This window comes from Phocoena phocoena, chromosome 1, assembly GCF_963924675.1.
Source record: "Phocoena phocoena chromosome 1, mPhoPho1.1, whole genome shotgun sequence".
Lineage (NCBI taxonomy): Eukaryota > Metazoa > Chordata > Mammalia > Artiodactyla > Phocoenidae > Phocoena > Phocoena phocoena.
Window position 1 is genome coordinate 124300236 of NC_089219.1, and position 288358 is coordinate 124588593.

General features: G+C 40.6%; 2 protein-coding genes and 1 pseudogene across 4 annotated transcripts; 1 reads left to right on the forward strand and 2 right to left on the reverse strand.

Moving 5' to 3' along the window:
* Nucleotides 1–41067: 41067 nt before the first annotated feature.
* On the forward strand, nucleotides 41068–212440 carry POU2F1 (POU class 2 homeobox 1). 3 transcript variants are annotated; one of them, XM_065894807.1, is made up of 17 exons: nucleotides 41068–41136; nucleotides 117087–117187; nucleotides 132746–132811; nucleotides 165030–165130; nucleotides 167370–167423; nucleotides 169314–169433; nucleotides 171595–171783; nucleotides 173228–173354; nucleotides 174477–174571; nucleotides 179903–180076; nucleotides 184371–184512; nucleotides 186108–186253; nucleotides 187536–187715; nucleotides 189134–189239; nucleotides 207815–208160; nucleotides 208921–209009; nucleotides 211884–212440. In XM_065894807.1, exons 3-17 carry the CDS (start codon nucleotides 132754–132756, stop codon nucleotides 212189–212191), a joined length of 2235 nt encoding a protein of 744 aa, XP_065750879.1. In that variant the 5' UTR covers nucleotides 41068–41136; nucleotides 117087–117187; nucleotides 132746–132753; the 3' UTR covers nucleotides 212192–212440. The 3 variants fall into 3 exon arrangements, with proteins under 3 accessions (XP_065750879.1, XP_065750866.1, XP_065750874.1); XM_065894794.1 differs by lacking the exon at nucleotides 117087–117187 and having other exon boundaries at nucleotides 41074–41136; XM_065894802.1 differs by lacking the exons at nucleotides 41068–41136; nucleotides 117087–117187 and adding an exon at nucleotides 129498–129525.
* Nucleotides 212441–227204: 14764 nt separating this feature from the next.
* CD247 (CD247 molecule) lies at nucleotides 227205–233949 on the reverse strand. The gene is made up of 8 exons (XM_065900681.1): nucleotides 233799–233949; nucleotides 233494–233597; nucleotides 232252–232308; nucleotides 231601–231681; nucleotides 230967–230999; nucleotides 230100–230156; nucleotides 228530–228571; nucleotides 227205–227270 (listed from the first exon to the last, which is right to left on the reverse strand). The coding sequence occupies exons 1-8, from the start codon at nucleotides 233947–233949 to the stop codon at nucleotides 227205–227207; spliced, it is 591 nt and encodes a 196-aa protein (XP_065756753.1).
* Nucleotides 233950–283942: 49993 nt separating this feature from the next.
* Nucleotides 283943–284188, reverse strand: LOC136134663 (V-type proton ATPase subunit e 1 pseudogene; annotated as a pseudogene).
* Nucleotides 284189–288358: the final 4170 nt, after the last annotated feature.

Sequence of the window (288358 nt, forward strand, 5' to 3'; positions counted from 1 at the left end):
CACATATGCCTTCATGTTAGCTCCTATGATCGTTCCTTTGTGTCTTGTAACTTCTCCTCCCTACTGAATAATGACTTGCTCTCTGAATCTTTAGTTCAAACTTTGAGAGGGAGGTCTCGGCAATTCAGCTTATATCCACGTCTCTGAGAGGCAGTGTCTTCCGTGGCTTGGCTGCCGGGGGGCCTCTGATCTAATCAGCTGTGGCCAAGGAGGCCAGGTCACATAGTACCAGCGGGGCACCCAGTTTAGAAGAACTGTTTTGGAGAAGGGCTGTGGACATGGGAGGTTTTTTGAGGCTTAGCCTACACAGAAATTCTCAGTGAGGACTTCAAAGTTTCTAGCCTGGGTCACTACACTACAAGAGTGATGTGAGTGAAGAGAAATGAAGAACAAAAGATTAGGAGCAAGTTGGCTTGGTAGATGGAGAAGTTTGAGGTGTGTGTAAGAGAGACATTCACACAGAGGGAGAGATCCAGAGGAGGTTAGAAATTCAGGCCTGGAATTCAGGAGAGGTCAGCCGTGGGGAAGAGGATTTAGGGATGAGCACCAAATGGTCACGGAAGTCTCCAGAATGGGGTGCCCTGGATGGGGAAAGATAAAATGAGTCACCTCTGGGGATAGGAAGACTAGGGAGGCACTGGCTGATTCTACATCCTTCTTTGTAGGAGGCCAGAGAGCTCCTCCCACAATTCCCCAAGAAGTTATTATATCAGTGGGTGAATGGCTTCCCACTTCTCTCTCTCTGACCCTCAGAGCAATATTTTCTGGCCGTTTCTCAAGGTACCAGAACTTTAGGAGGCTGAACCTGGCAATGCCCATTGCACCTCACAAATCAGCTTGAGGCAAATACTGCAGTAATGCTCACATATTACAGGTTCCCCTCTCCATGTCTGGTATCTCTTAATTAGGAAATTGACACACATATGGTGTTCTAGGCTAGCGTCTCAGGAGAATTCATAAGTAGTAAATCCTAAACTGGGAAAACTCGTACAACTTTGCAAATGAGTTTGAACTCTTTTCTCCCCCCTTCCTCTAGCTGGTTCCTTTCCTAAGAGGATATAATTATTAGTGAAGTCAATAAAATCTGGAGTTTTTGCAAACTCATCCATAAACTGTTACCCAACAATGCTGAATGGCTACTAGCACTTATTGAGCGACGCACACTCACAGTTAGGCAGGCACCTTCGTTTTCTCATCTCAGCAGCCCAGGAAGGATGACTGTTGGTAGCCAGTTATGGCCCTAGTTTAAAGGCAGAACCACTGGGCACAAGCCACCTACTCTCATGAGACCACTCAGGCAGCCATTCTCAGATACAGGGGCTTGCTGAAAGTGGGGACAGGGCTGGGATGCTCAGTGATTCTCAATCAGAGAGTCTGGGACAGGTGTAGAGAGAGAGGACAAGACTATAGAATCTCTCTTTCTCTCTTTCCTGAACTTACTATCCCAAATATACAGCAGATCTCTCTTCTACCTCTAGGGAGCTTCCATTAATCTATATCTTTTTTTAAAAGCAGTTTGAATTTAACTTGGACTATGGACAATCTGTAGCTGTACCCGCCAGGTTAGGCTGGATTATGCTGTGATAATAAACAACTCTAAAACCTCAAGGGCTTATAACCACCAAGATTTATTTCTGGCTCAAGCATTAACACATCTATCTTGGATCAGCTGTGGTTGAGCTCTATGCTGCCTTTACTCTAGGATCCAAATTGATGAAGCAGCCTTTATCTGGAACACAGCCGGTGTCATGACAGAGAGAAGAGAGAACTTGGCAACCACTAGCTGGCTCTTAATGTTTCCACATTGTGGGAGACAACCCACATTACTTACATTCATTGTATTAGCTACTTATTGCTGCATAACAAATCACTTCAAAACATAGTGGCTTGAAACGATAATCATTTATTTTCTCACCGTTTCTGTGGGTCAGGAATTCAGGCTGTATGGTTTTCTCAAGGTTTCTCATGAGACTGTAGCTGACACGGCATCATCTGAAGGCCTGTCAGGGGCTGGAGGATCCACTTCCAAGGTGACTCACTCACAAAGATGGCAAGTTGGTGCTGGCTGTTGTCTGGGCCTCAGTCTTCTCCACGTCCATCTCTTCGTGGACTGCTTTAGTATCCTCACAGTATAGTGGATGACTTTCACAGACCTAGTGATCCCATAGAGGAAGGCAGAAGCAACCACGCCTTGTATATAACCTAGCCTTTGAAATCATACATCATCACTTCTGTTTATTCTATTGATCACAAAGGCTGGCCCTGACTCAGTGTAGAAGGGGATTACACGAGGGCACGGATACCAGGAGCGAGGATCACTAGGGGTCACTCGGCTACCTCACTCACATTTCTTTGGCCAAAGTAAGTCTTGTGGCCAAGCTTGATGATACATAGCCCTCCTATGGGGAGGGAACTGAAATATTTAACAAGCTGAAATGCCATCTACCATGGTGACTCATAGACTGTCTCTCTCTCTCTCTCTCTCTCTCTCTCTCTCTCTCTCTAACACATGACTAACTCAAGGAGCTTTTTCCTGCTGCTGATTCTCAAAGTTCTTGCCTCTACCAACAACACAGCCAAATCCTGCTCAATTTTCCTCAGTGGGCTTCGGGACCCCTTCCAGGAGAGCCATGGATATGTAAAACAAAAAACTCCTCAGTGGAATGAAGAAGCCTAGAGACCACTGGCATGATGATTCTTAGGTCTCTTCCCGTAAGCCAAAGCTTTGGGGAGGTGTGCTAATGCTAGCTAGCTCTGTGTAGAACCGTTGGGCAATGATAGTAGAGCCTCGAGTGAGAGCTTGGGGAGCTAGAAGTAGACCAAGTCAGACTCCCATACAATGTCTAGGAGCAGCAAGGCAGGGCACTCAGGGTTCAGAGAAGGAAAAAGCAGCAAATCAAACACAAGATAAACAGAAGAGTGGAACCAGGACTCATGGCCTTGAAGGCCATGGTAAGTGCAATTATCTTGTGTCACATCAGGAAGTCAGGAGTCAAGGGGGCCAAGGACCAGATTCACAGCACCAAAGAGACCTTGGTTCAAGGTAAATTCCTGTCTCAGATCTTAGCATAGTATTGCCCTTGACCTTATCTTCTAGACATTCACATTCAGTATGGCCTAATCATATTTAACAAAACCAAGGCTGTGATTTCTACAGTTGTGATTACAATATTTATGTAACTGCTGTTACAATACAAAGCTCTGTCTATCACGGACGCTCAATAAATGCTCATTGACTGTTAACTATTGCCATCAATTTTCAAAACAAAATATATTGGAAAATGTAACTGTTCAGCATTATCAGGAGTCTAGGTTCTGAGTTTTGAGTTTCCCTCAGCAATCAATTTTAATGACCTCACCAATGAAAGGAAATTTGCGAGGCAGATTAGAGATGGCTGCAAATTTTTTTACACTCTCTCTGTTGAGAAATGGGGTTTATTTACTCTGCCGTTTGAATCAGGGAAGGCCTAGCTGCTTTGATCAACAGGTATGGTGGAAGGGACACTATGTCAGTTTGGGTCTGGCACAGGACTGACAGCTTCTGCAGTGGTCTTCGAGTGCCCTGAGCTGCCATGTCTGATTACCCTACTGGAGAGACCATGTGGAGAGTCCCGAGAGGACGTGGAGAGGAAGAGAGGCCTAGCCGAACCCCCTCTCCCAACAGTCCCCACCAAGCCGCCAGGGGAGTGACAAAGCTGTCCTGGATCCTATAGAACAGCCTAGCTGATACCTGAATCCTACCAGGTGACCTTTTTTAATCACATGGAACAGAAACCCACCTGAGCCCTCCTAGAATTCTTGGCCTACAAAATCATGAGATATAATTAAATGGTGTTACTTATTTTTTTTTAAATGAAGCGAAATTCACATAACATGAAATTAACCACTTTAAAGTGTATTATTCACTGGCATTTATTACACACAATATTGTGCAACCATCATCTTTATCCAGTTCCAAAACGTTTTCGTCACCCCAAAAGGAAACCCTATGTGTACTAAGCACATAGGCCCCATTCCTCCCTGCTCCCAGCCCCTGTTTATCACTCACCTGCTTTCTCTCTCTATGGATTTACCTATTCTCGATATTTCATATAAATGGAATCATACAATATATGACCTTTTGTGTCTGGCTTCTTTCACTTAACATGTTTTTGAGGTTCCCCCCATGTTGTAGCATCTATCAGTACTTCAATAGATGTGTTTTTAGTTTTAACTTTGGGGGTTATTTTTTACACAGCAGTAGATTCCCAGAACACTTGGTTTGAGACTGAAAGCTACAGATCTTTTACCAAAAGTTTCCTGATTTGAAGCCCCAGAGCTGAGGCTCCTTATGAAACCTCCTATACATGAGTGCACTTAGCTTATATTTCCATTTCACTCTCTCCTTTCGAAAGTAATATAAAGCAGCAAGGAGAAATATGGGGGTGGGAAGTGGTCTTCCCTGCCTACATAATAATAGCTTCAAAGAAATAAACAGATCTGAAGAAGGAACCCTGCCTTGACTGAACTCATAGACTCCAAGTATGCTTATGAGAAAACACATGCTTATTTATGTACTGGAAATCTTATTAGCATATCAAGCTCTTACCATTTATGAAGCACTTTGAGTGCTTTAAATGAGAGGTCTGCAATTACTAAGTATCCTTACTATTATTAGCCCCAAGATCTGAGGGGTCCACCCATAGATCTGGCCACTTAGGTCCCCTTATGAAGAAGCTGCACAGAAGGCTGTTTCAGCAGTAATGTTCAACTACTTAGCCCTGTGTAATTGAAAGAAATTAGAGGAGCCAGTTACAGGCTGGGTGAGTGTAATTCCCACATGGGATTTAACCAAGAGGTTCCAGGGTCTCCTCCTCTCAACCTACTCCCCAACTCAAGAGAGGATGAGAGAGCAAGGTGGAAAACTTTTGCACTATTACATAAGATAACTTGGAAGCTGGCATCTCCTTGAAATTCTTTTTAAATAGCTAAGCAACTGCTGTCCACCCTGGCACTCTTTATCACTGATGAATTTAACAGAAGCTTAAGAAAAACTGTAGTTTATTATAAGGGAACAAGGGTGTCTTACAGAACCCAAGCTTCAGAAGCAATGGACTGGAATAAAAAACTGGAAGACTGTCAGAAACCAGGGTATCTTTCTACCACATTTCTTTTAAAAAATCTCTGTTTTTGTCATTACCACCCTATTTTCCCTGTCACTTGGCTATCTCCGCTTCTCCGGACACGTGGACTGAACATAGCAGCCTTGACCCCTGCTCTACCACACTTCTCTGTCCTCCTTTCCAACAGTCTGCTAGAAGAGGCAGAGGTTGCCAGCTGGTGTTCTATAGCAGATATATCCTGCAAATGGGTGTGCTTTGGATAACACAATTTTTTTAATGCAAAATAATTTCAACTTTCTTAAATTGTGAGATTTCATATAAAAATCTGAAAGTTGGACTCCTTCTGTAAACATCAGACAACCTAGCAAACTGGGTTTTCATGTGGCAACAGTTGGCTGGAGTTGAATGATAGCCATCCTTTTGTATGGAGCATGTGCTCTCCAACCTGTCCCAGTTCTCACGTCTTCCTATTGTATTTGTCTCCAGTAGTTGGAGCTGCTCTAACAAGAACACCATAGACTGGGTGGCTTCAACCACAAACACATTTCTCACAGTTGTAGAGGCTCGAAAGTCCAAGATCAGGGTGCCAGCATGGGTGAGTTCTGGTTAGTCCTCTTCCTGGTTTCCTCATATAAAGAAGAGAGAGAGGGAGAGAATGGTTTCTCTTGTCTCTTCTTATAAGGGCACTAATCCCATTTATAGGATCTCCACCCCTGTGATCTAATTACCTCCCAAAGTTCCATCACCAAATGTCATCACATTAGGGATTAGGGTTTCAACATATAAAGTTTAGGGGGACACAAACATTCAATCCATAGCAAGATACCTGATCCCAACATCATGGGACATGTGCTATCTACCATAGAAATTGTGCTGTTGGTTTCTTTACACCTGACCAGCATCACTCATTATGTTACCTGCTTGGCCCTTACAGGCCTTTGCATTAGCAACCCCACTGAATTTTCTAAGTGTACATTCTAAGCTGTCAGAGGAAGAATTAGATTGACCCAGCTGTGATCACATATCTGCCCCTGGTCCAAGCAGCTTGGCTACAGCAGGAGTCACGTGGCTCCAGAATCACTCAGCAGGACCTGTGGGAGCAGAAATTCTGAGAAGGGGTTAAGGGCGAGTTCTCCAAGACAGTATGAGGTGGGAGGAAATGATTGATGGCTCTTGTATACAGGATTCATGGTCTTATCTTTCCATGTTTTCTCTGGCTTCCCTTATGACCAGGGCACAGACACTTGCAAGAGGGTAGACAGAATTTATGTGTGCAGTCGGAGTTGGTAGACAGTGCAGAGGTCTGGGTGGGTTTGTTTTGTTTTAGTAAATGTTACAGTATAAGCTCCACAAGAACAGGGGTTCTGTCTGCTTGGTTTTCTGATTTATTCCAAGCACCTATTACAGTGCCTGACCCACACATGTTATCTGTACACATGTGTGCACACAGGGCTTAATGAGCTGAACCCTGTCACAGGCTGGAGAGCTACGATTCTCTGCTGGGATTGCCTTTGGAATTACTTGGAAAGCCTTTAAAAGTATAGACTCCACATCTTTGACCACCTGAAATGAACTTTCCAGAGATAGGCAGGGCCAAGGAATCTCCGTTTTTGAAAAAGCATCCCAGTGGATTCTGATGAGCAGGAGGTTATTTAAGAAACCAACCAAAAAAAAAAAACACAAAAAAACCTTGTAAGATCTTTTCCAAGGTCTCAAATTCTTTTCTAAAATTCTCTAAGATAACTAAAGAAGGATAGGAAGGGAGATAAGTGGAGGAGATAGGGATAAACAGAAAAAATGGAAATAGAGAAAAAATTTGAGGCTTTTCAAGCAAGCATTTCTATCTAACTCTGTTTAGTTAGTACAAGCTAAATTAACACAAGTTGGATATTAAATATCTCTGAGAACAATTTCTACTATTTATATTGTGAAAAATCAAGCAGCCACTCTATAATTTGTAAAAACTTGACTTTCAAGTGAATGTTTTCTTCTAATAGTTGTCTAAGAATGTCTAGTTGGTCAACATTATGGATTGAGTTTTCCCTTGAACAAAATTTGTGTAGAGGGTATAAAACTTTAAATAAGTATGAATAGATATTAAGCTTAAAAATAAATCTGCCCTAAGTCAGTCTTCTGAGGTTTGTACAGAAGCCTAGAAGGTTTGCAGTGTCAGGAGCAGGGTGTTTTCAGATGATGCTGCCGAATCCACAGTGGAGCACACGCTGATCATATGAGCCTCAGAGCATGACCACAAAAAGTTCACTGGCATTTTCAGGCTGTGGTTAAAAAGGGAGTTCTACATTCTCAGCACAGCCCTGAAAGGTGGTCAGGTTTCCCTTCATTACAACAAATACATAAGGGCAATGGGCGCTGAAAGTTTGGAGGACTTCGCCTCACTTGGGGTAAACTTCCACATCCCAGAAGGTTGGTGAGCTGGCGCGTGGACAGGAAGCTCAGGAGATACTGAGAACTGGAGTGTGGGTAGCAAGGCCTCCAAGTCAAACCTAGAGGTTTTGAGCAGGAACCTGCCAGCAGAAACAAGCTGGGGAGATGGCAGGGGAGACAGGACTTTCTAAGGGTCAAAAACAGTGACCCAGGACTTCAGGAATTTCACTTACTACCTTCCTTTTTTCTCACATTGTGTGTGTATGAGCTGGCTGGAACCTTATACCCAGAATTTGCGTTAAAAAGCATCAGCATGTGTATATGTACGTGTTTGCTTCCTATGCACAGAGAATCTCCGGAAACACGTCCAAGCAGATAATGACAGTAGCTTCTGGGCAAGAAAACTGGGCAGCTGGGAGATTTCCTTTCCACTCTATCCCAGTACTACTCTGCCTGTTATATCGCACAATTAGTTCATCTATTCGACAGATTTTGTGATAGTTTTGCACTGTACCCATGGGGAGAAGGTCCAGGTTGTTGACTGGAACCTAAGGTTGGTGCCAAGCACTGAGGACCCTACGTTCTAAAGAAAGCTCCCAATACTGGGGGGCGCACACCTTCCTCAGGCTCCCCAGGCTGGCCCTAACTTAATGCCAGCATCCCTCTCCCCCAGGTATGGCAGCTGGGGAGAAGGAACGAGCGTCATTGGGAAGACAGGGCAGAGGTTGTCCTGTCCCTTTGGATGTTGTAACCTGGCTGGCTGGCCAAGCTCCTGGGGCCAGCTCTGCAACAGGTAGTCTCATCCCCACCTCGACTCTGTTCCTCTCCTCTGGCTCCGCCCACAGGCCACACACAACGCAGCCTGTGCCACCCCCTCCCCAGAAGGCAGAGACTCTGCCCTGTTCATCATTTGATCCCCGGGCCCCAGCACACTGCTTAGCTCAAGGTGGGCCTAGGCCTAGCCACGATGTTTGTTGAATGAATGAACAAGTGAATAAATGAATGGATAAATGACATTAAGCTCTTTACTGTCCAAAGTTCCCAAAAGGGAGAGAGATGTTTTATTCCACCCTGACAAGTCTCCCAACACTATCCAGCATTCGTAGACGGGACCTCACAGCTTACATAGCACCTTTGTGCAAATTAGGAAAACGTACTTTTCCGGGCAGATGCAACCCCACAGGGAACATCTCGGTGGAGGGGGAGCCTCTGGAGGAAGACAGAGGTGCATCCTCTGGGGAAACACCTGGATTGCTGAGCTCGGATTTGATTTCAAGTCCCACTCACCCCTGGGCTGGCACCTCTGTGCAGCACCCAAATCACATAACCTGTGTGGCTACGGAATTCCTTCCTTTCCCCTACTTCTCCGTCATGTCACCCCAGGCCTCCATTCTCCTTCTCCCTGCTAGCTGCTTACCTCCCCCGTCTCCTCCCATCTGCTTTACCCAAGGGGTCCCTGCCCGGCTCCCTCCACTTCATCTCTCCTTATTCACTTCTCAGCCTCTCTCCAAGATGTCTTCTTCCACATCTCTTGACTACTCAGCCTCTCTTTTCCCAACACATACGATGTGCTAGACACACTTTTCTCATTCTGTCCTTGTGGCAGCCAATGGAGGAAGTTTGTTTACCCCCGTTTAACAGAAAACACACTGAGGCTCAAGCAGTGACTTGACGGACGTCACATGAGTCTTAAGGAACGAAGTCAGCAATTTAACCCAGATTTAGGGGACTTCAAACAAGAAGTTCTGCCTCAGCCCCTGGCTGAGATGGAGTAACAGAGACTGGATTTCATCCTCCTGTCTGAAACAACAACAACAAAAAAGACCAAAGATACGAAACAAGAGTTTTAAGACACTGGAGATGAGGTAACAAAGGACGGTGATTCTGCAACAGAACTGAGAGTCAGGGGAGACCGAAGCAGCCAGAGTGCAGAGGACAGAAAATGAGAGAGGAGAGAGCTACCCAGAAAGAGCATCCCAGGGCTCTGCAGGGAGGGAGGATGCAGCTCAGAACACTGGTTACAGGGAAGGGGCCATAGGAAAGACTCAGAGGGAGCAGTGCCTGCTGCTAACCCAAGACCAGGAATTGTGCCTGAAATGTGTTTCTTCAGCCAGACTGAAAACATCTATAATTCATGGCACATTGGGTAGAGTCCTCCGGAAGGTCTCGTCCCGGGAGTGGGCACTATTAGCACTAGACTGAGCACGGCTCTGGATCCGCCTCACAAATCATAAAAGCAAGACCCAAAAGGATCAAGCTAGTATTTGTAAGTAACTGCAACCCAGAACAAAGCTCAAGGTGATGTATAGTCATACACAAATATCTAACACCCCGCGATGTATAATTCATAACGCCTGGCACCCAGAGACTACTAAGCAGGGAAAGAGGCAGGAAAACGTGATCCAGACTGAGGAGAAGAATTAATCCATTGAAGCTGACTGGCCCAATCCAGAACGGATACAGATGTTAGAATTAGAGAAGGACACAGAAAACATGCAGTGATAAGCGCTCAAGTGATGTCAGCTATCATTACTATTAATTTCATCCTCAAGAAGGGTATTGCATTTGCATTGACGGAAAGTAAAATTGAGGTTCAGAGAGGTGGAGTGGCATAAGTAAGGTCCCAGAGGGAACTACCTGAAAAACAAGGGCTAGAATGAATTCCTTCATTTACATATTGCTTAGGACCAGCCTCACAAGATGCAGTCCTGCACCCTACTCCACCCCAGCCTCCCTTGTCTGGTAGTCAGAGTCCCTCCTTTCAACTTGGGCTGAACAGGGCAGGGTAAGTGGTGCACCAGCTGCTCCAGTCCCCAGAAAGTCATCAGAGCTACCAGGGCACCTCTGGCTACTCCAGGTCAGGCTGTGCTGTGCTAAGATGGCTTCTGTTACCAGTGGTGTGCATCCACCCAGCCTCTGTAAGGGCTAGACACTGATTTTCCCCAGGGTAGAATGAATTTGACATTTAATTGAAGCTCTTACCCTAAAACTAGGTAGGCTGGGGGACTTCCCCAGTGATCTACTGGTTAAGACTCCGCCTTCCAATGCAGGGGCTACAGAGAGCTAAGATCCCACATTTTGGGTGTGGCCAAAAATTTAAAAAAAAGAATGCAGGCTGATAGAGGCCTGCTAGTTTGGATACCCATTGGCTTAACATAAATTTGTGGTAAAATCTGTAGGCTGGGGCAGTTTGGCAACTCAGCACTGTTTCTGCCTTGCTCACCTATGTGCTTTGGTTAAAGGATCTTCACATACGTTGGCACTGCCATCCTCCAGGGAGTAAGGGAGAAGTAACATCCAGACCTAGTTGCTATCTTAGGCTGGAGGAGACAAGCCAAGCAACCAACCACACAAATAAGCAAAAGAGAGAGAGAGTATTTAGACGAAAATACAGATTTGTATGCTTTGTAGGGAGGGGGCGGGTGAGACTCAGTTGATATAACCTGTTACAATCAAACACACCACTGAAGGAATTGTACATAGAGAAGTACATACAGTAGTTAGTTTTAATTTATTTTGACTCTGTGTTTGTTTGGGAGAGTCAGGTATACGGGTAAAAATTCATGCCACTAACTCTTGTTGGGCCACTGGAAATATGCTGGATGGATTACACCTTGGCCTTGAAGGTATTACTCCTGTTACTATATCTTGTTACCCTGATTATCTAAAAAAGAATATCTCTTTTCCAGCTTATGGCCCACTAAAACCACAAGGCCTTTTTCTTGGGCCATGTTTGCTTTTTATAAGGGGGAGCTTGCTTCTTTGATAAATAGATTTCCCTCCTTATTTTTAGAAGATAATATTGCCTTATATTGAAACTTTCACAAACAACCCTATTCAACTTATCCTCTGAAAAAATAATGAGCATACTAAAAATCCATCGTCTAAATTTTTAAAAATTTATTTATTTTATTTATTATTTATTTTTGGCTGCATTGGGTCTTTGTTGCTGTGCGTGGGCTTTCTGTAGTTGCGGCGAGCGGGGGCTACTCTTCCTTGCGGTGCGCAGGCTTCTCATTGCAGTGGCTTCTCTTGTTGCGGAGCATGGGCTCTAGGCATGCAGGCTTCAGTAGTTGCGGCACATGGGCTCAGTAGTTGTGGCTCGCGAGCTCTAGAGTACAGGCTCAGCAGTTGTGGCGCACAGGCTTAGTTGCTCCATGGCATGTGGGATCTTCCCGGACAAGGGCTCAAACCCATATCCCCTGCATTGGCAGGTGGATTCTCAACCACTGTGCCACCAGAGAAGCCCCCCATCAACTAACTTGTTGATGAAGATCTTAGATGCCTAGAATTAAGTTCTGTGGGACAGTCCTTAATTATATGCTTTCGTTGATGGCTTAAAACCAAATGGATACTGTCTAACACAGTCTCCCCAGTAATTCCAAACTAGTGTGCCATGAATTTTTTGTGTGTGGGGAGGGTACCTGGGCTAGGAGTTATACCTAGGTTTCTGTATATCTCTCATTATTTGTAGATATTTGTATATAATGTCTCATGCATATGTGTATTTCTATTTTTAAAATGTGTCTTAAAGCTATTAGGAGTCATAAATCACAAATTCATCTAAAATTGTCATTAGATTCTTATGGATTTTTGGCCATTATGTATTTTCTCAATCAATAGATAACTTAAATTACATTTGCTATTTTGTAGAAATCCTTGAGCAATAGTGTATATAGCAAAGGTATTCATTACAATTTTGTTCATAGTATCCCCAGACTTGGAAATAACCTGGCTATAATTCAGTTAAGTAAATTATAGTATATAATACAATGGTATAACCTTCAGCTATTAAAATATTTGTACTTATTTACATGAAAAATGTGTAAAACATTTTTGGGTAGTGAAATATTGCTTTTTGTTTTACTTCTTTAATGTTTGTAGATTTTTTTATACTTATTTTATGTATTTATTTATTTATTTTGGCTGTGCCGGGTCTTAGTTGTGGCATGCAGGCTCTTCCTTGTGGCATGCAGGATCTTTTAGTTGCGGCATGCAGCCTTCTTAGTTGTGGCATGTGGATTCTTAGTTGCAGCATGCAAGCGGGATCTAGTTCCCCCGATCAGGGATTGGACCCAGGCCCCCTGCATTGGGAGTGTGGAGTCTTACCCACTGGACCACCAGGGAAGTCCCTGTAGATGTTCTTTAAATATAAGAATATAATTTTTCAAAAGTAAGAAACTTTTTATGGGTTTTTACATATTAAAATATTGAGTATGATTTGGATAGACCACATCTTCCTAGTCTGACTATAAGAAAAAAATAAAATTCCCATCGTTATTGTCCTTTGTCTCTATGACCCATCACTCAGTCATGGAAATAACTCAAATTCTTTGGCATGATTTGCTCATTATGACCCTATGTCGGGTGGCTTTCACACAGCTAATATACTATACATTCAGCCTTTCATATGTGGAATTCAAACTCTGTACTAACAGGAGGATGTTTTGAATTCTCACACAGTCGTGGTGACGGCCAATTTGTTCAGTTTCAAGAGCAGGATTTTCGGTTCTACAATTGTTTGGGTTGTGCAATTATTTAACTTTTTTGTTATTAAAAAATAGAATATCAGAGACTTCTTCTTAAACATGAGCGTCTGAACATCCCTTTCATCTCCGTTTCCTCCTACAACCCAACTAAAATAACAGTAAAGAAATTAAAAGTTATAAACAAAGAGAAAGAAAATGGAAGAGAAGGTAGTTTGGCAATATCAACAAACTTTAGGAAGAGGGACAATGAATGAATGAGTGGTTTCTGATTTAGCAGAGGAGAGAATCTATTTAAAAAGTATACTTATTCGGTGATAGAATTAAGGAATTCAAGACAACGGGTCATTCTAAAGGTTTACATGTGGGATAGAACTCTCGGCTAGAGTATTGGTTAAAAGTTTCTGTTAAGAGCACTTAGATCCCCAGGTCTCTTCCTTCAGCCTAAGTAGCTGTGAGGCATCCCTCCCCAACTCCAACAGCAAAGAAGTGCCTACAGGTAGAAGCAGAGAGGCTCTGACCTTAGGGACACCTGGCACTGATAAAGGTGGGAGGAAGGCACCAAACTGAAAACAGAGGGATTAACTGAAGGTCAGACTACTGAATGGTAAGAACCCCATATTCTTTGCTTGAATTCCAGAGTGTTGTCAGCTAAACATACATCTTGGACCTACCCACCACTCCCAGAAGTTTAGAGGAATCTCCTCAGGGGAAACTGACCATCCCCAAAAAACAGACCTACAGATACTAACATTTGGATCTCCTGATGAATAGTAGTTTCCTATGGTTAACTCATTAATTAACAATCTCTGCCCAGGCACATAGAACTTTCAATCAGATTTTTAGTGCCTCATTTTAAATACCAATTGACTAACAGACAGTCAAGGAAATCCTATAATTTGAAAGACAAAAAAAAAAAGGCAGAAAAAAACTAAGAAGAAAGACAATGCAGAGAGCAGAAGTAAATTCCAAAAAAGGTGTAAGTAATATGTTCCATCAAAGAAAAAGATATGGCACCTATTGGGCCTCCCTGGTGGCGCAGTGTTTGAGAGTGACCTGCCGATGCAGGGGACACGGGTTCGTGCCCCAGTCCGGGAAGATCCCACATGCCGCGGAGCAGCTGGGCCCGTGAGCCATGGCCGCTGAGCCTGTGCTCCACAATGGGAGAGGCCACAACAGTGAGAGACCCGCATACCGCAAAAAAAAAAAAAAAAGATACTGCACCTATTAAGGAAGAATATGATGTTATGGAAAAAGAACATTTAGAAAATGGGAAAGATCTCTTAATAATAAAATAGCTGATACATCAAAAATCAAAAGTCCTGTAGAAAGGTTGAAAGATCAACTTGGGAAAATATTCGGGAAATGGAACAAAAGAGAGAAACAAATAGGAAATAGAAGAAAAAAAGACAAGAATTTAGATTAATCTGCAATGTACAAAAAAATCCAGAAAGAGAAAGAAGGAACAAAGGAGAGGAAATTATCAATAAAATAATAAAATTTCCTCTACTATAGGGAGAAAGAAAAGATTGAAAGATTTCGGGGTGGGGGCGGGAAAGATTCAAAGAATTAGGAATTGGACTTCTCAAAAGCAGTGATGAAAGCTAGAAGACATTGGAATATACCTTTAAAATTCTGAGAGAGCATTATTTCCAACCTGGCTTTCTATTCCCAGCTAAATATTTAATTAAGTTAGAGGGTGGAATTAAGACCGGTTGAGATCTCAAAAACATAAAATAAGTATTTCAAATGTACTCTTTCTCAGGAAGCTACTTTTTTGTTCCAAAAGATTGAGGGGATAAGCCAAGGAAGAAGAAAATGTGGTCTTAAGGAAGAAGGGGATACAACACAGGAGGGGAGTGAAGGGGATTCTTGGGCTGCAGGCAAAGACAAATTCAAGGATAAGTGGGCTTCAAGAGCACCCAGTGCAGGTCAGACAGGATGGTGAAAGCCCCGGAAGGATAGCTTCACAAAATTGATAAATTTCTTGATGTTGATCATACTGAGAAGAGTACCATATTCCTTTTAGAAAGTTTAGGGATGAATTAGAAATAATTACATGGACAACTAAGTACTATAAACAAAAAACAAAACAATTATTTACTTTAGGGGGCAAGAAAGTAATGCCTGGTAATAAACATAATCAAAGTAGACTGAGTGCTTCAACTGTGACCTAAGTCTACCTAGCAACAAAAATATCAATTCTGTTTTTTATATTTTTTAGTATAATTTTGAATGTTGATTTAATAAAAATAATAGTGACATAGTTCTATTTGTAGACAGAAATCGAGGAACTATGTGTATGGTGATGGTGGGGTGGTATAAGGAAATTAAATCCTCATCTTCTACCATTGGAAGTAAAAAAATAATATCCGAAATAGAAAATTTTGAAAAAATTAGCAGTATAACCGTATTTAGAAAGAAAAAAAAGCAGAAGAAACAACTAAAAGGTTTTTTATATGGTTGCCACTAGGAGCAGGCATTGGAATGGGAAGAGACGGGGCTAATGGTTATACTTTTAAATTCTAAAAGTTACAATACTATTGAGTATATATGCATGCATATTTTACTTTAATATACATAAAAAGTTTTTTTAATTACTGGAGAACAGAATCAAAGTGCCATTATTGGTGATAGGAAGCAAAGTTCTCATTAATTTAATAGACTTGAGACAAGGATGAAAATCATTATGCTGAAGTGGTCAGTCTTTGGCCTAAAACAGATGTCAGTTGGATTTATTTAATGTAGTCAAGGTAAACAAAAACCAATTCAATATATTGAATTATAAAGGAAAAGAAAAAAACAGCAAAATAAAATGCTTGAAATAGATCACTAAAGATTCTGTCTAAAAGGGAGGGTGAAATTATAGTCTTTAGGATGTTTTTAACACTCTGAAAATGTGTGTATAACTCTCATTATACACATAACTCCATTTATTCTCTAATACGTGTCTATTTTTCAGGCAGATTTTTAGGAATACACTGGGTGGGAGTGGGAGAAAACATAAGATTAAAGTCTAAGAAGTCTGTTTAAAATAACAAGATAATCCTAATTTTCCTCTTCAGTGAGAGATACTTCATTTTTTCTTTTCCAGTTCTCAAAGACTTATTCCATGAAGGCACTATTTTGGTGCATTTTTACTGCATAGAAATCCTTATAATTATTAGTGACTTTGGGTTTGTACAGCAGAAGACTCTCCTTTTGGTCAGCAGGACTTGTTGCATGCTTCCAGCCTGGAAGAAACTGTCTTTCTCCAAACTTTCAGACTCTCCTTTGCATCTGAGAGCATGGCCAGGTAGTGGACTATTGGGCTATTGCAAACTCCAAATTGTGTTCTAATGACTCCCTCTCCCCCTGCCCCCAACAACACCACCATTAACGCTGTGGGCAGATTATTCTTTCCTTTTGAGAAAAAGTTTAAGAGCAAATAGCAGGTGCATCAATTGTCTTCTAAGACAAAACATGCTGTGTGATTTTACAAACTAGTGATTTCCAACCAACAAAGCTCTCCCTTTTAGGTTTGTCTTGACCCCACCAGCAGGTAGTTTTCAGCTCAGCTCAGAGGCCACTCATGGCATCCATTGTGTGGCATGAAAACGGGCTATGTTTGGTTTGTGTTCAGGCTCTAAAAATATCCCAGCTAAGAGGTGCAGTGGAGAGAAGGGCAGCGGGGGGTGAAATGGGCTGAGAGGAGACTTGGGCCTCCAGAAGATGGAAGGGCAGGTAAAGGAAATGCGGCCAATCATTTGGCTATTCTTTCTTGAGTTCCTTGCAGCCAGCATTGCATTAGGGCAGCTTTTTAGGAGGATTTCACAGCAAGGCAGGGATTCATCGTCCTCCTTACAGTGTAAATGAGCACCTGTCAGTGCTGGGTCTACCTTTCCCTCTCAATCATGTCAGTGGGAGTAGATCTGAGAGGCTTTTCAAGATCTTCCGTGATCTCAAAAAAGCTGCCTACAAATGTTTCTCTATTCATCTCGTGAACTCTGAAAGGTCTTCACCCCAAGTGCAGAGATCCAGATCATCTCCCCCAGGGGATCCCCCACTACTTTCTCCTAGACGAGAAGTTCCTCGAGGACAGAAAAAGTCACATACAATGGAGCATTTGACCCAATGCCCAAGTGTCTTGTCCATGGTGGGTGCCCGGTGTACGCATGCTACATGAATAACTGAAGATGCCTGAGAGAGGTCTTCTCCTTTGAATGGTTAAAAGTGATTATTGTCCAGGATACTGGTTTCTTTTGAGAATAAGAAAATAATGATCCTTCTTGTTCATTGCCAGCAAACAAACATCCAAGAAGTGGTTTTTACATAGTTTTAAAACAAACATAATATACCCAATAATAAATTTTCTTCCCAGCCGATGCTAACTAGAGAACATTTTAAGCCAAAATTAAAATTCCAGAGATATTTCTGAAGTATGGTAAATATCATTAGGCTAATAGCTCTCTTTTAGGCTCTTGGTTCTGTTATCACTACAGGATGATCCTAATTTCCTAAACAAGGATACATACAGGCTATTCTTCTGCTTGGAATGCCAGGGCTTATCCCCTGAGATACCAGTGAACTCTTATTTATCCTTCAAAACCCAGCCAAAGAATCACCTCTTCTGGGAAGCCTCCCCGCCACTGTCCCACCTCCAGACTATGTTTCCTTGTGATTGGAATATTTTTTGATTGTTATACACAAATCACCAAATTGTAATTTACTGTTTTCTTTGTAAGATCCTTGAGGGCATGGATTATGTCTTATTAACCTCTAGTTCTCCTTGACCTAACTTAGGGACTGGCATAGCATAGTCAGTAAACATTTGTTGAATTGAATTGAATGGTAATAGAGCGTATTTTCTTACTTGTGAATTTAACTGTATGAAGTCTTACAATTATATAAAATGTCTCTATATTTAGTTACATATTTAACAAATTGTCTTTATTAAAAAGATTAAAATTACATGAAATCAGTGTGTCCTGGAACATCCTAGACATATGGCCATATGGCTTCAAAGTCACATAATACCAGCAGCTTGGATTTATCTAATTTGACAAAGTGAGGTGTTCACTAGCATTTGAAAGAAATGTCAGGCAAAACCATGGTGGGGGAATGGGGGGTGAATGGCAGTGGAGGAAGTTGTTTAAATTAATTTCAGTTGCCAAAGGGAAGTGATTCACTTCCGAGTGATTAGTTTTGGTTCTGGTATTAATTTCCTAGCACAAATCTGGTAGTTTATCTTCTAATAATTGGTTTAATACCTTTGGGTGTTATTTTGCCCTTTTTCAATGCAATGAACGACTCAGTTTTAAAATATAAGAAAACACTTGTTACAAGTACTTGCTAATTAAAGAACTAGATTCTCCTAGTCTTTAAATTAGGTTCTCAGTGAAATTAGGAGGATGATTAGTATAGAATTACCTCAAAAGCTGTGAAAATTATAGGGGTTAAACCAATTTGGATTATGAAAGAATAGGGGATAGTAGTGGGAACTTAATCTTTCTATGCTGGAGAAATAGCACCTGCAGTATTAAAGCATTTCATTAATTCATTTTTTCATTCAACAAACTCATATTAAGGCTTACCAAAAACATTGTGGTGGCTATGGCATGCAGTAGGACCCCCAGGAAGTACTTGATAGGATGTCCCAGCAGGTTGAAAAATTAATGTCCTTCTTTAAGAACTCAGCTGGATGCCATAACTTATTTTGGTTGTTGGCATAAGACAAGTTATAAGAGAGGTCTTAGAAGAATGGTCAACATAAAACATAACTTGATCTCAGGTGAATCAGATTAACACTGATATTCTATCCCTAATTATATATATCACAGCAGAGAGAACTTAATCTACAAAGAAGCCTAGGTATTAACAAGATTTGTGTGTGCAACATTCAAACCTGACTTACTGTTTATCTGTTTGTTTGTTAATGAGCTATAGTCTTTAGTATGAGAAAAGTAGGAATGTAAGTGTCTAGAATCTGGCTCCTTCCAGGCTTCATCCTTTGTGTTCAAGAACCTCAGAAGGAGATAATTGACAGTGGGAGTTGATATGAACCAACAGGCTATCAGTATAAAACCATTAATTTTGTACCTACTAAGTCTTTAAGGCACTAAGGATGCCAAAAAGTATAAGCTGTGGGGTCTCTGTCTTCACTGGGCTTATAGACTCTCAAAGGATGGAATGTGTATAAGAAGATAAATAACATTGGAGAAACATGCAAAATGCTAACTGTGATACAGACTGTAAATTCAGGGATGGATTGTCTGGTTCGGGAAATGGAGGAAGAACTTGACAAAGGCCTTGAAAGAGGGGAATGTAGGAGATGGGTGAGAGAGGGGTGGGAGAATGGGAGGACACAGCTGGGGTAACAGCAGGGAGGAGGGAATAGGGTGGCGTTGAAGAGCAGTAAATAGACCAGTTACGCCATGGTGCACGGTTAGCTTGGAACGGAATTTACAAACTGGAACCTGACGCCCAGTTTTGCACTATAGCATGTGCATTATTTGGCCTGAATTTAGTTTAAATATTGAAAAACTGGTAGAATCACATTAAAATCTAGATTTCTGATATACTCTTTTTTTTAAATTTTATTGAAGTATAGTTGATTTACAATGTTGTGTTTAATTTCTGCTGTACAGCAAAGTGACTCAGTTATACAGATGTATATTCTTTTTCATATTCTTTTCCATTATGGTTTATCACAGGATACTGAATATAGTTCCTTGTGCTATACAGTAGGACCTTGTCGTTTATCCAACCTATATATATAACAGTTTGCATCTGCTAATCCCAAACTCCCAATCCTTCCCTCCCCCACCCCCCGATTCCTGATACACTCTTAAAAATTGGAAAGTCTGATAGGCCTGTGTTCCTGACAAGGCAATAATCACTTGAAGCTGAATCACTGCTATGCCCTTCAGACCCGAGTGAGCATTCCACTTTGATGCAGTCCCTATGTGGCCCACTTGCTCGTTTACTTCTTCTGTTTCATGCTTACCGCTATGTAATTTGTCAGCTTGTGTTAGGTTATGCTGTAGTAGCAAGCACTCCCCAAAATCTCAGTGGCTCACAAATACAAAATTTTATTTCCCACCCTTATTACACGTCGGCTGTGGTTGGTTGTGGCAGTACTCTGTGTATCTCCTTCATTCTGGGATCTAGGCTGAAGTAGCAGCCCCTACCTGGGTACCTAATTACCATTCTCACAGCAGAAGGGAAAAAAGAGCAGTGGCAGAGCTATGAGATTGGTCTTAAAACTTTACTCAGACACAGCATATGTCACTTCCTCTGAGAGTACATCTGGCCAAAGAATGTCACTGGCCAAGCCTGTGTCAATGGTTTGGGAACATGTCATCTCACAGGGAGGTTCAGGGACTAATTGGGAACATGTAATACCAATCTTCAACAGTATTTGGATGTATTCCTCCCCTGCTGAGAAATTTGGGAATGAAGTAGGAGTGAGAATCAGAGGGCTTTGGATGCCAGCTGCAAGGCTTCATGTCTGACAGCAAAGTTCCACAGGCACATAAAACAAACAAACACAACAACAACAACTGGGAAGGCCTGATTCTGGGCTTTCACATCCCCCTCCTAAGAAGCATGTTGCTGAACTCGACAGAAGCTAATAGAGGAGGAAGAATGGGTTGGATCCCTTTGCCCCTGTCTTTATTTACAGCAAAGGACAGAACACTTTGTCACCTTGGAAACAGCCAACAAAGGCAGTGTGTAAAGCTATAAGAAATCCCTGTCTGCTCTCTCAGAGCTGGCTGTGGCTAAGTAGTGGGGTGGGGTATTCTGCCACTCGACTGCCCTGGGTCTTGGGTATTGGGTAGTCAGGCAGGTTACTCCAGCTGGAAGGAAAAGCTGTTTGGCCTTTGATGGCCACAGCTGACTACATAATACGTACCTCCTTGTCTTCTGTATTCGGAGATAACACTGCTGACAGAGGAGAGTGCGGCCACAGTGTCCGAACCTGTGACCTACGCTAGGGACAGTACAGTCTCTCTGTTGTACAGCTGTTCTTTACGAGTCTCATTGCAGTCAATGGTTTCACAGCCTGTGCCACTTTTACTCTGAAAAAGCCACAACAACCTGGGAGATTTTGCTCTCACCTATGTGTTCCTGCTTGCATATGTATAATTACTAATCTTCTCTTCCTTTTTTATGCTAAATTGTGTTTAACACTGCATTAGTAAAATTCTTCAAGAAGCTGGATGTGCTTTTGCCATAGGCCAGAGGGAGATGTTAAATTAACTAAAAGATTGGTCACACTTATTGCTGTGTCAGCTTGGAGACTTGGCGTGACGTCCAAGGTCATATTGATGCCACTCTGGCACTATCAAAAGGTCCTTGGCCTTTGAAATAGGGTTTTGAGTTTCTTGGACCTTCCAGGTATTATCACTTAGGTAACAGCACACAGCTGACAATAGCCCAGCACGTCTTTAGCCTCACCTGTGTAGTATGTACTTGCACGCCTGAGGCCGCTCCTACATGACTATTCATAAGTGACATCAATTTTTTTGTTGTATTCTGCTCGAGAAATCATTGATTTTGTTTTAGATTGAACATTACTGAGCTCAAAACTTTATAATAAATTCCAGTCCATTTGAATACTAAACTCCAGACCATTTACATGTCTTCACATACAAGGTGGTATAATTGTAACGACAACAGATTGAAGGAAACCTGAGCTTTGGCTTCAGCTCAGCCACTTATTATGTGACCGTAAAGAAGTCATTTATTCCTTTGTAAAAAGAGTGGACTAGATCAGACAAGAGACAGCAAACATATGACTAATGTGCCATTAATCTAACAGCTTAGACATGGCAGACGTGGCTAATCAATCGTGGCCCTGATTCCCACTGACCCTGGAATGGTCCTCAGGATCTTTTTCAGCACAAAATTCGAGGCAGCTGCTAGCAGTCATTGGGATTGACACTTAAGTTGAAATCTGTGTGAAAGTCTAGGTCTGGACCATCTACAATATATGGAGATAACGTGTGAAAGTGTTTTGCAAACTCTTCTATGTTGTACAAATTTAGGGTGCTATTATTGTTATGACTGTGCATTACTACTGTTACAGAAAATCTGTGCAGATTTTGTTCAGGATATATGAGGTGCTGACGGTGGTTTGTATCTTGCCAACACTGCCTACAGCTGTTATTCTAACAGCATACACTAAATGCTCCTGGAATTTTTAAGGTGAGCATAGACAATGAAAGCAGTTTTAAGACGCAGAGCAAGTACCGCCTTGGACTACCGGGGTTTGACTTGGGTTTGAAGCTTGGCTTCACCATTTGAGCGGTAAATAGTGGATTGCCACCGAAACTCTCTGAGCCTCAGTTTCCACATCTACAAAGTGGGCTCTATCATTTCCTCTCAGGGTTGTTGGAAAATTTAAATGAGTTAACATGTATAAAATAGAAAGCAAAAACCATGATTCATAAGCTGTGCTCTACAAACGTTAGTTCCTGAGGCTGGAAAACTGGTTTATAATGAGCACTCTAGGACTTTTGACTCACTTTCTATTTTAAAAAGAGTTTGGTAAGCTTTAAGAGTCAGAAAACACTTTCAGTCAGAAACAGTATTATTTTAGGGCAAGAGATAAACACCTGCATTTCCTTAGGTCACCATCTTCCTTCAAAATAAACGTAAGAGCTGGAGTACAAGCCCTCCCTCTTCAAGAGTTGCCTCCTTTACCAATGAGATGTTGCAATTTCTTTTTATATAAAACAATTAGAAAATTTCAAGGGAATGATAACTCAAAAGCTGCTAATGCTGTGTGGATGACATCCAATAAGAGAAGAATGCTATGACTCAAAATAATATACTGCTAACTCTGTGCTAAGATTTGAAACTGTCATATTATGTATGCACAATGCTTGATAGTGTAGATGAGAATAATGCAAAACCCTCTGGGAATGTATATGTGACACTTTTCAGAGTGAACTGTGTCAGAGTTCCAAGCACCTCAAAAAGAAGTCTTCTAATGCTCAAAATCTAGGAACTTCTGCTATTTCCACCACAAAGATTAGAATTTCTTTTGAAGCTGTAACCTCAGCAGCTTTCTTCTGCCTCCACCACTATTCCTCTTCCTTCCACCTCCGCTCTGCCAAGTTCATTGTCAGTACATATTTTTCCTCACGTTTGGAATGCAAAGGCATTTAATTATCCTAGAAGGAAACTTGAGGGTACAGGCTGTATATAGCAGGTTAATATTAATAATATATAACTTAGTTAGAAATCTGTTTGGAGTAGCTTGATTCACAAATCTTGCTTTTGTGATAGCCCATTTTGGGAGCAAAACGTTTTATCTTCTCCAAAAGCAATGGTCTTCTGTGGATCAACATTGATGAAGAGTCTTAAGGTCCAGAAGTACCTGTTCGATCTGTGGGGTTTCCTAAGGATTAAGGGAAAATATTCTTGAGCACTTTCTCGAGTAAATACATTTTTTTAAATGCAAATGGATATAATTAATCCCTGAGTTCTAAGTCTGTGGTAAGCAATCGTTTTATGGAAGAATCATTATAAAAACATAAAAAGTTCAGCCCCCACTTTCTTATTTCTTTCTACCTGAAAATGTCTTTTTTTCTCTCTCCTCATAAAAATGGCATAAATTCAGAAAAAAATTAGGGCTGTTTTTAGTCAATAAATATGAATATTTAGACCCATTAAAGAAGCAGCAAGCCAAATGGGGACCTTTTTCAGTCTTTCTATGAAATTAAATAAAAATGCAAGGCATGTAGCCATAAGCCACAAAGTGCTCATCACTTTTCTAAGAGCATATAGTTTTTTCTCCTAATTGTTGCCTCTTCTAAATTATTGTTATGGGCAAATAACATGATTGTATACCTGAAAAACATAGGAGAATCACTTTTAAAACGACCATAACTGAATTCAATATGGAGAATAGTTTAAAAATATACTTAAATGTGTGTATATACACACATTGTATATATATATATATATATACATGTATATATACATATATACATATATACACATATACACACCAATATAAACACATTGATCTATACGTATGTGTTGTGTAAATATGTATATAAGAAGCCATCTACCTCTGAGAGTTGGGATAATTCTAAAATAATTTTTATATATGGGGAAATAATTGACTCCAATTAGTCCCTTCTACTCAGAGAGACTTATGGAAACAGGAGTGGTACAAGAAAGACAGAAATTTTAAATCCTCACTACTCTTTGTTGCTAAAATGTGAGACAGAATGGATGGCTTTTGTTTTATCAGAGTATCTAAATGTATCTTTGGATGTGTAAAGGTGGGCCAGAGATAGGCAGAGGGTACAGAGTGAGGTTACTCAAGATGTATGATAAAGAAAGTGAGTAGGCAAAGGGGTTAACTTCTACCATGGGGCCCATGGCTTGTTTAGATGGTTGTGAAGAAGAGAAGAAGAGACCCTGGCAGTGGGGGTAAAAGTGAGATCCAGAGGTCAAAGAGAGAAGGGCTCAGTGTCAGAAGTGACCATGAGACCATAAGCTTCCAGGAATTTGCAATACTATACTGAGGGAAGTAGAATGACAGGCATTGCAGTTAGCACCAAATGTGAGTTAGGAGTCTTAGGGTAATTATATTTATATCTCAAAGGAATAGATACCCATTATTTATATTTGTTTAAACATTGAATCAAGTCTGGAGAATACGTGTCAAACTATTCATGGTCATAACCACAACTCATTCCTAGAGATGCTAATTCGTTAGGTTTGGAATGGGGGCCTCAAATGTGTTGATTTAAAAACTTATTTAGGAAAGGTACCAAGCACTGATGAGAGAAATAAAGGACCTAAATATATACAGGTATATAATATTTTCACTAACTGAAATACTGAGTTTTGTGAAGATGTCAAATCTCCTAAAAGTAATCTAGAGATTTAATGTAACGTCAGTCAAAATCCCAACACATATTTTTTTCAGGAAATCAACAGTCTGGTGCTCAATGTATATGAAAATGCAAAGGACCAAGAACAGCCAAACCAATCTTAATGAAAAAGAAGACAGTCAGAAGACCTTTATGCTACCATATACCATGACTTATCACAAAGCTAAATAAATTACTACAATAATGGCACAGAGAGAGAAAATAGATGAATGGAACACAATAAAGGGTCTAGAAACAAAGCCACACAACTGATTTATGACATGTGACTTATGACAAAGGTATCACTGCACAACAATGGAGAAAGGTGGGTCTTTTCCATAAATAGTGCTGGGTCCGTTGATATGCATCCATTGGGGAAAAAAATGAATGTTGACCTCTACCTCACACCACACACAAAAAGTCAATTCTAGATTGACATTGGGTTTAAATGTGAAAGATAAGACAATAAGGCTTCTGGAAGATAACATTAGAAAATATATTTGTGACCTGACAGGATCCCTCCCTCACCCCCCACCAAACAACACGAACCACCTAGCCTAGGGTGACCAACCATTCTGGTTTATCCTGGACTGTTCTTGTTTTAACGTTGACATCCCATGTCCCGGCAAACCCTTTAGTTCCAGCCAAACTGGGATGGTTCATCACCCATAAGGGAAAAGATTGACAAAGTGAACTACATCAAAACTTAGAACGTCCCTTCATCAAAGACATCACTGAGAGAGTGAAAATGCCAACACCAGGATGGGAGGAGACATTTACAACACAACTAGCCAACAAAAGGTTCGTATACAATGCCTTCCTACAGATCAATAAGACAATACAGCAGTAAAATGAGCAAGAGTCTTGAAAAGGCATTTCACAAAATAGCCAACAAAGATATTAAAAGTTACTCGAACTTCTATGTGATGGGTTACGTGGTTACTTTTGACACATGTTTTCCAGGAGATCAAACATGGGTCTGTCAGACTATAAGGAGGATCCAGATAGAATCAGGATAAAGATTCTCCTTTCAGTCACATCAATGAGGAGGTCTTGAAGAGTTAACAATAGAGTCATTTTATACTAATTCAACATTATTTTTAATCAGTATAAATAAATACGCAGAAGTTATTTAGAAAACTATCTAGAGTTTATGCCATGATGAGAGTTTTGTTACTCTCAATTAATCCATCTGGCTGTCTGCTTCAAGTCCTGATAATGAAAGAACTCAGTGCGGGGGTTTTTAGAGAGACATCCTTGCATTGGATGAATTCTCTAAATATAGAGACGGGATTTCCAGGCCCAGTGAGCACATGGAGTGTGCAGTTTCCCTCACTAAATGATGTCCAGGCTCTGCGTTCCCGAGCTGCATGCACTCCTGAAGTAGCACGGAGTCCTGTTGGGTGGAGACAAAATTGGGATTGCCAATGATGTTGGGAAAGGTTGGGGGCCAAAGGCGTGCTCTTTGAAAGAATGTAACATTATTTCTAAATAGTGATTTAAAATATTTCTGTGAAATAATGAAGAATGAATTGAGAATCCACTTGGTGAAGGGAATAATAATGGGGGAGGAGGCAAGGTCAGATTTTACGAAAACAGGGCCCTCAGCCTGAATAGGCTACCGTGTGGCTCAAAGAAATATGGCAGCTCCCAGGAAAGGGGGAAAGGGGAGAAGGGAGCTGAGTTTCTGAGTAAGATTTGGTTTCAGGGAAAGTTTCAATGATTCAAAAAAATCTTACTGTTTCATTTATTGCCTTTTTAAAAAAAGAATTTAAAAATTTCAAACACATTATGGGGCATGAATCCCAAGGCCACCTTCCAGAGTGTGTCTGTTGAACCCATCAGCTGGCAGCCCCAGGAATCTGTGTTCATTACTATGTGTGTTAGGGAGAAGCATTGGAGGAGGTTTGGGGTAGATACTAGAGAAGACAGGGGAAAGTGAATTAAGAATGGTGCCTGTTCCCCAGCCAGACCTCAGAAGAGAGAAGGGATGAAGCAAAGCCCAAGGAGCCCTTTTCTTAAGTCACTTGGTGTGACCTGGGGCCCAAGCAGGGATGCTTCTGGGCTGGTTGACAGATTTCAATACAGCAGTGCAGTGAGATGACCTGTCTCCACATCAGCTGAACAACCAGCCTTCAAGGTCACAGGGGGGGTGCAGAAGCTGTTCGGTGTGCCCATGGCCTTGGGGTTGTGACAGCCCTGGGAGGCTGCCTGCTCCTGCATGAATGGCAGGGGGACTCTGCACAGAGAGGAACGTGAAAGGCCAACTTCGAATGGCGTGTGCTGTTTCACAGTGATGGGGATTGGTGCTGTGAATAGGAATTTGGGGATTATTGTGGATAATTTGACCTCGTTTATACCCATAGGCCAGTTGGGTCTTGAGACATCTAGATATGTCTTGATATGATATCAACGTGGTCTCTGTGGTTTATTTTTCTAAAACAAACAAAAGGGGATTCAATTATAATACATAATAAGATTGCTCACTTATTTCACATTGCTAGGAAACCATGATATGCCAAGTAAGTCAATTTTCCAAATGACTGAAACAGCCCTTTAACATTTATAACCTTTTACTCTTTCTGATGGGAAGCCTGCCAAAATGCACTGTATACTTTGCTACTTTCTTAAGCAGAAGCAAAGATGAGTCTAACCATTCCTTGACGTCTCCGAGTCATGATGAGCACTGATTACTTTTGTATATAGCATGGTAAGAACCTGATGTAGGTAGGGCTATACTCTCCTAAAATAAATTGTGCCTAGACTGCCATGCTTTCTGAATTCTTGTATCGCTTTTGGTAGTTTGTCTCTCTTCCACTGTTATTAGGCTGTCAATAGACACTTCTTGCTTCTCTCAGGGAGACAGTTTCTAGGAATCTTCTTTACCCCCATCATCATTTTAGTCTGATATTTAATCTGCTTTGGATGATCTAGAAGTTACCTGACTCTTGTGAAAATTCTGCCTAAAAAAAGCAAAGAGCAAATTGGATTCTAACTTCTGACAGAGGGTCAGAAAGGTTTGCCTAGAAATGAAGTGCAAGTCTTTAAGAAGTTAGTTTGTTTATTTGGAGGCATTTTAAATGAACTTTGGGTCTTGGCTGTGTTCTCCCAAATTGAAGTTACTGGATGAAGAACTTCCAGAGAAGTGGTTTTTAGTGTACATGTAATTGAGATACTGAGGAGAGGGGAAGGGATGATTGTAGCCTTCCATCTCACCCCAATCACCATTCTATTTATTTTATGGAAATTGTAGTTAATATTCTGAATTAATTAGATTGTACAATCAGTTTCAAAAGCATAATGCAGTGGTGTATAAAATTTAATAATGCATAAAACTTGTTATGGAAATTTAAAATTTTAGGGCCTAGATGAAATCCGAACATGAATTTTGCATGAAGAAATGAAACAAAATAGTTTTGTTCGAATAATTTGCTTTACTACAAGGGAGAACATCCACATCATCATTTAAATACTATACGATTCATCACACACAATGCTTCCCAGCAAACTAATTTTTGATAGACTCCAGATGCGATAAATATCAAAGGGGTATATCATTGTCCCGCCTCTGCTTGTTTTCCTTTTGAAGGTCAGCAGGCTTAGTAAAAACAGATTTCCTAAAATAAGCATTATCATGTGCAGAGAAGACTGGAAATCATAAATGATGTGAGCAACTTCCCTTGATTATGACAGGAAGCCTACATATGTAATCTTTGTAGCGAATAAACGTCTTCAATTTCTAGTATTATATCATCCAATTCCAGGAAAACATTATCATAATATGAAATAGATGAGAAAGCAAATAGCAATCAGAACTATCTGGCAATGAGAAACGCTAGGTTTTCACTCTCGAGTTGGGGCAGCCTGGCTTAGTGAGAAAAGCAGATGTAAGGTGGTCATGGGTTCAACTCTTTCTGCCTAGGTGACTTTGGGCAAGTTACTAAATTTCTCTGATGAAATGAAAATGTTGCTTCGTTCTCCAGGGTGGCATACTATTTAAATGAGATCATGTATATTTAGCACTTTCCTCCATCTTACATGCCCTCTATTTGGAAACTGTAGTCCTCACCTCCAGCTCCAGCTCCCCTCTTGTGTGTCTTATCTTTTTTTTTTTTTTTTTTTTTGCGGTACGCGGGCCTCTCACTGTTGTGGCCTCTCCCGTTGCGGAGCACAGGCTCCGGACGCACAGGCTCAGCGGCCATGGCTCACGGGCCCAGCCGCTCCGCGGCATGTGGGATCTTCCCGGACCGGGGCACGAACCTGTGTCCCCTGCATCGGCAGGCGGACTCTCAACCACTGCGTCACCAGGGAAGCCCTGTGTCTTGTCTTTATAGGGCCCTTCCAACCTCCCAGCCGGGAAGCTAGTGGTTGTCGAAGACTCCTCGCTTTCCTCCCTCCCACTGGCTCCTAATTCGCATCTGAGTTAGGTGTCATATGCGTCAGTTAGGTGTCAGATGCGTCTACTTTGAGATCACCTGATCTATGTGGACTTCATACTGTGCACCTAACCCACACTGGTGAATGCTCACTAACCTAAAATTTTCTTGAGGAAAGGAATTGTACCTTTTATCTCTGGCAATAATATCTATGGACCTGAAGTGAAATAAAAGAGAAGAGCAGTAGCTCAATAAATCCCAGTTTGCTCTCTCCCTGTTCCTGCCTGTGCTCGAGATGCTGACTTGTGTTGCTGGCTCTTGCCCTGTCAACCCATGTAGGACTAGTCCCCGTGGGTATTTCTGGTGGGACTTTGTGGGTGTGTCCCATGATCCTCCGACCACCTGCAACAACAGGGAGCATGGAGAGAGCACTGTGATCCCCATTTTACAGAGGAGACCCCGAAGACAAGGCATTTACTTCTCCTACCTGAGGTTAAACGGTGAGTGACAGGCAGAATGGGATTGACCTCAGATCTAGCTGATGCCAGAAGTCACCTAAGCATCATATTCTATTCCCTCCTCAAACACATCTGATCAGTTACCCAAGGCATCCCCTATTTTATACCCTTTTGTTTACTTAAGCTTCCCTCTCCAAGCACTACTATTGCTTTCGGCTGGTGCTGCTGGTCCCTTTCCCAAAGCACAGCAGTCCTTGATTTTCTGAGTGGGGCAGAGTTCTCTCTCAGTTTTGTGCATTAAACTCTGTCAGACGAGTATCAAAGTTCCTCATGTCTCAATGTCCTAGAGAAAGTTGCATGAGATGGTCTTTATAGACAGGGCTGAAATTCATCAGGTAAGGCATGGGGCATAGCTGGCATCTACTCTGATGAGCTGGTCGTCTGTTCTAGTTGGTCAATGCTTGTACCATACTAGGTGTTAAATATTTTGAATATCACCTCTGCTTCCAGAGCTTCCTCTCCACAAGAATCCATAGATGAGTGTTCATGGGAATCTGAGCCAGACATTTAACCCGAGTAATGGCTACCATGTTCAAATCATAGTTGCTCATCCCCTTGAAAGACCAAGATGGATTTGGATATATGGTCAAGCTGAAAAGTGCCAGGATCATTTAGGATAGTTTTTCTCCCAGAAGTTTCTTTAGACCTTCAAGCAAACAGACATCTGCTGATCTATGTCACTCTACTAGGTATGTCCAGACACAGTTGAGCATTAATGATATACACAGTTTGGGCTCAGTCTGAGAGGTCTGACTTACTTGATTGTAATGAGAGGGGAATGAATGGGCATCATGATTAGTTTACATTTCTGGATAAGTAATCATAGGGACAGACTTCTGTATTAAAATTTTCTGTGCTTATGATTTTGCTAATCTTTCTTATAATTAAGTCAGTTTTCACTTTATACATGTCAAGGTATGCTGCTCGTTGCATACAAATTCATAGTTGTTACAGCTTCTTGATGGATTAGCCTTTGTTATCATGTATTTTTATTCCTTTTGCCTTAAATTCCAATTTTTCTGATAATAATATTACTATCTTTCTTGTAAAGGAATTCATTTATGTTTTCTTCTAGAACTTTTCTTTCTGTTTTTTACATTTAAATCTTTGAACCATTGAGATTTTTTTTTTTTTCCTCAGCTCTCCTATCTAGGTCTCAATGGAAAGCACTCCTGCTCTCTTTCTTTTGGACCCTGCTATTCAAAAACCTCCCATCCCCATAACCATGGAGTTACATATATTAATATACATGGTGTTTATTTTCCTGCGACTTCTTTTTTTTTCATTCTGCAGCCATGGAATGAGTCCCTGCAGAGGAAAAATAGTATTTGTGACCATAGAGCCATTTATTTACCCACGGCCCAGAGAGGGGACCTGGATGGAGAGGTGGAGGCTGTCCTTAAGGGGCGAACCATTGAGAAATGATCCTGGTCTAGGTTTGAGGTATAGACCCAATTTTAAAAATTGGATAAACTGCTTTAATATAAGTTAAATATAAGTTTTAAATAAATTAATATAAATTTAATTAATATTTTAAAAATTGGATAAACTGCTTTAATATAAGTTAAATATAAGTTTTAAATAAGTTAATATTAATTTAAAAATTTTAAATATATGTGATATATATTAATACACACATATGTTTTGTTTTTGAAATATATTCAATATATATTTATATGCATACATATATACGTATTGGTTTTGAAGTCTCTCTCTCTCTCTCCCTCTGTCTCTTCCTTTGGCTGTTTAATAGTTTTGTAGTTACCTCCACACCACCTCCCAAACTTCTAGACCATAACTAGGTCTTCTGATGGAGCTTAGAGGCTCCTGCAATGCTAGAACAATCCAGGGAGCAATTCTACTCACTTCCTGGTAGCAAGGCTGTGTCTTGGTCTTCCTACTTGGCTAACTCCTCAACTTCCTATAAAGCCTTAGTCCCAGGCAGTGGTCAAGCAGCAATTTTACTCGGCCTTCATCTATAAAAGTGTGTGGGAGTGTGAAATGCCACAGGTACAAGGTTGCTTGTGAGTAACAGGACATGTTTGTAAATAGCCTGCATTCAGCAAGAGAGACTTGGTTGAGTAAATCACGGTTTGTGCACACAATGAAGTACACACAGCCACGAAAAGATGAGTAAAATCTCCAAATCCTGTTTTTCTGAATATACAGTTAAGTGAAAAAAGCAAGGTACAGAACAGTATATAAGGGATCTATATTTTGTGTAAGAAAGGGAGAGAAACAAGGATTTATGTGGCTGCAAGAAGAGATGTTGGAAGGATAAGCAACAAATAAATAAAAATGGCTTCCTAAAGAGGAGGGGAAGTGGGGAATGGAGTAAACATGAGAGTTCCGTGTACCATAAAATGCTGTAGTTTTGATTTTTGATTTATGTCAGATCTATCTATGTAAGATGACTTACGGAAGATAAAATTATAACAAAAACCCACCAATTACAAAAGGGGTGTGTGTATGTGTGTGTGTGTGTGCGCGCGTGTGTGCGCACTGGGGGGCAGGGCAAAGATGTTTCAAGTCATGAGCCTAGTTCTGGTTCTTTCTCTTTGTGGCACTAAAGTCCTAGGCACCACTGCCTTCTACCTAGCCTGCAGCCCACGAGGCCCCCAGCAGCAGAGCCACTTATGTACTCTTCCAGATTCACGGAAATGATAACTGATTTTGGGTCCACTTCTTTTTGTTTTTTTCTCCTTGTAGTTTATCTATCACTGCTGTATAATTAGAGTAGAGAAATGCTGGGATGTGTGAAACTTCTGTGACCTGGGAAGTCCCTTTCCTTTTGTTTTAACCCTTATTATTGAAAATTCTTTTAAAATACTTCTTTTCCTGCCTTAGGAAGTCTAGTATAGTCAGAATAATTAAATATTTCTTGGATGATTAAACATTAGAGTGAAGTTTCTAAACCTTAATTTTCTATATGAAATATCATATTTCATAGATTTAATAAGCCATTGATTGTAAGATGTACCATTATTTTATATACCATTAAAAATGCTGCCAATTAAACTACAATATAGCGCTTTGTTACCATATCCTTTGTAAGATGCATCTTGATTTCAAAGATATTAAAATGTGAAAAAAAAGTGCATCTTAGAGTAGATAAAACATAGAGTTACAGAGTTAGACTTGGAAGATAAAAAAGTTGAATCAAATGTGTACTCACCCCAAGGTTTCCAAAAAACAAAAGGAAATGTTTTGCCTAGAGTAATGCCAAGTGCGTGGTAGGTACTCGATGAATGCTTGGGAGAGGATAAAGGCTTCTTACATGTATTGGATGGCCACTAAAATATAGGGGGAAGTATGCAAAAAAAATTGTTTTTTAAAAAATTGCTAAGCATATACTATATCTAGGCCTGTGCTGTAACATTAAGCATAAAGAGAAAAGAAAAAATAATGAGGACTATATAGCACAGCCCTTGCATACTTTATAGTCTAGTGAAAGAGACAAATGTTACAAACATAGTCTGACATTGGGGGTGAGGTCAGGACTGAAAGTGTAGATTTGGGGGTTGACTTCAGAGAGATAACAGAAATTGAAATTGTGGGGATAGATAATGACATCAAACAGGCTTGCAGCAGTGAGGGAGTGACAAGGGCAGATCCTTGGAGGGTACTTATACTAAAAGGGAGGAAGAAGGGGATCCAGCGAAGAAAACCAAGACATATTTAGAGAGATAAGATGAAACACTGGAGAGCAATTTGTCATTGAAACCTGAGTTAGAGAGATGGTTTTAAGAAGGAAGGAACCATCACTGTTGTCTAATTGCTGAGAGACGGGACAAGATGAGGACTGAAAGTGTTATCAGATTTGGCAGTTGGGTGGTCATCAGTGACTTCTAATAAAGTAATTTCAGGAAAATGATTGGAGCAGATGTCAGACTATAAGAAGTTGATGAGTAAATGCAGGAAGAGTTTATTTAGAAAAGGCTTACAAGGAAGGATGGGAAGAAGCAGGAAAAAACAGGAAGGGCAGAAATGGAATCAATGAATGCAGGGGAAAAAGTAGACAACAACACATGGAAACAAAGCAAAGGGCTGAATGTCTAGTTACAGTAGGAGGCAGGCTGGGGAGGCAGATGGCAGCCAAGGCACAGAACAGATCTGGGGTCCAGGAGAGGGTATGGGATCAGGCAGTCTTTGGTTCAACTCTTAGCTCTGTTCCTTGCTGTATGAACTTGGACAAGTTACTTCGCCTCTGCCCTTCAGATACTAAGAAAGTATCCTCAGAAAGGAGACAGACCCTCCAAAAACATTCCTACAATAAACATGATACATTTCTCAGTTTTTTTCCTCCTTATAAGTTTAATGTAGCCTGATGACATAAGTCCAAAGCATAATTCGAGGAAAGAATCTTACAAGAGGACAAAATGATGTATTTCAAGTGCACAGCTCTCTGACAGTTTGGCTTTTAAGAGTATCTAGAGCTGGAATTAGAAGTGGATTTCATCCTGCACACCAACACCGATGAGATGGCAATGACTGCCTGAAGCACTGGTTGGAAAGAATCATGTTTGAACAACAGTCAAGGGTCAGCATAGCAAAGGGTTACAGATTAAAGAAGTTGGCCAGGGGCTTGGAAGGGACGGCTGTAAGAGTAGTGCCATGAATTTGCTAACCCTGAGCCAGAGGGAACAATGGGCTGTATATCCATCAGATAGTTCTCCATCAATGATACTGAGCTTTTTGATAAGCATTGAATTGTAAAGATTTCAGTGTACATTCTCTGAGAAGTACACATACGGTACAGTAGAAACATAAATTGCAGCAGACAGCTACAGTAAGTAGGTTTGACATCCTTTTATGAAAGTTAAGATGTGATTGGGATATTTTCACTAATTTAATAGAGGTCGTCTCCACATGCTCATGGAGAGGACCATGGAAATATCTGAGGCAAGGTCAAAATCTTCCTTGGAAAAAATTCTGGGTATGTTGTAAGAAATGGAGAAAAAGGAGATCAAGGTCCTAATGCTTCCTATACAATGGTCATGATCATTTTTATCTTGAAAGCTTTTTAGAGTCACGGCTGCCAAGCTTGCTCCACTTCAAGGAAGTATTCATAGCATATGTACCTTTAAGCAATGAAACATATTGGTTGAATCTTCCAGGACAGTAAATTTCATATATATATATATGTATATCTATATACATATATATAATTTTTTTAAAGCAGTGATACCATGTTTTAAAATGAAATCTTATCTTGAATTCTGATATAGATAAAGCAGAGACACCCCACCTAAAGAGGAGGTAGAGGGGTTGGTCTTCAGCCTAACTTAAGGCCAGCCCTAAGGGCTTATGAAACATGGCTTGAAAGCCCTGCTATGAGATTAATTAGCTACGAAATACACCCCTAGGTCACTAAAGAAATTAATTTGCTATATTAGAATGATAATCTTTATGAAAAGCTAAAATGTTGGAGATGTCTATAAAAATATGATAATTTTTCATTTATTCACCCAAGGTAATTACAATCATTAAAATACATTTTCCAGAGCCTGGATTCCTCAGTCTTTAACAAAACTATGTAGCAGCACCAAGAGTTAACTTCAGTACAAGGAAGTCTGTACCAGGCCCAGTCCCGGTCCCAGGCTTCCCTTCAGCTGTGGAGAAGATCTGATTTGCTTGTTTCTCCTAACACGGTCTGCTCTCTTGAGAACAATGGTACTCCATTGCCCAAGAAAGCTGCAGGAATTTCAGTCTTCACATCTGCATTCCAGGCAGCATGAAGGGAAAAAGGAAGAACAAAGGAACTGCTTCCTTTAGGAGCTCTCCCAGACAGCCCACCCAACAATTCCTTAAAACTCAAAAGCCAAAATTTAGTTGCATGGCCACACCTGGCTGCAAAGGCTTATGTGTTACCCTTCAGCAGGTTAGACTGATATATTCACAGCCACACATTACCACAGTTACCTAAGGAACATCTAGTAACAGTAACTTCTAGGCAGGCTAGGCAGACTCATCATAACCTTGTATTACTTCTATACCTTGTGTATGTGTGATTTTATATATATATATATATATATATATATATATATGAAACCATATGCATACATTTGTGTTACCACCAGCACAGTTAGGGTACAGAACAACTCCACTACCCACAAAAAGCCTCCCATATACCCTTACAGTTATGCCTTCTCCCACCATTACCTCCTGGCAAATACTGATCTATCATGACAGTTTTGTTATTTCAAGGATGTCATATGAATGGAATCATGCAATATGATCCCTTTTGAGATTTTTCTGCTTTCCCTCAGTGTAATGCCTTTGAGATTCATTGAAGTTGTTGCACCTGTCAATAATTTGATTTTTTTTTACAGCTGAATAGTATTACACGTTATGAACGTACCACAGTTTGTTTATCCATTCACTTGTTGAAGGACCTTTGAATTGTTTCTAGTTTTTGGTAATTATAATAGAGTTGCTATTTGTGTATATGTTTTTGTGTGAACATAAGTTTGCATCCATGTCTATATTTTTATTATAATGAGATTACATACAAGGACATTATGTGTTAATATGTTCTCTTCCCACATGAACTATATGCACCTCCAGGATTTTGCCTGATCCAAAGCAAGCGGCATAGTGTTATGAGCGTACAGCCCCTGACCTGTGTTTTTTTCTCTTAATCATGGAATTTTATTTATTTGTTCTAATTAATTTATTTATTTAATTTTGGCCGTGTTGTGTCTTTGTTGCTGCACACCGGCTTTCTCTAGTTGTGGCGAGCGGGGAGCTACTCTTCATTGCGATGCACGGGCTTCTCATTGCGGTGGCTTCTCTTGTTGCGGAGCACGGGCTCTAGGCGCGCAGGCTTCAGTAGTTATGGTGCGTGGGCTCAGTAGTTGTGGCTCGTGGGCTTAGTTGCTCCGTGGCATGTGGGATCTTCCTGGACCAGGGATCGAACCCATGTCCCCTGCATTGGCAGGCGGATTCTTAACCACTGCGCCACCAGGGAAGTCCCCCTGACCTGTGTTTGATTCTCAGCTCTACTGTTTAATAGTGGTGAGACATTGGGCAAGTTACTTACCACCTTTATGCCTCACTTTTCCCCATCCTGGAAAATGGAAGCAGCTCCATAATCTGCACATTGGTTCCTTGACCTGTGGAATGAGGGCTATTACATGGGAGAGGCCAAGTGGAGGCCACTAGACCCACCTCTATCTAGGAAAATAGTAAACCAAAAGGAACACTGCATTACTGGAGAGATTGCACAGATTACTGCCACCATCAAGGATTTGGAAGATGTCGGGGTGGTTATTACCACCACATCCCCACTTAACTCTCCCTTTGGCCTATACAGAAGACAGATGGATCTTGGAGAATGACAGTGGATTACTGTAAATTTAACTGGGTGGTGACTCCACTTATAGCTGCTGTAGATGTGGTTTCAGTGCTTGGGCAAATTAACACATCCCCTGGAAACTGAGATATAGCTATTAATCTGGCAAATGCCTTTTTCTCCATCCCTGTTAATGAGACCCACAAGAAGCAGTTTGCTTTCAGCAAATAAACTTTCACTGTCCCACCTCAGAGGTATGTCAACTCTCCAGCTGTGCATTATAATTTAGTTCCCTGGATCTTGCTCTCCTTTCCCTTCCACAAGCTATTACACTAGTCCATTACACTGATGACATCATGCTGGTTGGACCTAGCGAGCAAGAAGTAGCAACTACTTCAGACTTAGTGGTAAGACATTTGCGTGTCAGAGGGTGGGAAACAAGTCTGACACAAATTCAGGGGGCTTCTACCTCAGTGAAATTTCTAGGGGTCCACTGGTGTGGGGCATGTCAAGATATCCTACAACTGAAAAAGAGGCACAACGCCTAGTGAGCTTCTTTGGATTTTGGGTGCAAAAAAGCCCTCCTTGGGGTGTGTTACTCCAACCCACTTACCAAGTGACTCAAAAAGCTGGTCGTTTTGAATGAGACCCAGAATAAGAGAAAGCTCTGCAACAGGTCCAGACAGCTGTGCAAGCTGCTCTGCCACTTGGGCCATAGGATCCAGCAGATCCAAAGGTGCTTGAAGTGTCAGTGGTAGGTAGGGATGCTGCCAGGCCCCAACAACTGACCTGCACCTCAGGCCATTATAATTTTAGAGCAAAGCCCTGCCATCTTCTATAGATAACTACTCTCATTTGGGGAAATAGTTCTTGGCCTGCTACTGGACTTCAGTAGAGACTGAATGCTTAACCATGGGCCACCAAATTACCATGAGACCTGAGCTGCCCATCATGAACTGGGTATTATTTGATTTATGAGGGAGTGCACAGCACTTCAAAAGAACTCCTTGAGGAGCTTCCCTGGTGGCACAGTGGTTGAGAATCTGCCTGCCACTGCAGGGGACACGGGTTTGAGCCCTGGTCTGGGAAGATCCCACATGCCATGGGGCAACTAGGCCCGTGAGCGACAACTACTGAGCCTGCGCATCTGGAGCCTGTGCTCCACAACAAGAGAGGCCGCGATGAAGAGGGGAGCCCGCTCGCCGCAACTGGAGAAAGCCCTCGCACAGAAACGAAGACCCGACACAGCCCAAAGTAAATAAATTAATTAATTAAATTTAAAGAAAAAGAACTCCTTGAGTCTTCTAATTTATACAGAAACAAATCTAGGGAACATGTATGGAAATGGATATTAGGGGATTAGGATCGTGGTAGAAAGAACATAAAGTTGAATCAGGCCTTTGGACTTAGACTGGAACTTACACCACTGGTTCTCAGGCCTTCAGACTGCAGATCTGGGGACTTCTCAGCCTCTGTAATTGTATGAGCCAATTCTTTATTAGAGATCTCTTTCATATATATAAAGTTATATATATCTCCTGTTGGTTTTGTTTCTCTGGAGAACCCTAATACAAGCAAGTTATATAACGTCTATGTCTTAATTTCCCCACCCTGGAAAATGGGGATAAACAGAGTTCCTACTTCCCAGAGTTGTGAGGATTAAAAATAGTTGATACACTGAGTTTGCTGAGGTCAAAGCAGTATCTTACATGTTTTCATATCCTTAGCACCTAGTAAAGTTTATGGCAGAATGCTGATGTTCATAAATATTTGTTCAATAAATGACTTGATCAATTTTTAAAATAATCCTAACATATAAAACTGTATTATTCATTATTTTCTATTCAACAAATGTTTATGAGTAACCACTATGCTCAGGTATTATGCTAGGCCCTGGGCACACATTTGGAAACATAAATATTATCATCAAGAGGAAAATGAATCATTGATACAGACTATGTAAGCTTTTTTTTTCTCACAGAGCTATTATTCTTTACATAACAATTCATTCCATAAAAATTTCCTTTTATGGAAATAAAATAATAAAAAATGAATAGCACATGCACTGGCTTCAATTACTTTCTGAAAGTCATATTAATTTACTTTTTGAAATAAAGAGCAAAACAAAGTTTAAACAGAAGATAAGAAGTTAAATAAGGGTATTTGACTTCGTTTCTTTTAGTTAAGATGATTTCAAATTTGTTGCCCTCAGACCAGGGCCATGTACTTAACTCTTGTTTCAAATAGGTTGATGATTCTGAGACTTTCCGTATAGTAATGCTGGTGAATATAACTCAGGCCATATTTACAGATTAATTGTAACATGATTAAATTTTGCATTTCCTTAACCGTGTGTTGGTTGGTGTAGTTTGAAATAATTAGATTATAGGGTAGCCCAATTATTTGGCTTAAACAGTCATGCATACACCCTAGGGCTTAATTGCCATGAATAAATCAATACCACCCGAAATCCATTGGCTGTCATTGACAATAGCTTTAACTGTACTTGCACAGTGTAAGAAATTCAATTAGCAGGCTAAGACCCATGATTAAAACTTTAGCCATTAAAATAACTGCCGGCTATCTCCTAGAGATCAGTTTTTTTCTCAGTGTAGAATCTGTAATCCTACCCAATTTAAACTTTACAGTCATTTTTCTCAAGACAGACTATCTAGTTTTTTTTTTTTTTTTTTTTACTTTGGTAACCATGAAATACAGTACACTTCTCTTTTAAAAAACTGGGAAAATCATAGGGCTTAAAAATTCGTAAAATAATTAGACCAGGGTCTTGTCCAGGAAAATCTACCATTAAAGATAAAGAAATCTTAGAACATTATGACTAGTTACAAAGAAAGAAATCTTAGAACATTATGACTAGTTACAAAGAAAGATATTTACAACGGAAAACGCCTACTTATCATATTTACTCTGAGAAGCAGCAAAGTAAAATTCATGATGAAGCTACCGCTGATTTCGACATTTTTATTTACTAGGTCGTCGGTTTCCAGTTTACTGTTAGGTTTTAAAAGATGTTCCTAAGCGAAAGGAAAGGGAGAATGCCTATCTATAGGCTGGGGGGTCGGCTATTTCTTACGATCCGGTGAGCGGCGATCGAGGCGCGTGAAACAAGGGTAGGGGCGGGAATTAGCGACTTAATAAAACTCCCAGCTAGCGAGGAAGCTAGCCGGGTGTTAGACACAAATAGAGCAGAACAGATTTGGGGCTAATTAAAACCACCACAGGACACTCCCCCTTGCGTTAGCGGGGCCGGGTCTCCAGCATTCGCAGAGCCGGGGGCGGGGACTAGTTCGGATTCAAATTTAAAGCGGGATGCCCGCGCCTGGCCCAGCAGGTGCCTCCAGCCCTGCTCCCCGCGGAAGGCGTTTCCGCCCCTACCTGCCCACAGGGCCGGAAATTACTTAGAGGGGAACGGCCCCTCCTTTGTTGTCAGTGTTTCAACAGCGCGGAAAGCCTTAAAAAGTGCGCAGCGTAGAAGACGCTGGCTGGTTCGCCCGCCGATACTCCACGCTTCTCCACCCTCTTGGCCGCTGTGTCCCCTGCGCTTCTTTTAGAATGCCACTGGGGGAAACCGGAGTAAAACTGGGAGGGGAGTGACGCGGTAGGAGTAGGGATGATAGTAACAAGGCACAACTGCTCCCTGTACTACCCTTCACAGATTACGCAACGGGAGGCAGCCACGGGGAAGTAGCGCATGCGCGGACTGCTTTTCAGGCGCGCGGAGAAAGTCGCGCATGTGCAGAGCCCAGAAGGAAAAAAGAAGCGAAGGGGTGACTGGCAGGTTGAGGGCGCTTTAGCTACTGAAGAACCACAGCGGCCAGGGGGCGCGTGCGCAGAGCGCCCGAAGGGGTGGGGCTCTTCCAAGGGGACGGCCTCGCGCGCCCCCTGGCGCGCGCCCGGGGAGAGGAGGGAGCGGGAGGGGGCGGAGAGGAGGGAGGAGGCATGGAGGGCGGGAGGGGGGAGGGGAGCCGGAGCGAGGGAGGGTTTATCGACCGGGCGATTTTGGTTAAAATATTCAAAATGGCGGACGGAGGAGCAGCGAGTCAAGATGAGAGTTCAGCCGCGGCGGCAGCAGCAGCAGGTAATCATTACAGCATTTTACATATTCATATTCATACTCAACCCCGGCTCCCGCTGCCCCCCCCCGCGACTTAGCATAATTTATTAGTACTCAGGATTATTATAATTAACGGCGGGGAGATGGGGGGCCGGGGAGCACGGAACCCCTGCCGGGCGCCGAACGGAGGGGGGAAAGAGGCTCGGAGAGGCCAGGCGGAGGGGGAAGACAAGGGGCAAAGGGGGCTGCGATCCACCGCGCTCCTCCTGCCCCAGCCCACCCCGCTGCCGGCTCGCCCGCCCGCCGGCACCGGCCCTCCTTCTCTGCCGGCCGCCGCCGCCGCCGCCTCCTCGCCGCCGAGCCCGAACCCGAGCGGGTCCGCGGCGGGGCCGCGGGGCCGGGGCAGACGGAGAGGACAATAAAGACATTTTACATATTCATAGCTGCTGGGGCGGCGGGGCGCGGCGGGGCGCGGGCGGGCGACCCGGGCCGGGCGGGCGCGGGTTGGGGGGGGCGTGGAGGGGGAATGGAGGTGGCGGCGAGCACAATGCCGGGGAGGCGGCGGGGCCGGAGCGGACCCCGGCGGCCGGACAGCCGCACGCGTCCTCCCCCCGGGAGCGGGCCGGGGCGGGGGGGCGCTGCCCACGCGGGGGGCGGCCCGGAGGGCGGCCGGGGGTGCGCCTGTGGAGAGCGCTCTGCCGGCGCCCGAGCCCCGCCGCCGCACCGGGGTCCGAGCGGGGCTGAGCCCGGGGGTCACGGACTCGGGCACCTCGGCCGCGCCCCACTTATCTCCAGTGTAGCGGCCTGACCCGAGCCAGGCCTGCGCTGTAGGTGGGTAGGGGTGAGCGGTCGCGGGCGCTGCGAGGTGGCCTCGGGGCGGAGGGGGTGGGGAGCCCGCGCAGGGGTCCGCTTCTCCCCCTTGGGGGCGGACTGGGTTGAAAGCGGCCCTTGGGGAAAGTTGCCCTCCGAGGGGCAGGTCCTGCCGGGCCGCCCCATGTGCTCCGGGCCAGCGGTAAGGGGTCTCAGTGGGTCCTGGTAAAGCCCCCTGTCCCCGGGCGGCCGTGGATTCCTGAGGGAGTTGGGCTGAAGGTGCTTGGCGCGGTCTGATCTCTGTTTCCCCCTGCCCCTTCCCGCCCCCCCTCCGCCTCTGCGCTTGACCCGGACCGACGGGGCCCGGGGCCCTCGAGCGCCTCTCGCTCCCAGGCCCCAGAAGCGCCCGCAGGCCTCCCAGGACCTCTGATGTAAAGCGCTGCCCTCCTGCCCCTGCCCCAGAGCCGGCTGGGCTGACAAGTTGATAATATTCTTGGTTTCCCCTCTCCGGCTGGGAGTTGGATAGGGGCGGGGATCCCCCTCCCTGGTTCTGTACTCCTGTTTTCTTGCTGGGTGCTGGGTCCTCTCGATTCTCTGGTTAGCTGAACCTCTCTAATTTGAATAATGTCTAATTCGGGGAGGTTTATATTATTGAAATGGCCGCCTGGCTTTCCCCGCCTCTCATGTTTAGTAATTCAGACCTTTAATAACAGCCACTCACAGCCCAACGCCGTGTTTATATTTTACATTCGCCCCATGTGCTTTTGTGGTTCGATATGATTCTTTTTTTTTTTTCCTTGGCAATCCACAGGGCTCTGAGATCAAACCCAGGCTGTGCTGGGAAGAGAAGGGGGAGAGCTAGGCCTTGGCTCCTCTAGCAGTGGCCTAGGCCTCATGTTCTCTGCCGCTTGATTTATTTACTAATAACCAAAATGACTCTCGCCCCCCCCACCAACTTCCACACACATACCCCTACTCCGCGGGCAAAACAAACCCTCTTGGGGCCTTAGCAGCGTTCAGACAGCTCCGAGCTAAGCATCAGCTCTGTCGTGTTTTGTTTTCTCTTAAAAAGACTTTCTTAGAGTTTGCTGTAATATTGGGCCTAAGAAAAAAAAATCCATGACTTCTCATTTTCAGAGGCGAATGAAACCTATTTTGGTTTAATACAAATAAATCACTTTGTTTTGGGGCTAGTTCACCCCTGCCCCTTGGCTCCTACCCCCAAGTTAAAACACTTTCAGGCTTTGTAAAGGTCTGCAGGATTTGTAGAAACCAGTCGTTTTTTCTAGGAGTTGTAGAATAGGTAGGTATTTTAGAAATTCCAATTAACAGCACTTTCAAAATTCCTCAGTGCTGCCTTCGCTTTTCAGCCTCTTCGTTCTAATTTAAAATGGGCTGATATTAATTTTGTGCTATCACTGTCATAGACTTGCTTATTTTAATTGTAGCACTCCTGAAAACAGAAATGGGGTTATGTTTTTTTTTGAGTGTTTGTGTCATGGTTAAATGAGTGAAAATAGAAGAATAAACACAGGCACTGTGTCTACCCTGATCTTGGAACTTACTCCCCTCCCAGCACACCGACCCCTCATTCTTTAAGTTGCCAGGATTGATTTTATGTTTTATGTAGACTTAGGACATTTGGTCTGTGAAAGGCAGATGAACGTTTGCTATTTAAAGAAATAGTAATTTTGATTTGGGGGCTTTCCCTCGGTAAAGTTCTCTTTCTTTTTTATTTTGTATAGTTCTAATGTGTTTTTTAAAAACATGGTGTTGCTTCTCATTGGTGGATTTTTAACCCTGGCTAGTAAAGTATCAGAGAAGTGTTGTTTAACACCAATGTGTTTAACCTTTGAAATTATGTTAAGGCACTTGATGGTCAGTTGCGAGATACATATTTTGTGAGACATTAGTCTTCAGTTTAATTGACAACAAAATTCTAGATTTAATGGGCTAAAAGCAAGCCAATTTCAAATAACCAGTTCTTACTATTCTTTTACCTCCACTACGCTGGCCCTGAATGCAGCAGGAAAAAAAAAATCTGTAGCTTTCATGAGAATGTTCAGGTGAATAACTGCTTCAGAGACCTGAAGCATGAGGTTGGATAGACCAAAAAACAGTAATATGATTTCATGCCTTCAATAGCATATGTGTTTGCACCCGATTCCCAAGATGTGGTCAAACTGATGATGTCATTGAACAGAGGACAAGGTGCAGCTAATTTGATTTATTGTCCCGAGGTGAAGTGTAGCAGTGAAACCTTCTCATAGGAAAACCATTTATCTCAGGACAGTTTCCTTTATAGCTGCAATTTAACCACTACCAAGGCTGTAGATATTTTATCCAAGATGATAAAATGTACATTGCCTTTTACAAACAAAATTTTTTTCTTACAGTTTTTGTGATACAGGAAAGGATGACTATTGTTAACTGGACTTATATTTTGGTTGGCTTTCCATGCTATTGTAAAAATTCATTTCCTCAAATTCTCATTTGGAGACTATGGTTTTAAATAAGTATAATCACAGAAGTGATCCATGAGCATGCTTTAGATAGGTTCTTTATAATCCCCCAAACTCCGGTAAGAAGCTGTGTTTCTTGATTTAATCAGAGCATAGCCTGGGATAAAGGAGAGATCATACTGGCCTTAGTAGCTATTTCAATGAGTAAAGTGAACTTGATGAGGATGAGGGCTGTATATTCTGTTACGTTGAAATTACAGTGTTTAAGATAAGGTAGAATACTTACAGTAAAGCATGTGCTTTGCAAACAGATTTTTAAAAAAATAATTCAGAATTCTTTTTGGATTGTCTTAATTTAGTCTAGACAAGTTGTGCATTTTATTTTGATTGATTAGTGATTTTTAAAATTGTTCCACTGTGAGATAGTGATTCCACATATGATTTTTGACCTATAAGATTTTCCTGTCAGGCATTTTCCATCATATTTTTAACTAGTTTATCTTAAAGTGATGATTAAAATGTCCTGGGAATGTGGTAGAATTGCTGTGACTTATTCCTAACTCTAACTTGTGAGCCAAGCTTGATAGAGTATTTTAGGTTACTTTTGAGCCTTCATAAGTTTATAACCTGCCTGTCTCCTTTTATATCTGTCAGGTGGCTTCCCACGAGTTTTCAGAAAACCCATTGTTACTTCCTTCTTAACTTGCCCCATCTAGTAATTATAATGGTACTTAAGAATTTAGGTCTTGAAAATTTATGTAACAGCTGACCAAATATTCTTAATTTCTAAAAGGACCGTTCTTCCCAGCCATTACTGTTCAAGTAATTTTCAACCTCGGCCCCAAACTAATTTCTAATTCCTTCCATTTTGTCATTGTCAAAAATCCCAGTAGTCAAGGAAAAAACAAATAGCGACTATTATTCAGGTTTAAATGGTGTCGTATTCTGCCATATTTTAAATTCACTATTCTCTGCTTCGATAGGCAGTATAAAGAAGAAGGAATAAAATGTGTTTCATTGCTGCATAGGTTGAAGTAATTGTTAATCTGTTATTCATCTGGTCGGTGGATTTTGGAATAAGTTTAGGACTCAATGTTAAATTGCTCTTATAAAGCCACCAAAGATGTTTAAAGGAGCCTTGAATATCTTAAGCAGGTGGTTCTAAAATGACAGAACTGGAAATTTGAATGTTGCCTTTCATAAGTATTTTCCATTAAAAATGAAACATTTAAAATTTCTTGAATCTGTATTGCTTGATCTTGAGTTTAGGTGTGTGGGTTTGTGTGTTTAAGTTGTGTTTTTAAAATTGGTCTCTCACTTTCATGAATGTCTGTTCCTTTGTACTAGGAGGACTATAATATAATGTAGTAGTGATTGCCTTAATGTTATCAGTTATTTTTGTTTTGTTTTTAATGTTGAAAGCCCACAGCTTTAGTCTTCTTTCAAGCACTATTAAAATTAATTTTCTTTTAAAATACTGGTGTATGACTGTCATTAATTTGCTTTTATACAGGTGTTGGTTCAGTTACAGTTTTTGTGATTAGTAAAGACTTACTATGAAGCCTAATTTTAAGCAGGAATGTGTTTTCCTAATGGAAATGATTGTATTTAGAACTATTTAAATAATTATTGTTTGCAGAACAAGTCACAGACAAAACATGTCTCTTTTTGGCCACCCATGTTCTTGTTTCTTTTGGCTCCTTTAATGGTAAATGCCTGAGCAAACATGTTTATTACTTATTTCTCAAGGAAATCTAATATTAGGTATTAGAGTGTGGATTTGATTGTTATACATCTGCCTTATTTGAGTTTCTGTATCCCTCCTAAATGAATCCTTTTGTCCTTTTCCTCTTTATAGGGAACTCTTTGGGCTAGAATTTTGCTTAATTCTTATCCTGATTGTGTTGCTTAAAAATATCTTTTTGAGTGAAATCAGGGTTGAAAGAGGTAATAATTATGGTTCACAGATTACTTATCCATCTTCTTTTGCTGAATGTTTTTGCACATTGTTGACGTTTTGTAAATAAAGATAGTTGAATAACTTAATAGATTTATATTTCTTCTTAGGAATAAATTGGTTTTATTTTGTACTGAAATATTTCTGACTATGTTCTAAACTGGCAGTGAGCCCTTATAAACTCTTTCGGCGGTAATAGCAATGGAAATAAAAATAGCACGAGTGGAGCCAGTGCTTGACTTACTGATCCATGTACAGTATATTTAGAATTTGGAATATGAGAATTGTCTTGACTTTCAGAACCTCTGATGTGAAGAAGCTCTGTTTATAGAGTTCTGTGTTTTTACCGCAGGATATTAATTTATTGAGCATTGATAAGATATTTGTACTCAGTGACTGATAAAACGCCTTTGTTTTTGTTTTTTTCCCAGTTAAGCAAATACTCAAGTTTTCAGTGTTGCCTAGATTTTGCAGATAGGCCTAGCAATGAGCAAAAGACAAATCAGCAAGCCTCTAGATTTATCAGATTCTTTTTTAAAGTACTATCCAGGAAACTAGATATTCATCCAGAAGGGGATACATAATATTAATTTTTAAAATGACAATGTGAAGCACCAAACTTAGCTCAGTGTGAATGTTGGTAGTAGATTTACTCAGCCTGTGATATTGAAAGTCCTTGCAAGTACAGTTTAATTTGTCACATGATTTATTTCATAATTCTCTGTGTAACTTTATTGGTTTTTTATGTTGGAGTCATGGCTTTACTATATAAAGTTAAATCATTAAGTTGGTAAAATAATAAAAATTATGGGTAGGCCTTTTTTTCTTTGGACTGGTGAGCTTTCTCATTGCAACAGAAGGTATAAACAGGAATGGCTAGGAAGTGAACATTTTGTTGTGTATGTTAAACAGCTCAATTGTTTTTGGGACTTCCCTGGCCATACAGTGGTTGAGACTCTGAGCTTCCAAGGCAGGGAGCTGAGGGTTTGATCCCTGGTTAGGGAACTAAGATCCCACATGCCAAAAAACAAAACAAAACAGCTCAATTGTTTTTAACACGTGGTCATCTCCTCAAGAAACGGAGTTGTACTGACTAGCTTTCTAATCTGCAGAGTGAATATATTTTTTAGAGAAAAGTGACTTAGCTATTTTCTTGTTTTAGTATACTTATTTTAATAGTCTGCTTAGTGAAAAAATGCTTTTTTTTTTGCTGATTCATACTGCAGTAGGCAAGTATATTTTAATCAGCCTTTTAAAAATAATTATTTAAACATTTCTTAGCTTGCAAAAAAATATCTGCTGCTTTGTACGTGGTCCCTATGCCAGTTGTCTTTGGGGCTAACAAGGGAATATAAGACTTAGCTGTGGAAAACTCTGCTGTGGCATTTACTTAGCAGGGAAAAATTTTAAAGCAATGTATATACAGTTGGCCCTCCACATTGGTGAGTTTGGTATCCGTGAATTCATCCAACCGCAGATCGAAAATATTGGAAAGAAATATTCCAGAAAGCTCCAAAAAGCAAAGCTTGAATTTGTTGTACCTGGCAGCTATTTACTTAGCATTTACATTGTATTCAGTATTATAACTAATCTAGAGATGATTTAAAGTATGTAAGAGGATGGGCATAAGTTATATGCAAATATAACACCCTCTTATATAAGGAACTTGAGCATCCCTGGGTTTTGGTATCCTTGAAGATTCTGGAACCAATCACCTGTGGTTACCAAGGGATAATTGTAATTACATATTAAAATATATAATAGATAATAATGATCAGAGTAGAAGTCAAAGTGTGTCCAAGTGTGTAGGAACCAAAGCATCCTAGAACTGTTGTAGCTGGAAGGTAATTTAGATACAATCTATCCTAAAACCTTTACAGATGAGGAGGCATTATTCTCAGGCGGTTTAGTGACTTGCCCACAGTCTCTTCACTATTGAGTAATGGATGAGAACACAAGACATTCTAGTCTCCTCCTCCCCATGCCCCCATCTCTCCCTCTACCACATTGCTGCTAGTCAGAGCAGACTTTTAGTAGAAGGTGAGATTTTTAAGCTGAATTTAAAAGGGTGAAAAGAATTTAGAGGAATGGGAAGACATTGCCAGGGAGGTTGTGTTCAAGATTGTGCTGTATACGTAAAAAATGAGGTATTCTATGTGCAGGGAGGCAGTTGGAGGTTTCTGAAGTAAGGAATCCTATGACAAAAGCGGTCAGTGTTCTAGGATTAATATGGTGGTGTGCAAGTTGATTTGAAATAGGAAGGGAGAGATTGGATCCATGGAAACCAGTATATAAAAATTAAGGTATGTGGTTTGTTGACTAATTGCTTTAAGCTATAGAGATACAAACATAATAAGACAATTACCGGACCCAAAGAGGCTTTCACTCTAACAATGATGTAATGAAAATAGATAATCCATAGTAAGGATGTTGAGAATGTTGTCCAGTTACATCACACAAAATAAGGACCTTTGGGAGAAATTCTTGCCTAGTCTTTACAGTAAGAACTCTCTTATTTCTGACCAATGGTTTTGTTTTTAGTCTTCTGGACACTGAACTAATTGACTTTATTTCCTTTTCAAATCAAACTACAGTGTTTAGACCAAATTATTAATCTGAAAGTTTAGATAGGCAATTATGGTATCCATAATTTTTCTTAGCCTCATTCCCAGTTCCATTTTAGGTCCTTAATGTTTTGTTTTGCATTTGTTTTATTGCTTCCATCTTTAAACTCCTGTTATTTTGTCTTTTATGTGGGCTACGTTATATCCTTTCTGGAGCAAGGCAGGTATAAATACAATAAAATTACTGTAACCATGACATAATGATACTGTGTGTATTTTTATAGTCCCTTGAAATTTATAGCAGCACTCTGATTTTCATTAACTCATTTGCTCCTTTCAGGAAATATTATTATGCCCATTTTATTTTTGAGTAAAATGAAGCCCAGATTAAGTGACTTTCCCAAGGTTATGTGCTTAATGAGCACAGAACGTGTTTGGGGAATAGCAAGACTTCTAGGTTAGCTATTACTGAGGCTGCATATTGGAGAGTGGTGGAAGGCAGGTTGGGACTCTGTTCTGGAGAGCTCTGAATGCTGTGGGTTGGTGATGCAGGAGTTTGGATTTCATTTGCTTGGCAGTAAGGAATCACTGAAGTTTTTTGCTCTGGACCAAGGAGCCACTTTAATCAAAGTCCTTAAAGTGTTTAGCAGCTACTTAGAGTCAAAGAGGATAGCAGGGTTTTGAGCTTAGATTATCAAAAGCAGTGCCATGAACAGAAGTAGGGGAGTTGGAAGACGGAACCGTTTGGGGGAATAGGCGATGAATTCAATTGTAGACCTGTCGTTTGAGACATGATTGGGTGGCTCTTATGAGGTTGCAAGTTTATTGTGAAAATCAAGAAAGTTTTACTGAATTAAATGTGTGATAAACATACAAATAATAGGATTGAGATTTATGCTCATGCCACTTTGAGTGTGGACTGAGCATTGAGTCTGAACATTGTAAATTCTAGGCATCTCATTTTGGCTTTGACACGGGCTTCAATAGTTGTTTCAACAATAAGATGGTGATAATACCATTGTTACAGGGATGCTGTGGGGAATAACAAATTGATAGCAGAAGCACTTTTAAAGTACTGTAATAGTTTTTCTTACATGAGTACAAGAGTAAAATCAGCAATTTTATTACTTGTGCTGCTGTAGAGAGGGAGAAGCTTTAGCTTTTAGATTGATTCTGTGGGACACCATACTGCAGGTTGTACATTTCCATGTGCAGCCAGCACCTGGGGAGAGGGAGGTACACCCCAATACTCTTGAAAACTACACAATGGAGGTATTGCATTGTGGCAAACATAAACTTGTCCTTGATTTCAGGGCATTTTCTTATCTCACACCCATCCCTGCCTATGCATTCTTATCTTTTACTACTTCCTTAAATAGCATGACTCAACAATTCCACCAGGAAGTCCCCTTATAGGCCCACCACAAACAGTTTCTTTTATCAGGTTTTAAGTTTTTTAAAAATCGCCGTAAAACTTTGTGTTGAAGAGCTGTTCTGGGAGGGTGGCTATATTTATTCTGAAGCGTGGGCTCTCCTCTCCTCTCCCACTTCACAGTTCTGTCATATGACCTGAAAGTAAGCCCACTGTTTTGGTCAGTCTGGTGTTTGGGATGCTCTGTGAGAACCTTTGCTCACACGCTCACACTGTTCCCTCCCTTGGAATGTCGTGGTATGTGGTGTGGTATAGTGAAAGTGGAACTTGGAGTTGGGAGACCTGGGTTCCCCCAGGTGACTGGGACAAATTACTTCACCGCTGATTATTTTTTTCTTCTTCTTTTACATTTGTAAATACGAGAGTTTTCAAACAAAAGGCCATTGGAATTCTTTTCAAAATGAATTTTAGGCAGAAGCTTAATGTTAAAAGGTAAGAGTGGAGCTGTTCTGATTGAGATGGGCACAGGGGCAGTGAAAGCATCCTCCCTCTACTCTCCACAGTGGCCCTTAAGACCCTTCCACAGGATCCTTAGGACTCCTGCTGGGTGCACTGTTTGAAAACAGTTATCCTTATTTATCATACGGAACCTATCCGTCCTTTAGTCTATCTCCACAAATAGCTGATCTCTCAAGCCTGTGCTTCTGTCCTACTTTGTCTGAATTTAGCACTTAATTTGTGTTCATTTAGCTAATTCAGCACTTCATTATACACAGTCTTATTTTTTTCTCTAATTGAGTTATATAAGTAAATCTTGTCTCCTCCTAAGAGCCTTGAGAGCAGGAACACACTGCCAGGGACAGAGTAGACATTTAGCAAATGATGCTTGATTGATTAAATTAGGGGTTCTCAATCTTTGCTGGGATAAGACTTGTCCGTGGAACTTTTTCAGGATGCAGAGGCCCAGACCTTACCACCTGAGTTTCTAATAAAAGTAGAGGTCTGGTCATCCATAGTTTTAAAAAGTTTGTAAAAAATGATTCAGTAGCATTGAATGATTGCTTGTTGCATTTCAAAATTATTGCTTACAGTATCTTCAACTTCTCAATGCACCGTAAAGGCTCCATAGTGGAAAGACAAACAGAGAACTAGGAAACTTGGGTCCTTATTCTGTTTGTAGCATTATCTAGCTTTATGATGTTGAACAAATCACTTAACTTTTCTGGCCCATAGGATTCTAAATTGACAAATTATGTTTTATTTTCATACTTTGTTTTTCTTTTTAAGCTGTGGCGTTCTTCAAAACATGTTTTTGGGTGAAAACCAGTAAACACAACAGATACTTTCAGTAGCTTGGCTTCCATCTGAATACCATTTTAATAGACGTATTAAGAATACAGAACATGATAGGCTTGATCCTAACTCAGCAGCAGAGCTAAAACATATGGGGAGTCTGAAATGGTAGTATTTAGATTTTAAACTTGAAACATCTTACTAGAATGTGAATGAACAATAACAGTAAGCTAATCAGGAACTGTAATATGTGAGCATGAACTGGATTATAATTAACCAACCTGACTGGTCCTTCTGCATTCATTTAATTCAATAAATATAGAGCTTTCTTCTATTCCTTGTCATGCACCCAGCACTGGAGAAAGTAGTGAATAAGACAGATACTGTCTCTGTCCTCTCAAAGCTTACAGCATGTTGGGCAAGTCATACATTAAATAACACTGTTCACAGTTAATTGAGTAAAATATGGGAGATTCAGAATACTCTGAATAAGATAGGGACATAAGCGTAAGATAGGGACACCTAATCTGGACAAAAGGATTTAGGAAGGGCTTCTGAGGAAGCAGTGTTTACACTGAGACATGAAGGGTGACTGAAAGTTAACAGTTCAAGTCTGGGAGTAGGAAGTGCGGTTGAAAATGTTGCAAAGGGAGCAACATATACATAATTCTTGAAACAGTGAAAATGCGGCACTTTCAAGGAACTGAAGTTCGGCCTGGCTGGTCCAGGAAGAGTAAGATTTAGCTGAAGAGCTGAAGATGATTTCCAAATTATGAGGCTATTTTCATGATCTTTGTCCCGTTTTAGTGGCCAAATACACAGGCAAAATTTGTGGAAGAGATTCCATAACTTCTAACAAATGTATTAATTTCTAGTGATAACAGTAATAAATAATGTTTACCAAGTCTTTGTGCCAGTTACTAAGCTTTACATGCATTTTCATATTAATCTTCACAATGACCCCATGAAGTGTGTACAGGTGTCATCTTCTTCATCTTTCAGGTGAGAAAACTATACAGTGTAAAGAGGCTAAGTGGTACACCTAGGTCTCTGACCTATTTGGAATAGCTGTATGCAATTAAGCGCATTACTATGCTCTTAACCATTAACTTCTGCTTCTAGTCAAGTTGAATGATGAACTATTTAGCAACTATTTCTGAGTTTATCCTTAGTGCTCTTATGCAGTTCCCAGTTCCAGATTGTGTGGTCTAGAATCGGTGGTGCACTCATCTCCATCTTGCAGTTTGGGGATATGGACAATTGGTTAGCAGATTTAATATTAACCTAGCTTTCAAGCATATCCAGTTGTTGATTATAAAAATATTTTGAAGCTGTTTGTATATAGATTGCTGATTCTGGTAATCCATAAATCCTGAACATTTTGGAATTATATTTTAAACTGAAGCTACTTGCCGATGTTAACATCCAGATAATTTTCATTTGGGGCATCATTTATTTTTTTTGTTGTTGGCTAGATAGGAAATCAGGACGTGTGTAAAATATTTTAATGTTTCTCAAATGAGTTGTGACTTAAAATTGATATGCTGGTAAGTACTGGGGATTTGTTTACTACTCCCCATCCTCCCAGCAAGCTGTAATTAAGCCAGCTTTCAGTTGAAGAAACATGACAGTTGATTATTGTTTCTGATAAGTTAGTCATTTAATGGTATTGGTATTCCCTGTCATATACACCCTGCTTAATCCTTCCCCGTATCACCCTGTTTATTGTTACAGTGTTTGTGTCTGAAACATTTTTCTTTACACCACGGTGCAGAGGTACTTCCCCTCTGAGTGCTTCTTCATGCAGTCAGCCAAGAAGTCTGTTTTGGCAGACTGTAATATATATTAACTCATATGCCAATCACTGTTAGTTAGGAAGGAATTGGTGAAAATCCTCTGATGTTATGAGAGACATTGTAAACATCACAGAAGCCTGAGAAGACAAGTTAACAATTTTATGAGTATTCCTGGAGGAAATCATGGTGTGATTTCAGAGGATTAGACTGTAGTGTCAGAGCCATTGCCAGTTCCATGATGCTAGAATCGCATCTTAATAGTTCCATCCTGCTATAAGACCCAGTATGGTGCTGATTCAGTGATTGAACCCCTTTCCTGGAATGCTCCTGTGGGTGTGCAGACCCATGTACCCTAATTAGATGCACAGTGCATCCACATCCATGCTCATACCCCAGGTGTGCCTGCCCCTCTCATGTATGTGTACATAATTTAAAAAGGAGGGACTTCCCTGGTGGTGCAGTGGTTTAGAATCCCCCTGCCAATGCAGGGGACAGGGGTTTGAGCCCTGGCCCAGGAAAATCCCACCTGCCATGGGGCAGCTAAGCCCGTGCACCAGAACTCCGTGCTCTAGAGCCCACGAACCACAACTACTGAAGCCCGCACGCCTAGAGCCCATGCTCTGCAGCAAGAGAAGCCACTGCAATGAGAAGCCTGCGCACTGCAAAGAAGAGTAGCCCCCGCTCACCGCAACTAGAGAAAGCCCGCGTGCAGCAACGAAGACCCAACACAGCCATAAATAAATTGATTAAAAAAAAAGAAAAAAGCAGTCAGTGTACATCCTACTTTTTTTTTTTTTTTTAAAACATGGTTCCCGGGCTTCCCTGGTGGTGCAGTGGTTGAGAGTCCGCCTGCCGATGCAGGGGACGTGGGTTCGTGCCCCGGTCCAGGAAGATCCCACATGCCGCGGAGCGGCTGGGCCCGTGAGCCATGGCCGCTGAGCCTGCGCGTCCCGAGCCTGTGCTCCGCAACGGGAGAAGCCACAACAGTGAGAGGCCCGCATACCGTAAAAAAACAAAACAAAACAAAACAAAACATGGTTCCCTATTCTTTAAGATTTACCCAGGTAAATAAACAGTCCTTTTTATTTGCTAGGTACAACCTCTGGGTAATTTCAAGGCTAATCTTTTTTTTTTTTTTTTTTTAATATCTTTGAACTTTATTTAGTTGAGTGACTTCTAGTGGCATAAATAACAAGCGATAGCATGATCGTTGAATTATTACTCACAGTGGCTGTAGCTGATCAAGGTTGAGTCGTCTTAGGTTAGTCAAAGAGGCCCCGTGAAGTCAGTGGAGGGGCAGTTTTCACCTTGTCCTACAAAACTGGAAAATATTGACATGTCTGCAGGTTTCAGTTCTTCAAAAACTAACCTAACCTGCCTTTTTACCTAATAATTTTTCACAAATATCCTTCCACACCTTACCTTATCCTTTTTAATGGTTACACATTATTTTATTGTATTGATGGACCAACCTATTTACTTGTTCTTTTTTGGTGTATGTTAGATTTTTTCCATAGTTGTAGATACAGTGTTCTGTTTTGTTTTTTTAAAGATAAATCATTAGGAATAGAATTGTAAAATTAAAAAATTACACACTTAAAAATTTTGTACATGTCAGATTGCCCTTGAGAGAGGTACCATTCTATACTTTTACCTATACTACATATTTTATGTACAATATTTTATAGTATCAATTTTTCCTGCAGTGTCTCTTTTAAATTTTTGATATGTTGATAGATGAAGCATTGTTTTAATTTTCATAGTTTTGCTCTAAGTCGAACATCTTATTACATTTTTTTCTGTATATTTTTCAAATGTAATGTAAAACTGATTTACTTGTTTTTTATATTATAGGAAATTTTATTATGCATTATCACTCTTTTTTTAAACATCTTTATTGGAGTATAATTGCTTTACAGTGGTGTGTTAGTTTCTGCTTTATAACAAAGTGAATCAGCTATACATATACATATATCCCCATATCTCCTCCCTCTTGCATCTCCCTCCCTCCCACCCTCCCTATCCCAACCCTCTAGGTGGTCACAAAGCACTGAGCTGATCTCCCTGTGCTATTCGGCTGCTTCCCACTAGCTATCTGTGTTACATTTGGTAGTGTATATATGTCCATTCCACTCTCTCACTTCGTCCCAGCTTACCCTTCCCCCTCCCCGTGTCCTCAAGTCCATTCTCTACATCTGCGTCTTTATTCCTGTCCTGCCCCTAGGTTCTCCATAACCTCTTTTTTTTTAAGATTCCATATATATGTATTAGCATACGATATTTGTTTTTCTCTTTCCGACTTACTTCATTCACTCTGTATGATAGTCTCTTAAGTCCATCTACCTCACTACAAATAACTCAGTTTCGTTTCTTTTTATGGCTGATATTCCATTGTATATGTGTGCCACATATTCTTTATCCATTCATCTGTCGATGGACACTTAGGTTGCTTCCATCTCCTGGCTATTGTAATTAGAGCTGCAGTGAACATTGTAGTACATGACTCTTTTTGAATTATGGTTTTCTCAGGATATATGCCCAGTAGTGGGATTGCTGGGTCATATGGTAGTTCGATTTTTAGTTTTTTAAGGAACCTCCATACGGTTCTCCATAGTGGCTGTATCAATATACATTCCCACCAACAGTGCAGGAGGGTTCCCTTTTCTCCACACCCTCTCCAGCATCTGTGGTTTGTAGACTTTTTGATGATGGCCATTCTGACTGGTGTGAGGTGATACCTCGTTGTAGTTTTGATTTGCATTTCTCTAATAATTAATGATAAAACAGTGATTTCTCTCTCTTGTTGTATTACACTAGTTCTGGCCCTTTCATGAAAATGTATAACTTCTTAAATATTCTCTTTGCATGAGTAGCCCCCCTGTAATTAATTCCCATACCTCTTTTGAATAGCAGTTTAGGGACGAGAATAGAGCTGGAGTCTACCCTGGGAACACTTAAACATTCCCTCAGCCTCCACCATGTCCTCCAAACATGCACAGTCTGAGTTAGATACCTCTCCTCTGTTTCTGTAGATCCTATTCTGGCATCTAACTTACTACTTTTAGTTATGGGTTAACTTGTTTCTCTTTTTTATAATAGCTTAATCTCTGTGCCTCAGGGACTACATTTCATCCCTGACATTTAACACATGCTTGCTATGTATTTGATACTCAACAAATATTTATTGAATGATGGTTTTTTTTTTTTTTTTTTTTTTTTTTTTTTTTTGCAGTACGCGGGCCTCTCACTGTTGTGGCCTCTCCCGTTGTGGAGCACAGGCTCCGGACGCGCAGGCTCAGCGGCCATGGCTCACGGGCCCAGCCGCTCCGCGGCATGTGGGATCTTCCCAGACCGGGGCACGAACCCGCGTCCCCTGCATCGGCAGGCGGACTCTCAACCACTGCGCCACCAGGGAAGCCCTTGAATGATGTTTTTAATTCTCAGATTTTTTTCTAGCAATATACCTTTAATAGCAGAGGAGAATGAACTTGTATCCTGAGAGAACCTGGGAAAAACTGTGGTGGCCCATATAATTTAAAATTATTAGCTATGAATTCTTTATTCTCTTTCGTTATGTATTGGTGATTGTTTTATATATCAAATATTTTAAATTATTCAGCTTTTCAGTAAAATTTACTTTCCAGGAAGACAAGCATGTTTATCCTATGGCTTCAAGTACTCTACCAGAGATCCTTGGCAAATCAGTCTCCTGATAGAGGAAGCACGTATGAAGTGAAAAGAGCATCAGCTCTGGAAGCAGATAGACTTGGGTTTGAATGCTGGCTTTGCCGCCTACTGGCTGTGGGCCACTGGGCTAGTTATTTAGCCTCTTTGTAGTACTTTACCGAATAATCTATTTCATTTAACAAGTTTATTCGTAGTAGATATTTATTGAATGCCTACAATTTGCAAGGCATTGTGCTGTTTGTCAAGTTTGTGATTGTAACAGTCATACTGCTTGCCTTCATGGAGCATCCAGCGTGCCAAAGTTCTCTTCCATGTGACAATTAGCATTTACCCTCCTTACCCTGGATCTGTTGATGATTTCCCATCCACTTACCAGTGCTTCAGCAACAACCAAGTCTTACTTATCTGGAACCAGCTGATTTGCAGACTAACCATAGTTTATAAGAAATAGTGCATTTTTGAAAGAATGAGAAATGATCAGCAAAAACATCTACATATATTCTATGTGATCTCTCATTGACCCCTGCCTGGTACTAGATGTATGTACCCCCTTGATAGTCAGATGCTTTACTGGCAGCTGTCTATTAGCTGTTCATTCATAGAGAGGGAATAGTTGCAGGTCATCTGTGGTGCTGTGGTCCTGGAGAGCAGAGCTATGCCTTGCCTTTGCACAAAAATGTTTCTTTTAACAGAAGGGAATTAGAGTGAGCCTAATTTTTTACTCTGCCTGCTCTTCAGACATTTTAATTTTTAATCAGATATTTGGGAGGACAGGGGTGAAGAAGGAATGGAAAGATAATGCAGATTGGGAAGTCTAGGAATTTATTCACTACCTACGAACGTGGAACTGACAGGACTTAAAATCATTTCATTGCTAGATTGAACTGGGGTCTAACCTCCCAGCAAGCTTGGAGTTTTCTGGGGTTTGAGGAACAGGGTATTTCAGGAAGCTGACAATGAGGAGGAAGGTCATTTAACTTCTGAGTGGAGATGGCTCAACAATGTTATGTGTGAACCCCAGTTGACATACAGCAGTGACATCATTGTAGAGTCCCTTGGTTGCTAGGAAAGATGACAGTGACCTTGAAGGAAAGAGGCTGTCTAGCAAAAACATGATCTTGGCATGTCATGGGGTTTAAACACCTGCCTAGATTATGCCAGGTAATTGGAAAGCTGAGAGGTCAGTAGACTCAGATTGTTGCCATGCATAGGGTTTTTCCTAATATTTGGGGGTGGGGAGGAAGAGCGCAGATAAGAAATGGGTTATAACAACAGTCTGTTTTTCCAGGTGTACCCTTTTGGCTATTATCAAGTAATTTTAATGTTTTCTTTATCAATTTTGACTGTTTTATTTTTACTGTTTTGAGTGATACCTGTGGAATAATAAATATTTCTAAATATTGTATGTAACTTTAACCATACAATAAGTTCAAGTTTACACAAAGTCATTTTTAACTACATTGATCTAATTTCTATAAATAAAAAAATTATTTGGGATGTTCTCTGATCTTTCTTCTGTTTCCCTTCTTAATTTCCCTTTCCAGTTTCCCCATGTTAATTGAGAGTTGACTGGTTTTTATTTATTTATTTATTTTTGTGGTATGCGGGCCTCTCACTGCTGTGGCCTCTCCCGTTGCAGAGCACAGGCTCCAGTGGTTTTTATTTTTTAAATCTGTGTATCATACTCTCGAAATCCTTTGTCTCCCTTGACTTCTCATGTGATTTTGTTTTCTGATCCATTAAATTTAAAAAGAACATTTTCCTTATGATGCATTAATGCAAAATTTATCCATTTGTTACATTTTGTCCACCTCAAAATTTAATGTGGTTTGTAGAGATTCATAAACTATAGCAAGAAATGCAAAATAAAAATATAAAATAAAATCAAAATTCTAATGTAAAAATCTAATATTTGCTTTCAGTGGGGCACAAATATTTCTCTAAGCTTCATTGTAGATGGTGCAAAAAAAGAAATCCAGGCAATTTATGTTCATAACATTTGAAAGCAAACAAACCTTTGTTTTAAAAAAGCAGAACTCCTGACACTAAGATCAGAAGGAAATGGCTCCTCAGAGACCTTACAAACAGGACCCCGTGTAATGGAGTGAACAGTGGCCTTACAGTAGTCCTACTATGCATGCACCAACAAACTTCATAAGGCCCCTCTGTAGGCCAGATGCATCATCATTAATAAAGACACTTAACGTGGTGGGGAGACGAGGAGGATTCAAAACAGAGTGTGGCTTAAAAGGGGAAGAGATTTTGGAATAATTAGAAGGATGGAGATGTTGCATATCCTTTAGGCAATCTTCCATAAATATTCTTTCAACTTTGTATAGATTATAAGCTCTGTGAGGGCAGGAAGTTTATCCGTTTTGTTCACATTAGTACAGAGTTCAGGGCACAATGTAGGTTATTAAGAAGTCTTTTCAGAATACATATGCACTGGGTTTGAAATTACATTTGTTGGTGCTTATCATTGAAGTTAGATGATCTTGTTCAGGGAGATGGCTACTCAGGCAGCACCGCAAAGGGTAATACCACATGGGCCCGCTCATTGGCGGCCTGATTGTCAGTAAGTTGATTTCGTTACCATACTTACAGGTAATTGAGTTCAATAGAACTGACTCTTGCTAACCAAATACAGAATAGACAAAAATGGAAACAATGCCTGTTTGTGTTAACCTATAAATCTGTTATGAGAAATATAATTGTGAAGTGGACCAGAATTTTTGGCCATTCAGCAGTACATTATCTCACTTTAAGAGAAGCCAAATTGTAATCAGAAGAGTCGCTTAATGACTCTTTTTTGGTCAAGGCCAAAGAAATTAATTAAATATGCTAATGGTTAGGACGTACCTTCTCTGCCGGTTAGGATGTATTTTGCCCTGAACAGTGCTGGACACGTCCTGAAAAATTTTTGTTTTCTAGGCTTCCCATTTCTATTTTTAATTGTTTGCCACTGACAGAAAGAACACTAGGTTAAATAGACTACTTAAAAGCTGTTTTTAAATAAGGGGGAAAGGTTGAAATTTGATATTTGTATTGTTTGTGGATCTAAACTCCCTGTGGTGTTCTTTTTATTTTATTTTATTTTTTTGGCGGTACGTGGGCCTCTCACTGTTGTGGCCTCTCCCAGGAGCACAGGCTCAGTGGTCACGGCTCACGGGCCCAACCACTCTGCAGCCCAGACCGGGGCACGAACCCATGTCCCCTGCATCGGCAGGTGGACTCTCAACCACTGCGCCACCAGGCAAGCCCCCTGTGGTGTTCTTGTTTGCCATGCTGGTAAGGCATAGTTAACTCCCAGTTATAATAAATGATGCTTATCTTGTATAGTTTTCAAAACTTTGCCAGAGTAAAAGAGCCTATCTAAAAGTGCTGTCCATGGGAAACAGTTCAGGTGGTGATTTTAGTGCATACTACAGGTGTACATACACAAAGAAAGCTGTGGTGACTTAACGGTTATATTTTGGCATTGTAGTCACAGTTGAGACTCTCATCCCCTGACCCCTTTTTTATTTTAATTCTAGCAGGTGCTGGGAATGCTCAAAGCAGAATACATAGCTCCTTGAACAACAGCAAGCTTTGAAAAGTGATCACTTTAATGCAGACATGAAAGTTTCCTGTCAGCATTAAACCAGAGTTTAGGAGCCTGGAGTGATGGAAATTGACATTCGGTAGAGCGACCAGGTGGTATTAGGACAGTTGGTTGCCTATTTGAAAAAAAAAAATGTGTGTCAGGGTCATACCTTATACTATACACAAAAATGAATTCTGGAGAGATTAAAGATTTGAATGTTCAAAGAAAAACTCAGAAAAGTACTAAGACAAAAGTAGGAATTTTTATTTAGTTTTAGGCATGGAAAAGCTTTTTGACATGGCGTACAACTCAGATGCCATACAAGGGAAAGATTGATAGGTTTAACTATGTAAAGTATTTAAGGTTCTTCCTGCCAAAAGCCTCTACAAATATAATTAAGTTATATGGAGAAATATAAGTAGCCTATAAGAATGACAGAGTTAATTTTTCTTAATTTATTAAGTATCATTAGACATCAGTAACAAATGACAGGCACCCCAATAGAAGAATGGTCAGAGTATATGAATAGGCAATTCACTGAGAATAAGAATATAAATATATGAACCCTGATTAAGAGCCTCAGCTATAAAGACAACCTTCTTCAAGGCGGAAATATAAAAAACTAAAGGATGAATTGGAAAATGTGTGCTTTGGTAGGGTAGTGAGGAAATTAATGTTAGGGAAAAGGATAGAGTTGAATACTGGCCATGATTTAGAGGTAGTTTAGGAGTGTTTATATACATATACCTGTACACACACACACATATATATATGTAATATTTGGTAATTTTATTGCTTTAAAGGAGGAAGATATATTTAAAATCATGAAATAGTTAAGTAGAGAAGGGATTCCTGCCATTCCTGATTTAATATGTACGACAGCAGATAAATGATTTGTTTATGCCTTGGGTAAGCTTGTGTATTAATTGTTAATTTGTTCCAAGATAAGTGTCTCATGGATCATTGAAAATCAACTATTAACTCACTTTTTCTCGTGCTTTTGCACAAACATTTTTAACAAATGTTCCCAGAGTCCTGATGAAGGTTCTTTTTTGCAGTGGTTTAAAGTCCTTCCCCAGAGTTCTTCAACATTGTGTTTATGGGAATATCCATTCTGATTCAGAACTCAACTTCTGGAACTCTTGCATTAGGGACTCCTTGTTTTGTAATGAAATTGTCACCCAGGAGATAGCAGTTAACCTCTCTTCCTTTCCTGTTTTACTCATCTGCCTCATTGGCCAGTGTAAAGCAATAACCTTAGCAGAATGATATCTTCCATTATAACTCATTTGTCTTCTTACAGGCATGTCTCCAAATGGTCTACAGAATCCTTCTTCTAGTGCCAGGTGAAATAACTAAATATTGTATTTAAAAAGAAGGAATCAGAAACCTCCTTGCTTCTAGCTACTGCTGGGTAGTAAACATAGTGAGGTCAGCAAAAAGTTACTTGAGCACATGAAGTGATGCTGTTACAAGAATTTGAAAGCAAAATTTGCTGTGGATAAATAAGTTGACAGCAGGGTTTGTTGTGTGAGCTGAAAAATTAACAGACAACCTCAGTTGGCAGTATTAGCTTAAGATAGAATGGTTCTGGGTAGTATAAAATAACAAGTTATCAAATTTGGTTTTGGCCCATGTGCCAGGCACTGTGCTAAGTGTTTTACATGAATTATCTAATTTAATCCTCACCTCAACTGTGATACTATGATATAGGTATTGTTGAATCTCTGTTTTGTAGATGTGGAAACTAACGTACAAGAAAGTTATGTAATTTTCCAAAGTTAACATCACTAGAAAGTGGTGGACTTTGTTTAAAATAATTTAAGGGTATTGATTACGGTTTTTAGCTAACATTAGTTGACTTCTCTGTTTGATTGGTTAAGGAAGGTATTTTTAGCAGAAATTCTTTGTTATTGTCAATTGCTTTTCTGCAAGTTTTTGGAAACAAAGTTACCTGTGGGGTGGCAAAATAATTTTAGAGATAATTATGTGTTTAAGTGTTTCTTGCTCCTTTGCGCTTTTTTTTTTGCTGTATGCGGGCCTCTCACTGTTGTGGCCTCTCCCGTTGCTGAGCACAAGCTCCGGATGTGCAGGCTCAGTGGCCGTGGCTCGCGGGCCCAGCCACTCCGCGGCATGTGGGATCTTCCCGGACTGGGGCACGAACCCGTGTCGCCTGCATCGTCAGGCGGACTCTCAACCACTGCGCCACCGGTGAAGCCCTGCACTTTTATAAAGCATTGTGGACATTAATTTTGTATGAATTAAGAAGCATAGTTTTCATGCTTTTTGGTTTTGGAGTTGAGGTATCAATTCTGAGTTGTTCAGCCTATCTAGTGACAGTCAAAATAAATGCCATGAATGAAACTTTCAGCACTCTGAACAGTGATATAAAAGTAAAATAGGACATGGATACCTTTGGAAAGTGTGTGTGTGTGTGTGTGTGTACCAGTTTTCTGTTCTGGACCTCATGGAAGAGCTGCTTGCCCTTGTTATGATGCTGAAAGACTGTTAAAGCTGGTATTTGAAAAATAGATGAAAAGCTGCTGGTGTAAGAACCCAAATCACAGAAGATTCCAAGACCAGCTTTCTCATAGTAAAGGGTAACTTTACTTAGTTACCCTTTGTGTAAAATCAACCCAAATCAGGAGCCACAACTTAATTTATATGGACCCAAGTTTTCATATTTGGAATTGTTACTTGTTTTTACTAGCAAAGTAACAAAGTACAAAACCTTTAGGAGTTTGTGCTAATTGTAATTGTTTTGTTGTGAAACGATACTTCAGATAAAGTAATATATTTATGATGGCCGCTTTTGCATAGGATGAATATTATATCTGTACATTATAGACAAAATTCAAAATTAATATTAATACATATTAATATGCAAACATGTGGGCATATTCTCTTTCTCTCTCTTAGTCCTTAGTCTCTCAAAATGAATTCTATCTTTATTTGACTCAGTCGAATTTTGAGGAGGTGTCACTTAGTTGAGACCAGATCTTTGTTCTTTAGTGCCACTGTGTAACAGATGTTCACCTGCGTCTATTTCCAGCTCTATTTTACATTTTAACTGGGGCTCTATCGCATGGTAGTTAAGAATAGTAGCCCAGGAATACGACAGATTGGTTTGAATACATGACCAATAACTTTCTTCCTTCAGCAAATTTCATTGCTTACTATATACTAGGCATTATTTTAGGCAGTGAAGAAAACCTGGTCTCTGAGAAATGATCTGTAAATATTCTTCCTCACATAGCTGTGTTTAGAATTAAATGAGATAAAGTACATAGATTGCTGAGCACTTTGCCTGGAAAATGGAATCCACAATTTTTTTTTCCTACCCTGGGATCTGTAAAAATTGTATATGTTATTTCTTATTATTTTTAAATCTTTTGATGACTTGGAACCCTCATAGTAGAAAAGCAAGTATGAACAAGTGCTGACATTTTTAATGTGTCATACAAATTTACAAACATAGAAGGCAAATGATTATCCACATTTGCAAAGGCTCCTTTGATTTTAAAATACTGTCAGTAGATAAGCAGTAAATTGTGGAAGCCTAAATAATTTATTCATATCAAACAAAACAGCAAAATGAACACGATGTTTAATGTTACCTGTAATTTTTATTCTTTGCAAAGTAGATTTTGCTTAATTTTTGTCTTAAGTTCTCCATCTCAAGTAATCATTAGACTTTGGGGTCCTTGAGGGTTTTGAAGAAGCCAAGTTTTGTTAATTTTAGTACCTCATTTTAGCACAGTATTTAGCTCATAGAAGATATTGAGTAAATATTTATTAAACTATTTTCTTGAATTAAATTCATTTCAGGATTGGCAGTCTTCATTTTAACATGTCCCATGTTATTATAATTAGCATCACGCTCACTACCACGAGCATACTGATAGGCCTAGTAAAAGATACAGATGTTAGCAGCTCTTACATAGAACTATTTCTTCTTTTGCTCTCTTGTCTGTATCTGCCGTTCATAACTGACCCAGAGTAGAGTCTTCCTGTGTCTTCCCATGTTCTTCTACTCATCCTGGCTCTGAGAATCCTGAGCACTGGACATCTGAGATAGCAAAAGGTCCTCCCTGTATAAGGCTTGCTGAATTGAAGGCTGGAACAATATGAGAATATAAGCTCTGGAGCTTTGAGATTGGGAATACACCTTAGGTTGGAGGGTAGCATGAAAAGGAAAAGGATGAGTTTTTGTGGGTCAGGAATTTGGGCATGTCTTAGCTGGGTCCTCTGCTTCATTCTCTCAAAAGGCCGTAGTCAAGGTGTTGGCCAGAACCATAATCTCATCTGAAGATTCAGCGGGGCAATGACCTGCTTCCCAGGTCACTCACATGGCTGTTGGCTAGGTTCAGTTCCTTCCAGGCAGTTGGCTGGAGGCTGACCTCAGTTCCTTACCATGTGGGCTTCTCCAGCTTGCTTCATCAGAGCAAGCACACAAGAAGAGCTAGAGAGCGCTGGCAGGAAAGGAGTGTTAGAAATCACAGTAGCAATCGCATCCTTTTTGTAATATTCTATTTCTTACAAGCAGATCACTTGGTTCAGCCCACACTCAAGGGGAGAGGACTAACTACACAGGGCACGAATACCAAGAGTTGGGGATTGTTTTGGGTCATCCTAAAAATTGGCATACCACAGGGCCTTCAATAATTTTTAAGAGTGTAAAAGGGCCCTGAGATTTAAAAAAAAAAGAAAATTAGAGAACTACTCATCTAGATATACATTAAATTGGTGGAATATGTGTTGGAAGTAATACTGTCCTTAAAAAAGGTACTCTTTAGAGCAATATCTTGGGCCTGGGAAGTGAAAATGAAATGAGGAAAAACCTCTCCTTTTCGTGGAACTCACTTTCTGAAGGGAGGGATCTTAATATTATTTATTACCTAGTTATTTTTTAGCAACATCTTTTAGGAAGTAACACAAACATGATAGGAAGAAATATCAAATGTTAGAAAAACTAAAAAGTCTCTGAAGCATATCATAGCTGTCATGAGAACACAAAGCACAGTTTTGTTCATAGTCATTGAAACTCCATGACATTAATAGGAAGAAAGAATGCACTGACATCAGATACTTAGGGTACTTGATTGAGAGATGGAAGAGTAGCATCTAACTAATATTTGCATTATTCTGTACGATATAAGAAGCCAGAATGCTTGATTTCTTGTCCAAATTTTGAAGTTTCCACTACCGTTTTTGCCACTGTCTACTTCTGTGATGTTAATCTCTTTGGGCTAAAATTTCTACATCTGTAAAATGGAGCCATGGATTAGATGAAGAAGGTTCTATCTGTTTTCACAATTTTTTAAGGTGGCCTGGGTTGGGGTGGGAAGAAAATGAATGACCAAATCTGTGATAAGTGATGACTTCAGGCAGAATTTCAGAAATAAGTATATGAAGTTTCTTAATGTCATTTCTGCTATCCTTTACCTTTTCCTATTACATCTGTTTCCTTTCATATAGAACCCGCTCATGTAAAGATAGTGACGTTATTAACTTTGCTACAATATTTATTTAAGCATTTTGTAACATAGGATTATCCGATGTTGATTACAGGTCTTTGTGTCCAGTATTCTTTAGCTTAAATGTCTATAGTTTAGAGAAATCTGGGAGAGAAGAATAGGAACATATTCTTTATTGGGGTATAGTTGTTTTACAATGTTGTGTTAATTTCTACTGTACAGCGAAGTGAAGTAGAGTTCCCTGTGCTATACAGCAGGTTCTTATTAGTTATCTATTTTATACATGTTAATGTATATATGTCAGTCTCAATCTCCCAATTCACCCCCCCCAACTCCCCACCCCCCGATTTCCCCCCTTGGTGTCCAAACATATTCTTGCAAAGCAAAAACAAAGCAAAACTTTTCTTTGGAGGATCTTTGTATATGTGTTACCCTTTAGGAAGCGCTAGAACTCTACACTAAAAGTGATGGAGGGCTTCCCTGGTGGCGCAGTGGTTAATAATCCGCCTGCCAGTGCAGGGGACACAGGTTCGAGCCATGGTCTGGGAAGATCCCACATGCCGCGGAGCAACTAAGCCCATGCGCCACAGCTACTGAGCTTGAGCTCTAGAGACCGCGAGCCACAATTACTGAGCCCGCGTGCCACAACTACTGAAGCCCGCGTGCCTAGAGCCCATGCTCCGCAACAGGAGAAGCCACTGCACGAGAAGCCCGCACACTGCAACGAAGAGTAGCCTCCTCTTGCCGCAACCAGAGAAAAGCCTGCGCGCAGCAACGAAGACCCAATGCAGCCAAAAATAAAATAAATAAATTTAAAAAATAATAAAAGTGAAGGAATTTGGGGTAATGATTATTTCAAATGGTTGTTAAAATATTTCAGATAAATTCCAGTATGGCTAAAGGCCATTCAGTGACCCAAATATTTTCAAAAACATGGGATAAGATTTTATTGTAAAATTGTTTATATCAAATCACTCAGTCTGAACTATATTTTTCATGCCCATTTATGGCAAGATAATATTTTTTGAGAGTCTAAGTTTATTTCTTCTTGCAAGTATAAAAGCAAGCAAGGTGATTGAGAAGAATGTTGATGTCAGCTAAGCCATATTGTTAATATCCAAGATTCACATATAAAAATAAAGGAATTTAAGAAATTGTAAATAAGCTTGTTTCAATTTGATCAAGCCTTCAATGCTAGAGATTTGTCAAGATAAAAGTGGAAGATTAGAAGAAGCAGTAATTGCAGATAGCAGTGTAGTAGTAATTTGGGAAATGACTGTAATACTAAGTTTCATGTGCCAAAATTATGTTTAGTGAATAATTTTCTTGTATTTTTGAAATGTAAGGTAGAAATGCAATTGCAGCAAATGAGCCCTTCTGTCATTTATTGCTGTTGAGATTGTTGTCCTTAAGTCATTTTGTATCCTTTTTATGAAGACCCAGCTAAGAAATATGTTTTAGATCCTAAATACCTGAAAAAAGTTTTGCTTTTCTTGTGGAATTGAATGATGCTGTCTCCCGACCTTGACCCTCCCAAAGCAGAGTTCAGAACATTTTCTTCTTTGCTTTTAGCTGCTAGGAATTTTAGTGCCAAATGATACTTCAGTTTCATAACTTTACATATTTACATTCTAAATGTACACTTGCTTTATTCTTCTGTCCCTTCTTAATTTCCTTATTTCTATGTGTTTTATAATTTTTTCTTCTTTACTTATAAAAAAACTTTTATTGAATGAGATCGTTCTTATAGCATTTTTAATAATAAACAGAATAAATTCTCAGCCTTACAGTTAATCAAAGAAATGCAAATTATAACAACATTGAGAAACATTTTAAATCAAATTATAAGAAATGAAAATATGATTTTTGGTGCTGATTGACATGAGTGCAGCGAATTGGGCACTATCATATCTATTGGTGGAAGTATACATCTATACAACCTTTCTTTACAGCCCTAAAACATCCATATCTTTTGACCTAGTGATGTAAGTTCTCGGTACATCCTAAGGAAATTCCCTACATTTGGAAAAAGCTTAACGCACAAAGATGTTTATATCCCCTTTACTTAAAAAAGGTAAAATTTAGAAACAACCTAAATGGGATTAAGTAAACTATTACGTATCTATCCACTTAATGGAAGGAGTAATAGCATTTTTTTTAAATGTCTTTTTGGCTGCGGCATGCAGAACTTCCCCGACCAGGGATCAAACCTGCGCCCCCTTGCAGTGGAAGCGCAGGGCCTTAACCGCTGGAGCACCAGGGAAGTCCAGGAGTAAAACCATTTTTAAAAACCTTCAAAATAAAACAATAATACAGCTAGCTTTAATTGGCTCTCTTACTGTGTGCCAGGACTGTTGTAAGAACTTGCTTTTTAATCTTCACAGCAACCTTACGAGGGTAGATATTTGTATCACCCTTGTTTTATAGACGGGGAAACAGGCTTGGGGAACTGAAATAACTTGTTGGAGATCATCTAGCTCCTAACTAAGTGGGGTTTGTACAAACCCTAGAGTGTTACTTCTGTAACCTGCACTTAGAGCCACTTCCTGTGCTATCTCCCTAAGGAGAAGAGGTGTGGGGGGAATGAAAATGTAAAATGTATTTGATGAAGAATGAAAGAATACATAGAAGGTAATTTCTGTGATTGTGAGATCTGGAAGGCATTTAAAATCCTAAGACTCTCCTTCATTTAGAGAGGAGTTAAGTTACTTGACCCAAGGTCTTAGAGTTGAAAGGAGATTCCAGATTTTAGATTTCAAGTAAAATGTGTTTGCTTTTGTATAGTGGCTTTTTAAAAATTGTGATTTAGTGATTTCTGTATCTCCTAGCACTATTTGGAAGACAGGAAGACAGTGTCTTTAATTTTTCCTTTGCTTTTATGTTGATAATTTCTTCTGCCAGAGTTTTGTCTGTTTCTCATAGGCTAATAAAAGTGAGGTGTTGTAGATTTAAATTGATTAGTTTATAACTTTAGTTGCCATAAAAATATAAGGAAGTTGATGACTGTGTGATCAGTCATCAGTTTAATGCTAAATGTAATTTAGCATTAAATATCATTCTAAATGTAATTTTGTAAGTAAATCAGGTTATAGACATTATTCAATTTTTATTTCCCCAAATTTTAAAATGAGTTTGGGTTAGTAAAGGACCCTTAAAAAAAACAGTGCATATATTTTAATCTTCACCCAGATTTCCTTTTCTCTCCCCCAACTTTTCTGTCTTCCAGATCTCTCTTCCTCTTTCTTTTTTGTTTCAAAATTTCTGAAAATTTTACATCCCCAATTGAATTTCATTTTGAGCTATATAGTACTTATTAGGCTTCTACCTTCTTAGCAGTTGGAACATTGAATTATTTATAAGTTCTTTTTTTCTGTCCATAATATAATGATCCATTATGCATGCTGTACCACACTGTTAACATTTGGGTAGGAATTCTGTTGTTGGTCAATAATGTAAGTAAAACATATCTTTATGACTTAGAAGAGAAAAAAATAGCTTGGAATGATACATGTTTTACATACATATAATTGAAAAAACATGCTTCAGAAAGTTAGCTTAAACTAAAAGTACATGTAGAATAATCACCAGTGAGGGGGAAGTATCAATTTCTGGTAATCCAATGACCTGTGGTTTGTGAAAAGACATGTGTAGTTGGAAGTTATATATTTTGCTTTACAGAATATATAGCAAACAGTTTTACTTCTTTTAACCCATTATCAGGTTTATTTTGGAAAAAGTTGTGTGAGTAATGTGCATATATACTGAATTTAGAAAACATTGCAAGAAATTTGTGTGTGGTAATTTCTTTGGTGTGTGGTAATTCCTCTGTGTGCAGTGCTTTTCTAAGAACGCAGAGTAGTTACGTGTTTTAACTTAAGTGTTTAACTGCAGCATGTTTATAAATGATAGGCATTAAGTTAGTAGATGAACTTGTATAAAACAATCATCTAAGGCTAGAGTGACTGATTTATTCATTTATTTAACATTTATTGTCTAATACCCATCAGACACCATGTTACATTGATTTACATATATCACTTATTCTTAACCCCTGAACTTTAATCGGAAAGGATAGCCCCCATCCTGCAAGAACTCACAAATCAGTGGCAGGTTGGCGGGGAGGGGTGGGATGGGAACAGACGAGTCAACTGAAAGCTAATACTCCGTGTTAAATGCTGTGAAGGTTGTAAAGCTAGTATGCTATGGAAGAATTTGAAGAGATTCACTTAACCCAGTTGTTTAGGGAGAGGGAAAGAGGAAGAGTCAGGGAAGACTTTTCAAAGAAGACCAGAGCTGAAAGATAGTAGGTATTAGGTTGGGGATAGGGGGGCAAGGTGGGGGTGGGCAGGGGGAGTCCAGTACATTCTTTCTAGTACTAAGTGAACACAAGAGCATCTAAGTAGCGTTTTAAGTTTTTAGCCAGAATAATAGCTAACATCTAATATGGTGCTTGTTATATGCCGGTCACTATTCAAAGCACTTTGTATGCTCTGTGTATTCCTTTAATTCTCACAACAACCCTGTTGTGTAGGTTATCCCCATTTTACAGATGAGGCACAGAAAGATGAAATAACTTACTTAGGAAATAACATAACTAGGAAGTGGAAGAGCTGGGATTCAAATCCAGGCTATCTAACTTCAGAGTTTGGGTTTTTACTAACGCAAGAAGTTAAACTCTGGGTTGCTTTGGAGATAAGCCCTTTTCATTGTTATTTGTATTACTGAAGCAAATATATTATTTTCATAAAATTTGAATCAGTTGGATCTTATCCATTTCTCTGCCTCTGTAGGAATGTTCAACATCCTTCATCTTCTCAACCCCTCCAAACTTTCCCTCCTTACCAGCCCTCTTAAACCTCAGCATGCTGTGACTTCTCCTTTGTTTCTGCTCCCTCTACATACCAGCCTTTTCTTTCCTCTTATCCCCAAGCTGCTTTGAACATAATGTAAAATGCTGAACTCCCTTCCTTTGCTACACACCTTTAATTCCCTCCTCAACCCATTGAAATCTGGGTTCTAAAGAGATATTTATGAGGAAACTTCCTGGGTTGTGGAGGACCAGCCTGTAGGGCTGTGCCTCTTACTGTTTTTATTTTTCCAGTAGTGCTTAGCAGCCCAAGGTGTATGAGTGGAGAAGCCAGTCAGATGTATTTCTCCAGGACTGGGGGCTTTGTTGAGATGTACAGCAGAAGGACAAGGAAACAAGGGAGTGGAACGTATTGACAAGAAAGTCATTAATGGACCCTGTGGTCTCAGTGGAATTAAGAAAGAAGTGAAGACAGGAGCAAATTGATGGCCTAGGGGAAAATGGATGGACAGGAGGTCTGGATGAGTCGGAGAATACATCTTTAATGAGAGTAAGGGAGTGAGCCATCCATGAGGAGTGGGGTTGTGTTGAGAGAATTTGAAGTATTAGAGGAGGAACAGTTCTGGGTGATGATGGGGTTCCAGATCGGACCATTGGTGTGAATGATTGAAGTAACAGTCATTAGTGTTGAGGAAGCTGATTCACCCAGGGTGAGGAGGGACTGTGTGTGCAGTGGAGCATTGTGATGCGCTGTGAAGGAGTGAAAGCGTAATTTGCAAGGTGCTCTTTGTTACCCTCTTTGCTCCTCACTTGCTGCTGAATACTCATTTTATTAACGGGGTGTGTTTACCTTTGTAGTTGACATGTTATTCTTGTTTGTATAGAATAATGCAAAGGCTTCAGTGAAAAGGAGCACTGTATGATCAGGCTCTTGTATATGTCCTGTTTTTGGTGTAATTCCTAGCATAACTGCTTATGTTAGCAGTATTTTGACCTTATCTATCATTCTGGGCGATCTGTTCTGGCATTTTCTTTTGAGAAAATAAAAAAGAGAAAAGGATATCAGATGAAGAACAAATGGACAGACATTTAATCTTTAGTTAAGGGTGTTTGGATTGTGCTGATAGTTTTGGGAATTGTCCACCATGGGTCAGATAGAAAGAAAGCAATAATCATGGCTTGGGAAATATTGTCTTCTTTTTGTTGTTCCTGTTTGTTTTAATTGTGTATGGTTAGAATGTATGTAGGTGCTTCTCAGAATTTAAATTATTGTTTAAATGTTAGGTAAGAAGGGAAAAGGATGCTTAATAGTATTTTTATTCTTGAGGATGTCACCATAAGAACATCAGGGAAAAAATGTAATATTATTTGAGAGAATTAGTTTTTTGTTAGCATTCCCCCAAGAGGATACTACTTTGGGGCTGAACATTGTTGCATATAAGTAACAAGGGTACAGTCTGTTGGTTTTCTATGAGTTTAGGCATAGCTATTCATTTAGCAGACTCTGGAAGCCTTCTTTGTATCAACAGAGTGGATCAAACTGACTCTAAAAATGGTTTCCAGTAATCTCATCAACAGGGGAAATCTAAGGGCCTAGAATATATTATAATACATACTTCAATATTCTGGTGTACTAGGGCATTATTTTAAAAGTATATCATAGGGCTTCCCTGGTGGTGCAGTGGTTGAGAGTCCGCCTGCCGCTGCAGGGGACACGGGTTCGTGCCCCAGTCTGGGAAGATCCCACATGCTGCGGAGCAGCTAGGCCCGTGAGCCATGGCCGCTGAGCCTGCGCGTCCGGAGCCTGTGCTCCACAGCGGGAGAGGCCACAACACTGAGAGGCCCGCGTACCGCACACACACACAAATATATATATATATATATCTCATAATATCACCTTGTCTTCTTTATTGTAAGTTATTTTATTTCTTCAAATTTTCCTGATTATGTTCAGTTTAGGCTAGATTGAAAATGAATACACGTATACAAAGTTTATTTTGCTAGGGTTCTAAAGCAAATTAATACATTATTTTAGTAATTTCAGAATTGTGTTCCTCAGTAAATCAGTAAAGATTTAAATAACAGCATTTCAGATAATAATAGTGAGATCTGTGCGTGTGCATGTTTTAGAGGTATTACAAGAAAATCTCATGAGCAGACTATGAGGTTTTTAGCTTTAAAACTAATCATGAGTTCATTTGTACCTAAATAAATTAAGGCCAGTATTTATCACTGTTTTGCTAAGTATGGAGAGAAGAGTTTGGAGACATAGTTTTCAATATATTAGTGGAGAGTTTTCATTTTGATTTTCTTTGTTTTTTCTATATTGGGTACTAGGAAAATGACATTTTTCCACTAAAAGGTCATACCTCTTGGAAATTCTCCTGATTTGACGGCCAGGGTTTGTTGATCTGATCATAGGGTATGTTTCAGTAGGTTTTTTGCAAGGTGGGTGAAAACACTACATCATTTTTGTCATCAGCGAGTATATCAGTGTTGTAGGCTTCACAGTGGATAATGTAAACTAATTAAATTATCTGTATTTTATTAAGAATTATGAGAAAATAGATATGGTATAAGATAATACTAAATTTTTTCCAATTTCTTCTTTATATATTGGTTATTTGAATCAAATGTTTTTCTTTTCTAAAGGTTGGCAGTTTTCTCCATGTTTTTTAATGTTTTCTTATCTTTTATCTCATAACATGATGCTTCTACAAATGAAGGCCATGCTATTAGGATTATCTGAACAGACCTCTGTAGAGAGTATATTTAGAACCAACAGTCCAGGTTTCATGTCCTGTGTCTTTGCAAATGAAGAGAAGCACAGGTGTTTGCAATTTCTTTGTAGAATATACCTACAAAACAGCAGTCCCCACTAATTCCTCCTTGAGAGACTTGTTTGGGGGATTCAATTGTGCTTTTCCAAAGAGCTGTCCAAACTTATTCCTGCATAGTTTCACATGTTGAAGAAGCCCATGCAAGGATCGCTAATATGAAGTGTTTAGGGGGACCTGAGATTCCCAAGTCTGTTTTCAGTGTTAATTTTTCCTTGCTCTGAAGGGGAACCAGCACCATAATAAAATCCATTGTTGATAATTTGAGAACACAAACCAGATTATTATCTATATTCTGTATAATTGTGTAATTAAGTTACAGCTTTTATTAGATGTGGATTTTTACTTTTTTGCAAACTCCAAACTAAAGGATGTTCATAACTGAGCCACAAGAGGGAAAATGAATTAAGGTATTTCTGGCTAATAAAAAAGCTTTAAAAAATTCTTTTAAAATGTAACTAAATTTGATAGTTTTTTTGCTCATAGCAGAGTCAAGTTAACATGGATGACTAGTTTATGGCACTAGAGAAAAAGCGTATATCCGTCAGGATGTCATTTCTAATATTTCTTATGCCAAAGACTGTGCTGGCTGGCATTTTACCAGGATCTTTGGGTATTGACTGATTTATGTATACATTTAATTCACATTTACATAATCTATTTGGGCTTTTGGGGTTTTAAAAAATGGCCTTGTTTAATTGCAGTACAGTGTTCTTTGCAATGCATATTTTAAAATGGGATGGCCCAAGGTGCACGTTATGATGAATTTACTCACGAAATACTTCTGAAACTTGGACAGACTTGATTATCAAGGGACAAGTTCAGTTAATGAGGCCAAAAGAGTTTTACTTCAAAGAAAAGCCTACAGTACTTTAAACAGTTTGAATTATTATTTTTCTATCTCTCGTCAGCCCAAGAGTTTGTACTTGAAGGTCAGAAGCAAAACTTCTAGCCTCTGTGAATTCTGTAACAACTTACTAACTCTCTTGTACAACAAGATGTCATTTTTTTCCCATTATCATGTTTCATCCTTTGTTTTTTCTAGTTTTTTGGGGGGAGGGGTGAAACTTGGAACTGTATTTAGTTAAGGATTTTTTTACTTTAAAGAAATAAAATTCTTCCTCTTAGATTTATTTTTCCTTTTTAACTTCGTGGTAGGTTTGCCTGTCTCACTGAGGAAAAGAATAGAAAATGTTTGCTGAGGGAAAGTTTTTATGTCTTTGCTGTATTATTTAATTTTTTCCTGTTTGCTCCTTACTTTTATAATACAACTACAAAAAAGAAGACAACTTCAGTAACACTCAGCCTCTAGCTGCATCTAGGAAGTTTTATCAGTTTGAATTTTGACGAGAATGTAGAACAGACTCTCTTCTTGCTTGGTCGGGTCCCTGTGGCAAAATATTTCAGGCTCCTGTATAATATGGTGAATTAAATTGCTTCAGTGGGACTTGCAGTTTTTTTTAAAAGCCTGTTCACACATTATGCAGGTTTTGAAGAGGAAATCTTTTTGATGATGCTGCTACAAACCAGGAAAACGCCTTAGTATTCTTTTTTAAAAGTTTTATAAGAGTATTAATCTGACTTAAAGGTTATGATGGTATACAAATAAAACATTTGGCAGTCTCAATTTTATTTAATGTGAATTTGAGCAACATTGATAATGTGCTTTAGGTGAGGGCAGCCACTGTGCCCCTTGCTCACCTTACTAGTACAAATAAACTAGCATGTGGCCTTGAAGGGAGGCAGAAAATATTTATTAAGTGGGATTTAATGTAGGGGTAATTCTGTTTCTTTGTATCGCCTAACTTTAATTCTTACCAGAGCTATGTTCCACATATATCTTGATCCTTGCTGCATAGAGAGCTATGCAGAAGGCAGTATTAGTTTTATTCATTGTTAAAAAGCAGCAAGTACTATTTAGAGTCTGACTCATAACCATAGAGTACCTTGAAGTTAAAATCAGAAACATTTATCGTTGGCTTCAGCAATTGAATGTATGGGATAATGTTCCATTCTTGATTATCAGAGAAGATGGTGGTTTGGGTAATTTCTTCCTCTGTCCCTTTCCCCATCCCCCCACCCAATGTATAAAAAAATTATTTAATTGGATTGCCCCAAAATGATATATTATGATTCATTTTCTTCCATTGGGTGATTTTTCGTGACTGATTCACAGCAAAGTGTAAGACTTACTTTCATTCCATAACATTTATTGTTTCCCTACTGCCAAGAACAATTTGAAGAGCTGGATATATTAGTAATAATTCTTTTCCTTAAGCAGATTGTCATCTGTCAGTGGTTTTTTAACTAGAGAGATAGGGGCAGGTAACATTAATCACCTTGAAGCTTTTTCACAGTGTACATGGCTGGGCCCTAATTTTGGTTCGGTAGGTTCAGGCATCTGTATTTTTACAGAGCTTTTCAAATGATCCTAAGCCATGTTTGCTTTTAAAAACTATAGGAATGAGACAAGTGTGTAAATAGGTAAGTGCAATGAAGTGTTATAGGTGCTGTGAGAGAGAACTATATTGGGTATATTGAGGGCACAAACAAAGAAGTCCTAGTGGGTACCTTAGGAAAGGTTTCATACAAGTAGAAACAGCTGTATCTTGTTTACCCAGGTGTTTTAGAGTAGCGGAAACCCCTTGAATCCATGAAGTAGCACAGGAAAATTCCAGTCTAGAGAGCAATGTGAACAATAGAACAGATGAAAAACAGCTTACTGAATTTTGGAAATTGCAAGTAGTTGGCATGATTATGTGGTGAAGATGGTCAGAAATAAGATGGTTTTTATGCTGCAAGAAACATTAAAAAGTATGAAGAAAGGAAAATACGATTAGACTTGAACTTTAGAAAGATCACAGGTGATAGTATGGAATATGGATTGGAGTGGTATGAGACTGGAGGCAGGGAGACCAGTTGCACGCAGCTGGGGAGGAAGAGGACTGGAAAAAAGAAACTAAGGAGGTGGAATCTTTGAGAATTGGTGACTGATTGGGTTTAGGAGATGAAGAAGAGAAAGTGATACTTCACTTGTATTAAGAGTTCGAATGATGTACCAAACATCAAGGTGAAGGTTTCAAGGAGAGGATTTGCTTTTGGAAGAAGATAACGAGGGCGGAGGACATAGCTGATGGGGGAAGGAAATGGGAATGGGCCTCACTGGGAGGATTTGGCTTGGGTGAGGAGTAAAGAACCTCTTTGTTTTTGCTTGGAGGGACTTACTCCTTACCCACTTACAGTCCATGCCTAATGGGTGGTACTAACTGCTCTGGCATTCCCCCAGTCAAGTGTTTGGTTCAAGGTGGGCCAATTACAGCTTTTGCCTTTGCGTGAGCTATGGGAGGAAGCCTCCTGCCACTTTACCCTAGGCCGATGAAAGGCAAGAGTGGCTGCACTTCTCTGGCTAACATGCGAAGCCCAAGAATGAAGTCAGAATAATAATAGAGACAGAGAGAGAGAGAGAGAGAAATCAGGTCTTGAAGATTTTGGTTCAGTGTCTGTTAATGTGTTCTACTTCTGGCTATTCCAGTTACTCGAGTCAATTAAACACCCCCCCAATTCTTTTAACTTATCTCAATTTGTGTTAGGTTTCTGTCCCTTGGAATTGATAGGGTCCTAACTGACAGAGAAATACTAATGATTTTTTTTTTTTTTTGCTGAGGCAGGAGAATAGATGGAGGTAACATGAATTTTTAGATGAAGAATTGGTGAGGATATTCACACCAAATAACCTTGAGTTCCTAAGTAAGTTGAAAACAACAGAAGTAAAGTGACTTGTTGAAGGTCAAGCATATGATAAGTGATAGCTGAGATCAAAATTCAGATCATGGACTTCCAGCTCAGTGCTGTTAATACCATATTATCTCACTTATGCAAACAGAAGAGGTAAGAAATGATGGTCTTTGGTTGAGCTGCCTGTGGATAAAAAGAAAGATGATTTTTTTTCTATCTTTCTATATCTGTCTATCTTTTGCTTGTTGTATATGAAGAACTCTTTGGGATAGAGCAGTACAATGACTTTCCTGCTCTGAAGAGCCTCAGTGAATATCTACTGATATATTAGGGTCTGGGTACACTGGTTATAGCTACACAAATCTTTATTTTGAGTCAGTCATAATTTTGAGTTGCTTCAGGGAGAGACATGCTTATAAAGCAGTAAAATCCTGTTTGAATGTGGCAGCCCTTTTCACTGTCTGGATGTGCTTGTGGAAAATGTCTCCCTAGGACCTTTAATTTTGTTCCTAAATTTATAACAGAACTACTTCTCCATGCTGTCTTTTGCTCAAGGTACTTTTGGTGATAAGATTGTTATTAAGTTGGGAAGGTAAGCTGTAGACTGTGTCCTGCAGGGAACCATTTATTGTTTTGTACAAGAATAGGTGGTGCTGAGGAATCATGTCTCATTTGGGGCGTCAAATGGTCTCTTACTTTAAAATCTGACATTGGCACTACTTTTTCTTTGATTTAAACAGAAAACCAGCAAATGCTCATATGAGTATGAGGAAGATAGCTTTAAAACAACTTCTTTTGAGGCCTTGGCTCTATTTTACTCTTTGGAAAATAAAAACGAGGAAGAACGCTATAGTAACATTACATACCTCTGTCCAAATGATGAGAAGTGGACCGTGTTTTGGCCTAATGTCAGTTACTGTAATTCTTTCCTCTAGAAAAATATCTTTCTTTTGAGCCCCAGTATTGATTTTCAGTTGAAAATGACGGAAATATACAGGGCTGAAGATATATAGTAGCTTCAAATCTAAAGAAATTTGCTGAGAAGTGAAATAAAAGCTTTATTAAAACACTATTTGAGGCAGAAGAGGCAGAGAAAATGGAAAACATAGACTGTAAATGATTGGCCTTTTAGGAAACATTAAGGGATCTATTTAGACAAGACTTTGGCAACTCGTGTAATAATAATGGCCAACATTTATTGAGCACTGATGACGTGCCAGGCACTGTGATTAACTGTTATTAATACTCAGGAGTCTTAGGAGGCAGATGGTGTTTTTAACCCCTGTTTTACAAAAGAGGAATCTTGAGACTTAGGTTCTTAACTTGTCCAATGTTTCATAGCTAAGCTGTGAGTGTCAGAGCTGAGATTTGAACATAGGCAAGCTGATTCTCATGCCCTACTTTTAACCCATATGCTCTGCTGCCTCTAGTTGTACTGTGACTCCAGAAGTGACCACAGATACAACTTAACCTCATTTTCTGCTGTTTCTCATAGCCGAGTTCATCTCCATCTTTTCTGGAGGTGACTTAAGGGGACAAGAATCAGCAACTTCCCCCTTCATATTTCCTTCATATTTTGCTTTCTTTTCTGAATGTCCACACTGTGGGATTCTTGGGTACTTTTTGACAACCTGGTTATTAATCTGTCTCAATCTTTTATTTCCTTCATAGAACTTAGTATAAATTGCAAAGACTTGTATAATTGTATTAATTTCTTTGTTTACTTTTTTTATGGCATAGTAATTTTAATGTAACCTATGCACATCTTCCTGTATACTTTATTTTTTAATTTTTATTTCTTTTATATTTGGCCATGCCGCACGGCACGTGGGATCTTAGTTCCCCAATCAGGGATCAAACCCTCACCCCCTGCAGTAGAAGCACAGTCTTAACCACTGGACTGCTAGGGAAGTCCCTCTTTGCTTACTTTTTTGTTTGTTTCTTTTCTTCCTCACTAATAATACTATCCAGTATTTATTGAGCTCTTCTTAATGACCAGGCACACGTGTGTATATTACTTATATTATTTCTAACCCCAGCTCTTTCAGGTAGATGAGGAAAGTAAAGCACAGAGAGTTTAAGAACTTGCCTAAATTTACACAGGATTTAACATCTAGAGCTGTTGCTCTTAATTAGAGGCTGGCAAACCTTTTCTGTAAAGGACCAGATAGTAAATATTTTAAGCTTCATAGGCCAAGAGGCAAAATCAAGGATATGATGTAGATACTTATGTAACAAGACAGAAAACAAAGTTCCATACATAAATTGATGAAATTCAAAATATAATAATAAATGGGCACATTTTTTTGTAATACAGGTCTACTAATGAGAAGAACAGAATTTTTTTTTGTGGGGGGGATAGCATTTCACTTAATTGGGGTTCAAAGTTAAGTGTTTCTATCAAATCGATTGCACGTGTTCTTCGGTAAAAATCATTCTTAGCTTGTGGACCATACAAAGACAGATAGCCGGCCAGATTTTGCCCTCAGCTTGTAGTTTGTCACCTCCTGTTCTTAACTGCTACTCTGCCACCTTCACTAAAGCAGGGAACCATTTATTGTTTGTACACTAAAGCAGTGATTATCAATCCAGGGTGTACATTACACCTACCTGGGGAGCTTTAAATCAGAATTTCTTCCAATCACTGTTCTGGAAGCTGGGCAGGCAGTGACAAACACAATACAAATTCCTGCTTTTATGGAATTAGCCGATGTTAAGTGCTAAGTAGAAGAATAAAGCAGGCAAGGTAATATAGGCAGGGTGTGCTGGGAGGGTACAATTTTAGATAGGGTGGCTAGGGAAAGTCTCACATAGGGAGCCCCTGTGTACCTCTCACCAGTGGCATTTTCCTCTCTCCAAACCCTGAGGTAACCACCATTCTCATATGTATGTAGTCTATCTTAAACAATGCCATTTTTAAAAAACATCTTTATTGGAGTATTATTGCTTTACACCTGTGTGTTAGTTTCTGCTTTATAACAAAGTAAATCAGCTATATATATATACATATATCCCCATATCTCCTCCCTCTTGCATCTCCCTCCCTCCCACCCTCCCTATCCCACCCCTCTAGGTGGTCACAAAGCACCGAGCTGATCTCCCTGTGCTATGCGGCTGCTTCCCACTAGCTATCTATTTTACGTTTGGTAGTATATATTAGTCCATGCTACTCTCATGCCACTTTGTCCCAGCTTCCCCTTCCCCCTCCCTGTGTCCTCAAGTCCATTCTCTACGTCTGTGTCTTTATTCCTGTCCTGCCCCTAGGTTCTTCATAAACTTTTTTTATTTTTTTTTAGATTCCATATATATGTGTTAGCATATGGTATTTGTCTTTCTCTTTCTGACTTACTTCACTCTGTATGACAGACTCTAGGTCCATCCACCTCACTACAAATAACTCAATTTCGTTTCTTTTTATGGCAGAGTAATATTCCATTGTATATATGTGCCACGTCTTTATCCATTCATCTGTCAATGGACACTTAGGTTGCTTCTGTGTACTGGCTATTGTAAACAGAGCTGCAATGAACATTGTGGTACATGACTCATTGAATTATGTAAACAATGCTTTTTTTTTTTTTTCTTTTTGCGGTACGCGGGCCTCTCACTGTTGTGGCCTCTCCCGTTGCGGAGCACAGGCTCCGGACGCGCAGGCTCAGCGGCCATGGCTCACGGGCCCAGCCGCTCCGCGGCACGTGGGATCTTCCCGGCCCGGGGCACCACCCGTGTCCCCTGCATCGGCAGGTGGACTCTCAACCACTGCGCCACCAGGGAAGCCCCTAAACAATGCTTTTTAAACGTTATATATACAGTACAATAACATTTATATATTTTTGTGCAGCTTTTTACGTTCAAAATTATTTGTCAAATTTATTCATATTAATACGTACAGCTTCAATCCATACATGTATCAGTTATCTATTGCTTTGTAGCAAACCCCAAAACTTACTGACTTAAAATAACCACCTTCTATTATTGCTCATGAGACTGTGGGTCAGCTAGATGATTGCACTGATCTTGGCTAGACTTGCTCATGTATCTATGACTTGCTGCTGGGTTGGCTGAAGTTTGGGTAAGTTCAGATGATTGAGGGGAGAAGCTTGTTTCTGCTTCACATATTTCATCCTGCAGGAGGCTAGCCCAGTCTTGTTCACCAGGCTGCAGAGCAGGGTTATAAGAGCAAGAGGAAGCATGCGAGGCCTCAACACTTAGAACTGGCACAACATTAATTTTCACTGCATTCTATTGTCAAGGCCATCCCAGATTTGAGGGTTGCAGCTCTTGATGAGAGGAGCAGCAAAGTCACATTGTAAAGTGTCATGGATACAGGACAAAGAGTGATTGTGGACAGTGTAGCAGATAATCTACCACAGTTCATTTTCACCACTGTATAGTATTTCATTGAATGAATATGCCACAGTTGATTTATTCATTCTTCTATTGATGGACATTTCTACTGTTTCCCATTCTATCCATTTACATTCTTCCTGGTACTGTAGTTCTCACTGTTCCACATCTTTGCCAGGATATTTTGATTTTTGCCACTCCCAGTTGGTGTGAAATGGTATCTCATAAGGGTTTTAATTTGTATTTTCTTTATTGTTAATGAGACAAGCACCTTTTCACATGCTTATTGGCCGTTGTGTTTCTTCTGTGAATTGCCAGTTAATATATCTTGCCCATTTAAAAAATTGGATTGTTTTGTCTTTTACTGATTTATCGGGATCTTTTGGATTCTAATCCTTTGTTAGTTATGTGTGTTCTAATATCCTCTCTCAGTCTGTGCTTCGTCTTTGCATTTTTTACATGGACTCTTGATGGACAAACATTTTTAACTTCAATGCTGTTGGATTTATCAGGCCTTTCTTTTGTGGTTTGTACTTTTTATGTCTTACTAAAGAAACCTTTCTCTTTTCCATGTTCACATTCTCTTACATTTTCTCAAAGTTTTAAAGTTTATCTTTTCATATTTGTCCATTAAACTCTCTAGAATCAATTTTTGTGTATGCTGTTAGGACATTTTTTTTTTTTGGTGTGTGGATTTCTATCTCTCCCAGCACAGTTTGTTGAATTTTCCCCTTTCTTCTGCTTTCTTGCCATGCCAGCTCCATTGTACATTGAGTTTCCATGTGTATATACGTTCTGCATTTCCTTTAATGTTAATTTTACATATAGAAATGTCCAGTTTTCACTTTTGAAGCTGGTACCTTTTGTTTACTACTGTATTATTACCTAAGTAGTGCCCTTAGTTCCTTTGGATAATAATAATAGGTAGCAGTATTTTGGTTGCTTACTGTAGACTAGATTAGAATGCTCAGTAATACATTAATTTATTTGGTCCTCATGACAATACTATGAGTAGCTATTCTTGTTCTCATTTTAAAGATGAATAAACTGATGCACAGAGGAAGACTACTCACACTGGGTTATGAACCCAGGCCAGCTGGCTTCAGGGTCTAAACTTTATTTTAAACCATTATGATATACTGTTTCTCATTTAAATGAGTTTATAAGTGACTTTTTATTTTAAAAAATTGGGGTATAGTTGCTTTACAGTGTTGTGTTAGTTTCTGCTGTACAACAAAGTGAATCAGCTATATGTATACATATATCCCCTACCTCTTGGACCTCCCTCCCACCCTTGTCCCCCTATCCCATTCATCTAGGTCACCACAGCACTGAGCTGAGCTCCCTGCATTATACAATAGGTTCCCACTGGCTATGGATTTTACACATGGCAGTGCACATATGTCAATCCCAATCTCCCAATTCATCTCTCCCTGCCCTCCATGTCCACATGTCCATTCCCTACGTGGGTGTCTCTTCTGTTCCTGGCCTTCAAATAGGTTCTTCTGTACCATTTTTCTAGATTCCACATACATGCATTAATATATGATATTTGTTTTTCTGACTTACTTCACTCTGTATGACAGACTCTAGGTCCATCCACGTCTCTACAAATGACCCAATTTCGTTCCATTTTATGGCTGAGTAATATTCCATTGTATATATGTACCACATCTTCTTTATCCATTCATCTGTTGATGGGCATTTAGGTTGCTTCCATGTCCTGACGACTTTTCTAATTTGAAACATTTGAACAGGAGCAAGAGCAACTTCCAGTCAACTATTCTAAAATGTATCCAGGTGACAGAATGAGTTAGGAAGGGGCCATAAAGATTTATTGCAGTTTGTTTTTAGAATTTAATTTGGCTTTTTAAAATGGTCATCTTTGAGATTCCCCCCAACTTACCCCCAACATTGCATGTGAGGAAAATGTAGAAAATGAGTTTGTGTTTTGGAAAACAATGGTTTTGTTTTTGAATTTCTGGATGTTTCATATGGGCACTTGTGCAGAGAATGGAGCCATTGAGCTCACGCTCACATTTATATGTTAGAGGTATGTTTTTTTTTTTTTTTAAAGACAAGATATAGGGATGGATATGGCTCTTGGAACAACCTGGGGGAACACATTGTTTTGGATAATCTTGTCTTTTCATGCCCTCTAGCCAGGCCTCTCAGAAGCATTCTTCATCAAGACTAGCCAACTTTGATCTCTCCATTCTAGACTTCCCATGGTACTTATTATCCATACCAGCTTTTTTGAAATTCATAGTTTAGAATTTGATGGTGTCTTATTGCACTTTTATTCTTTTTCTAATTTCTTTGGAAATATGTCTTATGTTCCTAACAATACCGTAAGCTTCTTAGGATAGGCATAGCATTTTATACTTATTTTTAATCATTCCCATGGTCTCTTAGCACAGTAGCTAACTACAGTACAGGTGCTTAATAAATGCTTCTGTCTTGTAATGTGGCCTCAATGAACAAGACCTGAGCAATAAGGACAAATTTTATATTCAACCTAAAATTTATGAGTATTTTATTCAACAAAATTGTTTAAGCACATACTTGGCTCGAAGAATTACAGGAAACAAAAGATGAATCAGAAACAGTTCCTGCCCTCAAAAGGAATAGGCTCTTAGAACAGTTTACAAATTATAAATATAGTTGTCTGTTTTTATGTGCAAATATACCTGTCTTAGCTCCACAGAAGGAGGGGGCTGGAAGTTGTTTAAAATTTAAATGGAGCCATCAAACATATAAGGGAAAAGTCACTGAAGATAAAATGCAGTGAGTTACAAAGCACTGGGGGTATGGGTGGCTGTAGAAATGGAGGAAATCATTTTGTACTTGAGGTGGTCTGGAGAAAGAGACTGAGTGGCAGTTACATGTGAGCTGGATTCTGAATAAGGAAGGTAGGGTGTGACAGGCGGATTAGGAGTGGAGGGTAGGATTGCATTTCAGAAAGACGGAACAATGTGAACCAAAATCTGGTGGAGGCAGAAAAAGCTAACAGTGTTTGGAGCAAAAGTAGTTCAATTTGCCTAGAATACAGAGGAGTAAAAGTAAGTAAGTTGGGGCCAGTTTGTGTAGGGTCTTAAATATCAGGCTAAGGTGTTTGGACTTAATTCAGTAGACAGTGGGGAGCCACTGAAGTTTTTTGAGTAATATGATCTGGGCCATGCTTTTGGAAGATTAATCTGGTTGCATTGTGAGTAATGAATGAATGGGAAAATGAAAGTATTTTCCATTGTTGGATCACTTTTTTTTTTTGCTTTCTGTATAAACATAACTAAAACAAGCATAAGCTTAATTTAGTTATTAAATAATAATGCTAAGAATCTTCATTAATACATGTATTTGTGTTCTCATTAAACTACCTTTTAAAACTAGTTGAGGCCCTATTTACCTGTTGGAGTCTAATTAAATTTTTGCATTTAGGCTCTTCTTCAGGTAGTTGTACACCACAGATAGATTAAACTTCCAAATACATGGTTCTGATTGTAGCATTCTCCACTTGGCTGCTGAAGAAAGTCTGAACTTCATAACCCAATAATCAAGGCCCTCCCTTATTTATCTGTCCCACTCCCACCACTCCCTGACTGTTTCAGAAAAACTGTTCTTAAGAATCCTTGTGATTTCCTATTTCGTTGTCTCATTTACTCTAGTTTCTATGATCTTCTTAGAGTCATAAGATTAAAAAGGGGGAAAGGACGTTGAGGTCCTGAGAACTTAAGTGACTAGATCATATCTGGCAGAGCTGGGATGAAAGCTCTATCATTTGTTCAAAAAGTATTCTTTGTACTTGCCAGGTACCAGGTATTGTGCCATATCCTGAGGATATGATGATAAGTGGAACAGACATGAGTCCCTGCTCTTTATAGCCTGCAGTCTCAAGAGACAAACATTAACCATTAAGTGTAATTAAACCAAGGTTATAATTACTAATTGGGGTGGTCCTATCAAGGAAAAGTACTTTGGGGTACTTTGAGAGAATATAATGAGGGAAGGCGGTGAAGCTAATTCACTGCGGCATGTCAAGGAAGGTCTCTTTGAGGAAGTGAATTTTAAGCTGAGAACTGAAATGTGAGAGTGAGAGCGAAGAGTCAAGGCAAAGGGTGAGAAGGGCATTCATTCCAAGCAGAGAGAACAAGCCCGCCGCTGCGCCCCTGTCCCCCTGCCCTCCTGAGTGGAGAAGAGTTTGGGGTCGTAGAGGAACTGAAAGATCAGTGTGGCCAGGACATTTCGGTTACTGAGTAGTAAAATGAGGCTGGAGAGTCAGGCAGAGACCAGATTATATAGTGCCTTTTGGGCCATATTTAGGATTTTTCATTTTATGTACAGTACAATGGGAAGAAAGTGGTAATTGAAGGGCGTTTGAATTGAGGAATGACACAATCCAACTTAACGTTTTTACAAATCACTGTAATTAATAATATATCCTAAATCCAACCTCTTCTTTTCTCCACTTACCTGCTTTGGTCTAAATCTCATATGAATTAGCTGGGCTCTGCTTCCACCTTTGCAGTCCTACAGCCTATTCTTGACATAGTTGCCAGTCTTTTTCTTTAAAATGTTACAGCATGGCTCTCCTCTGCTCCGGATCTTTTAGTGGTTTCCTGTTTCATACAGAGGCATGCTCCTACCTGAGGACATTTATACTTGTTGTTCTCTTTGCTTGGGCTACTTTTCCAGATATATCCGTGTGGTTCATTCACTTTCTAACCTTCAGGTCTTTATACAACTGATGAATCCATCCCTGGCCACTATATTTAATACTAGACCCCACCCTGCTTATCCTTCCCTGCTTTCTTTTTCTCCAAAGCACTTGACCATCTTCTGATGTGTTTTATACTAGAATTTAAGTTTCTCTAGGTAAAGGATTTTGTAAGAGAGTTTTGTGCATGGTACTCAATACTCTGTACATAGACTGCCTGGCAGATAGCAGATGTTCAGTAAATATATTAGTTGAAGGATGAATGAATTGGAGGGGTCTAGAATAGAAGCTGAGAGAACAGTTAAAGGCTCTTTGGATGAGAGATGATATTGGCTAAGACGAAGGTTGTGGAAGATGCAAAGAATGATGTATTCAAGGTATATTTTGGAGGTAGAATCAACAGGATAGTTAGTACACGTGATTAAAATAAGTCAAGTTGTTACCTTACAAATTTAGTGTTCTTTCCATTAAGTCACCATGAAACATCATTGTTAGCTAGTAATATGTTAGTAGTTAGATGAGTGGTTTTTTTTTTTTTTAAATTCTCTGTCTCCTGGTGCTGCCATATTCACTGATCGTTGCAGAGTGTCATGAAGAGTAATAAGAATTTGATAAGTATTTTAAGTATTTAAAATATTAGTATTTAATAATTAGTATTTTAAATATTTTTATACTTTAAAATCAAACTGGTGGGACAGTGCACACAGAAGTGACATATATGTGATAGTTCTTTTAGTTAGCCTAGGGTGGTGGTTCTCAACTGGGGGTGATTGTGCTCCCCAGGGAACGTTTGGCAGTGTCTGGAGACATTTTTGGTTGTCACAGCTTGTAGGATGGTGCTAATGGCACTAGTTATTAGAGGCCGGTTTTGCTGCTAAACACTCTACAATGCACAGGTCAGCCCTCCTCCCCTAGCAGAATGTGACTAGAATGGTCGTGCTTACTTTTAAACAGATATACTATAAGCGACACATACACACGCTCATGTACATAAATCCAGCTGAAAGCTCTATTTTCAAAGTAGTTCCCTTGAAAAGGTCATTCGTTTGTTTATGTGACCCTACCTTTTTTACAGTTGCCTTTGAGACCTGCAGCAAATTCTTTAAATCTTATTGGTACCACATTTTCTTCTGAGAGCAGATTAGGAAATATCCAGTGTTTTCTGAATGCATTGTGATGAGTAATGAGGTTGTGTAGTAATTCTGTTGTAAGATGAAATTGAGATATGACTTACAAAGTAATAATTGGCTCTGAAGATAGTTTAAAAGTAATGCTTCTTCTGCATATATTTTCATCAGTAAATATTGGGAATAAATGTACTGTTTTCTCAATTTGAAGGAGCCTATTTATATGTGAAAGTTCTAAAATGACTTAAAGCAAAAGCAGTGTTTATCAGAGTGTCGAATATTAAAAAGATGGTTGTTGTCTAGGGTCAGGGTCAGGCAGTCTCACATAATTTTGGGAAGATAACTTGGCACAACTTTTGGAGAGCAGTTTGGTAATATTAAAATTTTAAATGTTTGAAATTCTGCCTCTGGCCATTAATTTGCAGAAACATTTATACCAGTAAGCAAAGACACATATAAATTGTCTATTTCATAGTCTGTACACATATAAGCTGTTTCTTAAAGCTTTGTTTGTGAAGTGGAAAAAACAGAAACAATCCAATTACCTATCAACAGCATCTTAGTACATCTGTATGGTGGATTATTATACACCACCAAAAAAATTTGATATGTGGACTGACATGAAAGGAGGTATAAAGTATATTAAATGAGTGAGGAAGTTGTACAAAAAAAGAAAACCCAAACAAGCACATATGGCATACTGTGGAAAATTATACATGTAAGAGCTGGAAGAAAAAAAAAGAAATCTAAGGGGGAGTAGGATAGCTTCCTAAATTTCAGACATGTTTGATTGTTTTATAATGAATGTATGTTTTACAATCAGGAAACAAGAAATATTTTAAAGCCATGGGACAGTCGTCCTACTTTATAGCCAGGTCTTTTATTGTTTTGAAGCAGCCTTTTGTTTTAATACATAACTTTTAGCAGTTCTGTATTTATATTCATGAATACCTAAAATTGGCCAAAGGTTCCTAGGGTTTTGCTCTTCATCTGAAGTTATTCACTGCTTTAAAAAATTTTTTAAATTCTTGACGTGAAAGTGTCAAAGGTTAGTTATGGAATGTTTTGTTTTAAAAAATCTTAGGCTTTGAAATATGTTGTAGAATTCTCATCTGTATTTATCCTGCAGGTGGCGCTGATGGTTTTGTGTTCTTTTGCACTGTTATCACTCAAGTATAATTCCCCTAAACTTCAAAATCATTTAATTACTGGTCCTGCTTGAGGAATGCTGTCTTTCATGTAATCGTTGAAAATCAGATGTTTTTTAAACTATTGTTTCAAGAAATACAGTGTAGCAGAAGAAATTTGTGACGAGTTCTTTGGACATAAGTCATTTTGTTCTTTATCTACTTTATCACTCATTACAATCTCTGGGAAAATTAAATTTATTTCAACACTGAATGATACTCTCTAACTCCTTTAAAGTTCCAAAACTTCATCAAAACTGGCAGTAGTACTAATTTTTTCAAATGAATTCTCTTTGAAGTCTTCCCTTTCCCCCTCTCTTTGTGTGTCTGACTCCCCCTCTCTTCTCCCTTTCTTTCTCTCAGTCTGTCAAGTTCAAGAGCAGCTCAGATGCCGTGAATTAAGTGAAGCACAAAAGGGGGAAAGGAGACTCTTTTGAAGAACAAAGGCCTCCCATTAGGCTGCCATGTTCTTTTTTGACAAAACGTGCACCCTACATGGTTTCTATTGTTGTCCACATGCCCTGCACATAAGGTAAATACAGTAGATCCTCATTACCTCACGTTTTCCTCCTCTTCCTCCTATGCCACACGCAACCAGTGAAGCGTTAGGTCTTTGATGTCTTTAAGCATTCTTATACAGTTGCTTTATCTCCTTTTAAAAAACTACATGGGTAGAAAAGGAAGTGGAGAGCAATGCACACCAAGTAAAACCCCACAAGGAGAGAAAATTAGCTGTTAGAGAAGCTGCAACTCAAGAATCCAGGGCAGGTGGAAGGAACCAGAGTCTTCACTGTTATTCTTCTTCTACTCTGTGCCTTTTAATATCCTGCATTTTTAAAATAATTTTGATTTACACTCACTATAGATTGGTGAGTTAGTTTCTCCTCTCTTTGTCAAACATAATAAGACAGGCAAATGGGAATAAATTTAATTGCTGAGAACAGTTCTTGTAATAATGAAAAACTCTTACTAATCTGCTGCTCCTTCTCCTTGGTTGTTTGCTTTTTGGTGTTGTGTACATGGCTTACCTCTAGGTTTGTTGTCTTATATTACTTTTCATTGGGATGGAACTGAGAAATGACAACAACAACAACCAGCTTAAAGTGGCAAATAAAAAAGGGAATTACCTATGTAGAAACAGAGTTAAATTTCAGAGAAAAGTTATTGAAATTTCAAATTTTACACACTTGAAATTTAGCTTGCTTATGGTAAAGTTGCTTTACCATTGCTGACAGGTCAGTTGCTTTTGCAAAGGAGTGTGTGATTGATTCAACATATTTGCCTACTGTTAATCATTGAGAAAAACATTATCAGGTTAGCAAGTCTACTGAAATAGCCAGAGACCTCCTTAGTTCACTGAAAAGATGAAATATCTGATGATTGGAGGTTTGGACTATGGTTTTATTTATTTTTATTTTTTCGAAGAAATTGGAAAGTCAGTAAGTGATTTGTGGAGGTGGCAAAAGAGATGGAAGAGGGGAGAGTGATGAAGGGGGGAGAAGGCATATTATTTCTTTTTCTAGTATTTTTAAATTAAAACTTTTAATATAGTGAAGAGTAAGATTTGAACTTCCGACTATGTTTTCTTTTTATCTGATGTTGAACTAATGGTGGGCAGTTTGTGACTTAACATATAGAGAGTGGATCTGCCTTTTTACAGAAGTGATTACAGGATTACAGAAGTGATTCATTGGGGTTAAAAACATTTGTAAGAATCAAAGAAATAATTCCTTTGTAGGAGCAGTAGTAACATTTTATTTTGAAAATTCCATGCGAGATTCTGGGTATTTCTCTTTTTCTCCCATACAACATTCAAATAAAACTACATTGTATATTCAACTCACTTTTTTGGTCCTAAGGATTTCTTTTAATATTAAAACCTGGCTAGTGCACTTGAAGTTAAAAAAAAAAATTAAATGGTTAACTACTTGAAGAAATGTTTTGACCTTTAATGGACCCTGGTTGTTGCTTTTTAGGAACCATATTGCTTGGTTTCTTGTTTTTTTTGGGTTCCAGTAGTTTGCAAGAAATCCTTTGGTTTATATACTTGGTAGCGGAATAAAAGAGCTTCTTGCTTTGTATTGTGTGGGAAATTACCATTTCTGTTGTCTGTGCAGGATGTTCTAAAGATGTAGCCAGGGAGTTTCAGCGGGGTGGGGGGGTGGGGGGGTAGGGGTGAGACTTGCAGTTCTAATCTTTTCTTGCTTTTGCCTCTGGTCATACATTGGATTGTTTTTCTGCTTTTGTTCCTTGGGGTGGCATCTGTCTTCGAGAGAAATCCCTTCACAGTCAAACACAAATTGCTGAACTGTGGCATTTTTTGCTCTTACTGTTATGCTGAATTCACTGGGAAGAGTTTTAATATAGGTGCATTTAAACACTTGTTATTTATGGATGGGGAGAGATGGAGAGTGAAATCTCATTGTTTATTGAATGCTTCATCTCCCGCCCATCACCTTTAAAGAACACAATTCTGTCCCCACCACATGGCTTTTCACTAACTCCCGAATGTTTCTCAATGCTAATCTGAAAGATCCCCGTATCAGAGATTACAGTTTTACACAGTTCCCAAACATAGGGTCACTTAAATGAAGATAATGACTTCTTGACACTTTCCAGGCTTATGATTGTACCTTTTCATGTTAGTATTGATTTTAACATACTTCAGATATTACATTGTTAAGAGTTGAATGTATGCTTATATTGTTTTAATTATTTAAATAATTTAGCATTTTAGGACTTCGTGGTTTTAAATGTAAAGAGATTTAAATTTTGTTTTGTTTTGTTTTGTTTTGTTGCGGTACACGGGCCTCTCACTGTTGCAGCACACGGGCCTCTCACTGTTGCAGCCGCTCCCGTTGCAGAGCCCAGGCTCCGGATGCGCAGGCTCAGCGGCCATGGCTCATGGGCCCAGCCGCTCCGCGGCATGTGGGATCTTCCCGGACCAGGGCACGAACCCATGTCCCCTGCATCGGCAGGCGGACTCTCAACCACTGTGCCACCAGGGAAGCCCGAGATTTAAGTTTTTAAAACATTTGAAACAACGTTCTTATGATATTATAACAATAATAATAGTAATTAGAAAAATAATAAAGTAAATGATAAAGCATTTAAAAAAAAATACCTAACTGGGAAAGTGGAGAGAGAAACAATTTAAAGTAACAGACCAGCTCTTTTCCTGAGTTTCCTTAGAAGCCATTTGAACAGTTACTGGCAAAATTTTAAACATTAAATGTATTTGTGACTAAAACCTGCCTTCTCAATAAGGCAGCCTAACAGCTGTGTGTGACCTCACAGGGACCTCATTGTATAGAATTAGACTTAAATGATAGCTGAAAGAGGAAAGGGTATATAATAAGATTGAGCAAACCTATATTTATTGAAAGATTGAGCATGAAAAGATTTGGAGCTTTACAGTAGTTCAAGGAAGTAGGATTTATAAAAAATTGCGATGGGTGGCTTTTTTTTTTTTTCTGACATGGATAGATTTTGATTTAAAAACATCCAAGGGACTAGCAGGCTGTACCCTGGGGAGAGGGATGTGCAAGTAGGGAAGGAATCTGATGAAACGGTGACTTCAGAAAGTTTCTGTAGAAGGTTTGGAACTGGGGATGGAGAAAAAAAATGAATGAAATATTAGGAAAGTATTTTATGTACATTTGTCAATTTTTATTTCTACATTGACGTGATGGAAATAATTCAGAGATAGGCATACAGTTGTCCTCTGGCCAAATCCAGTGTGCTCTCGGTTTTTGTATGGCCCATGAACTAAGAAGAAATTTTATATTTTTAAATGGAAAAAAATGAAAAGCATAATATTTCATGACACATGAAAATTAAATGAAATGGGAATCTCTGTATCCATAAATAAAGTTTTATTGGGACACCACCACATCCATTTGTTTATATATTATCTGTGTAGAATCTGTGGCTACACTTGCGCTACAACAGTCAGTTGAATAGTTGTGACAGGACTGAATGGCTCATAAAAATGAAAATGTTTACCTTCTGGCTACTTATAGAACAGTTTGTTAGAATGAACACTGTAAAGTTTTTCTAAGACTAGGAATGTTTGCCATTAATAAGTTTGTTTTCTGTGTTCTTGTATTGTTCATCAGGAATAAATGCTTTTTCCAGTTAACTGTTTCCTTTTCTTTCCTTCTCCCTTTTCCTTCCTTCCTTCCTTTTCTTTTTGTCTTTCTTCTCCTGCTTCCTTCTTTTTTTTTTGCTTGATAATCCTCCTTTTTTTGGGTGTGTGGGGGGTGCTCATACTCTGGCTCCTTAAGTATATTTCCTACTCATTAAAATTTCAAAAAAAATCCAGCTATATTCAGAACTCAGTCTAACTTCCAAGTCTGCAGAGAGCTTTGTTGCTTTCTCTTCTTTAGATCATGGGAGATTATATTGCTTGAACATCAGGAGAGCTGTATACTCCTGTTTGGGAAAATTTACACACGCAAATTTTGCCCCATTTTAACCAAGCATATTGAAATGGGCAGTTAATCTTTCTTAAAAGCATTAGGCCTTCCAAAATTTGTAAATCAGGCATTTTAAGATGCATTAAGAGGATTGCATTTTAGACTTGTTCTTTAAAACATTGATTTTTCTTTCTCTTGGCCTCAGTGCTGGTAGCTTCTGTTCTTCCCCTATTACCTAGTAGAAGTGTGGCAGTTGTTGGGAAAGTAATTGGGAGCCCTCATAGGCTTCTGTTGGAAGAGCTAGGATGACCCATGTTACTCATTTGCCTGGGTGGAGGGAGTAGTGTATAGATAAGAATTTGAACTTTTTCAAATTTTCTCTGATTCTTCCTGCTTTCCTCTCTCCTATCAGTCACATGCATAGAACAATAAAATTAGGGATTTAGAAATGTCATCATGAAATAGATTATTGGGTTTGACAGAGGTATAAAAGTCATAGTTAAAAATAAGTATTTAATTTGCTTGTCCTACTAAATTCTCTTAAATAACTGAGCCTGGACCAGAAGCACACTGTTCATGACTTATTTCTATATAAAATAACAAAGGTAGTAATCATAAATCAAACTCCTGATTTATTCTGAATGACCACCAGCTGCAAACTAAGAAAGATTTTTTTCCCCACCTAGGTTTTCTTGTTCCTAATCATAGCCAAGCAATGATAAATTTGATATTTTCCTTTATTTCATTGTGGTTCACATGTACTTTATGCAGGATTTTTTATATTTTGGGGGGGAGCCACACTGTGCGGCTTGTGGGATCTTAGTTCCCCAACTAGACCAGGGATGGAACCTTGACCCCAGCAGTGAAAGCGCCAAGTCCTAACCACTGGACCACCAAGGAATTCCCTATGCAGGATTTTTAAAATGTGCCTGGGTAGAGAATGAAACTATCGAAAATCCATGTGGCTGTAGAAATAATGGTAATACTCAGTTTGTTTATTTTAGGTAATTTTTTCCCCAGTTTCTTTCCTTTCCTTCTAGATCTTTGAGTATTGCCTGAAATTTACCTTTTTTGGTAAATTTCTATAGGAGATGTGGGAATATTGAAGAAGCAGTTTTGATTTTAAATAAGAAGTTACCTATTCCTATTATTTATTGGCCTTGCTTTTAGATGAGTTGCTATTTGGTGCTCTATACTCTGCCTTAGAAGCCAGATGTCTACCCACTACTTTGAATTTTAACGTAATTTAATATGTTTGCTAATTAGTAGGCTTATTTCTCTGTAGACTCAACTGTGTTACCAAAATGGTTGGGGAATTAAAGTAGTTTGGTTCTTATTTATTTGTTCATAAGTTCAGTTGTCTGTCTAAACCATGAATTTGGTAAAATTATGCTTTCTTATAAATCCTTTTCTTTCGGGAATGCTTGTCACTTTCCATTAATGCAAACATCTTCATCTAAGAATATTGACAGTCTCGTCATTTTCCTTTACAGTCCTTTCTTGTTTTCCATCTTTTTCCTTGTCTTTTAAAAGATACTGTTTTTCTGGAACATGCTGTTTTTAGTCCTGAGATTTGCAACTGATAAATTCCAGGGCTAACTTTAGTCAAATGAGTATAATAGCTATTGATGGTGGAAGAATTCTATGATGAGATAAATAGTGTTTTCTTCCCTCCCCTCTTCTTTTTTCTTTTCTTTTGAAAGTACTTGCACATATTCTAAAAGGAAAGTAATGTAGGTGGAGATAAGGAGCATTATTAATCTACCTAACAGAGAGTGAAAGTATTTTTGTAGAGAGCATAGAGGGGTGGTTTAATTTTAATTGCATTTTATTTTGTCATTCTCTCAATGATTGTCTTTCCCCCCCGCCCTCCACAAATTAGGGATTACATTTTACTGTTTAGTAACTTTCCTTGATATGTCTGTAATAATTGGACAGATTAAATCACACAAGAAATCCAGTCTCATTGTTTAATAGCTTCATTTCCTCTAGTCTAAGTAATTCTTCTCCTTAGTATTTATTTTTATGTGTATTTAAAAACCATTATGGTTTTCCCCACTGGAATGTATGCTCCACAAGGGCACAGGTGTTGGCTTGTTCTCTTTTCTATACCCAGCACCTGAACAGTGAACAGAGCATATAGCAGGTGCTCAGAAAACTTGGTGAATACATGTAGCTGTGTATACACATCAGAAGCCATTGGGGTTAGTTGTGCCTTTGCCTGGGACCTCATTTCAGATAATCACAAAAATCTTCATCCAAAAATAAGTAGAATAGACCCATAAACTCGTTACTCTACTAAAGAAGGGGTGTTTTCCGTTGACACACTCTTAACAACAGGTAGACATTATGAAAGAAGCAAAGGGATAGGATAGGATATCAGATAAATTGATTGGGATGAGGAATTATGGTAGAAAACATCATTAAATATTAGCCAGTAAAATCTGAATCTGTAAATGGTGATGCAGAGGGAACTGGCACATAAGGTGCATTAAGCTCAGGAAGGCTGGGATGGGACCCCTGAATGGTGTGTAGGTAGTAAGGAAAGGTCCCTGAAGAAGCTAGCATCACAGAGGGACAGACAGTGGCCTCAGAGTCAGGCCTGTGGGGGAGTTCTGGTCTTGGTACTTCCAGCCACATGACCTTAGTGTCCTGAACCCTCCGTTTGCCCCTATGAGGACTGAATGAGATACTGGGGGGGTGGGGGTATTATTATTGTTTTTACCAGCAGCCCCCAGCAACCTCAGCTGAGGCTGTTCTCCCTGGCAAGCAGGGAGCAGCTTGATGAGGAGAGAGCATGCTCCCAGCAGTAGTGTTTTCTTACACCAGACACTTATTTTGCAGCTTATTTTACAACTCTATTATAGCAGTAAATGTACATCATTCTGCAGTAATATTACAGTGGGCCACAGTAGCCATGAAATCTCTCTACTCATCCTTTCTAAAACTGGAAGATGGGGCTAGATACTGTTCTGATTCAGCCGTTCAGGTTTTCCATTCCATTTTTTTTAAAGTGTTAGTATTTGCTTGAGCCTAACCATGCAGGCAGAGTTACAGAATCTTTACATTTGAAGACTGCCTGGAAGAGTCTAGGTTAAGAAACAAAGACATTTAAAAATATCAGCTTAGGGACTTCCCTGGTGGCGCAGTGGTTAAGAATCTGCCTGCCAATGCAGGGGACACAGGTTCGATCCCTGGTCCAGGAAGATTCCACATGCCGCGGAGCAACTAAGCCCTCGTGCACCACGGCTACTGAGCCTGTACTCCAGAGCCCACGTGCCACAACTACTGAAGCCTGCACGCCTAGAACCCGTGCTTGTGCTCCACAACAAGAGAAGCCACTGCAATGAGAAGCCCGCACACCACAACGAAGAGTAGTCCCCGCTCGCCCAACTAGAGAAAGGCCGCGCAGCAATGAAAATCCAACACAGCCAAAAATAAATAAATTAATTAAAAAATAAAATACCAGCTTATCAGCATTCTGTCCCAGTAAGGTGAATTTTAAATTCCATTTTTCTTCACCCCCCCATACCCCCCAAAAAAGGATGGCGTAAGTAATGAGGATTGATTAAACAACAAATGAAAAACCCTAATAATGACTGATTGATGGTTCTGTGAAACAGCACTAATGCCTTAACTACTTTCCATCCAGAGCTTCTGTATAAGAATACCTTTGTGCCCTGGAAATGTTCAGGAGAAACCACTTTAGATGAATCCTACTTAATAATTTGCTTATCTTAAAATTTTTAACAGAGATGGTGGTTTGACTGCATTACACCGCAAAATAAGTGATACAGGAGCAGAATATTTAACTTACACTAGAAGACTATTCTTATATAGGAAGAGTTCCGTTTTTTCAGAAATCCTTTCCTATTGAAACCATTGATGAACCTTGTGAGAGAAATTGTTCTAAAGTTTATAAATAAAAGCAGCTAAGTTTTACCATCAGCCTCCTCACCCCCATGAGTCTGAATTGTGAAATGTTTTTAACAAAGGACAGAAAGACTAGAAAGTATTCAATTAAAAAGTGAAACATTTTCAGTTCCATATTGTAATCAAATGAAGGAGGGAACACAGTAAAGTATAGAGAAAAAAGAAATCAGTAGATGGAAGAAAAGAGGAGAAGGAAAGTTATATTGATGGCAGGGGAGAGAGTGCAAAGCAAGAAAGGATGGTCAGAAATAAGGAAGGGAAAACGAGAGAGGTTTTATTACAGGGGTGAGCAGAATGTCTACTTGTTATGTTCTTCTGATATGAGCCATGGAATAATTCACCATTCTTTGAAATATTCTTGTTTGACCATCAGTGATCTTTAGGTCATGAAATCCAGTGGGCATTTTTCCAGACCTTTTCTCAATCGAGCTCTCAACAGCATTTGACTTTCTTGTCCATTCTCTCTCTCTTGAAACCTTACCCCTCCGGAAGCTGTGAAATCATGCTCTTTTGGTTTTCCTCTCATTTCTCTAGTAGCTTCTGCTTTGTTGTCCTTAGACATTGGAGTTCATGAAGGCTCAGTTCTGGATGCCTATATTCTTTTCACTCTACAACCTACCAAATGTATCCATCCCTATGTTTTCGGTTACCACTAACTGATGCTACATGTCATTCTCTAGTGTCCTGCATTTCAGTGAATAGCATCACCTTACTCATCTAGATGCCCAAGCCAGAGACTTAGGAGTCATTTCCAACACCCACCTTGGACTCACATCCCAAATCCTTACTACCAAGGCCTGTTTTATGTCCTTTAATAACTCCCAAGTCTGCCCATTTCTCAGTCCATATTCTTGGCTACCCTAGTCTTAATAGTCATCTTAATAGTCATCATCTCTGTCTTGCAGCATAATAGTAGTCTCCCATAACTTTCCTTTAATTTATTCTCTACACTGAAGCTAGGATGATCTTTTGAAAATAGAAATCCAATCATGTCATTCTGCTTAAAATTGTTTCCCACTGCTCTTAGAATAAAGACTAACATCCCACATGCCTACTTCTCCAGCCTCCCCTCTTTCCTCCCTCTCCTCACTTGAGCCACCCAGGCCCTTTGTTCAGATTCTCACAGGTGCCATGCTCTGACCTTCCACCACTCCCTTTGCCTGGTCAATTCCCACTTCATTCTTCAGACCTCAACACAAAGACAGTTTCCATAGAAAAACTGCTTCCTGATATATGGTCTAATTGTAGTTTGTTCTTTTCCTTTATAGCATTTATCATAATTTGTCATTATATATCTCTGTGATGAGACAGAAAACTCCCAGGAGGGATGCAACCTTGTCTGTTTTACTCACCGCTGAACCCCCAGAATCCCCAGCACCTGGCACATGGCAGGCAATTAATAAATAGTGATCAAATGACTGGAGTCTGTCTTTCCTATAGACTCAAGGTATATACATCACTGGTCCATAAATATTACTTTCAAGAAATCTTAGGACACTACGTAATCTGTTTAGGACTCAAAGATGACGATAATATTACGTTTATCATTCAACACAGTATAGAAACTAAAGATAAAAATCAGCCATTTTCTGATCTGGAATTGAGTCTCTTTAGATTGTCTGGGAACTCCATTTGTACCTGTCCCCGACATGTTTCTCAAAAGGAGACATGCTGACTTAGGGATTTTGCTTTAATTCAGCAAATGTTGGAGGGCATATATGCCAGACACTTTGTAGACTTTAATTGGCTACTCCCCCCCCTTCTTTTATCTTTCTGTGATAATGGAATTTAAAATAATTTTAAACATAGATTTGGTTTTCAAGACCTATTTCACATGGGTACATATTTGTGTCTTTGAGTCCTACTTTAAACCAAGCACTTTATAAATGAAGTGTTCACTTGAAAGATATTTTTTCACTTGACTGTGATTAAACTCTTTAATTTTTATATAATTATGCATGTTAAGGGTATTCAAATGCCATTGGAACAAGATTTGTGTCCCTAAGTTCTTCTGTTTCTTCCTGACAATAACAGCAGAATACTTACCAGATATTTGGTGGAGGGCCATGGTATGTAACAAATGTCATTCGTGGATGAGACTTAGCAAATATGATTTTAAAAAAGAAATTCAGTCCTTTGTTGTACAAATATAATACAATTAATCTCTGCCCTAGGATGCAGACCAAGAGCTGTTACAGTTTTCAAATGTAGGTTTATGCTGAACTATTTTTTTTTTCCTTAGAGATGTCCTTCCCACCGTGATAGAATATATAACAGAGTTAAGGGAGTAACTTGTGACCTACCCTTGCAAACCAGATTAAATATAGAAATATTGGATTATTTAGTTATAAGAGCTTGAGGAATACTTAAAAGATGAGAAGAGATATGATTTAGAGTAGGGGAGAAATGCGGTTCTTGGTAGAGGTAACTACAGCATAAATGTTCCTAAGGAAACAAATGTTGATGGGAGTTGGATGATGAATGGGACTAAGTGGAAGACTTAGCAAGCAGGTTTACTTGTCTAGAGTGAGGAAAAGGTAGTGATTACTGGAAACTATATGTTTGGAAACAGGCCAAGAATTCTGACTTGATAAAATGATTTGTATTTTAAAATATAGTATAAAAGTTTATAATCTAAGAAAAATAAAACTTTGTTGGTCTTATGAAAAAAAAAGTGGATGCTATAGGTAGCAAAGATGATTGGCGTTTGAGCTTGATTTTTTTAAGTGACTTTATTCTGTTACTTGGGGCTGTTTTTAAGTTTTTATAACTAGTCTCTTCATTCAGAGAATGTGGAAAAATAACTGCACACTTCCCATTTAGCAAACATGTTGTTAGGCTCTCAACAAAAGTTTCTACTGTCAGTTGTTTTTGTGCCAGTGTCAGCCCAAATTACCTAAAGGTATGGACAGTACTATAACAGTAACTTTAAAGTATCTTTAAACTTTTAAGTATCTTTAAAAAGATAGTTCACATTAGGTTTTTACATGACCCTTACTGTTTTTTAAAGGTGAGGGTCAAGGTGGGTTAACAATTTTGCTTTTCTTTTCTTTGAAATTAATTTAGGCTTTTGTGAATGTTTTGACCTCCCTTCCCTTTTCATTGAAATACTTTCCGTTGCCTGTTCTTTCCAGTCTTAGGCTTTTATTTTTCCCAGTCCTGGCTAAGCATAAAAAGGAAGATCGTCCTTCTTTCTAACCCCTTCCCAGAAATTAATTGTGCTAAATTATCAGCTTCTTAGATTTCAAGCAATCCTCATGCCAGAGGCATTTATTAAGTGTCCATATGCACTTGCTACTATGCTAAGTGTTATAGCAATAAAGTAGGTGCACTTGGGACTGCCGACTATTAAGTGCTTTTAAAGTGCCAGGTAACACTAATGCAAATCATGTTATCAAAGGTATTTATATAAATAGTGTCCCCACCCCCATCCCACCATCCTAAATGCTTTAAGATTACATCCCCAGAGGAGGAGGGTGGAGTGTTTAGTCTTCATTTGGGTCTGGTTTAGATGAAGAAATATAAGTTCTCTAGAGATCCATTTATAGACTGGTCTTATTCAAAATGTACGTAAGGTATTTGGGAGTGTTGTTCCAGTAGCAAAATGCCTAAGACCGCAATTGTCTGAATAAGGAAAAATGGCAAAAGAGCTATAGTGTACAAGTTTAAAATAATGTACTGATATGTGGGGGGGGGGGAATATTCCAGTTTACACTTGTAGGATGGTGGTTTTCAAGCTATTACTAGGAGAGAGAATTTTAAAATTATTGTTGTTTATTATTTGAAGATAGCAGATTGATGTACTGCAGCCGAAAGACTAGTTCTGAATTTTAAGAGAAGGTTGTCAGAAACATAGAAAATATATTGTGCCAAAATATCTCCATGTATTGTATGTAGATTTGGACGCAGTGCTTCAGGAAAGAAGGAAGTTCCAGAAGAGGCATAATTAAAGATCAAAAAGACAAAATAATCAAAGCACTTCAATCTGGATTATTATACAAATTTAGGATGTTTTAGGCATCCATTCAACCAGGTAGTTACTGAAGAACCACTATGTTCTAGGCCATGTGCTGGGCTCACAGGATGCTCTTTGATGCTTCTGTCAGACAGGATACTACTGGTCAATGCAAACTGTACATCCCTCTAGTTTGTTTTTCTTAACACTCTAATAGGAAAAACAAAAGAACATGGAATAAAAAAAACAAAACTTTGAGATTGTGTATGATCTGAGATCATAAAATCTTGAATAGGTAGAGTAGATGCAGAGTTCTTGATGAACATTTGGGAGGTAGGGTCGCCTAGGGGTTGACGATGGGGTTGTAGAGCCAGACTTAGAACAGTTATTGAACCACAGTAAGGGCTCAATAAATGATGGCTATTAAGTTGAAGAATACTAGAACTTTGTAAAGACTTAGAGAACTAGATATTGGACAAATGAAAAATATTAAAGCACCTCTACAATTAACCAGCATGTTGTTAGACAAATCCTGGCAAACTGAAGATCAGATCCAGTGGAGAATGCCTTCTAGTAGCATGTAAATATTCATGCTTTTTAGAATTCTGGGACATAATTGTGGTGCTTGAGGCTTATAAAAAGGGGGTTTTAAGAGTTGTTTGAATAACAAAAGATTGGCCTGCTGAATGTGGAAGAGCATTCCAGGAATCAGGATTAGTTCCAGAGGAGAGTTCAGAACTGGAGAGGGAAGCACACAAAAAAAGGGTGTTAAGTAAATTTATGTGGGTCTAAAGCGGTGTTCTGAAATGAGGGCGATTTTGCCTCTCAGGAGATATTTGACCATTTCTGGGAGAAGGGTGCTACTGGCATCTTGCTAGAGGCCTGGGACACTGCCTCTAACATCCTTTACTGTGCAGGACAGTCTCCACAACAAAGAATTACCCAACCCAAAATGTCAATAGTGCTGAGGTTAAGAAACAATGGTCTAGTACAAGGTGTAATAAAGGCCACTGGCTAATAGAAGCCTGCGATTATAATATCTCCACCCCACCCCCCAGGAAACAAATATGAATACAAATTTAGCTCAAATTAATTAGCTCACCACGATGCATACAAACATCTCCTTAAACTGACCGCACTGCTTGTGCAACGTTAACCTTTCACCATGCAATCAGGAACCTAAAATGACGCAATCCTTGCTGTAACCTCCACACTGTATGTCTTCCCTCCCCTATCCTGGAGGGAACAAAGTGTAATGCACATTTGCTTAGATTAGAAATTGCAATTAAAACTATTACCAAGAATCTTCTTTTCTAGGTGTCTTTTTTTTGCTGTACTCCTGTCCCTGCGGGTGCTCTTTTGTACACCAGGCAAGGTGATAGGTTAACAAAGCAGCGAATAAGGAAGATTTAGTTTGCTGGTTCAATAAAGAAAAGTTGAAGCTTGAAGATCTAGAGATCCTTAGCATTTGTCTGTAGGACCGACAGTTTTTGACATCACTATGGAGGTTTTTAGAATTGTGATATGGTTAGAATGAGGGATAGAGGTGACAGTTTATAAGTGACATGGAGGATTGCCTGGTGTGTGGAATCATTCTGGAGTGAGGCAGTGTGTTGAGGAATAGTTTGATCAGGAAGAAGTTAGGGGGGACTTCCCTGGTGGTAGTGGTTAAGAATCTACCTTCCAGTGCAGGGGACGCGACTTTGATCCCTGGTCAGGGAACTAGGATCCCACGTGCGGTGGGGCAACTAAGCCTGTGCACCACAACTACTGAGCTCGTGCACCTCAACGAGGGAGCCCGTGTGACGCAAACTACAGAACGCACGTGCTCTGGAGCCTGTGCGCCACAACTAGAGAGAGAAACCCACACGCCACAACTAGAGAGGAACCCGTGTGCCGCAACAGAAGAGCCCACACGCCTCAAAGAAGACCCCGTGTGTTGCAACTAAGACCCAACACAGCCAAAAATAAATAAAATAAATAAATAATAAAATAAATATTTTTATTTTATTTTTTTTAAAAAAAGGAAGAAGGGGCTTCCCTGGTGGCACAGTGGTTGGGAGTCTGCCTGCCGATGCAGGGGACATGGGTTCATGACCCGGTCAGGGAGGATCCTGCGTGCCGCGGGGCGGCTGGGCCCGTGGGCCATGGCCGCTGGGCCTGTGCGTCCGGAGCCTGTGCTCCGCTACAGGAGAGGCCACAGCAGTGAGAGGCCCGCGTACCGCAAAAAAAAAAGGAAGAAGATAGGGACCTTTCCTCTTCATTTCAGATCTATAAATTCAGCTGCTTGCTGAACCTCTGAGAACCCTTAGGCATATCAAATTAAACATATCCAAACTCATTCTTTTCCCCCTTCACTCCCACATTTTCCCTTCTTGTACTCATGTTTTCCTCCTACTCAGCACCACCACCTACTCAGTCACTCAAGCCAGAGCTGGCAGTCATTCTGCTCATCTCCTTCACCCAACTGAGCATTTAAATTGGTAGCAAGGCTGCCTCCTTAATGCTGTTCATTCTGGTTTCTTCTCCGTTCTCGGACTACTGCCTTAGTTCTAGCCCCCACTCTTGCCTTGGGTTCACGTGATGGTTCAGTTTTCAGACTTACGCCCTGTTAACTTATAGTCATAGAGCTACCAAGTAAACTACCAAAAAAAGTTTAAAAAACAATTATGTTACTCTTGCTTAAAACCCTTAAAGGTTTAAGGTCAAAATTTAAACTTTTAAGTATTTTAAGGTAAGTCGAAACTTAGATATGAGGGACTTGATGACATTGTCCTTGCTCACCTCTCTAACCTCACCTCCCAACACTTCCTCACCTCCTCACGTATACCATTTGCTGCTTCCTGGACTTGTGAATACGTATCACACCTCTTTCCCTTCCCATGTTTTACTTTTTCTATACTTTTCCATCCCAGTACTCTTTGTTTCACTTGTTTCTGCTTCTCAGCGAACTGTACTCTGAATTTCTTGTCTGATTTAGATGTTATAGCTCTTCTCAGCCCCTTTAGCATCTTAGCTAAGAGTTTAAATGCAGGACTTGCTCCAGAGACAGACTAGACAGGTTAAAACTTCAGCTCCACTCTTTGCTGGTTAGGTCTCCTTGGGCAGGTTACTAAATATCTCTGTATCGCTCAGTTTTCTCATACGTAAAATGGGAGTAATAGGAGAACTTACCTTATAAGCTTGTTCCTATGAAAGTAGATTAGTTAGTATATGTCAGATACTTAGAATAGTGCTTGGTACATGTTAACATGTATTGAGCATTAACCTGTTATTATCTTACGTGTACCTCATTCATAGCACATGTTATGTGGTACTGAATCACTACTTGTTCCCTCTTCCACTGCATCGTGAGCTTTTTGAGGAAAGGAACTAAATCTTATTCAACTTAAATTTTATTCAGAAATATTTATTGGGCATCCACTGAATCATAAATATTTGGCCAAATCTAAACCGCTCTGTTTTTGTGAGACCTCTGAGCTATATGAATAGTTTTTATCTTAAAGCGTTGTTTAAAAAAACAGAAGGAAAAAGAAGAGTTTGTGCTGGAAATCATGGGCCCACGGAGCCTAAAGTATTTACTACCTCTAATATTTACTTCACAGAAAACATTTGCTGATCCCTCAGCTAGATGTCACAGATACACAGGATGGCTGGCATTCAGTGTTTGTTAGGATGAACAGATGATTGGATAGATAGATAAATGAGTAAGGTACAAAGATCAGAATTGTGGGTATTGGTGATTATTTGTAAGAAGAAATGGCAGCAGTATTGTGAAAATGTGAAAGTGGAGAGTCCAGAATAGTTGCTTTTTCTCATTTGGCAATCCGGGGCTAGACTGTTGTTTGTGTGAAGGGACATTTTAAGGTCTTTCATCTTTCTAACGTGTTTGAAAAGTTGGACACAAGAATGCTGTTTAAATGCCCAGATATCAACATGTGGTAGAAGACGAGAATTTGCTAGCTTCTGTAGTTTGTTAGGATGAAAAGTTTCAAATAGTTTTCTGTTTTCCATGAGGAAACATCCTTGGCATCCATGCTAGTTAACAAATAGTATATACTAACTTTTGAGTTTAACTAGCTAGCTTCATATTTTGCTTGCATAAATTTGTGAAAAGTGAGAGGTAGAAGCCCAGTGCTCTGGCTTCCACAGTTTTTGCTTTCTGTTAGACCACGTTGCATCTCTGGCTTTCTGTTGTTATTTGACAGAATGATAATGATCAGGACTTAAAATCCATTTCTTGTTTATTTTTCAGTTATTTGAAAATACCATACTATACTTAGTTTGCTATTCCCACTGTAATAGTCCAAGAAACTTAAAAAAAAAAAACTTTTTGGTGAAACTAAGATTTTATACATTTTAATGCAGGTGATCCTTACCTCTCCATAGTCTGATCTGGAGGCAAAAGTGGGAAACCCTGCTCCTATAGAACACTGCTTGCGAAGAGGAGCTTATGAAATATTAGGTTATATTTCTCTCTTAAAAGAGCCTTTTTAATGAAAAATGGGGCATAACTTGATGTTTCATCTTTAGTGTTAAGCTATAGAATCTTCTTCCATGCCACCATGAACTCTAATACATACAACGATAGACTCTCTAATGTTATTCTTAGACTATTTCTTTCAGAATATTGTTAACACCTTTCACAATAAATAAATGCTTGTCGAATTGAATTGAACCTGCTGAATAGGTGAGCTGTTTTGCTTCACTGAAAAATTTTTTTGTTGTTGTAAGTATCAAAGAATAACTTGTTTTATTTATTGTCTCTACTGGATTCATTCACGTCTGTGATATTTTCAATGTATTTTTCTTTATTTAAATGTGGAAATTAAATTCTAAATTGGTTGGCAGCTGTGATGTTGGTTTAAGGGCAGTAGGCTTCAAGTTAAAGTTTGTACCTTTATTCTGCCACTCTTATAGCATTTGTATTAGGACAATCTGCTTGAATCTGCTTTTTCTTATCTGTAAAATAAAGAATAGGGGACTTCCCTGGTGGCGCAGTGGTTAAGAATCCGCCTGCCAATGCAGGGGACACGGGTTCGAGCCCTGGTCCAGGAGGATCCCACATGCCACGGAGTAGCTAAGCCCGTGCACCACAACTACTGAGCCTGCGCTCTAGAGCCCATGTGCCACAACTACTGAAGGCCGTGTGTCACAACTACTGAAGCCCGCACACCTAGAGCCCCTGCTCCACAACAAGAGAAGCCACCGCAATGAGAAGCCTGTGCACTGCAAGGAAGAGTAGCCCGCCCTCGCTTAACGAAGACCCAACGCAGCCAAAATTAAAAAAACAACAACACTGCTTAAAAAAAATTTTTTTTGTAAAGTTAAAAAGAATAACTGCTTCAGAGAATTTGGTAGGATTAAATGGGATCTCATTGAAGCCTACCTAATACAGTATCTGGTACAAGAAGACTGTTCAATAAATATTTAACATATTAAAAGCAAATAATTCTTTAGGTACATCTTAAGACTGTTTGAATAGAGGTGTTATAGAATCACAAAATCTTAAAATTTAGAGGGGAAATCAGAGTTCAAGCTCAGCCTCCCTTCAAGGAATTTAATTTTTTCTCTAGCATCCCCATCAAGTATTCATTTCTCAGTGCCTTCAGAAAAGGCATTGTGGTAGATTTTCAGAAAGCTCCAGAGTTGAATAAGGCACAGAAACTCTTTTCAAGAAGGCTGTTTATGGCAGGCTGCATTGAAGAACTCGCATTGGAACTAGATCTTGAAGGATGGGTAGAATCTGAATACTTAGAGGGGTTTCTGACCGCAGGAACAAGTGGAACAAAGGAGAGAAAATACAGGACAGTCACAGAAAATTGTGAGCATGAGTAACTCCATTTAACTGAAGTTTAGGGAAGGTAAAGGAATAGTGAAAGGTCAGGTTGGAAGAGAAGGTTATGGCCAGATAGTAGAAGTCCTGGATAATTGCTGCAGTTGACTTCCTGATGCCCATCAAATGAAATACAATGACAAAGTTTTAACTGTGAGTGGTATAATCAGAATCATTCCATTTTTTTTTTAGTAAATATGCTAATTTTTAAATAGTTCTCCCTTAATATTAATTTGAGATATGTCCCCTTGCTGTAACTTTCATCTCTTTGTTCTGGTTCATTTTCTGTAGCCTGAGTCAATCCCTTTCTCATCCCTCACATCAAATCAGACACCTGTCAGTTTTACCTCTAAAAAATGTGTAGAATATGTCTCTGTAGCTTCTATCTCTGAGTTTAAGCTACCACCATCTAGATTACTGTGACACATGACCCAGAATCAGCCGATAATTGTCCATTCCTGCTGTCCTGTTAAGAGCATTTTTCAAAACCTTTCTTTGGTAGATCTCCATTCTTAAAAAATTTAGAGAACATCTTGTAAACCATGTCACTATGCTTGACCCTTATCACCAAAGTTATAGTATAGCTAAAGAAACAGTCTGCTGATTCTTATTTTCTTGTTGTAGCCAAGGCAGGAATCACTGAGGTAACGTCATTTTTGACACATTACCTTGGATTACTGAGCACTAGAAATGTCTTTTAAAATCAGGGCAGGGGAGGAGACCTTAAACCACAGTGACAAGAGTGGAGTAAAGGAAGAGCTGTGATAGAGGATACACTGTGCTATGGCAACACAGAGGAGCAAACAACACTTAGAGCTTGCTTTTGAAGATTGAAATTGTTTATTTTACACCTTATTCTCAGAGACCTCTGGCACTGTAATGGATTATTCAGAGAAATTCTACAAGACTCCTACAAATGCCTATAACATCCCTTTACATGTTTTTCATGCAAGCTCAAGGATATGAGGGATTTCCACAGGGTCCATGAAGAGGAAAATGTATGGTCACCAAAAATTAACACTGGGGCTGCCCTAAGGGCCTTTGTTCAAACCACCCTCCAGAGCCTTGTGTTTTAATGTCTGTTCTAGACAGAAAACTGGACTTTTCAGGGTGGGGAAATGGAGCTGAGATCCCCGCATAAAGCTTGGAATTCTTAAAGACCTACACCCTTAGCTAAAGGGTAGGCCAGGAAAAAAATCCATCTACCATCAGAGTGCTGCAATGAAGGCTTGTCACTTAACCTTACATCTATGTACAAGTCTTCCCTGAGAATCTGTAACCTTAGTTCTTTTTAAATACAGATTTGAAGTTTAAATTTATACTGTCTGTGTGGTCTGGGAAACCCAAAGCCAAGAAATAAAAGTGATCCCAGGCTAGAAGTGCCTCAGGTAGGGCAGAGGTAAATGTATGGCCTTTCTGAAGGAATGTACTTTCAACCTATGCTTCTCAGACTCCTCCAGATTAGTTTTCTAAATATGAGTCTATAACCCAAAATTACAGAACCTAGGAAGGAACAAGCCAACATCAGACTTGCAGCAAAACAACCAACAATAGAAGTAGACTCCCTGCTGCCTCCCACAGACTTTAGATTATTGGAATCAATCAGGTTTACTGTTTAATTTTTAAATGTTTTAGTAATAAAAGGGGATTGAAAACATGAGCAAGAAACAAACTGTGAAAATGACTAAGTAGATTTGGCAAAGAGATAATCTCTAGAAAGGAAAAAAATAGTTAATGAAATTTAGAGACTCAGTGAACAAGTTAAAGAGTAGATTAGGTATACTTTTTGAAGAACGAGTTAATGACAGATGTGAGGAAAAGAAGCAGATGAATAGCAATAGTTATAGATGAAAGATATGAAAGAGAAGTTAAGAGGTACGGAGAATAGAATGAGCAAGTTTAAACTGCATCTAATTGTGGCAGTAGTTCCAGAGATAATAGAGATGATTCTCAGCTATTAGCAATTCAAATACACACTGGCTAAGAATTTTCTAGAACTGATGAAAGGCATGAATTCTCAGTTTTAGGCAGCAGGATAAAAGCCCAGGCAGGGTAGATAAAAATTCTGTACCTATATATATTATAGTGAAACTGCAGAAAATCAGCTTTAAAGAGAATGTCTTAATAGAGGAAGAATAGATAATTGCCCATAAAAGTGCCACACTTTCACAGTACTCAGCAGCAACAAATGGAAGCCTGAAGACAATGACAGTGTAAAATGCCGAGGGAAAATGACTACCAACCTTAAAATTTTTACCCAGCTAAACTTTTATTCAAGAATGAAGATGAAATAACTTTTGTTGGACAAATAAAAACTGAGTTGGCTACTATCATACCTTCACTAAAGGGACTTTTAAAGGATGTACTTAAGAAGGAGGGACATTGAACTCAGAAGGAAAGACCGAGATGCAAGAGGGAATAGTGAGCAAAGAAATCAGTAACATGGGTAAATCTAAGTAAACTACACATCTCTTTTAACACCTTGGTGCATAGTAAATGCTTGACTAACAGATAAATGATTCATCCGTTTTCCTGTAATAGTGTGCTTTCTTGTTCAGCCGTAGCAAATAGAGGGATTGACTTCTTATTCAGAATTTTTCAAAGAGAAGCTGGAGTCTCAACAGGACTCCCAACATGATTAGTCTTATTTTGCAAAGTTAAAAGGCACAGTCTGTCTCCAAGGTGTGATTTGGAATGGCTGAGTTTCTTGCAAGATTTGTGTCTATTTATAGGCTGCTGAGCAAATTTTAATTTAGGTATTGACTAGGCTTACCCCTGTTTACCAAGATCCTGAATGTCAGTCTTGATTTATAGTTTGAATCTGGAATTTCTACTAAGAATGTTCCCAGATTTCACGTTCATTAATTAGAAGACAGTTCTAAATTTATTGTTTCTGAGAACCCCTGCTAATCTAGGGGAAACATAGTAAATAAAATAAAACTTGTTACTTTTTAAATGGCCAAGAACACAAACCAGAAGCTAGTCTTTTTCTCCTATGGCCCTGACTTTTAAAAAGAAGTATTTGCTAGACAGAATTTTTTTTAACTTTTGAATTTCAGATTTGCTGTCAGGAGTATACTTATAGTAGGGTTTTGCTAGGAGTGCTGCTCTTATTAAAGATCAGTAGATGAGTTCTCTGAGCACATAGTCCTGTCTTTTTCGGAAATAGTTTCTTTCAAGGAGTTTGTTTTATTGTGGACTTAAGCTGATATCCCTGATCTAATTCTTACTGACTTTATAGGCACCATTCATTCAACAGATACTTTTGAGCACCTCTCGCGCTCTATCATGCACTAAGGTTGCCAGTGTGAATAAGACTGACTAAAAAGATGCCTGCGCCCAGAAAACCTGCCTTTTAGTGGAGTGAGTAAGTAAGTTTTAAAATTATGAGAACATAGAATAAAATGGGGTGACGTGATAGTGACAGGGCAGTGGGGGCCGGGGAATGTTCTTTACATTGCATGGTGGAAGCCTTCGCTGAGGAGATGACTTTCAGTCAGAGACTGGAATAACAAATAAAAAGAAGCCACCTGGGCAAAAGCATCTTAGACTGAAGGAACAGAAATTGCAAAGGCTGTAAGGCCCATGAGCTTGGTGTACATCCCTGTGGTGGTGTATGCATTTTATGCATTTTCTTTCTTTTTTTTGGCCACGCTGCCTTGTAGGGTCTTAGTTCCCTGACTAGGGATCGAACCTGTGCCCTCGGCAGTGAAAGCAAGGAGTCCTAATCATTCGACCACCAGGGAATTCCCGGTGTATTTATGTTGGTGGCCTAACATGGCCTAACGTTTTGTGGTAATTAATTTTAATTTTATGATGGCGTAAAAATCACACCAGATTGTCATAACTTAAATTCCTATCTTTTACTGACTCGGTTGTTGTAAATTACCCTGATTTTTACCCTATTCTGTATTCAGCCAGTGGAACTAAACTTAGTTGAATTATAAATCTAGGTTTTTACGTAGGAGACAAGAGATAATGGCAAAGGATCATAGTGTCTTAGATACGTTACAGAATTTAAGTATTTAATCTACTTTTTAAAAAATAAACTTTATTCTGTAAATATCTAGTTACTTACAGGTTTTCAACATAAGTAAGGAATCCTTAAAATTTCATGAAAACTACATTTTCTCTTTTGTAAGAGAAAATGTAGTTTTCATGAAATCTCTTTTCATATTTCTCTCTTAAAATATGCATATGTTTGTTCCCTTTTAACAAAAAGTAAAAACATTTCTCAGCTTTTACTTAAATTATAGATTTCTAATGTCTTGTTCTAGCTTTTCAGTCTGATTGCTTTCAGTCTGATAGCTTTTCATGTCTGATTGATCTTTCTGGCCCTGTGGAGCAGAGTACAGAGCCCTATACATAATAATTTCTTAAAGTTATTTGTTGAGTGAATGAATTAATGAATGAATATATAAACACTTATTATAAAGTGACTGTTAGAGAATAATGATCAGTAGTCAGTATACTTAAAAAGGTTGACATGACATTGATCACTTTTTAAAAAGTGACTTTATAAAATTGTTGGAAAATATTTTTGCATTTCTAAAAGGGAGGTGGTCAATGTGAAGAGCACTTATATGGACTAAAAATCAGAAAATGGATCTGAATTTCAGCTGTGCCATCACTCACAGGGTGTTCCAAAATAAATCATGCAAACTTGCACACAATTTCTTAGTTGGTACAATGAAGGGATTGCATCGATTGTTGTTAACATTTCTCTCTGCTCTAAAACTCTAAGATTTTTATCCTTTGCTGTTTGTAAGAACCAGGAGAGATAAAGGTTACCTTTTATGTTAGATTTTATTCTAAATCTAGTGATAGAGGACAATGGTGCTTAAACTATTCTTGTTAAATGATAAGGGAAAACCTTGGAAAATGTCCATTGGCAGTATGCACAAGCTGATTATGTTATGATCAGTTGTGCCACTTTTATTTTCTTTAATGGCCTGTACTCTGCATCTTCCTGTCTAATTTTTCTCTAAGTATTGAGATTATCGTAGTACAAAGGAATGGTATATTTGTAAGAAGGGGCTCAGCCAGAATGGTGAGTTGTCTGGAAGATGATGGTCTCTCTAAGTAGAAGGAGATTGTTAGGGGTGGTCTACAATACAATACTTTTTTCTTTTAAGGTTTTATTGATATTTTTTCAGGGTGGGAGGAGGTGCTAGGTGCTTCCCTCTTTCACACTAAGCATAACATTCTTCTATAGCATGTTAGCTTATTGTTGGGGAATTTTTCTAAAGTGAAAATAAAATCTGTTTAATAGCAAATTCAAGCTTAGAATAGGTAATTTTAATAGCCTCATTTTGTCTCCCAAATGGTCTGAGGTAGTAGAAGATTATCTGAGTGACATTACTATAGGGGCTCTCGTCCCTTCGTAGTAGGCAAAATGAAGTACGACTACCCTGTAGAAATGCTGCTGGCTTGGAGCTCCTGAGATCTGGCATGCCTGTTTCACTGTCCTACTCGCTTTCTCTCAAATTCACGTTAGAAAATTGTATGTGTGTATACACACATGTGCACACACGCACTCCCAAATATTTGGTTTGACTTGGCTCACAAGATTAAGAGATCAGAAGCTTCAAGCATGGTAGAACTGGGCTCTTTGTGTTTCTGTGCCCTCGGGTTCTTTTCCTTATGGTTGCAAAACAACTTCCAGCAGCAGCCAGGAAAATATGCTTCCTTGTTCGTGTCCAAAGGAAGGAGAGTCTCTGCTTACTGTCTGTATTCAAAGTGAGAGTAAAAGTTCATGAGCTCTTTCCTTGATTTCATCAGCCAGAATTGAGTAAACTTCTGGGATACAGTTCATTCCTGAACGAGTCACTAACTAGGGGGACTTAAGCATTCAGGTCTTTCCCTTGATCTGATTATCATTGCCCTTATCCACGTGGGAGAGTTGGAATGGCAACCAGCATGCACCACTAGTATGTAGCGCACAGTCAAACATCAAAGTCAATGAAATTGGCATTATTGGATCAGTTCTGGCCCACTAGTGGCACAAAGACAATACTTTGGCAGTCACTGGTATAGTGAGCAGTGGACCAAGGGTGGGCCTGAAGGAACACCAATATTTAACAAAGAGAAAGAGGAGCCTGTGAATCAGTTTCCTACTTAAATTTATTCTGTATTGCTGCTTTGATGTAGAATTTTTTTTTAATTATATGACAATAGTGATGATCTTAGGATTTGTTTTCTTTATATTTCTTTTTCCAAAAGAATAGAGACTGCTGGAAATACGTTAAGCTTAGAAATTGAGATTTGAATTTATCCCTTAAGTAAAAATGTTCCTTGAATATTTGAGTAAAAATGTTCCTATAATTCAAGTGTTTTCTAATTTAAGAAAAGAAAGTAACAAGCAGGAGAAAACAAGTCAAATGTATATTCATTTCTGCTTCCTGCCTTGTTCCTAAAGTCAAGAATCTGACCTTTGAGTAAGTTTCATCATACTTCTTATCACAAAAGAGATTACAGAATAATCCTGGGAGTAAGTACATAAACACTCTCCTTTGAATTTCCTGTGTTTTTTTTTTTTTTTGTAAATTGTGACCTGTCTTCAATTTACTTAAAATATGATTTTTAAAGTACATTCTGCAGGTATAATACTGAAGGTATTTAACAATTTAGTTTAAATTATGACCTTCAGAAAACTATTCAACTGGCTTGAATTCATTGATTCTAATGATATATGGAATATTTGATTTACCCAGTGGTTTTTCTCCATAATATATCTCTCTGATCACTTTAATGTCACTACCTGGGCTGAGTTTTTTTTGAAGTGCTGCCCATTGTCTTAAAGGAAATAGGGAAGAAATTATAAATGGTTATACAGAAGTTAATAGAAAAATGAAAAGAGTATTTTATAGTACATGAACTGTCTAATACGTTAGATACTAAGGAAGAACTGCATCCATGTATGTTTCTTAAAAATTTTTTTTACAAGTACAGTCATCCCTTGGCACTGGGGGGATTGGTTTCAGGACCCTTGTGGATACCAAAACTCAAGGGTGCTCAAGTCCCTTGTATAAGATGACAAAGTATTTGCATATAGCCTATACACATCCTCTGATAATAGTACTTTAAATCATCTTTTGATTAATTATAATACCTAATACAATGTAAATGCTGCATAAATAGTTGTAAATATAATACAAATGCCCTGTCAGTAGTTGCCAGGTTTTGCTTTTTGGAGCTTTCTGAATTTTTTTTTTTTTTTTTTAATATTTTCGATCTACATTGGTTGGTTGAATCCGTGGATGCAGAACCCACAGATATGGAGGGCCAACTGTAGTGAGGAAGGTTAAAATTTATGACTCAAACTTCAGGCTCATCCCTACATACATGTTTGATATCTGAAAAAAAGATATCTCTCTTTTATTATAAAGTAATAAATGGTTAGGTTCGCTGCCCCGTGTCTGAAGACCTCAGTGATTGGAAATGGGTTGTGGTTGGTAATGGGCTGGGAATGGCAGTGGATTGAGTCTTACATGCAAGGATCCTCCTCTCCTTGAGTAATCAGGAACAGACACTTCTGATTTTCCTTTTGTGCTTGGCATGTGTAGGAAAGACAGACATGATGTACCACTGTTAATTTCTGCGTATATTTTAGACAGTGAGATACTAGCAAAGAGACTTAATTCAGGAGGCCAGTGAGTTTTCCTTTACATTTGTTACTATGCCTTACTTCCAAGGGGTCAGCATTGCATTTTCTATTTCATATTTCAGCCTCCTCTGAAATTTGGCACTGTAAATCAGTGGTTCTCAAACTTTAGCGTGTATCAGAATCTTCTAGAGGGTTTGTGAAAACACAGATTGCTAGACCTCCCATGCCCAGAGTTTCTGATTCCGTAGGTCTGGGGTAGGGGACTGAGAATTTACATTTCCAATAATTTTCCTGATGATGCTGATCTAGGTACTGCCCTTTAAGAATCACTGCTGTAGGGCTTCCCTGGTGGTGCAGTGGTTGGGAGTCCGCCTGCCGATGCAGGGGACGCGGGTTCGTGCCCCGGTCCGGGGAGATCCCGCATGCCGCGGAGCGGCTGGGCCCGTGAGCCGTGGTCGCTGGGCCTGCGTGCCCGGAGCCTGTGCTCTTCAGTGGGAGAGGCCACAACAGTGAGAGGCCCGCGTACGGCAAAAAAAAAAAAAAAAAAAAAGAATCACTGCTGTAAAAACCTTAGTTTTAGTAAAATCAGTGAAGAGTCATACTGAATTTATTTAAGGAAAAGATACATGGTATTTACTACTGTTTAGATTAGACTTTGTATTGTTTCTCTCTGGATGTTGGTTATTACATTGAGTGACCTACAGGGAGTACTCTCATAAAATATATTTCTTTGGTAAAAGAATGGTTGCCATTGGTAATTGTAACTTTTCACAGACACATTAATAGCTGCTGCCAGGCTGAAAGCCACTTTTGGACGAGAAGAAAATACTTTCCATTATTTTGCTTAATGTTTCAAGCAAAGAGGGATTTTTGTTGTTGTTGTTGTTGTATTTGTTCTTTACTAAGATACCATAATTGTTATTTCATTCAATGAGTATTGAAACTTTTTAAGCTAGTCTGAGGCCAGTACACAACCTCTTTGCCATTGCCAGCTGTGCATGTTTCTATGGCAGCTCAGTAGGGACTAGCAGGATTACTTTTGTAGGGACCACACCTGGCTTATTTGCATCCAATTTAAGTTGGGGAAATTTCAAAAGGATAAGAGGTCTGTAGATGTGCCAGTGGACAGCCAGAAAGAGCTTGTCAGTTTGTAACCATCACATTGGTCTAAAGGAGGAAGAGTAGGTGGGTTTTCCTTATTCATTATAGTTCCTGCTCTGGAGGAGTTTGGTGGATGTGCTGAAGTTTATATTTGTTTTGTGTATTTAGTTGTTCATGTGTTTCTGTTTTGTTTTGCTTTTTGTTTTAGGTATATCCTCTTACAACTTAACAATTTTAAAATTCTTTTAAAGAAGTTAAAGTACATATAGATCAGACTTTTTTTTCAAGAGAGAGAAAAAATTCAGTTTCTTTTCAGTTGTATAACATAATAAAATGTCTTAGTAAATTTTTGACCACTGTTGGAGAATGGTGGCAGAATTTTAATGTTGATCTCTATTTTCAAGTATTATGAGCTACTATAAGCCCCTTCTCTCACAAAAATAACTCCTTTTTAAGAAGATAATTTCAACTATTTACATATTTGCTCTTGTGTGCACCATTGAACTTAACTAAGCTCTTGGTTCAAAGTTTCATGAAGTAGTTAGGAACATCACAGAATGTATAGAAAAAATTATATGATCTAGTTAACGAGTACTGTTATATAAAACTTAGATGGTTTTCATTAATGTTATACTACTCGATCAGTTATACTAATTTATACCAATTACTGATTAGTTGTACTAATTCAAACAAAGCTATGTAGTAGAGGTAGTTGGCAAATAAGAGTCAGTGCACGTACCATCTCCTCTTCATCTGTTAAGGCTGGCTGCTTGAACCTACTATTAGGGTTCTGAGGCCTCATGGCAAAGAATGTGATGGTCAACCAGTGATGGTAAATTTACACACCTGTGTGTGCCAAGTATTGATCTTTCTCAGTTTTCAAAGACAAAATGTAATCTTGCACCTTTTTCCAGAATACAGTGATAGCAATCTATATTCATTTATGTCTATCATCTATGTGTGTGGGTGTAGCCAGTTGAAATAGATACTTGTGAATTTGGAGGGAGGTTAGTGTTGGATTTGGGGGTCTTTTGTTAAGTTAATGAAATATACCCTTTAAAGAAAATACTAAGTAGGCTTTTTTATCTAGCTTCATGAAAGACCACCCCCTTATGATACATGTTCCAAGAACTTTCTGATTTACCTCCACGTTTCTGAAGTAAGGGCAAGTGCTAGTAACTCCATTTTGTAGATGAGGAAGTAGGCAAAAGAGAGCTGCCTGCCTCTAATCACTTTTATGTTTAGGCAGCTAACCATACCTTGATGGGTAATCCAGCGTTCTCCACTGTTTGTAATTGTTCCCACTTAAAGTGTTAGGTTATTTTATACGACTTACTCAGTCTTGCCTTTTTCTCTTTTTGTATTCATAGACTGGAAAAGTAAGAAGAGCTTTCCTGACTTTTTAATTACCAAACTACTCTCAGTTTTCAATGAATCAATTCAAAGAAAGAATGCAGTCTTTCTATACCTGGTAAATATTTTCTGCTAATAAAAGCTATTAATTTAGTGGCCTCTGATAAATCCAGGTGTTATGATGATTGCCTTTAATTTTGTGGAATGGCTATAAAAATGACTTAAATATATATATTTCATTTTTAACTCTGAAATTTGTTTGATATTTATTGATATAATTGAGTTATGCTTAGAATGCCTGTGCCCTAGCCCTCAATGGAAAATAGTTTAGGATTGCCCTAATACTTAGATTAGGCTCTGGTTTCTTTTGAAAAAGTTGTGAAATTAATGCAAATAGGGTAAATGTTAAGTATCATCTTTATCGTGATAATATAACATTAGCAATAATCCCTATGTGGTAGTTTAATAGAAGTTCTTTGTAAATAATAGTTTTATAAAATTAATCTATAATCAAAATATTATAACCTACATTTTACCAATGATGAAGTAACTTTTTTAAGGAAGTTCAGTGCTTCCTTAGCCAGTGTAGAGCTGAGATCAGAATCTAGACTCCTAGTCTCATGCCTTTTTTTAAGTACCTTAAATATAAATTAACATGCCTAAGGGAATAAACCACAGTGACATTTCATATGGATTTTCCTTTTGTGTAACTGAATATGTTACTGTAGCAACAGCAAAGAAGAAATGGTTTTATTTATTCTACGTAAAATATTTTATCTATTAACAATAATATTAACAACCACTAATTAACTACTAGGGGCCATTGAAGCTTTTGGATACATTTTGTTCAAATCTGAGGAGAACCCTTGGGAGTGTGGTTGCACCTGTTTTACAGATGAGGAAACTGAGGCTTAGGAAGGGTCATATAGTTTAGAATTTTAGAATTCTAGAACTGGAGTTTAAACACAGTTTTCTCTGATGTCAAAGCCTGTTACTAAACTATGAAGTCTGTTTATTTTTGGAATAAAAAGTTAATCGTAAATCCAACCTATCCCCTGTTTACTGATACTAATTATGGAATTATTTCCTCTCTTAATTCACCCATTCAAAAATCTGAGCACTTTAGAGACATACTGAGGTAGTGTAGAGAAACCATAAAACCGTGTCTTCCTCTGTAATGATTTTACCTATAGAAATCATATTAGCTATTTTATAATGTAATTTCAAGGTGTAAGTTTTATACCTCCTCGAAAAGTATATATTTGTATATTATAAATACATGTTTAAACTAAGCTACTTTGAGCAAGTCCAGAGGTATATTTAATGAGACTGAACATTTGTCTCTCCAGTGTTTTTACTTATTATAGTTGATCATCAAACAATGATTATTTTCCTAAAATATTTTTAAAACAGACCTTTCAAAATTAGTTGACACCCTTAATGAAAAAATTTTGATGTTATAGCAAAGAGTATTAGTCAGAAATTAAGACATTTCAAGTGTCTGGTTGGCTTTGGGATAAACAAAATCTGATTATCTTAAATGAAGATGTAATGATGGAAGTATAAAGAAAATTCCTCTTCTTTAGTAAGTGAGTTTGCCCAAACCAGGAGAATCTTTGCCTTAAAACCTGATTTATCCCTTGAAATTCACCTTTCCCCAGGAATCTTTCATTAAATTACCACCACGACCTGCCTGGCCAAAAGAGGGTGGGGGTGCACAGAATGTAGACAGTGAGATATAAAAAAGTACATTTTGTAGTAGCCCATGTCACATAACTGTTTTATTCCTGGTAATGTGGAGCTCTTATACCAAAGAATTGTAATTTATTTGCATTTTAATCTCTGCTATTCAAAATGAGAAATAATGTAAAGTAGATTTTCTGGTACCTTTCTGTTCTAGATGGTCATGTGTTAGAGCTTTATAAAAAGTGAGATACATTGACAAATTTTATTATTTTTTTAGTTAAATTCTAACTAACTGGAGCTTGTGAAGGTGGTATGAAATTTATTGATACAGTGACATTATGATGAGATTACAAAGTTATTAACTACCCTAAGTATTACTTGAAACTACTCATCATCCTCTGAGTAGAAGGGAAGGAGGTGAAGTAGGGCTGGGGCAGCAAACATTAATTGAATTCCTACTCTGTTGGATATATGCTATACACATCTACATGCATGCTTTCATTTTTAATATATGGAAAAGTACAGCGGTACAGGAAGTAGAGCAAAGAGAAGAAAGCATTATGCACAAATCTATGTCTTGGTTTTTTTTGGATGGTCAACTTGTTAAACCCTTCATATTCTTTTGTCCTCCACTTTTGGCCATCCCAGTGCTGTTGATTGTTTCCAGTGCTCTGAATCACAACTGCCTGGGATTGCTGTATAGTGCTTATGTGGCCAGAGGGGCATTAGTGGGTTTTCTTTCTTGGGGCGGGGGGCGGGTAGTTAGATTTTAAGTTTTCTGAAGACTATAGTTAGTTAACAGTACTGTATTATATATTTTAAAATTTGCTAAGAGGGTAGATCTTAGTTACTTGCTCTTGCCCCACACAAAAAAATTTTTAATTAAAAAACAGGGCGGGGGACACAAAGGAAACTTTTAAAGATGATGAATAAGTTTATGGCTTTAGTTGTAGTCTCACAGATGTATAATTTATCTCCAAACTTATCTAGTTTGTATACATTAAAGTTGTATATATTAAATACGTATGGCTTTTTGTATGTCAATCATATTGCAAAAAAAAGTTTTTAAAAAAGTTTTCAAAAGAGAAAACTCATACTTCTTAAGAAATGTTATTTAAAGATTAAAACATGAGAAAAAGGAAACCAAATTCTTCTTCAGCCATGTTCAGCTAATTCAAACATTAATAAAACTGTTCTTACCATGTACAGTAAAGATAATTTTCTGGCCTATGGATTAAAAGTCAGTTAAAAAACATGGAAATATTCAAAAGCATCACTTAAAATTTCTTGTTGTAACAGGAGAAAAATCTTGAGTAGTATTTATTGAATATTTATCAAGATATTAGAGTAATACAGTTATCATTTTTATAATTCCTGATTATTTTCAAAATAACTAATATTCTCATTTTAATTTTAAGAACAGTCTTGGGAGACAGCATAATCATTCCCATTTTTCAAATGATAAGGTTCAAATGTTGTGTTAAGTTTCCTAGGGATACTACAAACCAGGTGGCTTAAACAACAGCAATTTATTGTTTCATAGTTCTGGAGGCTAAAAATTCAAGATTAAGGTGTTGGCAATGTTGGTTCCTTCTAAAGGTTGTGAAGGAGAATCTGTACCATGCCTCTCTTCTTGTCTGCCCTCTGTATGTATCTGTCTCTGTGTTCAAATTTTCCTTTTTTGTAAGGACAGCAATAGCATTGGACTGGGGCTCATCCTAATGACCTCATCTTAACTTGATCATCTCCAAAGACCCTATTTCCAAATAAGGTCACATTCACAGATCCTGGGTATTCGCCTTTAACATCTTGGGCGAGACACAGTTCAACCCATAACAGATGTGACGTCCTTTGCTCAGGGTCTCCTAAGTGGGAAGTTTAGACATAACACATTGTAGTGCCACTAAAATAGTTTTAAAAGAACATGACAATATATCTATGACACCACATTTAAAATTCATTTTCTCATACTTTCTTATGCCTGGGTAGATTTTATTTAAAATTAACTGAGTTTCTAAAATATTTAATAGAGTTTTTGGTTGTAATGGATTTCAAGCTCTTTTTCTTTCTTTGGATAATAAATAAGTGATATGACACCAACGGTGGAAAGTTGTTCAATACTCAGTGCTTAGATCTGAGTATAAATTTTACTGAACTTCCATTAATTCAATGTAGAGCTTTAGAATGTAGATCCTTCATATTTTGAGATGTCCATCAGAATACTGTTTAATTTGTTTCAAGTGCACTCTCATGCTAGGTTATCTATACGTTTCACAATTCTGTAAGAATTACAGTGTTGCCAGTGTTAATACACATCTTGTGATCAGAAATTTCTGAGGAGTGGGGAGAGCAAGACTCCACTAGGATAATAAAACTGTGTATGGTAGTTTGTTGATCTCTTTTCGTTTTCCCTTTTTTCTTTGCTAAATCTTTCTTTTTCTTTTAAAATTATTTTAGACTTTTAGAAAAGTTGCAAAATAATACAAGTAACTTTTTCCCTGAACCTTTTGAGAGTAGGTCTCAGACTTGATGGTCCATCACTTCCAAATACTTCCGTGTATAATTCCTACAAATAAGGACATTCTTCTACATAGTCATGATACAAACATAAACTCAAGAAATTTACAATAATACATTACTATCAACTAATCCATAGACCATATCCAAATTTTTCTAGTTGTCTCAGAAATGCCCTTCATAGCAAAAGAATCCAATCCAGGATCATGCATTGCATTTAGTTGTCATGTTGTCTCTTTAGTATTCTTCTATCTTAGTCTTTCCTTGATTTGCAGCACAGAGTTTTGCACACAGAAAACCTTTTTAATTTGGATAAATTTTTCAGTTTATTTTTCAGTTTATCAATTTTTTTCTTTTATGGACTGTGCTCCTGGTGTCATGATTAAGCACTTTTCACCAAGCCCTACATCCTGAAAATTTTCTTCTGTTTTTATCCTAGTGTGAGGTTTAGGTTAAAGGTTCTTCCCCCACCCCTCCCCAAATCATTTGTCAAAAAGACTATTCTTCCTCCACTGAATTGCTTTTGTACTTTAGTCACAAATCTATTGGCTGTACTTGTGTGGATATTTCTGGGTTTTCTATTCTATTCCATTGATCAATGTGTCAGTGCCTCTACGGATCAAGCCCTGAGGTTTGATTCCTACAGCTATATAAAAAGGCTTAAAATTAAAGACTGATTCTTCCCACTTTATTTTTCTTTTTCAAAGTTTTCTTAGCTATTCTAATTAGCCCGCATTCCTGTATTAATTTGAGAATAATCTTATCTATTAAAATCTTAACAGAATTAACAGATAGATGCTACTATATATAAAACAGATAAGGAACAAGGACAATATCTTGTAATAAACTATAATGGAAAAGAATCTAAAAAAGAATACATATATATATATGCTTTTCAGCATATATATATATATATATATATATATATATATATATATATGTATCTCATTTTGCTGTACACCCAAAACTAACAACAATTGTACATGAGAATGTCAAATGGTACAGCCATTCTGGAAAATATTTGGAATTTTCTTTAAAACTAAATATATACTTGTCATATGACCAAGCAATCTCACTTCTGTGCATTTATCCCAGAGGAAAAAAAATTATGTCCACATAAAAATATGTACATGAATGTGCTTCGTATATTATAGATGAGAGTCAGATATGTCTTTTGCAAATACTTCCTCCCAGGGTGGAGCTTGTGATCCTATGTACATGCCATGTATGAATGTTTATAGCAGCTTTATTTGTAATGACCCCAAACTGGAAGCAACGAAAAAGTCCCTTAATTGGTGAATGGTTAGACAAACTATGGTACATCCATACCATGCACTACTCTGTTCAGCAATGAAAAGGAATAAACTGTTGATACACAGAATAACTTGGATGGGTCTTAAGGGCATTATGGTGAGTAAAAAATGCCAACTTCAAATGGTCATATACTGTATGATTCCATTTGTATAATCCCAAAATGACAAAATTAGAAAAATGGATGGCAGATGAGTGATTCTCAAGGATTAGGAATAGCCAGAGGGAGAGGAGTGGATATGCCTATAGTGGGGTAGCAGCAGGGAATTCTTTGTGAAAAAATAGTTCTGTATTTTGATTGCAGTGGTGGTTACATGAATCTACACACGTGACAGTAAAATAACATAGAACTTTACATATGCTCTATACCAGTTTCCTGGATTTGTACTGTTAGTTGTACGGTACTGTTAGTTATATAAGATGTAGTAACCAGTGGGGGAAACTGGATGAAGAGTACATGAGACCCGTCTCTATAAAGTCCTGTGAATTTCTAACTATTTCAAAGTAGAAAGTTAAAAACAAAAGAGAGGGATATTATCATTGCTATATGATTTCAGGGAAACAGATAGTTACTTGACAGTGAGGGGAATGAAGATCTGTGGTCATAACTTTTGAGCCTGTCTTTATAGCATAGATAGACTTTTCACTAGTTGATATAGGGAGGGAACGGTATTTCAGACAGTTTGAGAGTTAGTAAATATTTATGGAATGACTGCCACTGTACTGTTAATGGTAAGAGATATTAATAACATCCGATTAGTCTGAAGAACATTTTAATTAGTTTAGTGAAGGAGTATATCTTTAGATTTTGTATCTCATGTAGAACTTTGGGATACTTGTGTTACCTGTATTTTCACACAAATTTATGAAACCTGGGAGTAAGAGATAGAAAGAGAGAAGTCGCAAATTACCAATATCAGAAGTGAAACAAAATAGTTCAAAGGACGAATGACAATAAACAAAGCAGCATGTGGTTTTAAATAAAACAAAGCCTGTTTTTCATGGATTTAGTAAATGGAATCAGAGAAGAAGTCACATTCCATTTCTTGAAGTTAGAGAACTCTAATAGTAGCCAAGTATGTCAAGACAAATAATAGGCCTGTGTTAAAGCCATGTTGTCACCTGATCTTCCATGGAATTTTCACACTTTGTAACTCTGTATTTAGATGATTGCTTACTATTGAATTGTAAGCATTCTTTGGCTCAGCGTTGTAGACCCAGTTCCTATCCTGGTGTCTGGCAGCACTTAGTAAAATACTTGTTGAATGTGTTCATACATGAAATAAATGACTTTGCAAAACTCTTTACATTAGAACAAATAAAAGACAGTTATAGAAGTAAAGAAACAGGATGGTAAGATAGACTAGACAGAAAAATTTAGTGTAATGGTAAAACTTTAGTAAAGCTACACAAGATTTAAGCTTTTACAGCTTAGCAATTCAGGATTGGATTTTGTGATGTTGCTATGTTTGCTGAAAAGATGCCGGAGTGTTGGACTGAGCAGTAAATGAGCTATGGCATGGCTGTAGAAAAATAAGATAGCACAGGTTATGGAAGACACCAGAGCATGAGCCACTTAATACTAGCTGCTTTCTAGTGTGGTAGCTTCCTTAACAAACCACCTCTTAAATGACTGATCCAATTAACTGATGCCCTGAGAATTCCTGCTTGAAACATACTGATGATTCCCCGACAGCATGCTGAATGCCTCCTCCTTAGTATGTCTGTGCATATCTGCTGCTGCTGCTGAAGCTGTATGGATATCAGGAGTCATTTACATGTTTGTGCTCTCAAGCCTTTTCATGCTGGTTTATACTTATTTTAATCACACAGTTTAAATAATTATTATATAAATCAAGGGAAAGAGAAGTGATGTTTCTGTGAAAACTTAAGTTGAATGCTTTGAAAAGATCTGATAAAGGGTAATAAGTAAAAAAAAAAATACTGCTGAATTAGATGAGAACAAGGGAGCTGTAAAATATCAGGGATAAATTATTCTTAAAAAAAAAAAGTAAGTAAGAAGGAAAAAGATTCTGTACTCAGATTGCTTCACGTGTCTTTTAAAGCAGTTTTTCAGTCCATGGGTCATGAAATCAACTTAGGTTTAAATCAATTTAAAAAAAAGAAGAAATGTATTAGAACATATCAGTACATTACACCTAGGAAGGAGCATTGTTTCATGAAATTTTTCTTGAGTTTTTAATATTTATTTTATACACATACATAAAATGTGAAAATGTGATAAGCTTGAAAAACAAAGCTAAAGAAATTGAAACTGGAAATATTAGAGTGTGTGTTAAGGGCATGATGTATCCCAGAAAGAAGAGGAAATTCAAATTAGTGGACCCAAACTTAAAGCAAAGGCTTTAGTCCAACATCAAAAGGTTGGTGAATGAATGTATAGTTTTGTGCTTTATGTTAAAATGAAATGTTTAAGGTATGTATAAATGGTTTTATATTTAAGTTGACCTTTTTAATTGACCAGCAACTACAGATCTCTGTGTCATGTGGTAAGAGTTTCAGCATATTTTATTGTACTTATTTTCCTCTCATACTTCCGTATTATATACCCCCCACCCCCACTTTCTCTGCTACTTAATAGCTGTGTCACCTAAGAGTCATTCTCTAGGCCTCAGTTTACTTTTTGTGAAATAAGATTATCCTTCAGATCTCTTGTTATTTGGCAGTGCTTAATAGCCAAATTGATAAAGTAAGTTCTTTCTTGGTATTTGCCCATCTAAATTTTTAGTAAATGGTAGACATTCCATTTTGGGGGTTTTTTTGTTGTTGTTGCTGTTGTTTTAAGCACTGAAATCCCTGTATTGCAGCCTTAGGGGGCATCATTCACATATGCCAGTCAAAATGGCCATCAGTAATAAGTCTACAAATAATAAATGCTGGAGAGGGTATGGAGAAAAAGGAACCCTCCTACACTGTTGGTGGGAGTGTAAATTGGTATAGCCATTATGGGGAAAAGTATGGAGATTCCTTTCAAAACTAAAAATAGGGTTACCATATGATCCTGCAGTCCCATTCCTGGGCATATATCCCAAGAAAACTTAACTCAAAAAGGTACATGCACCTCAATGTTCATAGCAGCACTGTTTACAGTAGCCAAGACCTGGAAGCAACCTAAGTGTCCATCAGCAGATGAATAGATAAAGAAGATGTGATATATATACACAGTGGACATTACTCAGCCATTAAAAAGAATGAAATAATGCCATCTGTAGCAACATGGATGGACCTAGAGATTATCATATTAAGTAAAGTAAATCAGAGAAAGACAAATATCATATATCATTTATATGTGGAAACTTAAAAAATTCTATAGATGAACTTATTTACAAAACAAAAATAGACTCACAGACATAGAAAACAAACTTATGGTTACCAAGGGAGATGGGCGAGGGAGATAAATTGGAAATTTGGGGTTGGCATATACACAGTACTATGTATAAAATAGGTAAAAATCAAGGATGTACTGTATAGCACAGGGAACTATAATCAATATCTTGTAATAACCTTTAATGGGAAAGAATCTGAAAAAGATACATACATATCTGAATCACTTTGCTGTACATCTGAAACACTGTAAGTCAACCATACTTCAAAAAAAAAGTAAATTTCTTTTTAAAAAAAGAGTTTATTGGCCTGTTTTCCAATGGAAACAACCATTACCTCACTAATCAACTCCTAAACTAGGTCTTAAAGGAAAGCAATTTAATTGGATTAATTCATGCTGAAGTGTGAATAACAATCCTACAAACTTCCCAGAAATGGTTTTCCTTTTTAAAAGGGGTATTCTTTTTAGGTTAAGTTTTAATCTGATATTTCAGACAGAGGACCAAATGAGGTGAACATTTGAGACTTTGTGGGAAAAGCTCTTTCCCTCTTTCAGATCAGCTGTTCCACGGTTAAGGGACTGTAGAGGAGAAATGGTGGCCATCCCTCTCCCAGTCCAACTGTAGAAGGCCTGGACAACCTTCTAGTATTTAAGCCTGACTTCTAGAATGCACAAAGTACCTAGATCAAGAGTGGCAGGAGGGGAGTTTTCTCACCCCCACCATTGTGACCGAGTCAGCTGCCTGGGTAAGGTGAGGCTTCCTGTCACTCTGGATAGCTGCATCTCAGTGCTGCCTCCTTCTTTTGCCCCTCTCCCTCTTCCTGCAGTGAAGATAGTGAGTTGTGCAGCAGTGGGGAAGGAGGTCCCACTTTGCATAGTAACCTGTGTGAGTTAGTGAGCTATAGGCCTGCTGTGCAGAGACCCTGTGGGACTCTTGGCCTGAGGGGGAGGAGGATTATTATACTGCTGAAATCCTGCCCTGCAAGGTACCTTCCAGCAAATACTCCTTCGTTGGCAGTGATTGTCTGGCTGTCGCTATAAGTCATCCTTAACTAATGTATGAAAGACCTAATTGGCATAAGAAAGGTAGTTTAGAGGTTTTAACTGCATGCAGTAAGGTAGATGGTAGATGGTGAGATGCAGAGAGATTCTATGATAAATACAGGCAATAAATGTAAAATTTGATGAAGGCAAAAGAGGAAGGAAAGAAGCATTTATTCACATTCATCATTTCTTCTCATATTTTCCCACCAAGTAGAAGTTGTATAATCCAATACATTCTACCTTAAAAAACTCTTTTGAATTTTGTATTCTGTTCCATAATATATTCTTGATTGTTTTACTAAAAAGTATTATGATTCATTATTGAATAAAATCAATGTTCTTAAAGGATGCACCATGTTTATCGTGTCTTGAGGTCTTCCCTGGCACAACTACCTCATGCTCCAGTCCAGGGTCTAGTCTGAGAAGCACAAGCACATTTATCCGCACAGCAACCTCATGAAAAAGATAGTATCATTTTACAGATGAGAAAAGGAAGGTTCAAAGAGGGAAAGTCTCATGGGTACTACACGTCATTGTTAAATTTCTCCCCCAAACCCTCTCCTTTTATGGATTTTGTGGTTCTGTAAAACATAGAAAAACTAGCAGTATAAATAGAGTGCTGATCTAAAAGTTAAGAAAGGTTTTTGGTTCTGTTCCTAGCAAAGTTATTGACTTGCAGGGAAATCTTTTGAAGGTCCCTTATAGAAATGTTGTCTTTCATTTCCTCATATGCATGTTGAATTTAATTTCATCCTTAATGTTGGGAAAAGGTACATACATATTTTAAAAAATCAGACACTTGGCATCCTTGAAGATTAGTTCTAAATAAAAGCAATTGTTAATGGAATAATACCCTTGAGAACTCGCCTCAAGCCTAGTGCACTCTTCTGTGTATCCATACACCCTTGACTTTTAAACACAAAATTGTTGTCACCAATTATTGGCTTCCTTACTACACTGAAAGTAAGCTATTTTAGTCTGCTGCTTGATTCAAGCCCCCCATGCCTACCAGTTCCTTAAATGTATAACTTGTCCATAGGTATAATAGTAGCCAAGAGCTCAAATTTTAATGTCAGCAAAATCTGGTTTTAAATCCTGACTCCAGATTATTAGTGTGACATTAGATAAACTACTTCAGCTCTCTGTGCCTCAGTTTCCTTATTTTAAAAGGGGGGTAATAATGCCTATTTCATGGGTTTTTACAAATCTCCTGAATTGTCTATGATGATAACATTGGAATGTTGTCATACGGTAATGCCTAAAAAATTTGGGGTTGATGTTTTACCTTGTAAATTCACTTTAAATAAATATATTCTTTTGTAAGTATTCTGAGTCTATAGATTCATATACATTAAATGAAATTTACTTGAAAATACTAATTCTACAATTTACATGACCCATTTTTTGATGATTGATATTATAAATAACAGACTGTCGTACACTTTAGATTGATTCTGATGGGGGAAGAATATTGTATGATATGTGGTATTCAACTAATCTATTTGGTTAATTTGGTAGTATAAAAGCATTTGTAGATAATGAATTTTCATACTCTGGAAGATAATTTTATAGATCCTACACTGCTTCCGGATTTATACTGGTGCCTCGTTTTAAAGTAGGACTTTCACCTGACAGTGTATGTTAATATTCGGAAAATTCTCTGTCAGTAGGCTAGCACCATCTTGACAGCCCTATGTTCTGCTTCTACCTTGCTAATTGTTTCCTTGGGATTATTTGGATTGTGTAGAAAGCTTTTTGCAAATCCCCTTATTACTGAAGTCATTGTTGCCAGCAGGAATAAGATTAAAGGTGCTTAAGACTGTAGAGTTGTTTCTAATTTGTACGTGTCATTTCAGTGGCATTTTAACAGAACTCTGTCTCCTGTCCCTCCCTTCTCCCCCGGTACTATCTCAAGTTAGGTCCAAGAAGCCAGGCCATTGGAAGAAATCTCATTTTATCCTCCTAATTATTATGCTGGCACTCAGGAGATAATTTTTCCCTTCATGCACTGCCAATTAATATGCAAATGGACTGATAAATATTTATGCAATGATTTAAATTATGCAGGGAGTGCTTTCAGTGTATTCTGTAAATGAATTGTTCGTGGACTTCAAAGTACTGGCTGCTGTGCTAACGAGGAGAGATTTGCATAAGGCCCTAATCACGCGCATACTGATAAAGCTTCATTATGGAAACTGCCAGCTGCAATCTTTGTTTCTATTTTATTACAAAAAGAGGAACTTTTCATGCTTCAGTTGCCTTGACAATGTCAGTCCTAGCTGGTAGGAGAGGCTAAAACTCCTGTGAGCAACTGAAGTTTCCTTATTCAGTTGAAGATTGCTATGGTGTAACTGAAGTTGTATTTCGCTTCTCCCCCAATCCACTTTCCACCTCCCACCCTTGTTCTTTTAAGAATATAGTGTAGATTTGTTAGAAATAATAGTACCTTCTTTCCCCTACCCCAAACCGCTACCTGTTTCTTCCTTGCTTTGGACTGTCTGAACCTCTAGAAGATTTCACAGCAATGCTGGACTGCAGTGACTATGTTCTAGGTGGGTACCAGCACGGTTCTTTCTTATAAGCTTTAATATGGAAATAGCATGTGTGGAGTTGACTATGCATAAATGCTTAATCGCATATGCAACCAACTCGGGGGAGGGGGGAGAAGTGGATTGAGCTGGGAAGGAGGAAAGCATTTGCAAAGCACAAGCCTGCTTGAATTTGCAGTAGGTCCCTCCCTACCGCTAGCTCTTCTGGTTCAGAGGATATTTTCAGTAAATAGTGTGGATTTAGAGTTCAACTGGAATGGAGGACATTTTTGCTTTTTGGAAATTTCTATTGAGAGCATTTCATGTAGTTCTAAAAACAGTCTAAATCTGAAACAAGGTACAAAGTGTACCTAAATAATATGTACATATTAATTTAAAAAGTTTTGCATACCGAATGTGAATGTCTTCTATAAAAAATGCCTAGTGAAAAGTAAGATGGAGCCATAGTGCATAGTTGTTCCCATAAATGCTAATGCAGAAGGTAATTGGAATGGTTACTGCAATAGGACTGTTGATCAATTTCCAGATTTTAGAAACTGTTAACTGTTTTCAAATTTTGGCTAATACTAGCCTTTTTTATTTAAAAAAAAAATCAACTTCTGTTCTTCAGGAAATAATTTTTAAGTGTTGGAAAGCCTGTTTTTAGAGTTTTTCCTTTAGAACAACAAGATTTGGGGAGGGGGATGTGTGGCTTGAATATATAAACTCTCTTTGGTGATTAAGATTTAAAATAGATTGAGGCACTTTGTTTTTTAGACTTACTGTGACCATGGTGGCCATATTTTGTGTTGAGTTTTTTCGGTTTGTATGCAAAATTGTTGAAACCTCTTTGGGTTACTCTGGTCACCTCTCCAGGTGATGATAAGAATTCCAGGTCTCTGATATCTTAGTTTTAAAACCTCTACAAATGATTTTTTTTTCCTGTAGGTAATTTTTCCTGCTTGAAAAATTGAGGCTGCCCCCCATCACCATCACAGTAGCTCTGGATAAAATAAAGTGATAGTTCTGAAAATGTTTGAATTTTTAGCTGGAAGGCATGGGCTAAACCCAGGGTAGTACTAATACTTGTACAGCATGATAAAAATCACTATTAAAAGGGTGAATGACTAAAATAACAAACTGATGTCAAGAATTCAATCCAAGAGCAACCTGTAGACTGTGTATTAGACTCATACAGTCAGTTCAGTGTGCCCAGAGGGAAAAAACAAACTTCACATATCAAAAAAAGAACTTACTTGTATTTACTCTTTTACATCTACTAAGTTGGGAACTCAAGAAAGGAAAGGAAAGTACCTTTCTGAAATATTTTTAGCATTATATTTTAGAATTAGACATTATATCTGTAATTTTCAGTTCACAGTAAATATCATTTAAACATTCTTCCATTCCATTCCAGTGTACAACATCCATAGTTGTTCAATTAATCAGGATTTGGTTTTATTTATTTTTGCGTATGTGTATTAAACTCTTGACAGTTTGATAGAAAATGCATAGAAGATTCACATAGAATACCTGTGACATAATTTTTAATTTTTAGATGTGGAAATCAGGGTATGAGTTGTGCAGGTCATGACTTGTTGAGAATTATGCCTACAGCTTTGTTTTTATGGTATGTGGAAAACATTGTTACCCTTCTGATGAATGTTAACTGCTTCATCATTTTTTCCCACTTTCTTTTAAAATACATTCTAAAGGAAGCATTGAGCAGCATGTATGCTTAATGGTGTATTCTATTACATTTGTTGTGGTTTTTGTTGACTTTCATAAGATTTTGGTTAAGTCATTCAGAAAGCTGATGTTTACTAAGCTGTACACCTGTTCCTTTCAAACCTTAGTATGCTTTCAGATGATATTTAAATTCTTCTGTAGGGGGAAGGAAGTTATAGAACTACCCTCATTTATGACCACAGACATACAAATTTGAACCATTTGAACATGTGAAGAACAAAACAAATATATGATAGAACTGCTTAAGCCCATAAGGCAAGCATTTGTTTCAAAAACTATTTAAAAAGCTATTACACAGCTTCCAGGTTGGAAATGAAATTTATGAGAGAAGGATTCTTGATCTTTCTCATCAGTTATGCATGTGGATAAAGTAACCATGGACAACATGGTTGGGACTACTAATGATTGTTTTGATTTTCTAGTTAAACATTTAAGCAGATGACAAAATGGGCTGTTCAGTCAAAAAATTGAATATAATATATAGTTTAAGTATTATTCTCTGCTAATAATTATAGTTAAATGGTTCTTAACCCATTGAGGGAAAAGGTAGAGCTTGCTTGATAGTAAACTTCTTTGACTATAAATATGCTAAGTTTGAGTTCACAGGAGAAGTAGAATAAGATACCTATTAAATGTATAGCTTTTACCCTTTAGGAGAGGTAGAAGAAAAGCAGACTTGTTCTTGTCTTTCCTCTTGCATATCTTCTAGGATACTTAATATTGCTTGATGAAAATGTATTACTATGAAAGCATTCATTTAGGATATCAAGGCAGTATAATTTTTAACTGGGTGTGGTTGTGATTTAATTTTGCAGTTATTAGATGTATCTGTTATGCCTTGTAGTCCAGCTTCTTGTACTGGTTTATGATTGAGGTTTGAATTCGATATATTCTCACTTTGACGCATGTTTAATTTGTTTTGGGGCAGGGGGTGGGGAGTAAATATGGAGATACTTTTCTTAGACATGTTTTCATTTTATTCTGTTAGGTTGAGGTATTGTCCAGTCTGTAATCAAGATTACCAGTAGATTATTTAGGTTACAATTAATGAATATCTTTACTTATGAAAAAAGAAACTTTATTTGGGAATAACATATTTTACTTTGTGAGGTACTTCTCTCCTCCTCCCTGCCCCAACTTTGTTTATTTAATATACTTTATGCTTCATATTATAAAACATTTTTCCTCTTTTTTATACTATACTCTATTATAATTTTTTTGCAGGTTAGATTTCTGTTATTTCTCTTGGCAGAATCTTAAGGTTCTTTAGAAAGACAATTTATTTGTGGATCACTTCAGAGTTAAGGGAATCCTGAATTTCTTTCAGATAAAATTTTGTTATAGTTTGCAATGTTTTAATGTTGATACCATCTCTCCTTGAACTGTAGGACTGTAACAATAGTCAATATTCTTGACCTTTTCCTTTGCCACAATTTTGCCTCCCTAACCACATCCCCAATATTTTCAAAACCTATTCTCTTCTGATTTATTGCAGACTCAAGAATGAACAATCCGTCAGAAACCAGTAAACCATCTATGGAGAGTGGAGATGGCAACACAGGTACAAGATCGTTCTCAGATCCAGCTTTTTAATTAGATGTAATAGAGCTAAAAGAAGAAACTTACCATTTAACTGTGACTTGTATTCGGTGAATAAAGACCAATTTGAGTATTGAAGTTGTCAAATATTAGCTAATATTTGCAGGAACTGGGATTGTATTGACTTAAGATTATCTAACTTCTGCAGATTGTTTCATCTTTTGCTGCCATATATCAGAGAAACTACAGAGTAGTTGAGAGACTAGTCCTTTGGGTCCGTTAGTTCTGGGAATGACTTACTAGCCACTTACTAAGCTGTGTGACTTCAGGCAGTTTCCCCAGTCTTTTTGAAAAGGACTTAATTTGTTCACCTATAAAATGGGGATAATAAATTTCATAAGTCATTGTGAGTATTAAAGGAAATGTGTTAAGCATGGTGCCAGCTACACAGCCATTCAAAAAGTTGAATGGCTATAACAAAAAAGTTGCTCTTGTTATAGGTGTTAATCAAAATGGGAAATCTTATCCACATTCAGTATAAATTGTATTGAAGTAATGGTATTGTGAGTAGATAAAAACACACACCTGTGTCTAATACATCCTTTTATTTCATAATTTTTTAAAAAAAATTTACACTTGATTAAACCCTGTATCAAGAGAAAATTAATACCATAAAAATGAGGAAACTGAGGCCCCCATGGGAGGAAGGTGAGTCTGTAAAGGATAGATTGTCTCCACAGCCCATACTCGACATTTGACTATGTATCTTTATCAACCATTTAAGAAGGGAATTATGGGCAGGGATACCCAGAAAGTAATAGTTTCACTAGGTTTTTACTAGCAGAGAGCGTTGCCTCTTTGACTCGTGATTTTTAAAATGCCTAACCATGAGAGATAGTAAAAATGAGAGTCATTCTTGGAGACTGTCTTTGTTTTCCACCCCTACTGGCCATAACACCTTTTAATTTGAAGTAAATGAGTTGAACCAATGCAGCAGCTTCCTGCCTACATATCTTTCGTTTAAAATTTTTTGGTACCTGGAGGTACTTGTTAATCTTTTAATCTTTAAAGCATACCTGCCTCTTTATGTGAAACTGAGCAGTGGGGCTTCCTGCTGTATTTAACATGTCTCTCAAGTTACTCCAACTGAGGCTAGCCAGGTAGGCTGCTGTAAATACATCCCGCGAAGGGGAGGGGCAGCATTCTGTTCTGTCTGAAGTGTCAGCCAGTCTCCTTTCTGTCCCCTGTTTGGGCTCCGCCTTGCATTTTTTTGTAGCCGCAGTCCCTCTGCCAGTATTGTGGCCATCTAGCTTAGGTGTGGGACTTGTTTGCAGAGAGAAATAGGGCGGTTGATCCCATTAAGACGCTAGAAGAGAGTGAGCAGGACACCCATGCCTAAAGGATTCAGATTCAAAGAAGAGGCATGTATTTCTAAGGGAAGAGAAACAGACTCAGAATGATTGGAGAACACTGAAAAAACACTATATCGGATTCCTTGGGAATCCATTACTATAATAGAAGTTTCAGTAGCTACCATTTATTGAGCACCACATTTAATAAAACCCTGATGACATGTTTTTAAAAACCTTAAGCACTGTATGCATTACCTGAGTTTTGAGTTCTTATGGCAGCCCTGCAAGTTAGGTATTATTTCAAGGAATAGGAAATTGAGGCACAAAACCAGCCGGGAAATAAAGGCAGGATTAGGATTTACACCCTGCACATGGTTTCTCCCATGAACTGTAATAAAATAAAACTGAAAATTTAAGCAAAGCTTTGTATATATATATATTTGGGTCTAAAACCATTTATAGAGCTATGTAAGACAAATTCTAGCTGGAACACTTGCTGAAACAGTTCCATGAATTTCTTGCCCTGTTTTAATATGGATTGCATGGCAGACGCATTCACCATAGAGCTAAGCGCTATGAATTTAGATATTTTACTTTTTAATGTCTCTAAGACTCTGATTTTGTGGCTGAAAACTAGTGCTTTCTTAGACTTTTTTATTTCCACCAGCAGCAGTGGTAGTTGATTTTACAAATAGGGAAAATCTTTATTCCTTTTTCACAAGAATTACTGCTAATGAAATAAGAGAAATTGGATCAAACATGAGATGACCAGCCATCCTAACTCTGGAGCGTGGTGACTCACTTTCTGTATGTTGACTGAAGCATTTGTTGCCTTTATAAAATTACACATTACTTCCATATTATGGGCTTTTACATTCACTTGAGGATAACCTTGAATGTCTAGTTTCTCAAATGTTAAGGGTCTGTCATTGTGTTCTTAGCATTTCCCACTGATGTCAGTTGGTTAGCTTAGGAACATAAAAATACATTTGAGTTCCAGTTTGCATACTAAGTATCATGTCTGATACATTAGATGTAAAATTACAGTCTACTGGGACTTCCCTGGTGGTCCAGTGGTTAAGACTATGCGCTACCACTGCAGGGGGCGAGGGTTCAATCCCTGGTTGGGGAACTAAGATCCCACATGCCGTTCAGTGCAGTCAAAAAATAAAAAATAATAAAATAAAATTACAGTTTATTCAGATAATTACTTGCTTATAAATGTATTTTTATTTTAAAATATAACTAACAAACCTGCAGATTGCTTAACTGTAAAGAATATATGGGTTCTTAGTTTTTGTTGGTTTATGAATAACAAAACTTTTCAATGGAAAGAACACTAGCATTATAATAAAACCAAAGTTTCACATTTTCTGGATTCAGAATACTTTCGTGTAGACTACAACAATTTTAAACATTTCAGGAAAAAATAATTTTTGATTTTGTGACATTTCAAGAGAATGGTATTATAAAGTTAAGATTGTATTTGATACGTTACTTCTTTGCCTTTCTCCAACCAGAGTGATTTATTTAGGTTGAGCAGCTAAATCTGACAATGCGCTTTTGTCAAAGAGCCCTTATATGTTCACAGAAAATCTGTTGCTTAGGTTTATTCATTTATTTAAGTCTGTGCCTGTCCTATATGTAAAATACTATACTTGGTGTTATTAAAAGATGTTAATGCAAATAAATGAGATACCCTCAGTCTTTGAAGAGTTAGCAATCCATTAGAGATGAGACAGATACGCAGGTGACGGATTCAGGGTAATTCAAGAGAAGGTTATTCAAGAAGAGGTATAGGAAAGTACCATAGTGGTATTTCTTTGAGGAAATTTGAGTATGTTCATAGGCCAGGTGGAAGGAACCACCAGAGAGAAAGGAATTAAAGAAAAACAACTGGGCTTCCCTGGTGGCGCAGTGGTTGAGAGTCCGCCTGCCGATGCAGGGGACACGGGTTCGTGCCCCGGTCTGGGAGGATCCCACATGCCGCGGAGCGGCTGGGCCCGTGGGCCATGGCCGCTGAGCCTGCGCGTCCGGAGCCTGTCCTCCGCAACGGGAGGGGCCACAGCAGTGAGAGGCCCGCGTAACGCATAAAAAAAAAAAAAAAAAAAGAAAAACAACTGACGGAACTGAGGTAGGGGAAGGAGTTAGGATCAAAAGTACAGAATGGAGGGTTAACTTTGAAAATGGAAAAGGATATACCCTTTTTTTATATTGGGGAGAAGAAGCTAAGATCAAACAATGACAGAAAATTGAGGTGGAAAGGGGAAGGAAAATGAGGAATAATTCATGTCAGATTGTTCCATTTTTCTTATTTCTCTTTTAAGTAGTTGAGGCGGTCATCGGAGGGGAAGGCAAAGATAATAGTAGTAATAATAGCAGCAGTTACCATTTGTTGAGTTCTTACTATATGTGCACGGCTAGCTGCTTTATTATATACACTTCATAATTGTTAAAATACTCTTATAAGGTAAATAGTATTATGCCTATTTTACAGATAAGGGAAATAAATTCAGAACTGTTTAGTAATTTGTGATTGCAAAGACTGTGAGCCTTTCGTTACCTTTCTTTCTTTTTTCTTTTTTTTAATTGGAGTATAGTTGCTTTACAATATTGTCTTAGTTTCTGCTGTACAATGAAACGAATCAGCTATATGTATACATATATCCCCTCCCTCTCATTATCTCATACTACCTCAAAGATTTTGAATGAAATGGATTTGGGGGTATGAGTAGAGTGAATGAGTTTTGACATAGTTACCTTTAAGGAATTGATTAAAATAAATAAAAAGGAGTAATAAGCTTCTTGTGGGTCAGCTCAAATTAAAGAAAACAGATGTGTATCTTATGTCTCTGAATTTGCCTATTCTAGATACTTTATATTAAGTGGAATCATACAACATTTGTTCTTTTGTGTCTGACTTAGTTCGCTTAGCACATTTTCAAGTTTATCTATGTTACACAATCTACAGATGAATAATACTCCATTGTATGTTTGTACCACATTTTGTTTATCCATTCATCTGTTTATAGACACTTGGGTTGTTTCCACCTTTTAGCCATTGTGAATTAATGCTGCATTGAACATTGGCACACAGTTCTTTGGGGTATATAACTAATAGTGAAATTGCTAGGTAAAACAACACAAATTTAGTATCTTACAGCTCTGGAGTTCAGAAGTCCTAAAATTAGGGTTTGGAAGGGCTGCATTCCTTCTGGAGGCTCTGTGGAGAGAATTCATTTCCTTCCCTTTTCTAGCTTCTATAGGCTACCTACATTCCTTGGTTTATGGCCTCTTCCTCCATCTTCAAAGCCAGAAGTAAAGTGTCTTTATGTCTGTCTGTCTGTCTGTCTTCCCCTCTCTGTCTCTCTGTCTCTCTCTCTTTCTCTCTTTCTCTCTCTCTCTCTCTCTCTGACCCCTGCTTCCATCATCACATCTTCTCTGACTCTCCTGCCTCCCTCTTTCTCTTATAAAGACCATTTTGTGATTACACTGGGTCCACCCAGATAATTGAGGATAAATTCCCCCCATCTCAGGACCCTTGACTTGATCCGATCTGCAGAATCTTTTTTACCATGTAAGGTAACTATTCACAGCATTTGAGATTAAGATGTGGATGTCTTTGAGTTGGCTGTTCTGCCTGCCACAGTACTTTATCCTAAATTAAATCTGACCAACTGTATTATAGATGACAATTGGAAAAGTAAAGCCGCTGTATAAAGTTTTATAAACATCGGTAGGAAAAACCAAAGCATTTTCTTTATTGTAAAACATATTAGACAAATTTTAAAGGCTTGCTCACTTTTTAATCAAAGGGCAGACTTCTTTCATCAGTATTCCTGACAGATGGTCATCTACCCTGTGCTTGGACTCATCCATTGTTAGGGAACAGTTAATTTTTAATGCACCGTATTCTGTTGTTGTATAACTCTGTTATCTATACTTTTTTGAATTCTGCCCTTACCAGTAACACAGATTAAAATGATTTTCCTCATCTTTTAAAAATGAAAGCTGTTCTGGAAGTCATTGCCCTATTCTACGTCTTCTTCATTTATTTGACATTTATTATAAAGTGACTTATTATAAAGTAATATATTATAAAATATTACAATTCATTATAAAGTAATAATTTAATATAATAGTGGCTGTCATTCATTAAGTATTTACTAGATGTGTTAAACACTTACATAGATTGTCTCATTTAATCCTTATAACAACCATATGAGGCATTATTTTTTTCTCTTTATAGATCAGGGATTGAGGCTTAGATGTTTTTAGTCCCTTGACAAAAGTCACACATATCTGTAAACACATATCTATAAAAGTGAGCAGAGCCATCCTCTTATCCTTTGAGCTATGTTGTTCCTTTTGTTTTGTCTCCACTGTGCAAGACACTCTACTATACTCGGTAGGATCACTAAAGTTGAATAAAATATTAATTTATTCTCAGGAAATTTATCTTACATGTATGGAAATGTAATAGAATATTCATAACAAGTATTCATAAGAATATTCATAAGAATGTCTCATAGACATGAGTCTATGCGAATTCAGTGTAGGGAGAAATCATTTCTAGCTGGGAGGATGAGGGAAGGCTTTGAAGAAGGTGGGACTTAAACTGGACCTTGAAGCTGGGTAGGATCTAAATGTGATGGTAGTAGACAGCGTATGTTTAGGATGAAGAAACAGTAAAGCTAACATGGGAGGAATAAAGCTGTACTGAAGGTTTCTAATACCTCCAGATTTTTCCCATCGTGCCATGTGATTTCTAAATCCTTTATCATTTAGTCATCCTCAGAATTAGTGTTACAGACTTTAGTGTAGCCAGTGCTGTTACCATTGGCTTATTATTGTTATTTTTAAAAACTTACCACTGGCTTATTATAATTATTTTTTTATAATTAATAAAGTTAAAAAGGACATCAGGTTAAAATTTTTAAATCTAGAATGTTATTTTTTCTGATAATATTTAACTGTTTTGAAATATTAAAGTTGTTTTATTTTAAAGCAACTGACTCACCTTATAACCAGACAAGGACTCAATTTTCAGAGGACTCAGTTTTAACCTGTTGATTCACTGAGTTTATGGTCAATTAACTGTAAGTCTTTTTTGTAACCTGAATTATGGTGGAGCTAAGGCTTCCTGTCCTGACCTGGTTCACTAGATTTTTCATTCAAATGATTTTTTTCCCCAGGATAATAATATCAAGATCTTTTTGGCAACTGAAAAAGTCAAAGAAATTTGTTAATGCAACCTAATATACATTTATGAAGTGGCATTCCAAAAATACTATCAGAAGTTCTTAGCAACCAATGATGCATCTGTTCTGTGGGACTTATTAGTGCCATGGCTAATATTAGGGAGTTATATTCTTAAGAGAGCATGATCAAACATCATTTTCTCCAAGATGAGGACAAAGGATGTTGAAAAGACCAGGGCACCAGTGAATATATCTGCTATTTTTCATAATAATTGAAGAAGCTTGATGTCTTGAAGCAGCGCTTGTTTTGGAAAATGTTTCCAGATGAAATACCAGCATTTTCAGTCGAAGCCTCAGAAATTCACTGAGGAACAGGCCTCACATAAAGTTCTCATCAAAACAGAGTATAGCAATTGTACATTTCAGACTCCACGGGGCCATTTTCTTTTGAACTTACGTTTATCCAGGGGTTATTACTAATATTCTTATTACTGTTATTATTTTTAATGTATTACGTATTTTACTGTGTGGGCTTCATTCTGCACTGGCCCAAGTGCTCTTATAAGCCTCAGGGTGGAAACACCAATACCGATACTGATTTTTCTTGGTCCTCCTTCATAGTGATGTTTTAAATAGTGGGTAGTTCCACAGGTCATTGAAATTGGCTGGAGCACTTCTAGAGCCTCAGGAGCATGGTGGAGGATATATTACTCTGTTCTTGGTGGTCTAGAAGCAAAAAATCAAACACTTATAGGAAAGATGGCTCTCCTCTAGTGTTTGGTTTGGTAGATGTCAGTTAAAGTGCATGGCTTCTAAGAGATTCTGACCACTACATAATGAGAAACTTGCCCTGGCCCTGCCCTTTGCTGCATGTGGGGAATTTTTTGTTGTTGTTTTGGGGTATACCGCAGAGCTTATGAGAATACTAAGTGACATTTGAATTAAGATTATACTTTTGTTAACTGAGTGAATGAGCAGTTGATCTTTTCACCAAGTGATAACCCAGTAACAAAAATTAAGGTTTTAAAGGTAGTATCCATTTCATTTTTATTCATTACCAATAGAATTTGGAATATTAATAAGATGTGTTTCTAAAAGGATGCTTTAGGCACAGATTGTGAGATAGTAATATTCTCACTTCTTCCTTACAAAGCAGTTTAGCTTCCTATCATGCCACTTTTTTGTGTTCTTTTTTTCTAAGTATAAAAGATTTTTCCAGCCATGTTATACTTTAATCTTGCTTGAAGCAAAAAACTAGACTCCATTACTGTTTCAGTTAGATCCATTATATAGCATTCTGGCTTAGAGCAGTGGCAGTGGAAGCCAGGGGTCGGATTTAATAAGCATTTGCGAGAGGAGGAGAGGAGATTGAGAGGGAGTAAAAAAAAAAGCAAGCAAGAAAAGGAGTAATCTAAAATGAATACCTGTATTTGGCTTGGGACTGGGATAGACATAGCATCATTACCTGAGTAGGGACTGCCTGAGCTAGGAGTAGACTTGACAATGAGGTGATACATTCAGTTTTGAAGATGTTGCATTTGGGTGCCATATGGTACTTGCAGGTGAAGAAGTGAGTAATTGAAGATAGAGATATGTTCCTGAGGAAAGAAATCTGGTTGCTTATATAGATGTGAAAGTACTTAGCAGGGAGATACTGCTGGGAAGAGAGTGGAATAGCTGAGAAGAGGACCAAGGGTAAAACTCTTCTACAACATAGAAAGGGCAGACAGAGGAAGAGAAGCGCATGAAGTAGGATGTCCAGTACGATGGCCACAGGCTGCATTTGGCTGTTTAAATTAAAATTAAATTAAAAATTCAGTCAAGTTAGCCACCCTTCTAGTGCTCAGTAGCCACATGTGGTTAGTGGCTACCACATTAGATAGCATATATATAAAACATTTCCATCATCACATAAATTTCCTTTGGACAATGCTTAAGTGGTCTAAGAAAGAGCAACCGTGGAGATCAGAAGTGAACCCAACATGGAATTCCCTGGTGCCACAGTGGTTAAGACTCTGCGCTCCCAATGCAGGGGGCCCGCTTTCCATCCCTGGTCTGGGAACTAGATCCCACATGCATGCCACAACTAAGAGTTCACATGCCAGAACTAAGGAGCCTGCATGCCACAACGAGGGAGCCTGCCTGACGCAACTAAGACCTGGCACAACCAAATAAATAAATAAATATTTTTTTTAAAAAGAAGTGAACCAGACAGCAGAGTTCATGGAGTTAGTATTCATTGTAATCAAGTCTTGCAAAGAGGTGGAGACATAGAAAGCTTAAAATGTGACCTTTGGATTTGACAGTTAGTAGTTACTAGGGACTTTTTAAAAACTTTATTTTACTGGAGTATAGTTGATTTACAATGTTGTGTTGATTTCTGCTGTACAACAAAGTGATTTAGTTATGCATATATTTCTTTTTCATATTCTTTTTCATTATGGTTTATTACAGGATATTGAATATAGTTCCCTGTTCTATACAATAGTACCTTGTTGTTTATCCGTTCTGTATACTAGGGACTTTTTAAAAGCTTTTAGGTACTTTAGGTACCTAAAGTACCTTTAGGTAAGTGGCAGGGGAAAAAATTGCTGTTGATAGAGAAGTGAATAGTTGAGGCAAGGAAAGATAAATGTAGGCAACTCTTTTACTAGAAGCTCTATGAGAAGCTGTGTAGCACAGTGATTAAGAGTTTGGCCCTGGAACCAAACCATCTGGATTCAGATCCTGGTTCTTTCACTTACTAGTTATGTTACCTTGTGCACATTATTTCCTTATGTGCCATGGTTTTCTTAGCTATAATATGGAAATAAATAATAATACATTGCATAGAATTGATGTTGAAAGCAAGTAGATGTGTAACTCAGTAAGTGCTCAATAATTAGTATTTACTATGAGTATGAGTATGGTGATGATGATGATATATTGAATAAAAGGAAGGAAAGAATGGGAGAGGAGGTCAAGTCTGTTTATAAGGTAGGAGAAAACTACTAGGAGGGGAGTGGTAAAGAAAGGATGGATGATTCAGGAATCAAAGTTCCAGAGGAGAAGGGAGGTGTTGGGTTTCAGAGCACTGGTAAATGAAGTAGCTTAGAGTAGAAGAAACCCTCTCCCCCACGACCACTCTTTTTTTTTTTTTAATTTTTGACATCTTTATTGGAGTATAATTGCTTTACAATGTTGTGTTAGTTTCTCCTGTACAACAAAGTGAATCAGCTATACATATACATATATCCCCATATCCCCTCCCTCTTGCGTCTCCCTCTCACCGTCCCTATCCAACCCCTCTAGGTGGTCACAAAGCACACAGCTGATCTCCCTGTGCTATGCGGCTGCTTCCCACTAGCTATCTGTTTTACATTTGATAGTGTATATATGCCCATGCCTCTCTCTCACTTCCTCCCATCTTACCCTTCCCTCTCCCTGTGTCCTCAAGTCTATTCTCTGTGTCTGCGTCTTTATTCCTGTCCTGCCCCTAGGTTTGCAGAGCCATTTTTTTGTTTGTTTAGATTCCATACATATATGTTAACATACAGTATTTGTTTTTCTCTTTCTGAGTTACTTCACTCTGTATGACAGACTCTAGGTCCATCCACCTCAATACAAATAACTCAATTTCATTTCTTTTTATGGCTGAGTAATATTCCACTGCATATATGTGCCACATCTTCTTTATACATTGATCTGTCGTTGGGCACTTACGTTGCTTCCATGTCCTGGCTATTGTAAATAGAGCTGCAGTGAACATTGTGGTACATGACTCTTTGAATTATGGTTTTCCCAGGGTATATGCCCAGTACTGGAATTGCTGGGTCGTATGGTAGTTCTATTTTTAGTTTTTTAAGGAACCTCCATACGATTCTCCATTGCGGCTGTATCAATTTACATTCCTACCAACAGTGCAAAAGGGTTCCCTTTACTCCACACCCTCTCCAGCATTTACTCTCTGTAGATTTTTTGACGATGGCCATTCTCACCGGTGTGAGGTGATACCTCATTGTCGTTTTGACTTGCATTTCTCTAATGATTAGTGATGTTGAGCATCCTTTCATGTGTTTGTTGGCAATCTGTATATCTTCTTTGGAGAAATGTCTATTTAGATCTTCTGCCCGTTTTTGAATTGGGTTGTTTGTTTTCTTTTATATTGACCATGTATGAACTGCTTGTATATTTTGGAGATTAATCCTTTGTCAGTTGCTTCGTTTGCAAATATTTTCTCCCATTCTGAGGGTTGTCTTTTGGTCTTGTTTATGGTTTCCTTTGCTGTGCAAAAGCTTTGAAGTTTCATTAGGTCCCATTTGTTTATTTTTGTTTTTATTTTCATTTCTCTAGGAGGTGGGTCAAAAAGGATCTTGCTGTGATTTACGTCAAAGAGTGTTCTTCCTGTGTTTTCCTCTAAGAGTTTTATAGTGTCTGGCCTTATATTTAGGTCTTTAATCCATTTTGAGTTTATTTCTCTGTATGGTGTTAGGAAGTGTTCTAATTTCATTCTTTTCCATGTAGCTGTCCAGTTTTCCCAGCACCACTTATTGAAGAGACGGTCTTTTCTCCATTGTATATTCTTGCCTCCTTTATCAAAGATAAGGTGACCATATATGCGTTGGTTTGTCTCTGGGCTTTCTGTCCTGTTCCATTGATCTATATTTTCTGTTTTTGTGCCAGTACCATACTGTCTTGATTACTGTAGCTTTGTAAAATAGTCTGAAGTCAGGGAGCCTGACTCCTCCAGCTCCGTTTTTCTTTCTCAAGATTGCTTTGGCTATTCGGGGTCTTTTGTGTTTCCATACAAATTGTGAAATTTTTTGTTCTAGTGCTGTGAAAAATGCCATTGGTAGTTTGATAGGGACTGCACTGAATCTGTAGATTGCTTTGGGTAGTATAGTCAATTTCACAATGTTGATTCTTCCAATCCAAGAATATGGTATATCTCTCCATCGGTTTATATCATCATTAATTTCTTTCATCAGTGTATTATAATTTTTTGCACACAGGTCTTTTATCTCCTTAGGTAGGTTTATTCCTAGGTATTTTATTCTTTTTGTTGCAGTGGTAAATGGGAGTGTTTCTCATTCAGATTTTTCATCATTAGTGTATACAAATGCAAGAGATTTCCGTGCATTAATTTTGTATCCAGCTACTTTACCAAATTCTTTGATTAGCTCTAGTAGTTTTCTGGTGGTATCGTTAGGATTCTCCATATATAGTATCATGTCATCTGCAAACAGTGACAGCTTTAATTCTTTTCTGATTTGGACTCATTTTATTTCTTTTTGTTCTCTGATTGCAGTGGCTAAAACTTTCAAAGCTATGTTGAATAATAGTGGCAAGAGTGGCATACTTGTCTTGTTCCTGATTTTAGAGCAAATGGTTTCAGTTTTTCACCATTGAGAATGATGTTGGTTGTGGGTTTGTCATATATGGCCTTTATTATGTTGAGGTCAGTTCCCTCTATGGCTACTTTCTGGAGAGTTTTTTATCATAAATGGGTGTTGAATTTTGTCAAAAGGCTTTTTCTGCATCTATTGAGATGATCATATGGTTTTTATCCTTCAATTTGTTGATATGGTGTATCACATTGATTAACTTGCGTATGTTGAAGAATCCTTGCATTCCTGGGATAAACTCCACTTGATCATGGTGTATGATCCATTTAATGTGCTGTTGGATTCTGTTTCCTAGTTATTTTGTTGAGGATTTTTGCCTCTATGTTCACCAGTGATATTGGCCTGTAGTTTTCTTTTCTTGTGACATCTTTCTCTGGTTTTGGTATCAGGGTGATGGTGGCCTCGTAGAATGAGTTTGGGAGTGTTCCTCCCTCTACTATACTTTGGAAGAGTTTGAGAAGGATAGGTGTTAGCTCTTCTCTAAATGTTTGATAGAATTCACCTGTGAAGCCATCTGGTCCTAGGCTTTTGTTTGCTGGAAGATTTTAAATCACAGTTTCAGTTTCAGTGCTTGTGATTGGCGTGTTTATATTTTCTATTTCTCCCTGGTTCAGTCTTGGAAGATTGTGCTTTTCTAAGAATTTGGCCATTTCTTCCAGGTTGTCCATTTTGTTGGCATATAGTTTCTTGTAGTAATCTCTCATGATCCTTTGTATTTCTGCATTATCAGTTGTTACTTCTTCTTTTTCACTTCTAACTCTATTGATTTGAGTCTTCTCCCTTTTTTTGTTGATGAGTGTGGCTAACGGTTTATCAATTTTGTTTATTTTCTCAAATAACCAGCTTTTAGTTTTATTGATCTTTGCTGTTGTTTCCTTCATTTATTTCTGATCTTATCTTTATGATTTCTTTCCCTCTGCTACCTTTGGGGTTTTTTTGTTCTTCTTTCTCTTATTGCTTTAGGTGTAAGGTTAGGTTGTTTATTGGAGATGTTTCCTGTTTCTTGAGGTAGGATTGTATTGCTATAAACTTCCCTCTTAGAACTGCTTTTGCTGTATCCCATAAGTTTTGGGTCGTTGTGCTTTCATTGTCATTGGTTTGCAGGTATTTTTTATTTCCTCTTTGATTTCTTCAGTGATCTCTTGGTTATTTAGTAGTATATTGTTTAGCCTCCATGTGTTTGTATTTTTTACAGATGTTTTCCTGTAGTTGATATCTAGTCTCATAGCATTGTGGACAGAAAAGATACTTGATACGATTTCAATTTTCTTAAATCTACCAAGGCTTGATTTGTGACCCAAGATATAATCTATCCTGGAGAATGTTCCATGAACACTTGAAAAGAAAGTGTGTTCTGTTGTTTTTGGATGGAATGCCCTATAAATATTAATTAAGTCCATCTTGTTTAATGTATCATTTAAAGCTTATATTTCCTTATTTATTTTCATTTTGGATGATCTGTCCATTGGTGAAAGTGGGGTGTTGAAGTCCCCTACTATGATTGTGTTACTGTTGATTTCCCCTTTTATGGCTGTTAGCATTTGCCTTATGTATTGAGGTGCTCCCATGTTGAGTGCATAAATGTTTACAATTGTTATATCTTCTTGGATTGATCCCTTGATCATTATGTAGTGTCCTTCTTTGTCTCTTCTATAGTCTTTATTTTAAAGTCTATTTTGTCTGATATGAGAATTGCTACTCCAGCTTTCTTTTGATTTTCATTTGCATGGAATATCTTTTTCCATCCCTTCACTTTCAGTGTGTATATGTCCCTAGGTCTGAAGTGGGTCTCTTGTGAACAGCATATATATGGGTCTTGTTTTCATATCCATTCAGCCAGTCTGTGTCTTTTGGTTGGAGCATTTAATACATTTAAGGTAATTATCGATATGTATGTTCCTATTACCATTTTCTTAATTGTTTGGGGTTTGTTTTTGTAGGTCTTTTCCTTTTCTTGTGTTTCCTGCCTAGAGAAGTTCCTTTAGCATTTGTTGTTAAGCCGGTTTGGTGGTGCTGAACTCTGTTAGCTTTTGCTTGTCTGTAAACGTTTTAATTTCTCCATCAAATCTGAATGAGATCCTTGCTGGGTAGAGTAATCTTGGTTGTAGGTTTTTCCCTTTCATCACTTTAAATATGCCTTACCACTTTCTTCTGGCTTGCAGAGTTTCTCCTGAAAGATCAGCTGTTAACCTTATGGGGATTCCCTTGTATATTATTTGTTGCTTTTCCCTTGCTGCCTTTAATATTTTTTCTTTGTATTTAATATTTGGTAGCTTGATTAATATGTGTCTTGGTGTGTTTCTCCTTGGATTTATCCTGTATGGGACTCTCTGTGCTTCCTGGACTTGTTTGACTGTTTCCTTTCCTATATTAGGGAAGTTGTCAACTATAATCTCTTCTAATATTTTTTCAGTCCCTTCCTTTTTCTCTTCTTCTCCTGGGACCCCGGTAATTCAAAAGTTGATGTGTTTAATGTTGTCCCAGAGGTCTGTAAGACTGTCCTCAATTCTTTCCATTCTTTTTTCTTTATTCTGCTCTGCAGTAGTTATTTCCACTATTTTATCTTCCGTGTCACTTATCCGTTCTGCCTCAGTTATTCTGCTATTGATTCCTTCTAGAGATTTTTAATTTCATTTATTGTGTTGTTCATCATTGTTTGCTCTTTAGTTCTTTTAGGTCCTTGTTAAACATGTCTTGTATTTTCTCCATTCTCTTTCCAAGATTTTGTATCATCTTTACTATCATTCTTCTGAATTGTTTTCCAGATATACTGCCTATTTCCTCTTCATTTGTTTGGTCTGGTGGGTTTTTACTTTGCTCCTTCATCTGCATATGTCTTTGTCTTCTCATTTTGCTTAACTTCCTGTGTTTGGGATCTCCTTTTCACAGGCTGCAGGGTCGTAGTTCCAGTTATTTTTGGTATCTGCCCCCAGTGGGTAAGGTTGGTTCAGTGGCTTGTGTAGGCTTCCTGGTGGAGGGGACTGGTGCCTGTGTTCTGGTGGGTGGGGCTGGATCTTTTCTTTCTTGGGTGCAGGGCCACGTTTGGTGGTGTGTTTTGGGGTGTCTGCGAACTTAGTATGATTTTAGGCCGCCTCTCTGCTAATGGGTGGGGTTGTGTTCCTGTATTGCTAGTTGTTTAGTATGAGGCGTCCAGCACTGGAGCTTGCTGGCCGTTGGGTAGTGCTGGGTCTTAGCGTTGAGACAGAGATCTCTGTAAGAGCTCTTGCTGATTGATATTACGTGGAGCTGGGAGGTCTCTGGTGGTCCAACGTCCTGAACTCGGCTCTCCCACTTCAGAAGCTCAGGCCTAACACCAGGCCGGAGCACCAAGACCCTGTCAGCCACACGTCTCAGAGGAAAAGGGAGAAAAAAAGAAAGAAAAAATAATAATTAAAATAATAAAGTAATTTTAAAAATTAAGAAGTAATTTAAAAAAAAGAAGAGAACAAGCAAACCAGTAAACAAATCCACAAGTGATAACAAGCACTAAAAACTATGCTAAGATAAACATAAAAATCAGAAACAAGTCAGTCGCAGACAGGAAACCCAAAGTCTACAGTTGCTCCCAAAGAACACCACCTCAATTTGGGGATGATTCCTTGTCTATTCAGGTATTCCACAGATGCAGGGTACATCAAGTTGGTTGTGGGAATGTAACCTGCTGCTCCTGAGGCTGCTGGGAGAAATTTCCCTTTCTCTTCCTTGTTTTCACAGCTCCTGGGGTTCAGCTTTGGTTTTTGCCCCACCTCTGTGTGTAGGTTGCCCTCAGGCTACTTTCCTCACCCAGACAGGACAGGGTTAAAGCAGCGGCTGATTAGGGAGCTCTGCCTCACTCCGGCGGGGATGGGGGGGGGCGGGGGTGAAGAGGGGTATGGTAGTTATGATTGGAGTGAGGGGTGAGCCTCAGGCAGCAGAGGCCAGCGTGACGTTGCAGCAGTCGGAGGCACTCTGTGTGTTCTCCTGGGGAGGTTGTCACTAGATCACAGGACCCTGGCAGTGGCGGGCTGCACAGGCTCCCGGGAGGGGAGGTGTGGATAGTGACCTGTGCTTGCACAAAGGCTCCTTGGTGGCTGCAGCAGCAGCATTAGCGTTTCATGACCATCTCTGGTGTCCGAGCTGATAGCCGCGGCTCGCGCCCATATCTGGAGCTCGTTTAGGCGGTGTTCTTCCTTCTGTGGGCAGACAGGAAAGGAATGCCCTCTCCTCAGACACCCTGAAACAATGGTCTCTTGCCTCTTAGGCAGATCTAGAGTTTTTCCCAGACTCCCTCCCGGCTAGCTGTGGCGCACTAGCCCCCTGCAGGCTGTGTTCATGCAGCCAACCCCAGTCCTCTCCCTGGGATACGACCTCCGAAGCCCGAGCCTCAGCTCCCAGCCCCCACCCGCCCTAGCAGGTGAACAGACAAGCCTCTCAGGCTGGTGAGTGCTGGTCGGCACCGATCCTCTGTGGGAATCTCTCTGCTTTGCCCTCTGCGCCCCTGTTGCTGCGCTATCCTCCGTGGCTCCGAAGCCACCCACCCATCCCCCCATCTCCACCAGTTAATGGGCTTCCTAGTGTGTGGAAACTTTTCCTCCTTCACTGCTCCCTCCCAGAGGTGCAGGTCCTGTCCCTATTCTTTTGTCTCTGTTTTTTCTTTTTTCTTTTGCCCCACCCAGGTACGTGGGGATTTTCTTGCCTTTGAGGAAGGCTGAGTTCTTCTGCCAGCGTTCACTAGGTGTTCTGTAGGAGTTGTTCCACACGTAGATGTATTTTTGATGTATTTGTGGGGAGGAAGGTGATCTCCACGTCTTACTCCTCCGCTATCTTGGAGGTCCCCCCACCCTTTTTTTAAGGTAGAGAAATGGGAGAGTGAAGGAGTTAAAGATAAGTTATAGATAATGGATATAGATAATAAATTTTTAGGTAGAAGGGAAGGTAAGAAAGCACTCTAGATAGGGTTAAGAACAGAGGCAATTAAGGATGTCCTTGTGATATTGGGAAAATGAAACCAGGGAATAGAATGCAATAAAGAAGTCTGGGAGTAGATAACTTCATCCATATAAATAAACAATGTAAGAAGGATTGGTAGCAAAGGGTCATAATTCAAACCAGGAACGCTGACGTCAGATAAAATCAGGATAATGAGTTTTCCTGCAGCTTTCCAGGGAATTTTTGTGTTTCCAAAGAAGGCAGGAAACTGCCACCATTTACCTGGCTCACATCTTAAAGATGAGTAAGGAACATTTGACTAGATTATGAGGAAGGTGAAAGATGGAACAGAGCAAATGTTTGCTAGATTTTTGTAAACAGCGTTGTTACTATGATATTAGAATTTTAGAATAAGGACTTTCCTTCTGGTTTTCTTGGTCCTCAGAGTATTCCTGTTATGTAACATGTTTAAGTTATTTGAAAAAGACTTGATCTCAGTAGTTGGTAGATCACAAATCATTTTTCAACAATTAAGAATAAAACTAATAAAAATCTGTTTAAATAGAACCTTTCATCCTGATCAACTTAATTCAACAAACATCAACCATTTATAGAAATCTTATCATGCATCACTCATGTGCAGTCATCTACATAAAGACAACAGAAAAGTAAAACATATACCATTTCTTTCGTTCTTTTTTTTTAAATTTCTTTGGCTGCATTGGGTCTTAGTTGTGGCACGTGGCGTCTTTGTTGAGGCATGCGGATCTTTCGTTGCGATGCACGGGCTTCTCTCTAGTTGTGGCCTGTGGGTTTTCTCTCTCTAGTTGAGGAGCGCGGGCTCTCTAGTTGAGGCACGTGAGCTTAGTAGTTGTGGCACGCAGGCTTAGTTGCCCCGCGGCCTGGGGGATCTTTGTTCCCCGACCAAGAATCAAACCCTCATCGCCTGCATTGGAAGACGGATTCTTTACCACTGGACCACCAGGGAAGTCCCAAAACATATACCATTTCTTAGGAGATGAAGAATATACAATAGCAGTGGAAGTTTTTAGCAGATATGTAATAATCATCCATCCCATGGATGATCTGTAGCATCAGTTCTGATTATGCATCTTGTTTTGTAGTAACATAGAATTTTTCTGTAGCCATAAGTGATGCTCATTCTGGATTTCCATTATCCCAGGTTCTTCCCATTTTATGGTGACTCACTTTGAAGAAACCACCTACACGCACACACACACGCGCGTGCACACACACACACACGTAGAAGCTAATTTTTCCTTGAAGATCTTTTAGCTGTGATTTGTGTTAGTTATGCCCAGTGGTTGCCTGACTTTCTGTGAACTTCATTTGGAATTTGTGCTACTTATCAAGGTAATGGTAGTGACAGGCACAGATACTGTCCTTATTTCCTATAGGACATCTGTAATTTAACTGTTGTTAAATTTCACTTTGCCTTAAATTTACTGACAAAAATCTGAAAAATATACTTTTTTCTTTATTGTATACGTTTAATTGAAGTAGTAGTATATAATATGATTTTCATTACAGATTATAATATAGTAGATATTATACAAAATACAGCTGCTTAGTGATGAAAAATAGCTTTCACAAACCCCATGTTCCAGAATCTCTCATTCAAGAAATTGTTACTCTTATTTTCATAAACAATTCCATTAGAGGTGGTAACTCTCTTGTTACTTGGCCTGTAGCGGAGTGTAAGTGACCAGTTAGTTAGATGAGACTGGCTGCTATAGGCAAGGGAACTGACACGGCAGTAAGATTTGTACTGTCAGATTTGTCCTACAGCTGCAGATTCGTTTTTGGTTTTGTTTAATTGAGGTGAAATACATATAACATAAAATTAACCATTAAAAGTGAACAATTCTGTGACATGCAGTACATTCACAGTGTTTCAACCACCACTTGTATCTAGTTCTAAAATGTTTTCATTACCCCAAAAGGAAACCATTAAGCAGTTGCTCTCCATTTTCCCCTCCCCCCAGCCCCTGGCAACCATCAATCTGTGTTCTGTCTCTGTGGATTTACCTCTTCTGGAGATTTCGTATAAATGGAGTCATACAGTATGTGACTTTCTGTGCCTGGCTTCCATCACTTAGAAAGGTGTTTTCGAGGTTCATCCATGTTGTAGCGTGTATCAGTACTTCATTGCTTTTTGTGGCTGAATAATACCATTGTATGGATATAGCATGATTTGTTTATCCAGTCATCTATTGATGGACATTTGGGTTGTTTCCACTTTTTGGTTATTGTGAATAGTGCCGCTGTGAACATTCATGTTCAAGGATTTGTTTGAGTACCTGTTTTCAATTCTTTTGGGTATATACCTACAGTGGAATTGATGGATCATATAGTAATTCTATGTTTATCTTTTTGAAGACCCACCAGACTCTTCCACAGCAGCTGAACCATTTTACATTTCCACAGTCAATGTACAAGGGTTCCAGTTTCTCCACATCCTTGTTACACTTGTTATTTTACTTTTTTTTTTTTCCTATTAGAGCCTACTAATGAGTTGAATAATATACTTTTTACCTGTTTCTTTTTTTTTTTTTTTTTGTGGTATGCGGGCCTCTCACTGCCGCGGCCTCTCCTGTTGTGGAGCACAGGCTCCGGACGCACAGGCTCAGCGGCCATGGCTCACGGGCCCAGCCGCTCCGCGGCATGTGGAATCTTCTTGGACCGGGGCACGAACCCGCGGACTCCCAACCACTGCGCCACCAGGGAAGCCCTGAATAGTATACTTTTAAAGTAGCAACTCTGCATTCATTTTTCCTCAGGAAATAATGTTACAAACCGAATCCTTCCTTTCCCCTACCCTGCCCAACTGTGTCTTTTTGCATCTCCCTCTGTATTATGGTCAGAATGTCTTGTAATAATGAGATGAGTAGAGGGTAGTAATAAGGTGTGTTTACATCTGAACCCTTCGAATTTTACTTTCCTCACTTTGGTGGTTCAGGCCTCACTCTGTAACGCCAGACCCCCTTTAAAACCTCCTCTCTCCCTCTTAGCCACAATAGAACTCTCAAAGCACGTTGCACCTTTCTTAGAGCAAATACCATATCCTGCCTCACTTTGCTTGAGGGCAGTGACAGTACTTTATTCTTATGTGTTCTACCTCTCAAACCAGTGCATTTAGCAAAAAAAAATCTGAGGTCACTGACATTAGAAAAAAAGAGATTTTTATTTCCTTTTTAAAGTATCATGGTTTCCTTCAGATATAACTAGATCCTGAAGAGATAATTAAAGTGTAATATTACTGTAAGTTTTAATTTTGAGGCCTCAAAGGGTTGATCTGTTTGGAAAATATTAAATGTTATCTCTTAAGTAAGGATTAAATGTACTTACTTAAAAACTAGGTTGTACTCTGTAATGACCTATATGGGAATAGGATCTAAAAAAGAGTGGATATATGTATATGTATAACTGATTCACTTTGCTGTACAATAGAAACTACCACAACATTGTAAATCAACTATACTCCAATAAAAATTAATTTTAAAAATAAAGAAAAAAAGGTACATATATTTTTAAATTGCTTTAAGCATTAAGGACTCAATATATATGGGATTCATATATACAAACTACTATACATAAAATAGGTACGCAACAAGGATTTACTATATAGCACAAGGAAGGAATCATACCTAATACCTTGTAATAACCTATAATGGAATATAATCTGCAAAAACTCTGAATCATTATGCTGTACACCTGAAACTAACACAATATTGTAAATCAACTATACTTCAATTTAAAAAAAGGACTCAATTTTATAGTTTGTGATAGTTTAATATTATCTTTAGATAACCAGCCCTTAGTAAACCAGGAGTGGTTTACTAAGCAAATTAAAGCTGTAAACAGTTTTAAAAAAAAAACTGGGTTGTATAGGAGTTATAATATGGGAAGGATTATAGTTAGGTTGACCCTTAAAGTCCTCCTAAAGAAAGTAGATTCTGGGCTGGATGTTGAATAATAACTTAGACTTTCAGAGATAAAGAGGATGGTGATCCTATTGTGAGGGTATAACCTTAGTTTTCTCTCTGACACCTCCTCTCTTCCTGTCTTTGTCCTTCCTTCCCTAGTATGTTGTATTTCATCCCTCATTTATACATTTTAAAATAAGTGTTCATAAGGCATAGATATCCATTCTCATTTGTGGAGAAATGACAACAGGTTTAGGATAATGAGAAGACTGTCCACCCTCTACCAAAAAAAATAAAGGCACTCCTGGATAGAATTTTGAAAAGCAGAAGTCAGTCTTTTTTTTTAAGTGTTTATTTTTATTTGCTCATTTATTTATTTTGTTTGGTTGGTTTTTACATTCCACATACAAATGAAATCATACAGTATTTGTCTTTCTCTGTCTGACTTATTTCACTTAGCATAGTACCTTCAAGGTCCATCCATGTCACAAATGGCAAGATTTCCTCTTTTTAATGGCTGAGTCATATTCCATTTTTTTTGTGGGTATATGTGTGTGTGTGTGTGTATATATACACACACACACACACACATATACACACAACACACCACATCTTTACCCATTCATCCATTTTTTTTCACAACTCACACACACACACTGTATTTTATTTTTACAAGAGATAAATAAACTGGCACCAAGCATTGTAAATGGATGACCACAACAAAAGCAACAATGATTGCAATTACCAAACACGAAACACACTCACACTATGTCATAATATTGACATTCAGTCCAGGAATCCTCCACTGTAACAGCTCCTTTATTTTGCAGTGAAAACTGAATTGTATATTTTTTGCCTCTGAGTCCTTGTGGGACTTTTTTTATTATTATTCAAACAGAAAGTCACAAAAATTATAATCATCCTCATCAGTTCACTCAGTCCCATGTAATTTTTTTTTCATCTTGATCTTTTGTTAGCACTTTTATGAATTCATCAGTTTTCCATTAGAGTTCTGAAAATGCTTATTCATTCAGTTCAGCAGTATAGTCAGTTACCAGAAACCTGTACCTCTCAGAGTCTTTTCCATGAATTCCTTGAAGATGAAAGCCTTTTATAGGAACATTTTTGCAAAAGCATCAGAGTACACCCAGAACTGTCTGTAAATGACAAAAGACTTAAAAATGACCACGGTTAAGATTTGATGAAAGTTCATAATAATGCAATTGACAAGGAAATTTAGTTATTTCTGAGATATACATTTTAAAGTAATTACTAGAATTATGACTTATAACATTATACCAGAACATATAAGATTTTTAGAAATTTCATGTAATGTCTGAAACATTTATATTAACATATTTCCATACAAATAACCCAAAGAAAGTTTAGTATTAGTTGTTTCTTTGTTTTTTTATACTGCAGGTTCTTATTAGTCATCAGTTTTATACACATCAGTGTATACACGTCAATCCCAATCACCCAATTCAGCACACCACCATTCCCACCCCACCATGGTTTTCCCCCCTTGGTGTCCATACATTTGTTCTCTACATCTGTGTCTGAACTTCTGCCCTGCAAACTGGTTCATCTATACCATTTTTCTAGGTTCCACATACATGCGTTAATATACGATATTTGTTTTTCTCTTTCTGACTTACTTCACTCTGTATGACAGTCTCTAGATCCATCCACGTCTCAACAAGGACTCAATTTCATTCCTCTTATGGCCGAGTAATGTTCCATTGTATATATGTACCACAACTTCTTTATCCATTCGTCTGTCGATGGGCATTTAGGTTGCTTCCATGACCTGGCTATTGTAAACAGTGCTGCAATGAACATTGGGTTGCATGTGTCTTTTTGAATTATGGTTTTCTCTGGGTATATGCCCAGTAGTGGGATTGCTGGATCATATGGTAATTCTATTTTTAGTTTTTTAAGGAAGCTCCATACTGTTCTCCCTAGCGGCTGTATCAATTTACATTCCCACCAACAGTGCAAGAGGGGTCCCTTTTCTCCACATCCTCTCCAGCATTTGTTGTTTGTAGATTTTCTGATGATGCCCATTCTAACTGGTGTGAGGTGGTACCTCATTGTAATTTTGATTTGTATTTCTCTAATAATTAGTGATGTTGAGCAGCTTTTCATGTGCTTCTTGGCCATCTGTATGTCTTCTTTGGAGAAATGTCTGTTTAGGTCTTCTGCCCATTTTTGGATTGGGTTGTTTGTTTCTTTAATATTGAGCTGCATGAGCAGTTTTTATATTTTGGAGATTAATCCTTTGTCCATTGATTCGTTGGCAGATATTTTCTCCCATTCTGAGGGTTGTCTTTTCGTCTTGTTTACGGTTTCCTTTGCTGTGCAAAAGCATTGAAGTTTCATTAGGTCCCATTTGTTTATTTTTGTTTTTATTTCCATTACTCTAGGAGGTGGATCAGAAAAGATCTTGCTGTGATTTATGTCAAAGAGTGTTCTTCCTATGTTTTCCTCTAAGAGTTTTATAGTGTCCGGTCTTATATTTAGGTCTTGAGTCCATTTTGAGTTTATTTTTGTGTATGGTGTTAGGGAGTGTTCTGATTTCATTCTTTTACAGGTAGCTGTCCAGTTTTCCCAGCACCAATTATTGAAGAGACTGTCTTTTCTCCATTATATATCTTTGCCTCCTTTGTCATAGATTAGTTGACCATAGGTTCGTGGGTTTATCTCTGGGCTTTCTGTGTTGTTCCATTGATCTATGTTTCTGTTTTTGTGCCAGTACCATATTGTCTTGATTACTGTAGCTTTGTAGTATAGTCTGAAGTCAGGGAGTCTGATTCCTCCAGCTTCGTTTTTTTCCCGCAAGACTGCTTTGGCTATTTGGGGTCTTTTGTGTTTCCATACAAATTTAAAGATGATTTGTTCTAGTTCCATAAAAAATGCCATTGGTAATTTGATAGGGATTGCATTGAATCTGTAGATTGCTTTGGGTAGTGTAGTCATTTTCACAATATTGATTCTTCCAATCCAAGACCATGGTATATCTCTCCGTCTGTTGGTATCATCTTTAATTTCTTTCATCAGTGTCTTATAGTTTTCTGCATACAGGTCTTTTGTCTCCCTAGGTAGGTTTATTCCTAGGTATTTTATTCTTTTTGTTGCAATGGTAAATGGGAGTGTTTCCATAATTTCTCCTTCAGATTTTTCATCATTAGTGTATAGGAATGCAGGAGATTTCTGTGCATTAATTTTGTATCTTGCAACTTTACCAAATTCATTGATTAGCTCTAGTAGTTTTCTGGTGGCATTTTTAGGATTCTCTATGTATAGTATCATGTCATCTGCAAACAGTTACAGTTTTAAGAAGTCAGTCTTTTTTAAAAGACAGATCACATTAGAGACTGACTGCTTTGGAGACAACACTGAAGGATAAATTGAAAGGAAGCTTATTTTAGGAAAAGTGAAATTGAACAAAAATTTGTTATCACTAATTGTAATACTCATGATAGCGAATTTGAAAAATACAGATTCGTGTATCTGTTAACATTTGATGTGTTTTGGAGACATATTTTTCCAAAAGTTGTCTTTATTCAATATAGTATTATTTCTCATGAACTGTAAAGTTTGATTTGGTACATTAAAAAATTTTTTTATTGTAAAGTTAAATAGCTGGAGTAACAAGCTGTGAGGTGGAAACCAAAGGTTCAAAATTCTTACACCTCATCATCTCCTATCTCTTTATGAGCCTGACCTTGGTGCAATTACTGGTTAGTCACTTAGTTAATAATCTTCACCAGTCAGGGTTGAGTTGGACTCCTTGGTCATACAATGGTGTAGTAGAACGAGCAATGGGAAGAGAGGCAAGGAGGTCTGTGTTCCAATCTGGGCCCAATTACTGTCCAGCTCAGTTATTTCAGTAGAAGTGATTTTGTATATTTTTTATTTTTCTCATTTGTAAATCAGGGAGGTTTCTTCATTCCTTTTGATGGTCCCTTTCAGTTTTGCCTTTTCTAAAATGTTGTATAAATGAAATCATACAGATGTACCCTTTGAGTCTGATTTCTTTCCCTTAGCATTGTAGGTTTGTGTGTTTTGTAGCTTAGTTTTATCTCTTTCCTCCTTCCTACAAAATGTTGAAGAAGTATCAAATGTGTTGCAGTAGTAAATAGAAGTTATAGATTGTTCCTTTTGTGTTTTGAGAGGTGGGAAACATAAAGAAAGGTAGCATATGATCTGAGCACTGAAAGGAGTTGAAAAGCCTAAAACCTCTGCAAATCTGGGAAGTAAGAACTATTTGTCAAGAGAGGAAACCTTTGCATATTTCATCCTTGACTGCTGACTACCAAGAAAGAAACAGAACTTCCTGGGAGATGAGGACTTGCCAATTCTTAAACTCCATGTAAATTTCACCTATCTCTCAGCTGGGCCTTCACTGTAACTGGTGTCCTTGGATTCACTTCTAATGATTCTCTGTCACATTCCTCATTACATATTCCCAAATCTTTTCTCTTGTCCAGAACTTCCCTATCTTATTTCTGTTTTGCTGTTTTTGTTTTCTGAAAATGACTACCTTTTGATTACTTAGAAAGTTTAGCTATCTGATTTAGCCCCACTACCTTCCTCCTCATCACTTTACATTTTTTCTGTTTTCACCACCTCCTCCTTTTCTTTTGCGTCTAAGAAAGAAATATCAGGAATTCCCTGGCTTTACAGTGGTTAGGACCCCACGCTTCCACTGCCAGGGGACCAGGTTCAATCCCTGGTTGAGGAACTAAGATCCCACAAGCCACGTGGTGTGGCCAAAAAAAAAAAAAAACGAAAGAAAGAAATATCCTTCTTCTTCTTCTCCATTATTATAATCCTCTACATTTCCCTCTTAATTCGGTCTCTTCTCATATCCTTCAGGTTCCTGCCCCTTTTTGTTCTTAACATCTTCAGTGTATCTCTTCCTATAGAATCTTTCCTCTCAATCTTTCAATAGACTTAGGTTTCATCTGTCTATAAACCTTTCCTTCCACCCTGTCTACCCCTTTGAACTACCATCCTCTCTCGCTCCCACCACTGCTAGACTTACTGGAATAAATGAGCCCAACTTAGCACCTTGACTTCATTACCATCTGCTTTTTTCTTTGCTTCTTGCTATCTGGATGTGACCCCAAAACTTTTTGCAACTCTTTGGTCATTGTTGATGTTTTTCTTTTACTGTTTTAATATAAAAGCAGTAATTGTAAAAACCTGTATGTAAACATGTATGTATGGTTTAAGCCCTTATGTGTCTACCACTCTGGCCACAAAACAGTTACCATGTCCCAGAAGGCCACTGTAGGTCCACTCTGATCATATGCTTCTACCGCAGAGGTTACCATCATCCTGAATTTAGTGTTAATGATCACATTGCTTTTCTTTCCATTTTTTTCATCTATGTATTTATTATCCTCAAATAATATATTACTTAGATTTACCTGTTTCCATTTTGTAAGTTGAATCATACTATATATATTCTATGACTGGTTTCTTTTGTTCAACATGATGTTTTGGGGATTCATCCAAGTTGGTACGTATATCTATAATTCATTTTCACGGGATATATAATCCCATTATATGAATGTATCACAATTTTTCTATCCATTCTATTACTGATGGACATTTTCATTGTTTTTAGACTTTTGCTGTTATAAACATTACTGCTATAAATAATTTTGTACTTATCTCTTGATGCATATGTGTGAAAAAGTCTCTAGAGTATTTACTTAATAGTGTAGTTGCCGAACTTTTTCCAGTGTTATTCAGTACTGCCAGCCACAACCAATTTTCCAAAGCGTTAGTACTGATTTATACTGGTACCAACAACAGACGAGAATTTCACAGTCTCGCCAAAACTTGCTATTAACCAACTTTGTAGTTTTAGCCAATCTAGTGGGTGTAAAATGCTATCTCATTGGGATTTTATTGTATTTCCCTAGTTTCCAAGTATGTTGAATAGCCTTTCTTGTGTTTGTGGGCCATTTATGTTTCTTCTTTTGTGAAATTCTTATTCATTTCTTTTTCCTGTTTTATTTTTCTATTGGGTTTCTTTTTAATTGATTCATAGGAGTTCTTTGTGTGTTCTGATACTAATCCTTTGTTGTTTGTATGTATTGCAAATATTTTCTCTTTTTCATTAATTTTACATAGTCCTTTAATGAACAAAGCTTGCAAGTAGTTAAATGTATGTCTTTTCAAGTTTGCGGTCATGTAAAGAAATCCTCTCCTTTAACAAGGTTATAATGATATTCTCTTACATTGTCTTCTAAAAATGTAATAGTTTTACACTTCACACTTAGGTTTTAATCCTCCTGAAATGTCCTTTTTCTTTTAATTTTTATTTATTTATTTATTTTTGGTATGGTATGCATTGATCTATAATAATTTCATTTTTTCCCCGAACTGATACCTAGTTATCCATTTATTGAAAACTGCATCCTTTCCTCACTGAGTTGCAGTACCACCTCTGTCACGTTTCAAGTGTCCAAAGATACGTGCTTTGCTTCCAGACTCTCTTTTCTGATCTGTTTGTTTATCCCTGCACTGATATCACACTCTTCTAATTATTATAGCCTTGTGATGAGTCTTGTTATCTTGATAGTGCAAGTCCCTCTACTTTTTGTTTTATAGAACATGTTGGCTCTTTGCCTTTCTATTTAAATTTTAGATTCAGCCTGTCAATTATACACACGCCGCCCCGAGAAAGAGAATGAAAGAAAAGAAGAAAGAAAATAACTTGTTGAGATTTTGATATGAAATTGCTTTGAATCCATAGATGAATCTGGGAAGAACTGATTTCTTTACAATGTTGTCTTTCAATAAGTGAGCCTTTATTTATCTCTTCTTTATTATTTTAAAATAAAGTTTTATAATTTTCTGCTTATAGGACTTGCTGTAGTTTGAGAGATTTATTCCCAGGACTTTATATTTTCTAAGTGCTATAAATAAAATTGTTTAATATTTTTTCATTTGGTGTATAACAAAGGCAATTTTTTTATTTTTTATTTTTTTCGGTACATGGGTCTCTCACTGTTGTGGCCTCTCCCGTTGTGGAGCACAGGCTCCGGACACGCAGGCTCAGCGGCCATGGCTCACAGGCCCAGCCGCTCCGCGGCATGTGGGATCTTCCCTGACCGGGGCACGAACCCGTGTCCCCTGCATCGGCAGGTGGACTCTCAACCACTGCGCCACCAGGGAAGCCCACAAAGGCAATTTTTAAATAGATTTTGTGTGTTGCAACCTTATTAAACTGTCTTATTCTGATAATAAACTGTTATATTCCTTAGGATATTCTATATTCATAATCAGATTATCTAAGAAGAAAGTTTTATTTCTTTTTCCCAACTTACCTGTTTTCTTGCCTTATTTTGCTGGCTAAGCCTTCCAATAGCTAACACCCTTATCTTGTTCTTAATCTTAAAGGGAGTGCATTTAATGTTCTCTTTGTCAAGTTAGAGAAGCTTCTTTCTGTTCCTACACCTAGAATTTTTATCATAAGTGGATATTGAATTTTATGTAAGCATTTTTCTGCATCCTTTGAGATGATTGTATGATTTTCCCCCTTCAATGAATGTGGGTAATCATATTATGTGAATTTCTTTTAACCCCAAACCAATCTTGCATTCTTGGAATAAATGCATCTTAGTCACAATATTTTATCTTACTAAATTATTTTTGTTATTATTATTTAGGATATTTCCATATATTTAATGAGTACAGCTGGCTTGTTTTTTTGCTTTTTCTTTTTTCTTTTTCATACTTATCTTTGTCAGGTTTTGGTATCAAGGTTATGCTGGCCTCATAAATTGTTTGGAAGTGTTTCCTTTTTTTTAGCCCCATTCTGGAAAAGGTATATAGGATTGGAATTATTTTTTCCTTGAATTTTTGGAAGCAAGCAGAGTAAAATTGTCTGGGCTTTTCATTTTCTTTTTGGGGTGATTTTTATCTACTAATTCAGTTTCTTCAAATGCTGTGGGACCCTTTGGCTTTTTTTTTTTTTTCCTTCTTGAGTCAATCTTGATAAGTTATAGTTTCTAGAGAGTTACCTGTTTCTAAGTTTTAATTTTATTGGTTCACAATATCTTTTTTGGTTTCTGTGACATTTTTTGAGTGTGCCCTTTCTGTTATCCTTAAATTATTTGCTCCTTCTCTTTTATTTTATTTTAACTTACCAGATGTTTGTAAGTTATATGATTCTTTTGAAAGAACCGAAGTGATGTTTCTGTTATGTGTTTTTCCCCCTATTTCATTAATTTTTAGTCTTACCTTTATTAATGCCTTTCTTCTGTTCTCTTTAGATTAATTTCTTTCTTCTTTCTCAGTACTTAATCCTTATCTTTTACCATTTGATCATAGTACTAAACTACCCTGTCCTTGCAGCTCTGTCTTCTCTGGCTCCTGAGGCACACTGGTCTTGAGGGGGTTGTTTCCTACTTTTCTAACTGCTTCCTCTGACTCTTTGTCTTTACATCTCCAATGTAGGTGCCCTCTTATCTTCAACCTTCTTTTCTCTATATGTGGTCTCTAGTCTACCATGATTCGAACTTAGGATTTTTCAACTTTATGATGGTGCAAAAACCATATGCACTCAGTAGAAACCATACTTCGAATCTTGAATTTTGGTCTTTTCCTGGGCTAGATGCTGGGCGGCAGCGGAAGCCACAGCTCCCAGTCAGCCACATGATCAGGAGGGGAAACAGCCAATATACTTACAACCATGCTGCACCTATGCAGCCATTCGTTTTTCACTTTCAGTACATTATTCAGTAAGTTACATGAGACAGTCAACATTAAGTGTTCTGAGCACATTTAAGGTGGGTCAGGCTAAGCTATGATGTTCTGTAGATTAGGTGTGTTGAATGCATTTTTGACTCATGATATTTTCAATTTAGGAAGGGTTTATCAGAATGTAACCCCATCGTTAAGGAAGATCTATACATATATCCATCTTAATTAATAGACATTTTTACTTTCCTAATATCAACTACCACTTATCTGTGAGTGAATTTAGGTACAATCAGGGACCCATTCCTTGTCTTACCTCTTCCACTAACTAGCTATGACATCTTGAGCAATTGATCTAATATCCCTTAATCTCTGTTTCTTCACCAAGGAGGTGTTGTATACAAGATCTGTGAAGTTTACCTCAGTAATACTGTTCTAGAGACAACCTTATAAACTCTTCAGCTCTGGCCTCTGTCATTTCTAAATTCCTCTGGATCACCTTTCTTAGATGTTTTATTAGGGTTTCTCAAACTCTATACTATATCTTATGTTAAACTTCTTATGTCATTCACCCTCTCCCCCAACCTTTTAATTTCCCTGGTTGCTCCTTTGGATGTTGCTGTTTTCTCAGGCTCGCATTTGGTTTTGGCTTGCAGCATCCCTGTCTCTCCATACTGTCTTCATACTCAAGTCTGATTAGGGTGCATGTGTGTGTGTATCTGTTCCCCTCTCCTTTCTTTAGCCCAGATTATGTCGTTATGTTCTACAAGAATGATTTCTATGTAATGTCTACTTTCTTCTACCTCTCACCTCCCAGTGGAGCCTCAGCACCTTAATTTTTTAAAAAATACCTGCCTTAGACCTCTGCTTATCTGAGTTGTTGTCTAAGTAATTTTTTCACCAAACCATGCTTTGGATACCATACCTTTATGCCACCCCTCCCCAACCCCAAGAGGCTGAGCCAGGGCACTTAAATAGTATTACCTGTAGGACACTGGAGTAGGCTTTGTAGCAGGGATACCAGCAATGAGACAGTCTTGCATTATATAGTTCTTTGTGATTTACAAGAAGCTTGTTATCATTTTTATGAGAACTTGAAAATGGAACCAGTGTGTGGAATTTTTATGGTCTCCATGAGAGTGAAATATTTGGTTCTGGAAGACATCTTCATTTGGTGATATGTTAATCTCTAAGTGCTTGTCTCTGTTTTTCAAAATCTTATCTTCTTTTAGCGTTGTTGATTTATTTAATATATCTTGAGCATGTTTCTCTAATGGTGCACAATCTTAAAATCTTGATGTTTAAGTAATGATTTCCTGCATCAAGATAGAGACAGCAGCTAATGACAAAATGTGCAACTTTAGAGTAGTGAAACTTCTCTGTGTGGCTTGGAAGTGACCCTAGTTACCTTAAATTTTATTTCATACTAGTTTCTCACTACTTGACACAAGCATGTACTCTTTTAATTCCATTAGTTGTATGGGTCTAAGTAGTTCTATATTTCCTATCTATGAGAAATTTTAGGAAAAACCATAAGAGAACAATCAGTATGGGATTTTTCAAGGAGGTGAAATATATGTACACTTTTTTAATAATTAACTCAAAGAAACCTTAAATAGCTCTGTGAGTCATGTGATCTACCTAATTATTCTATTAAAGTGATACATTTGCTAGCAGTTAGCTAGGATATATAATGGCAGCAGTTAGCACCCTTTTAGAAATACTGCCTGAGGTTTCTAACTTGTACTCTTTTAACTGGTCTGCTCTATGTGTACACACAGGGGTGAGGATGAGAAGATGAGGTGTTCCAGTGGTAGGAAATGGAAGCTCAGTACCATGTTCACATGACTCAATGATTCTTGCAGGTTTCCATAGTCTGTTATATTTTATTCAGTACAAAGTATTCTGGTTATTTCTAAGTAAGAGCTGGATATAGTAATTTTAAAACAATGTATTATATCACTTAGAAAATATTTCTGGGTATTAGGGTGGTATGTCTTTCCATAGATTAGTCCTATTCTAACATTAGATTGCAGCATGTGTGGTTAAAGGCACTGGCATAACATTTAGAAAATTATAATGATAGCAGAGCCCTTGCTAATTAGATGCACGCCACAATCTATACTTTGGGATTGAAGAAATTAGTAAAACCATTTTGTTTATCTTGTAAATGATTGCTTTTACTGTCAGATTGTCATTTATTAAGGCATTTTAAGTTAAGAGTAAATTCATCTCGGTCTTGGCAAAGTCACCTGTGAATTTCTTCTGTCCAAGCCAAGTACTGAGAAGGGAGAGAGTAGAAGAGAGCCTTGGTTCCCCCCCTTAGAACTCTGTCTCTACCAGTCTTCACGACAGTATAATAATGATAATCTCTTCTTCAAGCCACCTTAGGTCTCATGCTTGTTCTGACCCCACTTACTCTCCAGTCACTGCTTTCCCTTCTGAACTAACACAATCTTATGATTATAATTCATTATTTATAATTTTGTTTCTGTTTCTTAAGCTTTATCTGTGTTCATGTACTTGTCCTACAGTACTACCTTTAGAAGAAAAATCATTTTACTGTATTTCCTTGTTCTTTTGAATATCTTTTCCTCCTTGGAGGTACTTAGAAAAATGCTTATACAAAATAGGTGCTTGATAAATGCACCTCTTTAAGAAAAGTCTGGTGCTTATTTCAGTTTTTGTATTTTTAATAGTTATATTATTTTGCTTGCTTTCTAGGCACACAAACCAATGGTCTGGACTTTCAGAAGCAGCCTGTGCCTGTTGGAGGAGCAATCTCAACAGCCCAGGCCCAGGCTTTCCTTGGACATCTCCATCAGGTAGAATGTTCTGCTCAACCATATGTGAGAGTAAAAAACGGAGGCATGGAATGCTAGGGCCTGGGGAAGCGATTTCAGAATGTGGGACTGTTTAAGTTGATTAAAGCCTGGTGCTATCAGCATCTAATCATGTCATTCTGAATGGTTAGTATGGAATCCTATAGATTAGTTGACTGTATAGCTATTGACCCCACAGCTGTGTGAACAAAAGAGTTCCTTGTTACAGACACAATATATTTATGACAACTGGGTTACTGTTTTTGTGAGTGTGGTCTGTGGTGGCTGACTGAAGGTAGTAAATGACAAAGTCATCCAAAATGATGTAGCTCCCATTGCCTGAGACCTGCTATGTAAGGCTCTGAGCTCACAGCTCATAGCCCTTCTTTAAAACAGTTTCAAACCATTTTGATTTGGGCTACTCAGAGCCTTTGCTTGACTGTGAACCCCCTGGTTTGGGGTTCAACTTTATTACCCTTATGTTACATGAATTTCTCCCAAGTCTAAAACAGGCTGTGGATTCTGTTCATCCACATTTTAGCTTTAAGGTATAGGGAAAGAGAATATAAAAACAAACATTGACTCCCCAAGAGTTTTGGGATGTGGGAACTGGTTGAAAATGGAAAGTAAATAAAACAATGAAAACATTTGGGAGATAGATTATCAGAGTGTCTCAACCCCTTGATATTAACATAAATCAAGATTTATTTATGATAAATTTATTTATGACTTATTAGAGCAATACTTTGTGTAACTTGGTGATCTTTACCTCAGATAAACCCTAGAACCAATTTAGTGTTCAAATTGTGTTGGTCAGCAGTGTTGGTGGTAGTGACTTTAGTGATGATAGTGCCTGATGGTATTAGTGGTAGAGGTTCAATGAAAAGCACATATGGACATAAAATAGTAGATATTCAATAACTATTTGTTGAACAAATGAATGAATGAATGAATGGTAAAATATATGGGAATACAGAGGAAGAAATGATTAACTCATCCTGTGTAGTCTAAGACATTATCGTAGAGAGGATGATTTTTGAGCCAAGTTTTAAATGGAGTTGTAAAGGGATGCTCTCACTTTTTATTTTCAACTTTCTATTTTGAAAACTTTCAAATCTATAGAAAAGTTATAACCGTAGAACAATTTTCAACCAAAAGCTCTTCATCTGGCATCACTAATTGTTACTTTATTACCATGTATTCTTAATCTGTGTGTGTTTGTACACATACATTTTGTGTGTTTATATATATGTCAACTTGTCCCATTATTGTGATACTGAATTTGATCATTTGATTAAGGTAGAGTCTCAGATTTGTCTACTGTAAAGGTAACTTTCTTCCTCATAATTAGTAAATAATGAGGAGATACTTTAAGACTTGTAAATACCTTGTTCCTCAACAGAGTTTTACCCAGAAACATCATGATTTAAATAAAATTACAAAGAAACTTTATCTCCTTTAAATCTTTGTACCTGAAACTCTTTCCTCTGGCTCTTTGACTGACTTCTTAGCCTTTGATCTTAAACATACTATCTTTTCATATAGTTCTCCCTTGGTTACACTATGTCTAAAGTGTGTTCTCCAGAAACCTCTGGATTTTGTTCTGTTTTAGGTGCTTTTTTCTCTTTTCTCTCTCTTTTTTGTTTTTTATTTGGAGGGAGGGTTCTTACTTCAACTCACAGGACTTTCAGTTTAAATAAAGGACACCGCCCTCAGTTAATTTTAGTTAGCTCTGAACTCTATACTGATCTCCATATCAACACTTATATTTAAGTTCAGGAAATCTTGATGCTGTGTGATAAATCCAAAATGGAATTCTTATCTTCATGTTAATGACACTACCATTTTCTGAGTCTTCCAAATTTGAACCTGGAATAATACATGACTTTTTTTTCTTCATCTATATCCAGTCAGTTGCCACGATCCTATGTAGCACCTTGAAATACTGTTCATGTTTCCTACTTCTAATTCCCACTACTGCCATTCTAGGGTTGGTTTCCATTTATTCTATCCTACTTTATATAACAATCCAGTTATTTTGTACAATGTTGCTCAATTTGGATTTGTCTGATGTTTCATCACAGTTAGATCAGGTTATATACTTTGGGAAGGAATACACTGTAAATAACGCTTGGTTCTAACTCAGTAAAACATACAATTGTAGAGGATTGTTGATGACCACCTCTAATGATGGATGTCAACAGTATTAGACTAGAACTTCCCCGATTTCTTTACTTAATAGGTCCAGCTCGCTGGAACAAGTTTACAGGCTGCTGCTCAGTCTTTAAATGTACAGGTAAGCTGGGACATGGGATTATGGATCAATTTTTCTATTCATTTTTACCATATTTTTCTAATTTTCTGTAATGAGTATGCAATAATTTTATAATGAAAATACTTAGAATTATTACTTTTTTTCTTACTGAATCTCATAAAGATTTAAATAATGATAATAGTTGCCATTAATGAAAATCCATTTTATATTATTCCACTGTGAATGTCCACAGGTGAACAAGAAAAGTCTACTTTTAAAGTTTTATATGTAAGTTCGGTAAAAATGTTTCTCAGTTGTACAGCCATAACACATGCCTAAACACAAAGCAAAAGAATACCTTAAATGTCCTTTTGTTTCCAAATGTATTTTTATTTATCATTTTTCATATCTTAGGAAAACACTATAATATAGGAAAGAGCACTGGAATGAAAGACAGAGGTCCTAGGTTTGAATTCTCATTCTGCCACTAACTAGCTGTTTGAACTTTGGCAAGTCACTTAACCTCCTGGGGCGCATTTTTTTCTTATACAGTTGGCACTCCCTATCCCCAGGTTCCACATCTGCTGGTACAGAGGGCTGGCTGACTGTGAGGGACTTTAGCATCCACAGATTTTGGTGTCCATGGGGGGTCCTGGGACTAATCCTCTGTGGATGCCAAGGGGCAACTGCATGTATTTAAGTGGGGAAATTTAGAAGATCACCAGAGGTCCTCTCTGCTCTAAAATGTTGTGAGTTTGAGGATTGCAATTAAACATATTTATAAACATTAATGGGCTTCATACAGTCAAAATTTTGAAGACAACACTTAAATCTGGGTGCTTTGTTTCTATGAACCATATGGTAAAACGTGCAAAGTTCAAGTATTATGCATGACTCCATAATATTTCAATCAACCTGCTGCTTCCTTTCATCATAGTGTTTAGGTAACTAACAGTCAAGAGGAAAAAACAGTATCCTGGAAGGTTGATTTCAGTGTTGCTAATGCCTAAAGACCTTGGGTTGAGCATTCCATGAAACCGAGTAGAGTATGGACCTAGTAACACATGGAGACAAGAAGAGAAAAGAAAAGGAGATAATGTGACCTTCCTTTCTGAGAGAGAGGAGGCGGAAAATTGCCTTGGTTTCCATGGTAAACTTTCATCCCTTAGAGAGATGTTGGCAAACAGGCTGAATCTCCAGTGCGGAATGTTTACAGTCTTGCACTGTAATTATCTCTCAATGACTGGCAGAATTAATCAGAGCCTTTATGTTAATTAGCCTTGCTGCAGTCCCCAAAACAGGTGGTGGGAAATATGCAAATCTATGCAGAATTTTCATGCTCTGCATAACCAGTTTTAATTACCATAAAATTTTCTCTCAGTGCCCCTTTCCAGGAGTATGTTCTCTTTCCCTCTTGACTGCAGCATTTTCTAAGTTTGTGTGTTACTTGATGGGGGATGCTGAATTTATAGTTCTTCAAAATATTAGACGAAAAGTTCTGTGGGTCAAGTAATCAATTTATAAGATGGTATATAAGGAAGTTTTAGACTGACCACCAAAGACATGTCAAAATGTTGGAATGGAGGGTCTGTCTAATGTAAACTATAGGTTGAAATTGTATTCTTCCCTTACTCCTTACTTCCAGAGTTGAGGATTTGGGTTTGTGAAAAATTCTGTTGACTCGTGGAGGACCAAATTATTTTTTCTTCTTAAAAATTATAATTGCAGCTTTGCTGATATTGGAACAAAAAGTCTGAAAACTTAATACGTAAAATTAGGAAAATACAAAGGTTTAGAAGAAAGGAAAAGAGTGAAATCAGAAAACTCATGATTAGATAAGTCTGTATTGTAAATAATTCTTAAAACATGGAATTGTGAGTACATTTTTAAAAAATCAACTATTTAAAATCTTTTATTCCCCCCCCACCTCAGTCTAAATCTAATGAAGAATCGGGGGATTCACAGCAGCCAAGCCAGCCTTCCCAGCAGCCTTCAGTGCAGGCAGCCATTCCCCAGACCCAGCTCATGCTGGCTGGAGGACAGATAACTGGGGTAAGTTTTCACTGAGAAATTTGTAACAAACTTTCTCTGTGTCAGAACTGCCATTGGGGGACTTCCCTGACAGTCCAGTGGTTGAGACTTTGCCTTCCAGTGCAGGGGGTGTGGATTTGATCCCTGGTCAGGGAGCTAAGGTCCCACATGCCTCACTGCCAAAAAACCAAAACGTAAAACAGAAGCAATATTGTAACAAATTCAATAAAGACTTTAAAAAAATGGTCCACATCCAAAAAAATCTTTCAAAAAAAAAAAAAAAACTGCCATTGGTCAATATCTGATTAGAACTGTTGGCTGTAGCAGACAGTAGTAACACGGCTATGCCTGGCACTGTTATGTCTTTAAAGGAACTTCCTGCACCGTAAGCAGCTCTGAGAAAGGAACTATCTTTGTCACGAGTTTTCAGGGTATTTTTTCTTACTATTGCAGATATGCTCTGGGTAAACTAAGGACTTCTTAAAATTCACGTTTCAACCGTTGCTTCATCATGCAGTGGCGTCACGATCCCATGGTTGAGACGGTTACAGTGATGAAATTGTAGTTGTCAGTTTGGAGTTAAAACATCACTGCAGAGTAATGGATTAGTACCTACAAAAGAAAAACATTTTAAGTTACCGTATAGCGTTCTAAAATGAAACTTCTGATCTCATATCCTGGCTCTGTAGTTTACTGTATTGGCTAATTACTTCATCTCTCTGTGCCTCAGTTTTCCTTCAGTTAAATGAAAATGTTAATAATACTTATCTAACAGTATTGTTTTAAAGATTAAGAGTAATAACATACATAAAACTCATAGAACAGTGCTTGGCATGTAGTAGCATTCAATAAATGTCATCTGTTTTTATCGATAGTAAATTGGCCTGTGCAAATATATTAAGCTTTTAACTTTTGAGCTGTCTTCGCTCTGAGACATCATTAAAAATATTTTTCCAATGTTGACAATTTGTCTATTAAGTTATCTTTTTTGGGGGGTCGAGAGGAGTGGTAAGTTATTTGTTATTCAATTCACATCATGTCAACCCACAAAATTTTTTATTTCCTTCATTTCAGTTAAGTTTGTTTTGGCAGTGGTGGAAGGCTCTTTTAAGAACTGTTGCAAACTTGTTTACGAAATCCCATCAGTAGAGATTAATATATGTTATGTTATATAAAATATTTATAAACGTATCTCGAAGCGTATTGGGTTTTTGAATGATTTGATTTTGATTCTTATATCTCTAATGCACAAACTGTATCAGACCCTTTTTGAAAGAGGATTGTGCCATTAAGTGACTGTACATGCGCTTCAGAATATTCCTTCTTGGTTTGATCAGAACATGTCACCAAAAAGAAGGTAGAACATACTTATCACTTTAAGTGTGTTTGAAATAAGTTGCACTATGAAAGCAAGTTTAAATCTTCAAATACATTTCCTGTTTTCTTTGGGTTTTGTTTTGAGTGACTAGTGTTTACAATAGTTGGAGACACTTGGGATTCCAGGTTCAGAATGGCTGGAGCTTCTATTAAACTTGGGCATTAGGATTCATTTGCATGTAAAGAGAGCGGCTGTCACCACCTGTTTCACAGAGATAATGTGTTGGAAAGAGGATGTAAAGTTGCAGAGACCCAATGCTTTCAATAACAGAAAAGGCTGTTGGGGAGGAGGCTGTAGGGACTTGGAAAAGAAACAAATGGACCTCATATTCTTTAGTCATATCTTAGGACATAATGAAATGATGGAATATGGCAGGGATTCATGCTAATGGGAAGCAGCTGGGCCTTATCAGTTCTTTCTTGGTCAGATCCAGCATCCTTGTTCCTCATTCATCTGACTAATCACTTGCTGTTCTGTTGGGTGTAAATTTCTTTTCATATCCTGTCAGCACTGATTCTTTTTTTTCTTGCTTACTAGTTAATTACTTTTTTGCCTGAACCCTAGGGCCTTGGACAAGCTTGAATGATTAAGTCCAGAGTGAGGACCACCATTTTAATTTAAATGGTCTGCTAGTCCCGGTAGCTTGATGGTTAATGAACATTTTATTTTAGCCTCATGCTAACCATGTGAAGTTGGGTAGCTAAGGTTTAATACCACTTGAGTTGCTTACTTCAAAACAGTGGCCTTGCATTAGAGGCCCGTCTCCTTCAACCCTTTCCGACTGTTTGTCCTGATTTTGTTTAGCTGACTTTGACGCCAGCCCAGCAACAGTTATTACTACAGCAGGCACAGGCACAGGCACAGCTGCTGGCTGCTGCAGTGCAACAGCATTCCGCCAGCCAACAGCACAGTGCTGCTGGGGCCACCATCTCAGCCTCCGCCGCCACGCCCATGACTCAGATCCCCCTGTCTCAGCCCATCCAGATCGCACAGGTGAGTGAGTAACTCTCATAGCTGGGGCAGGAAGGGAGGAATAAAATGGCAGGTTTTCTTCGGTATTAAGCTTACTCCCTGATTGTTAGTGTGAGGTAAGTGGTGTAGCCTTCTCTACCACTGAGCTAGAAATAATACATTTGTTTGCTTATTTGAGTTGATATTATAAACACATAACTGATTATTTGAATAACTGACTGTTTATATTAAGTGACAATTCTTGAATAATTGGCTGGCATATTTCTGAAGCAGGGGATTACTGTATTTATTTTAATTAGCTAATTACAGCAGGCATGGGTTCTTTCATGTGCTCTGCAGTGAATGTTGCCACCCATGTGTGAGAGAAACTGCACGTCATCTTTCTGCTAGAGTGATTAGCTCTGTGCAGAATTGCATTAGAGTGTTGTTTGGCTTTAATTTTTGCATTCTAGGGCAAAGTATCCAGAGATAATAAAAATGTATTTAAGAGGCATAGACAGTTCTACCAAGGAGGAAAAAGGGTAAATGAAATCCTTTATCTCAAGGAGAGGAAAAAAGTATAAGTAGTCATATCAGTGAAATGTATGAAGAGTTATTATGAGTCTAGTGCAGATAATTATCTTTATCCCCCCAGAGAAGGCTCAGAAATAGACTTAAATTGTAGCTAGAGTTTGACTAAACATTAAAAAAGAACCAGTCAACTAGAAGTGTACAGAATAGATGTCAGGCTAATCTTTATGACTGTTATATACAATCTTTATCAAGATCATGTTTTTATTTTGGCCATTTTTTTCATCACCAAATAAATGTTTTTAGTGCCTAAGCTGTGAGACTCTATGTTGACATTATTCTAATAAGATAATATACATGAAAGTATGTTGAAAATTATAAAATACTAGGCCAATATAAGCAAGTTTATTATGTTGTAGATCAGATTTTTATATGGATAGCTATTTTTTTTTAATTTTTACACTGATTTCTCAGTTGAGTTAGATAGGCTGATGCCACATTTCATGAAGCATTATAAATCTTTTAATTTATTGATGCAAGTTCAGACGTAGCACTCTCAATTTTTGCTTAACAAGAGAAAACTCTAATCAAACACTTAAAAACTCAACCTATTCTTTTCTCACTTGAGAGAAAAACCCATATTGGTCTCTACATGTTAAAAACACAACCATAAGCATTTGTTCTGAGGGAATTTTAAATAACTATTGAAAATTAGATACAGCATAAGTCACGACACAATATATGCCCACAGAAATAACAAGTCCTTGTAGCAGCTCCAGGTTTCTTCACATGCTTTGTGAATGCACCCAGAGCATATCCTTGTTGGGAGTTTATAAGAATGTCAAATATTAACTCTTCTTTATTTGGATGGCAGAATTCATCATCTGGGAACCTTAAGATTAAGCAAGCTTTTATTTCAGAGTCTCCAATCCATGTTTTAATCCTAATTTTTTAGGATCTGCAGCAACTGCAACAACTTCAGCAGCAGAATCTCAACCTGCAACAGTTTGTGTTGGTACATCCAACCACCAACCTGCAACCAGCGCAGTTTATCATCTCACAGACGCCCCAGGGCCAGCAGGGTGAGCGCCTCCTTAGGGCTTATTAGTGGTACGGTACACCAAGGCTGTCCACTTGTGTGACATACATGCTGACTACTGTCATTTTGGCCCAGAAGCTGTCCATTAGAACAGTGTTTTTATTAAATTTTATTTAACCTTAAGCTCAGTATTCATGTTGAGAAAAATATTTTTTTTGTCATGCATACCTAATTATTGAAGGTCATCCTTCACTGCCTTTCATCTGTTTAATCAGTAAGGAGGACCATGGGTTTGGCCAAAATTCTAAATTAAATCCTTCAACATGCTGAACATACATTGGATAAATTGCTTTTATGTTCTGATAGTTTTTCATGGGAATGTGTTCAAAGAATGGGCTGAGCATTGTAAGTATACGCTTCTAACAATCACTTGTTTTCTTTTAAAGTTTAAGAAGGAGAGGGTGTCATGTTAGAAATTGTGCAAATTTTGTGAATTATAAAAAACATCTTCAAGGCCTTTTAGTGCTGAATATTGTTGTGTTACTGCTGTATAAAGTTCAATCATGTTTGTAATGGAATCAGTATAGACAGTATCAGAGTATCAAGGCTTCAACTCAAGGAACATTAGTGCATCTCTATTGATTCCTCATTATTTCTGTTTTTTAGCCTTCTTTCTTCTTGATCATTCATTCCAAAATCTTTTGTTGTATAAATAACCTATTCCACTTTCGATGGATAGGATAGCCTGCACCTTTAATGAACTAGATGGTTCTCTGTCCCAGCATATACTAGCTGTTTCTAATGGCTTCTGAGTTAAGAAGTTGAGCTTTTTTTTTTTTTTTTTTTTTTTGGAGTTTCAAGCTGCTTCCATTTAGAATGCTTCTTCACTTTCATCCATTCCTTGGTAAAATAAAGAATTGGCCAATCAGAGAGGTTATTCAGGTTACGCTAAAGACATCTACCAGTTTTAGTTTGTTCCATATCTTCTTGCCCAAATTGTATTTAACAAGACTGAATTTTAGGCAAATAAGACATTAAGAGTTTTAAGACCAGTAAGACTATCTGGGGATCAGTTGGAAATTTTCACTTCACTTTCTCATTTTTTCTTCTGCCATTTGTTCAAGGTAATCTTTAATGTTTGACATAACATGTTTGTGTTTTACAGGTCTCCTGCAAGCGCAAAATCTTTTAACGCAACTACCTCAGCAAAGCCAAGCCAACCTCCTACAGTCGCAGCCAAGCATCACCCTCACCTCCCAGGTCGGTTTTCTTCCATGAGGGTTGCTTTCTTTTATCCTGTTGTCTTGAGACTCTTTGGGGATTTGTTTAACTTAAAACCACAACCCCTTAATAAAAATAATTCAAATAGTTTTCCAAAACTCACCAAAATTTCAAAGCTAGGCTTATCAGCTTGATAAAGCAGTGCTACCAAATTGATGTAGTCTTTGAAAATCTTCAAGGAGTCCCTATTTTCTTATATTTTCATAAAGAATAACTGTGTTAGCACCAAATGATTAATGAGTTCTGGCTGTTTGACCACCCTCCCCACCCTGATATTTGGCAGTAGAGATTACCCCTTGAGCTAGATCTAGAGCCTGAGTTAAAACCCATCATTGCCCTTTGCTCCTTCTCAGAAACTGCAAAGAAGCTCTTATCTCTGTGTTTTATTCCATCTCAACTTTTAGATGTTGCTTTAGCTAATTTTTACCAGAGTTTAAGGCATCTAGAGGGTCTAGGCAGGTCTAGGCGTCTAGAGGTTTAAGCTTTAGATCTAGTTCTGTTTCTTTCCTAGCTGTGACTTTGAGCATGTCATTTCACCTCTCTGCACCTCTGTTTCCTCATAGGTAAATTAGGTGATGGAACTAGCTGATCCTGAATTCCCCTTCCATCTCTGATTCTCTTTGTCCATAATCGTGGAAGTTATCAGTTAATACTAACAAATTACTAGATTTGACAAAATTCAACAACTGTTTATGATAACAACTCTTCTAGGAATTAGGAGGTAACTTTCCCAGCCTGCTAAAAGGCATCTACAAATAAACCATCATAAAGACTGAATACTTTCTCCCTAAGATCAGGAACAAGGATGTCCACTGTTACCACTTTTATTCAGCATTGCACTGAAGGGCCTAGCAAGGCAATAAGACAAGAAAAGTAAATAAAGGACGTATAGATTAGAAAGGAAGAAGTAAAGTGTCTTAATTGGTAGATGACATGATTGTCTATGTAGAAAATCCAAATCCAAGGAATCTACAAAAAAGTTGCTGGAATTAATAGTTGAGTTTAGCAAGTATGTAGGATACAAAGTCAATATACAGAAATCTATATACTAACAACAGGCATTTGGAAATTTAAATTAAGAAGAAAAATAGTTACAGTAATTAGGGATAAATTTAACAGAACATTTGTAAAACCTGTATATTGAAAACTACAAAATCTTGCTGAGTGAAATTGAAGAAGACCTAAATAAATGGAGAGATATAATGTGTTCATGAAGACTTTGGTTGTTAAAATGTGAGTTCTCTCCAAACTGATCTATAAATTCAACACAGTCCCAATTAATATCTACAGGGTTTCTTTGTAGAAGTTTGCATGGTGTTTCTAACATTTGTACAGGATTGTAGAGGACATAAAATAGCCAAACAATTTTGAAAATTAAGAAAGTTGATGTCAAGAAAATTAAGAAAGTTGATGTCATATGGTAATGGCATATGAATAGAAATGGAACAGAAGTCCAGGACACTCACACACATAGAGCCAACTGATTTCCCACTAAGGTGCCTAAGGATTTCAGTGGGAAAAGGAAAGTCTTGTTTCAGGTGCTGAAACAATTTGCTAGCCATAGGCAAAAAAAAAAAAAAAAATGAACCTTACTCCTTATTTCACAATGATACACAAAGATTAATTTGAAAAGGGTTGCAGACCTAAATTCTAGAAGAAAACTTAGGGGGAAATCTTTGTATCCTTGTGTAAGATAGTGATTTCTTAAGTGGGACACAAAAAGCGCTAACTGTAAAAGAAAACAAATGATAAATTAAATTTCATAAAAATTAAAAGCTTCTGTTGGAAAAACAAAAAGAAAAGCCACAGACTGGAAGAAAATATTCTTAAAACTTTTATCTAATAAAAGACTTGTATCCAGAATATATAAAGAACTCATACAACTCAATAAGACAATGTGTTTTTTTTTTAAAAGGGAGTGTATGCAAAATATTTGAAGATACTTCACCAAAGAAGGCATGTAAATACCCAATAAGCATATGAAAAGATGCTCAAAATTATTAGTCATCAGGAAAATGCAAAAGAAATATCACTACACACCCATTAGAATGGGCAAAATTAAAAAGACTATAATAATGCCAAGTGTTGATGAGAGTATAAAGCAACTACAGCTCTTATATATTGCCTGTGGGGTTGCAAATTGGTACAGACACTTTGGAAAACATCTTGGCAGTTTCTTATAAAGTTAAATATACATGTACCTTATGACTCAGCAGTTCTACTCTTAGAAATGAATGCATTTGTCCACACAAAGACCTGTGTATGACTGACTGTTCATAGCATCTTTATTCGCAATCACCCCAAAGTGGAAACAGCCTAAACATTCATCAGCTGGTGAATAGATAACATGAATTTTGGCATATCTGTATGATGGAATGCTACTCAGCCATAGAAGGAAATGTACTTCTGATACATTCAACGTCATGTATGAATTTCCGAAGCATTATGCTAAGTGAAAGAAGCCAAACATAAAAGACTGTATACTCTATGATTCAATTTATATGGCATTTTACAGCAGACAAAACTATAGGGACAGAAATCATGTCAGTGGGTGCCAGGGGATGGGGGCTAGGGGTGGGGATTGAGAGCAAGGGACACAACGAAACTTTTCGGGGTGATGGAAATTTTCTGAATCTTAATTGTGGTAGCAGTTATATGACTATATAGTTGTCAAAACACATCAAACTGTACACTTTTAAATGGTGCACTTAACTGTGAATAAGCTGAATTATAAAAATGATGTTGGAAAAAAGCCTATACCAGCAATTCCTTCCTGGCCTACGAGCTTTGTAAACAGTGGCAGGGCTGTTGTAGCTTCATCCGGACTCCTGCTCACCGAATTTTACTCTACTATTTCTAGCTCTGGCCCAGTCCAGCCTGAGGTTTCTGGAGTTGGGGTAACTTACGTGTAACCACCCCACCAAAAGATACCTAAGCTATTTTTAGTCCTATATTATTTGAGAACGGGCCTACTTCAAGCCTAGAAATGAAGCAACCATCTGATAGTTGAGACTCACCTCTACTTATCAACCAGTTTCAGTGGGAAGTTACAACCACATAGGACTCTAATATGGTTGGTACAGTTTTGGGCTCCTCCAGATGGTCATATTAAAGTTTTCTCACTGTCAACATGCCAGAGAGATAAATTTTGTTGTCTTCATTGAAGCAGGATGATAGAGAGGAGCTTACCCGAGGTGTAGGCCTGTGTAATTCCTCTTGTGCAGTTTTCAGGGCCAGTTAGTTCAGTTGGAGAAAGCATATTACTAATGAGGTCAGAGTTAGGGGTATATGACCCATTTAAATTAAAAGAGAAAAGCACATAGCCATGGACTTCACCTGTAATCTTGTCCTATAATCTCTCACCTGGGTTTCTGTTCACAGGAAGGGCTAACTGAGCAGTTATGATGCAGAGTCAGGGCAGCACGTCCCAGTAGTGAATACTCAGAAGGGTGGGTTCTACTCAGGGGTTGTGAGTAAAACAGTGTAGCCTTGTGTTTGTGTAATAAGGAGATTTAATATTTTCTTTAAAAAAAAATAGATTATACCCTCATGTCTGCAAATAAACTTTAGATGGATTTCAATAATTAAATATTTTAAAAGACATAGAAGAAGCTAGGAGAATATTAAAAGGAATTTTATCCAAGTTAGAAATAAGTGAAAGCTTTCTCAGATTTGAAGCAACAGAAGATATTAGAAAGGAAAAAAACAAAAGTTCACCCAAATTATAATTTAAGACTTATGTACACTGAAAAATAAAAGGAAAAAAGCAGATTGGGAAAATTACTTGTATTAATACAACAGACAAAGGCTTTATCTATAACATTTGATTGAGCTCTTTAAGGATAAGGGTGAGAATAAGGATGTCATTACAAATGGGTTACAGATGTAAGTTCAATTCACATGAAACGAAATACAGGTAATAACATGTGGGGAAAATTTGGCTTTAAGTAATAAGAGAAATATGAATTAAGGAAACAGCAAAGTACAATTTACTCCCTGAGTTAGCAAAACATTTTTTAAAACTGCTAAAACAAATCATGTGGAGAACATGCTATAGTGAGAACCAGCATTATGTATGATGTATACCAAAAGCCATGAAATTGTTTATGGTGTACTCTTTATCCAGTTATAGAAAATCCTTTGTAAATTTATCTCAAAGAACTAATTACAAAGGTGGAAAAAAGAACTGTATGCACAAGAGTGTTTCATTGTGGTGTTACGTGTTAGTGAAAACAAATGAAAAAGTGCCTAGCAATGAAGAAATTGTTAAATAAATTATGATAATATTGCCTTTCAGTCAGCCTTTGAAAATGATAATTACGATGACTGAAACAACATAGGGAAAAAAATTAAAACATAATGTTAAGTGAGAAAAGCAGAGTATAAAATTCTGTTACCATAATTACAGTTAAGGTTAAGAACGTAGATCTGAGGGAGGATGAAAACTTCTAGGGGTAATGGATAAATTTAGGGCATTGTATATGGTGATGGTATATATTCATGGATGTTTATCTTCAAACTCATCAAGATGTATACATTATACGTGTACAACTTTTTTGTATGTCAGTCATACCTCAATTAAATAAAAAAAGTTTACTCTTCGATTTTATGCCCTATGGTCCATTCCAATGTATTAATCATATTTTAAAAATTACTCCGATCTGTGGGATGTATGCCTTGTTAGTAGAGATTTGAAAATTGTAATTTGTGAGAAACATTTACAGATTAAATTTAGTGCAACAAATTAAAAAGCATAAAAAATGTAGCTCTATGGATGAAAACTTGAAGAAGTAGACTGAAGTGAAGCTATTGTTATTTAAACTGCGGGTGATTTACTTTTCCCCCTTAAAATAGTTTTAATAATCTTATATGTTTTTTATAATATTGTGTTACAAGTTGGAGATATGATAGTGATAAGATGGGTATGGTCTCTGCTGTTTTGAAACTTATAGTTTAAGTGGCATGTTTATTATGATATAGATTCTTAAAAATAAAGACTGATTTATTAAATGGCATGAGATGCATGTATTCAAGCCATTTGAAAACCCAAAGACAATGGATTTCATTTTTGTGTATTCAAGTCTTTTCCATAGACTTACATGTTTAACCTTAACTGTAACTGAAGTGTATATAGCATCACACTCTGCTTTTCTCACTGGGCATTATGTTGTACCTTCTACAGTGACACATGGTCTTCCTAGTTCTTGAATAGAGCCATTTCCTTAAATTGTTTACTTGCAGCCATTCCAGATATAAACTTAAATATCTTGGTGTATGTTTGTTCTTATTCTTTTGTTCCTTCTCTAGCAGCCAGCCACCCCAACACGCACAATAGCAGCAACCCCAATTCAGACACTTCCACAGAGCCAGTCAACACCAAAGCGAATTGATACTCCCAGCTTGGAGGAGCCCAGTGACCTTGAGGAGCTTGAGCAATTTGCCAAGACCTTCAAACAAAGACGAATCAAACTTGGATTCACTCAGGTAAGATGAACCCACCTTTAACTTAGATTTCCCTCCTTGGCTGGGTCCAAATATTTGCTTTCCATGTCCAAAGAGACTTCTAAGGAACAATATATTTCTCAGCCTTCTTTTTCAGTTTTAGACTGTAACTTGTTGTTAGCCATTTTCTGCATTTATAAGTTTAGACTTTCATCGTATGTATTCATTTATAAATTTATAATTTATTGTTAGGTTAAAATCGTTAAGATTTCTCTCAGAACACAGGCCTCTGAAATTAGAATAATACCAATACATGGTGAGAATTTAAAAGATTGTGTTGGAGGATGATATAACTATACTGAGGGCTTTGTTATTTGAAAAACATCTGGTTCTAGACCTTCGTGCTACATATGTGTAAGATTGAGCGGAGTAAAGATTACAAGATCTTTTATAGTAGCTGAAAGGGGAAATGTTTGAAAGACTTGTTTAAAACCATTTTTTGGAAGAGAGAAAGGGGTGGTGGAAACACACACACACACACACACACACACACACACACACACAGCCCGAACTGAGACTGATTCATCAAATGGGAATCTGTTGAAGATGAAAATTCCAAATTAATTTTTTAAAATGTCACCTAGCAGACGGCTTTTAAAGTATAATAAGCTTAATGGTTTAAACAGGTGTTGGGGTCTGTGGGTTTTTGCCCAAGCACTCCTACTGACTCCCTCTTTAATTAACCTGTCACAAGTAATACTTTTTAAAGCAGGAAAAGAATTAAACTGAATGACATTTATGTGAAATGATATAGGGTCATTAGGTGAAATAAAATTACTGAAGTATAGATTGGATTGGGCATTTTAATGGAATCAGGAGAAACATGGTGGTTTTTTCGCAGAGAATATAATTACTGTTCGAAATTTAAGCCACCACTTAAATACTATCCAAATTATTTTATGTTGAAAGTACAGTAGTGTGCCACCTACTCACTAGTGAGCCTAGTGCGGTCACTGGGCTCCTCCAAAATGACATCCCTGTGTTTTTAAGAACAGGCTTTTATTCCTTATATTTCTTTGGTAATTTATTTTTGCTCAAAGAAACTATTTATTGAGAACATAAAATGTTTTTTTTTAATAGATGTAATTTTAGAGAAAATGCACTCATATTTGTGAGGAGTCTCAGTTGTGAAGGAACAAATTACAATTCAGAAAGATTTTAGTACTTTTTAAACATCTAAACCATGTGGCTTGTTTTCAAAAAAGAAAGCTAAAAGATACAACTAGATCAATAGGGGTAAATTAATAAGCTTAAATAAGTATAAGGTTGGCATGTTTAGCAATGCTTCAGCTCTTAGGCTATTAGCACAGCATACTCTTACGTTTCCTAGGAGTTGTTGCCTGAGTGGTATGCCAGGGGTGTTAAGGCCTTTAAAAATCTTTAACTTTTACCCAGATAGTGGTTTGCCTTTTTGTGGCATTTGACCCAACATACTGCCAGGGTTGTTGCTCTTTCTCTCTCTCTCTCTCTCTCTCTCCTTTTTCTATAAAAGAGCTTCCCTATGGTCTGGTGTTCTGCTGTATGGTTTTATTCTATTATTTGGCACCGCTCTTCCTTATTTTTCAAAATGACTTTGACTTTAGCAGTGACAACATTTCACAGACCTTGACTGTGTGGACTAAGGCACATAATTACTGGTGCAGAATGGGAAGATCAACCTTTTTTTTTAAGTCAAGATACCTCAACTATAGTTTTTTAAACATTGCTTTGTATCTAATTTATTTATACACACACACAGAGGGTAAGTTAGACGTTCCAGTCATTAGTTGAAACAAACAAACAAATCTCTATTCTCTGAGTAAATATACATGTTATTAGGTGTTTTAAACAGTAGTTGTTTTCTAACTTTATAATTGGTTATTAAGGATTACTGTAGATGTCATTACATAATTAGAAGGCATGCCATAGTCTAACACCATCCATCACATGTGATACATTAATTATATCCTAATCCCAGTCTTTGTTTCTTTTTTCCTTTGCTTTTAAAAATATATACATGTAATATAGTTCAGATACAGTATAGTTCAGATTAGGTATGAGTCAACTACTTCAAACATTTACTTTTGTGAGGGGGAGAACCTAAGATGGTTGTGAGTTATAAAAGCATTAAACCAAATTAGTGAAAATTAGTATATTAACTGAGGTACCTGTTGATTTTTAGTCAATGAAATCCTTTAAATGTGAAGTACAATTGTATTATAAATCTCAGTTAAGTGGATTTGTCATTTATTGCTATAGTTTTAGTTACTTGATGGCCTAGCTTTATTTCCAGCCACCAACTGAAGGCATTGTTTCTTATTTTGATGTGATTTTTGAATAGGTATTTCATTTTTTTATATTGTCATTATTGTTACTTTTCATAGAAAGGTATTACAGAAGTTTGTGAACAATTTTTAGTGAATTATGCAATTATAATGTCAGAAAACATTTATTACCATCTGACTTCTACAGCAGGTCTTACATTCAAAGAGTTACAGGGTTTAGTTGGCCTTAGTTTTCTAGGAAGCTGTAATCTAAACAAATAAAGTGACCAAGACATGAATATATGTGACACACAAAGCATAGTTTAATGGCTGACATGTAGTAGGCATCTAGTGAATATTTGTTCACTAAATGAAGTCAGCTTTAATAAATGTATAGAGATACCGCTGTAGATAAAATCTATAAATATATTTATAGATATATTTGTATATAGAGATAATGGATAACACTTCTGCTCTACTCACACTGTCCTGGTTCTTTGGGTTTTACTACAATTGGAAGGAAATCAATAAGCAGTCTACTTTTGCTCTACTTCTGTGACATAGTATATTTAGAGGTGTCAGTAAAACTTTCCGTGATGATGGAAATGTTCTGTATTTGTGCCATCCAGTACAATAGCCACTGTCCACATGTGGCTGTTGAGTACTTGAAAGGTGGCTAGTAGTGCTAAGGAACTAAATTTTTAATTTATCTGATTTTGAATTAATTTAAATTTAAATAACCACATGTGGCTGGTGGTTATTTAAATGCCCATCTATCCTATGGGAAAGATTAGAATATAGATCAGTTGGAGTTCAGGTATTCTCAGTGTCTCATTTTATCTTACAGTTCTAACATTTCTCCTCTATTAAACTTTTTATCAGAAGTTGCTCCCCAGTAAGAAATTGGAGTTTAAAAAGAAATGTTTTCTTTTCCCTGACTAACCCCTAATGCAGGTGCTAATAAACAATGTACTATCCAAAAGATGGATTGTAGGGGAGAGAAATCAAAGGACTGGGATAATCCTAATTCAAAATGAGTGTTGTCAGGATAGTTGGGAGTTGGCTGTCTCTAGTGGAATTAGCTATGTCGTATTTTGGACCAGAAATGTTGCTTTTCTGCCCTGTCACTGAACTAACTGAAATGAGAGCGTGAATTATTTCCACCCCATGAGCTTCTATTATCTATATATACAATAACTATTCAGATATGCCTTTTTCAGCTTTAACAAGAGAGATTCAGCTGGAGGAAAAGCACTCTATACATTTCAAAGGTTATAGGCTTATAGAGAAAGATATTTTTTGTAATATATTCAGGGGATCATTGTTCTATTGCTGTAAGGTTACCAAGTTTCCAGTGCCCATAAAGGTTTGACTAAATGGGTCAAACCTCTCTACTGTGAATTTCTATCTCTATAATGGTTACAAAAGTAGTCCTTTTAGAATACCTGGTTTTTGTAACAAACTTTGAAATCCAAACTAAGGGTGGAAAGGAGATTTTTTTCACTGCTTCCAGAAATGCTTTACAGGAAAAAAATAAAAGAATGAGGCATTATTTCTAAATTTTAAAGTGATTTATGGGAAGTTTGGTTAGTTCAGAAATACCTAAGGTTATCCAGACAGTTACATCTATTAACCCTGTAGGTGATACAGGTTAACTGATTTTTAAAGATTACTTAGATCACTTTGGTTGCATCAATTAAGGGACTTGGTAGAATTTCAGCACTACCTTTTGAGAGTTAGTAGAAACACTTGATATCTGAATTATTACATAAGGTAGCAAGAAGAGATTCAAGATGGAGGGAATATGAAACAGTTTTGAATGTTGTCACAGTCAAGACCTAACTGAGTCCTCACTGGAATACTGTGCTCAACTTAGGAATGGATGTTTTTGTAGGACCCAGTAAATGGAATGATTGTTGGTTCTTTGTCTGGAACAGTTATTGGAGCAGCACCCTCGAGTGAAGACCATAACATTAGATGAATCTTTTCTCCCTCTCTTTCTCTCCCCTCTCCTCTTCTGTGTTACTCTGCAGGGCGATGTTGGGCTCGCTATGGGTAAACTGTATGGAAATGACTTCAGCCAAACTACCATCTCTCGTTTTGAAGCCTTGAACCTCAGCTTTAAGAACATGTGCAAGTTAAAGCCACTTTTGGAGAAGTGGCTAAATGATGCAGGTGGGTGAATGTATAAAACATTTCCTCATTGTTCATTGAAATTGTATAGGAGGGATTGTTTTATTAATTGGGGTTTATATTTCTTATTACATTATTGGTACTACAGAACCTTGACGCTCACAATCTTTGGAGGATCAATATAAATTATGACTACATAAATCAGAGAACTAATTCATTTAAGTAGGCTAGTAATTACAAGGTACATAGTCAGCAATAATTTTTAGCTTTGGAATATTTCTTGTATTTGAGCCCAGGGTGAGAGACAGTTGAAGGAAGTTGAAGAGGGGACCTAGAGAATATTAAATTTAGTAAGTCAAAGAAGAGGGGACCTAGAGAATATTAAATTTAGTAAGTCAAAGACATGTACTATATGATATCACTTATGTGTGGAATCTAAAAGATAATACAAATGAGTCTGTATACATTTAGAAACAGACTCAGACATAGAAACAAACTTACGGTTACCAAAATGGGAGAGGGAGGGAGAGACATATTAGGAGTATGAGTTTAATAAATGTGAACTACTAGTATACATAAAATAGATAAGCAACAAGGATCTGCTGTATTGCACAGGGAATTATATTCAATATCTTATAATAGCCTATAATGGAATATAATCTGAAAAAATATATGTAACTGAATCACTTTGCTGTATACGTGAAACTAACACAATATTGTAAATCAGCTATACTTCAATTTTAAAAAAATGACCACCAATTTTATACACAAATTGAGCTGTTAGTTTTAACTTAATGTGTTTTGTGCTGAAGTTTCCCTTTGGAAATTTTGAATTTTGAGTCACGGAATCATAGACTATGAGAGCTGTAAGAAAACGCTAGAGATCCCCTAGACTATGGTTCTCATTGTAGATATGAACAAAATTCTTTGTCTTTGGAAAAGACAAACCTGTAACTCGCAACCTTGGACAGTCTTGATTTCGTAGTTCTGGGTATGGCCTCAGCATCTGGAATCTTTCTGAGTTCCACAGGTGAGAACCACTGGTCTGCCCCCTCCATCTCATTTTATATAGAGAGTGGAAAGAAACTCAGAGATGTCTGTAACATGCTAAGGGTCATTAAACTGTTAAATGACAGAACCTTGTTTAAAGTTTAAATAGTTTAGAAATGTTTCATTATTTGTTTGGTTTGGGGGGAAGGGGAGGAATACCAGTGAAATAAAATGAGAGGTCATTTGCAAGATAAATGTTAAACATTTGATAATTTCCAAAAAGCTTTCTTTCTTTTATCCCTAGAGCTAATAAATAAATAAGCAAACAAAACCAAAACATAAGAGCAGAACTCAGAAGAGGTAGAGCTGAGAGTAAGGATAGGAATAGTAAACTTCTGCTTTCTCAGAAACGAATCAAAGAATAGCAATGACAGTATGGTCAACCATCCTGAGACAAAGAATGCCAATAAGAACAGCAGAAAGATCCATGGTAGTGAACAATATTTTAATGTAGGTTATGAAAACCTTTCACACTTGCTTGTAGCCTAAAATACTTTGGTCAGTTTTATTGTTGTTGTTAATACATGTATTGTGTGCATGAATAATGCTCAGCTGATTTGATTTATGTGTTTTCTTCTTTCTTACAGAGAACCTCTCATCTGATTCGGCTCTCTCCAGCCCAAGTGCCCTGAATTCTCCAGGGATGGGAATTGAGGGCTTGAACCGTAGGAGGAAGAAACGCACCAGCATAGAGACCAACATCCGTGTGGCCTTAGAGAAGAGTTTCTTGGAGGTTAGTGAGGTTTTTACTTTTCATATACATAGGATTGTCTGTATAATACTATTGTTAAGTGCCATAGACCAGGCGTCCCCAGAGGTCCCTGGTTCCCTGTTAGGAACCAGGCCGCACAGCAGGAGGTGAGTGGCGGTCGAGTGAACAAAGCTTCACCTGCCGCTCCCCATCGTTTGCACCACCACCTGAGCCATCCACACACACGCGCACACACACACACCCTCCACCCCTGTCCGTGGAGAGATTGTCTTCCATGAAGCTGGTCCCTGGTGCCATAAAGGTTGGGGACCGCTGCCGTAGACCATAAAATATGGACTTATAAGCTTCAGCCCTAATGGATGCTTATAAACGTATTGGAGACAGTGAGAACAAGTAAGTTACTGAACATAAGGAAACAAAACCAGAGTGCTTCAGGGTTCAGGAGAGACCAGGCTTAGAGATCCATGTGAGCACTCAAAGTGAGAGAGGCAGGCAGCAGCTGTAGGATACATAGGAATTCCACAGGTAGGGAGAGGTGAGGGGAAAGCGCTTCAAGCAGAGGCATCTAGAGAGAAAAGCCATGACATGCATCAGGGGAAACAAATAGTTTGGTTTGGCTAAACTGTAGTGTTTGGAACCAGAACACTGAAGGCCTTGATGAGCTATAGAGTTCAAGTTATTTCAACAGGTCTTTGGTGTGGTTTTTTTTGTTTGTTTGTTTGTTTTTCTGGTACCAGAGAATATCACAATCAAAGCTTCCAACAAAATTTTGACTTCTCTAATGCAGAAAAGCCTTGAGCACCATGGAAGGAGCGTTGAAACAGGAGTCTTTATCTGCTCTGCCACTTATGAACTGTGTGATTGGTCAAGTTACGTGGTTTCCTAAGCTGAAGTCCCTTTATCTGTAAAATAACTGTCTTTCGTGCCCCACAGGCTTATGGCCTGCCTCACATTGTCCAAGTGAGATTATGTGCATGAAGCACTGGGGAAGTTCTTAAATTCCCACTAATAAATAAGGTATTGGTTTCATTCACGATTACTTGCCCTTAAAATAAAAAATATATAAATATTCAATAATAACTTATTCTAAGTTAATATGACTGCATTTAATGAATACATGTTCATTAGAATGTCTGTCTATAGAAGTTCTTTGTTAAAAGTGGAATAATATGGCCTTGTATATCCCAATTTCATTCTCTTATTGTTCCTCCTCCCCATTTGTTTATTCATTTAATGACATGGTTATGTCAGTAGTTCAAAAAGTTTTTCCAAAAGGTGATTTTTTTTTTTTTTCCCTCTTCAGAATCAAAAGCCTACCTCGGAAGAGATCACCATGATTGCTGATCAACTTAATATGGAAAAGGAGGTGATACGTGTTTGGTTTTGTAACCGCCGCCAGAAAGAAAAAAGAATCAACCCACCGAGCAGTGGTGGGACCAGCAGCTCACCTATCAAAGCAATTTTCCCCAGCCCGACCTCACTGGTAAGGATGAAAAATAAGGAGGCATGCTCAAGGGTTAATTTTTACAATTTTACAAATACCCTATCAAATGAATTTATTTCATTATAGGAATTTATTGTGTATATTCATATTGAAAAAAGATATATAAATTTATATTTTAAATGTTACAAAAGTAATTAAATGTCTTGTCATTATTAACCCAAGAACTTACTGATCTTTCTTTTTTAAAGGAAACAGTTTTAATCCTTTCCTGTTTCTCTGCAGTTCTATTATTCTCTTCTCTGATGTAGTTTATTAGGTTACTCTGTAACTGGGAGTAAATTTGCGGCTAATTCCAGTTATCTAAAAAAATCTTTAGTTGCACTTTATTCATGTTGGCTTGTAAAGCTCAATTTATTAAACTTACACATACATGATTAAGTGACAGTAAATTCCCAGATAACCTTTAGCTCTGAACTTGTATTAAAACAATTGTCTCAGATTTTCACAAACATGTGGGCCTTTTATTTATAACCTCACTGAGTAAAATATTCCTAGACTGAAGGGACATATAGTGGTCATGTGACTCCCTTGATCTTTAGGACAACTGTAAATATGATGCCACACTTCCAACCAGGATTCCAAAGATGGGAATATTGTTGAGTTTGCATTTCTGATACTTTCTTGTTAATTGATTTTTAATTTATTTGAATATTATTCTATACTGGCAGGCTTTTCAAACTAAGGTCATCATTAATAGCACTTACTAGTTTATTAAGTGAAGCCTATGGTTGTTAAATGGTGAGGCTTTAATCATAAAGTTCATGAGATAGTAGTTATAAAAAAGATAGTCATTAGGTACAGTTTTGTTTTATGTAGGTGACTGTTTTGTGTTTTGGATTTATTCTAGAAGGAGGGAAGGATAGAAGGAAGGCAGTGTTTCTTACAAAAATGTAGAAATATTTATCTTATTTCAAAAACAAACTGTCAGTTTTTAAAAATTTGTTTTACATTCTTTCCTTAATATCATTTCATTAAAAACAAAACCAAGACAGTCTTGTCCCCACATAGTTGAAAATAGAAACAATGCAAGAACCCCAGATCCCATGATCTCCTTGAATAGTTTTCTTGTTTAGATTAAGTTTATAACTGGTATAATATTTCTGTCTTGCTAAACACTATTGAAATATGGAAATTTGTTTTTATTAATTTCTTTTTAAAACTTGGGCAAAGCCATTAGTAACATCAGTGAAAAACCATCTATTCAAAAGGAACCTTTCAACATAAGCCAGTTTTCTCAATTCCAAGATCAAAGAGTAATTAATAAAATCCCTTCTTTTTAGGCCCTTTTATTTTATTCTATTGTATCTGGAATTTAAAAAATTTTATAGGAAACATAAATCTACAATATAGACTTTAATTTTTAAATGCTTCTGCATATTTTCACTTCTGACCTCTAGGTGGCAACCACGCCAAGCCTTGTGACAAGCAGCGCAGCAACTACCCTCACAGTCAATCCAGTCCTTCCTTTAACCAGTGCTGCAGTAACTAATCTCTCTGTTACAGGTAAGCAGCAGCCAGGCGGTGCAGCTGTTAGGCAAATGATAGGCCCATGCTAAGTTTCTATGAGAATCTGCCATTAAATTGTAAATTAAGGTTTTAACTAAAAATATGTATTGCTTTTTAAAAAAAAAGTTATATATGAAAACCTGAACTCTAAAAAGAAATCAGGCATAATACATTTTTCCAGAAAGAATGCTTTCACATAAAGATTTTATCTTTTTTTTTCCCACATTAGTCTGTCTTCTACGTTGCTTCCTGAGTTACTTTTTTTTTTTTTTTTTTTTGGCCGCACTGCATGGCATGCAGGATCTTAGTTCCCCATCCAGGGATTGAACTCACACCCCCTGCAGTAGAAACATGGAGTCTTAACCACTGGACCACCAGGGAAGTCCCAGAGTTACTTTTTTTCAATTAACTCCTCCTCTCCTTAAAAACATTTAATAGCTGCAGCTTTTTGAAATCAGGAAAACGTCCAAATGTATCATGAATTCATAGAGTATATCCAGCCTGGACCTTATCTTTCACTAGTCTTTTCTCCATCCCATCCTCAACACAAAAGAGGATTCCTACTACCTTTGTAAACATGCCCATAGCGTAAAATGTTGTCCATCCCAGCCTCCACTTCTTTCTGTTAGTGATGAAACTGCTCCAGCTTAGATATCAACTCTTCTTGGATATACTCTTTAGCTTCTTCAGGAAACTATTTGTTTCTACCTGCCTATATTATAAACAATTATATTTTATACTTCTCTCTTTTCCAGTAGACCTTGTACTTCTCAAAAGATCTGAATATTCCTTTTGAGATATCAGTGCTTGGCACATTCACAATAAAATGAATAAATAAATGTTTTCCCTTTACATGGCACATTTTCCAAATACATCTAAAGTAAGTTAGTGTTGTCATCAGAAGTTATCTAGTGATACATAAAGCAGAAGACATTCTGTAATTATTCACCAGGTTGATATATGCTAGTAAATCATTGGATAGATTTTTGATCTTTCATATTCAAGCTTAAATTTAACCTAGAGTTGGGGAATTTGGTTTTTTTCACTCATATTTTAAGTGACCTAACCATGATATAAAAATTGAATAAATGGCTTTATGTAGTTACTAAATTTCTAAGTCATTAGAAAATTTCATAATATTGTTTGTTTATTCAGAACAGTACTTTTGACCTCTTTTGGGTCTTTGACCTCTTTGAAACTTTGGTGACAGCTATAAACTTTTCCCCTCATAAAGTAGACATACCCACAATTTTTAGTAAGATTACAAGGAGGTTTATAAATCACAAACCTCATCAGTCCCCACCTTACCAAGCCTTGCCATTTCTGGATGCCTTAGAGGCAAATTAAAAACCTCTGTTCAAGAGTGTATAGTATTCAGCACCTCAGCTTAAAAAGCAAACTGTTGGTGATTGGTTGCCGCTGTGCTGGGCACCAGGAACATGAAATTCCTGTCTTTGAGGAACTTACTGTCTACCCTGACTGCCACTGGCTGGTAAATTGTGTACTTTACCTTCCAAACAAATCATAAGTCATATTACATTAGGTTTAAAGATACCCATCTTTTGCCAAAAAAAAATTCCTAATGGTTCAGGCATTAAGAGCAATAGCTTTGCAGATTTCTTAAAAAATGGCACAAATCTGAGGCAGAAGGTAATTTTAAGAAGATATACATGCTCAAAACTAGCTAAAATTTTTTTTATTTTTTGGTGATCTTAACTGCCTAGTCAGATTTTCTTAAACTCAATTACTTGGCCCATTTATTTAGATTTAATTATGACAGTTTTCTGAAATGTTAGTAACTTTTGGAATGAAATTTTTCTTTAATCATTAAAATATTTAACATAGGAAATTCAAATAGGAGAGACACAATCACCATGAGTACTATTTTTATTTTGTCTTTATATCTGTTTTTATATGTACATAGATGTACAATTCTAATAGTATTTATACTGTATCCTTTATTTTTAGCTTAACATCTAATAATAAGTATCTTCCTCTGTTATTATAGTTTTTACTTTTCTACTCTTGCCCTTATATCAAATGGTTGTACTGTAATTTCATAACCATTTCCTTATGTTACCATCATGGTTAAGTTCAACCGAGGGTGACCAACTCTTCCAGTTTGAGCCCTGCAAATATTACATCCCAGGAAACCTCTCAGCCTCTAAGCCACGTGACTGGTCTTGCTTGTTCGCTATTGTATTCCTCGTGTCCAGCACACCACGTAGAGTGTAAGATACCCAGTAATTATTAAATGAATGGAGTTTTCACTGTTATAAATAATGCTATAATGAACACCTTCGTACATATAGCTTTTTCTTAAATTTTTTATTTTAACATAATTTCAGACTTACAGAAAAGTTATAAGAATAGTTCAGAGAAATCCTAAATCTCTTTCTCACATTTTCCAAATATTAAAATCTTACTATGTTTGCTTTCTCCTTTTTCTCTTTGTGTTTCTGTATGTGATTTTTTTCTGAACTGTTGTAAGAGCAAGTTACAGATAAGCCCTTTTCCCCTGAATACTTTACTGTCTATTTTTTAATAAACAAGAAATATAGGGGAAAAGGATAAGTTCATCCTTACAGTTGAAAGCCAACTAATAAACGTGGAAGAAATGATGGAATTATATGAGTAATAACAGATCCAGGCTATCTGTATCAATATGGACTCAGAAATCATTCTGTATTCAGTAGGTTAGAATCCTACTATCACTTTTTATTGTAATATTCAGATTGTCCCAGATTTAGCCAATGGGAACTACTTCAAGGTGGCTCCTGTGCCCTTTTGACATGTCCCTAGCATTCTTTGAGTGCTTCCTTATTTTTTAGCACACAAGATGTTCACCTTCGTCTTAAAGTTTCTCTGCTTCTGGCCTAGAATCAGCCTCCTTAAAATCCATGAGTTCATACTGATACCTCCAATTCCAATCCAATATCCTGTAGTTCGTTCTTTTCTATCCTAACCTCTTTCCATATTTTAACTCCCTTCTCAGTGACAATGCGTAACCTGGCTCCCATTATCAACAATAACAAGTTACTCAACTGTTCAATCCTATAGTGAAAAGAAAGTGGTTTCACATTGCTAAGCCAAGCCTCTGAAAAGAAAAGACCTACTAATTCAGTTCAGTTTAGAGTTCTCGTCTTAAGCTAAAGGCGTAAAGCCCAAATACTGTGTTCCAAAGTGATTTTGGTTAGTTCTTTTTATATCCTCTTCAGTGTAGTAACATTATTCATTTGAAATTCAGGTCAGTTTATTTGTTTTGTTTGTATTCAGTGTTAGTGTTTCTCCTCCCATCCTTGTGATTTTTTTAAGAATATGAGATATTAACATGGTTTTCAAAGGTAAGACTATACAAAAAGTTCTCCTCAGAAAAATGTCGTTCCCTTCTATCATAATTCTCTGTACCCTTTCCATCCCATTCCTATCTATGCCCTTCCTGTGTTTCTTTTGAACTATTGAGTAGAGATTTTTTTCTTTTTTAATTTACCCTTGTTTGTTGCTTTAAAGGTATCATACTTAGGTGATCTTCTGCACTTCAGTTTTTTCACTTAGCAAAATATCCTGACAACTAACTCCACGTTAGTTCATAGAAATCTTAATTATTCTGTTTCATTGTTGTAGACTATTATGTGGATGTACTACAGTTTATTTAACCCCATTCCTGTTGTATGGACATTGAGTTTGTTTCCAGTATTTTGTAATTATAGACTGTGCTTTAGGAATAACCTTGTGGATATGTATTTTTGTACTGTTGGAAATGTGTCTTGAAGGTAAATTTCGAGAAGTAGAATTGCTGGGTCGAAAGGTACACACCTATGTGTTGTTGGATACTGTTGTTTTGTTGGATACTATCGAATTGCCTTCCAAAAAGATTGTACTTATTTTCATTCCCACTAACAATACATGAGAGGGCCAGTTTCCCCATAGCCTCCGCAACAGAATGTTACACTTTTTAATTTTTACCAACCTGGTATGTTAGAAATTGTAACTCAATGTACTTTAAATTTCAGTTTTTTAATCGTGTGAAGTTGAACATCATTTCATATACTTAAGGGCTATTTTTCATCATTTATAACAGTGAAATAGGTTTTGTTTCACCTTGATTGATAAATATTGCATAGACTAGAAATTCCAGCTGAGGGAAGTGGTAAGAGCAGACACTATTGTCTTCTTTCCAAGCATATTAGTTTTCTGTTGGTGTGTAACAAATTACCACAAACTTAGTGGCCTAAACCAATATTCATTTACTATCCCACAGTTCTGTAGGTTGGAAGTTTAGGCATGGGTTAGAGCTGGGTCTTCTACTCAGGGACTTACCAGGCTGAAATCAAGATGTTGGCTGGGGCTGTGACCTCATATGACACCCAAGATCTTCCAAGTTCATTAGTTGGCAGAATTCTGTTCCTTGTGGTTATAGGACTGAAGTCCCCATTTTTTCTGCTGCTGTCAGCTAGATCACTCTCAGCTCCTACAGGCTAACCCCAAGTCCTAGCCTCATGACCTTCTCACGACATGGCAGCTTCTTCAAAGGCAACATGAGAATCTCTGTCAAGTCAGCTGCTATGGAGGGTCTTATGCAATATAAGGTAGTCAGTCCTCTCACCTTTGTCATATGATATAACCCAGTTAAAGGAGTGGCTACCACATCTCCCGTCATATTCACAGATCTGCCTATACTCAAGAGAAGGGGCTATACATCTGGATTTTGATGGCTTCCTTTAAAGAGTTTTTGAGTTTGCTTTGGCAGACAGATAGGTTACTACAGATCAGCTTGATCCCTTCAAGGCTTATTTTTTAAGCTTTATGAGACTGGCCCTAGAGTAGCCTTCACTAGTTTAAGGTGTGACTCTTCTGGGGTCTCTCGTAAATGCCCAGATATTCAATAGTCTCTACTGTCTGTGTAGTTGGAACTGGACTGTCTCCCTGTCCTGCATGAATTGCAGGATCATTCAGTTTACAGCCTCCCTGCCTGGGCTCATGGGGTTTCCCTGTGCGTGTACAGTTTAGTATTCAACCAAAGATTCTAGGAAACCCCGATGCACATTTCTAGAGTTCGTTCTCTATTCGTTTCTTCCTCTCCAGTACTCTCCCTTGCAAATTCCAGCCATGTCAGCATCCAGCGACAGTCTTTGTCTCCTCAAATCATTGAAATTGCTGCGTTCTACTTAGTTTCCTCTTCTGGTGCAGCAGTTTAGAAAGTGTTTCCAAATACAGTCCAGGTGATTATAGGGCTCACATCATTTGTTTCCTTTTCTTCAGGGATCACAGCCCTGTGCTGCCTATTTTCTCGTATCTAAAACATTTTCTCATATATTTCTCTATTCTTGTTACAGTGTAAGGGTAAGTTTGCTATCATTTACTCTTATGGTCAAAGGCAGACGTCTCTAAAAATGTTAAATTAATGATCAGCACGTATAGGTATAGATGATCTTATTTGCAAAGCAGAACTAGAGACACAGACGTAGAGAACAAATGTGTGGATACCAAGGGGGAAGGAAGGGGGCAATAGGAATTGGGAGAGTGGGATTGACATATATACACTACTGATACTATGTATAAAATAGGTAACTAGTGAGAACCTACTGTATAGCACAGAGAACTCTCCTCAATGCTCTATGGTGACCTAAATGAGAAGGAAATCCGAAAAGGAGGGGATATGTGTATACGTATAGCTGATTCACTTTGTTGTACAGTGGAAACTAATACAACATTGTAAAGCAAGTATACTCCAATAAAAATTTTTTAAATAAATTTTAAAAAATAAAATAATTTATATATACACAAAAAGTAAGTTGAAAAATGTTTGGATCAGAAGCAAATAAGTTTCAACACTTGATAAATCTAAATTAAGAGAAAAAAATAATCAGCCTTTATAATTGTAACAAAGTCTAAGGTGACCCTCCCCCACCATGGTGTCTACCTTCTAGTGTTCCAGCCTTTGTGTAATCCTTTCCCCTTGAGTGTGGGCTGAGCCTTTGGTTTGCTTCTCATCAGTAAAATGTGGCAAAGGTGATAGGATGTCACTCCATGATTATATTACATTTTTTAAGACCCCGTCTTGTTCCCAGACTTACTCTAGAGACCCTCCTCACCAGTTTGATGAAGTAAGAAATAAACAACCATGTTAGGAAGCTCACAAATCAGGGTACTGAGGATGACCTCTAGGCGCTGAGGGTGGCCTTCAGCCAACAGCCAAAAAGAAGCTGGGCACTTAGTCTAGAACAGCAAGCAAATTCTGCCAAGTGATTTCTGCCAGCAACCCAAGTGAGCCTGGCAACATATTCTTCCCCAGTCATGCTTCCTGACTGGAACTGTCTGGCTGACCCCTTGATTGTGGCCTTGCAGAGGACCAGCTAGACTGTGCCTGCACACCTGACCCACAGAAACTGTGAGATAGTAAATGTGTGGGGTTTTTTTTTTTTCCTTTTTATTTATTTTTTAAATAGATAAAATTTCAATTTCTTTATTGGAGTGTAATTGCTTCACAATACTGTGTTAGTTTCTGTTGTACAACAAAGTTGAATCAATTGTTTTATACTGCTAAATTTGTAGTACTTTGTTAAATAGCGATAGAAAATGGATACAATAATATTACATTTGTATAAATATCATTCAGGGACAGCTCATATGATTAGGGTGAAAAATGTAATCTTATGACACTTAAACCTTGCTCCTTGAAAGAGAAGGTTACAAGAGTCAGTGTCAAATGGATTTTCTTTTCTTCCTCTTGTCAGCAGTTGCTGAAAATCATGCCTCATTTTAATTTTTTTCCTATTTGGACCATAACTTTCTTATTATAGCCTCTTTTCCTCTGACATTTCTATGTTGCTTTTTTTTTTTTCAGTTGACAGAAGTAGCATATTCTTTCACTCATATTATTTATGAAAGACATCCAGTATCTTAATCATACAACTTATCTAATGCAATCTACTTTCTTCCTGAAGACTTTCTCCTTGGAATCCCTATAATTGCTTATTTTAACTTCTTTTCACTGTGTTCCTGAGTTAGATCCAATATTTCTGAGAGCCCATGTCTCCCTCTACCTTTTTCTTTTTTTTTTTTTCCCCTCTACCTTTGATTCCTTTTTGTTTTGCCTGGTGCACACTCTCAAGTAATTTTTTTCTTTATTTGTAAAGATTATGTGAGAGGGAAAATTTCCAAGTACATGCATAACTGAAAAGTATTTTGCCCTCACAGTATTTGTAGTTTGTACAGTAATAGAATTTTAGGTACAAAATTACTTTTCCTTTGAACTTAGAAGGTATTGCTCTGTTGTATTTTAGCATCCAGTGTTGCCAATGAAAAGTCTGATTTCAGTCTAACTCCGATTTGTTGATCATTTGTTTTCCCTCTGTAAACTTTAAGGATCTTTTTATCCTTTGAGTTCTGAAATTTCACTAGAAGGTATCAAGGCATGGGCCTTTTAAATTTGTCCTCCTTGGCCTTCAGTGGGCATTGTCAATTTGAATTAATGTCTTTCTTTAACTCTGGTAATTTGTTTTTCTTCCTTATTTCTGGAACGTATTTCAAACAGACTTTAAACTCTCTAAATTGATCCTGTCTATCTCTAACTTTTCTCTTGTGTTTTTCATTTTTTAACTTTTTATACTTCATTCTTGGAAATATATCCTGAATTTTATCTAACTGTTCCTGTGTTCTCATTTTTTATTGTTGTCATTTATATGTTTTTCCAGAATCATATTTTTAATTTCTAAGAATGTTTCTTTGTTCTGATTCTGCCTTTTTATAGCAATCTTATTTTTAATTTGTAGATACAGTACAAATTAGAATTGTATTTAAGTTGCTTCTTCTGGCCTCAATTCTGCTTATTTATTTTGTTCCATTTCTTTTGTGCTGTGGATTTTTTCATTGTCTGTTAATTTTTGATTATTTAGTCATACCGATGAATGCAAGGCCTTAGTACTTAATATCAGTAGCTTGTAAGGTTTTTTCTGCCCTTGTGTAGCTTCTGTTACTCAGCATCCTTTCCCCTGATTGGAAGGGAGCGGTGAGCCGTGAATGTGGGGAGAGAACTGCCAGACTTTGCTCAGGGCCTGTGGGTGGAAAGCAGGCAGGCAGACCAGGCTCTACCCTACACCTTCCTCAAATGAGAGGGATGCCAGTGCTTACACTAAAGTTCGTAACCTTCCATACTCAGATTTTTATTTTCTTTGAAGAGTAGTAGGTGACATTAGTTAATGCTTAGGTGATAAGTCTGGTGGGGGGAGGAAAAGTCCCACTGACAGAGCTGGTGTGTGAACAGTCTGGTCACCCTGTTCTCTGCCCTTGTTTCCTACTCCTGCCTCAGTACTGACAACGCGGAGCTTGAAATCCCCTCAGGGCTCCACTGGGGTAAATAATTCCCACCTCTATCGTAGTCTTCTACTGTGCCCTTCTGGACTATGGTTGGTTTCTCTACAACCCAATTTTAACCTCTTTCTCATTTCTGCAAATATATCAAATTCTCAAGTTCTCTGAAATCTCACTCCCAGAGCTCTCACTCCCTTTTTTATTACTTTACCATCTTTTGGGATAGCATTTTAGAAATGAAGGAATAAACATACCCTTAGTCTGCCCTCTTCTAAGAGAAATGTTGTGTGATTGCCATGGTCATTTTTATTTTCCCAGTATCTATCATAGTGCTTGGTACATAATAGGTCCTTGGTAAAACTTTTCCCTTTTTAAATTTTTTTAAATCTTTTTTTATTATAGTATAGTTGATTTACAATGTTGTGCCAGTCTCCTGTACAGCAGAGTGACTCAGTTACACACATAGAGACATGCTTTTTTTTTTTTTTTTTTTTTTTGGTGGTACGCGGACCTCTCACTGTTGTGGCCTCTCCCGTTGCGGAGCACAGGCTCCGGACGCACAAGCCCAGTGGCCATGGCTCACGGGCCCAGCCGCTCCGCGTCATGTGGGAATCTTCCCGGACCGGGGCACAAACCCGTGTCCCCTGCATCGGCAGGTGGACTCCCAACCACTACACCACCAGGGAAGCCCGAGACATGCTTTTTTTATATTCTTTTTCATTATGGTTTATCACAGGGTATTCAATATAGTTCCCTGTACTCTACATTAGGACCTTGTTGTTTATCCTTCCTAAATGTAATAGTTTGCATCTACCAACCTCAAACTCCCAGTCCATCCCTCTCCCTCCCACCTCTCCCTCAGCAACCACAAGTCTGTTCTCTGTGTCTATGAGTCAGTTTCTGTTTTGTAGATAGGTTCATTTTTGCCAAATTTTAGATTCCACATGTAAGTGATATCATATGGTATTTGTCTTTCTCTTTCTGACTTACTTCACTTAGTATGGTAATTTCTGGTTACATCCATGTTGCTGCAGATGGCATTATTTCATTCCTTTTTATGGCTGAGTAGTATTCTATTGTATATATGTACCACATCTTCTTTATCCAGTCATCTGTCAATGGACATTTAGGTTGTTTCCATGTTTTAGCTATTGTGAACAGTGCTGCTATCTATGAACACAGGGGCGCATGTATCTTTTTTTTTTTTTTTTGGCTGAGTTGGGTCCTTGTTGCTGCACGCGGGCTCTCTAGTTGCAGTGAGCAGGGGCCACTCCTCATTGCGGTGCGCAGGCTTCTCATTGCGGTGGCCTCTCTTGTTGTGGAGCATGGGCTCTAGGTGTGCGGGCCTCAGCAGTTGTGGAACGCGGGCTCAGTAGTTGTGGCTCATGGGCTCTAGAGTGCAGGCTCAGCAGCCGTGGTGCACAGGCTTAGTTGCTTCGCGGCACGCGGGATCCTCCCTGACCTGGGCTCGAACCCATGTCCCCGCATTGGCAGGCGGACTCCCAGCCACTGCCCCACCAGGGAAGCCTATGTATCTTTTTGAATTATAGTTTTCTCTAGGTATATTCCCAGGAGTGGATTGCTGGATCATATGGTATTTTAGTTTTCTTAGGAACCTCCATACTGTTTTTCATAGTGGCTGTACCTGGTAAACTTTTCTACGATAGAAAATGAATGATCATGACTGTACTGCTCCAGAAAGATATGTATTCTGTGTCTTAAGAACTTGTAAAAATTCCACAGCCCTTAATAATCTCAGCTAGGGCTCCCCTGGTGGTGCAGTGGTTGAGAGTCCGCCTGCCAATGCAGGGGACACGTGTTCGTGCCCCAGTCCGGGAGGATCCCACATGCCGCGGAGCAGCTGCATCCGTGAGCCATGGCTGCTGAGCCTGCGCGTCCGGAGCCTGTGCTCCGCAACGGGAGAGGCCACAACAGTGAGAGGCCCGCGTACTGCCAAAAAAAAAAAAATCTCAACTAAACAAGCTCTGCCTCCAATTCTTTTTCCAAAGTAGTATTTCATAATGAACTGTATGCAATCCCATAACCATTATCAGTCTCTCCCCATTCACTTCTCCCCTTGCTTACTCTGTCTCTATGAATTTACCTGTCTCAGACATTTCATATAAATGGAATCATGTAATATATGACCCTTTGGGTCTGGCTTCTTCCATTTAGCATATTTCCAAGGTTTATCCATATTGCAGAATGTATTGGAACTTCATTCCTTTTAATAGTTGAGTGATATTTCATTCCATGGATATACCATACTTTGTTTATTATTCTGGAGTTGATGGACATTTGAGTTGCTTCCAGTTTGGGGCCATTTTGAATACTGTTGCTATGAGTATGTGCGTATCAATACAAGTTTTTTTTTTTTTTGTATCTTTGTCGGAGTCTAATTGCTTTACAATGTTGTGTTAGTTTCTGCTGTACAACAAAGTGAATCAGCTATACATATACATATATCCCCATATCCCCTCCCTCTGGAGCCTCCCTCCCACCCTCCCTATCCCACCCTCTAGGTCATCACAAAGCTCAATACAAGTTTTTGTGTGGTTATTTGTTTTCAGTTCTCTTGGGTATATATTTAAGAATGGAATTGCTACCTCATGCAGCATTCTGGAATATTATGAACAAGTTTTTGCCCCCCAAAATTAGGCAACTTAGGTGAAATGGACAAATTCTGAGGCTCAAATTACCAAAACTGACTCAAAAAGAAATAGAAAACCTTTGAAAGACCTAAAACAAGTAAAGTAAGTGGATCAAAAAGAAATGCCTGGACTCAGAGGGCTTTAGCAGTGAACTCTTATCAGATATTTCACAAAGAAATAAGAATTAACCTTTAGCAGGCTCTTCCAGAAGATAGAGGAGGAGGAACAACTCATTGTATGAAGTCAATATTACCTTGATTCTAAAGCCAGACAAAGTTATCACAAGAAAAAGATTATGAACCCATATCCCTCATGAAAATGAACACAAAAATCCTCAACAAAATCTTAGCAAATCAAATCCAGCAACATATAAAAAAGATTATACATTATGACCAAGGGGTTATCCCAGGAATATAAAGTTGATTTAATAACTGAACATAAATTAATGTAGTACACCATAGTAATAGAAGAAAGGACCAAAATCTCATGATCATCTGACTAGATATAGAAAAAGCATTTGACAAAACCCAACACCCATTCATGATAAAAACCTGGAATAGAAGGGGGACTTCCTAACCTGATAAAGAGCATCTACTAAAAAGCCTCCAGGTAATGGCATACTACATGGAGAAAGACTGAATGCTTTCCCCCGCTAAGATTGGGAATAAAGCAAGAATGTTTGCTCTAGCAGACTTCTAATTAGCATTGTAGTAGAGGTTATAGTCAGCTTAATAATGGAAAAAAAATTAAAACATCCAGTTTGGAAGGGGAGAAGTTAAAACTGTCTTTGTTTTCATTATCCTATATGTATAAAATTCTCAAGGAATTCACACACCAAAAAGCCTACTAGAACTAGTAATGAATTCAGTGTTGTTGCAAGATACAAAATAAATATACTCTCTCAAACTCTCCAGAAAAATGAATGGAGAGATATTCCATTTGTAAATCACATATCTGATAAAGGAATTATCTCTAGAACATATAAAGAATTCTTAAAATTCAATAGTAAGAATACAGGCAACTTAGTATTGTAAAGGGGCAAAAGATTTTAATATACATTATACCAAAAAGAAGATACAGGAATGACTAATAAGCACATGAAAAGATGTTCAACATTATTGCTCAGCAGAGTGCTGTTACTGTATAGCTACAGAGATGCCTACTGCAGAATCTTGTTTTAATCCTAAAGAACAATCATTACATTGTTCAGACAGACAGAAGCTTATACTATAAAATGTTGTACATTCATAGTAATTTTAAATTACCTTTATGTTCTAAGAAGCTGTCCTACATAGGAGCTTTGTAGGTTTTTCATGTGTAACATATTATAAATTTATCTTTTGAATATAATAAATGTTTTCATATAAAAAAATAAAAATAAAATCATAATGAGATACTACTTCATACTCAATAGAATGGCTATAATCAAGAAGACCAAAAATCATAAGTCTTGGCAAGGATGTGGAGAAATTGAAACCTTCATGCTTCGCTGGTGGGAATGTAAAATGATACAGCCGCTTTGGAAGACACTTCGGCATTGTCTTTAAACTTTAAACATAAAATTACCATCCCACCCGACATTTCCCCCGAGAGAAGTGAAAACATTTCCACAAAAACTTTTACACAAATTATCATAACAGCATTATTCATAATAATCAAAAACTGGAGAGACTTCCCTCGTGGTGCAGTGGTTAAGAATCCACCTGCCAATGCAGGGGACAGCGGTTCGAGCCCTAATCCAGGAAGATCCCACATGCCATGGAGCAACTAAGCCCATGCGCCACAACTACTGAGCCTGTGCTCTAGAGCCCGCGAGCCACAGCTACTGAGCACGTGTACCACAACTACTGAAGCCCACGCACCTAGAGCCTGTGCTCCACAATAAGAGAAGCCACTGCAATGAGAAGCCCGTGCACCGCAACGAAGAGTAGCCCCCGCTCGCCGCAACTAGAGAAAGCCTGAGCAATGAAGACCTAATACAGGCAAAAATTAATTAATTATTTAATTAACTAATTTTTAAAAACCCACAAAACTGGAAACAAGCCATTGCCCATCAATTGATGAATGAATTAAACACCATGTGGTCTATCCATGTAGTGTAACAGTTTTCAGCCAGAAGGAAGTATTGGTTCATGCTACAACATGGATAAACCTTGAAAGCAGTATGCTAACTGAAGAAAGCTAGATGCAAAAGACTGCAAGTTGTATGATTCCATTTATGTGACATGTCTGGGAAAGGTAAATCTACAGATACAAAAAGCAGGTGACTGGAGGCTGTAGGTGGGAACAGGTGTGACTGCAAATAGGCACAAGGGATCTTTCTTAGTCATACACTAGATTGGGGTGGTGACTGTACCACTCTGTCAATATATTAAAAATCATTGAATTTTACACTTAAATTGGGTGAATTTTATGGCATACAGATTGTACCTCACTAAATCTATTTTTTAAAAAGGATGAGGTGGGTGCTCACTTTGGCAGCACATACACTAAAATTGGAACGATACAGAGAAAAGGATTGGCAGATACAAGCCAAGGTAGGATAGATAAACAACAACGATTTACTGTCTAGCCCAGGGAACTATGTTCAATATCTTGTAACAAACTATAATGGAAAAGAATCTGGAAAAGAATATATATATACACACACACATACAACTAAGTCACTTTGCTGTACACCTGAAACCAACACAGTACTGTAAATCAACTATACTTCAATAATTAAAAAAATTTTTTTTCAATTAAAAAGGATGAGGTGGGAAACAGGAGGTTATGCCACACACCATATTCTTGCACGTAACTTCCTACTAACCTTGTGAGGTGGTGATGGCGTCTAATTCTGTTGTTGAGGATGCGAAAGCTCAGCAGGCATCACTTCCCTGATCAAAGTTGCCCAAGTAATTAAGTTGCCTAGAATATAGATAAAAGATATATATTGATTAAGAGGTGATTCACTGGGAGAATTCATTTGAAGATCCCATTATTATACTCTAGTGCTCATATGACATTCATATTGAAGACACCTAGGATGTGGTTGGAGGATAACAACCAGAAAGAGCTACTTTGAATGGTTTCTGGAGTCATCATCTCTTAGCCCAGGTTAAATTCACTGATGAAATTATTGGGATTTTCTTCGTATATATGCGGGATTTTAAGAAAGTGATACCGAATGGTCTGAAAATGGCAGTGGAGAGTGAAGAAAAGGCTACTTTAAGCCTTTGACCTCAAGTTCTTTTCAGAAGTTTGAAAAGAAAGTAGTGCCCGTAAGTGAAATCAGGTTAGATAAGCCGAAAAATTGGTCAAGAAAAGATTGAAATTATATTGAAATTTACTAGCAGTAAAAGAGAAAAGAGAGAAGATATATACCTTTCTATAGAACAGGGGGCAGGTCTTAGGAAAAGAGTGTCGAAGTGAAGAAGTATGTATGAATCTGCCAAACATATAGGACCCAACACAGCATCAATAGCTCAGTGATATAAATTGGTCTGATAGATTTAGAACTGAATAATGAAACTATGATTAATAATATCCACAAAGATGTAATTGTACTTTGGAGCAGCAGCAGTAAAGAGGGAATCATCTTATTTATATTTTTGAGAGGGACAGAAAAAGGAGTAAATCCTCCCTTTTCACTTAACAGTAAGAAAGCTATGTTTACCTGATTAATTCAGAGACCACATAACCCTTTTGTGTAGCATGATAGGAGGTGGGAAAAGTAGAGTCAGTACTGAAATAGATGGTGTCTCATTTTCTCCCAGCTCTGCAATATGTGAAAGAAACATTTCCTTAACAGTTAAAATGAGAGATGAATTCTAGGTATTCTTAGTATAGACCAGAAGAAGGCTTCAAAATAGATTTTAAAAGAACAAAACTGCCTGAATTTTTAATACAGCTATTATGAGAGAAGAGAATCTTCTACGGCTTAGCGTTAGATTTTATCACAAAGAAAGTTCTTTTACATAGATCTTTTTTCCAATATGCTTATAGGTTTGAAATACTTATCTTGATTGGTGTAGTTCTTTCATCTCTGAAGTCTTTTATACCTCATAGAAGTATTATATTGAAAATTTATAGATGTTTTTGGTCTTTTTCAGTTCTCTATCTTGAGAAAATACCACTTAGGTTCTGCTCTACACATATATGTGGTTGATTATATCCTAGAACATAGTGACTTTCACTAAATGAAGTTCCAACTAGTTTAGGTAACCGGCTTTTTTGTATGTAGCATTTACTGATTACTGAAGTAAGAGGGCCTGTTCTGTACTTTGATGATGTTAGATAGCATCAAAATTACAGCTCATTGGGAATAGTTGGCATCTTCTTTATCTGTCCTATGCCTTATCAGTTATTTCTGCTTTAGGCAAAGGGACTTGATATTCTTTTTTTTTTTTTTTTTGCGGTACGCGGGCCTCTCACCGTTGTGGCCTCCCAGGTTCCGTGGCCATGGCCACTCCACGGCATGTGGGATCTTCCTGGACCAGGGCACGAACCCCTGTCCCCTGAACTGGCAGGCGCACTCTCAACCACTGCGCCACCAGGGAAGCCCGACTTGATATTCTTTAAGTAACACTAGGCCTAACTTCTAGAGATATTTTAGACCTATGCCATACAATATGGTAAGCACTAGCCTCATGGCTTTTATACATGTAAGATGTGGCTAGTTCAAATTGAGATTTGCTTTTCAAAGCTTAGTATGAAAAATACTCATTAAATTTTTAAAATATTGATTTTATGTTGAAGTATATTTGGAATATACTGGGTTAAATAGAGCATAATATTAAAACTAATTTCACCTGTTTCTTTTTACTATTTTCAGTGGGACTACTAGAAAATTTAATTACATATGTACTGTATTTCTGTTGGACAATATTCATCTATAATAGTAAACCATTTCAGTGAATGTGTTTTAGCTGTCAGTGATATTTTTAATGTCAGTTAGTTATTTGTATTCAAATGTTGTTCTCCTTACAACAAAAAGAAATTTTGGCATTTTGATTTTTTTTTAGGCCTCTCAAAGAACAATTTTCTAGATCTTCATTTTTCATACTAAATTTTATGAGAATCATAATATCATTGTATGTTGTTGTTCCCTCAAATAAGAAAATGTTGGGAATTCTCTGGTGGTCTAGTGGTTAGGACTTGGTGCTTTCACTGCTGGGGCCCCGAATTCAATCCCTGATTGGGGAACTAAAATCCCGCAAGGTGTGTGGCACGGCCAAAAAAAAAAGAAGAAGAAAATGTTTACCACAATAGACTTTTTGAGAGCTGATTTTCATTACCCAATAGCCACTTAAATTTTTTAATGCAAAGAAGGCATCTGACCCTCAGAATGGCAGAAAATATTTGCAAACGAATCAACGGACAAAGGATTAATCTCCAAAATATATAAACAATTCATGCAGCTCAATATTAAAAAAACAAACAACCCAATCCAAAAATGGGCAGAAGACCTAAACAGACGTTTCTCCAAAGAAGACATACAGATGGCCAAGAAGCACATGAAAAGCTACTCAACATCACTAATTATTAGAGAAATGCAAATCAAACCTACAATGAGGTATCAGCTCACACCAGTTAGAATGGGCATCATCAGAAAATCTACAAACAACAAATGCTGGAGAGGGTGTGGAGAAAAGGGATCCCTCTCGCACTGTTGGTGGGAATGTAAATTGATACAGCCACTATGGAAAACAGTATGGAGGTTCCTTAAAAAACTAAAAATAGAATTACCATATGATCCAGCAGTCCCACTACTGGGCATATAGCCAGAGAAAACCACAATTCAAAAAGACACATGCACCCCAATGTTCATTGCAGCACTATTTACAATAGCCAGGTCATGGAAGCAACCTAAATGCCCATCGACAGATGAATGGGTAAAGAAGATGTGGTACATATATACAATGGAATATTACTCAGCCATAAAAAGGAATGAAATTGGGTCATTTGTTGAGACGTAGATGGATCTAGAGACTGTCATACATAGTGAAGTAAGTCAGAAAGAGAAAAACAAATATCGTATATTAATGCATATATGTGGAACCTAGAAAAATGGTAGAGATGAACCAGTTTGCAGGGCAGAAATTGAGACACAGATGTAGAGAACAAACATAGGAACACCAAGAGGGGAAAGCAGCGGGGGAGGTGGGGTGGGGTGTGATGAATTGGGCAATTGGGATTGACATGTACACACTGATGTGTATAAAATTGATGACTAATAAGAACCTGCTGTATAAAAAAAAATAGAGAAAACCTATTTATTAGGTTTATAGACATGTGTGCAATTAAAAAAAAACACTACTGTTACCTTGGAAAAAAAAAAGACTGTACATTTTCCTGTAAGCACAGGTTTAGTCACATCCAAGTTTTGGTATGTAATATTTTTATTATCATTCAGTTCAGATTATTTTCTAACTCCAATTGTGATTTGTTTTTTGGGGAGTTACTTAGAAGTAGTGTATTTCATAACTTCTAGTTACTTTTTTGTTACTGATTTGTAGCTTAACTCCAAGTCAAGAAACACACTTTGTATAATTTTAATACTTTGAAATTTGTTAAAATTTGCCTTATAGCACAATATGGTCAGTTTTAAAAATGTTCCAAGCGTGCTTGAAAATAATTTGTAATTTAAAGTTTTGGAGTATAGTGACTATATATCTGTGTGTTGAATCAAATTTGCTGCTCACGTTATTTAAGTTTTTTATATCCTTACTAATTTGGGGGGGGTGTCTACTGGTTCTGAAAGAGTTATCCTCTATCAGTGAATGACAGCAGTATGTTAAATCTCCTATTATGATAGTGAATTTGTCTGTTTTTTCCTTGTAGCTCTGTTGCTCTATATAATTTGAAGTTAAGTACATACAAATTTAAAACTTCCTGGTAAATTGGTCTTGTTGATATGAAGTGCCCTTGTTTATTTCTAGTAACGCTTTTGCTTTCAAGTCTACTGTATCTGTTATTATATAATTTCCTTTTAGTTTATATTTGCACAGTATATCTTTTCTAATTCTTTTACTTTCAACCTTTTGTACCATTATGTTTTGTTTTTTTAATAAATTTTTAAAAATTAAAAAAAAAGGCATCTGGACATATGCCTTTAGTTATTTTCGTACTGTTTCTGTACATGTTATTGATACTTATTTGGGAAAAATGTGTAACTTTTAGTTTTTCTTGATTTCATTGCTTTGTTTTGATTTTTCTATAGAGACTACTAAGGAGATTTCTGAATGAAAATGCTTTTCAGAAGCTTGGATTTTTTTGCTTGTACATTTCTTCCCCAGAGCAGTTGTGTTCTATAGTTAGAGCTTCTGTGTTTTTTTAATTTTTAATAGGAAATTGGAAATGGAAAGCTGTGTTCCCTGTTTGTTTTATGGTTACTTTATTGCTCTTGCCTCTTAAAGTAGGTTCATGGCTTTGGTTCTTAAAATGTTTGTTTTTGTGGTTAATTTCCCTAGAAACACTAAACTCGGTTAATAAAAAAGGACATGTTTAGAGGTTACTGGATGGTAAATTAATTATTCAGTTGATTCTAGATTATGGTTGAATAAAGCAGCCATTCTTCCAAAAACATTTACAGAAGGTCACTTTCTAACATGATTCCCTTTTCAGGCACTACAGACACCACCTCCAACAACACCGCAGCCGTGATTTCCACAGCGCCTCCAGCTTCCTCAGCAGTCACTTCCCCTTCTCTGAGTCCCTCCCCCTCTGCCTCAGCCTCCACCTCTGAGGCATCCAGTGCCAGTGAGACCAGCACAACACACACCACCTCCACTCCTTTGTCCTCTCCTCTTGGGACCAGTCAGGTGATGGTGACAGCATCAGGGTTGCAGACAGCAGCAGCTGCTGCCCTCCAAGGAGCTGCACAGTTGCCAGCAAATGCCAGTCTTGCTGCCATGGCTGCGGCTGCAGGACTAAACCCAGGCCTGATGGCACCCTCACAGTTTGCAGCTGGGTAAGGTGCTTTCTCATTTTGTTTACATCTGAGAAACAGCTATGAGGTCATCCCTGGCGTAACTTATAGGGAATACTTTCTCATCACTATCTTAAATGCAAAAAAAGACAAAAAACAAAAAATCATTTAAAGCCATAATCTCTTTGAAATGGGTTGCTCTATAGTAGTAGCACAAGGATTTTGATTATGGTTGGAATTAAGTTTCTTAACACTCTGGAAGGACAGTAGTCATACCTTTATTTCTAGATGAAGTTACAGAACACCAGGCCACTGATTGTACCTGAGTGATGGGACCAGGAAGAAAGCCCAGGATTCCTGACTCTTATTCTTATGCTTTCTCCATTAAGCTCTGAACTGTCTTTCTAATTCTCAAACATAAATAAGAGATACAGTAATAGGATTCCTAATTTTATATTACCATCAAACAAATAAGAATTACTTCGTAAATATATTCCTTTCTCTGGCATTTTTTTCCCTTTTGTTTTGGAAAAAAGGAGAATGAAGTAATTCAAAGAGTCAAAATGACTGCAAGTTTTACATTTTGTGTGGACCATAACCTCGTTTTGCTTTGTACAAGTGAGCGTCAAGGAAAGCAGTAACTTGGAAGTACTAACCACACTATGTAAGAGTGTAAAGAGAGTAACATATTTCCATATACTTCCCCAGTTGTATTTCCCTTTTTCTTATCCATTTGGGTATGTTGTCAAACTGACCCAGGCATCTACATTGTAATAAAGTGACTGCTCTTTTGTACTTTCAGAGGTGCCTTACTCAGTCTCAATCCAGGGACCCTGGGTGGTGCTCTCAGCCCAGCTCTGATGAGCAACAGTACGCTGGCAACTATTCAAGGTCAGTAGAATTTTTTTCCTTACTTAGCCTTTTTTTTTTTTTTTTTTTTTAATGGTGGAAGTCTGCTTTGCTAGAGGTGAAAGTGATGGGAAGAGATAGTTGAATTGATAATGCCCGCTAACCTGAGGACCAAGAATGTGTCCTTGTAAACAGCTTTGTAAGAGAAATATAGGTGTCGGTCTGTAAGAACAGGAAATATACCTAGTTTGGTGTATTAAGAAACCAGGACTGGGACTTCCCTGGCAGGCCAGTGGTTACGACTCCGAGCTTCCACTATAGGGGGCGCGGGGGGTCCTATCCCTGGTCAGGGAACTAAGATCCCACATGCTGCATGGTGTGGCCAAAAAAAAAGAAAGAAAGAAAGAAACAAGGACTTTAATGCTGATATTTATCTTCTTATGTAAATAGACTTGGAGGCAGAATTTCCTCCTCCATTTATCTAAATAGTCATCCAAGACCCATCCCCAGGCAAACTTGACCAACAAAAATTCTCCAGTCCCCACCCCCACCCCTAAGAGAGCCTTATACAAGAAGGCCCTATAACGAATTAACATTGGAGCACATCATGCAGACTTCAGGAGTACTTTTAATTCTTGTTAGGTTCTTCCCTTTTTATATCCCCATCATTATAGGGCATATATTCTCTTGGATTTTCATGTCTCTTTTCCAAGCCCAGATGGGTCCCTTTTGGCCTTAGCATGCTATCCAGTCTAAAATGAGTCTAAATCCACTCATTCTATATATTGAAGGGTTTGATTTGTTTAACGTCTGAGCTTTGTGTTTGAAGATGCTTGCTGTTACGTGATTCAAGGAAACACTTTGAGATATCACTATATTGATCTGAGAAATTTTTCTTAAAATAATTTGGGCTTAAATGAGAGTTCTTGGGGCCAAAAATAAGCTGTTAGCGAACTTCAATTAAGATCAGTGTTTTGATGAAAAATAAATAAATAAAAGAAGAAATAAGAAATAAAAAAAATTTTTTTTAATTAAGAAATGAAAAAAAAAAAAGATTAGTGTTTCGGGCTTCCCTGGTGGCACAGTGGTTGAGAGTCCGCCTGCTGATGCAGGGGTCATGGGTTTGCGCCCCGGTCCGGGAAGATGCCACATGCCGCGGAGCGGCTGGGCCCGTGAGCCATGGCCGCTGAGGCTGCGCGTCCAGAGCCTGTGCTTCGCAACAGAGAGGCCACACAGTGAGAGGCCTGCGTACCGCAAAAAAAAAAAAAAAAAAAAAAAATTAGTGTTTCATGGATGATATCTCTACAGTATACTATAGACAATATTAGTTCCAGACAAATCTAAAACATGACCTAGATTACCTTACATTATATTGACTTTCTCATTGACTAAATCATATGTGAAATTGATGGTTAGATCTGTAAAGCTTTTATTATAAAAGGATTTCTTTTTGGAGTAAGATTTGTGATAAATCACGTTTTCTCTTGCATTTCGGTGTACCTCTGGGCTGTAGTGATACTAAAAAGGCAAGATGCCTTCCATAGGGCATAACTGAGTACAGAACAGGTACTCTCTGGGAAGATCTAGAACTGGACTGTGACCCTAAGCCTGGAATCTCAGAAAACACCAAGCTGCACCAAGACTCACTGTTCTGTACTCTTTGTGTCATCATGTTCAAAGTCAAGGACATTCCCTCAGCTCCTCTCTCTTTCTTTATATATTATGTAAGAAATCAATCATTTTTAATGCCACTAGGAAATACATGTGCCTCAAGTATACATGTGAGGATGTGGTTATATGAGTGAGGGGATTGTGGGGGGTTGTCAGATACAGGAAAAGATATTAGAGTGCCCAATTATTTTAATGAAAATTTTGATAATGAAGGAGAAGTAACAGCATCACAGAAAAATTCTTACGTATTAAAGCAAGCCCTAAGTTTAGAACCCACCTGCATCGGTATAGCTCTGCTCTCCTCCTACAGAGACTCATCATTCTCCTTTGTGCAGGCCATAGAAATTAAATGTTTTAAAGTAAGAAATGAGTCACACCTTATACTTTATTTGTTAATATATAACTTATTTTAGAACTAAAGTCTTTTCGAAAGACAGTTTTTATCTTGTATATCACACTATAAGGTGCTCAAATTTATCAGTAATGCCAGTTGGTTTGATAAAAGCTAACTATATTTTAACGCCTTAATCGCTGTAGCTAGTTTGTTTTTTGAATGGAGGTAATCTAAAGGCAGTGATCTTCATTAAAAACAAAATTATTGGATTTAACAAATATTTCTAGGTAGATGGAATAAAGTTGAGATTTCAGGATAGAAACATGACTCTTTGATTCTCCTCTCACCTATCCTGATCATGCTCATTAAATTAGAGTTTTCAGGGGGCTTCCCTGGTGGCGCAGTGGTTGGGGGTCCGCCTGCCGACGCAGGGGGCACGGGTTCGTGCCCCGGTCCGGGAGGATCCCGCGTGCCGCGGAGCGGCTGAGCCCGTGGGCCATGGCTGCTGGGCCTGCGCATCCAGAGCCTGTGCTCCACGGCGGGAGGGGCCGCAGCGGTGAGGGGCCCGCGTACCGCAGGGGGGAAAAAAAAAAAATTAGAGTTTTCAGCCCTTTAGGCTCTTTCAAAGTTATAGAACGGCGGGAGGGGCCGCAGCGGTGAGGGGCCCGCGTACCGCAGGGGGAAAAAAAAAAAATTAGAGTTTTCAGCCCTTTAGGCTCTTTCAAAATTATAGATAAACTTTAGTTGGTGACAATATAGTGCTGTAATTAAGGGTAAAAAATTCAGTTAAGGGATGCGCTTTTTCCATCTGGGTTGTGGGAAAACTCAGTACATTTGATGTGTTGTTTGGCTTCTCTGGGATGATGCTAACATTCTCCTTCCTGCCTGTTTTGCGGGGGGTTTGTCTGTAGCTCTTGCTTCTGGTGGCTCTCTTCCAATAACGTCACTGGATGCAACTGGGAACCTGGTATTTGCCAATGCGGGAGGAGCCCCCAACATCGTGACTGCCCCTCTGTTCCTGAACCCTCAGAACCTCTCTCTGCTCACCAGCAACCCAGTTAGCTTGGTCTCTGCCGCTGCAGCCTCTGCAGGGAATACTGGACCTGTAGCCAGCCTCCATGCCACCTCCACCTCAGCTGAGCCCCTCCAGACCTCTCTCTTCACAGCGGCCTCTGCCAGCGGGGCTGCCTCCACCACCACCGCCTCCAAGGCACAGTGAGCTGGGCTGAGCGACGCCGCCAGCCCCCTTCTTCACTCCGAGTGCAACTGGCTGCCAGCCTGGCTGAGACTGAAACACGTGATGGGCTTCCTCTTGCCATGTTGCAAGGGCAAGGGAGAGGAGGGAGAGAAGAAAAAACACATGCCGGAAAAAAAGGATGGAAATGGGACAACATTTGCCTAATTTTATAATAAAACACTGTCTTTTCAGGATTGCTTCATGGATTGGAGAACTTTCTAACCAAAAATTTTAAAAAAACAAAAAAAAAAAGGCAGAAACAAAAAATCAAAAACAAACAAACAAAAAAATAAGTGAAAGGACTACTTATCATTTCCAGCAGTCATGATGACGAGTTAAGGTGGGTTACCAATTCCAATATAGGAAGGGGATTTCTTGTTTGTCTAAATTTCTTTTTTTCTTAAAAAAAAAATCATTTTTATGGGTCTGTTGTACAGGCCGCTAAGTCATAACAAGGTGTTTATAATCGTATCAATTGTGTTGGGGGTTCCTTTCTTAACTGGTACAATTTAGGCAGGCCTGTATTACTGTATCTCTATTGTTGTTGTTGTTGTTGTTGTTATTGTTTTTTATATATATATATAGTTTGGACATGTTTATCTCTTGCTCCTGGATCCTATTTCAGTGAGCTCCCACACTGTGGGGCGGGAGGGTTTTAGGGTAAGGGGGACTTAACGTTCTTAATTGCGGGGAATGTTCTTGCTGGTTTCCTTATCCTTGATGACTCTTACAGAGGTGCTAGAAAATTATTTTCTTTTGCCACTTATGCAAGAGGCTTGGTGCAGAAGCTGAAGGCAGTGTGTGCAAACACTCCCACTCCACACACGCCCCCTCCCCCCCCATCAGGTGGTGCCTTTGGAGCACTTTTGCGTAGGAAGGAATTCCTGCTGAACTGTAGCTCTCACTCACCCCAAATCATTGAATGACCTGAGGCCCAGATCCTGTGGTGCAACAGTGCTGCTTTCTGCTACTTTCAACAGGAATGGCTGTACATGTTGCAGGGCAGGATTTGGTTCCGAAGAGCAAAGACTACTGCAGACACCTAACTTGGTGGTTCTCCTGACTTCTTATCTCCTGAAATGCTCTACTGTTGGTGTGTTTGTTTGTTTGTTCCATTTTGTGGAAGTTTTTCATCCAAACTTCCTTTAACTTACTTGGCAAAGAACAAAATAACTTACTGAAATTGGGAAACTTTTCCCTTCTTTTGTTTTCTGAAGGAACTCTACTAGACTGTTTTCCATTGGTTATAGATCACCGAAAGAGGTGTGATGAGAAGAGTCTGAGGTTAGCTACAGACTTTCACCAGATGGCTTATCGATTCCTCTAACCCTGACGCTCTCCTTGGTTCTCTGACTAGAGAAGGCACTCATTAGCCGGGCATGGGATCTGTAGAACCTCTGAAAGACTTTGAGCAGGAACTTTGCACACACCTCAAGTGTCTCCTTGGTTTGTTAGTGATGCTCCTGCTAGGTAGGTCTAAATGGCAATACACGTCTCTGTTCATTGTAGAAGGCGATTAGCTTCCGTAACTGTTTTCAGGGTATTTCTAGACGATGTAAATGAGCCCATGAAAAGGAAGTGTTTATGGAAGTAGATGAAGAGGAATGAGGGTAACTTGGAAATTAGATTTCCCTTTTTGTCAGTGTTCTGTTATTATAGTATCTGTATCCAAAAAGTTCCCAAAAGACTGGATCACTGCCGTGTAGCTCATCTGAGCTCCCTTCTTATTGGAGTGAAAGGTTCCCATCTGGTGTTTGTGGGTGCTTGCTTACATCTCCAGTGGTCCTATGACTGCACTTTTTCCCCGTTTCGAGCTGGGGGCTGAGAGAGAGCTTACAGGTAATTTTTCTTCTGCATGCTCTGCTTATATCCACAAGGGAGCTTGGATTCTGTGTATTTGTCTCTTCACGATGTTGGGAAAGGCAGTGATTCAGACACAATGTGCATTTTTGTTTGTGATCATCCAAGTGGGAGACAGGCATATTAATATTAAAAGACCAGAAATGTTTTAGTTCCCTTGTTAATTTTTCTGCTATTCCTTCTGTCTTCCCATTTTATTTCACAAAGTATTTAATTAACTACCCTTCACCTTCCTAAAATCCCTCCAAAATCAATGAACTGCAAGCAGGGAAACTAACAAATGTCCATCCACCGTTTTTGTGTGTGGTATGTTTTTTTTAATGTTGTTTTTTTGACTAAGCTTGAACCAAAGTCAATTTTTAGCAAGCTGCTGTACTAATGGACTAGTTTATATCATGCAGTTCAGACACATTGAGGAGATAGATGCTACTGACAATTTCTTTTTTCATTTGTCTTTATTAATTTTATATAAAAGTTGCTGCTTGTTTTAATCTTTTGTGTTGGTAAGTTGTAATATCCTCTGGGCAGACATTAACTTGATTTTTTAAGTAGTTTATTTAGTTTGGTGTGTAAATAGAATGGCAGTGTCAGTTACTAATTTTTCTCCTCTTCATCCCACTATTTCTCTGATGTAGTTGAATTTAATCTTTTATCCTGATTTGACATCTCTAATTTTAGTCTGTGCAAATGATCTTAGGGCTGTCAGTAATACTGTAGCTGCCCGTAATGATGAGTCCCTCCCTTGGGAGTGGTAAGTTAGGAGGAAGGATTCAGGGAGGGAAGTGGTGATACCCACCATACTGGATTAGAGGTTGTAGCATTAATTTCCCAAAATCGCTACCAAAGGAAGTGTTGAAACCCAAGGGACTCAAGCCCAGTGGATTAAGAGGAAGAGCAAGGAAAAGGCTGTGTTTGTTTGTTCTCCTGTGTGGTTCACAAATGCTCCCTCTCCCAAATAAGATTCACCAAGAGACTTCGATATTAAAAAAGAAGATACTAAGCTTTAAATGTCAGTACGATGGTCTTCTCTTCCCTGCCCTGTCTATATTCTCGAGTTAATTCGGGATAGGGGGATTCTGCCTCTGTGTATGTGGGGTTGTGGATCACTTTATGAAGATAAAATTTAAACCAGCATAAAAACCTGTGTTTAAAAGAAGAAATAAATCCTTAGACAAAGGTAACTTTTAGAATTTTTCTCTTTTTTTCTCTTATTTAAAAACAAGTTGTGAAATGAAAGGTACATTTACACATGTACACAGGAAACACTAAAACAGCTTGTTGATGGGTGTTTAACTTAAAATTGACTCCCCATCATCATCATCCCTAGATAGTCTACTGATCATATTGTGTCGTGACTCAGCCTTTAGTCCTTTTTTACTTTATATCATCTTTTTTATCATCTCAAGAAATGCTTTTTGAATTGAATGAATCTCTTAAGCTAAGGTACTCAGACTTAACTTTTAGTCACCTCATATGGGAGAGTCTGGAAATTAAGAGGGACCGTTTGACCAAAAAGAGATGTTAGAGATGTTTGGTAGCGTTTCTGCGTTTCTAAGAGGGAGGGCCAGATAGGTGTGTCATTCTTCTTTTCTTCCCCTTAATGTTTATGCAAGTTTTATTTTATCCCTGAATTTGGTTAACACATATTAAGCCAAAGACTAATTCTAAACGCATTTATAGCGATACTAAGTTTGCCCATGGTAATGGGCCCTCCCTAGGGAGTGGTGAATGTAATGGTTTGAATCCTGCTTACCACAGCGGGGCAGTTTGGTTGCGAACTTTATTTGTACCCTGTATAAATCTAAAGGACAGCAGGAAGACCTGGGAAAGGGCTTCTCAGAGGAGCAGTATTACTGTTCCTGATTTAAGAAATTTGTTGAGTGCTATGATAGTTTAAATGTTTCTGAAGTTACATAGGCAGCTTTTTAGAATTAAAAAAATTGTTCCTATCCATTCATTACCTGATATAAAACACACTTGCTTTTATTTATTTGGTAAGAAAGATCAATACCATCCTAATTTACTCAACTTATTATTGAGGAATGGAACCAAAGGAATCCAACTTTCGTTTTGTGTAGGACCGTACTGATTTGTACTTCATGGTAGCATTATTAGAAATTAGCGTTTTTTTACAAGGGCAAATAATATTAATTAAAAGATTTTTAGTGAGATTATCTTGCCAGTTTGTTCTACACAGTTCATTCATTGTTGGGGAGAAAAGCACAATTGTACCTCTTTTTTACATTATTTTGTTCTATTATCCCTCATTTATTTGGGAAGGTGGGAGGAAACCTTGTCTATATTCAGAAGCACAGATACTTGCTTGACACAATATTTAAATTCAGCCCAATCTTTATCATTAAATTTTCTATTTAAAAATTGCTGGGAGAGCTGGATACATTTGAAAATGTAGGAAATCAATGTAGATTTTTAAAGTTGTAAATCCTGATAGTCAACATTGCAGTTAGTGTATAATAAACACTTGGCTTACAAAAGAAGCTCTTTGTTGTTCATAGTCTAAAGTTGTTCCCAAACCATGTCATCCTCACAAAACTTTCTTTACCAAGAAAAAAGTGAAATCGTTACAGTAGGAAGAAAAGAGAGTGGACACAGGGAGCAGTCAGCAAGCCCTGAGCGCCAGGGCTGCCCGTGAGCGCACGGGGCGGGGCGGCGCCTGGTTCACAGTTCCTGCCGGCAGTCTGCTGTGGCCTTGGACCCGCAGGGGCCCCCAAAAGTCAGTCTCCGATCTGAGAACCCTCCGTTAAAGGGCCTCAACAATTAATTACGAGAGTTGGTCCAATACTTTCTCCTTTATTGGCATGTAAAATTGATGAATTTAAAGTTTATTCGTTCAGACCGTGTTTATTGGAGCTGAAAATGTTAAAAAGACCATCAATACTAATGGAGAAAAAGACTCAAAACTTGAAATTTAAAATTACTCAAACGGGCAAGAATTGATGGATTCATTGGATCATAACCATTATGAGTTCATTTTTGTATGTGTGTGTGAAAGGCATTTAGTGAAAGCATTTAGTTTAATCACAGCCCTGGCCATCTATTTGCATAGATGGTGCACACAGTACAAATGTGAACTTGGACAGAAATAGGATAAGTAAACTGCTTTCATCATTAAAGGCTGGTACTAATCCTGTTCTGCCTCATTCTTTTCTTCATCTAAAGAGATTCAATGGGACACGCCTGAAATTTTCAGTAAGGTATTTGAAAGGATTCCATCCAAAGGGCAGGGAATATGTCTTTTCTCAGAGTTGTCAGGTTTACACCCAGATTTCCATATGATTTGTGAAGTTGCTTTCTTCTGACCGTCCTTATTCATGAAGCAGTTCCATGTGTGGGCTCTTCTACTCTCAGCCTTTGCTCCAAGCAGCAAACCTTAGCAGCTCTTACGTTGATTCTGTAATCTGGATCTCCTTTCCTCTCTTCCTTCTCTTCCTTTTCTCTTTGAATGGTGATACCTTAATCTGGGAGGTAATGCTCGTGGGTAACAGCTAGCTTCTGGCCCCTCCATAAAATACCTCAGCATAGTTTAGCATTGTTACAGAACTGGTTTTAAACTAAAAACCAAATAAATAAGTAAAAAGAAAAAACTTTATAAATAGTGGAAATAATTCTAGCTGTAGCATTTAGTCGAACTGATGTTTATTATGATTGATAAACATGATTGATGCTGTATGTATTTGGGATCCTGTTTATAGGTTACAGTTTATAGGGTTAGGGAGGGTGGGTGGGGAGAGAAGAAGGTCATTATGTTAGAAGGAAAATGTTGCATTGCTCGTGTGTGTGTTCGCTTTTCCTTATCTCTGTCTTGCCAAAGGAAACTTGATCATCCCTGTGTTTGGGTTTGGGATTCGTCAGCCTCTCTGCGGTCTGGCCTGCAGTGCAGTGTGTGGTGGCGTGCAGGTTACACGTGGGTTGTCCAGTTCAGGGTCCTCGAAGGCATTTACATCCCTTCCTGTGGCTGCCCAGGCCCCCCATACCCCGCCAGCCTCTCCTGATGATTCATTACCTCTGTACGTAGCAAGAGCTTAGGAGAAGGACGAATGTGTGAATGTCGGGGTGTGTGGTTGAGAAATAGAGGCAGAAGTAGAGAAGCACCATTTAATTTGGAGAGGAAAGGAGAAATGAATGATTGATGCATCTTAATCTAAGAAAATTAAGCAGGTTTTTTGTTTTTTGTTTTTTGTCGCCCTCTGTCATGTTACTGAATGTTGTGCTAGTAGCACAACAGTTTAAAACCTCACTTCCTTTTCTCATACCAAGGCTAATTTTGTCTCGACCAAAAATGCGAACAGAAGGAAACCAGATCAAGAAGTTCAAAGCCAACCTGCTCGCCTCTTACCTGTGATACGGTGTGACCTTTAGGGATGGGTTAGTTAGTGAGATTGAGAAGAGTATTGTTCTTAGTGGGGATGTGAATGAGAAATGTTGCTGGTTTAGGAACAGTTAAGAGTCCTTTCTGGCCATATTCTGGGACAAACTTTCTTGGCTCCCTGAGTTCAGATACAGACTCTATGTCCCGAAAGGCTATTTTTTAATAAGTGATCCATCTCACAGAACCTAAGTGGGGTTCGGTTTGGATACCAAAGACACTGCATTGTTTATCCTTACGTTTTCAACACAGGCAGAGGGAATAGGAACAAAAAGCTGAAATATGGAAAAGCTTTACCTTTGTCTCTTTCCTTTTCCTCTCCCCTCCCCATCCCCACTTTTTGAAGGAAGTCTTTCTTATTGGTCATCCTGGCTTTGGAAAAGAGATTTATTTAGTTTCACTCTGCTGGCTCTGTAAAGATGGATAGAGTTGCTAAGTGTGGCAGTGATATTCTTGGAACTGCTGGGAAATTTAGGGGGGGTGGCAAAAGATGGGGGTAGAATTCTTTTCTTATTTCCCTTTATCTAACACTTATAAAGAGAACCAGTACAGCCTGTTTGAGTTCAGACGATATTTAGTTGTTCTGTCACTTGTGAAGGATAAGCATTTTCAAGAGCAAGATTACATGGAAATCCAAAGGGCCTTCCTTTATTCTTCCACAGAGCTGTATTGTTCCAGAATGTTCTTACATATGGGCTCTGGGGAATTGAGGAGTTCACTGTTTCGGTGTACTATTGACGAGACATGGAAAAGAGGGGAGGGATAAGAAATGTATTGCTCTCGACAGAAAATGATCAGGTTGTAGAACTTCATGACAGCTTTACTAATGATCCTATTGTTCTGACGTTATATAAAAGTGGTATTAATATTGTGTGACTTTTCAAAGCGCTAGGTAGGTCAGGAAGCAGGTATCAAGGCTATTGAAGATAAGAGCACTTGAAACAACAGTTGAGGGAAGACAAGGCATACATGATGGACCGCCACTGCACCCGGAAGTGAAGCTCCCACGGTGGGCAGGGCAGGGCCAGTGCCCTTTATGATTCTTTCTGCGTCCCTGAATCAGCCCACCCCTCACAGGGCCGTGCCACCTTCCGGTTCAAACCCAGGACACTGTCAGAAAGTTCAGACCCCAAAACTAATTTACTGTAAAAAAAGAAAGAAAAAAAATTATTGAGGTCTGCTGCAAAGTTCCCCCGAATTTTCTTTGTTTACTTGTTCATCATTGTTTTCATGGAGTCAGCCACAACCTCACAAAAGCAGCTTAAGGCTTCTTCCGTAACTTGGCAGTGGCCTTGAGCTCGCTCACACGATGTCCCGAAGTCTGCAGGCAGACAGCTGGGTACAGTGCCGTTTCCGAAATGAGACATCCAAACACTTCTTTACAATTGGGATCTCCTTCGAATGGAAAAGGACAGAGCCAAGGAGAGAGAAGACTCTGTACTCCTAAGTCCCTCAACGTCTCTTAAGTCTGAGCAATAGAGCAGGAAAGGGAAAGCACTTTCAGAAGCTGGAAAGACAGTCCTGTTAGGAAAGGCTGTAGTTGTAGGCAGGTGGGGTGCCACGTCTTTGGTTCTGATCCTGCGTGGGTCTGCGGAAGGCACGTACTGTATGAGAGTAGAATGGACTAGCCTGGTTGCGTGTAAAACTGCAAACAGTTGGGAGGGGGGAAAGGAGAGAACCAAAGACGTTGCAACTGTATTATAACATTGGCTTTTGACAGCGTAAATGGTGTGTCGTGTCTCCCCTGAGTGCGGGCAAAGTGGAGACGCAGACTTCTTCCGGCTTCTTACCTCTGCTCGCGGGGCCTGTGTGCATTACTCAGTCCACAGGAGGTGTCACTCCGAGGAAATGCCCTCCCCCACGTTAGACCGTAGTTCAGTCCCTGCAGCTGTGGTGGTGGTGGCAGAGGCGAGGTGAATAAGCGTGGGGTTTTCCGCCCACCACGAGTCCAGGAGCTGTTGTATACCTCATTTCTAACTCGTGACTGAGTAACTTGCTTTAAAACTTTCTCTAAACCCTACAGAGTTGCCAAGTCTGCCCTCCCTCCTCTAAGTAATGTTGAACTCTGGCCTATAGCATCACGGGACCTGTAGCCTAGGGTGGGACCTCCCAAAGCCTCTGAATGTCGCTGCTTTAAAAGCTACTGCAAACTGAGGGCAAATTGCAATCTTCTCCTTCTTTTTGTTGCAGGGGGTCTTCCCAGGTCTCTTAACATCTGTTCCCTGCCACCCTGCTCTTAGGGGCTGGCCAGCCGGCCACACCCCGACCCCACCCCCCATCTCTGACTGCTGGCCACACCTCCCCTCCAGTACTTGCCTTCTCCCTGGTGCGGGGAGGCCATCCCCTTCCCCTGTGAGGCCTCAGGGTTCTGCTTATTTTCAGGACTTTGGGTGGAAGGGAAGACACCAAAGGCTCCTTTAAGCTGACTGCTGCATACACATTTCACTTTTTTTCCTTTGACATGACCAAAAAAAATCCAAATATTTAAGTTTTTATTGTTATTAATATTATTATTATTTGACAATCTTATATCCAATGGGCTGTCTAGAAGCTGCATCCCCAGCCCTTCACCTTTTCTTTGAATGTAGTTCCCAACCTTCAATTCCCACCCCCAATGTCGAAAAAAGAGCTTTGCCAGGTCTTACTACTGCTGCTATAAGCCAGGGGAGGGTGGTTTCTTTGTTTTGTTTTGTTTTGTTTTTTAAATTTCCAGCCAAAACCAAAGATTTTTTAATGATTGTATAAACTCAAAACAAACAAAAAAACCAAAGAAAAGGGAAGTCTTCAGCGTCAATCCAGTCTGTGGCGTCCTGGTGTTTAGAGGAGCGAGGCCCGGGGCAGGGAAGGGGGGGCCCCTGACTGCACTGAAAGGGCAGGGAGTCTGTTTCCGGTGTTCCAGGGTGTGCAGAGGCACGTGCTTGGTAGCTTTGGCTCCTGCCAACCTGTGAACGTGCCATGGAACGAACTGGCATTTCAGATTTTCCAAAACGGTAGGCAGAAGCCCATCACCACGATAGTCCTCCCTATGACAGCCATGGTCACTGCAGGGGCTTAGCGCAGGGTCGGGGAGCCCAGGGCTGCTGCTGGGCGCCTTGGACTCCACAGAGTGGGGGAAGTTGAAGACACTGGTGCAGGATTGGCTGCTCTGCCGGGTGCTTTAACCTCTGGGGCCGTGCCCGTGAATACTCGCCAAGGTGCCCTTCTGAGCCTTTTCTCTCTTTTCCTTTACTGGAACTGCTTGGAAGTGGCTGTCCTGTTTGTGAGAAAACACGCAGAAGGATTATCAAGCTTTTTCATTTCTTCTTACGGTAGTTTCCTTTTTGCAGCACCACTGTGCAACTATGCATTGTATTTCACAACCTTTTGTGCTAGGTAGATGCCTGTGACTTTTTAACTTGGGGGGTGGTGGGTGCAAATGAAGGAACTTTTTACACGGATCTTTTTAATCTCAGTTGGTTAGGGGAGGGGGGTTTGGTTCTAGGGTCATACAAGCTCTATCCCAAAGCAAAATCCAAATGTTAATAATATTAGCCTGATGCAGAAACCAAAGATAATTTCTTTCCTGCAGAACCTTAGACTTGTGTATTAAGTACGATTACCCAGCACTTGCATTAGTCTAACCTCAGTAATTCCAAAGCTTAGATGTATATTTTGGTATATTTCTGGGATATTAAAAAAAAAAATGTCGTTTAACTTCTTGTTTGTTTCAGTGTAATGCTCTTAAAGTCATAGCATGAAGATAACTGAACTGTCCTATTCTTAGTAGTTTGGAACAATAGTATTTTTGTATGTTCTGGGTGTGTCTATGTATGTAGTGACATAACAGTTTTCACTGCCTAGGTGTTCATAATAAAAAAGAAAACAAAAAAGTTCTGAGTGTACATAATATTCAGTAATAAACTTCCACCGGGGTCAATTTGGATTGAATATTTGCTGATTATCGGTCCCAACTGGGATTTTGTTTTGTTTTAAAGAGACGGTGGTTGTTTTGGGTTTTTTTCTAAAGCTGTTTTCTTTCTCTCTGTCTTTAAATATCTTAACTCCCCCCACCTTTTTCTTTTCTTCCTTTTTTTTTTTTTTTTTTTTTTAAATATTGATTCAGGGGTGTTTTTCCACTGTTGTCAAGGGAGGGACACAAGGGGGAATTGACCCCTTGGCCTCCCAAAACTTTTTGTTTTATGTACTTAACTTTAAAATGTGAGTTTGAGTTCTCTTTTGTGGAAACTTAAGATGTGGTGTAAATGATTCTTTCCAAAATTGTCCAGCAGCTTTAATGAGGCAGTGACAATTCCTAAGTAGTTTATTGGGAGTCCTTTTACATTTCTCCTTAGATAACTGCAATCTGGGTGGCTATTGTATAGCCTCACTGTCCCAGACGCCTGGTTAGCCATTTCCCCTCGGATAGGAACATGCTACAAGAATCAACCCATAACTTGGGAGTCTGGGGCCTCGTTATCTGGGCCCCCGGGAGACACACGTTTTCTTGGTTTTGAAAACCCGAAACACAAGCAATTTACATTTGGGGGAATTAGCTGATACCTCCTGAGGCCTGAGGAGGTGGTGGGGAATATGAGCGGTGCTGTCTCTTTAAAAGTGCCCTTTATATGATTCCCCCTCCTGGGGCTGCCTGCAGGGGGCTGTAGGCTTGGGAGAGGTTGTGTAGGTGACAGTGAATCAGAATGAAAATGGTAGATTTTGTGTAGATGCATTTGTCTGCTGTAATTTTTTATATATATTAAACTTACTGTAACTGTACAGTTCATTTCTGTTGTAAAACATCATTAAACCATTTTCCAAGTGTTTTCACATTGTTTGAGTTTCTCTGAAGTTGTTGCGTTGGTATTCGGGATGCTTCACACATTCCCATACAGACTTCTCAACTAAGCCTTCCAACTTATTTTTTCCAGCAGGTGCTCTCAGGCATCCCAGGATCACTCTAAGCACACTGGTTCCTCCGCCACCCGTACCCTGGCTTCGGCACGCTTCCCCCTGTGCTCCGTGGGGCGCTGGGGCCACCACACTGCTCTCTCCCCAGGCCCCAGTGGCTTCCTGGGCCCCCGAGTCTGGTAGCAGTGGTCTCCTTCAGACCCCCAGGGCTTTGTGTGATCAGTTGATTCATCTGTGAGAGAACTCTTCAGAGGTCCCCTCTCGCTGTGTATTTGACTGCGGAACTGTCATTGAAATTGACTTTAACAAATTTATTGTTTAAACCGCCCCCCCCTCCACCCGTGCCCCTCTAGCATTTCCTCCCAGGTCCTGAACAGTCATTCTCTGGGGTCCTCTGAACTTGGCCCTCTGGTTCTCCTGTCTGAGGGTACACAACTTAGCTCCCTCTATATAGCTTCTTGTAGCCAACATTTAGTGTCTTAATGCAATTAGTCGACTGCATAAAAGGGAAAATTTGAATCTTAAAATGAATTTCCCACAGAGAGAAAACCAGCTTGTTGAAGAGCTCTGGGAGGCATCCTGTTTAACTAGTGTGTATGAACTGAGTCTGTGCGTCCCCCTTGAATTGGCAGACGGAGAGAGACTGAAAGAGAAAGCTTGCGCTATGGTCTCAAGGTATGGCTGCTGTCTTGAAAGGGGCCCAAAATGGGAAGACAAATACTGGGTCCTTTTCTCCTCTGCTCCTACATCAAAGGATGCCTCGCTCTTTTCCATTCCACCCTGTCTTGTATTTATAACTTGCTTTTCAGTTTGTAAAGTTACTCTTAAAACAATTTCAGGTTTTAACAGGAATTGGCTGTTTGGTAGAGACAGCAGCGGGCTCACAAGCATGAGGACTTCAGAAGGCAAAACCCATTTGTCACGGGCTAAGGCATGAGGATAAAAGCACTGATTCCATTCTGTTACCCTGCAGTCTTTTGTAAAAAGATTGTTGTTATGTTCTAACCCACTCCAGTGGTGTCTACCAAGAGGAACTACCCATGAGAGGGTATGAATTCTCCAACTGCAGCCTTTTCTCTCTGCGAAGACCAGGGCCATTCTCGGCTTGATGCGGGGCTTCGTTGTGCCAGCACGTCCACTGAGTCCTCTCCTGGCGGCCTTCTCTGTGTAGTTGTCTTGCACGGAGCCCAGTAAGTCCTCTGCCCCACCCACCCTGGGCCAGCTCCCACACCCATAGCTTACAGCCAGCTTTCCTCCTACCTCTTGAGTCAAAATCTTGATCGAATTGGGTCAAACTCTTATCTTCAGGCCAGCCATGTGGGTCACACAGCCCGTGTGAAACTCAGCTGACCTTAAAACTAGGTATGAGGTTGAGGCTTAACGTTGACTAATAGAGGAAGCCAACTTCATGTGTTATAAGATGCCCAGTGAGTAGACGATAAAGCAGCAGCAGCCACGATGAGGCTCTCACTTGTCACTGTGAACTTCAGTCAGTGGAAGGGCAGCTAAAACAACATGGTGTAATTTTCCCATTCCTTTGCCCCATGACCAGGTTACAGAATTAGGGCTGATAGTTTTCAGCCCTTCTCTCCCTCCTCAGAGCCCTGTTCCTTCCATGAAACCTTCCACAGCTCCCCCCATGCCTTGCCGAGCTCTTTCCGCACCCCTTCGTTGGCAGCTACTCACCCCTCCCTCACTCCGCTTCCACCTGCCTGTCCTGTGTGTGTCACCACAGTGCACTGGGATGCCGAGTGCTTTACACGGTGTGGCTGAAATACAATGACAAAATTTTAAGTCCCTAACGGACTCTGATGATACTTCTCTAGCTTCCCTGGTAGCTTGCCAAACGCTGGGCACAGAATAGGAAGGTGCTAGGTCAATACTTGGTGAATGGAATTGAATTCCCCTCTGGGGCCAGGATATGAATCGAATGCCTTCTCTCCTGGTAGAGATGCACATCACTCCTGTTGGAATCCCAAATGCTCAGGGGCTTTTAATAGCCATGGCCTTCGATGTCAAAGTCTTTTCTGATTTCAAAGTCTTTACCCAATATTAATTGGTGGCTTGATGAGTTAGGGCCTTATAAACAGCCACTGCAGTTAGAGGAAATACTGCTGGGGACAGGGTCACTTTTTGTGGGAGAACCTGACCTAAAAGACCTCTGTTGTCCCCTCTCCTTCCCCAAACCCTACGGACTGAGGTTTCTGTTTTTGTTTTCTTGGCCACGTGTGTGTCTTGCAGCTTGCGGCGGGGGCGGGGGTCTTACTTCCCTGACCAGGCATCGAACCCAGGCCCCCCTGCAGGGAAAGCTCAGAGCCCTAACCACTAGACCGCCAGGGAATTCCCCAGACTGAGGTTTTTGTGCTGTGGCATCAGCAGCTATTCATAACCCCCAGACACCCTCTGACAACGATGCTCCCTCTTCCTGATGCCCTGATGCTCAGCTGGCCTCTCTCCTGCTCTTTCCGGCACGCCACAAGCTAGCTCAGTGCTGTGAGCCCTGCACCCAGGGCGCTCCCCATCACCTTCTCCTGGTTCCTGCGTAAGGACTCCTGGCGTATCCGGACACCATGTTGCCCCAAGCACAGCCCGTTTGGGCCACTGTACGCACCTGGCTCCCCTGCATTTTCCAAGGAGCCATCCTGTTCTCTCCCCGCAGCAGGCTGACCGCCTGGTGACTAAATGACCATTACAGGCTTGACTGCCGAAATAAAGCTTACGGTAAAGCAGCATTTTCACAGAAGCATTTATTATGCAAAAACGTAAGGCTCTAGCAAACCAGTATAAATTAAGACCGAGCAGAGCAAAAGAGGGTTTTCCATCCATGGCCGCGTGCCCTTTTATCACACAGCCCTGTTCCAGTAAGTCAGCTGAGGCTTTTCCCACCGTGCCATTGTCCTTTGGGATCTTTCTAGGTCTGAGTGGAGCGGAGTCTTCTTTTGAGGCCTTTCCCAATACGGCTGTGTCTTTTCACTCAGTGTGAGGTGCCCAAGTGCCTGCAAAGAATGTGGTCTCACTGCCCCCTCACCTTGTTCGTAGTCAGCCATGACACTGGACTCTTCACAGCTCGCTTCCCTGTGAGAGTGTGGGCTCCGGGAGGGCAAGGCTGGGCTTCTTCATTTTTTGGTCCCCACAGGCCCTGGCACTCAAGTTCTATCACGGGGAACGTATGCTTGATTGCAGGAGGGCCCCTTCCTGCGCCCCCAGGCCTCTGGCTCCCCTGCTCCCGTCCCTGATCCACCACTGCTTCCCCTCTTCGGCCACCACCAGCTGCTACCTACCCTCCCACTCCCCCCCGTGCCCTCACCCTTCACAGGGAGGCACCACAGCCTCCCTGGCCCATCACCAGTTACCGTGGAATGATAGGCTACGCTGACAACAGAAGCGAAGTTTACAGCAGGAGCGAAGCCACTCAAACACTGACAGAACAATGCAGACCATCAGGACATGCGCTAACATCTGTGGTTTCTCTGGCGACTTTACAGAACACAGCCTGAACTCCTCAGCTGTGTTGGAGGAGGAGGGTGCCCGTCCCCCAGGTAAGAGCCCAGAGCCACTGGGGACGGGGCCTGCCCACAGCCTCCAGGAAGCAGAAAACCCCGGAACATGCTGCACTCCCAGCGGGCTCCTCTAGGACAAGGCCTGGGGGACGCACTGCCTGCCGGCGTCCAGGGGGGAAATTCTGTGTGACAGTTTGCAGTTGGATCTGACCACAGGTTACAACTTGAAGCATCCCGATCATAAAGAAGAACCCTTGGGTGGTGGAGAAATATGAGTGAACTGGTTTGTAAATACTTTATCCTGTGTCTTTAACAATCTGGGCATCTGCAGGTCTGGCCTGTGGTGAAATTCCAGGTGCTGTTAGCGAGGGGGCAGGTCCTGCAGGCGGAGGGCAGCATAGGTGTCCTTGGTGGCCGTGCTGAGTCCCTGGGGAAAGCAAATCAGAACAGAAGAGGGGGTCAGGAGCTCTGTGTGGGCATGAGCCTGCCTGGAGGCCAACAGGTATCTGCTGCAGCCTGGCCTGTGACCTCCCGCCCAGCTCAGAGGCCCAGGAACTGTCCCCTCATGCCACAGGTGGGGCCTTGGCCCATGCAGCTGCAGCAGAGATGGTCCTGTGTCCCACTGGGAATGGCCTTGGTGCAATTCCTTCCCAGCTAAATTCTCACCTTCTCCCGGCTTCCCAAGTACTGTGCCCTACAACAAAGTTGCCTGTCAGACCACAGAGGAAGGAGAGTCGCCCAGCTGGGACACTGAGCTGGGAATCCGCGGGGAGACCTCAGACCTGCTCCAGACAGCGTACTGTCCCTGATACCCAGGCCTCCGGGAAGCCGGCACTTGTCACAGGGAAGAGAGTGGCTCCTTGGCCCCCGCCCTCCCGAGCCTCCTTCCCAGGCCATGCTACTACAGTCGTGTTCTTTGTCAGGGAACAGGCAGGCTGGTCCCCATCTCACTGGAACGTCTCCCTCTCTGGTCCAGGAGACAGATCAACAGCAGTGACACGCAGTAAAATTTGGGGGCCCTTTTGCCATCACTCTGAACTCAGGGAAGCCAGGTAGCCTGAAACTTTGGAGTCAATCAAGCAAGCTGTGAACAGCCCCAGTGAGGCACAAAGAACCGAGTAAGAACCCACTGGGGATTATATTTTAGAGAAGTAGGTTGGCTGTGCTTAGTTTGCATAATTATTCACCCTGATTTGCAAAAACTAGGCACCTGACTACATTTTCTATTTAAAGTTATTTTTCTTAACTTGTCTACTTCAATCTTCTCACCCGTCTTCCCATCCTATTAGGTGTGAGGGTATGAGGCGGAGCAAGGCTTCTCCAAGGGCCCAGAGCAGCGGCGCAAGAGGCAGGAAATGGCTTGTGTGGTGTCCTTTGCCTGCATCTGCCCTTTGCTCAAGACCACACAGCCTCTGGGCAGCTGCCGCTTGTCTGCTGTGCCCAGTTCCCCCCGGGGCTCCCACGGCCTCCTGACTAGAACCAAGTCATTTGCCTGAATGGTTGAATTCTAGCCCCGCCCCAGGGGCTGACCAGCAGAAGAGTCACCACAGGCCTGAATGGGTGCCCTGGGCTCGCCCAGCCCAGCTGCTGACAAGAGCTGGCACTGCCAACAAGCAAAACAAGGGAGCGTGACCTTGGCTCTGGTTAGATGGTGCCACCCCGGGAAGAAGGGCCAGCAGCACTCACCTGGTAAAGGCCATCATGTCCCTTGCCTCTTCGCCGCTGGTTCTGTGGAGTGAGACAAGAAAAGGCTAGAAGGTCAGAGAGCCAGCAGCAGCCTTCCTGCTCAAGAGTCCTCCTCAGAGGACCCCCAGAGAGTCACAGGTGACTGTCTCCCAGTCAGCACCCCTGCCCCGGGAGAGAAGGGTCCTCAGGTCACTGGTCAGACCTCGGCCTCCACAGAGTAAGCTGAGGCCTGGCTTTGATGGGGCCCGGGTTTGCTGTGCCTGACCCAGATCCTCAGAGGCATCAGATTCCTGGATCTGGGCCGCACTGGAGCTGGCCACGCTGCCACTGCTTGGAATAAACAGGCCTCCCTGCAGCTCTCAAAATTCTTGGCTAACTAGGAAAAACCGAATGGAGGTTCCTCAAAAAACTAAAAACAGGGTTACCATATGATCCTGCAGTCCCACTCCTGGGCATATATCTGGAGAAGACTATAATTCAAAAAGATACATGGACCCCGATGTTCACTGCAGCACTATTTACAATAGCCAAGACATGGAAGCAAGCCAGACAAAGAAAGACAAATACTATATGATATTACTTACATATGGAATCTAAAAAAATTATACAAATGAACTTACTTATAAAACAGAAACAGACACAGACGTGGAGAACAACAGGCTTGTGGCTGCCAAGGGGGAGGGGGTGGGGGAGGAAAGGACTGGGAGTCTGGGATTAGCAGACGTACACCAGTATGCATAGGATGAGTAAACAACAAGGTCCTACTGTATAGCACAGGGAACTGTATTCAATCTCCTGTGATAAACCATAATGGAAAAGAAGATGAAAAAAAGAGTATAGAGATATATGTATAAATGAATCACTTTGCTCTAAAGTAAAAAATTAACACATTGTAAATCAACTATACTTCAATAAAACAAATCTTTAAGAAAATTCTTGGCTAGTCATCAGTGCTCACTGGGAACGGCAACTAGGTCGTGGGTACAAGCTCGGGCTGTAGAGTCCGTTCAAATTCTGGCTCCCTCATCACCAGCTACGTGACCTTGGGTAAGTTGTTGGACCTCCTGTGCCGGGCGGGTACACATTTCCCATTGGGTTATTGTGAGAATTAAATGAGACTATCTACCTGGTAAAGCACTGGCCAGGCCAGCTTTGTGGGCACGCCACCTATGCAGTCACACGGAGATCAAACCTAGACGGGTTCAAAGCTCTGCTCTCACTTATGGAAATTCTTAATCATTTATGACTGAACAAGGGGCCCCACCATCCTAAGTGCTGAACATACATTGGCACACATTACTCACCTGATAATTATTATGAACGTTGACAGACTTGGCCTGTTTCTGCAAAGCATGGACCACCTTAGTACTTAACTTGGTTTTTAATCCTGAAAGGGTATCAGCACTTTCTGAGTACCTAATATACTATCAAATGGATGACAGCTGGACTAACCTTTGCCTCTGGCGGCCACCACGTGGGCTTTTGCAGGTGATAGGAGGAAGGGATGGGACTCTTTGGAGCAGCCCCCATACCACCCAATCCTTGGGAATAAAGAAAGAGAATCACTCACCTCGCCCTTCATCCCGATCTCACTGTAGGCCTCCGCCATCTTGTCTTTGCGCAGCTCCTGAAGAAGAGGGCGTGAGACACCGGTGTTACCAACTGATGTAGCAAACAGTGGGCTCCCCTACAAAAGGAAACCTCTGGATTCCCCAGTTGGTGGGGGTTTCCACATTCAAGGCTCCAGAGACTCAAACATTTCTGCCAATAACCAGCTCCAACCCCCTCTCCCCCTCCTCAGCCCTCTGGAATCTCCTCTGAGCTGCCAGCCCTTTGCACTGAGCTCAGAAGCTCAAGAGAGGTTCAAAAGGATAAGATGTGGAGTCCCAGCCAAAGGACACGCACGTTGGACAATGCCACGGCTCACCCCAGAGCCCCCAGAAGCATCTATTTGAGCAAGTTGTCTCTTCACACAGCCAACACCGTGGCTGTGCGTGGGCCAACTGCAGGAGGGAGGGAGAGTAGCTCTCTTTGCAGTGGCTGACCCTCTGCGATGGTCCCGTGTGGCAGACCCAGATCAACACCCAGGATGGTGAAGTTTTCAACACGAGGCCACACTCAGGACACTCCTCCGGCCCCTAGGAACAGCAGCCCCGCAGAGGGGCTTGCCCAGCTTGACCTCACTGTCCCCCCAGGTCCCACCAGGCTGATCCGGGAACTCCCGCGGCAGGCTTAGGGGCCGAAAGAAGGCAAGCCAAGGGGCCATACTACGAGCAGCCACTGCAGGCAGCAAGCAGGTGAGGCACTACTTGGCCAGGGAAGTGAAGGTCAAGTCAGGCAAAGACCACGGAGAAGGGAGCAAAGCCTTCATCCAGAGCCCTCCTCCAGCCCTACCCTCCAACTTTCCAATGCAAACTGTGCCACGTCCTCTACTCACATTGTACACGACTTCATGGGGATTCTTCTTCCTCTGCCGGGAGAGACGAGGGGAAGAAGTTAGAGATGGAGAAACAGGGATCCAGGCCAGGAGAGTTTCAGCGCCCTCCCCAGGCCCCTTCCCCACACTCTCTGTGGGCTCTGCCATCCGCCTGTGCCCTCCCCGTGCTCCCGCAGCTGTGCTCCGCCACTCACAGGCCCTCACAGCGATACCACACCTCGGATTCCCTCGTGCACACGGACACGCTCTCTCACACCCAGGCTGAGCTCTGCTCTTAAGAAGACCCCACTCGGGCCTCCTCCAGCCGCTCCCCTCCCCACAGGGTGTGGAGTCTACAGCTTAAAAGGACAGAGTTGCTGGGAGCCCGGCATAAGGGCCTGCTTGCCGCATTAATGTGTGTGAGGCCCCTTGCGATGCAGGAGGGAGCCAAGGGCTAAGGCGGAGAGGGGCAGCGGCAAACGGGGCCCCATCTGTCTGCATGGCCAGGCCTCTCGCACGTCAGGGTCCAGCGTAGTGGCAGCGTGCGCTGGCATTGAGAAGCCCTCTCCTCACTGCCCAGCAGAGCCCTCACACGCTCACTCACACACACACACACACACACACACACACACACACAGAAACAGCAAGGCCCTACCGGTTTCCCCCCCATCTCAGGGTCCAGGCCCCCTCTCCTATCCAAGACGTCATACTCCTCTCTTCGTCCTACATTAAGCTCCTGAAACAGAGAGAAAAGCGTCAGAAACCGGAAACAGAAGCTCAGGAGGATGCGGCCAGTAGGACTGGGAGTTCCTTCTGGGCGGTGGCTCACAAAGGAGCACGGACTGGGAGATCCATCGGCTACCGTCATCTCGGAGAACATCTCAAAGAACTTATTACCATGGCGGCGGGGGTGGATCATCGATTCAAAGTCCCATTGCACGGAGAGCGTGAAGTCGCTTCTCCACCAAAGGGAAGCTTCTACACTTTCCTCCTCCACTCCACCCCTCCAGCCTGCGAAACCGCTGCCAGGCGGGGGCTCGCTAGGGGCAGGCGCTACACTACGCCGGCGCTTGCCGTGCATCACACCGCTAGCGCGCCGCATCCTCAGAGAACCCCCCCGAGGCAGGCACCATGACTATCCCCGCTTTCGGGGTTAGGAAACTGAGCCCCAGGGAGGTTAAAACAACTTGCAAGGCTGACAGCCGCGGACGAGACCTACAACCGAGCCCCGGCCGCTGTTTTCCCCACGTCCCAGCAGAGGACTGCACTTTCTCTAGACCGGGCTCTACGGGAGAGGCGGACTTACATTATAGACCTGGTTCTGGCCCTGCTGGTAGGCGGGGACGTCGGCACTCCTGCTGAACTGTATGGAGAAGAGGAGAGAAAGCGTGTCACTCTCTGCGCAGGCAGCCTCGCTCCGCTCCTCGACGGCCAACGGCGCGCGCCCTGCCTGCGGGGGGGCTGGGTCCTTGCGGGAGCCGGTGGCGCGGCAGCTTCTTTTCTGAGCTCAACTGTCCTTACACCTCCCGGAGGTCATGCGTAGCCACCGCACGGGCCCGCGGCACTAGCCGCAGCTTCCGGTCCTTGGCCCTCGCCCTCGCGCGTGCGCAGAGGCGCCGGGCTCGCGGGCCGCGCCCCCTGGGTTCCGGGCGGTTCTCCAGGCCCCTTCCTCTCAGGGGCTCGGAGGACACCTCGACGAGGATGGTGTCTGTGCAAGGTCCCACCTTCTAACTTGACCTCTGCAGCAGGGTGCTTTCCGTGTGGCACTGTGTCCTGAGGACCTGCCCCGGGCGCATGGCCTCGATCTGTTTTCAGTTCATGCCCCTCAGCTGAAACTGCGCGGTTTTGCAGATTCAGAGCATTGGGAACCACCTGAGAGATCATTTAGGGCAGCGTTGCTCAAACTTAAGAAAATCCATAAGACACGATTTCTTATAATAAAATCTTTTGCAAAGTCCAAAATCCAAAAGAGAAATGGGTTGAGGCACGGAAGTCATAACGACTGAGGCCTCCGTTCAGGAAGTCCTTCCACCCTCTGCCCATGCCACGGCCACCCCCAGTCCCAGCCCCTCCAAGAAATGCAGGGTCTGCAGGGCACTAGGTGAAAACCCAGGCTCTGGGCCAACCCTCCCTCGTACTGATAAGCAAACAGGTTTGAAGAGAAAAGGCTGGCCGAGGATGGGTCAGAAGTTGGACAGCAGAATCTGGAAAGAGATTCCCCACCTCCCTGCTCTTCACTGCCTGAAGCATAACCCCCTTTCCTGCCAGCAGAAACCCTGCCCTGGGACGCTTTGATGTTCACACATCTCTATGTCTCCTCACTAAGGGGCCAGCACTAGGCTCACCATCCCACTCTGTCCCACTCAGCCAGACATCCCCCCCCTTCCCCACCCCCCCGCAGTGGGCACACTTGGCTGGTCCCTGCTTTGCCCATGTACACCAAGACTCAGGTACCACCCACGCTTGAGACTTCCCAGCACCAAGGACCTCTGAACATCAACCGAGCTGGGAAGCCCATGCCCTCCCCCCAGAACCCAGTGGTACCCACCTTCGCTCTCAGGAACAGGGCAGTGACAATGACACCGTAGATGAAGAGGATCCCATCCAACAGGTAGCATAGTTTAGGATCGAGCAGGCCGAAGCTCTGTGCCGCTGTGTGGAGAGATGAGATTGGTCAGTCAGGCTCAGGTGACGGAACATGCCCTCACACCCCCCGGGGGCGGGGGGCGGGGGGGGTGGGCAGGGGTCCCCTGAAGGGTCAAGGAAACCACGACAGGGTGCTGGGTCCACTCTCCATACCCCACCTGCACAACCTCTCTCCCCACCTTGGACCAGCCCCTGGGAAAACCTAACCTGCCCCAACAGTGGACATGGCACCCCGGTAGGGCCACAAAGCCTGGAAGGCAGGAAGGTGAATGGAAGGTGAAATTGTCCACTGTGCACAGGGCGGCTGCCTCACGGCACGGGAGCCCAGCTGGGTGTGAGCCCCATCTGAACCATGCATTCCGGAAGCCACCCCAAATTACCAAGGGGCCCCTAATCCCTACTGCCATAACAACCTCGGTCAAACTTTCCTTTGCAAACTGGAGTACAATGGAGTTGGGGAAAGAGGTACGGTAAATATTCTGGTTAAACAAAAGTTAGCATTTCTACTTGAAAGCTCACTGCACTATGAGTGAGGAGACACTGTTCTTCCTACCAGGTATGTGTGCGGCAACTCAGGTGTAAAACGGGGCGTAGTAGGCGTCTCACTCCGCCCCTGCCTGGTATCAGAGAAGCAGCAGTCCCGCGGCCACAGTCTCTCCCGGGCCCGGGGCGCCCTCCCGTGGCCGCCTGCAGGACTACGTCGGGGCTACGGGAATGGGATAACGTGCACTGGAACAAGGTCTCATCCTTACTAGTTTTGTGACTTGGGGCAGGTTATTTACCCTATTTCAGCTGCCTCTTCTGTTGACCAGGGTGAAAACTGTAACATTTCTTTAGTGTTTACTCGGTGCCGGACACCACTTTGATGTAATAACTTGTCAGATCCTCCCAACAGCCCCACACGGACACACGGAGGCACAGAGAAGCTCAGTTTTCACCAGGAGCACGCACACGGCAAATGAGAAGCAGCCCAGGACAGCCCAGGCAGCACGTCTCCTCTCCTTTCCCCCACGTGCTTCTGCCACAAGCCCTGGGAGCAGGTGATGCAAGCCTGCTCCAGAGTCCCCACCTCCACCTCGTGACTCCCTCTGTCCTCAAACCTTTTACTCCTTCCCTAACTCTGGGGCCCTCCTGGCGCCGAGCAGCTGATCTCTTTGTAAACTTCCCATAGCCCCTTCTCAGAAACCTTCCACGAGCCAGTCTTCCTGAGCAAAGTCCAGCCCTGACTTAGCAGCCCAGGTCCAGGCCCCAGCACGCCTTCTCCCCACACTGCCCCTCCTGCTCTACCCACCTGCCTTTGCTGGGGCTGGTGCCTCTTCCCCGCCTACCATTGCTAGCACCACCCGCTCCACTCAGCTGCTGGAATGGGACTCAGGTTCCGCCATCACAGCCCCTAGTGAGAATCCAGTGTGCTGATGGATTGATGGATTATGAAATTCCCCTCCATCTAGGCTGGAGTAAGTGCTGGAGAACAATGGCCGCATCTTCATGCTTGCCTCTTCCTTCACCCCCAGCATCAGAGCACAGAGCACAGGGGAGACATTCATTAGATCTATGGAATTTTCAGGGAAGATGCCAGGCCCCCTACATGAGGTTGGCCTGCCTTCCGGCCCTGAGGCAGTGCCGGAAGCCCCTGCCGACCAAAGGTGGGTGTCCGAAGTCCTCGAGGAGACAAGCCAGCCCCCAGCAAAGGTCACCAAAGCTGGGGTGAGTGTTTTTCCTTTTAGGACTGGAGAGGAGGTGACAGCGGCAATTTATGGGGGTGGTTGAGATTCAGAAAAAGGGTTGGGAGACAATCGCTCAGTTGCCTGTCACATAAAATGAGGAGAGAAAAATTACCGGACAGTAAATTTATAACAAACCAGAAGAAATATTTCTTGGTGTTGTGCAGAGCCAGTGCAGTGGGGGAGGGGATTGGGCGCCTCCCCAGAGATAAGTAATAGAAAAAGGTTTTCTTTCTTTCTTCCTTTTCAAAGAGCAGCATGATTTTATGACCAAAGACAGGTGTGCTGTGTGTCGTTTGGTCGAGGAAAGGGTATTAATAGCCACACGCTTCCCTCCGCCTAGTCCAGCTGTGCCCGTGCAGGGAGGAACGGGACTGAGGAAGGCAGTGGTCACCCAGAAAGCTCCCTGAGGGGACCCAGGACCTAATTCAATCACGTGACTAATTAAATATTTATTGACCTTTTGCTTGATGTCAGGGGATATTGAAATAGAAAGAGCCCTGGATTGGGTATCAGACGTGTTCTAGTCCCTCCCCTGCCACTAAGTAGCTGTGTGGTCTTGGGCAAGTCCCCTTACCTCTCTGGGCCTCAGTTTCACCATGTGTAAAATGGTGGATAACCATGTCTATCTTGAGGGTGTGGTGAGAATCAAATGAGAGGATGTATCGGTAGGTGTTTTTGTAAATTTCCTCCATAAGGCTAATGATGTCTAGCATTTGGGTAGGGTCTTCTGAGTCCCTGCTCTCATGGAGCTTATGGCTTAGCTCATGAGGCCACACCCAGGGTGGAGGGGCTTCCCTTGAACAGCAGGCAGCTTTCCAAAATGACAACTCAAAGGCAGGAGCCACAGACACTCCCAGTTCCAGCTTCTTCCCAGCCCCCCACCATCCCCAAAGCAGAGAGACCTGTTCGCCTCCTTCCGTGAGCCATTTGTCACGCTGTTTCTATCCCCACCACATTCGGTCCCAAAGAGAGGTATTTAATGGCGTTATATGGTGGCTGTTTTCCTAGACAAGTGGAGAAGCTGTTTTACTTCGCGCTGCCCATCCCCGTCCCACGTCCACAGCACCCCAGAGAACCCCAGCATTTGAACAAGTACCCAGATACTGACTGAGCGTTCTCGCTGTCAATCCTGGCTGCATATTAGAATTCGCCCACTCCCTTATGCCCCCGGGTTCTCATTTAATTGGTCTGGGGTAGGGCCTGGGCATGAGCATGGGCCAGAGCACAGCAGGGTTGAGATTCAGAGCTGCAGCATCACCCGGGTGCAGCCTTCCATAGTGATACAGCCATACCCTATGACAAGTATAAATTCCATGCCAAACAGAGACAAAGGACAAAATTAAAGACTCACATGCACTGTAATTTTTGTCTACTTCTGAACCGTGTATTATTGAACTTCTCTAAGTCTCAGTTTCCTCATCTGTAAAATGGGGATAGTAATATTACCTGTCTCATTAGGTGATGGTGAAGCTTAATTAAGATAATTATCACGGGGTGCAGGACCTGGCAGGTAATAAGTGCTCCATATATCAGCCATTGTTATCACCGTGATTTTTTTTTTTCCAAATCACCACCAATACATTTATTTGAGGAAGAAAGGGTCAAAACCTAGCAGTAGCCTCCTAGCCCAGGCCTGGACATGATGGTGACCTTGTGAAAGGGGATCTCACCCTATTGACAAAGCAGGAGACCCTATTTACAAAGCAGGAAAGCGATGCTCCCAGCTGAGCTGCAGGGTGAGAGCTGGGGGTGGAACCTGACACCATGATCCTTTTCCCATCCAACCTGGGCCTCCACAAGCCACTCCGTGGGCCCCTGCACAAGGCAGACTCAGCAAAGCTGAGTAAGGGAATCCTTCCCCAATTCCCCAGCCCCAGTCCACATTACCCAGGTGCAACGGGTGACCCAATCCACGGGCCACAGCCCCAGGCTCCCTGGACCCCCGCGTCCGGACAGACACGTGGCAAACACGGAAACTGAAGCCCAGCTGGGCTGGAACACATCTAGGTGCTGCAGGGTTGGAGTGGTCTTACAGGTGCTCCAGGATCAGGCCTCACGCCAGGTGGCCAGGCTGAGACAGGCGATTTAGAGGTGATTCCAGTTACTCCAGGGCAAAGCACGACCCTAATGTCACCTGGAGAAAAAGCAGGCTGGAGCTGCAGAAGAGCTGGCCCTGCATACTCAGGTACTTCCCACAGTGGATCTGAGATTAGAACACTGGGGACAGAAGGGGATCCAGCCTGCAACTTGTGTTTGCTCATAGCCAGGAGACTGCCTGCTAGCATGCTCACTGCAATCCCCACCACAAACTTGGGGCCGCTCCAGATGGCCAGGGCCTGGCTGAACCGGGAACCTGGATTCCAGGTGTTTCCCAGCCCCTCTGTCATCACACTGTCATCCATCAAGTAGGCACCGGTGAAGTGGGCCGACAGCATGATAAGCTGGAGCCTTCCTGCCAGGTAGCAGGTGTGAAAGGAAAAATCAAAATTGTGTCAGCATTGCTAAGAGAGCTCTCTAAAATGGAGCCAGGAGACCGTTAAGAAAGTGTGACTTATGCACGTCTCAGCCTGGATGGAATCTGACCTTTTGACCTGATGATGTCATCCAGAACACCTGCCAGAAACTCAAGACACTTTTTGGACCCTTACCCTAAAATAACACATGACGGTCTATCTACTTATGGGACCCGCACTCTAGAACAACTTGAGATTCCTGAAGGACAAATAATTTCCAACTCATGTCAGAATCAATCACACTTCTCTCCAGGCAACTCTTAACAGCCTAGTGGCCGTTCGTCTTTCTAAGTCCCTGATGCTTTCTCTTCCTCTGAACACTCTTTCAGGGTTACCCGAATCTGTGTCTCCCAAATTTCAGTACTTAAGACCCCAAATAAACTCCTTCCTTATTTGCGGCCTCCTGCATTATTTTTTGGTTGACACAGGATGCCTGGGACACGCCCTGTGAGACTCCAGGGGAAACCGGAGTCAGATCACAGCGTATCTGTCCATACGTTCATTGCCATCAAAAACGTTATGAGTCTTATTAGTGACAGTGAGCCCAGCCACCTCTATACACCCTTTTGTCATCTTCATAAAAGCCCTGAGTTCAGAAAGTTTCATGGCACTGACCATTAACAGGAAGATTCTGGGGCCCCAGAAGGCAGCCTGGAGGAGACACCTGCCCTTACAGGGTCTGGTTTCTCTGGGTGAGATGTATTTGAATTGTGTTGTTTTGCAGACTGGAAGCTTCCGTGAACAGAGAGAACAGGACTTAATCAACCTGGCCCTGCTGCAGCCCGAAGCTGCAGACACACACTGGTACCCATCTCCCCCTCCAGTAAGTCCTTTTTAGGAGCAGAGCACCTGCTGAACTCCCTCACATCCAACTAATAAGGATACCTCCCATTTGAACCCCAATCTGCACTTTTAAAACGACTTCCTGTACCTGATCAAGTTTGATTCTCATGAGAGCCCAGAAGGTAGGCAGGGTGCTATTTTTGAGTCCATTTCACAGGTTGATAAACTGAGACCAGAGGAACAAAGTACCTCCCCCGAGGACACCGGCAGATTAGCAGCAGAGCTGGATGGGATTATTGAGTCTCCCAATTCCAGGTACTTATCTAACCCTTCTGCCTTAGGCGCACCTCACCTTTAGGTGTAGGACACAGAGTTTTCGCCTAGCTCTGAATTCACAGCCCTTACCGTTTGCTGGCTTTTGACACTGTCACAGCAGTTTGTGAACTTTTCACATCGTGTCTCCCTCCCCGACAAGCCCTGGAAAGCACAGATGATGCATTTTGGTTTCACTTGCTTATTTCCCCTTCTCACCTAACACATTTGAGGCCACTTGAGAAGAGGAAAGAACGTAAGCCTTAGAGCAGAAAGGCTAAGATTTAAATTCTGAATCTGCTTCTTACTGGCTTTGTGGTTTGGGACAGCTCTCTTAACCACTCTGAGCTTCAATTCCTCCATCTGCAAAAGGGGTTTTAATAGTAAGACTGACTTCAGGATAGTGATGCAGATGAAATGAGTAAGAGTGTGTGGAGAAAGCGCCCTGCCTGCTGGCACGTGCTGAGCCCAGGGGTCTCGGGTGAACTTCTTTGCCACGATAGAGGCTCTGAAAGTACAAACAGCAGCAGGAGTGGACCAGGACTTCCCACCCCATCATGTCCCATCAGGCCAAGGATGGGGACGGAACCTGGTCAGCTTCCCCAGCTCAAGATGGAACGACCCACCTTTCAGGGTATATGATAAAACCAGACAATGCATATGTACAAAGTACTTGGTATAAAACAGGAGCTCAGTAGTGTGTGGCTATCCTGAGAACTCCTGGCTTCACCAAATGATAACGAGGTAACTTACATTTGCACTGTGTCCAGTTTAGAGAACTCTGTCCTTGTGTTACCTGGTTTAAGCCCCAGAACAACTCTGTATGATATGGGCAGAATGACTGCCAGTTCTATTCAGAGGAGGAAATTGAGTCTCAGAAAGATCACTCAGCTAGAAAGTTCCCGAATTCCGTCTGATGCAAAGTCTCTCCACTTTATCCCGGTGCGTCTGGGGTTTCTCTCATTCAGAGAGCTTCCTACCTTTAGCAGGAGTTTCTTCTCTAATACCTCCAGCCTCTGCTTGAATAGCTCAGGTGACCAGGAGCTCACCACCCATCAATTACTGGTGAAGAGCTCAAATTTTCGGAGCTTTTAAAAAACAACTTTGGTCTTAGTTCTGCCTCCAGAAGCACAAAGAACACAGATTCTCCCACGTCTATAGGGCCTTTAAAATCCCACCCATGACCAGCTTGTCTCTGCCTTCATACGAAGCACTTTAGCATCACAGCAAGAGTTAATCCTTTGAAGGTAGACAACTTGAGACCTGGCTCTGCTACTTAACTAGCTGTGTGAACACGGGATAATCATAGCTACCTCCCAGGGTGGGCGAGGTAAATGGGACGGGCCGGTAAGCTCTCACTACATAGGAGCTAATGGCATCAATACTAATAGCCTATGATTCAGGTAGGAGCAGCTTCCAAGACTCCTGATCTCCTTTTGCATCTCCAACCTTGAGCCCAGGGTCCTGCTGCTGCCCAGCCCCATCTCCAGACTCAGACACAATCGGTGATGACATTGCAGGCTAAGAATTTAGAAAACAGGAAGTCATGTGTTTTCAGGAAGGCAGTGGCAGAGCAAAGGGGGTACCTCTGCTGGGTGTGATGCTCAGCCTCTCAACCGCAGCCTCATAAGCACCCAGGGGAGGGCCTGGGGAGTTGCTCTCTTTCACTGAGCAACTAACTTTCACTGCAGCAGGAAAAATATAGGCTAGACACACAGGGTAATAGTTACAACCACTAGCTGAAGAGTTATTTTGTGCCAGGAAGCATGTGTGAGTTTTCTGATTTGATCCTTACAGCAACTATGATTTTACAGCTGGGAAGTCTGAGACTTGGAGAGGTTTAATAATGTGCCTCAGGTCTAGAGCCAGGGTTGAACCCAGGCCTGTTTGAATCCATAATCCAGACACCATGTGGTCCAGAGTCCTAACCACCATTTGGTAATACCCTTGGACCACTTACTGGTCTTCAGGGATGGGGAGAAGGGATCCTCACCAGGCTGTGGAGACCTTCCTTCTCAGAGGATCCATATTAGTAGTTGATGTCCTGAGTTTACAAATGACCTACTTTCTTGGAGGAGGCAAGGGGCTGAAAGGCCTAGGGGGTTAACAGGTACAGCTGATCTGCTGTCAAATGTGAGGTCAGGGGTCTTCCCCGTTGGCGCAGTGGTTGAGAGTCCGCCTGCCGATGCAGGGGACACGGGTTTGTGCCCCGGTCCGGAAGGATCCCACATGCCAGCGGAGCGGCTGGGCCCGTGAGCCACGGCCGCTGAGCCTGCGCGTCCGGAGCCTGTGCTCCGCAACGGGAGAGGCCACAACAGTGAGAGGCCCACGTACCACAAAAAAAAAAAAAAAATGTGAGGCCAGGACCCACACTGGTCAATGCCCAGAGAGGCTGACCCACTTGGAGACATCCTAATCACCTTGACCTGCAGAACAAGTCTATGTCATTTATCAGTACCATGTAATTTATTGCTAATCGCTTTAATTTGCCAGTCTCCTCAACTCCCTCCTCAGTGTTGCATTTCAAATATTCATGTTTCATTGTAAAGCTAATCATCTGGTCACAATCATCTACAAATTATTTCCCCATAGGCAAGGAGTCTAAGAGAATGGGGCAAAAAGGGAGCTGTTTGATTTCATAGAGATAACGGGGCTATGAGTAAATATCTCCCTTTCTCTATTTTTATTTCCGTTAAATTTGTTATGTTTGTGCAATAATTTAAAATTTTTTTCTGAGATCACTTTTTATTTTCAAGTAAGTCAACTCATTATAAAAGTGCAGGAAAGTAGAAAAAAATCAAAATCACCCGTAATACCACGTTCAAACACAGCTACTATTACCATGATGGCAGATTGCCTTCCAAAGTGTTTGTTATTTATCAATTGTAATCATCCTACATAAAAAATTTTTCCCTGAAAAAAACATTTTTTCAGTTAGTGTTATAATTTAAAATTATATTTCCATGTTATTTCACATATTCATATTTCATGTTACTTTATAGTTTTACTGAATATTCTTTTTAAAGGTTGCGTCATCATCCTTCCACTGTTTATTTAACCATTCCCCAGTGGATGGCCGTTTGTTTCCAATTTTTCACCATTGTAAAATATTCTGTGATGAACCGCTTCATTCCTAAAGCTTTTTACAGGTTTAGAATTTAGTCAGTAATACTTTGAAAAATGAAAGCTAAGACAACTGGTCCAAGAGAAAAATCAGCTAAAGATATAAAAGTAGGCAATTCTCAGAGGAGGAAAAATAAATTGCTTATAAGCATCTAAAAAGACACTCAATCTCACTACTGGTCAGGTAAATAAAGGTACAAAATGACAAAGAGATGGATCCCATTTTTCATAGCTGGTTAGAAGACCACAGCTGTGAGGGTTTGGGGAGGAAGGGCACTCCTGGCAGAGGGAGGGCAGGTGCAAAGGTCCTGTGGTGACCCCAAGCCTGGTGTGTCTGAACAGAAAGGAAGTGGGTGTGGCCAGGGTGGCATGAAAGAGAGATAGTGCTAGAAGATGAGGTTAGAAGGTGACAAGAGGGGGGGGGCATTAGTTAGAACCTCTTTGGTCAGTGGATTTTACTCTTCATGAGATGAGGAGAAATTGTAGGGTTTTCTCTTTTTACAACAAATACACATTATTTTTGTAATTTCAAAAACATGAATAAAATTTAAAAGAAAAAGATTGAAGCCAATTGGGTTCACAGTTGCCTTGGGCCCTTGGGTTGGCTGGAGATGCAAGACAGGTGAGCTGCAGGATGGGCCTAAGATCCAAGCTGCACTCCCAGGGGGCCAGCCTGCTCTGTGAGGTCTTCCGTGATTTGCCTTCATCCACCCGAATGTAGTCACTTTATCTTTTTCTGCCCTCGTCCCATAAACGAAGCTATGGTTTCCATGCAGAGAGTGGTTTATTTCTGCTGAAGGGATGGATGCAAATCCATTCATTTTTTTGCTCGCTCATCGTTCATTACACCTATGACCACCAAGCCTTTGTTTCTGTTATGGCTGAATTGTGTCCCCTCAAAATTCGTATGCTGAAGCCCTAACCCCCAGTACCCCAGAATGTGATTGTATTTGAAGATAGGGTCTTTAAAGAGGAAAGTAAGTTAAAATGAGGTCTTAGGGTGGGCGCTAATCCATTATGACTGGTGTCCTTATAAGAAGAGGCGATTAGGACACAGGCGCGCACAGAGGGAAGACCGCGTGAAGATACAGAGAGAAGACGGCCACCTACAAGCCAAGGAGAGAGGCCCTTAGAAGAAACCAACCCGGCTGACACCTTAAGCTCAGACTTTCCAGCCTCCAGAACTGTGAGAAAATTAATGTCTGTTGTTTAAGCCACTAAGTCTGCGGTACTTTGTTACGGCAGCCCTAGCAGACTAATACAGTTTCCTTCTCTGAAAACAGCCACCATAATTCCTAACTTCTGAGTCATTGTAAGGAGGGGGCATATTGCATGTAAGCAAGAACCTAGCACAGTGCCTGATACATAGTAAGTACTCAAAACACCATGATAGGCCATCGTTATTAGCAGAAGGTGCAGGCACTGTGCTAGGCAATGGGGAGCAAGTAGACACAGATCTAGCCTCACAGCTGAGTAGGGCAGTGAGCACGTAAGCGGATCTTCCCATTAGGAGAGATGCACGGGGCGCTGAGGAGACCCCAGGGAGACGACGCCCTCATCAATGCTCTGGGAGTAAAAAAATGACAGGTAGTGATCTCCCTTGGTGAGCAGAATACACGTTTCAGTTCTTTCCACTCATTCCACCTTCCCAGCAGCCCCTCAAGGCCCACGGACAAGTCTCTCATTTTAGTGGACAGCACTTGCTCTGTACCAGGCACAGTTATAAGCAAGATATACACACACACACACACACACACACACACAGAAATATATACGTATATGTGTATATATACATATATGCATGTATGTATACATATACATCTATACCTATACCTATCGAGAGAGAGGGAGAAAGAAGGACTCATTCTTCCCTCTTGCTGCCAGCTTGGACCCGTGGCTTTCCCGGTTGACTCCAGGGATTGACACTATAACAATTGTGGTCATACCAAACATTTGCTCTACACTTCCCAGTTACAGAGCTCTTTTACGTTCTTGATTTCATTTGATCCTAACAAGAGTGAAGTGAAGTGAAGCCAGGCAGATCTTATGTGCTCCACTTTGCAGATAAAGAGTCTGAAGGTCAAGGAGGTGAAGTGACTCTCCTGAGGTCCCAAGGTGCCCGTGGAGCAGAGCCTGGAGGAGAGGCCATGTCTCGCCAGGGCTTTGTTCCTTCACACAGCACACAGCCCTCTCATTAGGCTCGTGAATGTTAGCGCCATTTAAAAGAAATCCACTCTAGAGCAAAACCCTCACGTAAAAATTCCAAGCAGGATTTTGCCATTTCTCTGAGAATTTATTCTGCAGATAAGCCCTCACAGTATGCAGAGATATACGCACAAAGATATTTATTACAACATTATCTGCAGGAGTAGAAAAAAGAAAAAAAAAAAAAAAGAAGAAAAACAAGGTAAACGTCCACCAGCCAGAAACCAGATAAATAAATTTTGGTGTATTCACGTATAGTAGTTCAAAAAAACAAACACAACAGATAGTTCTGTGTGTGCTGCTGTGGAAAGATCTTCAGGATAATTAGGTGAAAGGCAAGCTCTGGAATGGTGTGTTTAATATTTGTGTACAAAAAACAAGAGGTATATTATGTAGGCTGCATATGTATACTTATACGGACATAAAAACGTATCTGGATGGAGTTTCTGTTTGGGAAGATGAAAAAGTTCTGGAAACATTTGTGATTATGATAAATCTCTCCATTCAGAACTCTAGTTTCTGTAAACATGGTTTGTGCTTTTCGGTGTACAAGTTTTTGCACATCATTTGTTAAGTATGTTCCCTTTGTTTGAGGAGAAGCCACTGGCCAGGAGAAAATATTTTTGAATCGCACACATAAAAGAGGATTGAATTCTGAATATATAAAACTCTAAAATACATAAGGAAGTTGGGGAGGGAAATTGTTCTGTATCCTGTTTGTGGTCATGGCTACATGAATCTACCCAAATTTTAAAACTCAAAGAACTACACACCAAAACTAGTGTATTATTAATTATTATTACTATTAAGTGTGTAATTTCTTTAAAAAATAAAAAGTCTATAAGACAGTAAAAAAAGAAAAGAAAAAGTTCTGGAAACAGATAGTGACGATGGTTGACAACATTATGTACTTCATGCCACTGAATCGTAGACTTAGAAATGGTTCAATGGTAATTTTATATCATTTATAACTTACCACAGTAAAAAAGTATCTATATCTATCTATCTACCTATCTATATATCTGGATAGCTACATACACAAAATATATTTTCCATGGTTAACTCTGGAGAGGAATGAGTGGAGGAGGATGTCCGGAAATTTTTACTTATTTTCTACTTTGCAGCTTTTTGTGCTCTTTGAAATTCTACGATAGTGTATTACATTTATAATATTAAACGACCCAAACAAAAACAAATAACGTGAACCCTTAAGTCAAACCAGGTGTGTGCGGCACAGTTCTAAACAAGCAGAAAGTGGAGGGACAGGGACTCATCCTTGTAGCAAAGCACCTCAAACTTGGCTGTGGCTCAGTACATTTCCAGTGATGACTTGCTGGCATTTGGAAGTATTTCAAATATACAGAAATTTTCACTCCAGTAGCATTTTGGGAAATTTTAATACATTTATGCATGAACATCAAAACAATTACTGCTAATGGATAGCACAATCGTTATTGTTGCTATTATTATCCAGTGCTGCAGAAAAGAGATGTTTTCATACGCAAGTCCCTCCTTGCCCCATCCCTGACATGAGCACCAGCCCAGCCAGGTGAAAGCACCTCTGACCCACGGCCTCGCTCCAGCCATACCACTGCTCGCTGGGAGTCGGGTACCCAAGAAGCCAAGCAGGTTTCTGGGCATCAGGAGCTGAGCTGCCTGAACAATCCAAGGGAGACCACAGGACAGAAGGGAGGCAGAGGGGCCATCCCTGCAGCCCTCATCTGCCCGCTGGAAACCATCCTGCTGGCCCCAGACGGCTGAGGGTACCCCCGTCGGGGCTCCGGCAGCACCCACAGCAGAAACCTGTGTATCTGTCTGTTTGACTGATGCCCCCTCCAGCTGAGGGCTCCCTGAATCCGGGGCCATGCCTCCTCCACCTTTGTAGACCCTGTGATGGGCTTCTCTTGCTATACTGTGGCAGGCTGGGGGTGAAGCCCAGGATGAGGCCCCGCTGAGCAGCTTCGCACTGCATCAAGCTTCAGCTTCCCCGAGATTTGGGGAGGACATGCTATTTCGATTGGAAATCAGACACAAGTACTTTATGGGGTAAACAACTCCCTGGGATTTTAAAGAGGCAAGCTTGAGCTTTCTGAGGCCAAGCTCACTGTTCCACGTGTGGAGGTCTCCCTTAAAGGGGGCGGGAGAAGCAGGGGTTGGCTTCTGGGGCTTCTCTAGAGGTAGTCGCGCTCACACCCCTGGGCCCTGGCCACCCACGTCCGACAGAGGTGGGTCCTGCCTAGGCTGTCACAGCCCACCCACCCAGTGCACTCCGAGGCTGGCCTCTTCTGTCCAACCACAGACAAAGCCCAGGTGTGCCAGACCGCACCCCAAGTCACCAGCCGAATTCCCCAGAGGGAGAGGAACCCTGGGCGCAGGGCAGGGCTCTGGGACCCTTCCTCCCCACGCGGCCAGGGCAGGCTCCCGGCTCCCACCGCCTCGCAGTGCGGTTACGGGAGCAGCGGCTCCTCCCCTCGGCCCACAGCTGTCTCCTCGCTCGAGGTTTCCTGTCGAGCGGCGCCATCCAGGGCCTGGGTTATCGCCCGAGATCTCCCGTCTGAACTTGAACTGTTCACACACGCTCATGCGCCCGCCCCCGCTTGCGGTCCCTTCCCCAACCCCACCGCCTCTGCGGGGACGTCGGCCTGGGGCTGGGAGCGCTCGGGGGTGGCTGGATCCGTGCCGGCTCAGGGGCTGGGGCCTGAGGGGCTACCTCCCAGACGCCAGGGAGAACTGTCCAGGGGTCCCCCCCGGAAAGGCAGGCCCTGGGGCCTGCATGGGGAGCTGGGAGGGACAGACAGTGACCGGGAGAAGGCCTGGCTCTGTGCGTCCCGGCACACGCCCACACGTGTCCACCGCACGGCCCTGAGGACACGCCGCTGCCTTCCCATCCGAAGGCCCTTCTGGAGACATAAAACTCCCCCGCGGAGAGCCTCAGTCCCACCAGCGCTACTTCCCCTTCTCAGAGAGCCAGGAGGAGGCACAGGGGTCTCTCTGTTCTCACACAGGGGGACTCCAAATGTCAAAGCCGCTGCTCTCAGAATCCACGGCTGCTTTCGTTTTGGAGCCCTGAACACTCAGTGTCAGGGCCTTCCCGGTGCTCACGCCCAGCAGAAACCGAGCCCTGGAGTTCATCTGCCCCTCTGATGGGGCATCTCTCTGTGGAGCTCCTGGGCGCACGGAGACTGGCCGTGTCTGGGCTGTGTTCTCTGTCACCCACCCCAGGAGTGAGGGGCCACGGTGGGGAGGGGAGTGACCCAGAAGATAACCCCTGTCGGCTTCTCCTGGTTTCCTCTGGCTTGAACGAGCCAGGTCGCGTAACAGGGTGTTATGAAAAATACCAATGCAGAGAATTTTGACTGCGAAGGACCGAAAAAGTCAGATGAGCTAGTTCCTGGGTGAAGAGGGGCTGCTTTACCCCTCTTGGCTGGCAGCAGAGCCAAAGCCCTCAGCAGTGCTTGCCAGGTTGGTCTGGGGCCGGTGTCAGCACCGCCCCAGAGCGGCTGAATTAAAAGGAGGGTCCAGGGTTCTGCATTTTAACATGCTGCTCCATGTTCTCTTATACGCTTCACTGCCGGCACCACTGCCTTCTGGGTTGGTTGGGTCTGGAAGATTCCATGAATGCATCCACCCCGACCTGAGCATTTGCAGACAGGCTGCTCCTTGAAGGAAGGCAGCCCCAAGGCTCCCTGTTGTAGACACAGAGCAACCCAACAGCGACCAGCACCTCCACGCTCGGTCACTTTTGTCAGAGGAACTCAAGGGATTACAGCCCCGACATGGCAGGTCCGTCTTGTGTTCATTCCCCACATTTCGTCGTGTTGATGTGTGATCTCACGTGGACATCATGCCGTCCCTAACATGGCTGCCTGGAGTTCTGCTTTGTTTAAAATATACTAACGAGGACAGTCCCATAATTTCTTTTTCTCCTTCCGGCTCCGGTTTTTTCACATCCAGTCATTTGCTGAGGACCAGCTTGCTGAGTGCTGGGGCCTGCCCCGGGAAGCCCTTGCTTCCACCTGTGTCTTGGGAGGCTCTGAACAGCTGCAGTGAGACACCAGCCTGGGTGGCGTCAGGAGCTGGGGTGGGCATCTCACACCGCATCAGCAGTGTCTTTTTTTTTTTTTTTGCGGTACGCGGGCCTCTCACTGTTGTGGCCTCTCCCGTTGAGGAGCACAGGCTCCGGACGCGCAGGCTCAGCGGCCATGGCTCACGGGCCCAGCCGCTCTGCAGCATGTGGGATCTTCCCGGACCGGGGCACGAACCCGCGTCCCCTGCATCGGCAGGCGGACTCTCAACCACTGCGCCACCAGAAAAGCCCCCTCAGCAGTGTCTTAACGTTGGCCTTTGCTCCTGGTACCAGAGCCACAGCTGCTCTGAGCAATTTTGGGACTCTGAGTGGTTTGCTCAGGACTGTGTGGGAATAGGATGGGGGGCCTGGGCACCCTGAAGCATGCTTTACTTCCTCTTGCAGCGTTAGTTGGCCAGAGAACAAGTCCAATTTTCCAAACATACCAGAATGACCAGCGAAGGAGAAATAATGTTGCAGCCGAAACGGAGCTGGCATCTCACCCCTCTATTTCTCCACTGATTTATCCTGGATGGAGAAGGGGCAAAACCACCTACCAATCCTAGAAAATGAAAACCACTGTGAGGTGAAGCTGGGAGCCTGGGAGAGTGTCGGAGTGAGCATAGGCTTGTGTATAAACAGGCACTCGCGAGTTTTCCCAAATGCTTCCCACAGCTCTCCACCCGGATCCTGCCTTTCTCCTTCCCTCTAGTAATCCTTTCCAAGCCTTTCTCAGCTCTCCCCTTCCCCTAAGGCTTCCTTCTCCTAGAGCTCCAGCCTACACCAACTTCCCTTGCTTTAATTATTTTTTAGCACCAAGCGCACTTTGTTACTCTCATTGTGTCTAAGGGGTTCTTTCCTACTCAACTAGATTGCACCATGCTCAAGGGCAAAGAAAGAGCCTGGCTTCTAGTTCTTTAGATTCTACCACTGTAGGAAGCCTAGTGGTAGACATCACTGGCACTCAGTCATTGCATAATTGTTTGGATGATTAAGAGGCTCATTGATTGATTGATGGCCATTAATGTATAAAACGAATGAATTTTGCCCCCTACAATTCAAAGAACCTATGAGTTGGAAGAGGCCTGATAGACAGTTTTTATGGGAGCCTGGGCTAATGCTATTACCCAAAGTATGCAACCTTAGGGAAGTTACTTCACCCCGGTTTCTTCGCCTCCAGAATAAGAGTGTTTATGTAACAATCTCTGTGGTTCCTGCCGGCTGTGATCCAGTGTTCAAGCTAGTCATCAGGAAGAAAACTACTTAAGATTTCTTAATGAGCAGGCGTCACAAAGTGTCAGATTCCCAAAATGCCCTCCACCTTCCCTGGTGTCCCTGTGTGCATGGCCTTGGCATGAGCATAAGTGAGTAGGATGGGATGCTGCAGCCCCAGAGCCTCCGAGGGAGGAAGACTGCCAGGGCCTTTTCTCACGGGTGGGTTCCAGGCTGTGGACAGGCCCAGGCCCTGCCAGGCAGGACTGCCACCCAGGGCAGCATCCTACCGCCACCTGAGCAAACAACAGGCCAAGGTTCACCCAGAAAGAATAAGCCTTCTGGGAGGGCCAGCCAGCAGCTTCCAGCAAGCCTGCCCAGCTCATCCTTCCACTAAATTCTTCAGCTTAACAAAACTTTTACTCATCTTTCAAGGCTCAGGTCAAATGTTACCTCCTCTGGGAAAACTTCTGTGCTTCCTTTAGGCAGAACTAATCTCCCTGCCACAGCACCTGTTTCTAATCTACAGGTGCCCGAAAAATCAGGAGTCATGAGTTAAATTTATTTTCAAACAGAATATCGGTTACATTTTCAAAAATTACATTCAATATGTTCTCCTTCAACCTTCAGATACCTGTTCAGGTGAAATACTTCTAAATTAAAGAAATAGATCCAATTGTTAATCTTGTTTTTAAAAGGTACAAGAAATACAGTACTTTGTCAGGGTTTCCAAGCTTTCTGGACACTCTGTAGTATATTTCTTGTGTTTTTTTCACATTGACAATTGCACTCATTGCTTTAAACTTAGAAGAATTCCCTGATAAGTTGTCTGGAGGTTGAAGTAAATCCTATGGAGTGTATTGTTTCAAAATGTGGCTAACATGATATTTTAAAATAAATTTATGGTAATGTTTCAGACTTATCAGACTCTAGCTTTTGACACATTTTCACTAATTATTTGATGACAGGTCTGTCCCTCTTAAAAATTAAACTCCACAAGATCTGGAATGTATTATATTCTTCTTTATATTTCTTTCTCTGCAATCCTTAGCGAGTGCCAGCACAAAGCAGGTGATCCTAAGTGTTCGACGAATGAAAAAATGATAAGTTCAGCTGGGATTCACCCCAATCCCTGCTCTGGAGCTGAGCCCAGAGTGAGCTCCTGCCCTCATTCCTGTCTTTTCAACCGTCTCTCTCTAATCCCCGAAAGCTTTGACAAGAAAAATAAGATGAAGACTAAGAGCTTTATGTCTCAGCTGTCCAAAAGAAACGTGAGTGGGTGTCAGAAAAATCTGCCCCTGTATGCAGCAAGGTACAGGAAGGGCCCAGCTTCTCACCTCGAGGGGCTGCCGACTAGTCCCGAGGAGCCCTCGGGCGACTTATTTCTGAGCTCCTGTGAGCTGGAGCTGGGTCAGAGCTGGGAGCACCAGGGGGAAGGGCCACGTGCATTCCCAAGCTTCCTATGCAGGTCCTACGTGAGACAGAGGGGGGCTGCTGCCTGGATTGAAGCACAGCCAGAGCTGGAAGGCTTTCCTGGAGGTGTGTTTGTCACTTTGGCAACCCTTGTGTGCCCTGCCCACGCCCCGCGAGCACTCGCCTGTGACGTACTTTGTTCTCATGGATCAAAGGCCCCACAAAGCCTGCCGCCCCTGCAGCTGCTGCGCTGGGGACGCGCACAAACGTGGGCTGCCACCTCTGACGGTGGCTCTCTCCCATGAGAGGGAGTTCACCCTGTGGCTTCCAACCAGCCTCTGCCCTCCCTCCTCTCCGGTGGAGGTACCGGTGTGGGTACGCGGGGCAGGATGGGGGGAACCTGGGATGTCACCTCCTCTCTTGCTGTCTCAATTACTCCATAGTTTGGGTCCTCAGGACGTCTCACCAGGACCGCCAGGAATCAATGAGATCTACTACCAGAGCCCATGGGGCTCCTGCAGCACGCTATGGCCCTTCCTACTTGATTCTAAATCTAGATTTATAAGCATACAGACAGAGATGCAGATGTCACTATAGAAAAGCAAACGGAAGAAAATAGAGCAAACTGTCAACAATGGCTTCATCTCTGTTTTGTGAAATTATGGGTGATTTAGGGCTTCCCTGGTGGTGCAGTGGTGGAGAGTCCGCCTGCCGATGCAGGGGACACGGGTTTGTGCCCCGGTCCAGGAAGATCCCACATGCCGCGGAGCGGCTGGGCCCGTGAGCCATGGCCGCTGAGCCTGCGCGTCAGGAGCCTGTGCTCCGCAACGGGAGAGGCCACGGCGGTGAGAGGCCCGCGTACCGCCAAAAAAAAAAATTATGGGTAATTTAAATCTTTTTTATGCCTTTCCCTATTTTCCAAGTTCTACAGTATATTATATAAGAATATACAATTTTGAAATAAGAGAAAATAGTAAAATACATTTTTGATGCCTTTTATTAGTCTCCTCCCCATCGTGGTGCCCATCCCCCCTTAGATGCACTTTAAGTCAATGAATATCTAAATTATTCTGCATTCTTCATACACACACCAACAGGAGGTAGGTAGCTGATGGGATCCTGGAGTTAAAGCCTAGTTCCAGCCAATTCACAGAGTAGTAGAAGCCCACAGGAGGAAAGGGGACATTTAGCATGGTAGAAATCACACGGAGCTTGTCTCCATCACAGGCTGGTCAGAGCCGAGCCCAGGTCCTCTCCCCGCCTGGATCCCTTCAAGCCCAGAAGGCAGATGGGAGCACATCTGTCTGCTCATCCAACTCAGGGACTGGCATTCCCCTCTCACATCCCAGGACGAGGACAGGCTGGGGTTTGGGTTGCTCTGGGGTCACAGGCCAGCATTCCTGGAACCCATCCCAAAATACAGCTCACAGGAGAGGCCTGTGTGTGCCAGGCACTGAGTCTGACTGTGCGGCTGGACCAGTGTGGTTTAGGGAACAAAACCTTAGCAACGGGTGGCAATGCTGGAAAAAATGGTGTCCCTTGGGTTTCCAAACACAGATGGTGCGCCCTGGATCAGGACCTGGGAGTGTCTGCATGTGCAATGAGTGGGTCTACACGCACAAGAGCCCATGGGAGAGGGCGCGCCCTGCCTCTCAGAAGTGTCCAAACCAGGAAGGGAGGTGAAATATTCCTTTGGGCCAGGGCCAAGCCCCTGCTGGGAGAGGTTTGCCAGGGCCCTCCAGACCCATTTACAGAGAAGAGACACCTGGGCCATTTCCCAGCCTAGGTTCTCTCTGTCAGAAGAATGTGACCAGCAAGTAGAAGGCAGCCAGACCGAGCCTCTTCCCCGTGGAAAGGTCTGACCACCATGCTTGCGGGGCTGAAGCCCTTCCAGCCTTCCTCCTGCTTCCCCTCTCCTGTGTCATCCTATCCTCAGGCTGATATACCTCTTCCCTCTGGTTTTTCTCTCAGTGGTCTCCTCCCTGCATTCCCCTTGATTCTCCCCACCAGGCTTTTATTTCTCTGTCACCTCTCCACCTTTCATCTTTCATCAAATGGTTCCTTCCCAAGGTGCCATCATTCCCTGTCGCCTCACACAGACTTGCGTGACGTGTTGCCAGCAGCCCTGGCCCTAAGGACTTGGGGACTGCTCCATTTGCTTGATCCAACTTTCTGGAGGACGGGCCGTCACCCAGCCATCCTGGCAATCCTTCCTAGTGTCTGTGTGCGGCTTTCCTGTGTGACCACTGAGCGTGAGCTACTCTGGGCTGGTTAGCATAGAGGCCACACTGCCCACTCTGGTAAAGGAATCATCCAGGGAACTGCAGTCACGTCTGCAGTGTAACCTATGACCTGAGGCCAGCAAGACTTTCTCAATCCCCAGAAAGGCCAGGTACAGACAGCAAACTCAGAAACCCGCAGTCACATTGCCTGCCCTTTCTATTAGCACACCAGGAGGCACCCAATTAGTATCGCGCATTCCTGCCTCTCATCTGACTTCAAATGGCCAAAGCCCTTCATACCTGGAAGCAGAGACCTGAAAAAGTCATTGTTTATTTTTTTTAAAGGAGAGCAGGAAAGGGAGGGTAACACACATACACTTATTGACACACACACACACACACACACACACACACCAAAAAAGTCAGTTTCACAGAGATAGTCTGCTGGGATATTTAGAATCTAGGTTTGTAACTTGCATCTCTTTTCTCTTGAGCCTGCAGTTTAGCCTCCAATTTAGTGGGAACTTGAAATTGCACTAAGTTATTAGTTGAACATCAAGTTCAAAGAGTCACTATTTTTTGGAACAACATCAAACTTTTAAACTTAAAAAAATAGACCCCATTGAAATGAGTGGTTGAAATTTGATCTGAATCTACATCAATTTATTTCCTAAAATTATTAAATTAAGGAGAATGCCAGGGACTTCACTGGCGGTCCAGTGGTTAAGAGTCTGCCTTCCAATGCACAGGACGAGGATTCAATCCCTGGTCGGCGAACTAAGATTCCACATGCCGTGGGGCAACTAAGCCCACACACCACAACCACTGAGCCCACAGGCCTCAATTAGAGAGCCCGCGTGCCACAAACTACAGAGTCCACGCACTCTGGAGCCCCTGTGCTACAATTAGAAGCCCTCATGCTGCAGCGAAAGAAGCTGTATGCCACAATGAAGATCCTGCAACAAAGACCTGAAGCAGCCAAAAACAAAATAAAATAAAAAAGGAGAATGTCACCCTATTGCCAGAATTAAAACCAGTGATTCATTTCAGCTAAAGAAGTTTCTTTTTCCAGGAGTACTATGTCCTACAAACTTAAAGGGGGATGGTCAGAGTAATGGTGAAAAAGAAAAGGTTTGTTTGCTTGTTTGTGTGTTTGTTTTTAATGTTTTGTTTTCTGACTTAAGAAGGACACCACCCTGGAGACGGCCTTCTCATTCCGTGGGACATCAAGACACCCCCAGAAATCCTGACACTGCTAATAAGACACAGGCCTTTTATAACTGCCTCAAAAAGAAACTCCTGTAGTTGACTACGTCGTGTGTTTGGTTATGCATTGTTTTTCCCCAGAATGTGCCAGTTGTGGCCGATAGCAATCGTCTTTTCACTGGGCAGTAATAAAACTGTTTTTACATTCCCTTCCTTTGAGAAGCTTAATTTATAAACGGAAATAATAAGTTTATAATTATTTCCCCCTGGCAGATGCCAGTCTCCTTGAACAAAATCACACCAGGATTGCAACCACACAAGGATGAAGTAACAGTTTTTCTGCATTCTCAATTTGTGCTGTGCCCGGAAGGCAGCTGATTTATTTCCGCAGCCTGTGTTTGGGACTGGCTTTTCACAAACAGCACCAAATACACAGGCTGCCTCCCTGCTGCGTGGGGTGTGAGGGTTCCTAAACACCCCTGTTTTTCTTCAGGGGAGGAGGAATTCAGCTCTAGTTCTGAACGTCTCTTGGTGTGGCTTCCCTCAAGAATGGCTTGGAAATAGTCCTGTTAGCAAACTCCCTGGGAGAAGTGGCTCTCAGGCTCAGGACTGGCGGTCTCTCCTTTGGGCAAGGGTGCTGGCTCCTGAATCAGTTAAGAACCCAAATACCTTGAACTCCCCAAAGCTAATTTTCTCAGCCCCTCATCCCTTTTCTGAAAGCAGAAAGAAAGTCGGGCAAGCAGGAAGCTGGGTAAGTGAAGGAAGTTGGAGAAGAAAGGGAAGAATTTCGCCTGTGGTTGTTCTACCTTCAAACCACTGGAAACGGAGGGTGACAGCACTAACCCCAAACTTCAATTGTCTGTGTTTTAAAAGCAAATATTTTTAAATTAATGTAAGAACAAAGCAAAGGGGAAGAATAAGAGAAATACAATTACTGAAAAAGTTTGAAGATTGCAGTATTTATCTGCAGTGTGTGTTCTGTAAAAAAAAAAAAAAGGTGCCTATTACTTTAGAGCTGCATAGTATTCATTCCTTTCTCTTTTCTCTCTCTCCCTCTATCCTTCTCTCCCTCTTGCTCTCTCTCTTCTGATCTTTTGTTGATTTCCTTTTTCAATTGATATCACTGTCTCTTGCCTTTCTCTTTTCTCTCCTTCTACCCCCCATCTCCAATCTCCCTTTCCATATATCCTCTTCCCTCCTTCCTTCATCCCTCCTTCCCTCTGTCCCTCTCTCCTGTCCCTCCTTCCTTCCTTCCTTCCTTCCTTCTCTCCCAGCCTCCTTCCTTCCCTTCCAAAGACCTGTCCAGAGGCGGAATATGTTTACAAGCCTCATATTCAGAGTTCTTGGAAGACCTCCCACTCCCCCCACCACGCCAACCTCACTGGGCTCACCAGCCCCTCATAAACAAGCAGGCAGTGAGACAGACATCTACCAGTGGGTAGATTCCCTGCCGCCTTTCCTCTACTCTTCCTACAGTGTTTCTCCAGCTCCTTGTAGCTGAGCAACCGGGAAGTGATGGCATTGGTTTCCCTGAAATATTTCAGGGAATTTATTTATTTCACAGCAGGAATTATTTATCTAGCCCAGGCTGCCAGAAAATTATGAGCATCTAGTCATTTGGAGGTCATTGATGACTGGTTGTGCCCTCTCCACATTTCTCTGGCTACCGTTAAAGCAGTTCTTTGAGCAGTCAGCTGGATGATATTAACTCACTATCCTTCTTCTCTGCTAATTTGAGTGTTCAGATGATACGTAGCCAGGCACAAACACACTCCTGACAGCAGTTGCCAGGGAATATTGCTTTCGTGGACTTTGACACCAGCTCCAACTTTGAGTGGAATTTAAGTGATATTTACTGCATAGAAATTCCTCGTTGGAGCTCTGCTCTTCTGGCTTAGCCTGCTGACAACACGTTAGATTGATTCTGGCATCAACCAGCTCAAGACTCAAACTTAATTAACTTCACTGGGGGCTCAGGTTGCAGCTTTGGGGTTTGCAGCTCAGCACAGATCTCACGACTGGTACCAATCACTTCACTTAGAGAACCTCAAATCAAACAAATGAACAAAGAAAAGAACCCTCCTTCTTCATATTTTTCTGACCATTTGCGAGGTTAACTTTGACCGCCTTTAGGGGAAAAAAAAAAATCAGTTTGTCTTTGGACTGACCCAAGGCGCTACATGGTTTTGTGTATTAAATTTAAGTCCAGGGGCTTCCCTGGTGGCGCAGTGGTTGAGAGTCCGCCTGCCGATGCAGGGGACGCGGGTTCGTGCCCCGGTTCGGGAAGATCCCACAGGCCGCGGAGCGGCTGGGCCCGTGAGCCATGGCCGCTGAGCCTGCGCGTCCGGAGCCTGTGCTCCGCAACGGGAGGGGCCACAACAATGAGAGGCCCGCATACCGCAAAAAAAAAAAAATTTAAGTCCATCTTTATGTTGTACTACTTTAGACTTTTTTTATATTAGAATTTGGAACTAATGTTTTGGGGGAAATTTTCATTTAGAGTTCACCTACAAAATAATCATTTCCCTGCCCTGCCTGTCCAATCCCCTTTTCCCCTCAGTTTTAAGGGTCACCTAGATACTGAAAATAAAGTGTAATTCAGTTTCATTTATTCATTTATGAGGGAAAACATGCGTGTGCATGTATATGTATACATACACATACATATATATACACACATAGGTACCCATGTATACACATATACACACGCATACATATATATATATATATACGCCGAGCAGCAATTTCAATGTTCAAGGGTGGGGACTGTTAAACCAACTGAGTAATAACTGGATAGCAAGAGCCAGACAGGCTGGAGGACCTTGATTAGCTAGTTAACATACAAAGGCATCAGAAGGCCTGGCTCTTGTTCCAAAAGCACTTCATCCTTTTTAGCATCCAGGCCAGAACCGAGAGGCAACCGAAGATTTATGATGAATGCTCACTGTGGTGCACGCTTGCTTTTTAAAATTTACTGTGGACTCCAAGCCTGTTAAGAAAGTTTTGCCCTTTGCTCCTGGCTAATTCTGAGGTGAACATAATCTGATTTTCAGCATCCCTTCATGCAAACACAAAGCCATGAAGTCCTCAGTGGAGGGCCCCAGTGTATGAATCACCTATTTGCCACCTCTGTTTACCACGGGAAAACTCCCACCTCCCATTTGGAATGTTCAAAGGACGTGAATTCCTTAGAGGAATTTTCCATTCGACAAATAATTCTGTTGCATTGGGTTATTACTGCCTTCCATCCTGCTTCTCTGCCTTAGTGACTCAGAAGACTGGCACTTTGCAGATAAATAGGAAATGCAGTAAATGTTTACATTCCCTTCCCGGGGGACCCTAGAGTCGGTTGGCGCTCGCTCTAATTGTCGCTAGGGGCGTAGAGTACAGACCTAAGTGTTGAGGGCTGGCTTGTTGTGACCAGCGTCTCTGTGGGCTTGCCTGGTTTTCGGTCATTGTTTTGGCTAGTCCTGGGGTTCTGCTTTATTCCTAGATTTATGGGTCCGCCTGTATACGCCCCAGCACCCTCTGGCCCCGTCTCCTAACCCAGCCAGATGAAACTCAGCAGAGTTGCTATATCCCAGTGACCTAAGGCCTCTAGCTGGTTGGTTTAATACCCATATGGTATGTCTGCAGACTATTTCCCACCCTAGACACTTCCTCATTCCAGACATTTGGTAGCAAATCGAAATTGCTGAGGCCACATTACATGGCATAGTTCTCCAATCCCCTCAGCCAATTCATAATTGACTTTTAAATCATTTAGGTGCAAAAGCAAATAATAATAGCCCCCCTGTTCAGTAACTAATAAATTCTAGCTCATGACAGCTGAGAGAGAAGGCTTAGACCATAAACATTAAATATTTATATAGATACTACAACCACATAGACATATAAATGCACATACACACACATTTTAGGCATCACTATTCATTTTTAACTTCTTATGTGATATCCAATAAGAAAAGATTTCCAGCAAAAAAAAAAAAAAGGAAGACTTCTTGCCTCCAGATTAATACAGGAAAACATCCCTGTAATAGCTACCTCTTCCCCCAGTAAAAGAAAAAACAAAATACAAAAATACTGAATTGACAAAATTATCTTTTCTCTATTGTGTGAAAGGTGAGTTAATATCCATAAAGAACTTAGAGCTCCCTCAGTTGAATGATGCGCTATAAATACAAAGCATCATTATAATTTATTATTAAAGAGTCAATTTTTTCATCCGAACCATTTTTCAAACCTCTCACAGCGCAGGCCCGTCTGATGAGAGCTCTGACCTGAAGCCAAAACACCTCTCCCAGACACGGAGAGACTATCAATCAGTTTAATGCAAAGACTCTTCCAAGTCAGCCTCCTAGTAACCCAGCAGGGCTGTCTTAGAGCTGCCTTCCTTCAATTAAGTCCAGTGACTTACACAGTGAGCCCACATCGCTGGACTCACACCCGGGAAAGGGCTGATCTTTCCACCCTCACTACCTTGCTCCCAAGCAGGTAAAACCAAGACTAGGGAACCCTCCCTTTTCTCTTCCCACCTCCACCTCCACTGCCAGCCCTTCCTTCTGCTAATTCTAACCAACAAATCTATAGCAGCTAATACCTCCGTTCCTGGTCAACCGGTCTTTCCTAGACAGAGATCCTCCGCCTAGCTAATCCATTGTGAATGAAGGGGATTAAAAAATAAAATATTCTCTTTCCTTCCAAGCAGTGGACGGAAGCCACTCTCTCAAGCATGGAAAAAAAGCAAACTGCTTTATCAGCTATAAATTACATAATAATTTAACGTAAAGCAGTTTTCTAAATTTAATATCATATGTAAAAGTGCTTTAAACTTAAGGCAATAAATAAAATGCTATACATTTACTTTCTTTACTTTTTTCCTTTTGAAAAACTTCCCTTGGGCTTCCCTGGTGGCGCAGTGGTTGAGAGTCCGCCTGCTGATGCAGGGGACATGGGTTCATGCCCCGGTCCGGGAGGATCCTACCTGCCGCGGAGTGGCTGGGCCCGTGAGCCATGGCCGCTGAGCCTGCGCATCCAGAGCCTGTGCTCCGCAATGGGAGAGGCCACAGCAGTGAGAGGCCTGCGTACCGCAACAAAACAAAACAAAACAAAACAAACTTCCCTTGTATCACCTGTCCCCATACATGCACAGCCTCTCCCCTTATGGACATCTCCCAGCAGAGTGGTGCATCTGTTACAGTTGATGAACCTACATTGACACATTATAATCATCTGAAATCCATAGTTTGCATTACGGTTCACTCTTGGTGCTAGACATTCTGTGGGTTTGAGCAAATATAATATGTACGCATCATTATAGTATCATACAGAGAGTTTTCACTGCCATAAAAATCCTCTGTGCTACACCTATTCATCCCTTATCCCTTCCCCCACAAAAACCCTGACAACTGCTGATCTTTTTATTATCTCCATATTTTTACCTTTTCCAGAATGTTATATACTTGGAACCATACAGTACCTAGCCTTAGCAGATTGGCTTCTTTCACTTGGTAATATGCATTTACGTTTCCTCTATGTCTTTTCATGGCTTGATAACGCATTTCTTTTTTAGCACTGAGTAATGTTCTATCCTCCAGATATGCCACAGTTTATTTATCCATTCACCTACTGAGGGATATTGGGTTGCTTCCATGTTTTGGCACTTATAAATAAAGCTGCCATAAACATAAAAAAAGGACAAAAAAAGGAGTTCCTAAAACTAAAAAGATGTGATCTGGTTTGGAAATAAATCTTTTTTAAAAAGTTTGGCAAGCAAGATTTATCCATTTGCAGGGCTGAGTCCATTTAAATAGTCCAAACGTGTTGGCTCTAAACCAAAGGCCCACAGGACTAATCAGTTTAACTGGAAGACGGAGACTCTTGATTTTCGGTTGTAAGATTCAGTTGCACATTTACTCAAGGGGATTCACTGGGGAAAGGAATTAAGTCTCAGCCTGGCCTCCAGGGCTGGATTACTTCCCAGTGCGCTGAAGTGGCTACTGTTGATGGTGATAAGCGTTGTATCAGCGTTTTTTAATCTGGCATTTTTTGTTAGCCAAACATGGTTTTATTCAAGAACGATGCATGCCCCCCACCCCCATTATTCAAGAATTGGGCCTGAAAGGAGAGGGAGAGATAAAGGAAAGGGGACAGGCAAATGATCTGAGGTTTTAGAATAAATCAGTCCCTGGAGTTCATTTGTTTGTTCCTTTAGTCATTGCAGAAATGTTTCTAAGTGCCTGCTCTGGGCACCATGGTGGTAGCAGGGGCACCGTTTCTTTTGCTGATGCCTCTGTGTCTCCCAGATGTCTTAGAGAGTCTTGAGGGTAAGGCCTTGGACCTCTTCTCTAATCTTCTTAAACTCATTCCTTTTGTGATCTCATCATTCATTCTCAGGGCTTTAAAATCCCATCCATATGCTGTTGACCCCAATATTTGTATCTACAGCCCCGACTCTCCCCCGAAATCTAGACTTGAACATCCACTTGGAGATCTAATGAACAAGTCAGTTCTAGCCTGTCTTAAGCAGGACTCCTTATTTCTCTTGCCCCAAACCTGCTCTTCCTTAGGTCATTGGGTAACATCAGGATGAATTTGATTTCTCAATTCAAAAGTGAGAGAAATAATTTTTATATTCTATATAACTTTTCTGATAACAGGAATAGAAATGTTAATGATAGAAAAATTGGAAAATATAGAAAAGCATGAAAAAGAAAAAGGAAAGAAAACCTACCCACAACCCTAGCACTCAAACATAATCACTGTTCACATATTGTTATTTTTTTTAATGTTTATTCTAATGCATTTTTTTCAAAACCTTAGGGGTTTTGTTTGTTTGATTTTACTTAGGACTACCTTATTTATGGCTATTTTTGTTATATACAGTTATTTAGCCACCCTATTATTAGAAATTAGGTTATTGTTGATTTGTATTATAAATAGTGTTGCAATACACATCCTTAAACATAGATATTTTCATCCCTCTGATTATTTCTTAAGAAATAAATTAAGACACAGGAAAATGCAGCCACCAGGAATAAATATCTTTGAAATTCTTTAAGTTGAGGGCCGAATTACTTTCCAGAAAGGCGGTGCCAATTTACCCTGAGCAGTTTTTGAAAGGCTCTAATTCATTGCGGTCTCACCAGCACTGGGTATGATCATTAAACAAACAAAACCCCAAACAGCCTACCTGTAAGCAAAAAGCAGATTCTAATTTTACATTTTGCATTTCTTTGATTATTAAACGTTGAACATTTTTTTCATGTGTGTTTCTTGTTTTAGGACTGGTGTGGGGATGACTTTTGCTTTCTTTCTTCCTTTGTTTTTTTGATGTTCTTTCTTAAGTGAGTTCTAAAAGCATGTTACATACTGGAGATATTCACCCTTTTCCCATTGTATATATTGCAGATATTTTTCCACTTTGTCGTCTACTTTTCATTTGGTGTCTTTGACACATAGAAATTGCAATTTACAACATCAGTTTTTTTGCTTTTAGTCATATGCTTAGAAAATGTTTCCTCATTTTGAGATCAAATATATATTCACTTATATTTTCCTGGAAGTACTATTTTCAATGATATTCTGAGAAACTTTCACAATAAAAAACTTAGGAAGTGTTTTAGGCAGCAGCCCAGGTTGGCAGAACCATACCTATCGCTAAGTGTGGCTGTACACACCCATACACACAGTGTGTGCACACAGGGAAAAGCAAGTCTAACAAAACTGACTTTATCTATTGAAATGCAGCAAAATTAAGAAGGAAAAATTTAGGACTTATGTCAAGGGGGCAGTAACAACATAACCGAGATCGCTGTTTTATAGCCAGGTTAGAAAAGATGTAATTACACTTCTACTAGGATTTTGCCATCATTAAAATCGGGTCCTCCTGCAACTTTTATATTTAATTTGTCATGGTTTTTTTCAAAGAAATAAAAATCAAAGGGGACAGAGGCATGTATAGGAAGTGCTTTAAATGCGTACATATTCGTGAGAAAGACTGCTGCCCATCTTGTCTGGTCATGCCCCTCCCGCATAGCATAACTGCTAGACAGGCTTGGATGGCCCCACGGCTTAGAACTTCCCTGTCCTGTTGGCCTGGTCCACGCCCTGTGCAGCCTGGCACTCAGAGCTATGGGACACACGCCGGTGCGTGGAAACCCTCCACTCTGGCCCCTGCCTTTGGCCTCCCCGCAGGTCTGCTCCTCGGGCCTTTACCCTCCAGCTCAAGTAAATATTCTATAGGTCAGGCCTGGAAGGGTGCCAGGTGTGGACTCCTCAGGTGGCTGCCACCATTCGTTTCCTTTAAGTTTTACACACACACACACAAACACACAGAGCTATAGTCTTACAGAGAACTCTATTCTGAGACCTCTATTTGAAAAGCAATATTTCCATATTCAGACTCACTATTCGGGCCTCTGGGTGATTCTATCCTCTGAAATGACCAGCTTCCCCCCACAGCCTCCATCCACTGCCCCGGGGGGCAAGCTTGGCTTCTTCCTCCCTTTGCTAGCCAACTCCTTCACGCTGGGTCTTTCTATCATGCAACTTCATCTGGGAGCAGTTTCAACCTGGACACTGTTTTGAAAACAAATGCAGCTGCTTCTTGCCTATGTGCAGGTTCCCCAGCAGAGATGTGAGAAGCATTCAGTCATACCCCCAGGGATCCCCAGAGTTTCTCAGCTCACCTCTTCTTTAACGTAGCCTTGAGGGTGAGGTGTGATTATTACCCCCACTGTGTAAAAGAGTGGGAAGGAACTGACCAAGTTCACACAGCTGGCGTGTCCAACCGTGAGGCCTGGGTCTTTTCTCCTCTGCCCCAAAAACCCCATGTTCTTCTCTCTTTGAGTATGTGCCCGGTCGTCATATGGGAACCCCCTTCCCAAACATTCCTGACTGGAGCTCTTACAGACCTTTTGGAACTCTCACTGGGAAGGTAACTCCCTGCTTCATGTGGCAGCTTCTCACTCCATCACTGGGTGGTTCTACTTGTCACCAGCCTCCCTGTCACACTGACCCACAGGGTCTAGTTCTGCCCTTGGACGTTAACCAGTATGGGCTGTCTTCTACTTGGTGGCACCTCACGTATCTGAAGGCCGTTCTTGGCCGATTCTCCTCTAGTTCTCTGTGCCCTTTCGTCTTACATTGTCTCTGGAGGGCTCTGCCTGCTCTGCACACCCCGCAACTGCCCCAGCAGATTGGATGAAGCTAGGTAAACCGGAGTAGCCCACTGCTTCCTCCCTAAACGTTTCTCTCTGATTTACTGCGCGAGATAAACCTGCCTAATTTAGATAGATAGATAGATAGAGATACTGAACTCTCACTGCTCTCCTTTCCTTCTCTCTGGTTCTGAGTCTGGGGGTGGGGCTGAGGCTGGGGAGGGGGAGGCTGGGGAGGGGGAGCCAGCCTCAAGCAAGTTACTGCCTGAGCCTTAAAAGTCAGATTTTAATCTCCCTTCCCCTCCACCCACCCACCAGCACAGTCAACGCATCGCCGAGACACCTGCTCGGGTGGGGTGGGAGTGGAGCGGCAGTGGGGAGGTGAAGGGAGGCAAAGGCACGCTTGTTTGGTGTGTAGAGAGGAAAATTCTGCTACTGGTGACAGAGTCTAACTGGAGCCTCTAAGAGATCTTTTTTCATAACAGTGGCCAGGCACAGAAAAGACTCTTAGGGAAAGACAGAGCCCTACCGTGGAAATATGGCCCAGGTCTGGGTAGGAGATGCACAATGCAAATAGGACTCTTGTCATACTGAAAGTGAGGATGCTATCAAATACCACTGGACTTGGGTCAGAAAGAACTTAGGCACCAACATGAAGAGGCTCCCACTGGCCAATGATAGAACCACTTAAGCATCCATAAGAAAATGGCTGCAATGGATTAAAACACGTAAATATGTTTAAGTCCGTGCAGTCATCATGACACTAGAACCAACCAACACACTCATTGCTTTCCTTTGTAGGATGCTTGGGAACCAAGTCCTTCCTTAATATTTTTTTACCGAAAAAAAAAAAAAAAAACAACCCTGCGTTTGGTTATAAAATACACCAAACACACACGAAAGTAGAATAGTGGAATGAACCCTCTGTGCACTTATCACTCGAGCTCAACAATGATCAACTCAGGGCTCTTCCTTGTCTACGTGCCTACCCACTCCCCCCTTCCTGGGGTTATTTTGAATTCAATCGCAAGCATCGTATCCATCATTTTATCTAAAGATAACAAATCAATATAAATAAGCGTTTATCCTTGGTATTTATCAGGGTAACCAAATAGTTAATGAGGACTTTATAGAAATATTCCACCAAATAAATGAATAAAGAGCCAACCCCTAATGAAATAGCAGCTCTAAGCAATGATCATCAATTGCTTCTCATGTCACCAAAAGAAAGACCTCGGGACATCATGAACCTCCTGATGAAATACACCAAACCACCTTGAAGTATTCTTGCTACAACATCAAACCTGAATCCCATCAAGCTTCCAGATCCATCTGCCGGTTTATACAATACAGGAGGCAGAGGAACATGTCACACAACACCACAGGGATGCAGTCAGCAAAATCCAGACTGTGGGAGACTCTATGGGATAAACAACCTGGCTTCCTCAACAATTCAGTTCAAGGAAATAAAGAGGGTTGTGGGGAGGACGGGGTATGGGGAAGGAAACTATAGATGTAAAAGATGAAGCAGCATATAAGCCAGCTGGCTCCTCCTTCAAACAAACACACTGTAATGCTGAAAAAGGAAAAAAAAAGATTGGAGAAAATTAAACTCTGACCATATATTTGATGATATTAAGGAATTATAATTTGTGTAGGTAGGATAATGGTATTGTGGTTATGTTTTTTTAGAAAGTCCCTAACTTTTAGAGATACATACTGAAATATGTACAGACAGCTCATTATATTATTTTCTCTATTTTATATGTGTTTGGAACAGAAAGAGCCACCCTGGTTTCCCCCTTCGGAAGACAGGGAGCTGGTTAGAAGTGAAGCTTCACTGCTAAGTACAATATTATGGGTTGAAATGGCACCTCTCCCAGGCTGCTGGCACTTTTTCTGAGATTCTGGTGAGCTGCCCAAGGTGGGCTCTGATTCTGGGGCTTCTCTGTGCCTCCAGGGTGCCAGGCCCAGGGCTGTGCCCCGGGGCTCTCCCTAAACCCTGCCGAGCAGGGGAAATGAACAACCCTTTCAGAGAGCATTCAGCTCTGCTCCACTCTTACTTAGCTGCATACATAATTTCCTTTCTTTACCTATAAAATCAGAGCAATAAAACTAAATTCAGAGGGTTGTCATAGGGATAAAATGGCATAAGAAATGCGAAGCTGCTTTATAATCAGATTAATAACTCACAGTAATAATAAGAGCTAACATATATTGAAAGCTAACTATGTTCCAGCTTTAATTCTAAGAGCTTTACATGCACCATCTCATTTAATTCTCAGAAAACCCTATGAGGGATGCATTATTATTATCCTTTTCTCACAAATGGGGAAATCAAGGCACAAGGATATAAAGGATCACTACCCGTGTGTATATTTGTTCTTAATGCACAGAGGTGAAGAGGCTGCTGGCCACCCTGTTGTAATCTGAGGGACAGCAGGAAGTCCCCTCTCAGAAAATACCTTCAGATGGAGGCATCTGGGTCTCTAAGAGGTCTCTGATAGAATGGAAATGACCCTGAGAGGGGTAACACATTAAGCTTCTGTGCACTGTGAATGCCTTACTATGAAACTGTTTATCACATTGCTCTCTCTCCTCTATCAGGACCCTGAGAGAAAGGAGGACTGACCAGGCCAGGAGACCCCAAAGGGAAAAAGGTATTAAGGACAAAGTCCGTGATCTTGGCAATTTTACCTGGAGCCAGTCCTGACGCCAACCTCAACTCAGTGCCAGGTGACAGGCAAGCAAAGCTGCGTTTCTTGTTCTCACGCAGACCCAGGGAAGGGGCAGAGCCCTACTGGCTGTGCCATCTGTGCTGTGCCGGCACCCACCCAGAAGACCCCTTCCTCACTGCCCCCTCCCACCCACTCAGACTCTCGCAGACTGGCTCTTGGGACTGCTGATGCTTTCTTGGGAAGCCGTCTGGAGAACCACAGGTGCTACTGGGGCAGCTGCCAGCCCTGCCGCCAGATCTGGGTCTCCCCACCCGCCCCACTGACCCAGGCCGGCCAGACACTGTCATTTTGATCCCCGCCAGGTTGTCCTGGAAGTTCTCAGCCCAGCCACACTAAGGCCCTTGTAAATCCCTAGATGTCTCTCTTCTGGGATGTGCTCTGTGGGACCAGGCAAAGAATCAAAAGGCTGGACAAGCCAGGCCATGGAGCTGTGAGGGGCCGAGGGATTTGGAAAAAGCACTCTGTTATGGTAGTTCAGGTCTTATACGTAAAAGCCAATGCACTTCTGGCTATGCTGGCAGGTGTCCAGTGTCCAGCACACACAGGTTGAGAGGCTGGCTGCAACCAGCCTTGAGCAGATTACCCCATAGCCTTACTTTTGTTTCTAGTTGCCCAGTTAAAGGGACACAGAAGAACTTGGACCTGCCTGAGTGAAGAGGAATATGGCGAAGGGCTTTCAAACCATGAAGAACGGCTGAGGATGTTAAGGTTGGCAAAGGCAAGACTTGGGGACCTCAGAGATGCTTTCAATATTTGAAAGTCTGTCTCATGGAAAAGAGTTTCCATGATACACACACACTGTGTGTGTGTGTGTGTGTGTGTGTGTGTGTGTACTTGATCAGTAGAAGAAGCTTCACTGAGAACGGGTTGGAGAGGCCATACGGTGGGCAGGAGTGCTGGATGTGGAGTCAGAATGTCCAGCTTCAAATCCCACCTTCTGTGCCTCAGTTATCTTGTCTGTGAAATGGGAATGAAAAATAGTACTTATCTTCAAGGACTGTTGTGAAGATTAAAATGAGTGAATATATATAAAATGCTTTGAATGGCCTTGTTTCTTCCAAGTACTCAATAAATGTTAGGTTAATATAATGTTCACAACTGTCAGAAAATGGAAACTTGTATGCTACAGTAAATGAAGATAGCAAGATCCAAATTGTATGATGTGATTCCAATTTTGTTTTTAAAATGCACATTATTTTGGAATAATACTAGGAGGAAATACTGCAAAATATCAACAATAGGTTAGGTGATTTCTGGACAATAGGATTATAGATGATTAAAATTTTTACGCTTTTAAGTTCTGCATATTTTCTAGGTAAGCATATATTACTTCATAAATGGAAAAACATTTTTAAAGCTATCTCTCTTTTCAAAAGGCGTAGTATGCTTAAAGATGTAATGAGATCCTGGTCACTAAAAGGGTTTAAAACACCCTGGCCCTAAAAATATTCAAACCCATATGGCTAACGAACAGTTGCATTATTTACATTGCTTAATCCCAACCATGTAAAGAAGCTAATGCATAAAAATAAAGACTGGAAAGAAATCGATGACCCTGGTAACAATGATTATTCTACAAAGATGGATAATGATCGCGGTTTGTTTGTTTCTTTATTCTTCTCTGTACTTTAAACATTTTCTAAATGAAATATGCATGACTTTGAAAATGGTAGGGGAGGGGCATTAACTGGAATGAAAACTAAACCAGAAAGAAATCAAAAGAAAAGGAGGTCAGTCTCGATTAGCTCAAAGGTCCCCCTAGATCTGCCTATCTAGCTTCCACAACCATGCTTCTGTGACCACAAGACGGTGGCAATTACATGATGTGACACATCTACCTCGATCCGCCACACACTGCAGCCCATTGGTGGTCATGCCCCCCTTCCCTCCCCTTCCCCTTCAAAACCCGCCTAGAAGTTCCGCTTTGCTTTTGCATCACATTGCAAACCTCTCACCCCTACTCCCACTCCCCCCGCTGCCATGTGGCTTCAGCGCCTCATACCCTGGTCACCCAACCTTCCACCTGTGTCCCCTGTCCACATCTCTCCCCACCCAGCCAGGTCTGCCTCTGTGCGGCCTCACTAACACCTGCCCCCTCCATGCCCAGACCACAGCTGATCCCTCACCCGGGACCCCTCCCCTGTCCTGTCAGTACACGGATCCAGGTTCTACCAATCAGTCAAGGTTGCCTGCAAATGCCAATTCTTGTTCTGCACCAAGCCATTTATCACGACTACATTCTTTACTGCTCTTGACCATGGGTCTTGCCTTGCCCATTTGGGAGTGAGCTTCTTGACTGTGGCGCCACGTTTTCTACTTCTCCATTGTCTCCCATGCCTCAAACCAAAACACCTAGCTCCATGCTGAGAGGTTACTCAGAATCCAGAAGCATGCACTGGCTGGACCATGTTACTCCATAGCCACTGCCCTGTGGTCTGTCACCCCAGTCCCAGCCCAGGCCAAGACCCAATTAGGCAGACATCCAATGGATCTGAAAAGATAGTAGACCTGGGCCAGGTAAGGGTGATTTGTCAGGGTAGCCCTACGGTTAAGACACAAGCCTGCCCTGGAGTCAAAGAAGCACAGTTCTCACATTTCCCTGAACATTTGGTGTTTGGTTTAGAACTTCTCAACGTGTGCCAAATGGAGAAGAACTGGAGAAGTTTCAGTAGGGGCATGACAAAGGGAAACAGCTTGGAGAGTGGAATAAAGAGTAAAGAAAAAAGGGTTAATTTAGCTGGAAAAAGAGTTGACACGAACCCACGCTAGTCTTTTTTTTTTTTTTGAAGATGTTGGGGGTAGGAGTTTATTAATTAATTTATTTATTTTAGCTGTGTTGGGTCTTTGTATCTGTGCGAGGGCTTTCTCTAGTTGTGGCAAGCGGGGGTCACTCTTCATCGCGGTGCGCGGGCCTCTCACTATCGCGGCCTCTCTTGTTGCGGAGCACAGGCTCCAGATGCGCAGGCTCAGTAGTTGTGGCTCACGGGGCCTAGTTGCTCCGTGGCATGTGGGATCTTCCCAGACCAGGGCTCGAACCCATGTCCCCTGCATTGGCAGGTGGACTCTCAACCACTGCGCCACCAGGGAAGGCCCCCACGGTACTCTTTAATATACAAAGAAAACCGTAGCAGCTGTGCCCACTATAGTGCTGCTTCACCTTTCAGAGACCACCCCGCTTCCCAGTCAAGCCCCCCATCACCGCTGGAGGTCTCTTCCTGTTCAGCCAGCCAATGAGCCACCTCGAGATCTCTCCCAGCTCTAAAAGTTTAGTCTGGAACCTCTTAAACCTAAGACAGTAGGCTCTGGAGCATGTAAACAAGGGTGACTGTGGAATATTCTTCTCAGGTAAGTTTAGAGAAAATAGAGACATTTTAGAGAATGGTTTAAGCAGGACCTTTTGAAACCTTTTAACTCTTCCACCCACTCTGCTTCAAATCAAATGTGAAGATGCATCTGTGTTCCCCATAAAATATATACTTATTTTGTTATAAAAAGATTTGGCTTTTATCAGGCACTCTTGGCAATTTTTATAATGTGAAAAAACTCCAACCTATAGCTTGTTTTCACATGTAAGATTTATGTGAATATTTAAGTCAACAATAAGGCTGGTATAAAGCACAATTATAGTATTGCCTGAGACTCAGTGCCTAGTGCATTGGTTCTCGACCATTATCCATTAAGAGGTGTGATAAGAACATTGTTATTTATAATAGATAGAATACAAAAACTTGGAAATAACTTACTTACACCTACGACAAAATTTAGAGTGGAGTCAAATTATGCCTTTGTTAAAATCATTTTCATTTATTTGCTTTCCAAAAGTTTTCTTGACCAGGGGAGAAAGTTGGGAGTAGGGTGAGAGTGGGATTTCTGTGAGTCCACGGGGAGCACAGATTCCAGTGTCATCCAACATGGGTTGAGATTGAAAGAAAAATTCAGAATTACTGCTCTGATTATTTTGTGTGAAATGTCTTATTTCTTTCTGAAACCCTAAGCTTCTTGAGGATAGATGCAGTAAGTTCATGATACAATCCAGGACTGAGCATTAGGGGCTTAAGAAATAGCTCATTGAGGGACTTCTCTGGTGGTCCAGTGGTTAAAAACCCACCTTCCAATGCAGGGGACGAGAGTTCGATCCCTGGTCGGGAAACTAAGATCCCACATGCCATGCGGCAACTAAGCCCTGTGCATCGCAACTACTGAGCACACACTGTAGAGCCCACGTGCCACAACTAGAGAGAAGCCCTCGCGCCACATAGAAGAGCCCACGCAACTAAGACCTGACGCAGCCAAATAAATACATTAAAAAAAAAAAGAAGAAAAAGTAGCTTATTGAACTAATACTTAGTAATCCAGATGGAGACACATCACAAATGGCACCACTGTCCCAACTTTCTCCCAGAAAAGCAGAGGGAATCACAAGATCATCACTTCATTTAGCCCCACGAGGCTCATCAGGAAATCCTGTTTGCCCATTTTACAGGGGATACTAAGGCACAGGGCAGGTGGGGAAAAGTCCTATACTGGGTGCTGAGAAGGACCCCGGGCCTCCACTGAAGTTGGTTTCCGGCCTTTGGCAGCAGGCTTCTCTGTACCTTTCATTGGGTGTGAGCCCTGCCTAAGCAACCTACGCACCCCGCTTCCCTGGGGACCTGCTCTAGTCACCCTGTGGACCACTCTTAGAAAGAGGCTCAGCGCTCTGAACTGTCTCAGCAGGACTTAGAGGCCTTCCCCTGAGAAATCGCCTGACTTGAGGACAATCTTGAACCCACAGCAGCTTCAGTCCCCATCCCCCACTGCTCTGGGATGAAGGGGTCAAAATGATATCTCCTCTCTCTCGTGATCTTTCAGAACTGTGCTCACGAAATGTTGAGCTCCTGCAGGTACTGGTGATAAAGAAAGAAGGCAGGTGGGTCCTCCCCACCGACAGCCAAGAGGCTGCTTGGTTGTCAAGTCACTGACTTTCGGGTCGTACCTAGGTTGAGCGAGCCTCTCTCCTCTGTGAGTGTCTCCCAAACACATTTCTGCACACTGGGTTGGCACTCCCTTCCTTCCCCTCCTCTGCCCACATCCCTCTCCCGTCTCTTGCCCTGACCAGAAGCAAAGCCCATGCAGGCTGGGGCCAGGTGCTGACCTTTAAGAGAGCGGAGCTGTGACAGGCAGCAGAGGAAACCCAGCTGCTGTGGAAGCAGCAGCCCAAGGAGGCCCAGGCCTCAGGCCTCCCAGCATCGTGCAGGGCCGGAGTGACTTTAAGGAATCCTTCTGGACTCAGGTCCCAAAGGCCTTGGGTCTCTTCTACTGGGAGAGAGCCTGGGAAGGGAAGGTGGGGTGGCAGGGAGTGGGAAGTGGCTTCTCCTACACATGCTGCCACAGTCCTTTAGGGCAGAGCCCAACTTTGCCTCAAGGTGGATGAGTAGCTAAAATGGGGGGAGGGAGAGGCCTGGGGTGAGCCCTGGTTTGGGCCCTTTCTGAGCTGCCCAATCTGATCTAATACTCCCCACAGCTGTACCCATTGAGCAGCTAGCCAACATTCGAATACCTTTAACTTATCAATTACAGCGCCCAGTGGAGGAGACCGAGCCCCTCTTGGGGCTTTGTCACCTAGACCCTAAGAATAGCCACCCTCTCCTTCCTACTCTGCTTTCCCACCAACCTCGGATGTCCTCGTGCCCTTTAAAACATTCATGCTAGTCTTTCCCCCACAAGGGAGCTGGTATCTATTACTATCTCCTATGTTCCCAGCACTGGTTATAAAAGTGTATTTAATCCTCAGAACCCTACCAGGGAGATGGGTCATATTCTCCCCATCTTACGGAGAGGAGGCAAGGATCCCGAAGGTTAAGTTATTTGCCCAAAGTCACACAGCTGGTAGGCAGAGGTGCTGTTCTGTGAGGCGGCAAGGCCCACGTCACCCGCCGCGGAGCACCTGCTTCTGGAGGCCAGCTGGAGGGTTGGCACACGATGTGTCCAGTCATGACGCTGACCGTGACACTGAAAGTATTTTACATTTGCACAGCACTTTCCAGCAGTGCTCCTCGGCTCTGAATTCGGGGCACGAACTGAGTCAGAGAAGAGGTGTCGGTCCCCTTCCCTCCTCCAGCCCAGAGTCACCTCAGCCACTTCCCGAGGGACATGAGAAATCCTTCGCCCACTGGACTGGCCGCAGCGGGAGGTTTCCTAAACAGCAGCTGCCCGGGCTGCCCACAGCAAGTGTCCCTCTGCCCTGCACTGCCGCCACCCAGTGTACGGGACTGGGGGCAAAGGACCTCAGTCCCAGCTCTGCCTGAGGGGCGGGCGGGCCGGGGCTGTGTGGAGAAGTGGGATGGGAGGTGGGGACCACGCTGGTCAGTGTGCAGGCTGCAGGCACAGCTCTCCCGTCTTCACTCCTTGTGCTCTGGCACAGCGGCCAGTGACCCGCTTTTATTTTCTTCCTGTTTCTCTGAGAGCAGCGTGCTCTTCGGGAGTCTGATTCCTTTACCCTCAGTCATCACTCAGATACCACCTGCCCACCCTGCCCCGTCTCCTCCCTCTGTTTTCCCCCTTCCCCATGCTGCCTGTGGGCATGGGGGCCCCTTAAGCTTCCACCTCAGTCTCAGGGACAGCCAGGGCTCCTGGCTCTCAGCAGCCCCCCCTCTTGTCCCTCCCCCTCAGGGACCCCAGAGGCCAGGGCGGAGGTCCCGGAGGATGAGGTGCCACCTGGAGCCCTCTGGCCAGAGCCTCCTGAAAGCACGTCCTACATTTAACTCCCACCGTTGCTACTTCAGGAAAACAGAGGCAAGCGAGGGTCTGAGTGTTGCAAGGAAGACGTCCCTGCCTGAGCAGATCTTCAGATGGCCCGGGCCACGGCAGAGTGGGGTCAGGGGTGGTGTGAGTGGGCCTGTCCCTCCCCGCCTGTCTCTCCTCACTGGACATGACGGGGTGGAAGCCCTACAGCTAGTAGAACGATTTACGGTTCAGCAGCTGTACTTGCAGAAACTCAATCCTGGCCTTGGATTGCTGGAGACTCAAGAAAATGATCTGTTTATACATCTGCCTCTCCCGGGAGCTCCCCGCAATCAGGGCCCATGTCTTATTCCTCCTGCAGGGCTGGCTGGCACACGGAGTGCCAGGCTCCTGTGGGGAGGATTCCCGCCTGGCATGGCTTCCTTGGTGGTTAAAACCTGGACAGGGGTCTAGAACACGAGGAGTGGAGCTCAGGAAGCCCTCCTTTCTGGCCTGCTTCCAGCCTCAAAGCCCCACAGACACTCTGGGTGGGATTTAACGATTTCCCACCAAGAACGATATGAATTTTGCTCTCTGCTTCCCTCTGGCTGAGCCCCAGAGGAGACCAGTATGGCCATAGGGTGGGTATGGGGGAAAGAAGACAAGAAGGTTGAACAACCAGGACATTAAACAAAAATAAAATGACAGGGCTTCCCTGGTGGTGCAGTGGTTGAGGGCCTGCCTGCCGATGCAGGGGACACGGGTTCATGCCCCGGTCCAGGAAGATCCCACATGCCGCAGAGCTGCTGGGCCCGTGAGCCATGGCCGCTGGGCCTGCGCGTCCAGAGCCTGTGCTCCGCAACGGGAGAGGCCACAACAGTGAGAGGCCCGCATACCACAAAAAAAAAAAAAAAAAAAAAAGAAAATGACAGGAGGGCTGTCATGGGGGAGGGCAGGATTTGTGGTCCACCACATTCCAGAGCCTCCTTCCCCTTGCCTCCCTGTCCACACTGCCCCTCGGACCCCTTCAAGGACACACCGCCATGCTCCGAGGGGCAGGTAGCCTCAGCTCTGCTGCTCCCAAGAGATAACGAGAGAAGAGGCATCGTCCGCCACAGAAATGAGCAACATGGAAAAGTCAGTGGAAAGAAAAACATGTTTTGATCACAGCAAGATCAAGAAACTAGTTTGGTTCTGGCCTCGACTCCCTCATTTTTCATATGAGAAATCCAATTCAGAAGGGACATAGGACCTGCCTGAATCACTGCAGCTCTTGAGACACAACGAAGGGAGGTGGCAAGTGCCCTGGCCTTGGGGGCCAAAGTGCTGTGGACCATGGGCAAGTCACTGAACCTCTCTGAGCATCACGGGCCAACTCCACAGGGTTGTGGTGGGACTCCACAGAGATTGCTTCTGTGAACATACTGTGTCAACAGAAATACAGAAATAAAACAGAAAGGGATCTGTGGCAGAACTGGGACCAGAGCCCTGATCTCCTCAGGCCCAGGCCCCCATCCAGAGCCCGACTTGAGCTCAGGGCAGAGCGTACACTCTGGCAGGCACCCCTCCGATGGCATGCAGATCTGTTTCCCACGCTGCAGAGGCCAGTCTCTGCTACCACATCCTTTCTCTCTGGCTTGTGGGACCTGCCGCCTACTGAGAGGGTCAGCACAGGAAAGTCCCCTCCCACCTTGTGAAAGAGCTCTGACCACTAACGCCGGGCCACGGCCAGCTGTTTGTACACTTTTGCATGAGTTAGAAAGAGGCATCTCTGCGGAGGCCAGCCCTAGGTTATCAACACCCCTCCTTCAGGTGGGTGCTCCTTGGCGCCCACTGTGAGGGGGCACAGGAAGCTTCCAGGACCCACCGGCAGCCTCAGCCTGGTGCCTTTGTCCGGGCTCAAACTGATAACCACACTTGGCCGTTCTGACCAAAGCGGTCACTAATCTCACAGAGCCGGACCCACCATCCTTCCAGCAATGCTTTATCAAGTGTTTTTTGTGACAAGGCAGCAGGGCCAAAGGGAACGGGCACTGGACCGGGCATTGGAAGATGCAGGTCCTTGTCCCACAATATTGCTTTCTAGCTGTGTTCCCTTAAGGAACTCAGTCAGCCACCCAGAACCTCAGTTTCCCCATCTGTCAAGTGGGAATGACAATCCCTGTCTCAAAGGGTTTGTGATGAGGCGCTGATGAGATAATACTATGAGAGTGCCTTGTAAAGTGGAAATCAGAATACGGCTCTATTTTTAGATATTAGAAAAATATTAGATATTATTAGCATATGCACTAACAAAAATTTTTAAACAATTTCATTGCTAAGATGACATAATGGTAATCTTGAGACTTTTTTTACAAAATAGAAAAAGACCCTCTCTGATGGAGCAAAACCAATATATCCCTTTCTATATGTGCAGGCATATTTTTATGCCACATATGGGAGCATATTCTGGTAATTCAAATAGTTCTAAATTAAAACTTGGGGCAGTAAGAATATGGTGAGTACAGGGAGGAAGCCTGCCCTGAGGGTCTCTGAAGGATGGTCTGTCTCTGGGCTCAGCCCCTTCTAAGAGGGAGAAAGCAGCTGCTTCCCCCTCCATCTCATTAGTCCACACCTCGTGGAGAGGCAACTTGAAAAGCAGGGCTGAGAAGCACATAATGGATTTATGAGGTTTTAATACCTGACTGCCTACAAAAGACTAATAAAAATCCAGGGCAGGATTTTCTCAAGAGCAATGTGCCACTGTGGAATAAAAATGGAAGAGAGAAGGGAGAGTTCCAAGAAGGATTTTCCCCCATCCTCTGTGTTCATAGGTACAGGTTTTGTGTTCTCGTACGACAGTTTAAAATATACATGGTGTTAAATTAGCAGTCCAATAACAAAAATAAAAGTGCTCCCACATCGCCTTCTTTGAAGATACGTATTTAAATAGGATAAAATGTTATCACGGGCTTTTGTGTCTGGAAACAGGGTTAATTAAAGATTTCCTGCCTGCTTTGTGAATAGGTGACACTCCCATTGAGACACCAGCAATGCCCTGTCTACTTAGTCGGCTCTGCTCATTTTCTTTCTATTCATCTGGTTTGGTCGTGGAATTCCATGGAAGCGTGACCCCGTTCAGGGACCAGAGAAGCAAAATGCTGCTGTTCACCTAGAGCCTGTGTTTGCCCAGAAAACTGATACGTCGGGGATGCCAGGACACAAACCCAGAGGACAGGGACTTGGGTCTTCTTTCCTGAGGATCTGTAAAATGTGATGTGACTGGCCCAAGGGAAAGAGGCCGAGGGGCTCCTGGCCGATCGGTTTTCAAAGGGCAAGAGCCCAGCTGATGGGCAGCGGCGGCTTTGTTGGACCAAAGCCCAGGGCGGCCCCTCCCAGCTCTGAGTTTTCCCCACCTCCTGCTCTCTCACAGGCGCTTTCCCTGAAACGAAAGAACCGTGATGCATTCGTTCCTTCAGAAGCGGCTTTAAAAGTGCATGAAACACAAGATTGAATGCCACCCAGCCCTGCCTCTGATCTGTGCCCGCGCTGGGGTATTGGCACAGGCAACCCAGCGAGGAAGCCGGCCTCTCCGCCTGGACGCAGAGCCGGTGTAGCCGCCAGATGCTCCCCGTCTCCACCCCTTTTTTCTGACCTTCTGGCCCAAGTAAGGAACAGTAGCTTGCTCATCTTTGTGTCCCTCCCAACACAGAGAACCACTGCAGAAAGCAATCCATGTCCCTCAGAAAAATACGTACATACAGGCGGGAGGGCTGGGGCGCATCTGGAGGGCCAATGGCCTCACAATGCCAAAAAGATTATTCTAGATGCTGCCCTCAAAGCCCTTTCACCTTTTCTCCTCATCTTGCCCCAATTTTACTTAATTTTTCTTCTCCCATTCTTTCTGTTTTCTCCTCTCCTTCTCTCTTTTCTCCTTTGACATCTCAGAAGGAACTTATATAAGCAGTTATTATATTTTTATGTGTTAAACTCATTAATTTGTTAAATTAACTTGTCATTTTTAAATAGTATATTTTATTCTATATTTATAAATTCTGAAATCCTAGCTTTGGCTTCTCTTCCTTTTAAAAAAATTTAGACCACCTCACATCTATTAAAATGGCTATTATCGGGCTTCCCTGGCGGTCCAGTGGTTAAGACTCGGTGCTTCCACTGCAGGGGATGTGGGTTCGATCCCTGGTCGGGGAACTAAGATCCCACAGGCTGCGTGGCACAGCCAAAAAATAAATAAAATAAAACGGCTATTATCAAAAAATAGAAAATAACAAGTATTGATGAGGATGTAGAGAAATTGGAACACTTGTGCATTATTGGTGGGAATGTAAAATGGTGCAGCCACTGTGGAAAACAGTTTGGTGGTTCCTCAGAAAATTAAAAATAGAACTACCACACGATCCAGCAATTCCACTTCTGGGTATGTACCCAAAAGAACTGAAAGCAGAGTCTAGAAGAGATATTTGTACACCCATGATCATAACAGCATTATTCACACTAGCCAAAAAGTGGAAGCAACCCAATTATTTACCAACAGATGAATGGATAAACAAAATATGATATATACATACAATGGAACAGTACTCAGTCTCTAAAAGGAAGGAAATTCTGACACATGTTACAACATGGGTGACTCTTGAGGACATTATTCTAAGTAAAATATGCCAGAGACACTAGGAGCAATATGGTATGATCCCACTTACAGGAGGTACCTAGAACAGTCAAATTCATAGAGACACAGAGTAGAATGGTGGCGGCCTGGAGGTGGGGGGAGGGGAGCAGGGAGGGTTATTGTTTAATGGGTATAGTTTCAGTTTTGCAAGATGAGAAGACTTCTGTGGATGGATGGATGGTGGTAGCTGCACAATGATACAAATATACTCAATGCCACTAAGTGTCTACTTAAAATGTTTAAGGGGGTAAGTTTTATGAGTATTTTACCACAATAAAAAATGGCAGGGGGGTGCGGAATTTAGAAGCACATACTGTTAAAATTGTCTTAGGCATTAAGACTGTCACATTCCACATCTGTGACGGGGGAGGAGAGAAAGAAGAGGTGAGCAGGTTAGGAGTCATCGTGGCTTAACAGAAAGGCTTAACCCTCACAGCGCTGAGGAAAGCAGGAGACCTTGCCTCTATCACCCCATCCATTATTCTCCGGTTCACTGTCACTTACTTTTCCGAGTCCAGCATGTTCCACTGCTTTCAGAGATAAAGGTAGGCAACAGCTTGTAAAATTTAGAAGCTGATGTGTATGAAGAAAAAAAAAAAAACCAGAAAAAGAAACACCGAGTAAACAACAGGCTGGTGAGCTCTGTGAAGCCTCTTACTAGCAGGGAGGGGAATTTTCCTCTCCCTTCACGTAGGCTGTCGTCTTCAGCTTCAAGTCATCGACAACCTCCCTGGCCAGGGTTAGCCCCAGGTGGGGGACACCACATCTCCTCAAAACCTCTTTTTGAACTGACAGTTCATTTTGCCCTAAGTGGGATGTGAGAAACCACTCAAATCCATCTCAAAGGGACCCCGCTGCAGGTGGGTGTGAGGGAAGGGGGCTGAGCCAGCGGTCTTGCCCAGGGACACCCAGCATGGTGTCAGCTTGGAGGAGCAGGTCCCACAGTTACAGAAGGCTTCGTTCCCCGGATGCCATGGGGTCTACTGGGGGCAGAGAGGAAGGCGATGGGGAATGGCAGGTGGGGGGAAGGGGTTGGGTATTTTTTGGATTCCATACATATTCCACTTCTGGGCAGGTGAAAACGATTCCACTGCCACCCTCAAACCTTTCCTGCCTCCCCTCCCTCCGTTTTCTTAAGTTTTCTTCTCTTTTCTTTCCAGCTTCCCCTTTCCTTCTCCAGCTTTCCCCTTTCTGCTTCATAGAGTAAGCGTCAAGAGACAGCTGTTACGACACAGAGATCAGACTTGTGGTGCCAAGGGGGAGCGGGGAGGGAGAGGGATGGACTGGGAATTTGGGGTTGGTAGATACAAACTACGCATTACATTTAGAACAGATAAGCAACAAAGTCCTACTGTCTAGCACAGGGAACAACATCCAATCTCCTGGGATAAACCATCATGGAAAAGAGTATTTAAAAAAGCATGTCTATGTGAGTCCCTTTGCTGTACAGCAGAGATTGGCACAGCATTGTAAATCAACTCTACTCCCATAAAAAGCTGCAAAAAAAAAAAAAGAGAGACAGATGTTTCTTAGTTGAGCTCTTTCTCAGTGTCGCCCCTGGGTTAAGGGCTAACACGGGTTACGTCTTTGGATCCTCACAACAGCCACATGAGATAGGTGTTATTGCACCCATTTTACAGATAGAGGTGCTGAGGCTTTGAGAAGTTAAGTTAAATGTCCAAGGTCCCACAGTTAGAATATGGCAGAGCAGCATTCGAATGCTGATGGTCTGCCTTCAAAGCCAAGACTCGTCACTCTGTTGCTGTACTTTTTTTGCAAATTCTCTTCCATTCTCTCATTCCTCTTCCACAACTTCCGTCTTCCCTTCCTTTTCCTAACGAAGTATGTTTGATGATAATGGTGTCAGTGGGGAATGGAGGAGAAGTCTGACTGATAAGGAGAGGTAGAGAAACCCTTCTTGGTCTTGACCACCATGGTTACAAACGGCCATCAGTTCTGCCCTTTGGAGAGCAGGCCAGGAGGGGTGTGATGTGTATCCTGTCACACGTGAGATCTCCAACAGATGGAGATAGGCCTGGAGTTTAGGAAGCTTCACGAGGAAGGTGGGTGATGCAAAGTTTGGGCCCGTGAATGCACCAGAGGCAGGCTCCAGGAAGCAGGGACACTGAGGGGAGGGGAGACCTAGCAAGTCTATTGCCGGGAATTTATTCCAAGGAGCTAACCCCAAATGTGGGTATAGATATATGCACACGAATGCCCACAGCAGCACTGTTCATTATGCATCAAAATGTGAAGCCATTTAAATGTCCAAAAATAGGCAGTGGTGGCATAAATTATGGCACTCTATGGGCACTAAAATTGATATAGAGAAATACTTAACAAGAAGGAAAGATGGCTATGATTTATTGTTCAGTGAAAAAAAGTTACAAAACTAAATGCACATATTCAAACCTCGAAGGACAGTCACCAACATACTAATGAGTCTCGGTAGCAAAATTTTTTAAAATGATTTTTGTTTTCTCTTTGTTCTTTTCTATATTTACTAAGTTTTCCACAATAAGTATGCTTTGATCTCGTACTCATTAAAATATGAAAAATGTTGTGTTTTAAAGTGTGTGTGTCGGGCTTCTCTGTTGGCCCAGTGGTTAAGAATCCGCCTGCCAATGCAGGGGACACGGGTTCGATCCCTGGTCCGGGAAGATCCCACATACTGGGGAGCAAAGCCCGTGCACCACAACTACTGAGCCTGAGCTCTAGAGCCCGCGAGCCACAACTACTGAGCCCGTGTGCCGCAACAAGAGAAGCCACTGCAATGTGCACCACAACGAAGAGTAGCCCATGCTCACCACAACTAGAGAAAGCCCGTGTGCAGCAACGAAGATCCAACGCAGCCAAAAATAACATAAATAAAAGTGTGTGTGTTGTAGGTTCTAAAAGCAGGTATTAAAATCCACCCAATTTTAAATAGGATGAAGTAGAATTGCTGACTTCCAAGTCATCTTTTGCTTATTTCTCATTTTCTTTAGTATTCTAGGACAGGAGAACGTTTCTTGGTGGTGAATTACTACTTTTAGGGGCAGCATCAAGTAAATAAGGACACAAAGATTGTAAATATTGTTGGTATTTGATCTAGAAATAGTACTCATCTCCTTGGATACCTATTATCCTAGAATTTAGAGTTAAAATAAGACACAGGGATGGGGGAAGGAGCCTGGCAGAGCAGAAGGAACACTGGGCTGGCAGTCCATCCTGGGCTGAAGATCTAGAACCACAAACTGTCAATTGGAACAAACCTAGAACTCCCTATAGAAGGGGCACCGAACCCCATCCATGACCTGAATTCCACCTCTAGCATCTTTCTGGCTCAACCCCCAGCTTCATGATTCTGCTACCTCCTTTCTTGGGGCCAGTGAACTAAAGGGATTAGGACAAAGGAGATCTCCTAGCTTCTTTACCAAGCATAAATTCCATGATGCAGAGGGGAAGAGAGATGGTACTAAAAAAGTCTCCTTTGTCGTTTTACCCAGGGCTGTCCTGACCAAATATCCTTTTGAGGGTCTGGCCCTTTCTCCTTGGTGCCTAGTATAGACCCTGCTGCAGATATGTGATGGGTGCTAGCAGCTTGGCCTTGGGATCCTGGCCATGGCAGCTCTCTGCCACCCTTCCTGTCCTCCGGCCTCTCCTCCAGCCCCGGCCAGGGCAGCAACTTCCGTGCTGCTCAGGTGAAGAGCTGCCTTCCCATCTGCCCATCTGTTCACATTTCAATCCCTCTGTGGCTTAGTGACTTTGGTTGTTTTTCACACCCCAGAACAGATCAGCTGCTAAAACCAACGATGCTTTTGACATATTTCTACATGAATCCACACCTTTCTGACTATTTGTTCTAGAACACTCAGGTCCCTCAAGAGTCAGAGGAACGGGGACATTGGAGAGGGAACAGGTGGAGAGGGCCTTGAGGGAGCTCGAGATGGGCACATGCTTCAGAGATCATCAGAAAACACTTGAGATTAGCTCAGACAGACCTGGCCACTGGCAGACATCCCATTTGACATTTCTAACGTTATCTGTTCAGGCATTCATTTCCTTTTAATTTATAGTAATAGAAAATATTTATTATAGTGCTACTATGTGCCTAGCTCCATCTGAGCCCTTTAATTCCCAAATTCTTTAAGGTAGGTAGAGTTATTTTGATTTTATAAAGGAGCAGACAGTTTCAGAGAGGTTTAGTCACTTGCCCAGGGTCACCTAGCTAGGTAGTGATAAAGCCAGAATTTCGATTTAGGTCTGGTTGCCTCCTAAATCTACACACTTCCTGCTGAAACTGACCTCCCTCGGTCCCACCGTCTGGATGAAAATGCAAATGGAAGACAGAAGGAGGCACTTGCCAACTGTGGATACCCAATGTCAAGTGGCTGCTTTCCATGATTTATAGCTGTTGCCCTTGGGAAGAGCTGTCAAAAAGCCATTCTCACAGGACAGCCCTGTCGGGGAAAGTGATTAGCAATGGATCTATTGCTAGCCTCCTGTGCTGGTCAACTTAATGACCAAAATGAAGTCAGACTAGATGGTCCATCAGGGCCTAACCCATCAATGAGTGATTAACCCACAAAAATGATGACTTTAATCCACCGATTCTCAACCAGGGGCAGATTTTGCCCCCTAGGATTTTGGCAACATCTGCAGACATCTGGGGTTATCACAACTTGGAGGTGCCATGGGCATCTAGTGGGTGGAGGGCAGGGATGCTGCTAAATGTGCTACAATGCACAGGACTGCCTCCCACAGCAAAGAATTATCCAGCCCTATATGCCATAGTGCAGAGGTTGAAAAGCCCTGCTCTGTCAAATACCTCAATCAAAAGGTATTTGACACACCTGGAGGCCAAATACCAAAAACAGTAGCTATTTTGTTCCTGCAAAATTGTCACTAGGGTTAAACTGTACAAGAATTAGTGGTGACCAAGGTATCCACACCCTGTTAGGCTCGTCATTTGGCATTGTATATTTTTTCCAGTTTGCCTTCTTCAAGAGTGGCCCATGGAATTTACTTAGCCCTTCTTTGGGTTAAAATCAGGAATGGAAATTTTGACCTCTAAGAGGAAAATAAATAGAAAATGAAAGTGTATGTAATAATGGAAGCTCGTATGCAAATTTTAGTTGAGTGTATTCTTTTCTATAAGGTTGCTCACCCCGCTGCATGTCACTGCTCCAGGCCACAGATATACCTACAACCTGTCCACACGTTAACTTTCTGGGAGAAGAACTTGGATTTGGACCCAGAAGAATGAAATTCAATTTCCAGCTCTACCAATATAACTAATCTTGAGCAAATCACTTATCTTTTTTAAGCTTTAGCTTAAAGAGAGCCCCCACCAATAAAAGGGGGCTAACCTATACATTTCAAAGGGATATGAATTTTTCATTGAAGTAATTTACATTAAAGCACTTGGCAAAACTATAAAGTGTGATCGAAGCACTCACAAGATGACGATCACACACACAGAGGGCTTCTCCTCCATGGGGCATGTGGGTTTTCTTTATGAGATTTTTCCACGTTATCACTGCCTATGTAAGTTTCTCCTGGGTGATATTCTATTTCTCATGCTGCACTGGAGAAATACTCATTATATCATGAAAGGGAAACTGAATTCAACTTATTTTACTCATGTCCCAAAGGAGATACTGCTTCTGAGAAGACAATACATCCTTTACAATGAGAAGGCTTAGGATCAGGCAGACAACGTTTATGATGTAGCTTTCCATTTTCCCGATGATGAGATCTTGACATCACCCAACGCTTTCTTTTCTTTTCTCCATAGAAAGCAGAAAAATAATTTATTCCAAAAGAGGGCAGAAATAAGAAATTCAACATGAAAATATACTTTGGTATAGTTCTGGTGGGACAGATTTTCCCTCTGAACATGTTCTCCTACTGACTGCCCCACTGGAGTCTTATTGTCATGTAACAGTTTTTAAACACGTCACCGATTCTCATATTGTAAGCAGGCAGGAGCCATCTTCAGATCCACAGTTCCCAAGGAGAGAATAATGTTATTTCTCAGAAGAACAGCACTTTCTATCTCGGAAGATTACATAAACACTTTATAGAGGCAACACAGTTTAGATTCAAAAGGCACATCACTCATCAAAGTGTAAAACAGGTGAGAGGAAAAAGTACTGCTTTGTAGAATAAATATTCAAATGTTGTGTGAACGTTTAAGGCAGCTGACGGCCAAAGTGGGTGACTCAAGGAAGGTGGTCTGGGTATGGAGGTGATTTTGCATTTAGAGGGGTTTTCTTTGTGATCTCAATGACTGAGCACTGGAGAGCAGGTCTTCTTCCTCAAGGCCAGTGATGCTTGATGTACCAGGTGGTTTCGTTTTTCAACTGTGGTCCAAAGAGAGGGTTGATTTGGGCCAGAATTGCCATCAGCCAAAAGAGACAGCAGCAAACTGAACAGGTCATCAACATGGTGATGATAACTCCCCGGTTGGGGCCCTTAGGGATGAACCAGGGCACCAGGAAGCCAACGAAGCCCCAGAACACACTCATCACGATGAGAGGCACGGTGCGGCCGGTATATGCCATGGTTGCTGCGAGAGGTGCCAGCCCCTGCCCCACCGCCTCACTTTGGTCCCACCGGAAGTCCCAATGCTTTCTTGTCCTACAATAATTCTTACCACTTTGAGCCAGACTCTTACTGCTCTATAATTCTCATCTGTTTTTGTCTTTCCTTAACAGGATGCTGGATTTTTACTTTCAAAATCAACACAATTTCAAGGGTTAAAGAAGGCTGAAAATAGAATATGACATCCTTTTATTATAACCTGAATTTAAGATTAGAGAGGTGGCCTGTACACGGACGTGTGTTATTATTTAACTTTTATCTGATGATCATCTCGAAGCACGGGTAGCAATTCTAACACACGTGATTTCTCATAACTGCCCCCGACCCCTTGCCTGTAAAGGCTTGTTATACAGAGCAGAATTATCATGAGGACGATTAAGCTGTATGTCGTGATGTGCTGTGAGTTCCTGAGAACAGAAACTCCCATGACTAAACGCTCCATGAACAGAGCGAATCAGAGAATAATAACAAGTGCATTTACCACTCAGGCCAGCCGAATCACATTGGGGTTTCCATTTCTCTTTAGTGAGAGAGCTATCGACCTTGAAGATACTCCCCCGGCAAATGTAGGTCATTTTTTGTTTTAAGCTCACACCTGTGCTATCTGCTCACTGGAGCCAACCACCCACTCCAGCTGGGCAGCTGCCTAAGGAGGGCACCTCAGGTGTCTCCCTGGTACTATGGGCTGGGATCAGGCGAGATGGGCAGACACTTACTGACAGGGCCTCCTTTCAGACACAGAGCTGGAAAACCAGGCATACGAAGTAGTCGAGGTAGATTTGGACCCAAGCATCTGACTTCTGATCCCATTGTTCTTAACCAGGGGTGGCAAAATATGGCCTACGACCCAAATCTGGGTAGCTGCCTGCTCGTAAACAAAGTGTTTTTGAACATCGCCATGCTTTCTTTTTTTTTTTTTCCAGCCCCTGCTGGATCAATTGCATCCAACCCCATTACCACACGTCAGTGGGTGGGCCCTGAGCAACTGCAAATGGTGCTGGCAGGAGGTACAGGCTGCAGGTGGCTTGGTGGCTGTCCCTGTGCCCCAGGGAGAGAGCCTGAGGCAGGTCTGTCTTAAAGCCTATGGGGAAACATGTGGTCAGGAGCGCCCTAATCGCCCAGAGAGAGATTCAGACCTGGTCTCAGCATCCCACACCATAGCCCCCCCCCTCTGATGGCACCTCTTCCTGCAGTCGTATTCATGGTGGAGCTCAGCACAGTGAGGACCCTGGGAATGGCAGGCATCGAACCTAGGCGGCACCACTCACTAACGACAGTCCTGAGACTAGTCTCTTAGAGCTTTTGGTTTTCTCACCCATAAAATGGAGCACTGCTGCCAAGTACCTCATGGGGTTGTCATAAGACTGAATGGGCTGTGTGGTGGGACCCTATGTGGAAACACCGGGTGCAGGCAGGCACGTGATAAACATCGTTAGAGATGGAAGTTGAAGGTAAATGGAAAGTTGGCAACAAGGGAAAGAATCTGAAATAAATGAAGACTGTTCTGCTTCAGGATGTGGTCCCTTTCTCCTAAATCAGCTGAGCAAGAAGGACTCCTTGCTGACGATGTGAACCTCACTGAGTGGCCATCTCTCACAAAGGAGGGGGCCATTTTCCAGCAGTAGAATAAAAGCTGTGCTGCTTCTAGTCAACACTCTCCTCTCACAACCGCCCACACCCACAGCCCAGAGATCCCTGAGGTGCTGGTTGCTAGCAAGAAGAGAAAAGGAATCCTAGAAATTACTTTCTTTGCCATGAATATCCTTTTTTTTGCGGTACGTGGGCCTCTCACTGTTGTGGCCTCTCCCCTTGCGGAGCACAGGCTCCGGACGCGCAGGCTCAGTGGCCATGGCTCACGGGCCCAGCCGCTCCGTGCCGTGTGGGATCTTCCCGGACCGGGGCACGAACCCGTGTCCCCTGCATCGGCAGGCGGACTATCAACCACTGCACCACCAGGGAAGCCCTGAATATCCTTTTAATACATTTTCTTGTCCCTTTCCTACCTCCTAATTCTCTCTCTCTCTCTCTCTCTCTCTCTCTCTCTCTCTCTCTCTCTCACACACACACACACACACACACACACACACACAACACACACAATCTTCTTGCAACAGCAGAGAAAATCAAGGTCATCCCTAGTCCTGGTCTACATACCTGTGTTTGTAAACAAGCATGTCTCGCTAGAGTCAAAATTTATTCTTAACTAAAACACATTCACAAGGCCTTTCCTTGCAGTCAGGGCCCTCATCCAGTTTCTCAAATGCTCATGGACTGCAGAAAGCTACAGAGAAATGGCCAATTCCTTGTGACTCTTGCCAAGAAGAACATGTTTGAAGCATTTCTTGACTCAGAACTGAACTGGAACCACCCTGCCTCACAGCTGGGGCCCCCGGCAGCTGTTACCTGGAAACACAAATTCATCTGTTCTTCCTTCACCAGCCAAGGAGACCACACAGAAGGCAGGAGGTGCCAGCCACAGCTGCTACCCTAGCCCTTCCTCCTGTCAGGGTCCCTCTGCCATCCAGACAACTGCTATTTGGAGTCGAGATGGAGCTTGGGAAAGGAGGGTCTGGAGCAGGTAGAAGAACTGTCTCAAAATCCAGAACAAGCCCTGCCTCTTGAATTACCATTCAGATTCATTTCGAGATTGCAGAATGTGCTGGCAATGTTTTTCTAAAGGGCAACCCCGGTGCTCCTGAGATGGGAAGCACCCTCCTCTCTGACATGTTTATTCCATCTTCCGGAGGGAGGGAGGGGACCAAGTTGGCTCAGCAACCCCACAGTCTGCATCTACACCAGTCACTTCAGCAGGAGCTTGACAGTCAACCAGGCTGGAAACGAACACCTATGCCTTGAGCTAAAAGTGTCTTTCCCTTAGAGATACCTAATGGCAAAGACCTCGGTGCATTTAACATGTCTCTTTCCCTTCCTCATTGAGCCACATCATGGAGAATGACAATCAGTGTTCAAAACAAATAAATCGAGCCATCATAGAAACAACTCTTCCAGATAGTCTTAGGAGAGGTTGAGAAGTATCTTCTTGTATTTAGGTAAGAAATTAAAATGATGACTCAAATCTTAATTACAGCAAGGGACTTGTTGCATGGTGCTTGGGGAGTTTCACAATCTCTCTGTACCCCTGAGGTACCGTTTTCAAAAGGGTGTCTTAGTTTGGGTTCTTCCAGAAGCAGACCCTGAGACAAAGATTGGAATACAGGTACTTTATTTGGGAGATGTTCCAAGGAAGCATTGGTAGGTGTTATGGACTGAACTGTGCCCTGCAAAAGACTGTTCAAGTCCTAAACCCCTCCCCCTACCCAGTACCTGTGAATGTGATCTTATTTGGAAATAACGTGTTGGCAGATGCTCAAGTTAAGATGAGGTCACTGGAGTGGGCTCTAATCCTATAGGACTGTGTCCTTATAAAAAGGGGATGTTTGGACACAAAGACAGACTGGGTCGTGTGGAGATGGAGACAGAGATCAGGGTGATGCATCTACAAGCCAAGGAGTGCCAAAAATTGCCAGGAAACAGCGAGAAGCTAGGGGAGAGGCATGGAACAGAGTCTCTCTCAGAAGGAACCAACCCCGCTAACACACTGATTTTGGACTTCTACCCTCCAGAACTGTGAGAGAATCAATATCTGCTTTTTAAGCCAACCAGTTTGTGGTACTTGGTTACAGCAGCCCTAGGAAATGGATATTGCAAATACGTGCGGGAGTCTGGCAGGAACAGGAAGGAACTCAATAAAGGAAGCCTTATTGGCTAGTTACCCCTGTTAACAACAGGGCTTCATCATGCTGGCAAATTCGAGGACACAACATGGAACAGGGAGTGCAGAGTTACCAAACGTGACGGCAAAGCCTTTTGGGTCAGAATTCAGTCACTGGCTGAGGGCTGCTCCAGCAGGGCATTAATTCTCCTGCACTGGCAGCCTGTAGGTGCACAGGGTGGAGCAGACTCCAGGGCCAGAGCGAGGCCTCGGGCCAAGAGGTGCAGATGGCAACAGCTGGAAGGCAGGCCAGGTGCTGAGGGGGAGGCCAATGCGGTATGAACAGGCACCACCCACTACAAAGGATGTGCTAAACTTTCCTCTGCTGTTGGGAGTTTCTGCTGTAGAATTTAATACA

Bases quoted from the DNA above. Each gene is read 5' to 3' on its own strand.
- POU2F1 (XM_065894794.1), top strand. From the start codon at position 41,076: ATGGCGGACGGAGGAGCAGCGAGTCAAGATGAGAGTTCAGCCGCGGCG. The intron at 180,077-184,370 runs GTAAGATGAACC...GTTACTCTGCAG, and splicing joins TCAAACTTGGATTCACTCAG to GGCGATGTTGGGCTCGCTAT. The intron at 189,240-207,814 runs GTAAGCAGCAGC...TTCCCTTTTCAG, and splicing joins AACTAATCTCTCTGTTACAG to GCACTACAGACACCACCTCC.
- CD247 (XM_065900681.1), bottom strand. From the start codon at position 233,949: ATGCATGGTTCAGATGGGGCTCACACCCAGCTGGGCTCCCGTGCCGTG. The intron at 230,157-230,966 runs GTGAGTAGAGGA...CCTCTTCTTCAG, and splicing joins CCCATGAAGTCGTGTACAAT to GAGCTGCGCAAAGACAAGAT. The intron at 227,271-228,529 runs GTGAGTGCTGCT...TGCTTTCCCCAG, and splicing joins GACATGATGGCCTTTACCAG to GGACTCAGCACGGCCACCAA.